Source organism: Carcharhinus amblyrhynchos, chromosome 10 (genome assembly GCF_965287045.1).
Source record: "Carcharhinus amblyrhynchos chromosome 10, sCarAmb.v2.hapA, whole genome shotgun sequence".
Taxonomy (NCBI): Eukaryota; Metazoa; Chordata; class Chondrichthyes; order Carcharhiniformes; family Carcharhinidae; genus Carcharhinus; species Carcharhinus amblyrhynchos.
The window spans coordinates 94,668,210-94,887,229 of NC_137333.1; the positions used below are offsets into that span (position 1 = coordinate 94,668,210).

Consider the following 219,020-nt stretch of genomic DNA (forward strand, 5'->3'; position numbering starts at 1 on the left):
TGTTAAACCCTAGCTCCTGTCTGACCCCACAGCTGGATGTAAACGATCCTATGATATTTCTTTGTTGAAGAACAGGCAAGCTTCCTCTGGTCAATATTTATGTACCTTCACAACATTAACACTGAGGGAAATCTCAAATCTGAAGGCACAGCTTCAGGATAAAGGATTTATGACTGAGATAAGAAGAAATATCTTTACTTCAGGCTTTTGTATCTTTGGAATTCTCTGTCCCAGACGGTTTTGGATCCTCCATCATTCAGGGCTGAGATAGATGCATTTTTGGACTCTCAGAGATATACAGCTAAACTGAACTATCCCATTTGCCTGCATTTGGCCCATTTCCCTCTAAACCTTTCCCATCCATGTATCAGTTCAAATGTATTTTAGATGTTGTAATTGTATCCGCTTCTATCACCTCTCCTGGTGGTTCATTCCATATATGCACCACTCTCTGTGTGAAAAAGTTGCCCCTTGGATCCCTTTTAAATCTTTCCTCTCTCACCTTAAACCTATGTCTTCTAGTTTTGGACTCCCGTGCCCTGGGGAAAAGACATTGGCTATTCATTTTATTTATGCCCCTCACGATTGTATAAACCTTGAAAAGGTCACCCCTCATCCTCCTATGCTCCAGGGAAAAAAGTCCCAGCCTATCAACCTCTCTATAACTCAAACCTTCCAGTCCTGGTAACATCCTTGTAAATCTATTGGCTGGAAAGCAGTGCGGGACATCTTGAGGTCACGAGGTTAATCATGTTAATGCAATTCTTTCTCTGAATGCAGTGACTCTTCCCAACATGATGTTGTATGGAGTCAATGTCCTCCACTGAAATTGGACTCAATTACTCACCATTGCTTAATGACAATAAACCCTTTACTACAATGTCCCAAATCTCCTTGGGTTTGTTATGGGGTAATTCAAGATGACCGGTACTGTCTTAACTCTAGAGTATTTAATTCATCCATTAAATCTGGACGCGAACTCCCTTCATGGCTAAAGTTACTTCCCTGTTGCCAGGTTACATTAGACACTACTGTAAAGGTCAAAAGCGAATATTCCCACTGATCATTGCCAAACTGGATAGACATGTGATCCACGTCCAGGTACATATCTATCCTGTGTCTAGGCAGTGACTAAACCCTTTCATACTGTTGCAATATGTGTCCCCAAATAAGAAACTTTTTGATATGAATTTTGCTAATTACTGGGTTCCCAGGTCTTTGGCTCTGAACTTTTTACCTTTGCGGCTTTCGGCTGAAGTGAACAATGATTCATACAATACTTGAAATATACTTAAAATATCAGCAGATATGTTTTAGAATCATATTTACTTGTTTGATTCTTTTACTGCATTCACATATGTAAATTATTGTTAGCCTATTAACTTGTCTTAAGAATCATTTAATTCTTTACTGGTGGTCCTGTCAGTGCTTTAATGTCTAAAAATCTTATTGATTGGTTACAAATCTTCCTCTTCAGTTTGAATGCTAAAGATAAAAAGTGTGACTCTATGAGATGGTCTCACTTAACACGGGCTTGGCACTGGGAAAAGTTTGGCAAAGGGCTTTTGGCACCTTCTAAATTCACTAGAAAACCATTTTAAGTTTCATAGGAAAATGGTTGCACCAGGTGGATGTTAGAAATGACCGTGCAGGAAACAATATATTGCGAGGATCCAAGTCTGCGGGGACTGAACTCTATCCAGTTAGGACAGTCTGTTGGCCTGGCCTAAAGCATGCACATCCTCAAGTTAAAAGTTTATTTATTAGTCACACGTAGGCTTCGATTAACACTGCAGTGAAGTTACTGTGAAAACCCCCTAGTCACCACATTCTGGCACCTGTTCGGGTACACTGAGAGAGAATTTAGCATGGCCAGTGCACCTAACCAGCATGTCTTTGGACTGTGGAAGCGCCTGGAGGAAATCTATGCAGACGTGGGGAGAGTGTGCAGATTCCGCACAGACAGTGATGCAATCCGGGAATCTGAGTCCCTGGCACTGTGAGACAGCAGAGTTAACCACTGTGCCATTGTGCTGCCCACCCTGAGAATGAGTGTGGCCTAACTTAGCCTTGCCTAACTCAGTCTTTCACAAGGCTTCAAGCCGTGGTGTTATATGTCTCTTCTTTTGACAATCCAGAGCTTTTGCAGCATTTAGCATTCCTATTATATTGAATTCTTTTTGAAATATTAGTGGGTTTTGATGCTATAATTGTAGCGATAAGTTTAAAAACGTTTAGAAGGATATGGGCCAAACACAGGCAAATGGGACTAATGCAGTTTAGGAAATCTGGTTGACGTGGACAAGTTGGGCCGAAGGGCCTGTTTCTGTGCTGTAGCTCTATGACTCAAATGCATCACCAAAGGGTTAAGTAGTTCTGTCATTTCTAATGTATGCCTCAAGAATTGATTACAGTGTAGTGAAATTCCAGATGGGTATTATACATCATGGTAAGGCCATTTTGACATTTAATTCATGAAAGATAGGCTGCATGTTATATTATTAAAATTCTAAAAATTTATTTCTTAGTGTCACAAGTAAGCTTACATTAACACTGCAATGAAGTTACTGTGAAAATCCCCTAGTTGCCACACTCCAGCGCCTGTTCAGGTGCCCTGAGGGAGAATTTAGCATGGATAATGCACCTAACCAGCATGTCTTTTGGACTGTGGGAGGAAATCGGAGCACACAGAGAAAACCCACGCAGACATGGGGAGAACATGCAGACTCCACATAGACACTGACCCAAGCTGGAATCAAACTCGGGTCCCTGGCACTCTGAGGCAGCAGTGCTAGCCACCGTACCATTGTTTGGGACATATTCAGAAAATTACAATACCTAATATGTCCAATAGGTATTTTTGGGTGCTTATAGTCTTTTCAGCCTTTGCCTCTGTGGCACATTATAATAGTGAGTGCTTGGTCAAATGTGTATCCTGTTCCCAGCAGGGCATGGACCATATACTCTGTGTTTTGAAACATTATGTTGTGTGTCTACAGAGACAAGATTAAGATTCCCCTATCTCTCACAGTACTGCTACCTCTTAGCGCCAGGGAATGGGTTTGATTCCAGCATGGGTCACTATCTGTGTGGAATCTGCACATTCTCCCCATGTCTGCATGGGTTTCCTCTGAATGCTCCGGCTTCTTCCCACAGTCCCGAAAGACGCGCTGGTTAGGTGCATTGGCCATGCTAAATTCTCCCTCAGTGTACCCGAACTGGTGCTGGAATGTGGTGACTCGGGTATTTTCACAGTAACTTCATTGCAGTGTTAATGTAAGCTGACTTCTGACACTAATAAATAAATAACCTTTAACTTTCAGTTGTTGTGCAACAAAATGCAAAAAGGAATGCTTTATTTTGTGGCCCAAGATAAACATTATCAACAGATAAAGAGAAAAAGAGAGGGAGGGACAGTTATTGTGGATGGAACAATGGAAAAGCAAGTTTATAAGTGTTTCATGACAGAATCACAGAATCCCAGATTACTACAGTGCAGAAGAGGCCATCGAGTCTGCTTCGACACATGAAATGCCCCGACCTGCCCACCTAATCCCACTTGCCAGCACTTGGCCCATAGCCTTGACTGTTATGGTATGCCAAGTCCTCATCCAAGTACTTTTTTACCCTGCTCAGAATGCTGTGGTGTTGTGTAGTTTCATTACTGCTTTGTTGCATATAGGTATGTTTAATTCTGCTTCTGTCTGTTGCTTCAGGGTTCGATTCCCAGCTTGGGTCACTGTCTGTGTGAAGTTTGCACGTTCTCCCCATGTCTGCGTGGGTTTCCTCCAGGTTCTCTGGTTTCCTCCCACCAGCACGTTAGGCGCATTGATCCAAACAGGTGCTGGAATGTGGTGACTAGGAGAATTTCACAGTAACTTCATTGCAGTGTTAATGTAAGCCTTACTTGTGACTAATAAATAAACTTTAATTTTTAACTTTAACATTTTTCCTTACTGTATTGAGTTTTATCTCAGTAATGATCACAATGAGAGCAGACGTTTGCATCCTCAAAATAGTCAAGCAGGAGATGTAAGGACACTTTTCTAGCTACTGCATGAGGCACATAATTAAGGCGTGGTGATGCTGAATGATCCCTGTCATTTGCACAGTAAGAAATCTGACAACCGATTTATTGGTGTTGTCAGATTTTTTACTGTGTTTACCCCAGTTCAACGCTGGCATCTCCACATCATTTGCACAATCGCCAGTTTCACTTCTAGTGGCTTTGCACAGTCACCGATGGCAAGCACCCAATATCTTGTGACTTGCTTGTGTTTCCGATCAATATTTCCACATGAGAATGAGTAAGCCTTCTGTCTGATGGTGAGATTAGAGACTGGGGACAGGGGCGTGGTTTTCTGAATTCTCGCCAGTGGTGGCTGGTGGGGGTCTCACCTCCGGGCACTCGTTTTGGGAGGCTGTGGATCAACGTGTCCACAGTGAGGGATTGTGAGCAGTCCAGACACATTAGGGAGATGTAAACAGTACATTACTATCTGGAAACTGACCTGCGTGGCCCTATTGGAACTATATAGAATTAACAGTAAAGAAGCAGACATTTTGACCTCTAAGCTGCTTTTTACGCTCTACAGTTAGTCTCTGACATCCTTAATTCATCTCAGTTTATCTGACAAGTTTACTTAATCTAGCCTTATCAGAGGAACCTGCTGTTAGCTCGCTTTATCTAACTTCCCTACAAAATACACTAGCATGCTTCTCAGCATGTTTTATCAGCGTAAATTGATTTGATCTGATACATTGTGAAAGCAAAACTCATCACCACCATTGCATTTCAATAACTTCTACATTTGGTCTGGGTGGCGAGGAGTTGATGGATATTGGAGCGGGCAGTGGAGGACATTGGGGGAGTTGATGGGCATTGGGGGAATTGATGGATATTGGCAGAGTCGAGGATATTGGGGGAATTGATGGGTATGGGGGGAGTTGAGGATATTGGGGGGAGTTGAGGATATTGGGGGAGTTGAGGATATTGGGGGGAGTTGAAGATATTGGGAGAGTTGAGGATATTGGGGGGAGTTGAGGATATTGGAGGTTGAGGATTGAGGATATTGGGGTTTGAGGGTTGAGGATATTGGGGAAGTTGAGGATATTGGGGGTTGAGGGTTGAGAATATTGGGGAAGTTGAGGATATTGGGGGTTGAGGATATTGGGGAAGTTGAGGATATTGGGGTTTGAGGGTTGAGGATATTGGGGGAGTTGAGGATATTGGGGAAGTTGAGGATATTGGGGAAGTTGAGGATATTGGGGGAGTTGAGGATATTGGGGGAGTTGAGGATATTGGGGAAGTTGAGGATATTGGGGTTTGAGGGTTGAGAATATTGGGAAAGTTGAGGATATTGGGGGTTGAGGGTTGAGAATATTGGGGAAGTTGAGGATATTGGGGAAGTTGAGGATATGGGGGTTTGAGGGTTGAGGATATTGGGGAAGTTGAGGATATTGGGGGTTGAGGATATTCGGGAAGTTGAGGATATTGGGAGTTGAGGGTTGAGGATATTGGGGAAGTTGAGGATATTGGGGTTTGAGGGTTGAATATATTGGGGAAGTTGAGGATATTGGGGGTTGAGGATATTGGGGAAGTTGAGGGTATTGGGGGTTGAGGGTTGAGGATATTGGGGAAATTGAGGATATTGGGGTTTGAGGGTTGAGGATATTGGGGGAGTTGAGGATATTGGGGGTTGAGGATATTGGGGAAGTTGAGGATATTGGGGGTTGAGGGTTGAGGATATTGGGGAAGTTGAGGATATTGGGGTTTGAGGGTTGAGGATATTGGGGAAGTTGAGGATATTGGGGTTTGAGGGTTGAGGATATTGGGGAAATTGAGGATATTGGGGGAGTTGAGGATATTGGGGGTTGAGGATATTGGGAAAGTTGAGGATATTGGGGGTTGAGGGTTGAGGATATTGGGGGTTGGGGGTTGAGGATGTTAGGGGAGTTGAAGATATTGGGGAAGGAGGGGGCAAGGATATTGGAGATGGGGGACTGAGGATGTTGGGGGGAGTTGAGGATATTGTGGAGTTAATGATATTGGGGGAGTTGAGGATATTGGGGAAGGGGAGATGAGGATATTGGGGAGGTGAGGATATTGGGGGTGGCTGGGTGTTGAGGATATGCGGGTGGGTTGTGATTTGATCATTGCTGGGATACAGGGAAAGGGAAGGGGAATGGGTCTTGCTAAATTGCTCTTGCAGAGAATCAGAGCATAGGACATAGGAAAATAGGAATTAGGAGCAGCCTTTCCAGCCTGCTCCACCGTTCAATCAGATCATGGCTGATCTCTCTGTGGTCCACCTTCCCACCTGTTCACCATATCCCATTAACCCCTTGCCTATCAGAAATATATGTAAGTCCTTCTTGAACCATTCAATAATTCAGACTCCACCGTGCTATGGGGCAGCGAACTCCACAAATTCACCACTCTCTGTGAGAAATAGTTCCTTCTCATCTCAGTTTTAAATCTACTGCCTCTCAACCTATACCTGTTACCTCTTGTTCAAGATTATCCCATAAGAGGAAACATTTGGTCTACATTTATTATATCAATCCCTTTTAAAATTTCATATACTTTGATCAGATTCCTTCCCATCCGTCTAAACTCCAGCAAGTATAAACCCAAACTGTTCAATCTCTGCTCATACGTCAACCCTTTCTTTCCCAGAATCAATCTGGTGAACCTCCTCTGAACAGCCTCCAATGCCACTAGATCCTTCCTCAAATAAGGATGCCAAAAATGGATACAATACTCCAGATGTGGTCTCAGCAACAGCCTATACAATTGCAACAACACGTCTCTACTTTTATACTCCAGTCCCTTTGCAATAATGCTAACATTCCATTTGCCTCTTTTAGTACGTGCTGCATCTGTATACCGACTTTCTGTAATCCATGAACATAGACATCCAGATCTCTCTGCCCAGACATATTTGAATCTGCTTTCCAATTAGATAATAATTTGCCTTTCTATTTTTTTGGTCAAAATGGACAATCTCACACTAAACTCCATCTGCCAACTATTGGCCCATTATCCTAGCCTATCTATATCCATCCGTAAAATCTTTATCTCCTCTTCACTGCCTGCTTTTCCACCTATTTTAGTATCATCTCCTTCTGAACTGTAACCATTCTATGATTCTGAATATCCAGTCCTCTAATACCTCTGGACCTTGGCAACACCAGCCTGATTATACTCAATCCCTTTGTGAACTGTCCTTGGTGTAGTGAATGCAATGCCAACATCAGTCCAGGCCCCAGAACTGAACTTTCCAGCTGGTGACACTAACTCAGCAAACTGGTGCCTTTAGAATTAGCAACAAGCTTTCTAGAAGTTTATTTATTAGTGTCTCAAGCAAGCTTACACTGCAATGAAGTTACTGTTGAGGCCACAGTGGTTAGCACTGCTGCCTCACGGCACCAATGACTCGGGTTCGATTCCTGGCTTGGGTCACTATCTGTGCAGAGTCTGCACGTTCTCCCCGTGTCTGCGTGGGTTTCCTCCGCGTGCTCTGGCTTCCTCCCACAGTCCGAAAGTCGTGTTGGTTAGGTGCATTGGCCATTCTAAATTTTCCCTCGGTGTGCCGACGAAGGGATTTTCACAGTCACTTAATTGCTGTGTTAATCAAAGAATTGTAGAATTCATATAGTGCAGAAGGAGGTCATTCAGCCCACTGAGTCTGCACTGACAACAATCCCACCCAGGCTCTATTCCCATAACTCCACATATTTACTCTGCTAATCCCCTGACACTAGGGTCAATTTAGCACGGCCAATCAACCTAGCCCACACATCTTTGGACTGTAGGAGGAAAATGGAGCACCCAGAGGAAACCCGCGCAGACACAGGGAGAACATGCAAACTCCACACAGTTACTCGAGGTCAGAATTGAACCTGGGTCCCTGACGCTGTGAGGCAGCAGTGCTAACCACAGTGCCACTACACTGCCCCGTAAACCCTTCTAACCCACTGATCCATGTGGAAAGCTGCCATCCATTGTGTCAAGTGGGGTTGCAACATGCTTGGTGGGTCGTGCTGTTAGTGATGTGTTGATATAAGGTGCTATTCTACAGAAATCGTTTTAGAGCAATTTGTGAAATAGAACAATGTGGTTCTATTTCCTGGTGGTGGGGGTGGGCAGTACAGAATCTATACAGGGGAATTACATCTCCAAAGACCGCCGATTCAGTTAAATAAATTGCACTGTAGGGGGAAAAATGACAGCAATGTAATAAACAATAAATGCAATTTTTGCTGAATGTGAGATTGGGAACTGGTCTTCGAACTGCATTCAGTCACATCCGCCCAGACTATTTGTTATTAAACACCCGCCCATTCTGAGCTACAAACAGTCTGCAGTTATAGGGAGTTTCAGCTCCAGTTGCACTGAGAGTCCGCAGTGGGAGAACACAGGGCGCTCTGACAGGACAAACCCCCCAGCACTGGTGAGTAAAAGGATTTACTCTCTACCTTTCCGCCTCGGTTTATTTACAAAACCCCAGTCCGATTGCAATTGGTTCTTTAGCTCTGCAAAACACACGAGCTCCCGTCTTGGGTTCTGTGGGCTTGTTTCCTGTCTGCTGAATCCAATTGTATTGGCTTATGCGCTACACACACAGCCAGAGATTCCGCAATATTCTCGATCTGCTGCTTTTAACATCTTGTGTTTAGTTATATCGCCTTTTGACATTGCAAACGCGCGCTTCCCAAGGGCATTAGAGAGCAAGCTTTAACTCGGAGCCACTTAACGAGGTCAGGGCTGATAATTAGAACTTTGCCTCCTTAACTTACAGGAGAGGATTTAAACTGGAGCTTCCGAAAGGGTGAAAGAGCAGCCAGGCCAGAGAGAGGTGGCAGCCATGGAGTGCTGGTTCAGTAGGAATAGGGTTTAACGAGCGGAATGCGCGTAAGCAGTGAAAAGCGACACCGTGGCACAGTGGTTAGCACTGTTGCCTCGCAGCGCCAGAGATCTGGGTTCTATCCCAGCCTCTGATCACTCTCTGTACGGATTTTGCATATACTCCGAGTGTAAGAACATAAGAACATGCATGGGTTTCCTCTCACAGCCCAAAGGTGTGTTGGTTAGGTGGATTGGCATGCGGAAGTGCCCCGCAGTGTGAGGGGGACTAGCTAGGGGGTTACAGGAATAGTGGGAATGTTGCCAGTGCAGATTTGATGGGCCACGTGGCCTCTTTCTGCACTGTGGGTATTCTGTGATTTGTGGAATTCACCACCACAGAAAATGGTTGACATTGTGTGATTTCAAGAGGAAATTGCATCCAGTTCTTGGGTTCAAAGGGGTCAAGGGATATGAGGGGGAAGGAGGAATCAGGATACTGAATGTGATGATTTGTTATAATTATAATGAATGGTGGAGCAGGGCTGAGTGGCTGACTCCTGCTTCTAGTTTCTATGTAGGAAACAATTAGCTACTGCAGTGGGGAAGCTTGGGAATCTTTTGGCATGGATCAGTTGGAAAGGGTACAATGATCTTTCACAGCAGCAATAGTCTCGTGAGAACCAGGGGAACCCAGATTCGAATTCCCAGCTTGGGTCACTCTGTGTGGAGTCTGCAAGTCCCCGCTGTGTCTATGTGGGTTTCCCCCCACAGTCTGAAAGACGTGCTGGTTAGGTATATTGGCTATGCGAAATTCTACCCCAACAGGGGCCGGGAGTATGGCGACTAGGGGATTTTCATAGTAATTTCATTGCAGTGTTAATGTAAGCCTACTTGTGACACTAATAAATAAACTTTAAACTTTGATTTATGACGCACTAGATCTTCCCATATATCTACCATATATCCATATACTAGAATGAGGGAGGACGGAAATAAAACCGGAAAGACTACCGGATACTGCGGCTAAATGTTGTTTATCTTCCTAATGTGGGTATGCCGGCGTTGGACTGGCGTAAACACAGTAAAAAGTCTGACAACACCAGGTTTTAGTCCAACCTATTTATTTGATAATATACTCACTAGCTTTCGGGGTTACCCCCTTCGTCAGGTGAATGGAGAGTTCTGGCCTCAGACAGAGCATATAAAGCACAGACAGTTTAGAGATTACTGATTAAAATGCGAATCCTTACACCTAACCTGCTGTTCAAGACCTGAAGTGGCTGATAACGTGAGTGGAAGGAGCACTGATCACAGTTTAAAGAGATGTGTATTGTCTCCAGACAGTACAGTAAGTGAGGTTTTGCAAACCCAGGCAAGTCATGGGGGTTACAGATAGTGCGACATGAACCCAAGATCCCTGTTGAGACCGTCCTCATGGACCATGCAGACGCTACGACAACGGATGAATGAACATCGCTCAACAGTCACCAGGCAAGACTGTTCCCTTCCTGTTGGCGAACACTTCAGTGGTCACGGGCATTCAGCCTCTGACCTTCGGGTAAGCATTCTCCAAGGCGGCCTTCACGACACACGACAGCGCAGAGTCGCTGAGCAGAGACTGATAGCCAAGTTCCGCACACATGAGGACGGTCTCAACAGGGATCTTGGGTTCATGTCGCACTATCTGTAACCCCCATGACTTGCCTGGGTTTGCAAAACCTCACTTACTGTACTGTCTGGAGACAATACACATCTCTTTAAACTGTGATCAGTGCTCCTTCCACTCACATTATCAGCCACTTCAGGTCTTGAACAGCAGGTTAGGTGTAAGGATTCGCATTTTAATCAGTAATCTCTAAACTGTCTGTGCTTTATATGCTCTGTCTGAGGCCAGAACTCTCCATTCACCTGACGAAGGGGGTAACCCCGAAAGCTAGTGAGTATATTATCAAATAAATAGGTTGGACTAAAACCTGGTGTTGTCAGACTTTTTACTGTGTTTATCTTCCTAGCCAGTGTTCTGCTTTTTACCGTGGTTACCACCGAGGGTGGCACCCCACAGCCCTGGTGACAATTGCAAGAACAACTTAGCATGTGCAAACTCAGCCAATACACAGTTATTTCCCAAGTGTGATCGCAAATTTTGCTTTCTGATTCAGAAATTTCCCCAGTATTCGGAGAAAATAGGGCGACAATGTGAAACTGGCATGTATTGATGGACTGACTCATTCTGGAAGCTCTCGATGTTACAGGTATGTCTCACAGCTCACTGTCTGCAGTGCAATATCATTTTAGGATGTTAAAATGATCTGTTCCCTCACTCTCCCCTGATTTGTTTAGTTACCTTAAATAAATATCCATGAAGTTAGGAGGGACTGTTTTCCTTGGGGAAAGGACAGACAAGAGGAGATTTGATAGAAGTTATCCAAAATTATGAGGGCTCTGGTCACAGTAGACAGGGAGAATCTGTTCCCACTCATGAAAGGGTCGAGAACGAGAGGGCACAGATATAAAGTAATTGACAAAAGAGGAAGAAAGGTTTTTCACAAGTGGTTAGCACTGCTGCCTCACAGCGCCAGGGACGTGGGTTCAATTCCCGGCTTGGGTCATTGTCTGTATGAAGTCTGCACATTCTCCCTGTGTCTGCATGGGTTTCCTCCGGGTGCTGTGGTTTCCTCCCACAGTCCGAAAGACATGCTGGTTATGTGCATTGACCATGCTTAATTCTCCCTCAGCGTACCCGAACAGGCGCTGGAGTGTGGCAAATCGGGAAGTTCACGGTAACTTCATTGCAGTGTTAGTGTAAGCCTACTTGTGACACTAATAAATAAATAAATATACTGTTGTTGAAAAGGAAGATTGTGCAGGCTTAAAGTAAAAAAGTTTATTTATTAATCACAAGTAAGGCTTACATTAACACTGCAATGAACTTACTGTGAAATTCCTCTAGTTGCCACACTCTGGTGCCTGTTTGGGTAACTGCACCTAAACAGCACAAATTTCAGACTGTGGGAGGGAACTGGAGGAAACCCATGCTGACATGGGGAGAACGTGCAAACTCCACACAGGCAGTGACCCAAGCTGGGAATCGAACCTGGGTCCCTGGTGCTATGAGGCAATTGTGCCACCCATGGGGAGAAAAGGGGAGGATGGCACTAAGGAAAAATGCCCATTTGGAGAGGGCACAATGGACTGAGTGGCCTCCTGCCCTGGAACAATTCTGTGATTTTGTGTTGTTGTATTCTGCTTAATTCTTTATATCAAGATCATGGTCTTGAACCTAGATTGTGACTGCACCTATCCCCCCCACCCACAAAAAAAACCCACTTCTCTCCATTTATGTTTATCATTTGGAAGTTAAGCTTTGCAAGAGGCTCAAGCACGACACAATGGGGTGAATGGCTTCCTCTGTGCTGTACTGTTCTTATGTACAATGTTCTGAGCAGACAGGCAGGACCGTATTAGTGCATCAAAGTCATGAGCAGGGAAGCCAAGGGCAACATTAGATATGACCACACACTCCTTTACCTTTCCTCAACTGATGCTCAGTGCCTCCTGCCTCCTCTCAGCCGTCTTTTTGGGTAAATCAAATGAACTAAATTAAACAAACTCAGTGTCAAAGCAAGAAGGGCAGCCTTTAAAAAGAAAGGAACTGCCTGAAACAAAAAGACAAAGTAAGACGGTAACTTAAAACATTAGATCAAAATGTGATTAAGGGGGTGAATAATGCATCTCATCCCTGTGGTGCCCAATGGGCATGGAAGGCCTTGATAGTGCCTCCTCTCAGCTATGTGAAATACCTTGGGATAGTGAATGTTTCCAATATACATCACAAATTGTTGCTATTAGGTGACCAGACTTTCAGAAGTTACCAGGACACAGCTCCCGATAATACCGAGTTTCACATAGAGGGGATTTGAGAGTCTGTGTGATTGTATCCCACTGCAGTGTGGAACTGAGTTGCTTCTCCCTGGCCTGCCTCATTGAGCACTTTTACCTGAAGCTGCATTGCCGGCTGCACGTCCTCCACTAGCTCATGGTTGTTAAGAGACGCTGTCAATGCCACACCATGGCATGGTGGCACAGTGGTTAGTACTGCTGCCTCACAGCGCCAGGGACCCAAGTCAATTCTGGCTTGGGTAACTGTGTGTTCAGAGTCTGCACGTTCTCTCTGTGCGTGGGTTACCTCCAGGTGCCCTGTTTTCCTCCCACACTCGGAAAGACGTGCTGGTTAGGTGCATTCTCCCTCAGTGTACCCGAACAGGTGGCGGAGTGTGGCAACTAGGGGATTTTCACAGTAACTTCATTGCAGTGTTAATATAAGCCTACTTGTGACACTAATAAATAAAAGCTTAGAAATAGAAAGCGTGTTTTTTTTTGTAAAACGATTTTTTTACTCCATCCTTAAAGCTAAAAAACAATTGCTCAGAAACCCAAATCCATTCCTTTCTTGCTCCAAAAACCAAATTCAAATTCCAATTCAATTCGATTCATGGTCCCATCAAGAGAGACAAACAGGATCCAAGCTGACAAGATTGCACAATCTTGGGGCTTGACCTGATGCTTGATCTTAACAGAGTCTGCTGGCCTCCTACAAAACTTTGCCTGCTGATCCACCAGCAGTTTGACTAACTGCCCCCATCCCCCCTCCATTAAACTTGAAGTGGGCAGGTGTGAGCTGGGTTGGATTTCAGGTTGGAAATTTAAACTTGCCACCTGACGTGAACCTACTCATTTTCTAATGGTGAGTAGGAGTGGGGGGCTGGGTATTAAAATTACTACCCAAATGATAAGATGTACTGGCTTGATTTGCATAACTCTGCTTTTGAAATCATTATGACCTCACTACATTACATCCTATGCTTTCAGGCACGGCTTTTGACACTTGCAGCTGGGAAAAGTGAGCGAAAACTCTCACTGGACAATGTATTGTACCCCGCATAATCAACAAGTAGATAACGTGTTCCAAGGTACCTGCAATTGCTGTTTCTTTTCTACCCGTACTGCTGCAGGGTGTAATTATTGGGGACCAGGCGCTACTCTGGGTTTCAGGGGCTTTTCAATTCCCCGTGAACTTGGGTTCAAATCCATGTCTGTTTTTTGGATTTGAATGTCCTGTTTGAACTAAATTCAGGCCATTATTACTCATAGAAGGATAGAAACCCTACAGTGCAGAAGGAGGCCGTTCGGCCCATCGTCTGTGCCGAAAACAATCCCACTCGGGCCCTATCCCCGTCATCCCCGTTAATCCCTCTCACCTACGCATCCGGGACACACAGGGGCAATTTAACATGGCCAACCCACCTAACCTACACATCTTTGGACTGAGAGAGGAAGCCGGAGCACCCAGAGGAAACCCACAAAGACACGGGGAAATGAGTAAACTTTTCATAGATTGTTTAAAGTTGATTTATTAGTCACAAGTAAGGCTTACATTAATATTGCAATGAAGTTACTGTGAAATTCCCCAAGCCGGGAATCGAACCTGGGTCCCTGGCACTGAGAGGCAGCAGTGCTAACCACTGTGCCGCACTATTGTACGTGAGCCAGCAGTTTTGTCTCCAGTTTGGTACTCAGCCCTGTTGGATGGCCACACAGCTATGTGAGAAATGGAAAGGTGAATAATGTTTGGAATGGATATGATTGGCACATTGTTCAGCGGGACAGTGGGAACTTTGCCCTGCATCCAAGCATGTTGGCTGTTTCCAGCACTGGGTGCCTGGGAATGGGAATGGTTCTATTTTCTCTTCACCAGCTTCCCCCATGGGATTTCGCCCGTATTGGTGAGAGCAAAGGCTTCCCACAGCATCGAACAAATTTGGCATCAGTGTCCAGGAATGTATGTGTGAGATATAATGACATGGCTGGGATTTTGTCACTGTGGTGAATGACAGAATCCCGCAAGAGTTAGAAAATGAGAATCTCGGCAGCAAGATCTTGCTTTCAGATTTCCCTGTCCCCCCGCCCCCCCCACCTGTCTCCCGGGCAGTGACGAAAAGGGGTTCCTGTATTTGGGAATCTCGTTTAAATCAAATATTGTTGCATTGAAAGGCTTCAACAAGCCAACATTAGGATATCTCCACCCCTGCTGAACTGACGTCACCTCGGCGTGGTTTACAACAGGTTTTTAAAAGAGGAACCAGGCGGAGGGAATCTGGCAGGAACGCACAAGTAAGCATAGCCTCCAGGGTGGAGAGGGACATGCCCTGGGTAGTATCCTGGCACCATCCCTTGGCATTGCCACCCTGGGGGAAAGTGTCAGGGGCTGTGCCAAAGGGGGGCCACGCTGGAGAGCTTTATTGCAGGGTGGGGTTCCTCTCCTCTGTGGGGGAGGGGGAATGGGGTGGTACCTTGTGTCCATGCGAGTGGAGGTGCTCTCAATGTGTGTCTCTGGGGTGGCAGTGGGGGGGGGGGGTCTCCGTGTACATGGGGGAAGGAGTTCCTTATTGTTATTGGCGATCGGGGCTTATTCTGGCCCTGCCTAATCCAGTGTGACGGTGTGGGCCACGCTGGCAGATGATGTTTGCGCAGAGTGCTGCAAGAAAAGCCATCCATGCAGCTAATGAGCTCAGCCAGCACTCTGTGCAAGAGAGGGAAAATTCTGCCCACGCTGTCTCCTGCACCATCGGCAGCTATTACCTGAGCGTGGCCTGTTGCATTGCAGTGCCCTGTTCTTCCTGACATGGGTGGGAGACCCTGGCACCTGGGTCTCACCCCTTCCAGATGATAGAGTTGAGTTTGTGAACCTGCAGGTGAGGGAATACCAACACAGTGAGTCACTCACCTGGTTTGGAGACAAAACCGATGCTGCAATCTCAAAGGGATAGGAAATCATATAAAACTGATGACTGTTCTTTTAAACTTTCTGTAGCAAATGGCAAATTCGAGGGGAAAGTCGCAGATATTGTTTTCAAGTCTTCTCCAGAATCAGTTTGCCCACTGGATGTCAGATTTGCCAGAAAAATTATGGGACAAGCCACTCTGCCATCTGGCCATTCCAGGTAACTATGGGTCATTTAGTTCATTGTTGTCTTTTATAGTCAACTGGAGAGTGTGGGAGAGGTAAGATATCATTGGGGAAAGTGGTGGCCTCCTGGTACTGTCACATGACCAGTAATCCAGAGACCCAGGGTAATGGGACCTGGGTTCGAATCCCACCGTGGCAGATGGCGAAATTTGAATTCAATAAAAATTAGGAATTAAAAGTCCAATGTTGACCATGATTGGTTGTCGTGAAAACCCATCTGGTTCACTAATGTCACTATTGTACCTGCCTCAACCACTTTCTCTGGCAGCTCTAAGTGATGGCCTAGGTGGGGAGGTGATGGCCTCGTGCTATTATCCGCTGTGGTGGGATTTGAATTCAATAAAAAAAATCTTGAATGAAGAATCTACTGATGACCATGAAACCATTGTGAATTGTCGGAAAGAAACCCTCTGGTTTACTTTAGGGAAGGAAATCTGCTGAACTTACCCGGTCTGGCCTACGTGTGACACCAGACTCAGATCAAGTGGTTGATTCTGAAATGGAGGGCTGTTAGGGATGGGCAATAAATCCTGGCCCAGCCAGCGAGGCCCACACCCCTTGAATGAATAAAAAAAATTGAGCATTAGTGGAAAAAAATGGAGTGTTTCAAGCAACTTTGTCAATGTTGTATTTACACCAAGTTGCAGAAGTAGGGTTTCTGTTGCAGTGCGAGAAAAGATGTGCATGGTGGCATGGTGGTTAGCAGGGACCCGGGTTCAATTCTTGGCTTGAGTCACTGTCTGTGCGGAGTTTGCACCTTCTTCCTGTTTCTGCAAGGGTTTCCTCAGGGTGCTCCGGTTTCCTCCCACAGTCTGAATGACGTACTGGTTAGGTGCATTGGCCATGCTAAGTTCTCCATCAGTGTACCCAAACAGGCGCCGGAGTGTGGTGACTAGGGGATTTTCACAGTAACTCCATTGTAGTGTTAACATAAGCCTAATTGTGACACTAACAAATAAATTTTAAAAGTGAGGGAATGCAAGTGAAGATGGAGGACACTCTTTTCCTTAACTTCTTTCCATCTTCTTCGCAGACATTGCGAATTCAATGCTGACCGAGTCATACTTCTTGCGCTGAATGGAACCATTTCCATTTCAGTCTCCCAGTCTTGGGGATCAAACACATCCCCCTTGTAATACATTCCTCTGCTTATTAAACCCTGATAGTTGTTGCTCAGATTGACCTACCATAAAATTGTGTAAAAGCTGACTTTCGGAATGAAGGAGTTGATTCAGTGGTGTGAGTGTTAGGAGGCGTTGAGAAATGGAACTCTTCTGCAAAGGTTCAATGGTGTTTCCATTTACAATGCCAGAGGACATTTGGCATCAGCCCAGTTTTTAGATCTGAGTGCTATAATCTACTTCAATAATACATCCTTTATTTGTCGTCAGGTGGCTGTGAGTATATGATCAGCTGGTGCATTTATTGTCTGGCCCAACTGGTTCTGAGTTAGCGATATTGTTTGTTAAGTCACGGAGCTATCTGCATTGCAGTCAGGACAAGCCAACTGGGAATAACAAGTTCCTTTCCTGAGAACATTGATCGGCTAATTCTGGTTTCAGAATAAAGCAGGATGTTTCACAACTCCACTGATTAGAATTCAGTTTCACAACTCCACTGATTAGAATTCAGTTTCGCAATTAACGAGGTAAATATGTAGGGTTATGGGGATAGGACCTGGGGTGGGATTGTTGTCGATGCAAATTCGATGGGCTGAATAGCCTCCTTTTGCACTGTAGGGATTCTGTGATTCTGTAAAGTTAATGAGAATCATGAGAGATATTTCTAACTTGATTGCAGTATTCAAGTTTCAAGATAGGCTGGGCGAATGGGCCAGAAAATGGCAAATGGAATTTAATGTTGGCAAGTGTGAGGTGGTCCACTTTGGTAGGAAGAATGGTAGGAAGGACTATTACTTGCGTGGCGAAAAACTGCAGCAGGCGACGGTGCAGAGGGACCTTGGGGTCCTTGTGCATGAGTCGCAAAAACCCAGCTTGCAGGTGCAGCAGGTGGTCAGGAAGGCGAATGGGATGCTGGCCTTCATAGCGAGGGGGATTGAATATAAAAGTAGGGAGGTCTTGCTGCAGCTGTATAGGGCATTGGTGAGGCCGCAGCTGGAGTACTGTGTGCAGTTTTGGGCGCCGCACCTGTGCAAGGATATTTTGGCCCTGGAGGGAGTGCAGAGGAGGTTTACTAGGCTGATACCGGAGTTGAGGGGATTGAGCTATGAGGAGAGGCTGAATAAACTAGGCTTGTACTCGTTAGAGTTTAGAAGAATGAGGGGAGATCTCATTGAGACGTATAAGATGATGAATGGGATGGATAGGATAGAGGTGGAGAGACTCTTCCCGCTCAAAAAAGACAGTAGGACTAGGGGGCACAGCCTCAAGATAAAGGGGAGGCGGTTTAGAACAGAGTTGAGGAGGAACTTCTTCACTCAAAGGGTGGTGAATCTCTGGAATTCTCTGCCCGTTGAAGTGGTGGAGGCTGCCTCGCTAAATATTTTTAAGAAGCGGGTTGATGGGTTCTTGATAAGAGAGGGGATTAAGGGTTATGGGGAGAGGGCGGGAAAGTGGAACTGAGCCACAACAGATCAGCCATGATCTTATTGAATGGCGGGGCAGGCTCGAAGGGCTAGATGGCCTACTCCTGCTCCTATTTCTTATGTTCTTATGTTCTTATTTTAGTAATTGGACATGTAAACTAGGCTGATACTCCAATGGTGCACTGTATTGCAAAGGGTGCAACTATTGGATGAAATGCTTGATGGAGGCCCCATCTGCCTCCACAGACAGACTAAAAAGATTGTGCAGCAATAGTTGAAAGACTAGTAAGGATTTGCTTTTAAAGGAGGAAGTGAAGTGTAGCATGTTAATGTCATAGCGACATTGCATCATAGAGGTTTACAGCATGGAAACAGGCCATTTGGCCCAACTTATCCATGCTGCCCTTTTTTTAACAACTGAGCTCGCCCCAATTTGGCCCATATCCCTCTGTACCTATCTCACCCATGTAACTGTCTAAATGTATTTTAGAAGACAGAATTGTATCTGCCTCTACTATTTACTACCTCTGGCAGCGCGTTCCAGACACTCACCACCCTCCGTATGAAAAAATTTGCAGTACTTTGGGTTGAGAGTTATAAAGAGCTTGGGGCAGGGTGACTGAAGAATGCTACTGGGGAGGCAGTAACTGGAATATGCAGCCGAAGGAGAACTATTCAGATAGGGTGTAGTCAGGAACATAGGGAAATCCTTTCCATCGCTTTGTGTTGTCCCGTTTATGGTGTAAGTTTTGGCAGGTTTATGCTTGATTGACAAAAAAGTGATCCTACAAGGTTGTGACAGTAAAATTATGTTTGTTCCCATCTAGGAAGCCATGACTCGATGACGTACTGCTTAGATTTAAACTCTCCAGTCAAGCCTTCAGAAAAGATTTTAAACTGTTTGGATCATGTAATTCCTTGTATCACTCGACCAGAGATATATAAATGGTGTAAGACACAGGTATGTTGCACCTTTTGCTAATTAGTTTATCGGTCCATTTTGTACCTCAGTTGTCCACATGAAGCATTCCAGGTTATAGTCTCGGTTAGACGCAGAGTGAAGAGTTCTTTTCATCTGTCCAGCAAATTGCCTTGGTTGCAATCGCTGACAAGTACCACTGTTGAAATTTTTTCCCCCATTTCCTACACATCCCATCCTGTAGCCACAGTCAACACCAGTTTCAAATTGGGGACAGTTTTGCGCCCAGTGGGAACTGGTTCAAGGTTGTCTTAACTTATTCCATGCAAGGCATATTCACCTGCACTGGAATCTAGTGCCATCTCTGGAGCTGTCTGACTGGTGACTATCTGACCCACTGCGCAACTTAGTTTTGTTTTGAATCACAGTTGTTTGTACAAAGCAGACTCATTTTACACAGCTCATGCAGACAGAATTTTTATTCATTCATTTGTGGGACGTGGGCATCGCTGGCTGGCCATCATTTATTGCCCATCCCTAGTTGTCCTTGAGAAGGTGGTGGTGAGCTGCCTTCTTGAATCGCTGCAGTCGACGTGCTGTAGGTTGACCCACAATGCCGTTTGGGCAGGAATTCCAGGATTTTGATCCAGAGACTGCGAAGGAATGTCAATGTATTTTCAAGTCAGGACGATGAGTGGCTTGGAGGGGAACTTGCAGGTGGCGGTGTCCCCGTGTATCTGCTGCCCTTATCCTTCTAGATGAAAGTGGTCATGGATCTGGAAGTTGCTAAGGATCTTTGGTGAATTGCTGCAGTGCATCTTGTAGATAGTAACAGCAGTGTGTACTGAGCGTCAGTGGTTGAGGGAGTGGATGTTTGTGGATGTGGTGCCAATCAAGCTGGCTACTTTGTCCTGGTTGGTGTCAAGCTTCTTGACTATTATTGGAGCTGCACCCATCCAGGCATGTGAGGAATATTCCATCACCCTCCTGACTTGTGCCTTGTTGATGGTTTTGTTAAGTGAATGACTATTCTGGCATGCCATGCACGCATTGGACATTCACATCTCTAATGCGATGTTTCATATTACTGGTCAATTTCCACTGTCATTAAACATGAGAGTTCTGAGGTGGAGTTAGAGGGTGAAGATAATGGCACCAAAGTGTGCTACAATAATGTGTCATTCTAGTAAATCTCCTCTGTGCTCTCTCCAACGATTTGGCAACCTTCCTAAACACTGGTACCCGGAATTAGAGACAATGCTCCCACAGAGGCCTTACCTGTGATTTTTTTTTTAAGGTCACCTGAATTCCAAGTTGTTACATTTGAAGCATAAGTGAATCTGTATTATTTACAGTGCATACAAATACAGATGGTAAGTTCCTGAAGGAGAATTATTTAAAGTTTATTAGTATCACAAGCAGGCTTACATTAACTTGTAAGAAGTCTCACAACACCAGTTTAAAGTCCGATGAGTTTATTTGGTATCATGAGTTTTTCGGAGCACTGCTCTTTCATCAGGTGAGTGGAATGGCGTACATTAACAGTGCAATGAAGTTACTGTGAAAATCCCTTAATCGGCACACTCCAGCGCCTCTTTAGGTACACTGAAGGAGAATTTAGCATAAGCAATGCACCCTAAGGCAGTAAGAAGTCTCTCAACGCCAGGTTAAAGTCCAACAGGTTTATTTGGTAGCAAAATCCACTAGTTACCAAATAAACCTGCTGGACTTTAACCTGGTGTTGTGAGACTTCTTGCTGCGTTTACCCAGCATCTCTACATCAGTGCACCCTAACCAGGAAACCGGAGCACCCGGAGGAAACCCACGCAGACACAGGGAGAACATGCAGGCTCCGCACGGTAAGGCCGGAATTGAATCTGGATCCTTGATGCTGTGAGGCAGCAGTGCTAACCACTGCCCAATAGGGTGTAGCGGGGGGACTTTGGCAGTTAGCCTGAAGGCACCATAAGCAGATAGTCTGTTGTGATATCTTTGTGTGTATGTGAGTACAGTTCTCATGTTTGTAAAATTGTCTCTGTCAGCTATTCTATTTGTGCCTTGTCCCAAATTAGTCATGTTACCTGTAGCTTTGTCTGTCCGATTATTTGCAGTCTTTTTCTCTATTTGGTAGGTAGGAGATGTGGGTACTGGCTGTCATTGTGGCCTGACAGAAATTGTAGAGGAATATTCAGGTAGTGATGTTCCCATGCATCTGCGACACTGGTCCTTCTAGATCTTCTAGATGGTAGAAGTCGCAGGTTGGGAAGGTGCTATTGATGGACTTATCTCTCATCCCTCACCCATTGCCATTGCTTTTCCACCTCCCTAGCCCATGTATTCCTGTTTCACTTCTCTTAGATGACTTACTGCGTTTCTTGGCTGCCTCTGAAATAGTGTTACATAACATTCCTGTATAAGCCAGGCATAAAGCACACACTTACAGGAAATGAACTTGCATTTATAAAGTGCCTTTCACAAATCCCAAAGAACTTTATGACCAAATAAGTACTAATTGTAGTCACCATTGCAATGTAGATACCAGATGTGAGATTTTTAATTTTATGTAGCAAGACAGAAAGGAGTTGATAATCAAACCCTGTTCTTTATTTCATAGGAATCAAATATAATTGAACAGTTGGAAGCAGGTATCCGATACTTTGACCTAAGAATTGCACATAAACCAAATGACACATCTGATCATTTATACTTTACACACATGATCTTTACAACCGTAACAGTCTTGGTGAGTGAGTCCTATTGAAAATATCAGGAAATCTGATTCTAAATACAAATGTTTCGCTGGAATAGTTCCTGTCATTTTGCTGACTGCATTTTTGCTACGTTTAAAAAAATTTATTTGTGGAACATGGGCGTTGCTGGCTGGCCAGCATATATTGTCCATCCCTCGTTGTCCTTGGGGGGAAGTTGAGAGTCAACAACATTGGCTGTGGTATCACTGTGGCTTTGGAGTCACATGTAGGCCAGACCAAGTAAGGATGGCAGATTTCCTTCCCTAAAGGATATTAGTGAACCAGATGGGTTCTTCCTGATAATCGACAATGGTTTCATGATCATCAGTAGATTCTTAATTCCAGATTTTTTTTTGTTGTTGAACTCAAATTCCACCATCTGCCATCGTAGGATTCGAGCCCAGATCCCCAGAACATTAGCTGAGCTTCTGGATTAATAGGCAAGCGATAATACATCTAGACCATCACCTCCCTGAGATTTTTTATTGAGAAATCTAGGTCAAAGGACAAGGGTCATAGTGCAGAACACCAGCATTTTTAAAACCATAGAATTCCGGAAGGGATTTACCCTAGGATTCTCTGGGAGGCAAGGGAGGAGATTGCAGAGCCTCTGGCTCTGATCTTCAGGTCGTCGTTGGTCACCGGTATAGTGCCAGAAGATTGGAGGTTAGCGAATGTTGTCCCATTGTTTAAGAAGGGGAACAGAGACTTCCCCGGGAATTATAGACCGGTGAGTCTTACTTCTGTTGTGGGTAAGGTTTTAGAAAAAATTATTAGGGATAGGATTTATAGTTATTTGGAGAGTAATGAAATGATTAGAGATAGTCAGCATGGTTTTGTGGAGGGTAGGTCGTGCCTTACTAACCTAATTGAGTTTTTTGAGAAAGTGACCAAAGAGGTGGATGGGGGTAAGGCAGTTGACGTGGTGTATTTGGACTTTAGTAAGGCGTTTGATAAGGTTCACCATGGAAGCCTTCTGCAGAAATTGCAGATGTATGGGATTGAGGGTGATTTAGGAAATTGGATTAGGAATTGGCTGGCGGATAGGAGACAGAGGGTAGTGGTTGATGGTAAGTATTCGACATGGAGTTCAGTTACGAGTGGTGTGCCTCAGGGATCTGTTTTGGGGCCACTGCTGTTTGTAATTTTTATAAATGATCTGGACGAGGGTATAGCTGGGTGGATTAGTAAATTTGCTGATGACACCAAAGTCGGAGGTGTGGTAGATAGTGAGGAAGGGTGTCTTAGTCTACAGGGAGACTTGGTCAAGTTGCAGAGCTGGGCCGAGAGGTGGAGGATGGAGTTTAATACGGAAAAGTGTGAGGTAATTCACTTTGGTAGGAATAATGGATGTGTAGAGTATAGGGCTAACGGTAGGACTCTGAATAGTGTGGATGAACAGAGGGATCTAGGTGTATGTGTACATAGATCCCTGAAAGTTGGGAATCAAGTAGATAGGGTTGTTAGGAAGGCATACGGTGTCTTGGCGTTTATTGGTAGGGGGATTGAATTTAAGAGCCGCAACGTCATGTTGCAACTGTACAAAACTCTGGTGCGGCCGCACTTGGAGTATTGTGTGCAGTTCTGGTCCCCACATTATAGGAAGGATGTGGAGGCTTTGGAGAGGGTGCAGAGGAAGTTTACCAGGATGTTGCCTGGTATGGAGGGGAGGTCCTATGAGGAGAGACTGAGGGATTTGAGGTTGTTTTCATTAGAAAGAAGGCGGCTGCGAGGGGACCTTATTGAAACATATAAGATGATCAGAGGTTTGGATAGGGTGGACAGTGATAGTCTTTTTCCTCAGATGGAGAAAGCTAGCATGAGGGGGCATAGCTTTAAATTAAGGGGTGGTAGTTATAGGACGGATGTCAGGGGTAGGTTCTTTACCCAGAGGGTGGTGAGGGATTGGAATGCCCTGCCTGCTGCAGTTGTGGATGCGCCTAGTTTGGGGGTGTTTAAGAGATCCGTGGATAGGTTTATGGATGGAAAGAGTTTGGTTTAGGTTAGAGGGTCATTGTTTTTTAACTGGTCGGCGCAACATCGTGGGCCGAAGGGCCTGTTCTGCGCTGTAATGTTCTATGTTCTACAGTGCAGAAGAAGGCCATTCAGCCCATTGAGTCTGCACCGACCAGAATCCCACTCAGGCCCTATCCACAACCCCATGCATTTACCCAGCTAGTCCCCCTGATACTAAGGAGCACTTTAGCATGGCCAATCCACTTAACCAGCACGTCTTTAAATTGTGGGAAGGAACTGGAGCACCTGGGGAAAACGCATGCAGACACAGAGAGAACGTGCAAACTCCACATATACAGTGACCCAAACTAGGAATTGAACCCGGATCCCTGGCACTGTGAGACAGCAATGCTAACCGCTGTGCCACCATGTTGGAGAACTTGTGTGATAAAGCCGTGTTTACATTTATGTGTTTTCACAAGTCTGACAATTTACTTTATTTGGTGCAATTAACATTTTGGAAATGTGTTTTAAAGGAGGCCTTGAAGGAATTTGGACTCTGGCTGGAAGCACATCCTAAGGAAGTGGTTATATTGGCCTGCAGGTTCTTTGATGGAATGAATGAGCAACAACATCATGAGTTAATTCAGGAAATGAAAAACATATTTGGAGCCAAAATATGTTGCAAAACCTCTGTTGTAAGTAATAATCTTGGATTGGTAGCCAACTCATTTCATTGGCAACACCAAAATTAAAAAAAACTTGTGTACTAATTTTGTGAAATTTGATTTAAGGGAAATGGGAGGGCGTATACTCAACTGAGAACAAATGCTCAATGTGTTCCAGAGACAGATTTGAATTCTACTCGTGACTAATTAGCTGCTGGGTCAATTAACGAATGGATCTTTAATGTAGATTTCTGTTTGCAGGAACTTGTTTCACTAAGAAAACTTTGGGACATGGGCTGCCAAGTTATCATTTCCTACGATGACAAAATTGCAAAAGAATATCCAGAACTTTGGCCTCAAATCCCTTATTGGTGGGCAGATACATATGACCCTAAATCACTCGTCCAGTATCTAGAAATCAAGAAACAGACTGGACGACCAGGTACAGAAAATCCGGACCCTTTAATAACGTCAAGAGTATTCCAGATGTGACAGCTGCATCACATGTTTTTCAGAAGTGTAGGACATCTTTGGTGTTTCAATCTATCCCAACAGCAGAATGAATGATTGATGTGGAGAAATCCCACAGCCACCAGTTCATTTTGGTCGCTACATCAGCCACAAACATTGTGAGGGCTGAGATTCTGACTGCCCTACTGGCATGGATCCAGATGTAACATCTGAAAATCGTTGGTGCGCTGCCCAAGATTGGACACTATTCATAAGACCATAAAACACTGGAGCAGAATTAGGCCACTTAGCCCATTGAGCCTGCTCCACCATTCAATCACGGCTGTTTTTTTTCTCATACCCATTCTCCTGCCTTTTCCCCATAACCCCTGACCCCTTATCAATCAAGAACCTATCTATCACTGTCTTAAAGACACTGAATGGTCTGGCCTCTATAGGCTTCTGTGGCAAAGAGTTCCACAGATTCACCATTCTCCGCTGAAGAAATTCCTCCTCATCTCTGTTTTAAAGGATCATCCTTTTAGCCTGAAGTTGTGCCCTCTGGATCTAGTTTTTCCTACTCATGGAAACATCCTCTCCACTTCCACTCTATCCAGGCCTTGCAGTATCTTGTAAGTTTCAATAAGATCTCCCCTCATCCTTCTAAACTCCGAGTACAGATCCAGAGTCCTCAACTGTTCCTCATATGACAAGCTCTTCATTCCAGGGATCATTCTTGTGAACCTCCTCTGGATCTTTTCCAGGGCCAGCGCATCCTTCCTTGGATATAGGGTCCAAAACTGCTCACAGTTCTCCAAATGGGGTATTTACGGGTACGCTTAGAAAATCCACTCTCGGATGCTATTTTGAGCGGTGATACCGAGTCATATAGATTGGAGCTCAACTAAGATAACATTTTGGGTGCAACAGTGGGATGCTGTGCCCCTGGCCTTAAATAAGACAGGCGCAAGAGATATGAGGGTTCCTATCCCTAATCTCAATCTAAAGACCCCGAATAGAGAAGACTTTCTTGAGTTAAGGCAATTTGCTGATACATCCTGCCCTCCCACCCACCCCCCTCATGGTTGATTACCCTATTACTTTTTGTCTGTGCACACATGAATGATTATTTTGCCTTATGTACTGGGTTCTGTGGAAATATTCCTTAGCAGGAGGCTATCAGGGTGGCACGGTGGTTAGCACTGATGCCTCACAGTGCCAGGGACCTGGGTTTGATTCCCGGCATAGGTCACTATCTGTATGGAGTTTGCATGTTCTTCTCATGTCTGCATGAGTTTGCTCCAGTTTCTCCCCACAGTCAAAACATGTGCAGGTTACGTGCGTTGGTCGGGATAAATTCTCCTTCAGTGTACCTGAACAGGGTGCCGGACTGTGGCGACTGGAGAATTTTCACAGTAACTTCATTGCAGTGTTAATGTAAGTCTACTTGGGATTAATAAATAAACTTTACTTTTTACTTTATATCCTCAAGGGAAAACAACAAGTAAAAATAGGAGAAAAATTAGTTGTAACTATTTACCTTTGAAATATTTTACTCGAATAGTGACTGGAAAGAAAAATACTGCACATGCTGGAAGTCTGGTGAAAACAGAAAATGCTGGATATATTCAGTAGGTCTGGCAGCATCTGAGGAGGGAGGAATAAGAGTTAACATTTCAGATCGATGATTTTCCATCAGAACCAGAAAAGGTTAGAGATTGAATTGATTTCAAGCAAGCAGTTGGAGGGAAAGGAGGTGGCGAGGGAAGGATAAAAGGGAACATCAGTGATAGGGTGGCAGGCAGGAGAAATTATAATTAGAAAGCAATATAAGATCCTGAATGAGATTGATAAAGCGGATGTTGAAGGATGTGGACAAAGTAGGCGTGGAGTGAAGGCTTCCTCTTGTGGGGCATTCTAGGACGAGAGATCATAGTCTTATGAACAGGGGTCACAAACTTAAAACAGAATTGAGGAGAAACTCCTTTTCCCAAAGGGTTGTGAATCTGTGGAATTTGCTACCCCAAAGTGCAGTAGATGCTGGGACAGTGAGTAAATTTAAGGAGGAGTTAGATTTTTAATTGGTAATGGATTGAAAGCTCATGGGGAGGGAGAAACAAGAGTTAACATTTCAGGTCAACAGGAAAATGGGGATGTGGAGCATATCAGCCATGATCAAATGGCAGAGCAGACTCGATGGGCCGAATGGCCTAATTCTGCTCCAATATTTTTTGAATTTATGAAAGAAGGTTTGGGTGGCATGGTGGTTAGCACTTGCTGCCTCAGTACTAGGGATTCGATTCTGGCCTTGGAGACTGTCTGTGTGGAGTTTGTGTGTTCTCCCCATGTCTCCATGAGTTTCCTCCAAAGTCCAAAGCTATGTTGGTTTGGTGAACTGGGCATGTTGAATTGCCTCTCACTGTTCAAAGACATTTAATTGAGGTGGATTAGCCATGATAAGTGCGTGGGGTTCTGGGGATGGGGCGGAAAGAAGGGCTTGGGTGGGGTACTGTTTCCTGGAGTTGGTGAAGACTCGATGGCCCGAATGGCACTGTAGGAATTCTGTGGTTTCCTCTTATGGGCGAGTCCAGACCAAAGGGACACTGTTTTAAAATTAGTGATTCCCCTTATGTGATAGAGATGAGGAGAAATGTTTTCTGTCGAAGGGTTGTACGACTTTGGAACTCTCTGCCTCAGAGATGGAGGAAGCAGAGTCATTGAATATTTTTAAGGCAGAGGTAGACAGAGTCTTGTCAAGCAAGGGAATCAAAGGTTATTAGAGGTAGATTGCAACACACAGATCAGCAATGATCTTAGTGGCGGAACAGGCTCAAGGGACTGAATGGCCCACTTATGCTCCTATTTTGTATGTAAAAAAGATGAAAAGTGAAGCAGTGGTTATGATCTGAAATGTTAAACTCAATGTTGAGTCTGCAAGGCTTAATCAGAAAATGAGATGCTGTTCCTTAAACTTCTATTGCGCTTCATTTGGAACATGTTGGAAGCTGAGGGCAGAGAAGTCAGAGTGGGAGTGTTTAAAGTTTAATTATTAGTGTCACAAGTAGGCTTACGTTAACACTTCAATGAAGTTACTGTGAAACTCCCCTAGTTGCCACACTTCAGCACCTGTTCGGGTACACTGAGGGAGAATTTAACACGGCCAGTGGACCTAACCAGCACGTCTTTCGGAGTATGGGTGGAAACCGGAGCACCCGGAGAAAACCCACGCAGACATGGGGACAATATGCAGCCTCTGCACAGACAGTGACCCAAGCTGGGAATCGAACCTGGGTCCCTGGTGCTGTGAGGTAGCAATGCTAACCACTGTGCCGACATGTGGGAGGAGATTTAAAGTGTTGAGCAAGAACATCAAGATCAAGCTTAATAATAATCAGTGTGCTTTGGAATACTTGCTACAGAACATCTTGCAATTTCTTCATAACAATGTTTTATTGAACATAATCTTATCCCAGTTTTATTTTTCTTTCCCAGATGGATTTTTTGTTGCTGGCATAAACCTGACTGAAGATTGGTGGTATATCCTGACTCATCTCTACAGCTCTTTGAAGAGACTCACTTTCCCTAATTATCCATATTTGAGTGATTGGATTAACAAGCAGGTTCCTGGAGGTGGAAAGCACTGTTTTAATATAATTGCTGGAGATTTCATAGGAGCTGGCTACCTGGTACCTGCTGTACTTGCTCTCAATAACAAATTGATATAAAAAAAGAGTGACATTGACAGGTTTATAAATAATTACGAGAAGGTATATTTGCTCAGTTTGTGAGAAAGCTGTAAGCGGCCGTCTTGTCTTTGCGATTACGCTGTCAAATCCAGTGCTGGAATTTTACATGGAGACGGTGGCCTTGCCTTCCAATTCTGCTTGGCTGTGTAATCCTGTAGCTAATTAACACTCATCGGGCTAGAGTCGGGATTGAGAACTGCCGGCTGATCCAACCGGGAATGGCGATCAACCGGGAATGGTGGTCACTGTTGAGACTGCAGGCAATTCCAGTAGAAGTGCCATGAATCTGGACTTATCTTCAAGGCTGGCAGACCCTGGTGAGAAAGGATGGGGAAGGGAGGGGGTGGGTGGGTGCGTGCTGGATTCAGCAGGGCCAGATAACTGGGTTCGTGGGTGAAGCTGAAACAGAACTTGGTGGCAACCACCCCCACCTCCCAGTTCAGTGGACCCTTGGCCGTGGCACCCACCACTTTAAAAATCCCCGCGACTGTTAGAGGAGGCACTTCAGTGGCTACTAATTAGTCAGCTGATGGCCTCAATTGGCCTATGGATGTACAGGCTGCTTGACAGATCCTCTGCCCCAGGTAAAACCCAATAAAGGTGAGTAGACCACAGGCATGACAATGATGCCCAATTTTGTGCCCCACCTGCCTGTCAGCCCCAGGAAGTAGAAAATTCCAGCCCAACTCTTTGATTTGCAGTGAAATTTCCATTCTAGGAATTGAGTTCATAATCCAGCATTGAGCAAGTATTGCATTGTTGGAGATGCTGTGTTATGGATGAGATATTAAACATGGCCATATCGCTCTTCAGATGCATCTAAAGGATTGGCTAGGGTATTCAGTTTAAAAACCGGCAAGTCATGTTGCCGCTTTATAGAACCTTAATTCAGCCACACTTTGGAATATAGTGTTCAATTCTGGCCACCACACTACCAGAAGGAAGTGGAGGCTTTGGAGAGGGTACAGAAAAGATTTACCAGGATGTTGCCTGGTATGGAGGACATTAGCTATGAGGAGAGGATGGAGAAACTTGGTTTGTTCTCACTGGAGCGACAGAGGTTGCGGGGAGACCTGAAAGAAATCTACAAGATTGAGAGGCATGGACATAGTGGATAGTCAGAAGCTTTTTCCCAGGATGGAAGAGTCATTTACAAGGGAGCACAGGTTTAAGATGCGAGGGGCAAGTTTTAAAAAAGATGTACAAGGCAGATTTTTTACACAGAGTGGTGGATGCCTGGAACTTGTTGCTGGGGGAGGTAGTGGAAGTGGATGCAGTAGTGATTTTTAAAGGACATCTTGACGAGTACATGAATGTGATTGGAATAGAGGGATATGGTCCCTGGAAGTGTAGGGGGTTTTAGTTAAGTTGGGCAGCATGGTCGCTACAGGCTTGGAGGGCTGAAGGGCTGTAATTTTCTTTGTTCTTTGATCCTATGGCACCGTCCCAGCAAATCTAGAGGTCACTATAGCTCTCTCAAATTATAGAGTTATACAGCACAGAAGCAGGGTATTTGGCTTTTAATGCCTGTGCCAGTCCTGTCAAAGAGCTATCCAATTACTCCCACTTCCCTCCTCTTTTCCATGCGTGTACAATTTCTCTTCCATTTTATATGTTTATCTGATGCTCATGTGAAAGTTGCAATTGAGTCTGCTTCCACCACTCCTTTAGACAATGTATTTCAGATCACAATTCATTATGTTTAAAAAAATTCCCTCCAGCACAAAAACAGATGAAGGACTGATTGGTGTGTGTGAGATGTCACTATATTCAGAAAGGGTCTAGTCATTCAGTTGAGATGTTCAACCAAGACACTCTTTGCCTATTACTTGAAGGTAAAAGAAAAGTGGACGTTTAGAGTGGTGAGGGGGAGAGTAACCTTGTTGTTTCACCCAGCGGTTATCTTAATGTAACTAAAACATATCAGTGATGAACAAATATTTTAGATTTTTCCTTTCGCTGTACTCCCAGTGAATGTGGTCCTTTCACTGGCGGAGTAGAAGCAGGCCCACAACTTTTCATAATGCTTATTCCTCTCCCCTTCACCTTATTTATAATGATTAGTAGAAAGATAAAAAAGCTACAGTATTCAATACCTAAAGAGAAAATGCCCTTGATGTGACAAAGGGTCATTGAAACATCAGCTCTTTTCTCTCCTTACAGATACTGCCAGACTAGCTGAGATTTTCCAGCATTTTCTCTTTTGGTTTCAGATTCCAGCATCCGCAGTAATTTGCTTTTATACAGTATTCAATAACCAGCCATTATTTCTACTCCACAGCCTCATGAGTATTCATTCTGTGGTAATGAGTATTCATTCTGTGCACAATCTATATACTTGGCAGGGAAGTATCTTTGTAACTGTTACACATTGCATTAATGCACAATAAACCTTTTAAAAAAAACTCATGAACCCGTGTTGAATTGCATGGGAGACATTTATTGGCTGCATGTTCAACATTTTCCCTCTCCACCTTTATTCCTTTTTCCCTGAAGATAACAAATTAACTTTTTATTTTTAATCTTGTGTTTATACAAGCAATAGTCGCAGTCATACCATGATATTTTACTTCTCACTCTAACCAGTGATTGATGAGCTTAATCACTATTGGAACATCACAGCAGAGGCCATAAGCAGAGCTAAGTGGCATACCTACTCAAAGCCTACATGTGTACACACCATTTGTTCAGTCGGTATTATTGGGTGGTGAGCAGAGGCAGAATCCTTGGCCCCTTGCAATTCTCTAACCCAGCCCATTGCGACATTCCCACTATCATAAAAAAATCATTTTTACAAAGAAACTTTTTAACTTCAGGTGCTTTCAGTGCTTATCGTGGAACATCATCATGCTTTCTTTATTGACACTGTGCTAGTGCCATTGCGTTCTTGATACTTTATTTTAAATAAAGTTTCATCCTAGAGATGAGACAAACTAAGTTTCTGTCTGCCGGTCCTCATGAATTAAATATTCCATGGAAAAAGCTGGGATTTCTTCTAGCATCCTGGTCAACAGTCTTCCTGTAGGGGAAGCCGCCAAAAGAACTGATTGGTTGTTCATCTAGTTGCTGTCAATGGACCATTGATTGCGTGCAAACTGTCCATGTTTGTCTACAGAACGATGATTGCTGCACCACAAAGGAGCTTGATACTGTTTTGGAGTTGTTTCTCAAGAGAGGCAAATAGATGCTATTAAGGTATAATTTTTTTTCTCCGAGGGGGAAAAAAAAGGATAAAATCCTCAACACTAGAAAGATATCCTTTCAAAGTTGGAAGAGCTTCCTGTATTTTCCATAAGCAGAGCTGCTAATGATGACCTTCACGTCGGCCAAACCATCTTCTGGCAAAACATCTACTCCCTGCACAGTGGCTTCCTTATATAACCAGCTGAAGCGATTTTAAAAAGAAGCAGTGTTAGACATCAGCATGTTTCCAAACATTAATGCTTCAGAGACCTTTCCTCCACATGGACAGCCCTCACTTTATCAATTCTTAACTATTTAAAAATTCTCTACAAATTCATTAACTTCCACTTTAAAAATAATGAGATTTGATTTAAGGCTCTGTTTGCACTGACATTTCCTTCTTACCTCAGTTGTGGCCCAGACAAATTTACTCGAATAGTGAGGATCAGTTTTCCTGTCGCTCGCAAAACTGCCTCTTCGATTTTCTTCGTCAGTTCATCCATGCCGAGTCCATGAAGTGCCGAAACAGCCACGGCATTTGGATCTGTGAGTTCATATCTTTAATAAAAGAGAGGAAAAAAAACCCCAAAACCTTTAAACAGATTCGGACCTAGAAAAGATTGCTGGGAGGCATGGCCAAATACTGAACAAGACTAGCCACAGAAATATTGTAGCTAAGAGAAGCTGGGAATTCTGTGGAGAGTAACTCAGCTCCTGACTCCCAAAGGCTGTTCATCATGTACAATGATGTGTACAATTTCTGCAGAATATGTCGGAACATGGACACAAATGCCATCATCTCACAAGAACACCATCCACCAGGTACATGGCACATACTCTTGCAACTCGGCCAACATTGTCTACCCGATACACTGCAAGAAAAGATGTCCCAAGGCATGGTACACTGGGGGGACCATGCAGACGCTACGACAATGGATGAATGAACACTGCTTGACAATCACCAGGCAAGGCTTCAATGGTCACGGCCATTCGGCCTCTGATCTTCGGATAAACATTCTCCAAGGCAGCCTTCATGACATATGACAGCGCAGAGTCGCTGAGCAGAAACTGATAGCCAAGTTCTGCACACATGAGGATGGCCTCAACCAGGACCTTGGATTCATGTCACTATCTGTAACCCCCATGACTTGCCTGGGCTTGCAACATGTCCTGTCTGGAGACAATACCACATCTCTTGAACCTATGCTTAATGCTATCTCCACTCACATTGTCTGCACTTTTAAGACTTGATTAGCTGTAAAGACTCGCATTCTAATGAGTATTCTGTAAACTGTGTGTGTCTTTATTTGGTCTGTTTGAGACCAGAACTCTCAACTCACCTGACGAAGGGGCAAATCCCGAAAGCTTAAAAGAACAAAGAACAACCCAGCATGGGAAACAAGCCCTTCGGCCCAACGAGCCCGCGCCGCCATCTTAACAAAGCATTTTCCTACACCTACCTAGACCCGTATGTGTGCGTATGGTACCCCCATTGGAAACCAGATTCAGGGGAGAATAGTTCAAGGACAATTTGTTACACCAATCAGCCTAAGAGCACATCTTTGGGGTATGGGAGGAAACTGGAGCACCCGGAGGAAACCCACGCAACCACAGGGAGAATGCGCAAACTCCCACAGACACTGGCCCAAATCCATGTGTCTGCACAGCTAGCAGTGATAGTCACTGAGCTGTTGTGGTGCCCATCTGCTGGTCCAGTTTTAAGCACACACAACGACGCAAAGTACTAGGCCACTCTCGAAACATCCAAGAGCAGCCCACACACGACCCACCGTGTGCATGCCCCTCGTTAGACAACAAGGTGGACCGACACACCTGCGGAGTAAAAGAGACAAAACATCAATGCAGCATTAGATTTCCAGTAACGTCCCGAGGCTCTGACCCTTTTTAAAACCGTCTCCTATAACCCTCCATCCCTGTTTTACTCATGTGCCTAAGTAAACCTTAAACAAGTCCAGCGTGCCTGCCTCCACCACCTTACTTGGTAGTGCATTCCATACCCCCACGACCCTCTGTGTGAAAAACCTCCCTCTAGTATCCAAATTATACTTCTCCCCCCTCACCCTTAGCTCGTGACCCCTCGTGATATTTGTCTCCAATCTAGGAAAAAGCCTGCCACTGTTTACTCTATCTATACCCTTCATTATTTTATACACCTCTATCAGATCCCCCCTTAATCTCCGTCTTTCTAAGGAAAAGAGCCCCAGTTTACCCAATCTTTCCTCATAACCCAGTCCTTCCGTACCAGGCAGCATCCTGGTAAACCTCCTCTGCGCTCTCTCTGGGGTCTCCACGTCCTTCCAGTAGTAAGGCGACCAGAACCGGACGCAGTACTCCAAATGTGGTCTAACCAACGTTCTGTACAACTGTAGCATTAGACGCCAGCTCTTATACTCTATACCCCTTCCTATAAAGGATAGCATTCCATAAGCTTTCTTCGCAACCTTCTCCACCTGGGTTGCCAACTTCAAAGACTTGTGCACTTGCACTCCCAGGTCCCTCTGCATTTCTGTACTCTTAATTGGTCTACCCTTTATCATGTAACTCCTCCCTGCATTATTCCTTCCAAAATGCATCACCTCGCATTTATCAGGATTAAATTCCATCTGCCATCTATCTGCCCAATATACCAGCCTATCTATATCCTGCTGTGTCACCTGACAATCCTCCTCGCTATCCGCCAATCCTGCCATCTTGGTGTCATCTGCAAACTTGCTGATCACACCACGTACGCCCTCTTCCAAGTCATTTATATATATATATATATATATATATATACACACACAAAGAGAAGTGGTCCCAGTACTGAGCCCTGCAGCACACCACTGGTGACAGACCTCCAGCTAGAAAAGGATCCTTCCACTACTACTCTGTCTCCTGTTGCCTAGCCAGTTTTCAGTCCATCTAGATACCTGTCCCTGTATCCCATGAGCCTTAACCTTTTCTACCAGCCTACCGTGAGGGACTTTGTCAAACGCCTTACTGAAATCCATATAGATGACATCAACGGATCGTCCATTGTCAACCATTTTTGTCACCTCCTCAAAAATTCTACCAGATTCGTAAGGCGAGACCTCCCCTGAACAAAGCCACGCTGCATATCCCTAATCAGATTGCAACGCTCCAAATGCTTATACATCCTATCCCTAAGAATTTTTTCCAACAACTTTCCTACCACCGATGTCAAACTCACTGGCCTATAATCACCAGGGTTATCCCTACTGCCCTTTTTAAACAGCGGTACCACATTAGCTACCCTCCAGTCCTCTGGGACCTCACCTGTGTCCAAAGAAGGGCTTGTGGGTTTACTATCAAATAAACTTGTTGGACTTTAACCTGATGTTGTGAGACTTCTTATGATCATCATGTACAAGGCATAAGTCAAGAGTGTGATGGAATACTCTCCACTTGCCTGGATGGATGCAGCTCCAACATCACTCAAGAAGTTCGACATTATCCAGGCCAAAGCAACCCACTTGATTGCTACCCCTTCCACAAACATTCACTCCCTCCACCATCAAGGAACAGTAGCAGCAGTGTGTACAATCTAAAAGATGCACCGCAGGAACTCAACAAGGTTCCTTAGACAGCACCTTCCAGACCCACAACTACTACCATCTTGAATGATAACAGCAGCAGATACCTGAGAATACCACTTTCTGGAGGTTCCCCTCCAAGTCACTCATCATCCTGACTTAGAAATATATCACTGTTCCTTCACTGTGGCTGGGTCAAAATCCTGAAATTCCCTTCCCAACAGCAATGTGTGTGTACCTACACCATATAGACTGCGGGAGTTCAAGAGGCAGCTGATCTCCACCTTCTTAAGGGCATTAGGAATGGGTAATAAATACCAGCCTAGCGCATATCCCGTGAAAGAAAGAATATAAAAAATATAATTATTTATGGAACACCTAGAGACAGATGAGAAGACAGCAATCTCATTTATCTGAAAGATGACACTAAATAAGAGGAAAAGACCTTTTTCGTCTATCTTGTAATTGCTTCAATGGCCAGACAATCTACTGCTCGGATCATTGGATGGCAGACTCTTGAAATCCCAAGTAAAGGAGGGAAGAAAGAAAAAAAAAATGTTTCGGGTTACTTGAAATGGCAAAGCTTGCAAGTTTTTCATTTCTAGTCTTTAACTTTTTTATTTCTCACTGCTTCAAGCTAATGAACACTTGTTTACAGTCACCATGCCAAGTGTTTATTTGAAATATACTCTTGGCAGCCTTTATTCAAAAAGGGCACGAAGAGTTAGCCATGTAATGCTGACTGCAGTGATGTACGTGGTCAACCATAATAGGAATGGCAGCTCCCCAATAACAATCCAGCAGATTTCACGCTCATTCTTCTGCTGCTGGATCATAAACAATCTGATTTATTGAATCCAGTTCTGCAGCTTCCCATGGTGCAATGTTGATTCATTGATTCTAGATTGCAATCCTGGTTCAACTAAATTACCATATCTGGCAATGGAATAGATTAGATTACCCAGTATTGTCAGATGTTAGAGCACAGCACTTGGAAAATTTCAAGGCAATCAGGTGGAAGCAGGGTCAAATATTTTTTAAGGTTAGATAGATTCTTGCTTACCTGGCAGGGGCGGGGGTGGTTTATCCTCCTGTTCTTAATTTGTATGTTGTATGTATTTATTATTTAATGACCTTTTAAATTTGTCAGGAACAATTTTCAGGGCAGTAGTTTGTTTCTGTCTCTCAAGTTTACCTTAAATTTCTCTGAGTACTATTCTCAGAAAAGTGGGAACCAATTCCTCATGTGGGGCCAATGGGGTTTCCATTAAGTTCAGAACGTAGTCTACATGGGTCCTCACTTTCGAGCTCAAGTGTGTTTTCACCTATCAAGACTTTACAGTTTGCTTCCCACAAAGGCCATTAGACAGGTCAGGATCAGGTTAAATTTGGCTAAATTTGCCTTTCCTTCAAGCTGGGATGTAGGGGGCAATTTGATCCATTTTGTTACGATAACCTAATTTAGGATAGATCGGGGTCACCTGTTCTGTATGGCTGCACGGTACCCAGTGACTGCTCAACTATTGATGCATGCAATCTACATTTTTTTTTTTACACCAATTTTTCCACATACAAATGCATTATTTGACATTGCTACATCAGATTAAAATCCATTCAACTACTTTTATATATAGATATTTACTAAAACACAGTTACGAAATACCTAGGTGAAAGGCATGTGTGCATTATTTTGGCTGTTTGGAATGCACAATAATCATAATGTTCCTACCTCTCTAGAAGATCGATTTTATTGTGTACTTCAATAATGGAATCCAGGAGTTGGTTTGGGAGCTGGAGACTCCTGAGAACATTCAGTACGTTCACTTTCTGATTGTTGGTTTCAGGGTGACTGATGTCCCTGACATGAACTAAAACATCCTGGGTACAGACAGAAAAGGAGAGAGGGTGAGGTGGTGAAATAATGCAGATGTTAATAAAGTGTATATATGAACTAAGCTGGCACAATGTTGATTTCTTGTGTTAGTTACCTACAACAAATATCCTCCAGTAAATTGCCAATATATCTAGAATCACAAAATATTACATCATATCTGGCCCTCTGGTTACAGAAACACTGATGGATGGAAACATTGAAACTTTCCATAATTCTGACTAATAACATCTCTTAATCTTCTTTATTCCAATGGACAGTCCCTAGTTCTCTAATATGACCTGACATCTCAAATAGCACCTCCCTGGATTCCTTCTCCACAACCTGGACATCCCCCTTAAAGCAGGTACCCAAAATTGGACACATTTTTCTAGCCAAAGAGAATCCTTTACATCTCCAAATATCAAAAGTGAATTAAGATGTCAGTTCATCTTAAATACCACTGCACCATAGCAACAGAATAGTATGTATTATAATGATATGCTATAACGGTCATTTGTAAAATAGCATTTTATTCAAATTATACTGAAGATCACCTAATATAACGTGCAACTTAAAAATGTGTTAATCTCAAGCAGCTTTCATGTTTTTATACCCATCTGGGAGGGCACACCAGGGTGGGAGATTTTGAGGCTGCATTCTCCATCTGCGGAAATAGCAGTGCGCGCTCAAAATCCATTAAAAATGACTACTAATGAGGTATAAGATTCAGTCCACAAACACATGGCAAGAATCACTCCCCTTTTTGTGCCAGAACCAACAGTCTGCCATTTTCTGGTAAGATTTCGTCCAGGGCCTTAGTTTAGAGATTTTCAGTTAAAAGAGTAAACTGAGTTCCCTTTTGTCCCTACGTATCAATGTAAAATATTCCAGAACACTACTTCAAAGAGGGGGGTACTTATCCCTGGTGTCTCTGCTTAATATTCAACTCACCATTAACATTTCCAAAAGAGAAAAATCAGAACATTACTCTCTGTGGATTCCCAAACTGATTGCCACATTTTCTAAACTAAAATAATGACAACACTTCAAAAGAGATAAAATACTTCATTGGTTCAGAAATGCTTTGGGAGATCCCAAGATTGCGAATGCAAGTTCTTTTTATTATTTATAACTAGCACAGCATAAATACCTACAGTCAAATACAGCCATTATGGATAACAAGGGGGTTCTCACTAGGTAGCATGGCGGCATAGTGCTTGGCAGCAGAGACCCAGGTTCGATTCCCAGCTTGGACGACTGTCTGTGCAGAGGCTGCATGTTCTCCCCAGGTCTGCGTGGGTTTCTTCCGGGTGCTCCGGTTTCCTCCCAAAGTCCGAGAGACGTGCTGGTTATATGCACTGGCCATGCTAAATTCTCCCTCAATATACCCGACCAGGTGCCGGATTTTGGTGACTAGGGGATTTTCACATAACTTCATTGCAGTATTAATGTATTCCTACTTGTGACACTAATAAAATAAATTTTAAAACTTGTAATAGTTTTTCTCTTGCTTTCTGTGGTACCTTTGACCGAAACGAGCAAGGAAATTCAATCCTTTGCAAGATGGTCAACACTGACAAATAAGAACATAAGAAATAGGAGCAGGAGGAGGCCATCTAGCCCTTCGAGACTGCCCCACCATTCAATAAGATCATGGCTGATCTGAAGTAGCTCAGTTCCCCTTTCTCCCCATAACCCTTAATCCCCTTGCCTACGAAAAACCTATCTACCCGCGTCTTAAATATATTTAGCGAGGTAGCCTCCACCACTTCAACGGGCAGAGAATTCCAGAGATTCACCACCCTTTGAGTGAAGAAGTTCCTTCTCAACTCTGTTCTAAACTGCTCCCCCCTTGTCTTGAGGCTGTGCCCTCTAGTCCTGCTGTCCTTTCTGAGCGGGAAGAACCTCTCCACCTCCACCCTATCCATCCCTTTCATCATCTTATACGTCTCAATGAGATCCCCCCTCATCCTTCTAAACTCTTAACGAGTACAAGCCCAGTCTATTCAGCCTCTCCTCATAGCTCAACTCCCTCAACTCTGGTATCAGCCTAGTGAATCTCCTCTGCACTCCCTCCAAGGCCAAAATATCCTTGCGCAAGTGCGGCGACCAAAACTGCACATAGTACTCCAGCTGCGGCCTCACCAGTGCCCTGTACAGTTGCAGCAAGACCTCCCTACTTTTATATTCAATCCCCCTCGCTATGAAGGCCAGCATCCCATTCGCCTTCCTGACCACCTGCTGCACCTGTAGGCTGGGTTTTTGCGACTCATGCACAAGGACCCCCAGGTCCCTCTGCACCGCAGCATGCTGCAGCTTTTCGCCCTGTTAGTAGTCCTTCCTACTATTATTCCTACCAAAGTGGACAAGAACTACTTAGCACAGCTTCAAATACACTTTTTATTCATTTCCACGTAAAACATACTGTCATGAGGGAGTTCAGAAATATGAATTGCCTGCCTTCCCCTTGTCCTGCCAGCAAAAAAAATACACCTACCTTGATCATTCAAAGAATGTGTTTTGAAAACCATGCCATATCAGGCAGGCATGGAGGACAAGGTACTTGTGCTGGGGTGACATTCTACCAACTTTCTATATTACCATATTTGAAATTTAGTGATGGAAAAATATAGGGCTCCCACAAATATTGTGGACTGGGTGCAATGCAGTGAACAGATTTTTTATAATTAAACTTTCTTGCTAAGTGCAGAGAGCAAATTGTTGCTGTACAATGCCGAATTCTCAATAGAAACTAGGTGTTATTTTCAGATCAACTGAAATTGTAATATAATGGCAGAATCAGTATGATTTCTGGTAAAGTACCAGTTGACTATTTGTCTTCAAAGCACGCTCCTCGAGAAAACTGACTGGATTCGGTACAATTCGGATTTTTATACCCTGCCCCATTTTATTCCTCACCAGTTTCCTGCTTGGTGAGTTAGGTTAAAATGAGCCCCCTCACCCAAGTTGCACTGTAAGGAAACAAACTGTGTCAAGACACTGTGGTTCCCTGGAGAGTAAGCCTTACTGAGCTACCGTTCATGGTGAGCAGGTTGCTAACTGAGATCTTCAATGGAGAAAATGTCTTGTGAGGTGGGCATGGACATGCAAAGCCATCACAGGAACCCTGATCCTGCTCTGATTTGAGCTCCACTTCAACCTGGTGCTCAAACTCAAGCTGATTTTCATATATAGCACTCCACCTGACCAAAGATGTGCAGGTTAGGTGGATTGGCCATGCTAAATTGACTCTAGTATCAAGGGATTAGCAGGATAAATATGTGGGATTGCGGAAATAGGGCCTGGGTGGGATTGTGGTCAGTGCATACTCGGTGGGCTGAATGACCTTCTGTACTGTAGGGATTCTATGACACCCAGCTTAGCCGACTTAGCTGAGACCACCCTGAGACTTTCCTGGTCTACTTTTTAAGTTTCCAGCTAAGTTAATCAGTTGAGCTAAAATACTTAAGTTGGGAAGTAAGTAGCTACAGTCTTTGTGACTTTATTTAAAAGGAACTGACTCATGTAAATTGGAAAATATGTGACAGAAACTGAAACTTACTGAATATGCCACATCCTCTAGAGTTGCTGAGAAGGATTGAACTAAATTGTGGGGAAGTTGAGACAGAAATCCAATTGTGTCAACATAAAGGACCATCATACGACTTGGCATCAAGCCAGCATGGGTAGTAACATCAAGGGTAGCAAACAACTGATCTCTTGGGTGAAGGCCTGAGTCTCCAGTCAGGGTTTTGATCAGGGTTGTTTTGCCTGAATGGAAGATACAAAACACATCAGGTATGAATCAGATTATGGTGTTCCATTACACTAGGCCAGCAAGATGGATTTGCATAAAAGCACAAGAAATAGGAGCAGTAGACCATACACCCTGTCGAGCCTGCTCTGCCATTCAATATCTTCATGACTGATCTTGGGATCCATTACTGCTTTCCCACCAGCTCGCAATAACCCTTGATTCCTAAGTGACTAAAATTCTCTCTCAACATTAAATATATTCAATGGTGGCACATGCATAACCCTCTGAGGTAGAGAATCTCAAAGACTACAGAAGGTGGGGAGCTGGTGGTGTAGTGGTGTTGTCATTGGTCGAACAATCCAGAGACCTAGGGTAATGGTCTGAGGAACCTGGGTTCGAATCCCACCATGGCAAATTATGATAGCCATGAAACCATTGTCGATTGTCATAAAAGCTCAGCTGGCTCACTAATAGCCTTTAGGAAAAGAAATCTATTATCCTTACCTGGTCTAGCCTACACTTGACTCCTGACCCACTGAAATGTGGCTGACTGTTAAATGCAGTTGCAATGAACCACTCTGTGCAAAGGCAATTAGGGACGGGCAATAAATGCCAGCCCACCCAGCGACATCCACATCCCACGAACAAATAAAACAAAAATTCACACTTTTCAGTGAAGTAATTTTTCCTTGTCTCAGTCCTAAATGGTCGGCCCTGTATTTAAAACTCTGCCTCCTTGTTCTAGATTCCCCAGCCAAAGGAAACAATACCTCAGCCTTTACCCTATCAAGCCTCATCACAATCTTTAATGCTTCTTTGAGGCCACAATTCATCCTTCCAAGAATACAGACCCAGTTTACTCCGCTCCTTATAATCAGGCAATCCTCTTATCTCAGGGATCAATCTAACTGCTTCCAATGCAAGTATATCTTTCCTTAAATACGGAGACCAGAAATGTGGACATGGACAGTATTTTTCAGATGGAAGGCTTCCCTGCCCTGCCACCAGAAGAGTGGATGGGGAACACATCCCAGCTAATAACAGTTCATTTACTGCTCCTTTATTTAGCTGAATGTGGGCAATACCTGATGTGGAATGGGGGCCCTGGAGGGAGGAGTGCTACCCTTCTTTCCCACCTTACGGCTTTAATTAGGGCCTTAGGGCCTTGCAGACAGATCGGGGTGAATGGAAGGGCAGTTGCAAGGCCCACCCCACCAGCAAACCTGCCGCTGGGGATCAGGGACCGTAAGGTCATGTCCAGTATTTCAAGTGAGGTTTCACCAAAGCCCTGTACCACTGATATCTTTATTTGTGTATGCTAATCCCTTTGCAAGAAAGGCCAACATAGAGTCATAGAGGTTTACAGCATGGAAACAGGCCCTTCGGCCCAACTTGTCCATGCTGCGCCCTTTTTTAAAACCCTTATGCTAATCCCAATTGCCTGCATTTGGCCCATATCCCTCTATACCCATTTTACCCATGCCATTGTCTAAATGCTTTATAAAAGCCAAATTTGTACCCGCCTCTACTACTACCTCTGGCAGCTTGTTCCAGACACTCACCACCCTCTGTGAAAAAGTTGTCCTCTGGACACTTCTGTATCTCCCCCCTCTCACCTTAAACCTATGCCTTCTAGTTTTAGACTCTCCTACCTTTGGGAAAAGATATTGACTATCAAGCTGATCTGTGCCCCTCATTATTTTACAGACCTCCAAAAGATCAGCCCTCAGCCTTCTACGCTCCAGAGAAAAAAGTCCCAGTTTATCCAGCCTCTCCTTATAATCAACCCATACGGAAAGCATCCTCGTAAATCTTTTCTGCACTCCCTCTAGTTTAATAATATCCTTTCTGTAAGAGAGTGATCAGAACTGTACACAATATTTCAAATGAGGCCTTGTCCAACTTCAACAAGATGACCCAACTCCTGTATTCAATCTTCTGACCGATGAAACCAAGCATGCTGAGTGCCTTCCTCACCACTCTGTCCACCTGTGACTCCACTTTCAAGGAGCTATGAACATGTACCCCAAGATCTCTTTGTTCTGTAACTCTCCCCAGTGCCCTACCATTAACTGAGTAAGTCCTGCCCTGGTTCAATCTACCAAAATGCATCACCTCACATTTATCTAAATTAAACTTCACCTGCCATTCGTCAGCCCACTGGCCCAATTGATCAAGATCCCGTTGCAATCGAAGATGACTTTCTTCACTGTCCACAATGCCACCACTCTTCGTATCATCTGCAAACTTACTAACCATGCCTCCTATATTCCCATCCAAATCATTAATATAAATGACAAATAACAGTGGACCTAGCACTGATCCCTGATGCACACCACTGGTCACAGGCTTCCAGTTTGAAAAACAACCCTCTACAACCACCCTCTGGTTTCTTCAAGAAGCCAGTTTTGTATCCATTTAGATACCTCACCCTGGATCCCGTGAGATTTAACGTTATGCAACAATCTACCAAATAGTTCCTTGTCAAAGGCCTTGCTAAAGTTCCTGTAGACTACATCAACTGCACTGCCCTCATCTACTTTCTTGGTTACCCCTTCAAAAAACTCAATCAAATTTGTGAGACATGATGTTCATGTCTCACAAATTTTCACGCAATATACTTTCCTGATTGTTTTCTGTACGTCCCCCAATTGGTATATCTTGCAACAGGTTAAATACTACATTTGACAGTTTGCATTACAGTCAAAATATTTGAATTTTCATGTTTAAATCAATGTACTGCCAAGTTGTTTCAAAGGAGAGGGATGCGGTATAAGATGATTTATGTAAGAAGCTTTTGTGCAAAGTAAGTGACATATTAGGTTAAGGTGCAATGCGACATGGAGAACCACGAACTGCCACTCAGAATGGGTTAGTTTGCTGATTGCAGCAAAACAGTTCAAACCCGAGTTGCAACGCGTGCATTTTCTTTTTAGTTACTAAACATAAGCATCTTTTCAAATGATTTACCCTATGATCCAGATCTACTGTTCTTCTAACTTTGGTTGCTCTTATTTGTGCCACCTCACATCACCACTAAGAAAAACAATGGTTGGAACAGAAATAAAAGATGGTATGCCGATTGATGACCCAGATTTACCTTTGGCTCTATGCTAATTAAATATCCAGTTGTGCGTACATCAAACTATTATATAGCATCAAATAGATAAAAATATGTCACACTCCGCTAATCCAACATGGGTATTTGGGTAGAGTCAAATTGCCTTTGCAAAGGCACTGCATTCTTAAAATGTGCTATAAAAAATGTTAATGAAGAGAAAAATCACTACATTCAGACTTGTGATAAATCCCAAGGAGAATATTTATTTTTTATTTTATTAATGTCACAAGTAGGCTTACATTAACACTGCAATAAAGTTACTGTGAAAATCCCCTAGTTGCCACGCCTGTTCGGGTACACTGAGGGAGAATTTAGCACGGCCAATCCACCTAACCAGTACATCTTTCAGACTGTGGCAGCAATCCGGAGCACCCGGAGAAAGCCCACGCAGACATGCGGAGAGCATACAGGCTCCACACGTACAAGCTGGGAATTGAACCCTAACGCTGTGAGGCAGCTGTGCTAACCACTGTGCCACTGGGCTGCCCCTTAATCTGATTGAACATAAACAATGCTTCCCTACTTTATATTTAGTGTTTTGAGATCATTCAGGGACAGAGGAAATGATACTGCTTCGATTTTGTGCCGATTATTTTTAGCTATCCTCATTAACATAACACAGCTGCTTTCTGAAAAAAGTGGAATGAAAACTCACCACAGTTGGTGTAGCCCATGACAGAAATAACTGGGAACTCCCTGCGTTTACGCTGGGTTCTCAGCAACCGCCGTTTCTTCTTAAGCTTTTCCAACACCCCTCTAATCTTCAGTTCCCTCTCTTTGAGGAGGCGTTGCTGAACCTCCATGAAGGTCTCACCTGGAAACAGTGAGGGATCATTTTAATTTACCATTGAAATCCATAACAAAATCTGCACAGGACAAGTTTGAAACTTTATTCTGTGCCAAACACTTACTAATGTATTAAATTGAATGCAATGTTTAATTGTAAGGATATTTTTGATAACCGTTCTATTTTCTGAATTTTATTAGCTTGTGGGAGTGGAGTGTTGCTGGTTTTAACTAACATTATTGCCCTAGAAGATGGTGGTGAGCCACCTTCTTGAACCACTGTGGTCCATGTGATGTAGGAAAACCCACACTGCTGTTAGGAAGATAGACTCAAGATTTTGATCCGGCAAGTGAAGGAACGAAGATGCAGTTGCAACTCAGGATGGTGCGTGGCTTGCAAGTGGTGGTGCTCCCATGCACCTGCTGTCTTCATCTTTCAGGATGGTAGAGGTCATAGGTTTGGAAGGTGCTGTCAACGGCATCTTGGTGAGTTACTGCAGTGCAACTTGGAGATAGTACAACGGCTGCCACTGTGCCTCAGGAGTGAAGAGAGTGAACATTGATGCCAATCAAGCGGGCTGCTACCCTGGGTGGTGTGAGTTTTTTTGAGGTCTTGCTGCATATTGGTACCATCTGCTTCAATATCTAAGGAATCATAAATGATGATTGTGCAAACATCCGTGAACATCCCCAGTCCTGCGTTTAGGCTGGAGGGAAGGTCATCGAAGCAGCTGAAGATGGTTGGTCCTCAGAAGCTACCTTGAGGAACTCCTGCAGTGATGTCCTGGGGCTGAGATGATTGACCTCCAATAATCACAATTACCTTCCTTTGTGCTGGCTATGATCCAATCAATACCAAAGACTTTTCCCCTAATTCCCATTGACTCCAGGCTCAGGCTCCTCAATGCCGCACTTCGTCAAAAATTTTTTTTATTCATTCACCGGGCATGGGCATCACTGGTTGTCCAACATTTATTGCCCATCTCTAGTTGTCTGAGAGCAATTGAGAGTCAACCACATTGTTGTTGGTCTGGTATCATATGTAGGCCAGGCCAGGTAAGGATGTCAGATTTCCTTTTCTAAAGGACATTAGTGAACCATTTGCGTTTTTTCCAACAATCAACACTGGTTTCACGGCCACCATTAGATTCTTAATTCCAGATTTTCTTTTCTACTGAATTCGAATTCCACCATCTGTAACGATGGGATTTGAACCCGGGTCCCCAGTATGTTAGTTGAGTTTCTGGATTAATAGTCTAGTGATAATGCCACTAGGCCATCACCTCCCTGTATGCAGCATTGATGTCAAGGGCAGTCATTCTCACATTATCTCTGTAGTTCAGCTCTTTTCTCCATGATTGAACTAAGACTCTAATCAGATCAGTGACCCTGGCAGAACCCAAACTGGACATCAATGAGCAGATAATTGCTGTGTGTCAGTGCCACTTGATAGATCTGTCAATGACACCTTCATCATTTTGCTGATGATCGAGGTAGATAGATGGGGCAGTAAATGGCCATTTGCAATTTCCTGCCTTTTCTGGACAGGACATCCCTCGGCAATTTTTCAGACGCCAAGTCTTGTAGTTGTACTGGAACAATTTACCTAGGGGCATGGTAAGTTCTGGAGCACAAATTATGTACTATTGTCGGAATGTTTCATGGCCCAAAGCTTTCACGGTATCCAGCGTCTTCAGCCATACCTTGATATCACGTAGAGTGAATTAAATTGGCTGAAGGCTGGAATCTGTAACCCCAAATGTATGAACTCCTGAAAGAGGCTGAATTGGAGCCTTCTGGCTGAAGATGATTGCAGATGCTCCTTTCTTATCTTTTGCACTGATGTGCCAGCGAAGGAAGTAAGAAATAGTTGCAAGTTGGAATGGTGTGTGATGTGGAGGTGAACTTGTAGGTGTTCTCACGTGTCCTTTTTGGTGGCAGAGGCCACTACTTTGAAAGATGCTGTCAAACAAGCCTAGGTGAGTGCATCTTGAAGACAGTACACCCTGTGTGCTGGTGGTGGAGGGAGTAAATGTTTGTATGGTGGATGGAGTGCCAATCAAGTGGATTGCTTTGTACTGTATCGTACTGAGCTTTTTGAATATTGTTGGAGCTGCACTTAAACCAAGCAAGAAAATTCCTTCACAATTTCTTGTAGATGTAGAAAAATTCTGACACCCAACTATATAACTAATTGCAAGCTTGGAAGGAGAATTGGGACTGTGAGACTCGGTGCAGGTGAGAATGTGAGCTGCAGAGTCTGAATGAACTGGGAGAGAAGGTACTTCCATCAACACCAACTTGCACCATCAGCAACTTTAGCACAGCAAACTGCTTTAAGACACCTCGCAACATTGAAAATGAACCAAACACTCACAACATGGACAAGTCTTACTGAAGCCTCTGAACATGGGAAATAATATTGTAAGGCAGAGGGGTAAAGAAGAGATTTAAGAGAATGGTACAAGAAGCTCTGTCAAAATAGATGGAATTGGTGTGAAGAGAAGTACAGACATATCAGAATACTAGGATTAGCAATAAAAACAAAAAAGCTTGAAACACTTGGCAGTTCAGGCAGCATCTGTGGAGAGAAATGGAGATGAACACTAGAATTAGGGACTGTCAGAGGCAATCAACACTTTAACCCCTTTCACCCAAGTCCGCAAATGACTAAAACTCTTTTGCTTTTACGGTTTCTGTACGTAGGGTTGGGAGCTATCCCACAGCAGTGTCTACATCATCAAAAACAATAGTGGCCATCCTGAACATCTTCTTTCTACTGACGGACTGGTATTGACTAATACTTAGAATCATAATAATAGAAACCTTACAGTGCAGAAAGAAGCCATCTGGCCCATCAACTCTGCACCAACCACAATCCCACCCAGGTCCTACCCCGATATCCCTACACATTTACCTGCTAATGCCACTAACCTACGCATCTCAGAACACTAAGGGGCAATTTTAGCATGGCCAATCAACCTAACCCGCACATCTTTGGACTGTGGGAGGAAACCGGAGCACACAGAGGAAACCCATGCAGTCACGAAGAGAACGTGCAAACTCCACAGAGACAGTGACCCAGGCCGGGAATCAAACCCAGGTCCTTGGCGCTATGAAGCAGCAGTGCTAACCACTGTGCCAACATGCCGCCTTAAAGCTTAAAATGTTATGTGAAGCAGAAACATCAAATCCATACAGAAAACGTGCAATCCAGAGTCGGAAGAACGTACTAGATTGAACTGATATTACTGGTCAATAAACTAGTATAGCAAACCTATTACAGTAGGAATATTACCTGATCCCATAATGTACCTGGAGCCACCACCTTGTTGGTCTAAGTGAGCCATTTCATTTTTCAGCTGGGACCTGCCAAATAATGGCAAACAATATTCAAATGAATTAACAGCACAACATTGCCATCAGAAGCAGTTATATTGCTGCAAGCCCTCTTTGAAACTAGCTGTTGCAAAACATGCCCAAAGTAAGCACATCTGTAAAGATAAAAATCATGTTCAAGAAGAATAACACGGGGGCACGGTGGCACAGTGGTTAGCGCTGCTGCTTCACAGCTCCAGGGACTTGGGTTCGATTCTCGGCTTGGGTAACTGTCTGTATGGAGTTTGCACATTCTCCTCGTGTCTGCGTGGGTTTCCTCCGGGTGCTCCGGTTTCCTCCCAGAGTCCAAAAATGTGTGGGTTAGGTTGATTGGCCATGCTAAAATTGTCCTGAGACGCGTAGGTTAGAAGCATTAGTGGGTAAAATAAGTAGGGGTTTGGGGTTAGGGCCTGGGTGGGATTGTGGTCAGTGCGGACTCGATGGGCTCTTCCTGTACTGTAGGGTTTCTATGATAAAGTTTCTATGATAGTAAATTAAAATGAAAAATAATCAGTGTATTCTCCCCAACACACATGCAAACACACAAACACTATGTTGCTCAATGTGCCCTCTTTTTTAAGAAAACATGTTTGTGATGCAACTTGGTCTCTCTGTACGTTGGTACTTTGAATCTCTCATTAGGGATTTCTTCAGCAAAGCACAATCAGGCAACTGAGAAGCTTAAAGAAACTAAGACATCAGTGAGCACTTCAGGTTTTGGGAATGGAATTCAGCGACTGGGCAGAGAGAGACAGCAGCCAGTTATGAAGCTACAGTGAGCTACCCGGGATTTCCAATCACAAAAGAAAACCTCATGTTCATCAGCTCTTTTTTGACTGCTGAAAGTTTTGTGCAAGGGGTCATTCATTATAAGCCTATGTGTTGAATGCACTTTTTATTGAGATGAATAGGCAAGGTTGTGCTGGAGGAAAGTAAGACTTTTGAACGTGCACTGTATTCTTTGAGCTAGTGAAAAGCAAATCATTGACAACAAGCCCAAATACCCAAACTTTTTCCCATTTGGCAAACTGGAAACACATCCTCACGAGTGAGATATATATATATTAATACTTATTTATAGATTGTGCCACGAATTTGAATGCAAGCTGGGAGTTGAATTGAATTGATTTATTGTCACATGTATTGGGGACACAGTGAAAAATATTGTTTCTTGTGCACTATACAGACAAAACATACTGTTCATAGCGTACATAGGGGAGAAGGAAAATATAGAATACAAAATATAGTGTTGCAGTTACTGATAAGGTGAGGAGAAAGATCAGCTTAATGTGTGATAGGACCAGCAGGGAAGAAGCTGTTCTTGAATCAGTTGAATTAAAGGATTAAATTAAATTTTCTCCTCATTTTTAAAAGCAAACCGACAAACCCACTTTCAAACTGCATTTATATCTGTGTCTTTTAGCACAGAGGACAATTTGTCTCAACTAAATGTGCCAGCCATTCCTCCCATGCTATGATCAGTTAACATCACACTGTTAAAGTTTTAAGAGAATTATAGGAAATCAAACCCCTACCTCAAGTATGGAATCTCAGCCAACGCTATCTGCAATTTGGCCTCTTTGGTCCGAGCATTGCAACGGAAGATGTGAAGGACAATGGAATACCTATCAAACACTTTAACTCCCCAGGCAGATTCCAACTCTTTCTAACAGAGACAAAGGAAATATTTTACTTAATTGCATTTTACATAATGTAGAATAGCCACAATGAAATATCAAACAGTTACAGCTTCCATACGTATTGTTTGATTCCGTAACAGTGGGACAAAGAATGGTACGAAGACTTTTGAAAGTAAGCTTTTTTTAAAAATTCTTTCATGCGATGTGGACATCACTGGCAAGTTCAGCATTTGTTGTCCATCCCCACAAGCCCTTGAGAAGGTGGGCAAGGGTCATCTTTTTGAACTGCCGCAGTCCATCTGGTCTGTGTAGATTCACAGCGCAGATAGGAAGGCAATTCCAGGATTTTAATCCAGTGACAGCAAAAGAATGGCAATATTATTTGTAAATCAGGATGTTGTGCGGCTTGAAGGGGAACTTGCAGGTGGTGTTATTCCCATGCATCTGGTGCCCTTCTAGGTTACAGAATGTAGTGAGATGGTTAGATTCTCTCTTGTTGGAGATAGTCATTGCCTGGCACTTGTGTGGCATGAATGTCACTTGGCAATTTCAGGATAGTCTAAAACTCTAATTAACTGGCAATTCAAGAAAAGAAATGAAATTCTTCAAATTATGAATTTTTTTCTGAACGGTTTTATAACCAATTCTCCATGTTTACAAAATCTAAACAATGGTTTGTCACAACACAAAATGCAGGTAACACCACCAGTAGCAGCAAAGATATTGCTGAAAATGGTACTGGTTGAACAAAAACTATTTGCAGCAGTACAAAGCTTCTCAAATATATATTTGGTTCTGTAGTTTATTAGGTTGATCCAAGATATTGGAGTGAATGCTGTCTGGTAGCATCTATGCCCAGAATTGAATCAGTATTACACTATTACTTTTAAATAAAATACTTCCCTTTATAGTTTTTCTCAATTTTTTTCCTGAAGGCACTAGATCATTCTGTTATACTGCTCTGTAAGATGCCTTCCAGTATCTTATCCAAACATGCAAACCCAGCCAAAGCATTGACACCCAAGCCAGATTGCCCGATGGCCACAAACTTGCACTTTGCAATGGCCAGGGATTGCTAGATAATCATGGCAGCACAGTGATTGGCACTGCTACCTCATAGTGCTAGGGACCCAGATTCAATTCCTGGCTTGGGTCACTGACTGTGTGGATTCTCCTCATGTCTGCGTGGGTTTCCTCCCACAGTCCAAAAATATGCGGGTTAGGTTAATTAGCCATGGTGTATTGCCTCATAGTGTCAGGAAGACTAGTAGCGTAAATACATGGGGCTACAGGGGATTGTGATTGGTGCAGACTCAATAGGCCGAATGGCCTCTTTCTGCACTGTAGGGATTCTATAATGATGAGGAAGAGGACCATCAGCTGACTTTAAGACAGCTATGTGGTCAGTTAAGCCAGCACAGAATCAAAGGCAAGCCTAGGACAGCCTAATGAAGGAGTATTGCCTCAGAACATGACCTCGCCACTAAAACAAGTCTTTTTTCATGGGCTTGCAGTAACAACAAGGGTATGGAACCTGCGCTCGAAACATGCAGCTTATTGACAACCAATATCTACCCTGGTATAATAAAAGACCCAAAACTGTGAGGAAAATTACAAAATGACAGGAACCAAGGAGTGGTTCAAAGCACATTTTTAAATCTCAGCCACCCCGAGTACTGTAAGAACTTTCTGAACTTTCTCCTCTGTGGCTTATAATTTAGCCACTTAAGTTTATGTATTGGTGTCACAAGTAGGCTTATATTAATACTGCAATGAAGTTATTGTGAAAATAAGAACATAAGAACATAAGAAATAGGAGCAGGAGTAGGCCATCTGGCCCTTCGAGCCTGCCCCGCCATTCAATAAGATCATGGCTGATCTGTCGTGGCTCAGTTCCACTTTCCCGCCCTCTCCCCATAACCCTTAATCCCCTCTCTTATCAAGAACCCATCAACCTGCTTCTTAAAAATATTTAGCGAGGCAGCCTCCACCACTTCAACGGGCAGAGAATTCCAGAGATTCACCACCCTTTGAGTGAAGAAGTTCATCCTCAACTCCGTTCTAAACCGCCTCCCCTTTATCTTGAGGCTGTGCCCCCTAGTCTTACTGTCTTTTTTGAGCGGGAAGAGTCTCTCCACCTCTATCCTATCCATCCCATTCATCATCTTATACGTCTCAATGAGATCTCCCCTCATTCTTCTAAACTCTAACGAGTACAAGCCTAGTTTATTCAGCCTCTCCTCATAGCTCAATCCCCTCAACTCCGGTATCAGCCTAGTAAACCTCCTCTGCACTCCCTCCAGGGCCAAAATATCCTTGCGCAGGTGCGGCGCCCAAAACTGCACACAGTACTCCAGCTGCGGCCTCACCAGTGCCCTATACAGCTGCAGCAAGACCTCCCTACTTTTATATTCAATCCCCCTCGCTATGAAGGCCAGCATCCCATTCGCCTTCCTGACCACCTGCTGCACCTGCAAGCTGGGTTTTTGCGACTCATGCACAAGGACCCCGAGGTCCCTCTGCACCGTCGCCTGCTGCAGTTTTTCGCCACGTAAGTAATAGCCCTTCCTACCATTCTTCCTACCAAAGTGGACCACCTCACACTTGCCAACATTAAATTCCATTTGCCATTTCCTGGCCCATTCGCCCAGCCTATCTAGATCCTTCTGCAGACTCTCCACACCCTCCGCACAATTTGCCTTTCCCCCAATCTTGGTGTCATCAGCAAATTTCGACACCCTGCACTCGGTTCCCTCCTCCAGATCATCTATATAAATGGTAAATAGCTGAGGCCCCAGCACCGACCCCTGGGGCACCCCACTAGTCACCAACCGCCAATCCGAATAGCACCCATTGACCCCCACTCTCTGCCTCCTATTTGACAACCAATCCTCTATCCACGCTAACACCCTACCCCCAACTCCATGTCCCCTGACCTTCTGCAATAACCTCTTGTGAGGTACCTTGTCAAACGCCTTCTGAAAATCCAGAAAGACCACATCCACCGGCTCTCCTCTATCCACTGCCCTAGACACATCCTCATAGAACTCCAGTAAATTTGTCAGACACGACTTCCCTTTAATGAAACCGTGTTGCGTCTGCCCTATCAAGCAATTCCCTTCAAGATGCCTCGCAATTTCCTCCTTAATGACGGATTCTAACATTTTACCTACCACAGACGTTAAACTAACCGGCCTATAATTCCCCGCCTTTTGCCTGGCACCCTTCTTAAACAACGGCGTAACATTAGCCGTTTTCCAATCTTCCGGCACTTCCCCGGAATCCAGTGACGTCTGGAAAATAACCACCAAGGCATCCACTATAACCTCCGCCATTTCTTTCAGAACCCTCGGATGCATTCCATCCGGTCCTGGGGACTTGTCCACAATCAGCCCCTCCAGTCTGTCGAGCACCACCTCTCTAGTAACAGTAATGTCATTAAGACCCTCCAGTCCTACCACCTTTCCATCGCTAACACCCGGCAAATTATTCACGTCCTCCTCCGTGAAGACAGAAACAAAAAAGTTATTCAAGACCTTAGATCTCCTCGTTGTCACAGTCCAACACCTGTTCGGGTACACTGAGGGAGAATTTAGCATGGCCAATGCGCCTAACCAGCACATCTTTTTGACTGTGGGAGGAAACCAGAGCACCCAGAGAAAACCCATGCAGACATGGGGAGAATGTGCATACTCCACACAGACAGTGACCCAAGCTGGGAATTAAACCCAGGTTCTTGGCACTGTGAGGCAGTAGCGCTGCCCTTAATTTCACTTGGTGAAATTATTGCCTGTTCCTTGCTATTAATTATTATGCAGCAATCTGCACATTATACTCAGTTCTTACTTTTACATTATATATTCCAGTTGGATGAAACTTCTTTACCTCTGATAGTGCAGACAGGCGTTCAACATTCATAAACACTGCAGTAATCTGTGGAAGCCCTTTTATTTTTTCTGCAAGACAGTAGCATTTAAATTACAACATTGACTGCATTTCAAACAACATAATTTTCTGCAAAGTGTTTTGGAACACAGAGAGGCTGTGAAAGACGTTGTTTTCTTTTTTAAACTGTAACAAAGGGTTGCTAAAATAGCTTGATCCATTAACAGTGCATCATTTCAAATTTCCTCAACCGAACTTATAGCGGTCCAGTGCATCTCATGTAGTTGTGTGCGACAAAACGTCATAAAATACATTTGTCTGGAATATATTTCTTAAAAATGCACTCTAATTAAGGTGGAAGAAGACATTTGAAGAATGATTTCTTAACCACTGGGAAAACCTGCATTAAGTTACTACAATCATTGTCACTTTCAAATTATACCTTTCAAGGAATGTAATTTAGGAGGCTGTGTATTTTAGCTCAACATTTTATCATTAAGAAAGTCAGTCAAGTTACCTGTAAGAGTCTGAAAATTGCCTTTGCCAAAAATGAGTTTGTTGTCTGGACTTTTTGTAGAAAGAATAATCTTATCAACAACAAGCCAGTTGGGTAGAGTGTTCACAAGAGCGACTGCTTCAGCCATCTGAAGTTCAGCTTGTAAAGAAAGAAAGGGCAGAATTGAAACACCAGTGAATATAATCTCAAGGTGCACAGCAACTATGCAGCGCACAATAGCAGCTGGCCTAGACTATTAAGGCTCTGTTTAAAGATGCTTTCAGGCAAATGAGAAGGCTGCTCATTTAGCATTTGTTGGAAATCCAAAAAACAGAAAATGCAGGGAATGCTAAGCAGCATCTGTGGAGAAAGAAACATTACAACAAAAGGTCATGGACCTCAAAATGCTAACTTTCTCTCTCCCCAGAAGCTGCCAGTATTTCCAGCACTTTGTGCTTTAAATTTTATATTAAAAACCCAATCTATTATGCAAAGCATTCACAAGGCTGAAAAGATTATTTAAAAATTTAGGGGTGAATAAACAACAAATTGTGTAAGGCAAGACTATCTACAGTTTTGATGAAAGTAGGAGGTTATGACCTGAGTCACAGTGTTAATTGATGCACGTCTCCAAAACCCAAGCACAATCAGACACAAAGGGGGCGATTCTCCCACCTGCCTGTTCCTGTGCTGTATAGTTCTTAGTATTCTTTAACAGAAGTTCATAAGATATAGGAGCAGAATTAGGCCATTTGGCCCACCAAGTCCACTCTGCCATTTGATCGTGGCTGATATGCTCCTCATCCCCATTTTACTGTCTACTCCTCCCCGTAACCCTTCAACCTATTATCAAAAATCTCCTCCTTAAATGTACTCACTGTCCCAGCATCCACCACACTTTGGAGTAGCAAATTCCACAGATTCACAACCTCCTCAACTCTGTTTTAAATTTACTACCACTTATTCTAAGAATACAAATTATAATTTGAACTAATGCAGATTTATTGCAACTGTCAATCCTATATCTAAATGTGTGACCATGCATATTGGCACAAAGATTAAAGAGGCCTCCTGCTCTTTGGAAAATAGGTATCTAAATATGTAGGGGAACAGATAAACCTGGAGGTACAGACACATCACTAAGAGGAGTGACACAGTTTAATAGGCTCATTAACTGCCAAAGGCAGTAGAAACTTATTTTCGCAGTGAATGGTGAAGATCACTGCGTCTGACAGTGCGGTGGAGGCAGATTAAATCATGGCATTCAAAAGAAAATTGGATCATTATCTGAAAGGGAAGAATTTCCACTGCTACTGAGAAAAGAGGGGGGGCATGTAGCACTAGGTGAACAACTGTTGCAGAGATCATATGGACATGACAGGCTACTCTATGATTCAATGAAAGGATGAGGTAGAGATGGGACAGAGCAAGGACATATCCCCTTTTCTTCATGGTCTGCCTCTTTTCATTCGGCTCATGTCCAGCACTTGTTGCCTTTGTGATGCCTTGCTCTTATATTGTGGCTTGTTGTCTTCTTGTTTCCTTGTCCTTTTCTTATTATTTTAGTTCTTTTCTTGTGTGGTGCGGTGGATGGGAGTTATATTTGTGGGAAGAGGGAGGGTTGATTGGGACCCCTGGAGGAAGAGGATAGTGGATATGTGGGTTCTGCTGTATTTTAGGTGGTTGGGGAGAGGTAGGTGTGTGTTGGGGGGTGGAGGATATATTTCAAGTAGGTGACCTGAGGAACGCATTTAGCATTCATCCTTATTGCCAGTGAGGAAATGGTGGTAGTCACCTTTTTAACAACTAATTGGCTTGCTAGGCCATTTCAGAGGATAGTTAAAAATCACATTTCAGACAGTCTGGAGTCACGTTTATATTAGATCAATAAAGGTAGCAAAACCAGAAATATTTTTATGACCTTCTAGTAGTCACATGGTCATTATCAATGGCATTAACTTTTTACTTTACATTCTTTTAATTAAAAGAATTTCGATCCTTGTTTTTACAATGCGAACTCATGTCACTCTGTCATTAGTCCAGGCTTCTGGATTAATGGACCATTAACTTAGCCACTGCATTACAGTTCCCATAAAAATCTTAGTTTTCATTAGTTAATAACAAATTTACCTGTTGTAAGATATTGCTTTTTTCCTCCCCACTTTACATCAGGATGAACAATAAATACTCTATGACCTCCTTCAGGCAGGGGAGATATTTGTTCTTGAAATACTTCTTCAAATTCAGCATCAAATAATTCGCATTCTTCATCGGTCATCGCCTCATCATCCTCCTCACTTTGCTTTTCACTTTTTGAGGGCTTTCTGCTGTTGGCACCTTTTCTGTTTTTTGAGTGGCATTTACTTGTGGCAAACCACCTCAAATCTTGCCAAGATAAGTTTCCAGGACCCTGATTTTTCCCTAAACTATTGGAGATGCTTGTGCTTCTCAGAAGCAGTTTGGGGTGAAAACACAAGCGATTTGGCACCAGTGTACCAACTGTGGAGAAACATCTTTCCTGAGACTGTAACTTTTTCAGGGGATGCAGTAAAAATATTCTTGACATAGTCCTCAGTAATCCCATAGCTGTGAACACCAAGGTTACTTATAAATCAGGACAAGTAGCTGTCTGTATTACTGATTTGAAGAGCATATGGTGGATAGGAGGGTTCAGGTAAACATTAGGGTTCAGATACACATCCAGCTGACCCTCACTCCTGCACACGTCCTTAATCAGTTTGCTTCTCAAAATGAATAGAATAAAATAACCATGGAGGACTCAGAATAAAATATCTTTGGGGAGTAAAACAGACCCTAAGTGCCTGGTAAACGTGGCTGGGATTCTGACCCTCATGAAATACAGTAAGACGTCTCACAACACCAGGCTAGTCTGAGGTATCCACTGGAGCTTCCCAGATGGAAGTTTCTCCTCAAATCCAATCCATTTAAGGTTACAATTCAACTTCAAGGCTGGTTCCTCGACTGGAGACTTCACCAGAGCAGGAGGAAAGGCGACCCTGACATTGCTAAGCCCCTCTCGGAAAGTAAAACCGTTGACACGTTGTCTCTTTAATGTTTACTCCACGGAAGGTTTAAACTGTAACACACACAATCTTTTAAAAAATAAAAATCAAAAGAACAATTTATTTCAAACTACTCAGGCCCTGCTACCTTTAGTTAATGACAGAGGAGTTTTTTTTTAACCTCCTATTTAAAATTCGGAAAGCTGCTTGGTGGTGGAAGGGCTGGGCGGCCAGTGTGACCCCGGGGTGACCCGGTGCGGCAGGGATTAGGCTCCGGGTTGCCGGTTGTCCTGGTAACGATGGCAGCGGTGGGGAGGACGGAGCCGCTGCGCGAACCCTGCACCTACCAGCGGCGCTTCCGAGGTACCCAGATACACAACCCCGATCAGTAATGTTCCTCTGACACACATTCAACCATCGCGTTAGGGCTCATCCCGTCTCTGCAGCTGCCCAAGAGGTGGGAGACGCCCAGTGTACTGATCTGATTTATTATTGTCAGTGTTAGCATGCACTGAAAAGGATTATTTCTCGCACGCTATACAGACAAAGCACACCGTTCATAGAGAAGGAAAGGAGAGAGTGCAGAATGTAGTGTTACAGTCATAACTAGGGTGTAGGGAAAGATCAACTTAATATTTGATCTGATTTATTATTGTCATGTGTATTGGGATACAGTGAAAAGTATTGTTTCCTGTGTGCTATACAGACAAAACATACCATTCATAGAGAAGGAAACGCGAGAGTGCAGAATGTGGTGTTACAGTCATAACTAGGATGCAGAGAAAAATCAACTTAGTGCGAGGTAGTCTGACGGCAGCAGGGAAGAAACTCTTCTTGAGTTGGTTGGTACATGACCTCAGACTTTTGTATCTTTTTCCTGATGGAAGAAGGTGGAAGAGAGAATGTCTGGGGTGCGTGGGGGTCGCACGGTAGTTAGCACTGCTGCCTCACAGCGCCAGGGACCCGGGTTGGATTCCCGGCTTGGGTCACTGTCTACGTGGAGTTTGCATATTCTCCCCCGTGTGTGTGGATTTCCTCTGGGTGCTCTGGTTTCCTCCCACGTTCTGAAAGACATGCTGGTTACATGCATTGACCCAAACAGGCGTTGGACTGTGGCGACTGGGGGATTTTCACAGTAATTTCATTGCAGTGTTAATGTAAGCCTTATTTGGGACTAATAAATAAACTTTAAAAATTATGAGAATTAATTAATTATGAGAAAGATCAGTTTAAGGTCAGGGCGGCACGGTGCACCGTGGTTAGCACTGCTGCCTCATAGCGCCAGGGATCCAGTTTTGATTCTGGATTCGGGTGACTGACTGTGTGCTGTTTGCATGTTCTCCCCGTGTCTGTGTGGGCTTCCTCCGGGCGCTCTGGTTTCCCCCCACACTCTAAATATGGTCCTCTCACCTGATGAAGGAGAGGTGCTCTGAAAGCTTGTGATTCCAGATAAACCTGTTGGATTTTAACCTGGTGTTGTTAGGCTTCTTACTGTGCCCAATCCAATGCAGGCATCTCCATATCACTGTAAAGATGTGCGGATTAGATGGATTGGCCATGCTAAATTGTCCCTTAGTGACAGGGGTCTTCGCAGGGTAAATATGTGTGGTTACAGGGATAGGGTGGGATTGTTTTTGGTGCAGACTCGATAGGTTGAATGGCCTCCTTGTGCACCGTTGGGATTCTGTGATGGTGGTTAGCACAGCTGCCTCATAGCTCCAGGAACCCGCTTTCAATTCCGGCCTTGGGTGACTGTGTGGAGTTTGTACATTCTCCCATGGGTTTCTTCTGGGTCCTCTGGTTTCCTCCCACATTGCAAAATGTGCAGGTTAGATTGATTGGCCATGTTAAATTTTCCCTTAGTGTCAGGGACAATTTAGCAGGCTAAATGGGGATAGAGCCTGTGTGGGATTGTTGTGAGTACAGGTTCAATGGGCCCAATGGCCTCCCTCTGTACTGTAGGGATTCATTGATATGGTTGGTTCATTCAAAAGCCTGAAGGCAGCAGTGAAGAGCAGTTCTCGAGTCGGTTAGTGCTTTCAAATTTTTGGATCTTTTTTCCAATGGAAGAAGGTGGAAGAGAGAATGTCTGGGGTGCATGGGGTCCTTGATTAAGGCTGACTGCTTTTCCGAGGTAGCGGGAAGTGTAGATGGAGTCAATGGACGGGAGGCTGGTTTGCATGATGGACTGTAATAATTAATTATGTCAATAAATGGAACCATTTTAAAATCATTTTATGAGACGCAGGCAAGACCAACACTTGTTGCCCATCCTTTATTGCCTTTGAGGGGTGTGTTAAACTTTCTGAATGTGAAGTAGGAAAGCAGAGACCAATCTTTTACCAATGCTAGATTTGGTTATAGGATGCAACATTACAAGTGTCTGCCTGCTCCCTAATCAACGCTCAACGTCCCAGACTCTTTTGAAGAAACCTGTGAATCAATTGATTAATTTAATGGGGTGGCCCCTTAAAATTAAAATTTAAACTCAACTCTGTGCTGATTTTCAGCATGGAGCTGATAATGTTAGAAATACTGGCTCAAAGACGTGCAGAAGCCATGGCTAGCATGGTGCTGCGGGCTAGGAAAATCACCCTTACGATTTGTGAAAATTAAATTCAACGATTTCGTTTTCTTCTTGTGTGTTTTGCGGGTGAACTTTGCATATTTATGATGTAACATGTGATTTGTTGTCTTTGTGTCCAGTGGATGTTAACATTAAGAAACCCCTTCAACCCATCCAGCTGAGCAGTGAGCAGGTGGCTGTGGAAATCTGGTCTCTCTGCTTTCAGCTTGATCTTCTTATCCGGGCAGAGGTGCATCAAGTACGTAATCTGTCAGTTCAGTGTGGTGTGATTAATGATTGTGGGAATCAATGACTGACCATAAATATATTAGCTACAAAACAAGGTTGTTAGAATTCTTTTAATTGTGACTTTATGCGATACCTTTTCAAAAAGAAATCCATTATTTTACTTCTGTACGCAGGTTAGGATTCTGTTTTAGGAATATTGAACAGAGCGATAGTAACCAGATGTAAGCAATTGCAAATACAACCTCTGTGTCTTTTATTGTCAATTGATGTGGACCAGAAATAGTTCAACAACTTAATTATGAGTTAGTGCCTCATGAGAATGTCCCCGCTCCCAAAACCATAGAATAGTAGAAAGTTCACGGCACAGAAAGAAGCCAGTTAGCCCATCGTGTCTGTGTTGGCTGAAAGCGAGCCACCCAGCCAAATCCCACTTTCCAGCATTTGGTCTGTAGCTTGGCAGGTTACGGCACTTGAGGTGAATATCAGATGCCTCTTTAAATGAGTTGGGGGTTTCTGCCTCTGATATCTTTTCAGGTAGTGAGTTCCAGATCCCTAACACCCTCTGGCTGACAAAAAAACTTTCCTCATCACCTCAATGATGAAGCAGTGCCAATTTATGCTCAAAATGGGATGCTGTACGTCTTGAAGGGGAACTTCTCTCTCATTTTAAACCTTTTTACCCTGCCCCTGCGTCACTTCACCTTCAGTTCCCTGGTATAGGGACAGCATAGTGGTCAGCACTGCTGCTTCACAGCGCCAAGAACCTGGGTTCGATCCCTGGCTTGAGTCAGTCTCTGTGCAGATTCTGCACGTTCTCCCTGTGTCTGTGTGGGTTTCCTCTGGGTGCTCCTGTTTCCTCCCACAGTCCAAAGCTGTACAGGTTAGGTGGATTGGCCATGCTAAATTGCCCCTTAGTGTCAAGGGGGCTAGCTAGGATAAATGCATGGAGTTATGGGGATAGGTCTGGGTGGGATTGTGGTCGGTGCAGACTTGATGGGCTGAATGGCCTTCTTTTGCACTGTAAGAATCTATAATACAGTTACTTAAGTGATAACATTTTTTTGTTCTGAATTAGGAAAGGTTTGCTACCATTTGACTAATGAAGACATTTATTATTTCTAGTTGCAGGAACAGCTTAGGGAAGATAAAAGTCCTGTAGAGTCAGAGTCTTTTCACATACGAGGTAGGTACATTAGTTTTTTAGCTAGATCTTAAAGCAAAAAAGAAATGCTGTGATGAATGTAATGAAGGTAATCACCCACCGGCTGCTAGGGGTAGACAAGGTGGTTAGGAAGGTCAGATGATATTTTGCAGGCAATAGGAGGCAGAGGCTCCCCTGTGAAAATAAGCAGGTAAAGATGATGTTTTATGGTTCTGTTTTGCTGTTCTTTTCCTGTCCAACAATGCAATTTGCTTTCCTAGATGCCCAATGGGCCCCCGGGCATCTACTTAACCTGGGGGGGAAGAAAACATACAACCTATAAGTCTCCTTTGATTTATGGATTAATGATACTTAGCTAGTTGTAGAGTTCGCTCTGCCACTTTGTAAATTGAGATGGCTTTAACTTCTCTCATCTATTCTTATGCAGTTTAGTTAGTGACTGTGCTAATTGGCTTTTTCTTTTAATTCTCAAAGGATAATTTCCGGCATAAAATCATGGTAAACTGCGGTTGTATTCTGTTTTGTATGCCTTTCTCTGAGTTGACTGATGGCATACTGCAATGTTGTAGTATGAATACCAATTGCACGTGGTATTCCTATCGTCCAATTTTCATAACAAGCTCAGTTAAGAGGGAAGGTGAAGAAACACTGACTGGGATTTTCTATATATATGTACTCCATATTGGTGTTCCCCAGCCTGTACTTTTCTTGTCTGTGGAGGTGGGATGGAGAGATCATGGGCAAACACACAAATGGAAAACTGTGCTCAGTGCAACGGAAGCGATTCACATTCCACAGAGAATAGAAGAAAGTAAACACTAATTTGTGTTAACCCACAGTGCTCCTGTACCTTGCCAATGCCATGCTGATATTATACCTCCTAGGAAGAGGTCTGGGAGGTTATATTTCTGCAATCTGGATGAGCACTGTAGAGAAACCTGGAGGAAATAATATTTTAAAAAAATAGTCACAGTAAAAGGGAGGTTGCTCAGTTTAGCTAACGTCATCCAGGGAGCCAGGGTAATCAGTACATTTCTATTGATCTCCGTGTCCACAATGAAAGGAGGGGAAATTGGCAAGGATTTCCAAACCTGATCCTTATCAAATGAACTCTGCTGGAACCATGTGAATGTTACTTAGGTAGAGGCTTGTCCCACATTCTGACAACCTGCCGCATCAAGCTCACAAGTAAACAATGACTGGTTTGTTGGATGGCTGCTGTCCAAGGAACCATATGTGAGGCTTTAAGGGAGGCATGGAGTTGTTAAGTTTCCCATTTAATGTATGTCCATTTTATTTTGTGGCAGCTTTTATTAATTGGGTTATCATTTGAAAACAAAGTGTCAGCAGCCTAGGAAACAATCCATTGGTTGACTGATCCCATTATCTTGAACAGCAGAAAATAAAATTGCCTGTGTAAGTCCAGATTGTTGCATTGAGAAACATAAAAGTTCTGAAGAAGAGTCATACAGATTTGAAATATTAATTGTGTTTCTCTCTCAATAGATGCTGCCAGCCCTTCTCAGTTTATCAGGCAGATTCTGTTTTCATAAAAGACATTTTGTTTAATTCAGGAATGTAATTAGTTTGGAAAAAGTGGAGCCACTGTCTCAAAAAAAAATCCAGGATAATGTTTGCAATTGCCTTATATTAAAATATTTGATATTAAACTATTTGTTGTAAGCTACAAAGTGAGAATTAATGTTAAAAAAAAGGCACATTTCATATTTATTACTTATGTATGGCTGTCAAGAGCCTGGCTGAAGAAACCTGTGGGTGGTTGGGTGGGGGTCGTGTTGAAATGGTCTTGGATGGTAGCATAAGGTGGGCAATAGCAAAATAGCAGCAAATTTTACACATTGCTCAACTATCTTTTCCACTGATTTTATTTGGGCATGAGTGTAAACACAATACCTAAGATCAATTTTACTCCTCTGGTATACTTTTAAGGCAGAAGTAGATAGATTCTTATTAGGCAAGGAAATCAAAAGTTATTGGGGGAAGATGTGAATGTGGAATTTAAAATTCAAGATGATTATACTGAATAGTGGAGCAGGCTCCATTGCCCTACTGCTCCTTTTTTGTATTTTCGAATGAACTGATTCTGGGGATGGCAGGAGAGATTGACTAGGTTAGGATTGTTTTTGCTGGAGTTCAGACAAATGAGGGGAATCTCACAGAGGCTTGTAAAATTCTAACAGAACTAGACAGGGTAGATGCAGGGAGGATGTTCTCGATGGTAGGGGAGTCCAGCATCAAGGGTCACAGTCTGAGGATTTGGGATAGACCATTTAGAACAGAGATGAGGAGAGATTTCTTCACCCAAAGAATGGTGAGCCTGTGGAATTCATTACCACAGGAAGTAGTTGATGCCAAAACATGAATGTATTCAAGAGGCAGCAGGGTATAGCACTTGAGGTGAATGGGGTCGAAGGTTATGGAGGGAAAGCAGGACTAGGGTATTGAGTTGGATGATCAACCATGATCGTGATGAAGGGCCAAATGGTTTCCTCCCGTTCCTATCTTCTATATTTCTATGTTCGTTTGTACTTGCAATAAACAATCAGGGCTGAACTTCAGTTCTGGCCCAAAAAGCTTAAGAATTTGATTTATACTTATCCAGGGTGTAGTAATGCTATATTAGAATTCAGCTACATGCTCAATTGTTTTTTGAATTGTTTCTTCATTCTTGTACAGGTGTATCTTATGTTGAACGAATTAAACAATATCTGGAGCATCTGCCAGACCCTGTTCCACAATTGGAGGTAACGTGCTTTACCATTGTTAAAGACTCTAATTAATTGGAGTAGGTATTCAATGTTGTTCCTGTCTGGATAGATATTGATTAATTGAAAAATATTTACATGATAATACTCAAAGCTCCAGCTCTAATGCATTGATGATAATAATGTGAAGCAATTTTGAGACATTTTTCTGCAGTAAAGATGCTATTTGGAAAGAATTGATAGACTTTACCATTATGAACAATTGTACTCCTGAATCTTAAAATAAGATGGCACAGTAGTTAGCACTGTTGCCTCATGGTGCCAAGGACCCAGATTCGATTCCTGCGCTGGGTGACAATGTGGAGTGTGCATGTTCTTCTTCTATCTGTGTGGGTTTCCTTTGGGTGTTCTGGTTTCCTCTCTCAAAGATGTGCTGGTTAGGTGCACTGGCCATACTAAGTTCTCCCTCAGTGTACCTGAATGCTGGAAGGTAGTGACTAGGGCTTTTCACAGTAACTTAATTGCAGTGTTAATGTAAACCCACTACTGATACTAATAAATAAACTTTAAGAGATGTGTAGGTTAAGTGGATTAGCCATAGTAAATGCGCAGTGTTACGGGATAGGAGAGGGCCCTGGATAGGATGCTGTCTTGGAGAGTCGGTGTAGAGTTGATGGGCGAATGGCCTTTTTCTGCACTGTAGAGATCCTATAAAAACATTTTTGAAGGGGTGTGATTGCTGTATTATTGCTGTGTAGTTTCCTTTTCACAAATCCACGAAGTAAACTGTCTTTTGTAGGACTATCTGGATTCTCAAGGATTGTCGACATTGTTTCCTCGTGTTGAAATATTTGTAATACATGGTAGGCCTGTTGATATGCTGGAACAGCCTCCTGTGGACGGTAAGAATGCTTTCTCTGTCTTGATACATTTGTCCTGCAGATAAATGATATTTGTACCAATGTATTGCTTGTAATGATTTTATTTGAGGCTGTCTTTTTAATTCTACAGAAGAACTGTGAAATCATGGCAAATAAATGAAGTATACCATTGAGTAAAGGATAATGTGGACATTGGGAGGTTTAGCAATTAAAATGCAACAATGAAACATCATGATGTTGGAAGATTATATTAACTAAATACAACATGTGAGGGGATATGTTTTGATAGGAAGAATGAGGAGAGGAAATATAACCTAAAGTGTGCAATTCTAACATGGATATAGAAACAGAGAGAGACCTATGTATACGTGCAAAAATTGTCAAAAGTGGCAGGGCAGGTTGAGAAAATGATTGAAAAGGTGCACTTTATAAATCGAGATGTAGAGTTCAAAAGTTATGAGGAACCATTATAAAACATTGGTTCAACATCAGTTGGAATATTCTGTGGCCAATTCTGTGGACTTCAGAAAGGATGGGGTTGTTTAAGAGAGAGTGTATAAAAAAATGATTAAAACGGTTCCAGGGCTAAGAGATTTCAGACATGCTGAGAGAATGGAGAAGCCAAGGTTGTTATCTTTAGAGAAGAAAACATTGAGAAGAAAGGTTGATAGAGGTGTTCAAAATTATGAGGGATCCGAATCAAATACATGGAAAGAAACTGTTCAATTGGCTGAAAGGGGCAAGAACCAGAGGATACAGGTTTAAGATGACTGACTAAAAAATTCAAAGTGACGTAGGAATTCTTTTTTACTCAGTGAGTGGTTAGGATCTGGAATGCACTGCTTGAAAGGCTGGTGGAGATGGATTCAATCATGGCTCTCAAAGGGAAGTGGACAAGCACCTGAAGGCAAATAAGTTGGATGGCCATGGGGGAAGGTCAAGAACGTGGGACTAATTGAATTGCCTTTGCAGAGAACTGGCCAAATGGCCTCTTTCTGAACTGCAGTGGTTCTGTGATTGAGTGCTTGTGTCAGGAGCATTGGTGGTAATTTTTGTGAAATGAGGGATGGTGGGAAGCATATAATTAAACATTCAGCCAACATTTACTTGCCAACAGATACTTGCCAACAGATCAGCTTGCATGAATGAATAGTTAAGACATCTTTCCTTGTCTTACTTGTGTCTTTTATTGTTTCGCTGTATGAAGTATGCAAAGGAAAAGGAGATGGATCATAGCCAGATTGGTGATCAGCCATCACCTGGACTGCTCACCACATCAATTGCTCCCTTTCAGATTGTTTGCTTTCAATCTATCTGGATAAGTCAGAGGAAGAGTGCAACGGTGTGGAGTTTGCACATTCTCCCCGTGTCTGCATGGGTTTCCTCCGGGTGGTCTGGTTTACTCCCACAGTGCAGGTTGATTGGCCATGCTAAATTGCTCCTTAGTGTCAGGACTAGCAGGGTAAATAATCCAAACCCTCTCCTACATTATAAACGACGGGGATAGGGCCTGGGTGGGTGTGTCGTTGGTACAGACTCAATGGGCTGAATGGGCTCCTTTTGCACTGTGGGGATTCTATGATTTCATGCTTCTGTAGATTGTTGGCTTATAAAGAAGCAAAAGAGAAAATAGGAAAAGAGCAGGATAAGGGAAGCTAAGGATTTATGAGGAAAACATTAAAAAAAATTGAAACAGAATAGTATTTACAAGTGAAAGCAGTTTCAACTCTTTCTAGTCCAGTCATCACAAAATCAGTGTTCCCCAGAAGCAAAGATGGAGAAATTGGCGCTGTAAACTTAATCCTGGAGTCTTCATGTTAAGCTGATTAAAGTGGAGCAGAAGTAAAATAATGTGGGAATCTGAAATAAGAACGGAAAATGGTCGCGATACTCAGCAGGTCAGGCAGCATCTGTGGAGGTAACGTTTAGGTGAACAGCCTTTCATCTGTTTTGTTCTGAAGAAAAGTTATTGAACAGCAACTCTGCATTTTTCTCTCCACAGATGCTGCCTGACCTGCTGAGTATTTCCAGCAATTTCTGTTTTTGATGAGAGTTCTGGACATCTAAATCTGTAAAACTGTCAACTGTATCGCGAGCGCGTTACTATATTTGGAATTCTTCTTCACCTTTCTGCTATGACAGGCTTGCAATCTTAATAACATTGGCCTCTCCACAGCAGAGCAGGATCAAAATTCGTATAAAGACTTCAACGGTGTTTTAGTTAATGGAGTTGGATGAAATGATAATGTACAATTGAGATCAAAGTGTCCAGAAAAATCCTAAACGAGTTCTTGTTATCCGATAGCAAGGAATACAAAGCAATCATTGGCTGCCTTTATTTTTACCACCTTTGAATGTTTACTCCACAAACCACATATAACGCTGTGTTTTCTCTGCGCTTAACAATGCTAATTTGGATATATCTGTACTGCATCAGGCCTGAATACAAAGTTTATCAATTCAGCCTCTTCACTGTGAAGCTGTCCATTTTAAGATGCCATATCTAAGACTAATGAACTGTTGGGGAACGTGATTGACAGTGTTGCAGTTGGCTTTGTAATAAGGCTGCACAATCATGTAGAAGCTTGCGACTGGAACGTATGGTGTGTGATGCATTATTCACACAAGCTGTGTGTCAAACAGTGTTAGTTATTCCTTTTTAGTTTTAGCTTGGATACTTCTTATTTTGTTTTGTTAAATTGTAGTGTTTAAATTTTATTTTAATTTCTGTTTAGTGTTGAAACTCAGCCCTACGGTTTTCTATAGCTTTTGCGTCAAAGGTGGCTTTTTATTGCATTTGTGAAGAACTATGAGGGTTTTGCATTCAGGTGAGTTAATAACTAATAGCATATTTTTCTGATTTATTTTGTATAAAACTTTGCCGTCTTTTAATTTCACTTTTTTTTAATCCAATGGTTTGTAGTAGTTTTATAATGTAGGAGAGGGCTTGGATTTGCACTCATGGTTGCTCACACAATACCATAAAAAACAGTTGTGATGTGGAGATGCTGGCGTTGGACTAGGGTGGGCACAGTAAGAAGTCTCACAACACCAAGTTAAAGTACAACAGGTTTATTTGGTAGCACAAACTTTTGGAGCGTTGCTCCTGACTCCCCTGATGAAGCAGCAGTACTCCAAATGCTCGTGCTACCAAATAAACCTGTTGGACTTTAACCTGGTGTTGTGAGACTTCTTACCATAAGAAATAGAAATAGGAGTAGGCCATTTGGCCCCTTGAGCCTGCTCTGCCATTCAATAGGGTCATTGGCTGAACCGACATCCCTCACACTCACTTTCCTGCCCTTTCCCCATAGCCTTTGATTTCCTTCCTGATCCAACATTTATCTAACTTAGCCTTAAATATACACAAGGATTCTTTGTGGCAAGGAGTTCTAAAGACTCTTAACCCTCTGAGAGAAGAAATTCCTTCTCATCTCTGTCTTAAATTGGCATCCCTTATTCTGAAACAATGCCTTCTAGTCTTGGACACGGGGAGAAATATCCTGTCAACATTTACCCCGTAAATCCCCTTAAGAATCCTATATGTTTCAGTGAGATCACTTCTCATCCTTTTAATTTCCAATGAGTAGAACCCCTAACCTGTTTAACCTTTCCTCATAAGACAATTCCTCCACTCTGGAGATCATCATAGTGAACTTTCTCTGAATTGCTTCCAATGAAACAATATCTTTCTTTAAATAAGGGAGCCAAAACCGTACTCCGTATGTGGTCTCACCAGTATCTTGTATAGTTGCAACAAGACTTCCCTACTTTTGCACTCCAACCCTCTTGAAACAAGGGCCAACATGCCATTAGCCTTCCTGATTACCTGCTGAACCTGCATGCTGGCTTTCTGTGTTTTGTGCACAAGTACCCCTAATTCCCTTTGTGTTGCAGCTTTCTGCAGTTTTGATCTATTTAAATAATACTGTCCTTTTGTTCTCCCATCCAAAGTAAACAACTTCCCATTTTCCTATGTTATATTCCATTTGCCAACTTTTTGTCCTCTTAACCTATCAACATCTCTTTATAAACTGTTTGTATTCCTCTTGCAACTTGCCTTCCCACCTATTTTAGTGTTGTCTGCAAATTTCACTACAATGCATTTGCTTCCTTCCTCCAAGTCATTCCTATATATTGTAAACAGTTGTAATCCCAGCCGTAATTCCTGTGGAACTCCGCTGGTTACATGTCTCCAACCTGAAAAAGAACCCCTTATCCACTTGATGTTCTCTGCCAGTTAGCCAAATGAGCCAATATACTACCTCCAATGTCATGGGCTCTTATGACAACATTTTGTAGGTCATCTTGTTGAATGTCGAATACAACACACCAACTGGTTCCCCTCTATCCACTCTGGTAGAGACTTCCTCAAAACTATAATAAATTAGTTAGACATAATTTCACTTTTGTGAAGCCATGCTGATTCTGCATGATTAGATTATGATTTTCCAAAAACATTCTCAATCTTGATTATGCTTAATTGTATTTCAGGGCAGTATGGTGGCGCAGTGGTTAGTACTGCTGCCTCACTGTGTTCAGGGATCTGGGTTCGATTCCTGGCTTGGGTCACTGTCCATGTGGAGTTTGCACGTTCCCCTATGTCTGCGTGGGTTTCCTCCAAAGAGGGTTAGGTGGATTGGCCATGCTAAATTGCCCCTTAGTTTCAGGGAGACTAGCTAGGGTGAATGTATAGGGTTATGGGGATAGGGCCTGGGTGGGATTGTGGTTGGTGCAGACTCGTTGGGCTGAATGGCCTCCTTCTGCACTGGAGGATTCTGTGATTCTATGACATTCATCTAAAGAAAAACTCTAAGCATTGGCATTAGATTGCTGTTACGTTCCTTTTAACAACTAGCTAGGAAGTCTTTTGGCTGCAAGGTGTACCATAGGCAATAGGCACAAGGAAATCTTTCTGACAGCTCTCGTTAACATGAAGGCTGTGACTTTCAGAGAGTTGACAACACTAGAGGATGCTGAGCTTCCAATAGTTCTCTACTGAGACCCAAATATATGGAGCTGAATTCCCTCCTGAGTTCTAGAATCAACTTAAAGCCCTCCCGACAGTCTTGATTTGCTGTGGCAACAGAAAAAAAATAAAACTTCAGAGTGCTGTATGGAAGTCCCAGTCTCTCGTTGAGCCTATAAGAAAATGCAAAAGTGTTTTTACTGCACTGGTGGACAACTGGGAAGAGTTTGTTTACACATTGAGGGAATGACATGTAGCATGCAGGATCTTAAAGAGCAAGGAAAATACCTTATATGTGTGTCAGGAAGGAATGATGTGGGTATGCCGGCGTTGGACTGGCGTAAACACAGTAAAAAGTCTGACAACACCAGGTTTTAGTCCAACCTATTTATTTGATAATATACTCACTAGCTTTCGGGGTTACCCCCTTCGTCAGGTGAATGGAGAGTTCTGGCCTCAGACAGAGCATATAAAGCACAGACAGTTTAGAGATTACTGATTAAAATGCGAATCCTTACACCTAACCTGCTGTTCAAGACCTGAAGTGGCTGATAATGTGAGTGGAAGGAGCACTGATCACAGTTTAAAGAGATGTGTATTGTCTCCAGACAGTACAGTAAGTGAGGTTTTGCAAACCCAGGCAAGTCATGGGGGTTACAGATAGTGCGACATGAACCCAAGATCCCTGTTGAGACCGTCCTCATGGACCATGCAGACGCTACGACAACGGATGAATGAACATCGCTCAACAGTCACCAGGCAAGACTGTTCCCTTCCTGTTGGCGAACACTTCAGTGGTCACGGGCATTCAGCCTCTGACCTTCGGGTAAGCATTCTCCAAGGCGGCCTTCACGACACACGACAGCGCAGAGTCGCTGAGCAGAGACTGATAGCCAAGTTCCGCACACATGAGGACGGTCTCAACAGGGATCTTGGGTTCATGTCGCACTATCTGTAACCCCCATGACTTGCCTGGGTTTGCAAAACCTCACTTACTGTACTGTCTGGAGACAATACACATCTCTTTAAACTGTGATCAGTGCTCCTTCCACTCACATTATCAGCCACTTCAGGTCTTGAACAGCAGGTTAGGTGTAAGGATTCGCATTTTAATCAGTAATCTCTAAACTGTCTGTGCTTTATATGCTCTGTCTGAGGCCAGAACTCTCCATTCACCTGACGAAGGGGGTAACCCCGAAAGCTAGTGAGTATATTATCAAATAAATAGGTTGGACTAAAACCTGGTGTTGTCAGACTTTTTACTGTGTCAGGAAGGAAACCAGCTACAGTGCAGGCACGGATTGAGTTTTCTTAGGTACCTTGAATAAGTGCCTTAAAATCAAGTTTAGCTCAGATTATTGAATGGCTACCTTTTGTTATTTAAGTTGTGTTTGAAGTGCACAAATATCCTGTGCGGATGAAAACATTGGTCTTCACAAGGATCGCTGGAATCATTTGAGTTAGAAGTTTTTTCTAATATTCTTGAATTTATTGGTGAATCTGAAGTACTGTGATTTTCGCACGGTTTAGTCAATAGTATTACTTAATTTTGTACTGAGTAATTTTGTGTTGTGTGGTTGGGTTATAAAATGTAACTTTGCTGGATAATGGCGTATGAATATCTAATTAATTACTTGTTGGATTTGTTCTATCTGCATTTGTTGGTCAATAACACGTACTATTCTATTTGTATAATTGTAATATATTTGTTATCCTGGGTCCTTATTTTCTGATTAAATTCAGAGGATTTTTTTTTAAACGTGCTACAAAAGCTTTCTTATATGCAGATTACACATTTTTAGTTCTTCATGATTAATAGTTTTGTATATAGATTCACTAATACTGTTAGTGACCTTCATCTATTCTGTTGGTGATCTTGGCCAATAAATGCCTTTCCCCCGAAGAAAGCCACACTGTGTGGCGCCAAAGAAATGCCATTTCGGGTGTTGGCCATGCTAAATTGCCCCTTACTGCCAGGGGGATTAGCAGAGTGGAATTATAAGGAAAGGGCTTGGGTAGGATTGTTGTTGGTGCAGGCTCGGCGTGGACTGAATGGCCTTCACCTGCACTGTAGGATTCTATGATTCAATTAGGCTGTTTGAGGGCAGCAGTCTAACACTTTTTTATATGTGCTTTCAATGCAGATTATTTTTCCCACATTGGGAAACTAAATCAGCTCCTGGTTTTAAGCCAGCAGTTGGAAGATGATGTGCAGCACCTAGGAAGCCACAAGTACATAGCACATCAGCTTTCAGTCTTATATGTAAGTATCACCATCGTTAACCTTGGGCACATTGTAAAAATTATTGTTGTAACCCTTTGTCCATTATGTGATCATCAAACGTTTTTATCAGGCAATTTCTATTTCCTCCTTTTCCCCTTCCCTTCCACATGAGGTAAATATGACTATGATGGCCTTCAGAAAGGAATAAGATATAAGAGTCCAGCAATTTTAGTGAATGTGCATGTCCGTGTGTGTTCGTTAAAGCTTAGTGGTCCGAGCCAGTTGTATCGGTTCTGTAATTTATTCCTAGGCAGCTTTCAATTCTTTGTATTTTTAAAAATATGTAAGTTAAATCATAGAACATTACAGCACAGTACAGGCCCTTCGGCCCTCAATGTTGTGCCGAGCTATGTCCAATCCCAAGATCAAGCTATCCCACTCCCTATAATTCTGGTGTGCTTCATGTGCCTATCCAATAACCGCTTGAAAGTTCCTAAAGTGCCCGACTCCACTATCCCAGCAAGCAGTCTATTCCACACCCCAACCACTCTGGGTGAAGAATCGACCTTGGACATCCCTCCTATATCTCCCACCTATTTATGCCCTCTAGTAACAGCTACATCCACCCGAGGAAATAGTCTCTGCATGTTCACTCTATCAGTCCCTCTCATCATCTTATAAACCTCTGTTAAGTCACCTCTCATCCTCCTCCACTCCAAAGAGAAAAGCTCCAGCTCCCTCAACCTTTCCTCATAAGACCTACCCTCCAAACCAGGCAGCATCCTGGTAAATCTCCTCTGCACTGTCTCCAATGCTTCCACATCCTCCTTATAGTGAGGTGACCAGAACTGAACACAATATTCCAAATGTGGTCTCACTAACGTCTGGTATAGTTGTAGCTTAACTCCACGGCTCTAAAACTCAAACCCCCTGTCAATAAACGCTAACACACTATAAGCCTTCTTCACGGCTCTATCCATTTGAGTGGCAACCTTCAGAGATCCGTGGATATGAACCCCAAGATCTCTCTGTTCCTCCATGTTCCTTAGAATCCTGCCGTTGACCCTTGTAATCTGCATTCAAGTTTGTTCTACCAAAATGAATCACCTCACACTTATAAATCAAAAGCAATGGAATCCAAAAAAGATGTTGAAGCTCATCTATTTGAAGAATTGAGTGCAGCTAGAAAGAGAATCATAGAATCCGACAGTGCTGAAGGAGGCCATTCAGGCCATTGAGTCTGCACCGACCACAGTCCCACCCAGGCCCTATCCCCATAACCCCAAGCATTTACCCTAGCTTATCCTCCTGACACAAGGGGCAATTTAGCATGGCCAAACCACCTAACCTGCACATCCTTGGAGTGTGTGAGGAAAGCAGAGCACCCAGAGAAAACCCACACAGACACAAGGAGAATGTGCAAACTCTACACACACACTGACCCAATCTGGGAATCAAACCCAGAATCCTGGCACTGTGAGGCATCACTGTGCCACTATTGAACATTGTACAATCACTCAAATGTTGGCTGATAGAACAATATCACTGGATGTGACATTGACATCCTTAGCAAACGAATACAATTGAAAGAGAGGCATTTCTTTATTTAAGTTATGTTGTGTATTTAAATTGTTTTTATTTTGGAAAAAAAAATATTCTTGGCTAACTGATGTGTGCAACATGAATAAAATGCCACTTAGCTTTATTGAACCTGTTAGGAATATTGTCCCACAGGGCATTTAGCCACTGGAACCATTCAGTTACATCTGACTGGTCAGTGCTCCAGCTTCATTTACCCACCTTTTGTTCTGCAGGCCTCAGTACCCTTACAAAACAAACATGGTTCAATCACGGTTTTGAACATCTCTGGTCTTGTGTAATCAGTGGCAACCCCAGTGTAAACCTACTGATTTTACTGCACACTGGTCTTTATGAATCCACCAGATTTCATTTGGAATCAATAGCAATTTTGCAAGATCATACTTTTGGAAACTAGCAGTGCGAGAAACCCCTTCATAACAGCATAGGCCTGGAATCAAATTCAGAATTCTCAGTTCTGCGTAGCTTAGTGCTATGCTGAGTGATGGCATGCTCACTAAGCTATTGAAAGACAACTTTTTCTCATTGAAGTATCTTTATTTTCTCTTTGCAGAAAGTTCTAAATTATTTCAGTGGATCTGTTAGTTTGAACATCTTAAAAAAAGACATTGAAGCTAATTTCAAAGCTTTAAAATCTGGACTGGTGGTTGGTGAGGGGTGTGAGCAGGAGCCTCTGCTACCGTTCCATTATGTAAACTGGTGAGTACAACTGGCAGGAACTAAGGGTTTTGACAGAAGGTGAGAGCGTGTTTGTTTATGATGCATTCTGGAACAGTATTTGGCAGAAATCACTGAACAGTTTTAAGTTGTGTAAGGTGAGGAGTCCCAGTGAATTAAATCCTTGCACCATTTTTGTTGAAGTGGCATTTTAAACAAATGATAAGAGGGAATGCTGTATGTGATCATAATACACCTACATTTTATAAATTCAAAGCAACTATTTGTGAGAAAATCATTTTCTCACACAATGTATTAGTCACAAGTAGGCTTGCATTAACACTGCAATGAAGTTACTGTGAAATTCTCCGAGTCGCCACACTCTGGCACCTGTTTGGGTACACTGAGGGAGAATTTAGCATGGCCAATGCACCAAACGAGCACATCTTTCGGACTGTGGGAGCGCCCGGAGAAACCCATGCAGACATGGAGAATGTGCATACTCCACACAGACAGTGACCCAAGCTGGGAATCGAACCTGGGCCCCTGGTGCTGTGGGGCAGCAATGCTAACCACTGTGCCATCATGCTGTCCTTTTCTTTTTAATGGGTGGTTAGGTCTGGAATGTACTGTCTAGCAGTGTGGTGGAGGCAGGCTCAGTCGAGGCATTCAAAAGGCATTAGATGTTTACTTTAACAGAAACAATATGCAGGGATATGGGGAAAAGGCAGGCATTAAGCTGGAATGCTCATTTGGAGAGCTGGTGCAGACATGATGGACCAAATGGCCTCCTCTGTGCTGCAACAATTTTGTGATTTAAACATCAAACATTCCCCTCCACACTAATTTTAGACAGAAACAGGTTTTGTTAAATCCTAGTTTACCTTCTGCCTTATCCCTTTTGTCTACACTCTGACAGTTACCAGTGTAATGTAAATGAAGCACCGAAGTCCTGTAAGCTTTGTTTTGCTTTTGTCTTTCATGAAGGTATCACATAATGGTTAAAGCAAGTCAATTTCTAGAATAGGCATCAGTACAATTAAAATTAAAATTTTGGCATTAAAGTGGAGAGTGTTGACAAAAGCATGTAAATTCCTTCCCATTCACCACGAGGTTGTGTTTTCATTAGTTTTAAGAAAAGCTTACCAAGTTAACCATGTATAAAGTTAAATTGCAATATAACAACCATTTTAGTAACACAAAGCTGCAAAGCTAGTCTCAGTCAAACTGACCATAAAGCTATCATTGATTGTTGTAAAACCCGTCTGGCTTACTAATATCCTTTAAGGAAAGGTATCTGCCATCCGCATCTGGGATGTGGAGATGCCAGAGTAGAGTCAGAGTCATAGAGGTTTATAGCATTGAAACAGGCCCTTCGGCCCAAATTGTCCATGCTGCCCTTTTTTAAACCCCTAAACTAATCCCAATTGCCTGCATTTGGCCCATATCCCTCTATAAGAACATAAGAAATAGGAGCAGGAGTAGGCCATCTAGCCCTTCGAGCCTGCCCCGCCATTCAATAAGATCATGGCTGATCTGTCGTGGCTCAGTTCCACATTCCCGCCCTCTCCCCATAACCCTTAATCCCCTCTCTTATCAAAAACCCATCAACCCGTGTCTTAAAAATATTTAGCGAGGTAGCCTCCACCACTTCAACGGGCAGAGAATTCCAGAGATTCACCACTCTTTGAGTGAAGAAGTTCCTCCTCAACTCCGTTCTAAACTGCCCCCCCCCCCTTTATCTTGAGGCTGTGCCCCCGAGTCCTACTGTCCTTTCTGAGCGGGAAGAGTCTCTCCACCTCTATCCTATCCATCCCATTCATCATCTTATACGTCTCAATGAGATCTCCCCTCATTCTTCTAAACTCTAACGAGTACAAGCCTAGTTTATTCAGCCTCTCCTCATAGCTCAACCCCCTCAACTCCGGTATCAGCCTAGTAAACCTCCTCTGCACTCCCTCCAAGGCCAAAATATCCTTGTGTAAGTGCGGCAACCAAAACTGCACACAGTACTCCAGCTGCGGCCTCACCAATGCCCTATACAGCCGCAGCAAGACCTCCCTACTTTTATATTCAATCCCCCTCGCTATGAAGGCCAGCATCCCATTTGCCTTCCTGACCACCTGCTGCACCTGCAAGCTGGGTTTTTGCGACTCATGCACCAGGACCCCGAGGTCCCTCTGCACCGTCGCCTGCTGCAGTTTTTCGCCACGTAAGTAATAATCCTTCCTACCATTATTCCTACCAAAGTGGACCACCTTGCACTTGCCAACATTAAATTCCATTTGCCATTTCCTGGCCCATTCGCCCAGCCTATCTAGATCCTTCTGTAGACTCTCCACACCCTCCGCACAATTTGCCGTTCCACCAATCTTGGTGTCATCAGCAAATTTCGACACCATACACTCGGTTCCCTCCTCCAGATCATCTATATAAATGGTAAATAGCTGAGGCCCCAGCACCGACCCCTAGGGCACTCCACTAGTCACCAACCGCCAATCCGAATAGCACCCATTAACCCCCACTCTCTGCCTCCTATTTGACAACCAATCCTCTATCCACGCTAACACCATACCCCCAACTCCATGTCCCCTGACCTTCTGCAATAACCTCTTGTGAGGTACCTTGTCAAACGCCTTCTGAAAATCAAGAAAGACCACATCCACCGGCTCTCCTCTATCCACCGCCCTAGACACATCCTGATAGAACTCCAGTAAATTTGTCAGACACGACTTCCCTTTAACGAAACCGTGCTGCGTCTGCTCTATCAAGCAATTCCCCTCAAGATGCTACCCATCGTACCCATGCAACTATCTAAATGCTTTTTAAAAGACAAAATTGTACCCGTCTCTACTACTGCCTCTGGCAGCTTGTTCCAGACACTCACTACTCTGTGTGAAAAACTGCCCCTCTGGACACTTTTTTGTATCTCTCCCCTCTCATCTTAAACCTATGCCCTCTAGTTTTAAACTCCCCTACCTTTGCAAAAGTTTGGACGCACTGTAAGAAGTCTCACAACACCAGGTTAAAGTCCAACGTGTTTATCTGACAGCACTATCTTTCGGAGTCTCAGGCTCCTTCATCAGGTGAGTGACCATAGCTCTTCACTCACCTGATGAAGGAGCCTAAGACTCCGAAAGCTAGTGCTGCCAAATAAACCTATTTCACTTTAACCTGGTGTTGTGAGATTTCTTACTATCCTTATCTAGTGCAGTCTACATGTGATGTGGGAGACGATGGTCTAGTGGTATTATCGCTAAACTATTAATACAGAAATTCAGCTAATGTTCTGGGGACCTGGGTTTGAATCCTGCCAAGGCTGATGGTGGAAATTGATTTCAATTAAAAATGTTTAAAATCTGTAATTAAGAATCTACTGATGACTATGAAACCATTGTCAGTTGTCAGACAAGCCCGTTTGGTTCACAAGCCTTCTTTAGGGAAGAAACCTGCCATCCTTACCTAGTCTGGTACATGTGACTCCAGAGTCACAGCAATGTGGTTGACTCTCAACTGCCCTTGGGCAACTAGGGATGGCAAGAAATGCTGGCCAACCAGCGATGCCCATGTCCCATGAATATTAATTTAAAAAAACTCGTTACCGGAATAAAGCTTGGTCGGTACAGACTCGATGGGCTGAATGGCCCCCTTCAGTACTGTAGGGATTCTATAATAACTCCAGATCCACTGTAATGTGGTTGACCCTTAACTGCCTTTTGAAATGGCCAAGGAGATTAATCGGTTACCAAAAGATATTCCAGCATTGCAGTAGTTTGCTTTTATCCAGGGATTAATCAATTAATCAGCCTAGGGATTGCAACACTGACATCCCATGAAAAACTACAAAAGAAAAGTCCTCTTGACCATGAACGTGGGCGACTTATTAGATGGATCTGTATCTAACTGGCTGGATGTGATCTTTGGAAGGAAACATATGCTCCTTGAACTAATTCAAAGGCTTGCTACTTGTTGGCCTTGTGTTCTGATCAATGCCAACTCTTCTTGTACTCTGATATGAATGCCAGGGGTTGGAGTGTTGTATGAGAAGCTAATGCCTGCAGAGATGACTGACAGCCAGTTGGAAATGAATCCATGGAATATGTCAGCCAAACTATCAACCAAATCTGCCAAAGCAGCTTCAGACCAATTGGAAAAGATCTTCCTGGGCAAGAGATGTTTCTGAATTTATTAGTGAAATATCCTTAACAATCTTGCCAAACAGCTACACTCAGTAAATTCCAAGTCAATGTAAAAATTGAATTAATGTGAATACAAGGTATAATGATCGGATTTACTGTCAGCCTGCTCATTCCAAGGTGAAGAGAGTGGATTAATTTTGAGATCTGAATTCTCATTTATATGGCAGCTATAAGCTGCAGGTACCAAGTGGGCATCCAGTAATTGGCCAATTTATTATTGAGCCTGGCACATTCAACTTCATAGGCATCACAACTTTAACTTGTGCTCAGTTCCAGTTTTGGGACACTGAGGCTGCTTTAGCTAAGATGAGGCATAAGATAAAGGAGAATAATTATTAATAAGGAAATGATTGTTTCAAAATATAGTTCATATTAGATAATCCTTGGTTAAAACTTGTTTTTCTTTTAGGATACTCTGTCTTACCCGCAGCATCACTAAAATTGTGTCTACTCTTCCTGAAGAACTCACAGAAGAAATGTCGTTGGCCATGTCTTTTGCTATGAATCTGAGATAATGCACATTTTAGGATCTTAACGAACTGAAGTAATCTATTTAATACTGCACTGAACATCAGTCTGAAATGATTCAACAGTTAGTTGTGCACTTTTTTTCTAAACAAATGTAATGTCACTCTTTTATTCCTTCTTCTGAATGTGCTGGCTCATACTGGTTTAGGTACCTCTATGTTACCTTGTTCAAATATGCATTCTTTGCAAGTAAGCATAGAAATAGAATGTTGCCAGTTTGAGGGAGTTGTGGGGTTGGGGTGGTCATGGCAACTGAGCTTGATTCTACCCCCACACACGTGCAAGGCCACACTCCAGCGCCTTGAGACAGTTTACTATGTTATAGGTGCTACATAAATGCAAATTGTTTGTTGTTGTTTCTGTTGACTGGAGACAATGGATGGCAATTAGGAGCAGGGATCCTGGTTGCTTTCTCTCCTGCTACTTCCCAGCCCAATAATACAGAGGTCGCCTGTAGTACCCCTTTCAGCACTGCAGCTGAGATTAACTAATTCAGGGATCTGACCTGGGACTTGGTCATTTTGTATTGCTCAGTCCCACAGTGCACTTGACCATCTGAGCCATCAGAGGACAGTCTGAAACATCATTATCTCCTTACACTACATAATGAGTCTGGTAATCGGTAGAACAAATGAACATGCCAGGTACTAATTTAAAGCAAATGAAGTAAAATGATATGTTTTTAATGTTCAAATTCTCCTTCATTTACTCTGTCCTCTCCATCTGTGCTTTCCTTTATTCTTCCAGTTTTGATAGCCTCAGTCACATGTATGATGGTGGATAAATAGGTTGCCCATTCGTCTCCAATTCTCTAGGATATGTTGTGATGGTCGGAGATGTGTTCCCTGCAAAACAAGATGGAGAAAAAGCACAGCTAGTTTTGAACCTCTTGGAAATGATGCTGAGCTTTGGAGCATCCCACCAAGTATTCAGACAAAACCTGCTAAAAGTTATTAAAGCAAAATACATAGTCTGAAAATCTGAAATAAGAACATAAAATGCTGCAAATACTCAGCAGGTCAGGCAGCACCTGTGGAGAGAATCAAAGTTAATCAGCCGGATTTCTGGAGAAACTCTGTGGATCTTTACAAATGGCTGCCGGGTCCTGCTTCCAAAATTCCCAGCATCATTCTTAAGGTTTCTCAAATTTGCCAGGGCTTAAGTGTGCAAGGCTGGTTCGGATTGTGACTACACACCCTGCATTTCCCGCATGGCTGGCTCCATTGCAGTGATATGCTTGTGCTAGTCGTCCTCAATTTTCACGGAGTTGGGCCAGCTTCTCTAAGAGTCATGATTCACGGCACCACAGAGCTGCCATAAACCATAGTCGGCATGAAGGAACCTTTTTGAAAGGCAAGATCAAAAGGTTGTCCTCATGCCCCTTTCCCTACAGAAGTATATCGCTTTAATGCTCATTCACCCGCCACAAACTTCATAGAACTAATGAACCCTATAGTGTAGAAACAACTTAAAAAAAAACTGAAGCATTGAGCACTAGGGATAAAGTTGTTTGATTGACGGTTCTGGATCTCTGATCTAAACTGTCAATTTCACTATTTATTTATAAAAGATAGAGGTTTCAAATGCTTGCAGTTTCTGCTATTGATACTTAAAAGGTCTGGATGATTGACACTTTTATTGTGATGTCAAGAAAATGAGTTTTTTTTTAAACAAAGTGGGAAGTTAGCAATTTAAAAAAAACTTGACATTGGGATATGAGGGGCCATAAGGGTTGTGGGGAAATAGCTTGGCAAAGGGGGTCATAACGGGCATTAAGAGTTGACACTGCTTGGCATGGATGGAGAATGAGAGCTATAGAGGCTGGATGGGAGACATGAAGTGGCATGGATGGGGCATTGGGAACGTGTGAAGAGGTGAGGCAGATGTGAGGGCTGGGAGGGTCTTTCTGCTTTAATTATAAGGAGGTTGAAATCCCACAACACCAAAGTGAGTCTTTTAAACGGCCCACCTCTGCACTTGGAAATCTCTGTGACTGCTTTTTACTAGAGAGGCGGTGCTCGACAGACTGGAGGGACTGATTGTGGACAAGTCCCCAGGACCGGATGGAATGCATCCAAGGGTTCTGAAAGAAATGGCGGAGGTGATAGTGGATGCCTTGGTGATTATTTTCCAAACGTCGCTGGATTCTGGGGAAGTGCCGGAAGATTGGAAAACGGCTAATGTTACGCCGTTGTTTAAGAAGGGTGGCAGGCAAAAGGCAGGGAATTATAGGCCGGTTAGTTTAACGTCTGTTGTAGGTAAAATGTTAGAATCCGTGATCAAGGAGAAAATAGCGAGGCATCTTGAGGAGAATTGTTTGATAGAGCAGACGCAGCACGGTTTCGTTAAGGGGAAGTCGTGTCTGACGAATTTATTGGAGTTCTATGAGGACGTGTCTAGGGCGGTGGATAGAGGAGAGCCGGTGGATGTGGTGTTTCTTGATTTTCAGAAGGCATTTGACAAGGTGCTGCATAAGAGGTTATTACAGAAGGTCAGGGGGCATGGAGTTGGGGGTAGGGTGTTAGCGTGGATAGAGGATTGGTTGTCAAATAGGAGGCAGAGAGTGGGGGTCAATGGGTGCTATTCGGATTGGCGGTTGGTGACTAGTGGAGTGCCCCAGGGGTCGGTGCTGGGGCCTCAGCTATTTACCATTTATATAGATGATCTGGAGGAGGGAACCGAGTGTAGGGTGTCGAAATTTGCTGATGACACCAAGATTGGTGGAACGGCAAATTGTGCGGAGGGTGTGGAGAGTCTGCAGAAGGATCTAGATAGGCTGGGCGAATGGGCCAGGAAATGGCAAATGGAATTTAATGTTGGCAAATGTGAGGTTGTCCACTTTGGTAGGAAGGACTATTACTTACATGGCGGAAAACTGCAGCATGCGACGGTGCAGAGGGACCTCGGGGTCCTTGTGCATGAGTTGCAAAAACCCAGCCTGCAGGTGTAGCAGGTGGTCAGGTAGGCAAATGGGATGCTGGCCTTCATAGCGAGGGGGATTGAATATAAAAGTAGGGAGGTCTTGCTGCAGCTGTATAGGGCACTGGTGAAGCTGCAGCTGGAGTACTGTGTGCAGTTTTGGTCGCCGCACTTACGCAAGGATATTTTGGCCTTGGAGGGTGTGCAGAGGAGGTTTACTAGGCTGATACCGGAGTTGAGGGGGTTGAACTATGAGGAGAGGTTGAATAAACTGGGCTTGTACTCGTTAGAGTTTAGAAGAATGAGGGGAGATCTCATTGAGACATATAAGATGATGAATGGGTTGGATAGGATAGAGGTGGAGAGGCTCTTCCTGCTCAGAAAGGACAGCAGGACTAGGGGGCACAGCCTCAAGATAAAGGTTTAGAACGGAGTTGAGGAGGAACTTCTTCACTCAAAGGGTGGTGAATCTCTGGAATTCTCTGCCGGTTGAAGTGGTGGAGGCTGCCCCGCTAAATATTTTTAAGACGCAGGTTGATAGGTTTTTGATAGGCGAGGGGATTAAGGGTTATGGGGAGAGGGCGGGAATGTGGAACTGAGACACGACAGATCAGCCATATTCTTACTGAATGGCGGGGCAGGCTCGAGGGGCTAGATGGCCTACTCCTGCTCCTATTTCTTATGTTCTTCTAAAAGTGTTTAGCAGGTCAGCTAGTCTGACTGCAGTTAACATCTCCAACCCCGGGGCATAAGTTCTGACCTTCCTGGCACTTTCTCTCCTTCTCCCTTGGTGGGTTGGCTAAGCTGGAAATTTTCCCAATTCCAACTGCCCACCTCAAGGGTGAAAGTCAAGCCCAGGTTGAGATGGCCTTTCATCAGAACACGGATAAAACTTGTCTGTAACATGTGCTTTGTGAAGTGTTTAACATTAATCAGTGCTGTGATCTTAAACCCTTTTGCAGAGTAATGTGAAACCTCGGCAAGCAATCACCGGAAAACCAATCTTTTCTGCTACAGTTGCAGTTGCAAAATTTGAATGTAAATATATAAACTATTTGTCACGATAGCAAACAATTTGTTGGCTTTATTCGTGGCACTTGGAACTATTCCTGCTATTGATATAGTGGCACAATGGTTAGCACTGCTGCTTCACAGCGCCAGGAACCTGGATTCAATTCTGGCTTTGGATAATTGACTGTATGAAGTTTGCATGTTCTCCCCATATCTGTGTGGGTTTCCTCCGGATGCTCCAGTTTCCTTCCACAGTCCAAAGATGTGCAGGTTAGGTTGATTGGCCATGATAAATTGCCCCTTGTTGAGGGATCTCAGTCTTTTCTCCTTGGAGAGACGAAGGATGAGAGGTGAGCTGATAAGAGGTATATAAGATGTTGAGAGGTATATATCGGGTGGATTCTCAGAGGCTTTTTCCCAGGGCTGAAATGGTTGCTACAAGAGGACACAGGTTTAGAGTGCTGGGGAGTAGGTACAGATGAGATGTCAGGGGTAGGTTTTTCACTCAGAGGTTCACAGATTTTTTTTTAAACCAGTAGCTTAGCTTCACAACTGAAACTCTGGGTTGTGTAGCTTGGAATTAAGATTGCCAGACCTTAGCAGTCACTTAAACTTTGATTGCCGTCGGTGGTGGTGGAGGCAAATTCGATAAGGTCTTTTAAGAGACTTCTGGATGAGTACATGGGACTTAATAGGATTGAGGGTTATAAGTAAGTCTAGTAGGTAGCGATGTGATCGGCGCAACTTGTGGGCCGAAGGGCCTGTTTATGCTGTAGTTTTTCTATATGTTCTAAGCTCTACTCTAGAGACATAAACACTAGGCTAGCACTTTAAGGCAGTATTGAGGAAGGGCTGCACTTTCAGAGGTGCTGTTTGTGGATGAAGTGGTAAACCATAGTGGATTGGTAGATGGTGTTATTCAGAGAAGCGCAGCAAAGTTCTGTGTTCTGGCCAATGTTTATCCCTCAGTCAATATTAGTAAAAGCAATTATCTGATTATTTTGTTGTTTGTGGAATCCTGGCTATGTGCAACCTGACAGGTGTCTTCATATTAAAACAATATCTAGTCTTCGGAAATACTTCACTGGCAGTAGCCTTAATGGGTGGTCTGTGTCTGAGACACCTCCTTCCTGATGTTGAAGAACATAGCACCTAGAGAAAAAGAAATACTGTATTCCTGAAACAGACGCAAGCAACGATGTAAGTACAGAACAGGCCACTGAGAATATGAAAGATAAAGAGCATTTGGCATCTTGCTGGGATCTCTAATCAAAACCCATGTTTCCAAGAGCAATTTGGAGGCTTATGATGGTGGACTTTAGATCCACTGGGGTTCTGAGTAGTTTCTTAACAATTAGATGTAAAATAAGCTTGTTGAAAATTTGTCTTTTCATTGTCAGTTTCCTGGCTGGTTTACAAAAGAAACAGAGGTGTAGGGCCAAGTTCATTCATTCATGTTTTTTTTGCATTTACGCATGGGTTCTTTACACATGATTGGGAATGTCTAACAGAATTTCTGTGCGTGCCTGCATTCTATAAAAGGGGAAATTTGTGGAGAAAAACACTACCAAGTAATCCATCTTTGTTCATTCTAACTGGGAGAAAATCCTGCCCAAGTGACCATATTTTGTGCTGTGTAATTTGTATTAAAATTCAACCAGAGAAGGATGTAAAATTAGTGAAAATGTTTTTTTATATTTTGCAAATCTAAAGTAAAGATTGTTTATTAGTCACAAGTAGGCTTACTTCAACACTGCAATGTGAAAATCCTATAGTCGCACACTCTGGCATCTGTTTGGGTACGTTGAAAGGGAATTTTGCATGGCTAATGCACCTAACCAGCACATCTTTGGACTGTGGGAGGAAACTCCCGCAGCTGGAGTACTGTGTGCAGTTTTGGGTGCTGCACCTGCGCAAAGATATTTTGGCCTTGGAGGGAGTGCAGAGGAGGTTTACTAGGCTGATACCAGAGTTGAGGGGGTTGAGCTATGAGGAGAGGCTGAATAAACTAGGCTTGTACTCGTTGGAGTTTAGAAGAATGAGGGGAGATCTCATTGAGACGTATAAGATGATGAATGGGATGGATAGGATAGAGGTGGAGAGACTCTTCCCGCTCAAAAAAGACAGTAGGACTAGGGGGCACAGCCTCAAGATAAAGGGGGGGCGGTTTAGAACGGAGTTGAGGAGGAACTTCTTCACTCAAAGGGTGGTGAATCTCTGGAATTCTCTGCCCGTTGAAGTGGTGGAGGCTGTCTCGCTAAATATTTTTAAGACGCGGGTTGATGGGTTTTTGATAAGAGAGGGGATTAAGGGTTATGGGGAGAGGGCGGGAAGGTGGAACTGAGCCACGACAGATCAGCCATGATCTTATTGAATGGCGGGGCAGGCTCGAAGGGCTCGATGGCCTACTCCTGCTCCTATTTCTTATGTTCTTATGTTCTTATGTAAACTGGAGCACCCAGAGGAAACCCACACAGATATGGGAAAAATGTGCAAAGTCCACACAGACAGTGACCCAAGCCAGGAATCAAACCCGGGTCCCTAGAGCAGTGAGGCAGTAGTGCTAACCGCTCTATCACCCTGCCTCATCTGGGGATGTGCTGGGCACTTCCAACTTCAAAGTTAACAAAAAAGATGGAGTACATTTCACAAAAAGGATAATGATTTCACGCTGAAAGTCCAACAAAGTCCAAAGACGTGCAGGTTAGGTTGATTGGCCATGCTAAATTGATTCTGAGTGTCATTTGCAAGATAAATACGTGGAGTTATGAGGATAGAGCGTGGGTGGTACTGTTGTTGGTGCAGACTTGATGGGCGGAATGGTCTCTTGCTGCACTGTAGGAATTCTACAAATGTATGAAAACTAAGCTGGTCCAGCTTCCTCCAGTTCAGGAAGAATTGCGTGCTTTTTTATTGTTAATCAGACCTGATTGTAGAGGGGAAGATTTTAAACTAACTGCACGGCAGTGACAGAAGCGAAGAATAGGGCAGAGTTCTTTTGGCAGCGTACGGGAGTCGCCGGAGGAGGGAGAGACCCAGAACTGCAAAGGGGCTCAGGAGAGGAAGCAACTTGCAGCATTATCCTAAAGCACCGAGTGTTTTAGCGGGCAGAATGGTGTCGCACAGTATAGCATTAAATGCAAAATGCGAATGATAGGAACTGTCAAAAAAAAGGTTGATGATAGTGCAAAATAATGCAGGTATCAGTTACGTGGTAAATAATTTAGAGGTGGAGTTTATTATGTAAAAGATCAGTGCACAGTTTCAGCGAGTATGTTTTCACGATCATGTGAATTGTTTACAGTAGGACAACTGCCATCTTTTACAAGACTGAATAAAAGTCTTGTTTGTAAACGCTGGATAGTGTCTTTTTTCCTTCTTCAGTCGCTGCTGGCGAAAGGCACGGAAAGAGGCCATTCACCTGGCTCGTTCACAGGGATTGTGGGGCAATGCTCAGTGGGGTGAGGAAATTCAGCCAGAGGAATGGGCATGTGGTAGGTGATTTCTTCAAGAACCCAGACAAACTGGGGGGGGGGGGGGGGAGTGAAGAGAAGAATTAAGACTGGGAAAGAGAGAAAATGAGGATAGAATGGCATTCTGTTGGTATATAAACAGTATGTGGGTGGTGGGGTGGGGCCTATTTGGAACAGAGAGGGTAATATTAGAGGCACAGGGCAAGACCAGAGCGGGGACTTTGCATTGGTCTTTACTAAGGAAGAGATTGCTGACAAGATATTGGTAGCAGCTGAGATGGGAGGAGGTAATTAATGGAGTGGACAGGACACATTGGAAAGGCTGGATTTGCTTAGAATGTACATGTTGAATTGCCCTCATTGAATTGAATTGATTTATTACTGTCGCATGTATTGGGATAGTGAGAAGTATTGTTTCTTGTGAGCTATACAGACAAAACATACCATTCATAGAGTACATAGGGGAGAAGGAGAGGATAGGGTGCAGAATTTGGTGTTGCAGTTACCGATAGGGTGAAGAGAAAGATCAGCTTAATATGTGTTAGCTTGCATTGCAGGTTGTGAGGCAAAGTGGGAGGAAGAGGTTGTAGGAGGGCTGATAATCTTTCAAACTTCCCACCATACAGGATGGGGCGCGGGTAGGGGGTAGAGGCACAGAACTGCAAATATGACATCTTTGTCTAAGAAAGGAAGCGATAATATTCCTAGTAACTAGAGGCTGTTCAGTTTAACAGCCTCTAGAAAGAATAATCCAGGAAAGAATATACAGATGTTTGGAGAGGTTTGACTTAATTAAGGAAATTTGTACAATTTTGTAGAAGTACAAATTTGTAAAAGTCAGGTTGTGTTTGACTAATGGGAAGTTTTAATGAAGTCCAGGGCACTGTGGTCAATGTTATCTATGTTGATTTTAATGCCGTATTTGTGGCATTCACAACAATCTTCAGCCAGGACTGTTGATCCATTTCGGGCTCCTCCAGAAGCCCAAGCATCACAGATACCAGTCTTCAGCCAATTCAATCCACTTCATGTGATATCAAGACACGACTGAAGGTATGGGATATTACAAAGGCAATGGGCTCTGACAATGTTCTGACAAATGTACTGAAAACTTGTGCCCCAGAACTTGCTGCACCCGTAGCCAACCTGTTCCTGTACATCTACAACACTGGCATCTATCTGGCAATGAAGAAAATTGCCCTGCCATGTTTTGTACAGAAAAAGCAGGACAAGATCCAATTTGGCTACTTACTGCCCAACAATCTACTCTCGATCATCAGTAAAGTGATGGAAAGGGTCATCCACAGTGCTATCAAGCAGCAGCAACTGGTGACTGACACATTCAGTTTGGACAGAAAGGTGAAACAAGTTTATCCTCCCCAGATACTGAAGCAGTTCATGTCCAAATGTAGCAAGACCTGGACAATCTCCAGGCTTGGGTTGACAAGTGGTAAGTAACATCCATGTCAGACACAGAGGAGATTCACTCAGTTGATTCTGTTGAGAGGATTGGTTTATGAAGAGAGACTGAGTGGACTGGGGCTATACTCATTGGAATTCAGAAGAATGAGGGGAGATCTTATAGAAACATGTAAGATTATGAAGGGACTAGATAAGATAGAAGCAGGGAAGTTATCTCCAATGGCGGGTGGGAGCAGATTTAGGACTGAGTTGAGGAAGAACTTCTTCACACAAAGGATTGTGAATCTGTGGAATTCCCTGCCCCGTGAAGCAGTTGAGGCTACCTCACTGAATGTTTTTAAAACAAGGATAAATTTTTGAACAGTAAAGGAATTAAGAGTTATGGTGAACGGGCGGGTAAGTGGAGCTATGTCCACAAAAAGATCAGCCATGATCCTATTGAATGGTGGAGCAGGCTCAAGGGGCCAGATGACCTATTCCTGCTCCTAGTTCTTATATTCTTATATTCACACAACTGCCAGGTAATGACTGTCTTCAACAAGAGAGAATGTAACCATTACCCTCTGATACTCAATGGCATTGCCATCTCCAAACCCTCCACTTTCTAAATCCTGGGTGTTACCATTGACCAGAAACTGAACAGGACTAGCTGTATAAATATGTGGCTACAACAGCACGTCAGAGGCTAGGAATCCTGTGGCGAGTAACTTTAGTCCTGACTCCCCAAAGCCTGTCCACCATCTACAAGTCAGGAGTATGATGGGATACTCTCCATTTGTTTGGTGAGTGCAGCTCCAACAGCACTCAAGAAACTCAACAACCATCCACCCCTTCCACCATGACAGTAGCAGCTATGTGTACCAACTACAGATCCACTATACCAACACACCAAGGAAGAGGCTGGCTAGGGTGAATGTTGGTCCTTTAGAGGATGAGAAAGGGGACCTAGTGGTAGGGGATGAGGATATGGCTAAGGTATTGAATAACTTTTTTGTTTCTGTCTTCACGGAGGAGGACGTGAATAATTTGTCGGGTGTTAGCGATGGAAAGGTGGTAGGACTGGAGGGTCTTAATGACATTACTGTTACTAGAGAGGCAGTGCTCGACAGACTGGAGGGGCTGATTGTGGACAAGTCCCCAGGACCGGATGGAATGCATCCGAGGGTTCTGAAAGAAATGGCGGAGGTGATAGTGGATGCCTTGGTGGTTATTTTCCAGACGTCGCTGGATTCCGGGGAAGTGCCGGAAGATTGGAAAACGGCTAATGTTACGCCGTTGTTTAAGAAGGGTGGCAGGCAAAAGGCGGGGAATTATAGGCCGGTTAGTTTAATGTCTGTGGTGGGTAAAATGTTAGAATCTGTCATTAAGGAGGAAATTGCGAGGCATCTTGAAGGGAATTGCTTGATAGAGCAGACGCAGCACGGTTTCATTAAAGGGAAGTCGTGTCTGACAAATTTACTGGAATTCTATGAGGGTGTGTCTAGGGCGGTGGATAGAGGAGAGCCGGTGGATGTGGTCTTTCTAGATTTTCAGAAGGCGTTTGACAAAGTACCTCACAAGAGGTTATTGCAGAAGGTCGAGGGACATGGAGTTGGGGGTAGGGTGTTAGCGTGGATAGAGGATTGGTTGTCAAATAGGAGGCAGAGAGTGGGGGTCAACGGGTGCTATTCGGATTGGCGGATGGTGACTAGTGGAGTGCCCCAGGGGTCGGTGCTGGGGCCTCAGCTTTTTACCATTTATATAGATGATCTGGAGGAGGGAACCGAGTGTATGGTGTCGAAATTTGCTGATGACACCAAGATTGGGGGAACGGCAAATTGTGCAGAGGGTGTGGAGAATCTGCAGAAGGATCTAGATAGGCTGGGCGAATGGGCCAGGAAATGGCAAATGGAATTTAATGTTGGCAAGTGTGAGGTGGTCCACTTTGGTAGGAAGAATGGTAGGAAGGACTATTACTTACGGGGCGAAAAACTGCAGCAGGCGGCGGTGCAGAGGGACCTCGGGGTCCTTGTGCATGAGTCGCAAAAACCCAGCTTGCAGGTGCAGCAGGTGGTCAGGAAGGCGAATGGGATGCTGGCCTTCATAGCGAGGGGGATTGAATATAAAAGTAGGGAGGTCTTGCTGCAGCTGTATAGGGCATTGGTGAGGCCGCAGCTGGAGTACTGTGTGCAGTTTTGGGCGCCGCACCTGCGCAAGGATATTTTGGCCTTGGAGGGAGTGCAGAGGAGGTTTACTAGGTTGATACCGAAGTTGAGGGGGTTGAGCTATGAGGAGAGGCTGAATAAACTGGGCTTGTACTCGTTAGAGTTTAGAAGAATGAGGGGAGATCTCATTGAGACGTATAAGATGATGAATGGGATGGATAGGATAGAGGTGGAGAGACTCTTCCCGCTCAAAAAAGACAGTAGGACTAGGGGGCACAGCCTCAAGATAAAAGGGGGGCGGTTTAGAACGGAGTTGAGGAGGAACTTCTTCACTCAAAGGGTGGTGAATCTCTGGAATTCTCTGCCTGTTGAAGTGGTGGAGGCTGCCTCGCTAAATATTTTTAAGACGCGGGTTGATGGGTTTTTGATAAGAGAGGGGATTAAGGGTTATGGGGAGAAAGCGGGAAAGTGGAACTGAGCAGCGACAGATCAGCCATGATCTTATTGAATGGCGGGGCAGGCTCGAAGGGCTAGATGGCCTACTCCTGCTCCTATTTCTTATGTTCTTATGTTCGAAGACCTTCCAAACCTATGACTGCTCCATTTAGATGGACAAGGGCAGAAGATGTATGGCAACCCAATCACCTGGAAATTCCCCTTGAAGCCGCTCAGAATCCTGACTTGGAAATATATCATTGTTTCTTCACTGTTGCTGGGTCAAAATCCTGAACACCGTCCCTAACAGCAGTGTGTGTGTACATAAAGGTTAGTCACAAGTGTGTACATAAAGGTTAGTCACAAGTTACTGTGAAAATTCCCTAGTTACCACACTCTGGCACTTGTTTGGGTACATTGAAGGAGAATTTAGCATTGCCATTACACCTAACCAGCAATTCTTTCAGACTGTGGGAGGAAACTGGAACACCCGGAGGATACACACAGACACAGGGAGAACACGCAGACTCCGCACAGACAGTGCCCCAAGCCAGGGATTGAACCCGGGTCCCTGGCACTGTGAGACAGCAGTGCTAACCATTGTGCCACTGTGGACTGTAGTGGTTCAAGAAGGAAGCTCATCACCACTTTCTATCCTTCAGGTAGCACGCCTAGATACATTACTCTCAATCTCTATCTAAGCCCAGTAAGTAGTCTCACAACACCAGGTTAAAGTCCAACAGGTTTATTTGGTAGCACGAGCTTTCGGAGCTTTGCGAATTCATCAGGCGAGGTGCTTTCTCACCTGGTGAAGGGGCAAAGCTCCAAAAGTTCGTGCTACCAAATAAACCTGTTGGACTTTAACCCAGTGTTGTGAGACTACTAACTATGCCTACCCAAGACCAACGCCAGGAACTCCACATCATGTCTATCTAAGCTGTTATATAGATTGGTAATAGCTGAGGATCCGGTTTTCTGCCACAATCCAAAAGACTGTGCTGGTTAGGTGGATTGACTATGCTAAATACTCCTGCAGTGTACTTGAACAGGCGCCGGAGTATGGTGTCTAGGGATTTTCACAATAACATCATAATGTTAATTTAAGTTATTTAGTTATAAATTAAGCTAATTTACTCCTGCTTCTAGTTTCCGTGTTTTGGGACGTCCTGAGGGTGTGAAAAACGCCTTTCCTCAAACTATAACACTCTTTATTTTGCAAGCAGCTTTATTTTCATTTAAGAATTTTGCTGGATTTTTACAGTAAACAAAATTGCTGGCAGCGGCAAGACTGATGAAATTTTGCAGCAGAGGGCGACACAGTAGCGGAAATGTCGTTTAGAAAAGCTTTTCTCTGTGCAAGGCCACCAGATGGCAGTGACAGTCCATCCGCCAGCAGCAGCAAAGCAAGACAGCAGAAGTGGGCATTGAGGCATCGACAAAGGCATTCCTAAACGGTAGTAATGAGACTTATTTTATTTTGCATTGTTGCGATTGCAATAAGGCTGTGTCTGTGCAACGTTGCCTTTATCATCCTGGCACAATTTGCACTCCTAACACACCTATTGTCTGTGTGTGAGTGTGTGTATTTCTGCAGACACAGGGCCAGACTCCTGCTCCATGTGAAATGTATACATCCGGATATAGTACGGGTGAGGAGGAGGAGGATACCTAACCTGCTGGTGTGATTGACAGGCGAGCGGGGCAATCAGAAGGCGCGCTGCTGCAACGCAACAATCAGCGGGCGCACAGTTCCAGCCAATGAGAGTGGACGCGGAGCGGGCAGCTTGCTGAGCAAGTTAGGTTGACTGGAAGGAGCGGTGGCAATCCCTGAAAAAGTTGCCAATTTCAGTTCCCACTTGTCACTGTTTGAGGTCTGGATACTTTGTGCTGGGCTGGGTGACTATGGGTGTTTGACTTTGAGGTCGGCATCCTTCATGTAGCAAAACTGCTGATATCTGAAACATGTTATCGAAACGTGTCCCAGTGTTAATGCTCCACATAAGCCTCCTTCCAACTAATTTTATCTCGCCACCCAACAAGGAGATGGACTAGACGTAGTCGCTGTATTGGTTGATTTATTATTTTGTCATATGTATTAGGATACAGTGAAAAGTCTTGTTTTTTGTGTGAGCCGTACTGACAAAGCATACTGTTCATAGAGTACATAGGGGAGAAGGAAAGGAGAGGGTGCAGGCTGGAGTATTACAGTCATAGTTAGGGTATGGAGAAAGATCAGCTTAATATATGGGAGGTCCCTTCTGATGGTGGCAGGGAAGAAGCTGTTCTTGAGTCGGTTGGTACATGTTCTCAGACATTTGAATTGAAGAAGGTGGAAGAGAGTATGGCCGGGATGAATGGTGTCCTTAATTATGCTGGCTGCTTTACTGAGGCAGCGGGAAGTGTAGACAGAGTCAATGGATGGGAGGCTGGTTAGAATGATTGACTGGGCTACGTTCACACCTCTTTGTAGTTTACTGCAGTCTTAGAGCAAGAGGCATACCAAGCTGTGATGCATCCAGAAAGGAGGCTTTCTATGGTGCATCTGTAAAAGTTGGTGAGAGTGGTAGCAGACATGCCAAATTTCCTTAGCCTTTTGAAAAGGTGGGCTTCAAAAACTATGGCATCAGTGTGGAGGGACCAGGACAGATTGTTGGTCATCTGGACACCTAGAAACTTGAAGTTCTCGATCATTCATCATCATAAGAACATAAGAACATAAGAAATAGGAGCAGGAGTAGGCCATCTGGCCCTTCGAGCCTGCCCCGCCATTCAATAAGATCATGGCTGATCTGTCGTGGCTCAGTTCCACTTTCCCGCCCTCTCCCCATAACCCTTAATCCCCTCTCTTATCAAAAACCCATCAACCCACTTCTTAAAAATATTTAGCGAGGCAGCCTCCACCACTTCAACGGGCAGAGAATCTTTGATGTAGGCTGGGGCGTATCCTCCACAACATTTCCTAAAGTCGATGGATGTATTTTTGCGATAGCATTTGGTGTCAGTGGGCAGACTGTGGGGATGAAGGTGCAGGAAATGGTACATTTGTAATTACTGGGGTGGGGGAACTAAGTGCATTTTCTCCATAAACATGTCACATTAAATCTCTCTGCAATCCAAAAGCCAAGAATTATCCCTGATTCCCTTTTATTTACAACTTATTAGGAAAAATAATTGTACATTGGAAATAATTGAGTTCATCACATGACTTTCTGGGTCAAAGGTATTTTATTTGAATTTCCTATCAGAGTTATAAGTGACTTTTATATTTATGGCTTTTTGTTTTGGGTGAGGTTCCTGTGTTTGATGGGCTGGCAAAAGACAAAAAAAACTGTCCAGAATCATTGTCAAAATAATGGACAGAGCAATTAGGGATGACAATAAAATCCCAAGTGAGCCAGTGATGCCCAACCTCCCAGAATGAATGATAAGGAAGAGGAATGATTACAAAAAATGGAAAATCTTTTAAATGCTGGAAATCTGAAATCAGAATAGGAAAATCCCAAACCTGTAGTGGGGTCAGTCACTATTGGAAGGGAGGGCATTGGCACAGTGGTAAGCACTGCTGCCTCACAGCGCCAGAGACACATGTTCAATTCCTAGCTTGGGTCACTATCTGTGCAGAGTCTGCACATTCTACCCGTGTCTATATGGGTTTCCTCTGGGTGCTCCACTTTCCTTCCACAGTCTGAAAGACGTGCAGGTTAGGTGAATTGGCCATGCTAAATTCTCCCTCAGCGTACCTGAACAGGTGCCAGAGTGTGGCGATCAGGGGATTTTCACAGTTACTTCACTGTAGCGTTAATGTAAGCCTACTTGTGACTAATAAACAAAATAAACTTTAAGAATGGCTGATTGTGACCCTTTATCATCAGAGAATATGAAACAAAGTCACTTACCCAATCAGTTTATATTTCTTCATAGATGTGCCGCCTTTTAGTGAATCCCAGATAATGATTCAGAAACTTTGGTAACCTTGACAGACAAAACAGTGTTTCAGTTAATTTATACCTTTATGAACAAACTTTTACAGTTTTGTTTATCTGTAAAACACACTTCCATTGCGTACTGACACTTCTCCTTTGCATTCTAGCAAATACGTAGAATCATAGAATCCTACAGAAGGAGGCCATTCGGCCCATTGAGTCTGCACTGACCACAATCCTAGCTAGTCCCCTTGACATTAAGGGGCAATTTAGCATGGCCGATCCACCTAACCCTGCACATCTTTGGACTGTGGGAGGAAACCGGAGCACCCGGAGGAAACCCCCACAGACACAGGGAGGACGTGCAAACTCCACACAGGCATTGACCCAAGCCAGGAATCAAACTTGGGTCCTTGGCACTGTGAGGCAGCAGTGCTAACCACTGTGCCACCGTAGTATGATTAAAAGTTAGTCTGACGAAGCCTTCCTTCCAGTGATCATCTATTTGTGGGTGAGAATTCCCATCTCTATTTTTCCCATCTTGTTGAAAAATGAAATAATTATAAGGATGCAGTGAAATTGGAACAGAACTGTGTGAATAGCTCCTCCATTGCGAGCTATCAAAAAGCAGGATGGGCCAAATGGCCTCGTCCTTTAATGTACAATTATCTGATTCTGTGAATGGCCTGCGAACACAATCATACAGAGAATTTGAAAATATAATCGACTTGAGAAGATTATAAAAGGGAAATAAGTAGGTGGCAAACAGGTTGGCAAAAAAGGCTGAAGAGATTCTAGAGATGTAAACGGACGGTGTACAGCAACAACTTTTCAGATGCTCACCAGTATGGTAAGTTCCCAATATGATGGGTGTAATGACTCAGGAAGCCCGACTGGAAAGGAGCATAGTTTATTTACAGAATGCAAAGTAAAACCACTACCATGGTGTATACACACTTGTCTCTGCCTGGGACTATCATTCAGCAGGCCCAGTCTTGGGCCTGTCTTATAAAAGGCTCAGGTAATGAGTTCTGGTTGGGCAGCCCATTACCTGTTATCAGGGGAACTCATACTTAACAAACCCCACTTGGAGATCCACCAGTGTTTCCTCATGGACCTTGTGGGGGTTATCACAGTGGACTGGAAGTGCGTGCGGGAAATGAGCAGCCTGCAATATTGAGAAAGCAAAATAAACTGTCATGCTTGATGGTGACCTTTGCCCTTCGAGGCCCATTCTCCATGTTTGGTTTTCCCTGTGGGTGCCACCTGTATTCTGGAAAACTGATTCCTCGGGACACCATTTCAATTCTCTCCCCCCACCTAGTGAGGCACTAAGGCAGACTTCGGTCTGCTTCCATAGCTAGTAATTCCTGGAATAGGTCATAGGCTCTTATAACTTGAGGGTACCACCAAGCATGGCTGACCAGGAGTCTCTCCCGCTCTTACCGCCAGCTACTGGAGTCTTTGGAAGGATTTGCAGGTTGACACTCAACCAGTTTGATTGTGTTGTGAACGCACCTTTCTTGGTCATCAAACCTCAGAGAAGGACTCAAACTCGAAGCTTCTGTTGCAGAGACAGGGACACTACCCACTGCACCACAAGACAATGCCTTGGAAATGCCTGCGATTAACAAAAGTTTGCCTTTGTAATGTACTATCCCCAGCTGCTCATCATGGCCCCACATTTAAAGAGCATAGCTCTTCCCCCTGGTTCTTATCTCCAAACACACCCCCCCTCCCCTGACATCCCCCTGGCAGTAGAACATTACGTTTTCTTGGAATCTGTTTTGGGACCTCAGCTTTTTACTGTATCAATGACATGGATGAAGGAATGGATAGCGCACCTACTTTGTAGGTGGTATTTTCTTAGGGGTAAATTGTACAGATGGGGGTGTGAAATTACCAAAAGGACATAGACAGATTAAATGAGTCGGCTAAAACAAGGCAGGTGGAGTCTAACATGTGAGGTTGACCACTTGGGATTTGAGAAAGGCGGAGTTGAAATATTTTTTTAATGGTGAGAAATTAGGGGGCCGTTTAGAGCTTAGATTCTGTACAATTCCTTCCCCTACCATCTTGAGGCAGTGGCTTTGTGGTATTGTTGCTGGATTAGTGACCCAGAGGCCCAGCGTGATGATCTGGGGACCTGGGTTCGAATCTGACCAGGAAAAATGGCAAAATTTGAATTTAGTGAAAAGGAAGTCTGGAATTAAAAGTCTGAAAGAACATAAGAAATAGGAGCAGGAGTAGGCCATCTAGCCCTTCGAGCCTGCCTTGCCATTCAATAAGATCATGGCTGATCTGTCGTGGCTCAGTTCCACATTCCCGCCCTCTCCCCATAACCCTTAATCCCCTCGCTTATCAAAAACCCATCAACCCGCGTCTTAAAAATATTTAGCGAGGCAGCCTCCACCACTTCAAAGTAAAAAAACCTATCTGGTTCACTAATGCTCTATAGCGAAGGAGATCTGTTGTCCTTACTTCGCCTGCCCTATGCAATTAGTTACTGTAGGAAAATCCATTATCACAGGGCATGAGAGAGAAGTGAAGTGGTTCCAAGATTTACAGTCATTGGGGGAAAGAAAATTGAAATAAGTTGTTTTTCACAGTTATTACCCACTAGGCAGGTTATAAACTTGAAGCCGTCTGTTGTTTCTTGTTAACAAAATTTTGTACATTTGTCATCAACCTACTTTTTGACAACAGTAGAACACACAGCCCCCATTCATTACGCTGTCTCAGCTGCCACTTAGCTGCCAGTTAGCAGTCTCAGCCTAGTTAGCTAGCAGGTAACCACTCTCCGCTCCCCCCCCCGTGGGAGCGACTGTGCGCTGCGACGTATATTTGGCTACACCTTGTAACCTGCCCCAGATTTACAGGTTTCAGCTTCACAAATTGTCGTGTAGTGCCCATTGAGTTATCCAATCTGGGATCTAATTTGATGCTTCAGTGGATCTGCATCCCAGCAACTGGCAACCACTTTAGGACATAATGCTTTACGTTATGTGAGCATTTATTTCCTCTGGGACAAGCTGCAATCAATTACTAATGTTGTATTACATATAAGTCCCAATATGCTCACTACTTGTTCCTCGTGGACTAAATAATGAACATGGCTGTTTCTATCTCTGGCTCTGATCAGTTTTGGCAGGTCTTTGGTAGCAGACTGTCTCCATATTTCAAGACTATTAAAATCCTCTTTTAAGGAGGACTTTAATTCTAGTATCTTTGATTTGATTTGATTTATTATTATCATGTACTAGCATACAGTGAAAAGTATTGTTTCTTGTGCGCTTTACAGACAAAACATACCGTTCATAGAGAAGGAAAGGAGAGAGTGCAGAATGTAATGTTAAAGTCATAGCTAGGGTGTAGAGAAAGATCAGCTCAATGCAAGGTAGGTCCATTCAAAAGTCTGATGACAGCAGGAAAGAAGCTGTACTTGAGTCAGTTGGTACGTGACCTCAGACTTTTATAGCTTTTTCCCAATGGAAGAAGGTGGAAGAGAGCATGTCCAGGGTGGGTGGGGTCCTTGATTATGCTGGCTGCTTTGCCGAGGCAGCGGGAAGTGTAGACAGTGTCAATGGATGGGAGACTGGTTTGTGTGATGGATTGGGCTTCGTTCACGATGTTTTGTAGTTCCTTGGATTTTGGACTCAAGTCAAGTGCAGCTCCAAAAGAGTAAGGCTATTTGACATTTACCATCTGCTGGTTTTATCTTTGTATGGAATGGCACGGTGGAACAGTGGTTAGCACTGCTGCCTCACAGCCCCAGAGATCTGAGTTTGACTCTGGCTTGGGTCACTGTCATTTTATTGAATTCAAATTCCACCATCTGCCATGGTGGGATTCAAACCAAAGTCCCTGAAGCATTACATGGAAACATAGAAAATAGTAGCAGGAGAAGGCCATTCAGCCCTTCAAGTCTGTTCTACCTTTCATTTTGGTCATGACTGATCATCAAATTCAATATCTTGATCCCACCTTCCCCACATATCCCTTGATCCCTTTAGGTGCAAGAGCTATATCTAATTTATTCTTGAAATCAGACAATATTTTGGCCTCAACTACTTTCTCTGGTAATGAATTCAATACACTCACCACCTTCTGGGTGAAAAAATTTCTCCTCACCTCTGTTCTAAAAGGTTTACTTCTTATGATCGAACTATGACCTCTAGTTCTGGACTCCCCCACCATTGGGAACATTCTTTTTGAATCTATCCTGTCTAACCCTGTTAGAATTTTACAAGTTTCTATGAGATCCCCTCTTATTCTCCTCAACCCCAGTGAATATAACTCTAACCAATTTAGTCTCTCCTCATATGACAGACCTACCATCCCAGGAATCAGTCTGGTAAACCTTTACTGTGCTCCCTTTATAGCAAAGACATCCTTCTGCAGATAAGGGCACCAAAACTGTACACAATATTCCAGATGTGGCCTCACCAAGACCCTATACAATTACAGTAAAACATTCCTATCCCGATACTCAAATCCTCTCATTATGAAGGCCAACATATCATTTGCCTTCTTTACTGCCTGCTATATCTGCGCACTTACTTTTAGCGACTGATGCATGAGGACTCTGAGGTCTCGTTGAGTATCCACCTCTCTCAATTTACACCCATTCAAGTAATAATCTGTCTTCCTATTATTGCTATCGAAGTGGATAACCTTCATTCATTGATGGAATTATTCGTGGCATTTAAACTTACTCTCACCATGTTGAAGGGGTATATTAGTATATTCATTACTTTGCTGGATGACAGATGAGTTTGGGGGATGGGAGTTATCGGGGTGCACAGGTCAGAGGGGGTCGGAACACAGGCCTTAGGGATGCCTCTGATCGGAAAAGGGGGTCAATGAAGGAGGCATCTCCCACCTTTCCTACCAAAATATGCTAGCCTGTTGAGCTTTGCACAGATTCAGCACTCTCTGGGTGAAGAAATCTCTCCTCACCTCAGTCCTAAATGGCACAGTGGTTAGCACTGCTGCCTCACAGTGCCAGGGACCCGGGTTCAATTTTGGCCTCAGGTGTCTGTCTGTGTGGAATTTGCACATTCTCCCCGAGTGCTCCGGTTTCCTCCGGGTGCTCTGATATCCTCCCACAGTCCAAAGATGTGTGAGTTAGGTTGATTAGGCAAGATAAATGACCCCATTGTGTCAGGGGGTCTAGCAGAATAAATACATGCTGTTAAATGGATAGAGCCTGGGTGGGATTGTGGTCAGTGAAGACTCGATGGGCTAAATGGCCTCCTTCTGCACTGTAGGGATTCTATGATTAACCTCAAATTATGATTCCTGGTTTTGCACTACCCCCCCAGCCCACACACACACACAAACACACACACACACCGGGAACATTCTTTCTGAATCCACCCCGTCTAACCCTGTTAGAATTTTATAAGTTTCTATGAGATAAATTTCTCACTCCTCTGAATTCCAGTGAATATAACCTTAACTGACTTATCCTTTCCTCAAATGACAGACCAGCCATCCCAGGAATTAGCCTGGTAGACCTTCACTGTACTCCCTCTATAGCAAGGACATCATTCCTCAGATAAGGACACCAAAACTGCGCAAAGTACTCCAAGTGTGGCCTCACCAAGACCCTATACAATTGCAGTAAAACATCCCTATCACTATACTCAAATGCTCTCGCTATGAAGGCCGACATACCATTTGCCTTCTTTACTGCCTGCTGTACCTGCGTGCATACTTTCAGCGACTGATGCACGAGGATATCAAGGTCTCACTGAGTATCCACCTCTCTCAACTTATACTCATTCAAATAATAATCTGTCTTCCTATTATTGCTATCGAAGTGGATTACCCTGGGTGTCTGGATTCCTAGTCCAGTGACAATATCACAACCTCCCTGGGACTGGCATCCCAAGAACATGTCAAAAGGCAAAATAAATGTTACTTGCCACTTATTAGCTCATTCAGTCCAGAATGCGGGTGGATAGCAAGCAATTAGCTGGAGGAGTCTTGATGAAGATTCCCATCCTCAACAATCCAGATGCAAAGAAATGGAAAAGATTCCATTGGGCAATCCTACTGAAACTCCCAAAACCATAACCACCCCAAATGGCAGTGTCCAACTAAGTCAGTTCACTCCAAGTAACATTAACAAGTGGCTGGGTGTACTGGACACAGCAAAGGCTGTAGACCCTGGAAACATCCAAAATACAATGTTCATGACTGGTTCAGTCCCTTGACCAAAGAATATAACCCAATGAATTATCACCCCTCTTCTCCCAATTATTGGTTAAGGGACAGAAGGAGTTATCGGTAGTGCCATTTGTCACCATCTACTCATCAATTACCTGCTCACTTCTGCAGTTTAACCCAAATGCAAAACTAAATTAAGCTGTCACTTATTAGCACAAAAGTGTACCAGGTGCAGAATCTATTCCCACTTGTACATGCCGTACCACGACAATAATCTCTCCCTCAATGTCAACAAAACTAAGAAGATTGTCATCGACTTCAGAAGCACAGTGGAGAACGTGCCCCTGTCTACATCAACGTTAATAAAGTAGAAATGGTCGAAAACTTCAAGCTTTTAGGCGTCCAGATCACCAACAACTTGTCATGGTCCCCCCATGCTGACACCATAGTTAAGAAAACCCACCAACACCTCTACTTTCTCAGAAGACTAAGGAAATTTGGCATGTCAGCTACAACTGTCACCAACTTTTACAGATGCACCACAGAAAGCATTCTTTCTGGTTGTATCACAGCTTGGTATGGCTCCTGCTCTGTCCAAGACAGCAAGAAACCACAATGAGTCGTGAATGAAACCAATCCATCACACTAACAGCCTCCCACCTTTTGACTCTGTCTACACTTCCTGTTGTCTCAGGAAAGCAGCCAGCATAATTAAGAACCCTACACATTCTCTCTTCCACCTTCTGTCGGGAAAAAGGTACCAAAGCCTGAGGTCACGAATGAACTGACTCAAGAACAGCTTCTTTCCTGCTGCCATCAGACTTTTGAATGGAAGAAACAATACTTTTCACTGTATTCTAATACATGTGACAGTATTAAATCAAATCAAATGCTGAGCTGTGGAAATATTATCATAGAATCCCTACAGTGCACAAGGAGGCCATTCAGTCCATCGAGTCTGCACCAACTCTCCAATGGAGTCTCTTAGTCAAGCCCACCCTTACTGTATCCCCATAACCCCATACATTTATCCAGCTTTTCCCCCAACCCACACATCTTGGGACACTATGGAGTAATTTAGCATGGACCATTCCAACTAACCTGCACATCTTTGGAATGTGGGGGCACCCGGAGGAAACCCACGCAGACATGGGGCGAACATACAGATTCCGCATAGTCAGTGACCCAGGGCTGGAATCGAACCCTAGATCCCTGGTGTTGTGAGGCAGCAGTGCTAACCACTCTGCCACTGTGCCTGATTAACTGATGAACATTATTCCCAATCCCTTCCACTAGCTTGGAACATAACCATGCTCTTATCTTCCATGAGTTTGGTCGGTAACAGCATTTAACTGGATATAATTAGTCCTATTAAAGGAAATGAAATTCACATTGGAGGGGGCTGCAAAATAGGTGGCGGTGAACCAACCATTTGTTATTCAGACTGACCAATCTTCCTGTCCAAAATGGGTTTGCAAAGCAATTTGCTCCAGTCATTTTATTTTCAATTGTAAATGTCCATAATTCAAGCAAAGCAGCATGAATCTAATCAAGGGTACAAAGCAATGAACATAAGAGTGAAGAAAAGTTGTTAAACCTCATCATCTTCTATCCTCATTTACTTTTAACTCTTTAACCATCGTCATTTTCTTCTGTCCTCCGGCGGGGTCAATGATCTGTATTGCTGGCTGCTGTGGGAAATCTTCAAATAAATAATTTCATAGGGAAATATATAATTGAGGATAAAAGCTACTTTAAACCTGTTAATGGTAATTTCATATTTGGTTGCTACTTCACATGGATCACAGGCACCTCCATTCACATTGACCAAGATGGCTCAATGGTTAGCACTACTGCCTCACAGGGACCTGGGTTCGATTCCAGCCTTGGGCTACTGTCTGGGAGTTTGTACATTCTCCCCATGTCTGTGGGGGTTTCCTTCAGGTGCTCTGTTTTTCTCCCACAGTCCAACGATGGAAGGATTGGCCATGTTAAGTTGCCCCTTACCGTCCAAAGACGTGCAGGTTAGGTGGATTGGCCATGCTAAATTGCCCATTATTCTCCCCAGATGTGTAAATTAGGGCAATTATTGGGGTAAATATGTGGCATTGCTTGGGTAGGGCAAGGAGGGTGGCTTGGATAAGATGCTCTGTCGACGAGTCAGTGCAGACTCGATGGGCCGAAGGGCTCCTTCTGAACTTTAGAGATTGATGAATTTCTGCAGGAATGCAACAAGACTTGTTTTTACAGAACAACCTAGCACCTCAGACAATTCTATCATTCGCAAAAGGGTTTGAATGACCTTTTACCGCTGATTGACCCAAGATTAGAACTCGTCACAGATTGGAATTGCTACTGGACACTATAATGCTGACCACAGTCAACCCATTTGTGTCAGCAGTCATTCTCTCTGTCGACAGGATGGGGCCTTATTCTTCGTACTCTCTTGCTTCTGAAATTACAGCGTTAACATTTTCCATGGAGGATGTAAGCTGAACTCTTACTCACTTGCCAGCACGTCCCAATCCAATTTTCCTGTTTTCCTACCATGAATCACGCATTGAGCAATCACCATTATTCACATTAAGCTAGCCAGATGTCTTGGTTTGATTAGGAATAAAAAACTTGCATTTATAAAGAACCGTTCGCAACCTCAGGATGTTCCAAAGTGCTTTGCTGCCAATTGAATATTTGTTTGAAGTTTTGTTCCCTCTTATAATGAGGGAGACCTGAGAACCAGTCTCTGCACAGAAAGCTCCCAAAGTCAGTATTGTCGTCATGACTGCATAATTTGGTTCTGTGATGTTCCAGAATTGGGGGTCGGAGTTTGAGGGTAAGGGGTTAAACCTTTTAGAATTGAGGTGAGGAGAAATTTCTTCACCCAGAGAATGGTGAGTGTGTGGAATTCACTATCACCAAATGTAGTTGAGGACAAAACATTGTCTGATTGCAAGAAGAAATTAGATATAACTCTTGGGGCTAAAGGCTTGAAGGGATATGGGGGGAAGGGGGGATCAGGATATTGAATTTGATGATCGTCCATGATCAAAATGAATGAAATGATTGATTGGCCAACTCCTGCTTCTAGTTTCTCTGTTTCTATCCTTGCCCTTGGAGAATCTCATTCACTAACAGAATTTATAAAGTTTATTCATTTATTTATTAGTCACAAGTAGGCTTACATTAACACTACAATGAAGTTACGGTGGAAATCCTCTAGGCGCCACACTCCAGTGCTTGTTCGGGTGTAGTGAGGGTGAATGACCAATGCACCTAACTACGCAAGTCTGGGAAAAGGGATTGGAGATCCAGATTTTCTCAACTTATTATCTTGCTTCAACTGTATATGCACTCTTCCTATTAAAAATACCATGGCCTCCATCTCCAACTACTCACTCTGCCAAAACAACTCTCTGCATGGAGAATCTCTACAGTGCAGTAGGAGGCCCTCCAGCCCATCGAGTCTGCACTGACTCTCCAACAGCACATCTCGAAAAACACAATTACACGGTGATAAGAATTATCATCTAATTACTCACACATCTCCGTGGGGCCTGTCATGTTTTGTTTTAGGTCACTCCGTAGATGAGAAAATCCTGAGGTATTCCAGCAGCCATTTTGGCACACCCATCTGACTGTAGGTAAATGTTACTGCAACCATTGTGTGTGAGGTCTCCTCTGCACTTCCCTGTCCGTGCAGTAAACAGAACATGGTCCCTGGCACTGGGCAGCCTTCCGCAGTTCACCTGTTGCCTGTTGTAAAAAGAAAGCTCAGAGGATGGCTTAGCGAAGCGAAGGTCGATGCTCTGTGATTAAAACCTTATTAACTCCCTGTGCAAGGTAGCAATTTGCGTCATGCTCTGAAAATCCAAATCATTAAAATTCCCGGTGGACTTATCCTCCTCCAAGCAATGAGCGGGGCATGATGGGACTCACTCAGCAGTGTACGTATACATAATTAAATTATCCCTTGGGTACACTCACAACAGTTCACATAATACCAATCATCACTAATGATTAGTAAGGGAGCATTTGGTGCTTATTTAAAGCTGCGTAATATTTTTAGATGAGTATGTTACATAAAATATACATGTCCCATCCAAATTTTCCAATGGAAATATTTCTCGAAATTTGAATGTCACCACTCGCTAATTATACACACAGGCTAATGCCTTTTCTGGCACTATTTAGAATCATCATACAATCCCTCCACTGCAGAAGGAGACCATTTGGCCCATCGAGCCTGCACTGATCACACTCAGGCCTTATCCCTATAACCCCACATATTTATCCTGCTAATCCCCTGACACTAAGGGTCAATGTAGCATGGCCAATCAACCTAACCCGCACATCTTTTGACTGTGGGATGAAACTCGCGTACCTGGAAGAAACCCACGCAGACACGGGGAGAATGTGTAAACTTCACCTAGACTGTCACCCAAGGCCGGAATTGAACCCAAGGTCCCTGGTTATGCCTTGATCCCAGAAGTTTGAACTAATCATACTCTTGGACACAAAATGCTGGACATTTCTTCAAATTTCTTTCATATATCTCAGCATGTGCTTCTGACTGATACATTGACTGGAATTCCAGCAGGATTCTTTGGTACCCTGCTGCGAGTTTCCTAGTGGTGTGGGGTGGTTTATTAATTCCCATTAATAGCTGCAGGACCGGTGGATCCCACCACCAGTGTGTGGCACACCAGCCCTGTTGCCAAGAAAAATGGAGGCCACTCACCCGTTGTTGCTTGATAGCTGACTGCAATGGAGCAGTGAATCCGGGATATACATTCACATAACAGATTGTTCCCAACTCATTATGAATAATCTAACAATACAACACTAACGGTGGAATAAAAAGAGACTGAAAAGGAATTAACTTGCAATGTCCAATTCACGGTATAAAGTTTAGAGGATACTGTTACTGTGAGTCTCATGTTAAGATTATTGCCTTTAGATCACTCCCATAGTGACCTATTGACTGGTAGAAATTACATTTTGAACTCTTCTTTGTTTCAAACACTTTGTGACGGTGCCAACTATCTCCACATTCATAACCTTCACTGAACAGTTGATAATTGTGATTTGTTATCAGAAATTAAGCAACAATTGATCAGCAGAATATGGTCATAAGGCACTACAATATAGGCTGGAAATCCTGTGGTGAGTAACTCACCTCCTAACTCCCTAAAGCCCATCCACCATCTCCAGTCACAAGTCAGGAGTGTGATGGAATACTCCCCACTTGCCTGGTAACTCACCTCCTAACTCCCTAAAGCCCGTCCACCATCTCCAGTCACAAATCAGGAATGTGATGGAATATTCCCCACTTGCCTGGATGAGTGCAGCTCCAACAATACTCAAGAAGTTCAAAACCAGCCAGGAGAAAGCAGCCTGCTTGATTGGCACACCTTCCATAAACATTCACTGCCTCCACCACTGACGCACAGTGACAACAGTGTATACCATCTACAAGATGCACTGCAGTGACTCCTTAGGCAGCACCTTCCAAACTCATGACCACTACCATCTAGAAGGACAAGGGCAGTTGATACATGGGAAAACCATCATCTGGCGATTCCCCAGCAAGGCACTCACCATCCTGACTTGGAAATATATCGCCATTCCTCCACTGTTTAAACCTTGGAACTCCCTCCCTAACTGGTCTAAATACTGGTCTAGCCAGCGATGCCCACATTTCATGAATGAATAAAACAATGACGCTGCACTACACTCTGAAGTGAAAGGGAGAAATTAAGCAAAAATAACTTGCAAGGATAAGGAAGATAGATCATGAACAATGGAAATTGGAAATAAAGGCCAGAATTCTCAGATCTCGTCCATCCCACCCCCGCTGCCAGAGGGAGTGGAGAATTGGCTCTCTGCTAAAACCCATTCATTGCACCGAGACCGGAGAATCCCAGCCGCTGGTGAGATTGGAGAATTTAGGTCAGACAGCATCCGAAGAAGATTCTAATCCAGAACTGGTAAAGAAAATAGTAGTTCGGCGTCTGGAACACCATTGGAATTACTTTGATAACATCAGTTGCTCTGAGAGAAACTATTACATTGGCTGGATCTAATGGGTTGAAATAATTTTGGTTTCAATAACAAATTAAATGTCCAACAATCATAGCAACCACTTTACTGACTGAAGTCAGATGAGAGGATAATTGCCCTCTTCCCATCACCCTGTGCAAAAACAATTGCTGGATCTCTCCCTGGCCATCTAGGCTTCTGCAGACTGACACTGATGACACCATCAATCTGTAATTCTCAAGCTATATATTACATTTTTTTTTATTATTGCCCTTCTGTTGGATCATCAGTGGGATTTTCCTTTCAGGGCAGGAATGGTTAGCACTGCTGCCTCACAGCACCAGGGATCTTGGTTCAATTTCCAGTTTGGGTCACTGTCTGTGCAGAGTCTGCACATTCTCTCTGTGTCTGTGTGGTTTTCCTCTGGGTGCTCCGGTTTCCTCCCACAATCCGAAAGACGTGCTGATTAGGTGCATTGACCATACTCAGTTCTCCCTCAGTGTACCTGAACAGGTGACTCGGGGATTTTCACAGTAACTGCGTTGCAGTGTAAATGGAAACCTCCTTGTGACACTAATAAATAATTGATGAAGGAGCAGCACTCCGAAAGCTCGTTATTCCAAACAAACCTGTTGGACTTTAACCTGGTGTTGTGAGACTTCTCAGTGTGCCTACCCCAGTCCAACGCCGGCATCTCCACATCATAACCAATAAATAAACTTAATAAACTTAAACTTTACAACCTTGTAACATTAGGTGCAATAGATGGGGAGTCTGTGTTAATGAACAAGGACATACTGACATCTATTGACCTTTTCTTGATCCTTGATAATATTGCCTGATTATGGAATAAAACTATTCTCAGTTCCTCAATTTAGTGCTAATGGTTTCAAGGGAAATTTTCGTAGATTTTTCTTTGTTTAAGCTTCACAGCTATGTTGCCTGTATTGGTGAACTTTACATTCAAAGAGCTCACATTCAGCTTTTCATTTATCGACAATGGTTCAGGCTATATTTCACAATAAATTAGTTTGGATTTAGAACTGATCGACAATTTCAGTTGGTTACTAAGAACTATGGCTATTTTGTAAGAGAACAACAGATTAAGAAAAACAATTGAACATTTTTCCTACAGAGGATTTCATTGCAAGATCTTGATATGATTTGATTTGTTATTCTCACATGGATTAGTGTACAGTGAAAAGTACTGCTTTTTGCATTGTATACCGACAAGGCATACCGTTCACAGGGTAGGAAAGGAGAGAGTGCAGAATGTAGTGTTACAGTCATAGCTAGGGTGTAGAGAAAGATCAACTTAATGTGAGATAGGTCTATTCAAAAGCCTGAAGGCAACAGGGAAAAAGCTGCTTATGGATTCATGATCTCAGACTTTTATATCCTTTTCCTGATGGAAGAATATGGAAGAGAGAAAATTGGAGGGAAATAGATCTGCAGGCCTGTGGGGATAGAGAAGGGGAGTAGCATTGACTGGTCTAGTCAATACTGAGCCTGCATGGATTTGATGAGCCAAATGGCCACCTTCAGTGGCGATGGTAATGCCATTGAATGTCAAGGGGAGATGGTTAGGTTCTCTTTTGTTGGACATGGCCATTGCCTGGTAATTATGTGGTGTGAGTGTTACTTGCCATTTGTCAGCCCAAGTCTGAATCTGGTCCAGGTCTAGTTGCTTATAAAAGTGGACTGTTTCAGTATCTGAGGAGCTGCAAACTGAACATTGTGCAAGCAGCAGTGAGCACCCCCACTTCACAGAATCATAAAATTGTTATGGCACAGAAGGAGGCCATTTGGCCCATAATGTCTGCACCGGGTGTTCAAGTGAGCATCATTACCTAATGTCATTCACCTGCCTTTTCCCACTGTTCCTGAATGGTTTTTCTATTCAAATAATCATGTAAGGACCTCTTGAATACCTCGATTGAACCTGCCTCCATCACACTCCCAGACAGTCTATTCCAGACCCCAACCACTCGCTGTGTGGGAAAGATTTTTCTCTCATCTCATTTGCTTCTTTTGCATATAATTTTAAACCTATGTCCTCTCGCTCTTGGTCATTTTATGAGCAGGAACAGTTTATCCCTGTCTACTCTGTCCAGCCCCCTCATGATTTTGAACATCTCTATCAAATCTCCTCTTAGCCTTCTTCTGTCCAAGGAGAACAGTCCCGACCTGTCCAATCTATCCTCACACTGAAGTTTCTCTATCCCTGGAAACATTCTTGTAAACCTCTTCTGTATTCTCTCCAATGCATTCACACCCTTCCAAAACTGTACACAATTCACCAGCTGAGGTCTAACTAGTGTCTTGTGTAAGTTCAGTACTGTATGTCCCTACTAATAAAGCTTAGAATACTAGATGCTTTACTACCTGCTGTCTCCACCTGACCACCAAGTTCAATGATCTATGCAAATAGATTTCTCTGCTCTTGCATCACCTTAAGAATTTTACTCCTTATTTTATATTGTCTCTCCATGTTCTTCCTACTAAAATGCATCCCCTCACACTTCTCTGCGTTGAACTTCATCTGCTGCCTATCTGCCCACTGCACCAACTTGTCTATATTGTTCTGAAGTTCGACACTGCCCTCCTGACAGTTTACAATACTTCCAAGTTATGTATCATCTGTTAAACTTTAAAATTGTTGCTGGCGCATCAAGATCTAGATCATTTAATATACATTAGGAAAAGCCAATGTCCTACTAATGTTCCCTGGGGAACTCAATTACGAATCTGCTTCCAGCCTGAAAAATATTCATTGAGTGTTACACTCTGCTTCTTATTATTCAGCCAATTGAGTATCCATTGGCCCTTTTGTTTCCTGAGCTATAACTTTACAAGTCTGTTGTGTGGCACTGTATCAGATACTGTCTGTAAGTGCATCTCTGACCTTGAGCTTGTCTGTAAGTACATCTCTGACCTTATGATGGAAGGATGAAGCAGCTGAAGGTGGTTGGACCTAGGACACTACCTTGAGGAACACAGTGATCTCCTGGCACTGAGATGATTGGCCTTTGCAACCACAACTACCTTTCTTTGTGCTAGGTATGACTCCAACCAGTGGAGCCTCCCCTCCCCCCTTGATTCCAGCTTTGCTGGGGCTCCTTGGTGCTTAGCGCACAGTGGGCGTGAGTTTCCTGGCCGTGCCTGCCCCAAGGCTGGTAATTCCTGCTCGAGGTCAGTGGACCTTTGCTTGGTCCCTGTCCCGCCTGCTACAATTTCCGCAGTGGGAGCAACAGGAAAATTCAACCCAATGTCAATTATTCCCTACATTTTATATCGTGTGCATTTTTTTTTGATGGAAAACCACCGAATTAAAAGGGCTGATTCCACAATCTCTGTCTAACACCGCTGGCAGGAAATGTATTCGAACTTACACAGCCAGTGATTTTCCATCCTATTAATTTCTGTGAGATTGGAATTAGGCCTAATTCCAATATCGAACCAAATCACGACTGCTTTCTCTAGTTGGAACCTAACGCTGTCAATCAAACCTGATAGGGATGTGACAAAAGAGGAAAAAGCTGATCAACATTTTTTTCTTTCTGATACAGTGCCACATTGGCCTCTATAGTGGGGAGCACGGTGGCACAATGCCTAGCACAGCTACCTCATAGCTCCATGGTCCCAGGTTCAATTCCAGCCTTGGGACACTGTCTGTGTGGAGTTTGCATGTTCTCCCCGTGTCTGCACAAGTTTCCCCTGGATGCTCCGGTTTCCTCCCACAGTCCAAAGATGTGCAGGTTAGGTTGATTGGCCTTGCTAAGTTGACACTAGTGTCAGCGTTATTAGCAGGGTAAATGAGGGCTATGGGAATGGGGCCTGGGTGGGATTGTGGTCAGTACAGACATGATGGGCCCAGTGGTTTCCCTCTGCACTGTAGGGATTCTATTATTCTCTGAATCTCTAAGTGAATTTGCTTCGAGGTCTCTGATATTCAGATGATGTGTGTTTCATTGAGAAAGTCATTTGTTGAGTGTTGAATCCTCTTGTGTTTCTTTACGGGTAGAATGGTCTTTTAGACTCAAACCATTAACTCTGTCCTCCACTATGCTTCCTGAGCTGCCAGAGAGAGCGGTTAAGACAGGTACAAGAGCAAATTTAAAAAGCATTTGGATAATTACATGGATGGGAAAGGATTAGAGGGATATGGGCCAAGTGTGGACAATTGGGACTAGTTGGGTTGGCATGGACCAGCTGGGCTGAAGGGCCTGTGCTGTATTGATGGGCTGAATGGCCTCCTTCTGCACTGCAGAGATCCTATGGATTCTATGATATAGGCACTGACAACAATCCTACACAGGCCCTATCCCCATAACTCCATGTATTTACCCTGCTAATCCCCCGTACATCTTTGGAGTGAGTGAGGAAACTGGAGCACCCAGAGGAAATCCATGCAGACATGGGGAGAATGTGCAAACCCCACAAAGAGAGTGACTCTGAGGCTGGAATCGAACTGGGGTCTCTGGTATTGTGAGGCAGCAGTACTAACCACTGTAGTAAATATCTGTGCTGTCTTACTTTATGACTCTATAATTCCTAACAGTTGCTGCTTTTTTTTTTGATGGGGTAAGAGTAGATCCCACACTGGGCCTTCATGTACAAGGTTCCACTAAATATCCCCTTTTATTTGGAAGAAATGTTAAAAAGTGCTGAGCGAGAAATCACTAAAAAGTGCAGCTGGAGATTACATCTCAGAAGAAGGTTCTATTCCTTTTGGTTCATTTATCAACATAACATTTCATATGCACAATACCTCTCCCTTTATTGCTGCATTTTTCACTCTCTAATTCCTGTGATTGTAACCACATTGCCTGAATTTTTAAGAGAAAATGCTCTATGCTCCTCTGGTGACAGCTGTCTGTGTGTAACTGATGTATGTAGGGGCTGCTGTTGCAGAGATACATATGCATTAGCTGCAATACAGGCACCTCTCCCACTCTGTGCCTAAGTGAGAAATCTGGCCTTTGGAAGTCTTGAAATGGAAGAAATTATCAGGTGAAAAAATGCCACAATAAACTGTGGGCCTGCAGTCTTGTGGAAATATTAAAGCTTGACTCAATCAGGAAATAAGCAGGGAGATGGCGACCTACCACATAAATCTATATGTGATATTGTGCTAAATAGTGCTGAAGATAATATAACTTGGTTGTTTTTCATCTTTATTTTCCACCTCATGTTACGCACCTATATCATAGAATCATAGGATCCCTAAAGTGCAGAAGGAGGCCATTCAGCCCATTGAGTCTGCACCGACGGCAATCCCACCCCATCACTGTAAACCCATGTATTTACCCTGCTAATCCCCCTAACACTAAGGGACAATTTAGCATGGCCAATCAACCTAACCTGCACATCTTTGGAGTGTGGGAGGAAACTGGAGCAGCCAGAGACACGGGGAGAACCTGCAAACTCCACACAGACAGTGACCCGAGGCAGGAATTGAACCTAGATCCCTGGCGTTGTGAGGCAGCAGTGCTAACCACTGTGCCACCGTGCCGGTGCGGTAAAATACTATGCCGCAGATAGCCCTCCCTTCACATAGTCCTATTGCACTTCATAGAATCATGATAGCAGAGAAGGAGGCCATTTGGTCCATCAGGGCAATATCGCCCTCTTGATTGAGCAGTCCAGTCGATCCCATTCCCCCTGCCAATTTCTGTAGCTTTGGATGTTTATTTCTCTCAAGTGCCCAACAATTACCTTTTAAAATTGATTATCTCTATTTCCACTTCCTTTGTACGCAGCGAGTTTCAGGTCATCTGAACTCGCTGCACAAAAAAATGATCTCCCTCACATTTCCCCTGTGTCTTGTGTCCAAAGTCTCAAATCTGTGTCCACTTGTCCCTATCCCTTCAGCTAATGGGGGCCGATTTTCTTTGTCTACCTGTTAATGACCAGGTGAGAAGGGGTGAACTGGCTCCCCTCCATTCAAACTCCTCGGTTAGTCACAAGAATGGTTGAAGTTTCTTTCATGAGGACATGCCATTTCCAAATCAGAATGTATTTAACTATTTAAACTCTGAACACTAAAGAGCCAATCAAACACAGGATCTTTTTTGACTCAAAGAAGGAGTAAATTTATTAACTGCGAACCCCGGGAAAAATAAAATAGATGCAACATTAATCATTTGGTCCTCGTACAATCGCTATGGCACACACAGACACATACACACAAATGAATACACACGTGTGCACACACACACACATACACTACACACAGACACATGGAGCAATATACACACACACACAGGCACACATAGGAATATACACACACACACACACACACACACACACACACACACACACAGGCATGCATAGAAATACACACACACACGCACACACACACACACACACAGAGGCACACATAGAAATATACACACACACACACACACACACATATGCACGTGCACAGGCACACGCATACATGCACAGGCACACGGAGCAATACACACATCACACATGCCACATACACACACATACACACACTCCAATTTACACATACCCAGAGACACACATGCACTCACACAAACACACACAGGGCATATGCATGTCCAAACACACACACACACACACACACACACACAGACAATTACACACCAATAAACATATATACATGATGTACACCCACACACAGAAATATACACAAACCCATATGCATACACACACACACACACACACACACACACAGAGGCAACACATGCCGAAATATATACAAACACAGACACACTCAGCCCGTAGGCACAGACACACAGAAACCCTCACACACATAAACACACACACACCTGCACAGACACACATACACACACACACACACACTCATGGTTAAGTGTCCTTTGATTGTACTTGAGGTGTTGAATTTAAATGTTTCAGCTGATTTAGGTTAGCTGGATGTGGTCGGATGTAGAAAATGTTGCAATTATTACGAGATCTCAGTTCGCTGATAGAGCTGGCTTCTCGAACTTGGTGGCAGTCATATTTCAAAAAAGGGAGAAGATGTGAGAGCAGCCCTGAGTCTATTAACTCTGCCAAAGAATTTTTTGATATTGCCTGTGTCACTTGCTGTCTCTCTCCAGTGGCTGGACAGCCTTGCCTCAAAATGCTTCACCCATTGCGTAGTTCCAGGTATGTCTGTCTTCAGCTGTTGTTACTTCAGTATCCTATACTTTGCACTTTTAAGGCCTCTCCCGCAGACAGTTATGAGTTTGAATGGGTGTCTGGATTATAGGAGATGTCTCTCTCTTCACACTGTCGTGAGGGTGATTTGTTCATTTCACACTAGCACTTTACAATGTAGCTTCGCATTTTCAGCAGTTTGCTTGGTCTCAGTTCAAATTGCAACATTTCCAGTCAGCTGAAAGTTGAAGAGTCATGTTTTCAATAATAATGTGGTTTAGCCTTGTGACATGCCTGACGCAGCCAATCCCGTTCTTCTGCCAAACCAGAAAATTGCCTCACTGCCCATTGTGCCATTTTCCCTTAGTCACTCCCCAAGGAGCTCACCCCATTCCCTCAGGATACTCCTCATTGCCGCTCTGCTTCCTGGGGTAGTGCCTGGTACTCACTGCCACCTTGCTACTACCCTCTTTTGAGAGGTTTTTCTGCTCACTTTCTAAATGAATCATGGTCTAGAAGAAGGCCATTCAGCCCGTCATGTCTGCACAGACTCCCTGACACAGCATTTTACTAAGGCCCCCCTTGTCCTATCCCCATAACCCAACATTATTTACCCCACTAATCCCCCTAACCTACACATCTTGGGACACTAATGGGCAAGTTACCATGGCCAATCCACCTAATCTGCTCACCTTTGGACTGTGAGACGAAACCGGAGCACCCAGAGGAAACCCACACAGACAAGAGAACATTCTACTTTTAAAAAAAAGTTTAAAAGTTTATGTATTTATTAGCCACAAGTAAGGCTTACATTAACATTGCGATTAAATTACTGTGAAATTCCCCCAGTCGACACTCTCCGGTGACTGTTCGGATGAATGCGCCCAACCAGCACATCTTCCAGAACGTGTGAGGAAACTAGAGCATCCGGAGGAAACCCACGCAGACACAGGGAAAATGTGCAAACTCCACACAGACAGTGACCCAAGACAGGAATCGAACCCGGGTCCCTAGCACTGTGAGGCAGTGGTGCTAACCACTGTGCCGCCCCCACAATTTTTCTTCCATCCTTCGATTCTGGCACCCAGCTCCTTTGAAACTTTTTCCTTCGTTGACCTAGTTCAAGAGATGTTTGGCTCTTTGAACTCTACATTGTACCCTTAACTTGGTCTCCATATAAGGAAAAGGATGAAATTCAGACTTCTGTTGGGTATTTTCCAGTGCAGTACTGAGGGAGCACTGCACTGTCAGAGGTGCCGTCTTTCAGATGAGATGTTAAACTGAGGCTCCATCTGCCTGCTCGAATGGATGTCAAAGATCCCAATGTCGCTACTTCAAGGAAGTATAGCACTGGTGTCCTGGCCAACAGTTTTCCCTCAATCAATATCATAAAACAAAACAAATGATCGCATTGCTGCTTGTTGGGTTTTGCTAAGCTCAAGATTAGCTGCCATCTTGTCAAAGCTGTGACAAAGGGTCATCAGGACTCGAAACGTCAGCTCTTTTCTCTCCTTACAGATGCTGCCAGACCTGCTGAGATTTTCCAGCGTTTTTTCTTTTGCTTTCAGGTTCCAGCATCTGCAGTAATTTGCTTTCATCCAGTAAAAACCTAGCTGGTTCACTAATGTCCTTAAGGGAAGGAAATCCGCCATTCTTACCTAGTCTGGCCTACATGTGATTCCAGCGGCACATCAACTGCCCTCCAAGGGCAACTAGGGTTGGGCAATAAATGCTGGCCAGCCAGCGACGCCCATGTCCCAAAAATTAATGTTTTAAAACTACTTCATTGGCTTTAAATGCTTTGAGACATCCTGTGGTCATGATAGGTGTTATATGAATGCGAACCTTTTCATGCGGTGCAGTGTGCTGTGTCCAAGTTCATTCAATTAACATGTTACATTACTCTTCTTTTATCTTTACAGCTCTGCAACAAAATGTGACACCAGGCAGAGATGTCCCTGAGCTAGAATTAAGAAGATGCAGCAGATGGACACCACAAAATAGTTACCAATCTGAGGAAACCATTTTGTTAGACCCTGGGACTGAATTTCCATCGCTGTGATGATAGCGGATCCAGAGTTATCCAGCAGAACCTCCCTCCAAAAGTAAGGAGCCACTTAGCTGAGGAGTTTGATTTGATTTGATTTGATTTATTATTGTCACATGTATTAACATACAGTGAAAAGTATTGTTTCTTGCGTGCTATACAGACAAAGCATACCATTGATAGAGAAGGAAATGAGCGCGTGCAAAATGTAGTGTTACAGTCATAGTTAGGGTGTAACGAAAGATCAACTTAATGCAAGGTAAGTCCACTCAAAAGCCTGACGGCAGCAAAGAAGAAACTGTTATTGAGTTGGTTGGTATGTGATCTCAGACTTTTGTATCTTTTTCCTGACGGAAGAAGATGGAAGAGAGTGTGTCCGAGTTGTGTGGGGTCCTTAATTGTGCTGGCTGCTTTGCCGGGGCAGTGGGAAGTGTAGACGGAATCAATGGATGGGACGCTGGTTTGTGTGATGGACCTTTTGTAGTTTCTTGCAGTCTTGGGCAGAGCAGGAGCCATACCGAACTGTGATTATCACCAGAAAGAATGCTTTCTATGGTGCATCTGTAAAAGTTGGTGAGAGTTGTAGCTGACATGCCAAATTTCCTTAGTCTTCTGAGAAAGTAGAGGCCTTGGTGGGCTTTCTTAACTATAGTGTTGGCATGGAGGAAGGAGGACAGATTGCTGGTGGATCTGGTCACCTAAAAACTTGAAGCTCTCGACCCTTTCTACTTCGTCCCCATTGATGTAGACAGGGGCATGTTCTTCTTTATACTTCCTGAAGTTGATGACAATCTCCTTCATTTTGTTGACGTTGAGGGAGAGATTATTGTTGCCGCACCAGTTCACCAGATTCTCTATCTCATTCCTTTACCCTGTCTGTGGGAGGGTTGGAGGAGGGGTGTGGGGAGGGGGTTGCTGAGGGTATAGTCAATGTGGCACCCACATTCTCCTAAAGGTTGCCAGGTTGGCTGTCTTGACAAACTGGCATTGGATTGCTAAACCATCCCATGAGAAATAGTCCTAAGGGATTGCGTATTTTTTTTTCAGTGACTGCATTCGTTCATTAATCATAAAACTATTGGAGATGGGGATAAAAATGGCTGGGTGGAAAATTTCAAAGCAGAACATTATGTGATAAAATCTCCAGGGATTTGGCTAATTGGACTTGGTTCGCCCTAACTCTAGTAGATGCTGTATATTCAGCTTTCATTACTGGAATGAGTTTTTGCAACATTATGTCTTTTCCCCAAGCTTACTGATACGTCCTCCTCAATAGGATCCTATATTAGGACGTGGGACCAGGTTCTTTGCTCACTGATTCTGAAGGGATGGAATTCACCTGAAGTGGGAATCAAGAGGTGGGACCAATCCCAGTTTGTCTTCCCACATCCTTTGTAAACCTGCTAGGAGGCAGGATTTTCACAGAGTCTTATTAAGACTGGAAATAGATCAAACTGCCCATTTGGTGGCTAGGGGAGCAGCAATGGAGATGGGACACCAGGAGCTGGGCCATATTCCAGCCTGAACTGGCCACTGCTGCAGCTGTCATCTGGGTGTATGGTCTTAACAGCAACACAAGAATCTTGACCTTCAAAATATCTGGGGCACACAGCGAACTGGGAGCTGGATAATAAAAGCAGGGAAACATTGGCTAGTCAAATTCCATTGCTGTTCAGTGGTTTTGTTGTCCAAACTTGCATTTTTACCCATCAATGACGGCACGGTGACACAGTGGTTAGCACTGCTGTGTCACAGCATCAGAGATCTGGGTTCAATTCTGACTCAGGTCACTGTCTGTGTGGAGTTTGCAAATTCTCCCAGTGTCTGCATGGGTTTTCATCATGAGGGTGCAGAATGTAGTGTTACAGTCATAGCTAGGGTATTATGAGGACTTTATATAACTTTAGCGAGATCTCTGGTTCTCTGCTTCTGACCTATTTTTGGTTGGTATCATGGAATGCAATCTCCAAATATTGTTAAACATCCCAGAAGACTGTCTGTAGAACAATGGAATTTGGTCACCATAGTCCCCTGACTCCAGAGATTTGATGTACTTCATGTTTGTTACAGAGAGAGTGAGAGCCACTCCGAGCCGGACAATGATCTGGAGAATCAGAGAAGGGGAACTGAAGGCTCCGTGACGGTAAGTAGCCAGAGCTTTCCTGCTTTTTCTTAGCAGCAAGACAGCCACGAGATCTGAAGCTGGGATATAGCAACCTTGAGGGTAACTCCAAGGTCTGGAGTTTCACCAAGTCGGAATGATTTGGAAGCCCTGTAAAGATGGCGGGTGTTCTCTATTCTAGGATTCTAGATCTCTCTCTGATTTTCACCAGGGCCTGTTAAGTGTGCAGGCTGGTTCCAGTCATGAGCTCACATCCTACATTCCTGACCTAGGTTGCTTCACTGCAGAGATAGGTGTAATCTACTCCTCTGTAAGCTACATGGAGCTGGGGCAGCTTTTTAAAAGGTTACAGTTCACGATGCCTCAGAGAAGTCATGAACAACTGCCTACCTAAAGAAACCTTTTAGAAAGTAAGATCAAAAGTTCCTCCTCATGCTCCCAATGCCATGCTAGGCTGCACCCCTACCATGGACCCCATGTTCTCTAAGCCAAGCTTTGCCCCTCCATTTACCACCATGGCCCATTATGTCTCCATGCTAAGATATGCCTCTCCATCCACTCCCACAGTCCATCATGGCCTCATGCCAAACAAAATCCCTCCACCCACCCCTGTGGGCTTTCATGTCTCCATGCCAAACTATGCCTCTCCACGCAACTCCCAAGATCCTTTACGCCAAGCTGTGACAGTTTCATGTACACTATTGACTCACAATATACTTTATAGAACCAATGAGCAATTAAGTGACAATGTCTACATGAGCAAAATACATGTCCTACATGAGCAAAATAGCTTTGAAAAGTCATTTATGAATTTCCATAATGTTAAAAATGTGTTTTTACTACAGTGCAATAAAATGTCAATCACTTAGATCATTTAAAATATCAGTAGCATGCACTGTAAGTACCTGAAGCTTCTTAACCTTATGTAAATAAACATTGTGCAATTGAAAGCAGGGATCAGAGAGCCAGAGCTGCAAATCAAGCAATGGTTTCTCTAAAGTTCAGGTGTTTCAACAGACCAACTAATGGGTTCTTAGAAAACACCTCATTTTATATTGGCTAAGAGCCAGACATTTACAGGAGTACTAAAACACTGAAGATTTCAAGTGCTTGTAGTTTCAATATTGAAACTTTAAATGGTGAGGATAATTGACACTTTTATTGCCTTGTATTAAAAATCATTTGCCTTTAAGAAAGTGGCAGATTGTCAACGAATGAATTTTTAAAGCTTTTCTTTTTAGAGATATTGCTGTCACTATCAGACTCATTACTTCTCAACAGTGGGTGGATATGCATAGCTTGGCATGGGGGGGGAATGAATCAATGGGCCGAATGGCCTCTTCTGCACTGTAGGGATTCTATGATTCCATGATAACCCTAAAATTGTGGCAAGCCGGTTCATGGGCACTGCGAGGAAACATTCCTTCACATAAAGGAAATCTGAAACTCTGTCCTTCAAAATGCTATTTAGGCTGGGGTACATTTGCAATGTCAGGGCATACAAAACTATGGGCTAACTGCTGGGAAATGGGGTTAGAATAGTTGAGTGGTTTGCTTTTGACTGGCACAGACACGGAGTGAACAACCTTTTTCTGTGTTTTTTTAAGATACGGCTCATCTCTGTTTAAAGTTAAAATGTATTTATTAGTGTCACAAGTAGGCTCACATTAATACTGCAATGAAGTTACTGTGAAAATCCCCTTGTCGTCACACTCTGGTGCCTGTTTGGGTACTTTGGGGAGAATTTAGCATGGCTAATGCACCTAACCCAAACCGGAGTACCCGGAGGAAACCCACATAGACACAGGGACAACATGCAGACTCCACACAGACAGTGATCTGAGCTAGGAATTGAACCTGTGTTCCTGGTGCTATGAGCCAGCAGTGCTAACCACTGTGCCACTCTCAAATGCTGCCTGTGGTGTGTTCGATAAACATTCTCTATATTTTTCCATCCTCAAGGCCGCATGCATTGAAATTCTGGAAATGTAAATGTTTGTCCACACATTTACCCTACTAATCCACCTAATCTACACATCTTGGGACATTAAGGGGCAATTTAGCATGGCTAATCCGCCTAACCTGCACATCTTTGGACTGTAAGTGGAGACCAGAACACTGGAAGAATTCTATGAAGACATGGGGAGAACATGCAAACTGCACATAGACAGTGACCCAAGCTGAGAATCAAATCTGGGTCCCTGGCGCTGTAAGGCAGCAGTGCTAACCACTGTGCCACCGTGCTGCGCCTGTCCTGTATGCCTCTATGATCTATGATACTGAAGCCACAATCAACTTGGTTGGCACTCAATGGGCAGAATTGCCTATTCCAGTCCTGTGTTTTTGCTGGCCGCAGTGCATAATTTTATTTAAAGTTTCAAGAGGTTGGGGTAACTGTTGTCAAGTGGGGGGACTGGTTAGCTAATGAAGAAGTGTGTGCAGTAGACAACATATTAAATTGTATACACACTAAAACAGAAAATGCTGAAGAGGAAAATCTCAGCAGGTCTGACAGCATCTGTGGAGAGAGAATAAGAGCCAACATTTTGAGTCAGGATGACCCTCCATCAGAGTAAATTTTGTGATCTTTCACTTCCTTTTGTGGTCAAGAAACCTTAGGCTGATAATTCTGTGAGTGGGGCGGCACAGCGGTTAGCACTGCTGGATCACAGCGCCAGGGACCTGGGTTCAATTCCCGGCTTGGGTCACTGTCTTTGTGGAGTTGCACATTCTCCCTGTGTCTGCGTGGGATTTCCTCCAGTGGTCTGGTTTCCTCCCACATTGGCCATGCTTAATTCTCCCTCAGTGTATAGGCGCCAGAGTGTGGCGACTTGGGGATTTTCACAGTAACTTCATTGCACTATTAATGTAAGCCTACTTGTAACACTAATAAACAAACTTTAAACTTCAATAGAGGTAAAACAAAACCTGCCTTAATCTTGTTGTTATTCTAATTTGGATACCAGGACCCACTTGCCCAGGTGCTGGGTCCCATTGCTGATGCTGATGTATAATCCATTTCTTTGGCATTCAGCAGCAAGCTAACAAACCCTAGCAAAAATATTAGCTTTAATTGAATGGTCATAATGTCAGGAGATGCTTCCTTAACCCTCTGGAGGACATTTGCATCCATGCAGTCAGTAAGTGTAATAACTCCACAGGGGCGAAAGTCCCACCACCAAGTTACTTTATTTACACCATACATCTGCACACAGCCAGCTCTCCTGTTGCTCCCTGCTGAATGCAGGCTGGGAGTCTGACATACCTGCTTTAAATAGGCAGCATGAGGCTCCGGGATTTAACCACCAATTAGGACCCATCAGGTAGTTCATACTCTAGCAACCTCATTAGCCTGTCTGAAGTCATGACAGTAAGGCAGTCTCAATATTAATGTTGGAAATCAAATTGAAAACATTCTTTTCCTTCCCCTTTTTTTCAGTCATGGAAGAAGAGGCGAAGAGACCAGTCTGAGAAAGGCAGGAGGAGAGCCTCGGTGTGTTCTCGACAGGGACGGATGAATGGGCACCGCCAGAGGGATGGAGACGTTGAGGCCGTCACACTGTTTGAAGTGGTCAGGATGGGGAAGAGTGCAATGCAGGTGTGTGCAGGACAGTAAGGAGAGACTGGAGATAGTGCAGCAATGTCTAATATTCCAGCAAGACCAGTAATCATTAATTCCCAGCTCCATGGTACAGAGGGATCTGGGCGTTCTGGTACATGAATCGCAAAAAGTTAGTATTTAGATGCTGCAAGTGATGAGGAAGGAGAACGGAATATTGTTGTTTATTGCAAGGGGAATGGAATTTACAAGTAGGGATGTTTTGCTCCAGTTGTATAGGGAACTGGTGAGACCACTTCTGGAGAACTGTGTGCAGTTTTGATCTCCTTATTTAAGAAAGGACATGATAGTATCCAAAGCAGTTCAAAAAAAGTTAAGTTGACTAATTCCTGGGATGAGGGGGTTATTTTACAAGTGTAATTGGGCCTGGAGTGTAGAAGGATAAGATGATCTTACTGAAACATGTAAAATCCTGAGGGAACTTGACATGGTGGATACTGGTAGGATATTTCAGCTTAGAGACTAGAACGAGTGCACACAGTTTAAAAGTATGGGCCACTCATGTCAGCAACGGGAAGAATTATTTTCTCTTAGAGAGTTAGTCTTTGGAACTCTCTTCCAGAGAGTGTGGTGGAGGCAGGGTCATTGAATATGCTTAAGGCAGAGTTAGATAGATTCTTGATTAAGATGTGTAGGTTAGGTGCATTGGCCATGTTAAATTGCCGTTTAGTGTCTAAAGTTGACCGCACGTGGTTACTGGGATAACGCAGGAAGGTATTCCTGGTAAGATGGTCTTTCAGAGAGTAATGCAGTCTCGATCTAATGGCCATCTTCTGCACTTTCGGGAATCTATGGTTCTCAGAGAGTTAAAGGTTATTGGGGGTAGGTGGGATATGGAGTTGAGGCCAGACTGGGAGTGCAATTGGGGAGGGAGTTCCGGGATTTTGACCCAGATCCTGTTGGATCCCACCTCCCAGAAAATGGCTCGGAGACAATGCTGGTAAACTGGTGTGCCAGCTGGTCTCCCCGGCACTGATATTTCTCATCAGTGTGTTAGAAATTATGAATGGCATCATGTGATATGAATCAGAACGAGAAAAAGACCAAATTGCCGTAAAGTGACACAATTTGCTCACCCCATTAGTCAAAGGTTAACAATCCTTGTTGGAGAGATTGGTGATAAATGTGAAATCTGTAAGAAGCATCAGAGAGTGCAGACACGTCCTGCTGTATACCTTCCATTGGCAACTGACTTTCACACGATAGGTGCCAAGGATCTAAAAGATATTGGACAAGAACATTCCACGTTGTAATATTTTTAGACGCTGGGTATAATGTTGAAAGATCAGCAAATTTGTGTGGAAAATTACTTGTTCCAATTAGACCAACATCTGTTCTTTTCTGATTAATAAAACTCATGATCTCTGCAACATACATCTGCTAATCTTTCCACATTATACCCAGCATCGGAAAAAGATTACAAGATGGGATTAATTTTCCAGTATTTTTCTCCCACTGAAGTTATTATATGGCCAGTCTTCAACATAGTGTCAATCAGTAACATCAGATAAAGGAAAAGCAGCCAGCATAATCAAGGACCCCACGCACCCCGAACATACTCTCTTCCACCTTCTTCCGTCTGGAACAAAATACAAAATTCTGAGGTCAAGTACCAACCGACTCAAGAACAGCTTCTTCCCTGCTGCCATCAGACTTTTGAATAGACCTACGTTAGGGCAGCACAATGACATTGCAGCCTCACAGTGCCAGAGACCCGGCTTTGATTGGGTCACGATCTGTGTGGATTTTGCACATTCTCCCCGTGTCTGCGTGGGTTTCCTCCGGGGGTGCTCTGGTTTCCTCGCACAGTGGGAAAGATGTGCTGGTCAGGTGAATTGGCCGTGCTAAATTCTCCCTCGGTGTACCTGAACAGGCGCCGGAGTGTGGCGATTAAGGATTTTCACTGTAACTTCATTGTTAATGTAAGCCCACTTGTGACTAATAAATAAACTTTATTTATATTAAATTGATCTTGCTCTACACCCTAGCTTTGATTGTAACACTACATTTGATTTGATTTGATTTATTATTGTCACATGTATTAACATACAGTGAAAAATATTGTTTCTTGCATGTTAAACAGACAAAACATACCGTTCATAGAGAAGGAAATGAGAGAGTGCAGAATGTAGTGTTACAGTCATATCTAGGGTGTAGAGAAAGATTAACTTAGTGCAAGGTAAGTCCATTCAAAAGTCTGACAGCAGCAGGGAAGAACTGTTCTTGAGTCGGTTGGAAGACGACCTCAGACTTTTGTATCTTTTTCCCGACGGAAGAAGGTGAAAGAGAGAATGTCCGGAATATGTGGGGTCCTTAATTATGCTGGCTGCTTTGCTGAGGCATCAGGAAGTGTAGACAGAGTCAATGGATGGGAGGCTGGTTCTGCACACTCTGCTTTCCTTCTCTATGTATACTATGCATTGTCTATACAGCGCATAAGAAACAATACTTTTCATTGTATCCCAATACATATGACAATAATAATTCAAATCATATCAAATCTAATCAAATACTACAACCTAGTCCAGATATTTCAGAAAAGAAACAAAAAACCTTTCTCTGATTAGAAAGAGTTTGTTTTAAGGCATTTCTCAGTCGGAATGTTGTTTGAGGCTATGTGACTTATTTTCTCTTCCTTTGCAGGCTGTTGTTAATGACTGGGTTGAAGAGTATAAACAAGACAGAGATACAGCACTCCTGGATCTCATCATTTTCTTCATTCAATGTTCAGGATGCAGAGGTACTCAGCTCTGATTTGTCATTAATGTGCACTGTCTTAGCCGTGATACATTACTCTGTATCTCACTAAAGCTGCTCTTGAAATAATGATTTCATACTTTGGAACATATAACACTGCTGCACAGGAACAGGCCCTTTGGCCCACGATGTGGTGCTGAACATGACGCCAAATTCAACTAATCCCTGCTGCCTGCCCTTGGTCTGTACCCCTCTATTCCTTACACACTCAAGTGCTTCTTTAAAAGCCCCTGAAATGCCCCTATTGTAGCTGCCTGCACCACCACCCCTGGCAGTGCGTTCCAGACTCTACCACTCACTGTGTAAGAAGCTTGCCCTTCACATCTCCTTTGAACCTTCCCTGTCTCACCTTTATGTGCATGCCCCCTAGTATTAGACATTTTCTTTTTATTCATTCATGGAACATTGGCGTCGCTGTCCGGCCAACATTTATTGCTCATCGCTTGTTTTCCGAGGGCAATTGAGAGTCAACCACATTGCTGTGGCTCTGGCGTCACGTGTAGGCCAGACCAGATAAGGACGGCAGATTTCCTCCCCTAAAGGACATTAGCGAACCAGGTGGGTTTTTCTGACAATGGTTTCATGGTCATCAGTCAATTCTTAATTCCAGATATTTTTTATTGAATTCAAATTCCACCATCCGCCATCAACTCTGGGAAAAAGATTCTGACTGTCAACCCTATCTGTGCCTGTCATAATTTTATAGACTTCTACCAGGTCTCCCCTCAGCTCCGCCACTCCAGAGGAAACAACTCAAGTTTATCCAGCCTCTCCTTATAGGTCAGACCCTCTTCCCAGACATTCTACATCTCACTGTTGTGATTGAAGCATGTTCTAACATGTGCCTGTTAAGAGTGATTATTTTGGTTTAGATTAAAAATAAATATTTATAATGATAATCTTCTTACCCGTGCAATTTCCACACCCTCCCACCTCTTTACTTCCAGAATCAAAGTGACTCAACTTCAAGTATAACTCAAGAGTCGTCAAGTGTTTTGACAAGTCCAGAGGATTCCGTAAAGCGATTTAAATTGTTAAGTGGATTCCACAGGATAAATGCAGAGAAACAATGACCTCTGATGGTGAAACTAAGAACGGTGGTGGGGGGGGGGGTGTCATTATAAAAATGAATGCTTGGCCATTTAGGAGGGAAGTGGTTGTGGGAGTGGAGGGAGTACATTTTCTACTCACAGGCATGTAAAAAAAAATTGGAATGCTCTCTCTCCCAAAAGGCTGTGGTTGCTGGGACAACAGGAAGGAATCTAGTATGCGATCCATAGGGTTTGGTGAGGTAAGAATATCAAGTGCAACGGACAAAAAAGTGGGTAGCTGGAGATGCAGTACAAATTAGCCATGATCTAACTGAATGGAGGAAAGGGTTCGAGGGGCTGAATGGCCTCTTCCATGCTTAACATGGGAAAGAATAATCCAAACCTCTCTCGCTTTGCCAATCTCAAACCCCACAGCAGGACCATCACCAAGATAGAATCGTAGAGTCTGATCATTCCAGGTTCCAGAACATTGCTTGTCTGTGCCCAACTTGCTGCTGTTGTTGTTCTCCTACATCTCATCATCACTTGCCAGCTCAGTGAATCCTGTATGACATTCCAAGTTCAATTTTATGTGAATTACAACTTGACCGCCTGCATCCAGGAACACAGGTTCAAATCCCACCATAGCATCTGCCGGAATTTGAAATCAATCAATAAAAATCTGAACATGATGCGGAGATGCTGGCATTGGACTGGGGTGGGCACAGTAAGAAGCCTCACCACACCAGGTTAAAGTCCAGCAGGTTTATTTGGTAGCACGAGCTTTCAGAGCGCTGCTTCATCCTCATGAAGGGGCAGTGCTCTAAAAGCTTGTGCTACCAAATAAACCTGTTGGGCTTTAACCTGGTGTTGTGAGACTTCTTACTGTAAAAAAAATCTGCAATTAAAAGCTAGTCTCAGTGTGGAAGGCCATGAAACTATGATTGGTTATAGTAAAAACACATCTGGTTCACTGGTGTCCTTTAGGGAAGAAAATCTGCCTTCCTTACCCAGTCTGTTCTACATGTGACTCCAACACAATGTGCTTAACTCTCAATGCCCTCTGAAATGGTCTGACAAGCCACTCAATTGTATCAAACTGCTACAAAGAAGGGAGCCCACCAGCTCAAGAGCAGGTAGGGATGGGTAATAAATCTCAAGGACGGCACGGTGGCACAGTGATTAGCACTGCTGCCTCACAGCGCCAGGGACCCAGTTTCAACTCCGGCCTCAGGTCACCGTGCGGAGTTTGCATGTTCTTCCTGTGTGTGCATGGGTTTCCTCCAGGTGCTCTGGTTTCCTCCCACAATCCAAAAATGCACACAATTAGGTTGATTGGCCATGCTAAATTGACCCTCGTGTTAGGGGGATTAGCAGGATAAATATGCAGGTATATGGAAATAGGGCCTGGGTGGGATTGTTGTCAGTGCAGACTTGATGGGTCGAATGGCCTCCGTCTGCACTGTAGGGATTCTGAGACTTTTTTCTCTAGAGCTTAAAAGATGATCTTATAGAGGTCTATAAAATTATGAGGGGCATAGGTCAGCTAGATAGTCAATATCTTTTCCCAAAGATAAGGGAGTCTAAAACTAAAGGACATAGGTTTATGGTGAGAGGGAAGAGATATAAAAGGGTCCAGAAGGGCAATTTTTTCACACAGAGGGTGGTGAGTGTCTGGAACAAGCTGCCAGAGGTAGTAGTAGAGGCAGGTCCAATTTTATCTTTTAAAAAGCGTTAGGATAGTTACATGGGTAAGATGGGTATAGAGAGAGATATAGGCCAAATGTAGGCAATTGGGACTAGTTTAGGGGTTTATAAAAAAGGACCACATAGACAAATTTCCATGCTATAAACCTCTTTGACTCTATAAATGCTGGCAGAGTCAGTGATATCCACATCCCATGGAAAGAATAAATATTTTTAAAAACAAAACTAATCTAGACTAAACTCCTTTCACTCCTGTCCTTGCTATTTGGAACGAATGAGAATCAACTGATTCTCCCTTCAACAATATGTCAAATTAAAAATCCTTTAGCTCATCCCCAAGTTCTTGAATTGTCTTGGGCCTGGTTAAGGTTGTTGTTGGCACCAGCCTAAGTGTCAGGCCATTCCTGCAAGTCATTCAAACCCTTTCGCTCCCTCTATCTATGGCTTTCAGCAACTGAGCTATTAGCAGTATTGGCCTCACACTTTGAGGCACTCTTCCCAAATACCTACTTCTTATTTCCTGTAACCCTTCCCTCATAGGATCCCTAAATGTGATCTATGGCTGTGTCCTTTGAACCTTCACTGCCCGTTGTCCAGTTTTGTCTTTATGAGGGATTCTGGGACAATTTGTTACCTTCCAAACCTTGACTCTTTCCATCTCGAAGGACAAGAATAAAAGATACATGGAAACATCACCACCTGCAAGTTCCCTCCAAGCCACTCATCATCCTGACTTGGAAATATATCGCCATTGCATCGCAGTTGCTGGGTCAAAATCCTGGAATTCCATTCCTAAGTGTATTGTGGGTCAACCCACAGCACGTGGACTGCAGCGATTCAAGAAGGCAGCTCATCACCACCTTCTCAAGGGACAATTAGAGATGGGCAATAAATGTTGGCCAGCCAGTGAGGCCCGTGTCCCACGGATTGAATAATAAAGAATCCAAGTTGCAGTTAGTCCGAAACTGGGGTTGGTCTGTCTGGGGAATGGCCAAAACCAGATTGTACTTTCGAAAAGTAGATATTGTGGTCCAGGACTGGACTCTGCAGAGAAACGTCGGCGCATTATTTTCAAACCTAGGCTTGTCCACTTAAAACCCCTTCCCACAAGGGCAAAGGGCTAATCTGAGGACCTGGGTTTTCTGACCAGCGGGAGACTCGTGTGACTGTGCGCCTATTATTTATAACTTCCTGCTTTATGAGGACATTCCTTTTGTCAAAATGTGATGTATTTTATTCTCATGCATGAATATTTTGAAGTAATGTGTTTCATTCTAAGCGTTTTCTCTCCTGTTTGTTGCAGGGATGGTTACGGCTGAGGTTTTTCAGAATATGCACAATCCTGACATTCGGAGAAAAATGACTGAGGAATTTGATGAGGTGAAATAAGGTTTTTGAGATTGATTTGAAAACACGGTTTTCATCGGGTGTTGCATATTCAATCTTCCTTCTCACATAAATTGTGGATTTGAATGCTGTATAAGCAGCAGTTTCACAGCGGGGAGGATACATGCGTGGACTCAACAAATCCGACAGCTTGCACAGACAGTTACTGCAGACTGACACAGTTAAAAGGTGCCGTGGTAATCCCGACGTGTCTTAATGTGCTGCGTGCACAGAGCAACATGAGAGATTGGAGCAGGAGTAGACCATATGGCCGCTCAAGCCTGCTCCACTATTCAATAGAGTCAAGGCACAGGGACCCGAGTTCGATTCCCGGCTCGGATCACTGTCTGTGTAGAGTCTGCACATTCTCCCCGTGTCTGCGTGGGTTTCCTCCGGGTGCTCTGGTTCCCTCCCATAGTCCAAAAGATGTACTGGTTGGGTGCATTGCCCATGCTAAATTCTCCCTCAGTGTCAGGCACCAGAGTGTGGTGACTAGGGAGTTTTCACAGTAACTTCATCGCAGTGTGAATGTAAGCCTGCTTGTGACACTAATAAATAATCATTAAACTTTTAGAATTATAGGATCCTTACAGTGCAGAAAGTTTAAAGCTTATTTATTAATGTCACAAGTAGGCTTTTATTAACACTAATGAAGTTACTGTGAAAATTCCCTAGCAGCTATACTCTGGCACTTGTCTGGGGACACTGGAGGCCATTTGGCCCATCAAGTCTACACCAACCACAATCCCACTCATCCTATCCCCATAACCCCACATATTTAGTCTATTAGTCCTCCTGACACTAAGGGGCAATTTAGCATGGCCAATCAACCTAACCCGCACATCTTTGGAGTGTGGGAGGCAACTGGAGCATCTGGAGAAAACCCATACAGACATGGGGAGGATGTGCAGACTCCACACAGACAGCATGGATTCCTAAGCTGGGAATCAAACTCGGGTCCCTTGAGCTGTGAGGCAGCAGTGCTAACCACTAACCCATTTCCATTCAGACTGGGGTTACATGTGAAGTGTGGCTGCTTAGACATGCCAGAGCAGGAAGCATCCATGAACCTAGCCCCATTATCTTTGAACACTTCAGGAGAGGATTGAGACAACTACTGGAAGAGGAATTGTAGCAATATGTGGTTTAACTGCTCTCAAACCCAGCAGCCTGCTCTGGTAACTTGATCAATTGTTTTAGCAGTGCAAAAGATTTAGTCCACGCCTCTCACTCTTAAATTAATCATTGAACATCACAGCACTGTAATGCTGCAATTATAGAATCATAAAATTATACAGCACAGAAGAAGGCCTTTGACCCATCATGTCTGCATCAACACATTAGAAACATCTGAACTCCCCCCTCATCCCACCTGCCAACGCTTGGCCCATAGCCCTGAATATTATGATGTGCTAAGTGCTCATCCAGATACTTTTTAAAAAGATGTGAGACAACCAGCCCCCACCATCCTCCCAGGCAGCGCATTCCAGACCGTCACCACTCTCTGGGTAAGAAAATTTTCCTCAGGTCTCCTCTGAACCTCCTGCCTCTCACCTTAAACCTATGTCCCCTCGTGACTGATCCTTCAACTAAGGGGAACAGCTGCTCCTTATCCACTCTGTCCATGTCCCTCATAATCTTGTACACCTCGATCAAGTCACCCCTTCAGTCTTCTCTGCTCCAATGAAAACAACCCAAGCCTCTCCAACCTCTCTTCATAACTTAAATGTTCCATCCCAGGGAGCATCCTGGTGAATCTCCTCAGCACCCCCTCCGGTGCATTCACATCCTTCCTATAATGTGGTGACCAGAACTGCAGACAGTACTCTAACTGTGGCCTCATCAAAGTTCCATACAACTCCAACATGGCTTCCCTGCTTTTGTAATCTCTGCCTCAATTGATGAAGACAAGTGTTTCATATGCCTTTTTCACCACCCTACTAACACGCCCTTCCGTCTTCAGAGATCTGTGGACAAACATGCCAAAGTCCCTTTGTTCCACAGAACTTCCTTGTGTCCTACCATTTGTTGAATACTTTCTTGTCAAATTACGCCTTCTGAAGTGTATCACCTCACACTTTTCAAGGTAAATTCCATCTGCCGCTTATGTACTCATTTGACCATTCCGTCTATATCTTCTTGTAGTCCAAGATATTCTGCCTCACTGTTAACCACCCGTCCAATCTTTATGTCATTCACAAAATTACTAATCCTATCCCCTACATAGTCATCAATGTCATTTATATAAATGACGAATAATAGGGGGCCCACACAGATCCCTGTGGTATACCACTGGGAAACTGGCTTCCAGTCAGTAAAGCAGCTTTCTGTCATCACTCTCTGTCTCCTACAACTGAACCTGTTTAGAATCCACTTTGTCAAATTACCCTGTATCCCATGTGAATTTACCTTCTTTACATGTCTCTCAAGTGTGACCTTGTCAAAGGCCTTGCTGAAATCCATATAAACTATATTGACTACACTACTCTCATCTACACAACTTTCCACCTCCTCAAAAAATTCAATCAAGTTTGTTAGGTATGACCTCCCTCTGACAAAGCCATGCTGATTGTCCCTGATCTAGCTTTGCCTCTCCAAGCGGAGATAGATACTCTCCTCCAGAAGTTTCTCTCATATTTTTCTTACCACTGACATGAGACTCACTGGTCTGTAGTTCCCTAGTTTATCTCTACAACCCTTCTTAAATAGCGGAACTACATTACCTGTTCTGCAGTCACTTGGTACCCCCTCCAACCACCCCACTCCACACCCCGTGACCAGAGAGGAATTGAAAATTTGGGTCAGAGTCTCTGCAGTCTCCTCTCTTGCCTCCCACAGCAGCCCAGGACCTGGCAATCTATCCACTTCTAAGGCTGCCAACATCTCCATTACCCTATCACAATTTGCTCAAGAAACTCACAGTCTCTCTCTTGAAGTTCCAGACCATCATCCTCATTCTCTTGGGTGAAAACAGATGTGTAGATGTGAAGTATTTTTTCAACACTCTATCAATGCTCTTTGGCTCCACCCACAGATTGCTCCTAATGGGCCCTACTCTTTCCTTGGTTATCCTCTTCTTATTGATATACCTATAGAATATCTTGGGATTTTCCCTACTTTTACCAGCCAGAGCTTTCTCATATCCCCTCTTTGCATTCCTAATTGCTTTCTTAAGCTCCACTCTGCACTCTCTATACCTCACTAATGCCTCCACTGATTTTCTCCCCTTGTACTTTTTAAAAGATTTTCTTTTTCTTCTCATTATATCCTGAATGTCTCTGGTCATCCATGGTTCTCTGAGCTTGTTATTCCCACCTATCACCCTTGAGGAAACATGCTGGGCTTGCATTCTCCCCATTTCCTTTTTTCAATGCCTCCTTCCCGCTGACCCTGCTCTTCTGTAGATTTTCCCATTAGTAGCTTTTCCCAGTCTACCTTGGCCACCAGATCTTGTCTCATTTTCAGAAGCTTCATTAGTGAACAGCAAAGGATTTATTTACAAAGATCTACTAGAGCAGCTAGTTTGGGAATGCCTCTGCTTATGAGAACTCCTCTCCCTGGGGTGATTCCCCAGTCTGAGTCCCCATTGGTCACCCAGGTCAATAACCCTTACTCTGCTGTGTTGCCCTTAAAGGGACAATCATTACAAACATGCTGGAGATGCAGGAAATTTTACCAGTCTGAATCAAAGTGTCTTCTCACCTTCAGTGGGAAAATCTGGTCTAGGAAAAGACGGATCGATTGGGCAAAAATTGAATATCCACCTTGATTTTCAAGCTTGTGGCATTTTGCAGAGTATAAAATGGTTGCAGCACAATTTGCTCACCTAATTAAAGTAATTAAATGTATGTGGAACTCTTTGAGATGATCTGATTTTGCATTATATTCTGTTATTATATCAGTGACCAACTCAAATTGCTGCAACACTGAATTGAAGAACCCCCATAGACATTTTTGAAGACAGTTTCCAAGATAAATGATCTCTGCCTTTTACAATGGCCATGAAATTTAATGTTGCCCTTGTATCTTTCGCAGGAGACAGGCTTGCAGTACAAGAAGTTCATGGTGTACCCCTGGATCCTAAACGTTACGTGGCCACTGGATCTGGTATTAAGTCAGCTTTCTTCACTTTAATGATGATGAGTAGAGATTTGTTTTGTCCTCCCTCATTCTCTGCAGCTAGGTGGATCACTTGGCATTGACCTATGCACCAGAAAAGACAATGGCAAACCCAGTCCTGTCAACCCTGTAAAGTCCTCCTTACGAACATGTGGGGGCCAGTGCCACCATTGGGAGAGCTGTCTCACAGACTAGTCAAGCATCAGCCTGACATAGTCATCTTCATGGATTCTTAGCTGACTGATAGTGGCCCAGACTGCACCATCACCATTGCTGGATCTGTCTTGTCCCACCAAACAGGGCAGGCCCAGCACAGTGGTCTACAGTCAGGAGGGAGTTAACCTGGGAGACCTCAACATCGATTCCAGACCTCAGGAAGTCTCATGTCACTGATTACCATGTAGTGCCTCCACTCTGCTGATGAATTAGTACTCTTCCACCACTTGGAGAAAGTTGAACACCGCTTGGAGAAAGGACTGAGGGTGCAGAATGTACCCTGACTGGAGGACTTCAATGTCATCACCAAGATTGGCTGGGTAGCACCAATACTAACCAAGCTGGTCAAGTCATAAGAACATAAGAAATAGGAGCAGGAGTAGGCCATCTAGCCCTTCGAGTCTGCCCCGCCATTCAACAAGATCATGGCTGATCTGAAGTGGATCAGTTCCACTTTCCCGCTTTCTCCCCATAACCCTTAATTCCCTTGTCTATCAGAAACCTAAAGGTTTGTGCTAAAAGACATAGCTGTCAGACTGAGTCCAGGCCATCATATTAGGAGTTCCTCCATATATTGTCCCTAGCCCAATCATCTTCAGCTGCTTCATCAATTACCTTCTTTCTAAGATCAGGAGTGGGGATATTCACTGATTATTGCACAATGTTCAATACCATTCATGACGCCTCAGATACTGATGTGCAATTCGTGTCGAAATGCAATAAGATTTGGACAATATCCAGGCTTGGGCTGACAAGTGGCAAATAACATGCATGCCACAAGAGTGCTAGGCAATGGCTAGCTCCAACAAAAGAGAATCTAACCATTGCCTCTTGATATTCAATAGCATTGCCATCACTGAATGCCCCACTATCAACATCTTGGGGGTTACCATAGACTAGAAGCTGAGCAGCACCAACCAGGTATTGTGGCTACTGGAGCAGGTCAAGGCTATGAAACCTGAGCTGAGAAACTCAACTCCAAATTCCACAAATCTTGTCCACCATCAACAAGGCACAATTCAGGAGTGTGATGGAATATTCTCCACTTGCCTGGATGCGTGCAGCTCTAACACCACTTGAGAAGCTTAACACCATCTATGATGAAGTGGCCTACAAACATCCACTCCCTCCATCACTGACACACAGTAGCAGCAGTGTGTACTATCTACAAGATGCACTGCAGGAATTCACCAACATTCCTTAGGCAGCACTTTCCAAACCCACGACCACGACCACTTAGAAAGACAAGGGTGGCAGATACCAGGGAACACACCACCTGCAAGTTCCCCTCCAAGCCACTCACCGTCCTGACTTGGAAATATATCGCAATTCTTTCACTGTTGTTGGGTCAAAGTCCTGCAGCTCCCTCCCTAACATCATTGTGGGTGTACCTACACCCCAGGTACTGCAGTGGTTTGAGAAGGCAGTTCACCTTCTCAAGGGCAACTAGGGATGGGCAATAAATGCTGCCCTATCCAGCAATGCCCATACCCCGTGAATGAATTTTTGAAACTGGAAGAACGCAATAGAGTTCTTACAGGAGAGAGTGGGAAGAAATGCAGTCAAGGTGCGATGGGAATCAGTGGACTTATCGTAGATATTGGTCGACAACCATTCCCAGAAATGGAGATGTTGAGGAAGGGAAGGGAAGAATCCTAGAAATGGCCAGGAGAAAGTGTGAGGGAAATGGCAATTGGAAGCAAAGTTAATATGTGTGAGAGGGCGGGGATGAGGGGACGAGAAGTATAAGGTGATGGCCAAATGGTATTATCGCTAGACTATTAATCCAGAAACTCAGCTAATAATGTTCTGAGGACCCGGGTTCAAATTCCGCCATGGCAGATGGTGGAATTTGAATTCAATAAAAAAAATCTGGAATTGAGAATCTACTGATGACCATTGTCGATTGTCAGAAATTACTGTTTCAGTAATGTCCTTTAGGGAAGGAAATCTTATCTGGTCTGGCCTACATGTGACCACAGAGCCATAACAACGTGGTTGACTCTTAATTCCCCTTGGGCAACTAGGGATGGGCAATAAGTGCTGGCCAGCCAGAGATGCCCATATCTCACGAATGAATAAAAAAAAGTTTCTGGGCAATTGTTTAATGAAGAAGTCATTGGTTCCAGGGTTGCCAACTCTGACCGGATGTATTCCTGGAGGCTTGATCACATGACCTCATGATCACATGACCCATAACAATTCAGCTCTGTCAAGCAACCTCTTTTCCCTATTTCAATTTCACTAATAGATGTGTTCAATGACTCTATGAAAATACGTTTTGATGCCCGCTGTGATTTTTCTCAGCATCTAGGAGATTAATCTTCAATTCCAATAATGGCAATGACTTACATCTGTACGGCACCTTTATCAGAGAAGGGTCATAGGGCGGAATTTTACCGGCACGTCCTCCAGAGGCTCGTACGATCCTGCCTGAGGCCAACGGACAATGCCAAATCTCCGAGCCTCACCTGCCCCCGAAATCAGGGCAAGCGTGCCGATAAAATTCCGGCCATAGAGTCATCATAATGATTCTATCATCATAGAGTAAAATGTGTTAAGGTGCTTCATCAGCGTCACTGTTAAAATTTGATACTGAGTCACGGAGGGACGTATTGGGACAGTGACCAGAAGCTTTGTCAAAGAGGTAGGTTTTTAAGAGTGAAAATGTGGGAGGAGGAAGTGAAGAGAGGGAGGAAGAGAGATACAGAGATTTAGGGAGGGGTTCCAGTGCATTGGGCCTTGACAGCTGACCCCATTGCTGAAGTCAGGAGAATTTGTGATACGCAAGAGGCTGGAATTGGAGTTCTTGGAGAGTTGTGGGAGGTTACATAGATTGGGAGGGCCGAGACCATGGCAGGAATTGAACACAAGGTGAGACTTCATTAAAAATCGGAGCATTGACATCCTGGGTGTCGATGTAGGGTCAGTAAGTGCAGGAAACTCCTGGACGGTGCTGACCCTAACTGGTTCATAGAATCCCTACAGTGCAGAAGCAGGCTGTTTGGTCCATCAAGCCTGCACCAACAACAACCCCATCCAGCCCTTATCCCACCCCATGCATTTACCCTGCTAGTCTCCCTGACACTAAGGGACAATTTAGCATGGCCAATTCACCTAATCCACACATCTTTGGACTGTGGGAGGAAACCGGAGCAGCCAGAGAAAACCTACGCAGACACGGGGAAAAGGTGCAAACTCCACACAGACCCGAGGCTAGAATTGAATCTGGGTCCCTGATGCTGTGAGGTAGCAGTGTGTGCCCTATGCCCTGACTGTTCACCATTCTCTCTTGCTCTCTCTTTCCAGGACAGTGGGGATTACCCCCTCACAATGTCAGGACCCTACTGGAAGAAATTCAAGTCCAATTTCTGTGAGTTCCTCTCTCTGCTAATTCAGCATTGCCAGTACACCATTGTACATGACGAGTACCTGATGGATACAGTGATCTCCCTGCTGACTGGACTCTCAGACTCCCAAGTGTGGGCCTTCCGACACACCAGTACGCTTGCAGGTGAGAGGAGTGTGAACTCGGGATAGGGCAGGGGACTGGGACTAGGCCCTGCTGTGGGATCTTGCCACCTCCTCAGAGCCTGCAACATCTGTCCAACTCAACAGTTTGCTCTGAACCTTGGCTGGCTTTTCACATAACGTGTCCCGATGGGGAGTTTGGCTGGGTGAAAGGGCACGGAAATCTTTTGGGGGGGAGGCGGGTAATTTTCCTGTCCCACCCGCCACAGAAATCTTAGTGGGCGGGGAGGAACATGCAAAGATCCGTTGACCTTAGGTGGGATTTTCTGGTTTTGGGGGGAGCATGGCCAGAAAACCCCACCCCTGGTGCTGCAGAGTTAGGCTTGGCAGCCATTTTGCACTGCCTCATAAAGTGGAAGCCCATCCCGTAAACCAATTGGATGTTAAGGGGCCAAACTGCCCATAGCAATATTAAATCTGAGGGGCAATCATTATAATTTGTGATGCAAAATGAGTTAATCTGCCTTTTGCATCGTTTGTATAAGTATATGCATATTTTTGATTTATATACCGATGCATACCTGAAACGTGAGTGTCAATGGCAAGGCCGCCATTTATTTCCAATCCCAATATTTCCTTGAGGAGGAGGTGGGGAGCTTCCTGTAGACCCAGGAGTTGGCACTGCTCTTGAGGCGCTATCAGAATTAGAGAGCTGTTGGCTATTTGGTTGCCTGGCAACTCTTGGAGGCAGTATCTTGTCCAGATGGGGGCGGAAGTCTCGCCCTGAGCCAGTCGGAGGCCTGACACCTTTCAAAGTGCTGTGGGGACGGCCTTGCTAACTGAAGGCAGACTTGCCCCCTGACCTTTCAGCAAGAGTGCCTGGGGCCAACCATGTAAAATTGCAGCCAGTTACTCTGGGAAATCATAGTAACAGAATCTCCTAGTTATGTTCGTGGCATTGATGTGAGTGCAGTTGCTGGAGTACCTTCGCCAGGATTTTCACATTTTTCTTTTCCTCGAGCTATGAAACTAATGACGGCCTTAATCAACGTGTCTCTGAGTCTGAGAGTACAACTGCAAAACTCTCAGCGACAGTGTGAGGTTGAGATGATTGACAAACGGCCCAGCAGGAGACTGGAAACATTCTTGCAGAAGAAAAAGGAGGTAAGCATGACACCTTTAATTGTTCATTTACCCTTCTCGGTACTGAAATCTAGTGGGGGTGGCACGGTGGCACTGTGGTTAGCACTGCTGTCTCATAGCGTCAGGCACCCAGGTTCGATTCCCGGTCTCGGATCACTGTCTGTGTGGAATCTGCACGTTCCCCCATGTCTGCATGAGTTTCCTCCGGGTGCTCTGGTTTCCTCCTGAAAGACATGCTAGTTAGGTGGATTGGCCATGCTAAATTATCCTTCTGTGTATGTGAACAGGCGCCAGAGTGTGTCAACTGGGGGATTTTCACAGTAACTTCAAAGCAGTGTTAAATAACAACACTGATAAATAAACTTTAAAATCTAACAGAATTATAGTAGAAAAAATGTAGATGTTTTTGGCAAGGCCGAGATTTATTGCCCATCTCTTGCCAACGATTTGATTTGATTTATTATTTTCACATGTTTTAGGACTCAGTAAATTTGGCATGTCAGCTATGACTCTCACCAACTTTTACAGATGCACCATAGAAAGCATTCTTTCTGGTTGTATCACAGCTTGGTATGAGCTCCTGCTCTGCCCAAGATCGCATGGAACTACAAAAAGTCATGAATGTAGCCCAATCTGTCACGCAAACCAGCCTCCCATTGATTGACTCTGTCTACACTTCCCGCTGCCTTGGCAAAGCAGCCAGCATAATTAAGGACCCCACACACCCCGCACATTCTCTTTTCCACCTTCTTCCTTCGGGAAAAAGTTACAAAAGTCTGAGGTCATGCACCAACTGACTCAAGAACAGCTTCTTCCCTGCTGCTGTCAGACTTTTGAATGGACTTACCTTGCATTAAGTTGATTTTTCTCTACACCCTACCTATGACTGTAACACTACATTCTGCACTCTCTCCTTTCCTTCTCTATGAATAGTATGCTTCGTCTGTATAGCGCTCAAGAAACAATACTTTTCTCCGTATGTTAATACATGTGACAATAATAAATCAAATCAAATACCGTGAAAAGTATTGTTTCTTGCGTGCTATACGTTCAAAGCATACCGTTCACAGAGAAGGAAACGAGAGAGTGCAGAATGTAGTGTTACAATCATAGCTAGGGTGTAGAGAAAGATCAGCTTAATGCAAGGTAGGTCCATTGAAAAGTCTGACGGCAGCAGGGAAGAAGCTGTTCTTGAGTTGGTCGGTACGTATCCTGAGGCTTTTGTATCTTTTTCCTGATGGAAGAAGGTGGAAGAGACAATGTCTGGGGTGCGTGGGGTGAGTGGTGTTTCTCAGACCTCTGCAGTCCATGTAGTGAAGTTACCTTTAGTGTAGCATGTTCGAAGGTTGATAAAACCCCAGTTGTGGGCGCCATCTCCCCACTACCCTGAAGCTCAAGTGAGGGGCAATACTTGGAGTTAATCTCACAGCTTTTCTTAGCAATTCTTATTATCTTTGATAGAGGAAGGAGATCAGGTAAGTGTGACTGTTAGTGTTTGGATTGAAGGAGAAATTAGGGAACTCCCTGGCATTTGGTGGAAGGCAGTGGCACAATGATATTGTCACCAGACTAGTAATAGAGAAACCCAGGGTAATGCTCGGGGGACCTGGGTTCGAATCTCACCATGGCAGATGGTGAAATTTGAAATCAGTAAAATCTGGCATGATCACAAAATCATTGTCAATTTTCATAAAAATTCATCTGGTTCATGAATGTTAGGAAAGGAAATTTGCTGTCCTTATTTGGTCCAGCTCTATGTGACTCCACACCCACAGCAATGAGGTTGACTCTTTGCTGCCCATTTAAGGACAATAAGGGACGGGCAATAAATGCTGGGCCAGTCAGTGATGTCCACATCCTGTGAATAACATTAAAGAAAGGTTCTGGCAGAGAGGTTTAGAATCATGTAGGGCTTGGATAGACTAAGGCATTTCTAATAGTTGAAGGGTTATTAATCGAGGGCATGGATTAATGGTGTTTGGTAAGAGAATCAGATGTGACACGAGGATGCAATGAGATTTAGAATGCCCTGCCTCTTGAAGTGCTGGATACAGATTGAATAGAGCTCTTCAGAAAGGAAAGGGTTAAATACTTCTAGGAAAAATCAGTCGCAGAGGACACAGGGAACACATAGCGGTGGAATGGGTGGGGAAAATGGGGTGGGGGGAAATGGGGTGGGGGGAAACGGGGTGGGGGAAATGGGGTGGGGGGAAACGGGATGGGGTTGAATGGGACGGGGGAGGAGACGCACTAACTTGACTGCTCTCTGAATGGCCTCTTCCCGTGCTATACTATTCCACGATTCTAACTTAAGGGGTCGACACCTCGGTCTATCAGCCTCTGGGATGGTGGGTAAATTGGAATAACTATGTGTCAGTGTTTTGTTTTGTCTTTTTAAGGCTCCAACAGATAATAAATAGTTTGATGCCATTTCTTGCAGATTATCGAAAAACAAGAAAACATTGAAAATCTGATGAACGCCATTTTCAAAGGAATCTTCCTTCATAGATATCGGTAATGTTACCCATCTGCGGTGTGAAAATAATTCCCCATTCCCCGGGAATAAAACAGCTTTTCATTGCTTTTGAATTTCCATTTGTGGTGAGAACAGAAGGGTTATTTTCTGGGCAGATCAGATGCAAGTTCTCACCTGGTTTCGTGGAGACGACTCATTGGCACAGCTTAAGGCAGCACATCTGATTGGATGGAGGGTGCACTTTAGTCATCAAATCCCTACAGTGCAGGAGGCCGTTCGGCCCATCAGGTCTGCACTGACTCTTCCACAGAGCATCTTAATCATGCCCACCCTCCTCCCCTATCCCTGTAACTCCGTGCATTTATTCCACTAATCTCCCAGGCTATGCCTCTTTTGGGGCATTTTAGCATGGCTAATCCACCTTTGTGATGATGGGAGGAAACTGGCGGACCCAGAGGAAACCCACGCAGACACGGGGAGAACGTGCAGACTCCGCACAGACAGTGACCCAAGCCAAACCTGGGTCCCTGGTGCTGAGAGACAGCAGTGCTCACCACTGGGCCATCATGCCATCCTGAAACCACATCAGGAGAGGTTAAGTCAAAAGACCAAAAATTTGGTCAATGAAGTAGGTTTCAAGGAATGTCTTAAAGCAGGAGAGCAAGGCCCAGAGGCAGGAAGACCTAGCGAAGGAAATCTGGAGTTTAGGGCCTAGCCAATGAGGGTGGAGAAAATAAAATCGAGGAATATTCAAGAGGCTGGAAATAGAAGAGTGCAGATTCCGAGGAGGTGCAGGGTTTGATGAGATTATAGAGATAGGGAGGAGTGAGTTCACAGAGGAATTGAAATCAAAGTGTTGCCTAACCTGGAACCAATGCAGGTCAGTGAGCACAGGGTCAATGAGTGTTAACGAGTTTGGGAAATGGGAAACGGAATTTCTGATGACTGTATGTTTATGGGAGATAAGTATGCAGGAACACAATGGGGTGAATTTTACCACGGGAATCGGAGTGGGCGAGGGATGGACCATGGAAAAGTCTGCTGACCTCGGGCGGGATTATCCGGATTTCGGGGCAAACGCGTTTGGAAAATCCCACCCAGGATGTTGGAATGGTCAAGTATAATGGATAAGTGAATGCTTCAGCATTAGTGATGTCACAAGAGTGAGAGACAGCCTAAAATGGTGCAGGAAAATCTTTGGGAATGGTAAAAGTAAGGGAAGAATACACTGAGAAATGAAAGAAAGTTGTTCCTCCAGCTTTTCCTTCCCGCCCCCCCCCCCCCACCCCGTCGTGCTTCCATTTGGGAAGCTCGCGCACCTTTCCATCACTGTCGCAGAGAGTCCCGGGAGGATAGTCCCTGAGAACGTGCGGGAGTCTCCAGGGAAATATGTTGGGCTAGAGCACAGCCGGCAGATTGTTTTGAAGAATGTTACGGCGACTGATGGCATTTAATCCTCGGAGTTGCCTTTGCGCCGGGCCAGTTCTCCATCACGTGGAGCAATGACATTTTTTTCTTGCATTGTAACCAAGCAACATATTAAGTATGGGGAGGAAAATAAATAATTCCAATCGCTATTGCTTTACAAACTGCAATAAAAAGAATACATGGCAGGGCTGAATCTGTGAATGTGTATTTCACCTTTATTGTTACACTCTTGTACCGTGCTCTCTTCTCCAAGAGAGCATGGCACGATGCCACAGTGGTTAGAGAACTTAGCATGGCCAATGCGCCTAATGTCTTTCGGACTGTGGGAGTAAAACTGGAGCACCCGGAGGAAGCCCTCGCTGACACAGGGAGAACATGCAGATTATGCACAGACAGGGACCCAAGCCAGGAATTGAATCCGGGTCCCTGGCAGCAGTGCTAACTACTGTGCCATCCATGCCTGCCTCATAGTACCAGGGACCTGGCTTGGGTCACTGTCTGTGCGGAGTGTGCACGTTCTCCCCGTGTCTACTTCAATTACCAGGGGGCATAGGTTTAAGGTGCGCAGGGCAAGTTTTAAAAGAGATGTACGAGGCAGATTTTTTACACAGGGAGTGGTGGGTGCCTGGAACTCGGATACGGTAGTGACTTTTAAGGGGCATCTTGACAAGTACATGAATGAGATGGGGATAGAGGGATATGGTCCCTGGAAGCGTAGGGGATTTTAGTTCAGCCGGGCAGCATGGTTGGTGCAGGCTTGGAGGGCCGAAGGGCCTGTTCCTGAGCTGTAATTTTCTTTGTTCTTTGTTCTTTGTCTGCGTGGGTTTCCTCTGGGGTGCTCCAGTTTTCTCCCACAGTCCAGAAGACGTGCGGGTTAGGTACACCGACCGTGCTAAATTCTCCCTCAGTGCCCGAACAGGCGGTGGAGTGTGGCGACTAGGGGATTTTCACAGTAACTTCATTGCTGTGTCAATGTAAGCCTACTTATGACACTAATAAATAAACTTTAGAAGATCTCCTCCCTTTGCCGTTTTGGTATCAGCAGCTCTTGAGAATGTTGCTCGATGGTCTGTCTGCTTTTAGGAACCTATGATGTGGGTATGCCGGCGTTGGACTGGCGTAAACACAGTAAAAAGTCTGACAACACCAGGTTTTAGTCCAACCTATTTATTTGATAATATACTCACAAGCTTTCGGGGTTAGCCCCTTCGTCAGGTGAATGGAGAGTTCTGGCCTCAGACAGAGCATATAAAGCACAGACAGTTTAGAGTCGATCAGTAATCAGTAATCTCTAAACTGTCTGTGCTTTATATGCTCTGTCTGAGGCCAGAACTCTCCATTCACCTGACGAAGGGACTAACCCCGAAAGCTTGTGAGTATATTATCAAATAAATAGGTTGGACTAAAACCTGGTGTTGTCAGACTTTTTACTGTGTTTAGGAACCTAGCCAATGGGAAGTTGCCTAGCTATTCAACTATGTGAGGTATCATGAATGGACCCAATTCTTGCCCTTGGTTGATGGCCATGGAAAGAGAAGGAATGGAGGCCAGACTCTTTCTGACTCACAAAACTGGTTGCTGGATAGTCAGATGCTCTTTCCGATGGTAGAAAAGTCAAGTACTAACGTACATGGGTTTAAGGTGCGTGGAGAAAAGTTTAGAGGAGATGTGTGAGGCAAGTTTTTTACACAGAGGGTAGTGAATGTCTGGAACGCGCTGCCTGGAAGGTGGTGAGAGGAGGTACGATAGCAGCATTTAAGGGACAACTAGACAAATACGTGAATAGAATGGGAATGGAAGGATGCGGATTCCTTAAGTTTTAGTTGAGGCAGGCACCATGATCGGCACAGGCTTGGAGGGCCGAAGGGCCTGTTCCTGTGCTGTACCGCTCTTTCTTGCTGTTAAAAGTGGAGCTCAGTGAAGTCGCTACAGCTCAATGACCCGCAGAATGATGCATTATCATTTGCAAAGTGGTCCAAATGAGATGGACCCTCGATGACTTGAAATCATGGACTCACTCCATCGCCTTTGTAACAACGAGGGTTGGCTCTATATCTATCGGGCTATCTATCTTTCCATCTATCTATCTGTGATATATCATATACATATATATTAAATTCTGTGTCTGAGTGTTTGAGATACACAGGGCCTTGCTGTAGTCATTCATCGGAAATGTAATTCCCATTTTCCTTCAGTGATGCATTACCCGAGATCCGAGCTATTTGTATTGAAGAAATAGGAATCTGGATGAAAAGCTGCAGCGATCGCTTCCTGACTGACAGCTACCTGAAGTATGTAGGATGGACCTTGCATGACAAAGTGAGTGAATCTGTAATATTCAGTGTTGCTTTCTTCCTCTTAGTTGGACCCTGATTAATTTCCCCACTTCTGTGAGACCACTGCAGCAGCGCTTCTCTGAATGGTCTTAAATATTCGGGCTAACCTGGCTGATATGCTAATGCTGTGCTGAAATGAGACAGCTGCACCTTGGGATGGAGTGGTGCTCTGCTATTTGGGGAGGTCCTGTTTGTGGCTGTCCGTTCGTGTGCCTTTCTTCCCTCGAATTAGGGACATTCAGAGAACTCAGGACAGCCCAGGGATCTCATCTGAACCGCCTTTTCTCTTGAACCTAAAGAACAACATGTTCTACAAAATGCTGGGAAATCTCAGCAGGTCTGATGGCATCTGTGGAGAGAGAGAGAATAGAGCCAATGTTTTGAATCAGGATGGGTTATCCAGACTCGAAAACGTTGGCTTTATTCTCTCTCCACAGGTGTTGTCAGACCTGCTGAGATTTCCCAGCATTTTCAGTTTTTGTTTCAGATTCCAGCATCTGCAGTGTTTTGCCTTTACCTTTGTGAACGACCTTATCATTTGCAAAGGTGACTAACACAAGATTTTCCTTGCGTGCCTCCCTCGTCGCTGTTAATGGGTGCCACCCCTCTCAAAGGTGCGCACTCTGACCTAGGAGGAAGGCTACAAAAGAGGGCAGAGAGGAGAATGATGATTGGGTGGGGGGGGGGGGGGGGGGTGGGTTTCAGGGTATAGAGGAGAGAACGGCTGAAAGGAGAATGTATGCATGGCAAAACATTTGATGTTTAAGTTTATTTATTAGTTGCAAGTAAGGCTTATATTAACACTGCCATGAAGTTACTGTGAAAAAACCCTAGTCGCCACACTCTGGTGCCTGTTTGGGTACACTGAGGGAGAATTTAGCACGGCCAATGCACCTAACCAGCATGTCTTTCAAACTGTGGGAGGAAACCCGAGCACCCGGAAGAAACTCAAGTAGACACGGGGAGAATATACAAATTCCACACAGACAGTCACCAGAGGCTGGAGTTGAACCCGGGTTTCTGGCACTGTGAGGCAGCAGTGCTAATCGCTGTGCCACTGTGCCACCTTGGCAGATGGGCAGTCATTGATAGCAGTTCAGGGGCTCATTATATGATGAGAAATATCAACAGCGAATCCTGTAGAGATACACAATTTGAAAATTTAATCAATGCAATTAAATACTTTGGAGCATTTCTAAAGAGAGACCACTGGGCTAGTAGGCAGAAAGCAGACATATTTAGAAGCAGGCATTTATAGTGCTACATCCTGTGAATAAATCTATTATTAAGAAAAGTATTATTGTCCCTTTTACAACTCCACTAACTAGTTCAGAATTGAATAAACATCTATCCAGAGCCCTAACATTTACCATCTCAAATGACAAGGCAGTGCCATAGTGCTGTTATCACTGGGCTGGTAATCCAGAGACCCAAGGTAATTCCCTGGGACTGGGGTTTAAATCCCACCTCAGTAGGTGGTGAAATTTCAGTTCAAAATAAAATATCTGGAATTAAAAGTCTAATGATGATCATGAAACCATTGCTGATTGTTGTAAAACCCCATCTGGTTCTCTAATGTCCTTTAGGGAAGGAAATCTTTCGCCCTTACCTGGTCTGGCCTACATGTGACTCCAGAGCCACACCAATGTGGTTGACTCTCAACTGCCCCCTGGGATGGGCAATAAATGCCGACCCAGCCAATGATGCCCACACCCCATGGATGACCAAAAGACCCGAGGAAGTCTGTAGCAGGAGCTCCTCATGGCCCATCGTCAATCTAGGAGTAATTGAAAGATTTACTGGGAAAACATTGGAGCTTAGTTTGGTCAACATTAGATCTGGAGATCAATGACTAAGACCAGTTGTGTGCTGAGTTTGCGGCCCTTGGACTTAAGGGGTGAAGGCGGAAGCCACAGTAGAGGAATAGCTGGAGTGAATTAAAGGGAACACAAGTGTTAAAAGCAGAGGGAATGGAGCTGGCAAGTTAGAGATTCTATGATTCTATAAACATACCCTTGTTGGTGATGGAATTGGGAAATTGAGTGTGAATTTGTGAGGGAGCAGATGGGTGAAAGAATATACTTGCATTTAGTTAGCACCTGACACAACTTCCAGACCTCATAGTCATTTTCAGCCAATTAAGTACTTTTTGAAGGTTGATCACTATGGCAAGGTAGGAAATGCAGCAATTAATTTGCACACAGTTTGATTTCATGTGCTGCAATGTGGTAAACGAGATGGTAATATTTTAATGATGTTAGTTAAGGGAAAAGTATGGGCCAGGGCAGAGGAGCAAACCCCTTTCTCTTTGAAACAGTGCAACAGGAACTTTTACACTCACCCGATTGGGTAGATGGTGCCTCGATGATTGGAGGAAAGCAGAAGGTTTGAGTGGTTGAAGAGAGTCATCCAAGACTATGTGGAATCATATAATCATAGAATCCTACAGTGCAGAAGGAGGCCATTCAGGCCATCGCGTCTGGCCCTATCCCCATAACCTCAAGTATTTAGCCCACCAATCCCCCTAACCTACACTTCGTGGAACACTAAGGGTCAAATTAGCGCGGCCAATCAACCTAATCCGCACATCTTTGGAGATTGGAGATTGGAGTGTGGAGTTTTCACGTTCTCCCTGTGTCTGCGTGTGTTTCCTCTGGGTGCTCCGGTTTCTTCCCGCACTTCAAAAATGTGCGGGTTAGGTTGATTGGTCATGCTAAATCGACCCTTACTGTCAGGGGGATTAGCAGGGTAAATGCATGGGCTTTTGTGGATAGGGCCTGGGTGGAATTGTTGTCAGTGCAGACTTGATGGGCTGAACATCCTCCTTCTGCAGTGTAGAGGTTGTATGATTTTATGATTCTATAAACACATCCTTGTTGGTGATGGAGATTTTGTAGGTGTGGACTCATTTGACGTGGTAAGTTTTAGGGTTGGGAATCTAGGTGTTAGTTCAATCCCAAACCAGTTGGTGACATGTGAAGATAGTTACTAATACTTTTCTTGACAATAGGTTCATTCACAAAATGCAGCATTACATATATCTGTTTCCTACATACTACCCAGTGTCCAAGCAGTCTCTCTTTATGTGTACTCTGAGTACTTAATTAAACCATGCCATTCACCAATGTATCTAAACAACATACTTGTATAACATACTATATATTATATTTTATAATAATATACTAATCATACCATTAACTCTAGGTGGCAGAAATTACGTGAAGAGTGAGATTGAATGAGGGCTGGTAGGGACAGAAGTTTGTGGAGTTGGTGGCATAGTGGTTAACACCACTACCTCACATTACCAGGGACATGGGTTCGATTCCCAGGCTTGGGTCACTGTCTGTGTGGAGTTTGCACATTCTCCCTGCGTCTGTGTGAGTTTCCTCCGGGTGCTCCGGTTTCCTCTCACAGTCCGAAAGACGTACCAGTTAGGTGCATTGACCTGAACAGGCACCAGAGTGTGGCGACTAGGGGACTTTCACAGTAACTTCATTGCAGTGTTAATGTCAGCCTACTTGTGACACTAATAAATAAATACTAAAACAAACAATAAAGGGTCATTGGTCATATGTTAAAACAGTCAAGGATGGGAAATGGAAACATGAGTATTTTAAGTTTATCATAGTTATAGTGAGCAGAAATATGCCTTTTGTTTATTCCTTCTAACATTATATTCACTTTCCTTTCGAAGCAAAGTGAGGTGAGATTGAAATGTTTGATTGGATTACTGGGCCTGTACTCTGACAAAAGTCATTGTTCAAAAATGGACCTCTTCACCTGTCGTTTCAAGGTGAGTTAAATCTTTACTGTCCGAGTGGACGCCAAAGAAGCGTCTAGACTCCTTGCGGCCGGTATGGGAACTGAATAACAGAATCGGGGCTAACCAATTTGTAAGGGTTTTGTCTGCCTCTGACTGGCCCACCTGGTCGAACAGCTTCTTTTCGAGTTGCAATATATCTATAACTCAAAGAAAACGATCAGGTAAAATGCCCGATATTATTTTCTCCTGCGTTGGTCATTGTAATGTCGAGGACAATTTTGGTAGGTTGACAACTCTCTGCAGGGTGCATGGTAACCATTTCTGTGCCCTAGATTGGGTGTGGCCCTTGGGTTGGCATGAATGAGATGGACTGAATGGCCTCCACCTGTCCTGTTTTTGGAAACATAGAAGAAACATAGAAACGCAGAAGATAGGAGAAGAAAGAGGCCATTCGGCCCTCTGAGCCTGCCCTGCCATTCATTACAATCGTGGTTGACCATCTAGCTCAATAATCTTGCTTGCTCCCCATAACCTTTGATCCCAATAAAAACCTGGACTTTTCTATGGTTAAATGGTTCTGTGGTCTTGGTTTGCAAAAGAAAGAAAGACAAGCAAAAAGAACAATAGGAGCGCATTCACAGGTAGACCCAGGAGTGGAGAGGAGTAAGGTAGGCTGAGGACCGAGGTGCAGGTGCGTACTGGATGGAGTAAAGTACAGGTGTGGCTTTGAATGGAGTAGAGTACAGATGGGCCCAGGATGGAGCACATGTGAGAGTCAGTGTGGAGCACAGGGAGGATCTGCAGCAGAGTACAAGTGGGGCTTGGAACAGAGGTGAGCGGAATCGGGCTGAGTAGAGGTGGGACTTAGAGTGGAGTGCATACAGGGCCCGTAGCGGATTACCAATGGACCCAGGATTCATCATCCAGTGAGTCTGGGAGCAGGGTACCCGCAGGCCCAGGGTGGAAATAAAAAGGCCTAGAAAGGAAGTGCCGATAGAGATATACATAGAGGTCACAGCCTCTGTAAATTGAGTCTGAGACCTGTTGATGTCGGAGCATATTTATACCAGCTTGTTGCAAATGGACCTGCTAGATTGTAAAGTAACTTCATTTTCCTTTTATTGATATATTCCTGTGGCAAAGCATTCATAACATGTAAAGTGTCAATGTTATCAACATTTCCCCTATCAGTCCTATCTGTAGCGAGTCACAGGGCTGTGTATCTCTGATTATTATTGTTGCCATTCCCATTGGCATGATAATGGGCACATTAATAAACCTGAGGAATATTGCTGCATTATGTTACATTTCCCAATGAGTTTGGTCACATATTAGTCTGTTAGCATGCTAAATTTAAATATAGAAGCCAACTGACACAACACTGCCACGCAATGTTTTATCATCTCCCTGGCATCTCTGGTAGAAAGATCGTCATATTTATATCTTTGGCCCAAAATATTTCTTGAGAACACTTAATGCCATATCAAATGTGCCTTCAGCGAACTGCTGGGGCATTCACTGGCATTCATTTCACAGGCAATGCCTGAGTATTGCCTTCCTTTGTGGGTCAATACTACCTCTGGATTATCTATATAGAGCAAGTAGGCCTCGAACATTTAAATCCATCAATTCCAATGCCAGGGCCCGATCATCTTGCGTAGAAAAGTGCCAGAGCCAGCAATTTTAAATTATTCATCACCCTCGTCACCAGTTTTGTGCCTCGGAGATACGCAGAGATGACACGCATGAGTGTGGAAAAGTGAGCTTTTATTAAAATGTCTGTAACCTCATACTTCTCAGCTTGGTTTCAGTCTCTTAACCACAACCACAGACTTGACTGACAGCATACAGTGAATCATAGAATCTCCACAGTGCAGAAGGAGGCCATTCAGCCCATCGAGTCTGCACTGACTCTCTGACAGAGTGTCTTACTCTTTCCCAGCCCTATGCCTGTAATCCCACACATTCACCATGGCTAATCCATCCAATCTATACATCTTGGGACAGTAAGGGGCAATAGGCATCGGCAATCCACTTAACCTGCACATCTTCGGGCAGGTGAGCAGTCAACAGATGCACACAATCAAACACTGAACCAGGGAGGGGAACTAGTTACACCAATATCACACCTCTTAGGCAATGAGTGGGCAGCAAGTCAGCAATAAGTAAAGGCTGCTACTGTGACATCGACTGAAGAAAATTTCCCAGAGCCAGGGCACCAATTATATGTCACTTTATCGTACAGTTATTGGTTGTCCCCTCCACTATGAAATGATGACTCCATCCCTGCAGTTTTGGCTTATATAATTAGATGCTGCTATCTTATTAAATTACCATATGAACATTAAATCATTATTAATACAATTGCTTGACTCTGGAGATGAAGGTCACTGGCAGTTGTAGCAAGTTGACCTGCGTCTAACTAGTTGAGTACTCAGTGGCTGTGCTATATTCCCTTGTTTTCCTACAGGACCGGATCATATCTATGACACTGGACAAAGAGAGTGAAGTAGCTGTTCAAGCTATTAAGGTGTTAACTCTGATGTTGCAGTAAGTAAAGTCTCCTTTTTGAAACAAATGCTGGTGTGTTGTCACATTCAATTCCTTGAAATGTGGATTTCCCATTGACAGTTGGTGCGATAGTGATCCAAACCACCCTGGGATTAGCATGATTACGCTCCATTCCTCTAATTCAAACTACCTCCCAATTGTTGAGGTGGCACGGTGGTACAGTGGCTAGCACTGCTGCCTCACAGTGCCAGGGACGCGGGTTCAATTCCTGGCTCGGGTCATTGTCTGTGAGGAGTCTGCACATTCTCCCTGTGTCTGCGTGGGTTTCATCTGGGTGCTCCAGTTTCCTCCCACAGTCTGAAAGAGATGCTGATTAGGTGCATTGGCTATGCTAAATTCTCCCTCAGTGTACCTGAACAGGTGCCAGAGTGTGACAACTAAGGGATTTTCACAGTAACTTTATTGCAGTGTTAATGTAAGCCTACTTGTGATGCTAATAAATAAACTTATTCCCCTTCTGTATAATACTTTGAGTGACCAGCCCATTGGCTATTTTTCCCCTTTCCAAGCCCATTAACATACACCTACATTGTGCAGATGTCTCAGTTGATTGACACAGTTTCTATTGTCTAATGTTGTGTAGAATTCCAGTGGTGAAATGCTTGACCATTCTGTTCTATTCTATAATTACATTGAATTATATCACTTCCTAATCTCTCTCCTTGTATATGTGGGATTCCTGTGGGCTAAAACATACCCTGTGCATTGGTACTGTATACAACTCTAATGGACTGAACTAGTTCCCACTGGGCTTTGTAAATTTATTGACGGCCAATAAATTGCCCATTAGAAATGAAATGCTGGAAACATTTAACAGGTCATGCCAGCAGAATCGGTGAAAAGAGTCTCTGTGTTAACCTGCATCCTTTGCCAATCCCTAATTTCCATCGTCTGGTTAGCTCAGTTGGTTAGGGGGCTAGTGCCAACGACAGAGGGTTTGAGTCCCCCATCCGGCTGAGATGGACTTAGGATCTGCTTCCCTTGCCCTACCTGTGGTGAACATCACAACCCTTTGTTGTGGTTTGGCAAATAGTTTGACAAGGCCCTGTCCTCAGGTAAAGAACGGGAGAGGAATCCCTTGGTCTTGCTTTGCTCCCCACACATATAAAGTGTGCCTTTACATGCCAATATCCTACTGTGGTAGTAAGCCTAGAGATAAGCAGAAGCGATTGTAATATTATTCAGCTTAGTTGGTACATCATGCACTACATGGGAGCCTATACATTTTGCAGTATTCCCATATTTGAGTGCTGCCCTGTACTGTGTACATAAAAACATAGAAACTAGAAGCAGATGTAGGCCATCCAGCCCTTTGAGCCTGCTTCACCATTCATTATGATCATGGATGATCATTGAATTCAATATCCTGATCCCGCCTTTTCCCCATATCCTGTGATCCCTTTAGCCCCAAGACCTTGAAATCACTCAACATTTTTGCCTCAACTACATTCTGTGGTAGTGAATTCCACACATTCACCACTCTGAGTGAAGAAATTTCTCCTTATCTCAGTTCTAAAAGTTTTATCCCTCATCCCCAAACTGCGACCCCTAGTTCTGCACTCCCCCATCTTTCATCGGGAACATTCTCTCTCATGATGCAGGTAAGCGATGGCCTCAGCGATAGGTGCTAGGAGGGTATTGAAAGACTTTGAATGGATGGTGGCACTCAGGGGTGGGTTTGAGGGAATGAGAGGATGAGGGGAAGTTGGGATAGTGACACTGAGAAGGATGAAGCTGACAGTCAGTAGACTCCTTCAATACTAAACTGAAATTTTAGCCCACATTGCACACTCACAATTCTGAATTGGGGACCTGAACTAATGACAGACTCAAAACGAGGAGTGCAACCTGAGCATAGGTCGACAATTCACCATCAGGGAAAATCCAAACTCAACTTAGATAACCTCTGCTCTTAGGGGCAGCACGGTGGCACAGTGGTTAGCACTGCAGTCTCCCAGTGCCATGGACCTGGGTTCGATTCCTGTCTTGGGTCAGTCTCTGTGTGGAGTCTGCACATTCCCCCCTTGTCCGTGTGAGTTTCTTCCGGGTGCTCTGGTTTCCTCTCACAGTCTGAAAGATGTGCTGGTTAGGTGCATTGGCCATACTAAATTCTCCCTCAGTGTACCCGAACAGGCGGTGGAGTGTGGCGACTAGGGGATTTTTACAGTGACTTCATTGCAGTGTTAATGTAAGCCTACTTGTGACACTAGGGGCGGTGATGGCCGAATGGTATAATCGCTACACTATTAATCCAGAATCTTAGCCAACGTTCTGGGAGCTCGACAGACTGGAGGGGCTGATTGTGGACAAGTCCCCAGGACCGGATGGAATGCATCCGAGGGTTCTGAAAGAAATGGCGGAGGTGATAGTGGATGCCTTGATGGTTATTTTCCAGACGTTGCTGGATTCTGGGGAAGTGCCGGAAGATTGGAAAACGGCTAATGTTACGCCGTTGTTTAAGAAGGGTGCCAGGCAAAAGGCGGGGAATTATAGGCCGGTTAGTTTAACGTCTGTGGTAGGTAAAATGTTAGAATCCGTCATTAAGGAGGAAATTGCGAGGCATCTTGAAGGGAATTGCTTGATAGAGCAGACGCAGCACGGTTTCATTAAAGGGAAGTCGTGTCTGACAAATTTACTGGAGTTCTATGAGGATGTGTCTAGGGCGGTGGATAGAGGAGAGCTGGTGGATGTGGTCTTTCTGGATTTTCAGAAGGCGTTTGACAAAGTACCTCACAAGAGGTTATTGCAGAAGGTCGGGGGATATGGAGTTGGGGGTAGGGTGTTAGCGTGGATAGAGGACTGGTTGTCAAATAGGAGGCAGAGAGTGGGGGTCAACGGGTGCTATTCGGATTGGCGGATGGTGACTAGTGGAGTGCCCCAGGGGTCAGTGCTGGGGCCTCAGCTTTTTACCATTTATATAGATGATCTGGAGGAGGGAACCGAGTGTAGGGTGTCGAAATTTGCTGATGACACCAAGATTGGGGGAACGGCAAATTGTGCGGAGGGTGTGGAGAGTCTGCAGAAGGATCTAGATAGGCTGGGCGAATGGGCCAGGAAATGGCAAATGGAATTTAATGTTGGCAAGTGTGAGGTGGTCCACTTTGGTAGGAATAATGGTAGGAAGGACTATTACTTACGTGGTGAAAAACTGCAGCAGGCGACGGTGCAGAGGGACCTCGGGGTCCTTGTGCATGAGTCGCAAAAACCCAGCTTGCAGGTACAGCAGGTGGTCAGGAAGGCGAATGGGATGCTGGCCTTCATAGCGAGGGGGATTGAATATAAAAGTAGGGAGGTCTTGCTGCAGCTGTATAGGGCATTGGTGAGGCCGCAGCTGGAGTACTGTGTGCAGTTTTGGGCGCCGCACCTGCGCAAAGATATTTTGGCCTTCGAGGGAGTGCAGAGGAGGTTTACTAGGCTGATACCGGAGTTGAAGGGGTTGAGCTATGAGGAGAGGCTGAATAAACTAGGCTTGTACTCGTTAGAGTTTAGAAGAATGAGGGGAGATCTCATTGAGACTTATAAGATGATGAATGGGATGGATAGGATAGAGGTGGAGAGACTCTTCCCTCTCAAAAAAGACAGTAGGACTAGGGAGCACAGCCTCAAGATAAAGGGGGGGCGGTTTAGAACGGAATTGAGGAGGAACTTCTTCATTCAAAGGGTGGTGAATCTCTGGAATTCTCTTTCCGTTGAAGTGGTGGAGGCTACCTCGCTAAATATTTTTAAGACACGGATTGATGGGTTTTTGATAAGAGAGGGGATTAAGGGTTATGGGGAGAGGGCGGGAAAGTGGAACTGAGCCACGACAGATCAGCCATGATCTTATTGAATGGCGGGGCAGGCTCGAAGGGCTTGATGGCCTACTCCTGCTCCTATTTCTTATGTTCTTATGAACTTGGGTTCGAATCTCACCACAGCAGATGGTGGAAGTTGAATTCAATAGAAATATTTGTAATTAAGAATCTACTGATGACTATGAAACCATTATCATTTGTTGGAAAAACCCAACTGGTTCATTAATGTCCTTTAGGGAAGGAAATCTGCCATCCTTACCTGGTCTGGACTACGTGTGACTCCAGAGCCACAGCGATGCTGTTGACTCTCAATTTCCCTTGGGGAACTAGGGATGGGCAATAAATGCTGGCCAGTCGGTGACACCCATGTTCCACAAATGAATAAAAAAAAAACTTTTGCAAAGGGGGCTCCTCTTCTCTGAGCTGCACATTAAGATCCTGGTTCTATGTGTGCCAGTAGTTTACATAATGATCAAGGGGAAATCTATGCGACTGAACTGAGACCACCAAGGGAGCACCTAAACCTCATAATCTGTCTTATCTCATAGGAGTAGGATTAAAATTATATACACAAACTTAGCAATAAGGGAGAGATCAGGAGCTGAAACTTGAACCATTTTTACCCTCTTGCAGCCCTGAAAGAAAAATATTGTGCAAACGACCAGGTGGAACAAAATGAATCTCTTTCTGAATTTCCTGCAGGAACTGTGAAGAGGTATTAACTTCAAGAGACTGTGAGCAGTTGTATCACTTTGTTTATTCAGCACACAGACCTGTGGCTGTGGCAGCTGGTGAATTCCTGCACAAAAAGTAAGTGACGATCCTTCTAAATCAGAGGGGAGGAACACTGTAATAGTCTGGGCATCCGGAATTCCGCTTCATTGTTCCCAAGGCGAGTCTGGGAAGGGGGAGTAGCAACTGAAAAAGAGGGTTTTGGTGCTGGGGTTCAGGTGTAGGAAGAATACTTGTTAATTGGTGAAAAATGGCCTGACCCACGGGTGCTGTTTTTTGTACACATCACCAGAGGGGGGAATACGATGCAATGTGTCATGTGATTCAGAATTAGGGTGGCATTTTCCAGACCCGCCGATGTCAATGGGGATTGAAGTGGATCGCCACTTTTCCCATCGCCCATGCTGGACTCGACATCAGTCTCAGTTTGTTCTGAAAGAATTCACAACTCAGCACAACGTACGAGTTCTCCAACTTTGTAACACTGCTACCAACTTGGGCGGCACAGTGGGATGGGGGCGGCACTACTGTCTCACAGCTCCAGGGACCCAGGTGTGATCTCCAGCCTGGGTCACTGTCTGTGTGGAGTTTGCACGTTCTCCCTGTGTCTGCGTGGGTTCTCTCCGGGCACTCTGGTTTCTTCCCACACTCCAAAGATGTGCAGGTTAGGTTGATCAGTCATGCTAGATTGACCCTAGTGTCAGGGGGTTAACAGTGTAAATATGTGGCGTTACAGCAATAGGGCCTGGGTGGGATTGTGATTGGTGCAGTCTTGATGGGCCAAATGGCCTCATTCTGCACCTTAGGGGTTCCGTGATTCCTTAGAAATGAACTGACATATCTGTGTGTTAACCAATTCGTTACATGGGGTCAGTGCTCTGATGACTAATTGAACACAAGGAGACCAAAACTCAAGTATCTGTTGTGATTCTCTATGGGTAGAAGCATTGTCTGGAGTGTAGAAAGATTTAAAATGGTGCTTGCCTTAGTTATCCTTTGGACTCAGGGCAAGAGGGGTTAAAGAGAGTGACTTGTGTCAATATTTATAGGGATTAATGAAAGGGGTCAGCGGCACGGTGGCACAGTGGTTAGCGCTGCTGCCTCACAGCGCCAGGGACCCGGGTTCAATGCCCGGCATGGGTCCCTGTCTGTGCAGAGACTGCACGTTCTCCCTGTGTCTGCGTGTGTTTCCTCCGGGTGTCATCGAGTCATAGAGGTTTACACATGGAAACAGGCCCTACAGCCCAACTTGTCCATGCTGTCCTTTTCTTTTTAAACCCCTAAGTTAGTCCCAATTGCCCCCTATTCCCCTATCCCTCTATATCCATCTTACCCATGTAACTGTCTAAACGCTTTTTAAAAGACAACATTGTACCCACCTCTACTACTACCTCTGGCAGCTTGTTCCAGACACTTACCATCCTCTGTGTGAAAAAATTGCCCCTCTGGACACTTTTGTATCTCTCTCCTTTCAGCTTAAATCTATACCCTCTACTTTTAGACTCCCCTACCTTTGGGAAAAGATATTGACTATTTAGCTGATCTATGTCTCATTATTTTACAGACCTCTATAAGATCACCCCTCAGCCTTCTATGCGCCAGAGAAAAACATCCCAGTTTATCCAGCCTCTCCTTAAAGCTCAAACCATCAAGTCCCGGTAGCACCCAAGTAAATCTCTTCTGCACTCTTTCTAGTTTTATAATATCCCTTTTATAATAGGGTGACCAGAACTCTACACTGTATTCCAACTGTGGCCTTACCAATGTCTTGTCCAACTTCAACAAGACGCCCCAACTCCTATATTCAATAATCTGGCCAATGAAACCAAGTTTGCTGAATGCCTTCTTCACCATTCTGTCCGTGATTCCACTTTCAAGGAGCTATAAACCTGTATCCCTAGTTCTTTTTGTTCTTTAACTCTTCCCAATGCCCTACCATTAACTGAGTAAGTCCTGCCCTGGTTCAATCTGCCAAAATGCATCACCTCATATTTATCTAAATTAAACTCCATCTGCCATTCATCAGCTCGCTGGCCCAATTGATCAAGATCTCTTTGCAATCTGAGATAATCTTTTTCACTGTCCACTGTGCCACCAATCTTGGTGTCATCTGCAAACTTACTAACCATGCCTCCTATATTCTCATCCAAATCATCAATATAAATGACAAATAAGAGTGGACCCAACTCTGATCTCTGAGGCACTGTGCTGGTCACAAGTATCCAGTTTGAAAATCAACCTTCCATAACCACCCTCTGGCTTCTGTCATCAAGCCACTTTTGTATTTATTTGGCTACCTCACCCTGGATCCTGTGAGATTTAACCTTATGCAACAACTACCATGCAGTACCTTGTCAAAGGCCTTGTTAAAGTCCATGTAGACAAGATCAACTCATCTACTTTCTTGGCTAACCTTCCAAAAAATTCAACCAAATTTATGAGACATGATTTTCTACTCACAAAGCCATGCTGTCCCTAAGCAGTCCTTGCATCTCTAAATGCCTGTAGATCCTGTCTCTCAAAATACCTTCCAACAATTTACCCATCATAGATGTGAGGCTCACTGGCCCGTAGTTCCCAGGCTTTTCACTACAAAGGGACAACATTTGCCACCCTCCAATCTTCAGGCATCTGACCTGTGACTATCAATGATTCAAATATCTTGGCTAGGGAACCTGCAATTTCCTTCCTAGCCCCCCACAATGCCCTGGGATAAACTTCATCAGGTCCTGGGGAGTTATCTACCTCAATGCACTTTAAGACTTCCAGCACTTCCTGCTCTGTAATATGTACACTTCTCAAGACATCACTATTTATTTCCCTAAGTTCCCTAGCACCCATGCTTTTCTCAACACTAAATACTGATGAGAAATATTCATTTAGGATCTCACCCATCTCTTGTAGATCTGCAGATAGATGACCTTGTTGATCCTTAAGAGGCCCTACTCTCTCTCTCTCTAGTTACTCTTTTGGCCTTTATGTATTTGTAGAAGCTCTTTAGATTCTCCTTTGTCTTATCTGCCAAAACAATCTTGTTGTCTGAGGGAGGAAACCGGGTGCTCCGGTCTAAAAGGCATGCTGGTTAGGTGCATTGATCATGCTAAATTCTCCCTCTGTGTACCCAAACAGGCGCCAGAGTGTGGCGGCTAGGGGAATTTCATTGCAGCGTTAATGTTAGCCTACTTGTGACTAATAAATAAATAAAAATCTGTGAACGTGAACTCTGAATCGATCAATGGGAAGTTGCAGATTCACCAGTCAATGGAAAACATTTTGTATTTAGGTTGTTTTGCAGTCAGGAGTCTGAAGTTCAAGACGAAATGCCTGAGAGAAATGAAAAACGGATCCATAACCTCAACCACGTCAGGACTCTTGTTAACTTCTATCAGGAGAGTGAGGTGAGGTGCATGTCTCGGATAGATTACAACGTTAAGTCTTGTTCACTCACCTGTAGTCTGATGGGCATGGAATTGGAATAGGCTCTTCCACTCTTATCATTGGCAGGAATTTTTGATTGGAGGTGTTTCCTGTCCCAAGAGTTGGCAGGCAAAGCTTCCCTGCCCCCCCACCTCCCACCCCCACCCCAAATCACAAAAGCCCGTTGGTCGGCTGGAGACGGGTCTTCCACCTTTCACCCAGGAAGCAGTCCTGCCTCAGGGAGCAGTCAGCCAATCTGATTGGTCAGCAGCTGTGTAGTCACAAGAGTGCCAGTGGTAGCAATGGCCAGGCCTAGCACTACAAATCGTCCCCAGATTCTAAATCATGGGGCGGTGGGAGGAAAGTGGGGGGGGGGGGGTGCGATCGTACAAGAAAAGTTCTACGTCAACAAGTGTGAAAACGGAAGACTTTCTGATCTGTTTTTTGGGTGAGTTCAAATCTGCTATTTTACCCACTCCTCAAAAAAAGGCTTCTCGCCTGTAGGAGAGTGGGTGGTTCTTAAATCACCCAAATGCTGCCTGAGAACAGTAGAGGGCGCAATTGTGCATGTACAGGTCTCCAGCAGAGAGGCTTGTCACTCAGCCTCTGCTGCTGTCAGCCAACCTCACACACAGCACTCACCTTGCCTGCAGCCTACTGTGACCCCTCCACCCACCCAGACTGATTGATCCCACACTTGCCCTTGCCCCCCTGATCACTGGTCCCCCCTCCCCCCAGTTGCTGGCCTAAACCCCCCTTGATTGCTGTCCCAACCCCCTATTGGCCAGCCCTGAGCATCCCCCTCCCTCCTCCCACTCATCCCTAATGTAGAGTGGCAGTAGATCCCCATCCCCACCACCAAGTGCCCACCCCTGGTTTCGTCCCGCCCCTCTGGCACCGCACTCCTGATACTGTCTGGTGCCTGTTCAGCAGTGCCAGGTGGGCATTGCCATTGCCCGTAGGGCACTGTAGGGGTGCCAGGCTCACACTGCCAGGATGCCAGGCTGGCAGTGTGAGGCTGGCACTGCCAAAGGGCCATCCCCTTGCCCCCGACCTCCCCTTGCCCCCTGTTGCTGGGTACCAACTATGATTCTCACTGGGGAGAACCTCGATAACATCCCAGGCTCATTAATTCCATGCTAAACAGAGTGAAATGAAATTTCTGGTGTGAGGCTGAGCTCGCTGGCTATCTGGTGCTGGTAGGATTGTGAGAGGTGAGAAATCGGCCGTGAACCTGATTTCTTGGCTTTCTTGTGATCTTATTGGCTTGCCCCATCCATCGGCTAGCAATGGTAAGATCTCCCCAAGACCAGGTATGTGCAGAGAGGAGGTAGGGGAGAGAATAATGCTGAGCAGTGATTAACTCTGAGGCTGATGCACAGCCTACGTCTTTTCTAATGTTCATATCATTATTGTGTCTCAAGGTGACTCCCATGAGTATAACTAAATAACGTTTGGAACCAAGCTACCTATGGGGATATTAGGACAGATGACCAAGAGCTTGGTCAAATAGGTAGAAAGGGGTAAAACCATAGAGTGATAGAAAGGCACCGTGAGGAGAGAGTTGGAATTACAATAAAAAAAAACAGGCTATTTGGCCAATCCTGCCCATACCAGCTGTCTACAAGAGCATCTCAACTGGCCCCATTCCCCATCCTTTGTAGCTCTTCAGATAACGCATACCACATCCAAACCACTCAATTGTCAAAAGAATTTTCCTCATGTTATCCTTCCTGCATTTGCCAAACACCTTAACTCAGTGACCCTTGGTCCCTGACCCTTCACCTCATGGGAACAGTTATCCCTCTGTCCAGACCACTCATGATTCTGAACACCTCCATCAAATCTCCTCTTAATCTTCTTGAGAATCGATAGAGGAGAGAGGTGGAGAGGAGGAAGGGTTTGGGGAGGGAATCTCAGAGCCGTTGAAGGCATGGTCATCAATGATGAACTGATGGGTAAGAAATCAAGGTAAATCAGTGGGAGGGAAGATTGGGCAGTTTCTATAACAGGCAGCCCATCTGCAGCCGCCATTTTAGGCCCAATTGTCAAGATGAAAATTGGCGCATGTTATAGCCTAGGAACAAATGAAGTCCATTGCGGCTCGATACTGAATTCTTGCTCCCTATTCTCGTTAGGATAACGCACGGTCTGCATACCTGATTGACAGTCTCTGGGATTGCTCAGCATCTATCCTGAAGGACTGGGAGGCCATGACGGCTTTATTGCTGGAAGATGATGACTCGGAAGAGGAAGGTAAGGTAGCTGTTGAGGGGCCAGACCTTAAACCCCTGCCGTCCCTTCAAGGAATCAGCGTTTAAAGGATCCTTTTCCTTTCTAGCTCTGACTCTCCTGCAGAAGAAAGCCCTGGCTGAAATCATGCTGAGTACAATACGACAGGCTGCAGAAGGCCATCCACCCGGAGGCAGATGTTTAGGGAAGAAGGTTAGTTTGTTATCGATTAATACTCTTGTTGCATAGAAAATAGGTGCAGGAGTAGGCCATTCGGCCCTCTGAGCCTGCACCACTATTCACTATAATCATGGCTGATCATGTACTTTCAGTATCCCACTCCCACTTTCTCTCCATACCCCTTGATCCCTTTAGCCGCAAGGGCCACCTCCAGCTCCCTCTTGAATATATCTAACGAACTGGCTCCTACTGCTTTCTGTGGTGGAGAATTCCACAGGTTCACAACTCCCTGAGTGAAGAAGCTCTGATAGAATCTCTCCAGTACAGAAGGAGGCCATTTGGCCCATCGAGCTAGTACCGACACAAATCCCACCCTGGCTGTGTAACCCCCACATATTTACCCTGCCCTACCCCCCCGAAACTAGGTTCGATTTAGCACGGCCAACCAACCTAACCTTAGATGAGTTCTTCCTCACCTCAGTCCTGAATGGTTCATTCCTTCAGCTAGAGGACATGGTGCAAGGTCTCCAGCCTGAGACTCAGCATGAACGTGGGAAATGCTGGACAAATAAGACCAATATCCATTTGGTTTGCTTTCCACCATTCCATTAGTGCATGACTAAAGGTAATAGAACTGTTGACTAATCATTGCAGCCGGTCTCTATCTATTAATATAAGCTCTGTCTCTTCCTGAAAGCTGAGACTTCACCCAAAATGTCACCCTAGTTTCTTCTGTGTCTTATACTTGGGCACATTTTCTTCTTAATGCTTTGAGGCTGGGACTGTGAAAAGCAAAGACTTAGTGGAGGGGAGGTGGGAATTTTATGGATTTGAGTGTCCAACGAGGGGCATCGATGCGGAGAGTGTCTATCAAGAATCCAATATTGCTAGATCAAGGTGATAAAATCATCTGCATTTTGCAATGGAGAATCAAGGGGGTTATGGGAATAGCGTTTGAGTGGGATGCGATCAGTTCAGGCTCGAAGGGCCGAATGGCCTTCTTGTGTATGTAGGGATTCTATGGTTCTATGATAATGTGATATTGTTGCCTGGATGTTACACTGATGTCTAATGTGCTAATCTTTATTTGATCACTCTTTGTCCTTTGTGCCTTTTAAGAGATTTAAATACCACTTTCAGGTTTCCCAATTGCCCTTTTCTCCCATTCCTTATGTTAAGATCCAGACCAGAAACTCCAAGGTATTGTGTGAAGTTAGCCTAGGCGTCAGCTTTTACATTTGATTTTGGTATTAGTGTGAGCACGAGGTCTTTCACTCTGGGTATGATTCAAGTAATTCACAAGGGAGCTTTATCAAAACAAACTTTATTTAAGAGCACAATTGTTTTATTCATTTTTGGGATATGGTCATCGCTGGCTGGCCAACATATATTGCCCATCCCTAGTTTCTCTTGAGAAGGTAGTTGTAATAAGTCTTCGGAGAAGTCCCTTCACCAAAATTCCTTTATTTACAATTCCAACAGCAATGCAATGAGTGCTATCAATCAGCAGTCTATCTTTGGGAGTGCCAGAGGAACTGACACACCCCAGTTAAATACAAGGAAAAGACTCCCTGATTGGCCCATCAATTGACTCCTTAATCAGGGAGTTCATATTCCAATAGATCAACCTGAGAAACTTCAATGAATGGTTAGAATGTGGAACATCCTGTTGTTGGGGATAGTTGAGGTGAATAGCATAGACACAGGGAAGGTGGATAAACAAGAGGGAAAGGTTGTTATGTCCCAGAGGTTTGAAATAGTCTCACGTTTTTACACAATGAGTGTATTTTTCCAGATCTCTCCATGTGGGGTGCAATGATACATTGTTGCTTTGTACTTCGACTGCACTGGGTAGTGAGTAATGTGGCATCCTGGATACCTGTATGCACATGTACACCAATATAGTCCCTACATCATTTTGGAATTTTGTAACAATATGAGAGAACAGCAGTAGAAATCAAAACCCGATAGGGAGAAAAGAAGCTTTATAAGTATCCTTTTCCTTACGTAAAAGAGTTCATGTAAGGGATAGTGTAAGGCTGCCCTGGGTTTACATCTGCACCCTGGTTGATTTTTGTATGATGGAGTGATTATCGGCATCTCTGCTTTGTGATGATAAAGTGCCTTTAAGAAGTATATTTGTATCCTGTTTCTTGTGAGGGGTATGTTTTAAACTTCAGCTCTGATTACGGTGCCAATGTGTCTGCTCCAAACAGCCCAATGGCTGAGCATGTAGAAGAATAATTGCTCCCAGTTATTAGAGTGTTTGTTTTAATCTGAATTAATGCAGTTTTGTTTTTTTTTTAGATTGCCCCACTGGGGTCTCAGAATAGGATTTAATCAGGTTGATTGACCTGATGAATAGTCATGTGAATAGGTGGAATTAGACTGACAGAGGGAAAAAGCAGGCAGATTCTGTTTGGATTTGCAAGGAGCAGCAGCTCTTCTCTCTCTCTCTGGAGTTTGAAGTCTGGGATCTGCTAGAAGATAGGTATATCTTTCCAGAGGTGTTATAAAGCTTGAGGACTGGCAACCCATATAAGGCAGTGTGTGTTTGCTAACTGATTTGAAGAGCAGTTTAGGTCTATGAGAATATTGTTTAAATTGGAATAGATTAGCAGTTAAGAATTGAATCTTAACATGTTTAAATATTTCAACTGGTAAAAGTTACGCTAATCCTTTTGTTATAGTTAAACTGTACTGTTAAATAAAGTTTGTTTTAGTAAAAGCTTCCTAGCGGGTCAATAGAATCACATCCTGAGTGAAATACCTCCTCACACTAATGCCAAAATCAAACATGTTTTGGGGTCTATGCTAACTTCATAGTGTACCTTAGAGTTTCTGATCTGGTCCCTAACAGCTGTCTTCTGCCATGCTTGCGCAGTATTCAGGGGGGGTCAAATTTCAACTTTCAGACACCAGAGTGACAGGGCAGTGAGGTATTACACCTCCCATCAATATGGGATCATCAGCACAGCAATAGAAAGCTACCCTTTCTAACAGCTTCAAATGAAACATTTCCTAATGGGAAAGCTAGAAGATAAGAAACATCTTGCAACTGATTACGGAGGATGTAAGGTGGAAATATTCCTAAATCGGGGAAAACCCAACTTACGTAGTACCTATGTAATTCATACCTCCATCATTGCTTCCCTCTATTCAATGGTTTGAATTTTACCACTCCAACCACCATGAGAATTGGGGCGGACCATTGGAAAGGTCCACTGACCTTGGGTGGGATTTTACGATTGCAGGATGAGTGAGGCTGGAAAATCCCATTCAATGTGTGTGTGAAATCAAAGCTATTTCTTATTCATTGTGATCACTGATTAGAAACCATGTGTATTCTTACCAATGCATCCATAACTCTCGCCTATTTATGGTGCTATCCACCACCTCCGACCCACTGCCCCAGCACTGCCATCGTCTTCTCGCCAGTTTCTCTTACCTCTTCCCAGGGATGGTTAATGAGATAATGATCCTCAACACTGACTCAGTACCGCCATTGTAAAATAATCTTGATCTGATTTATTATTGTCGCATGTATTAGGAAAAGTATTGTTTCTTGCGCGTTATACAGACAAAGAATACCGTTCATAGAGTATACAGGGGTGAAGGAAAGGAGAATATGTTTGTAGTAGAATGTTATTGAGGCCAAAACATTGTGATTCCAAGAAGAAACTAGATATAGCTCTAGGGACTAAAGGGATCAAGGGATATTGGGAGCAGGGGGGGAATCAGGATATTAAATTTGATGATCAAAATGAATGGTGGTTCAGGCTCAAAGGACAGAATGGCCTACTCCTGCTTCTAGTTTCTATAGTAATGTTATTAAAAAGTTTAAAGGAGTTAGAGTTAAGTTTTAAGAGCATAGAATGAAAGTAAAAGATGGAATTAGCGGGTATGCTGAGGTCCGCTGACAAGAAGTCACCATGCTCCGAGTATGAATGAGTATATATTTTAAAAGTTGCTCTACCCTGGTACACCTACACTTACAAACTGGACTGACAAACTTTCTGCTGGGACTTTTAGGTTCAAGTGATGAAAGAGCGAAAATCACTGACTGACGATCGGGCCAAGCTCACGGAACATTTCATTGTGATACTCCCACAGCTCTTAGCTAAGGTATGTGTGGCACTTTATACTGTACTTTATCTCTTGGCTATTTCCTCTGCAGTTGACCCACTTGACAAAGGTGTCATGAGCCCAGAATGTTCCATGCTTGAACTCAGCTGATCACAGCTAGGCTGATGATGGAGGCGTTACGTCACATCACCAGGCGGCAGATTGTGAGCTCTGGAATCTTACACTGTAGAAGACCATTCAGCTCCCTTCTGGATACAATCCCCCAATTAACTCCACTCCCCCTCCTCCCTGTTCTTTCTCCACGATCTTCCTGATGTCTCTTTTTCAAATGTTTATCCAGCAGTATTTTGGAAGTTACTGTTGAATGTATTTGTGCCACCCTCTTGGATAGCTCATTCCCAACTCACTGGGTAAAAATACCTGCTGCAAAGCGTGTGGGGGCATTGAGCGAGGACAGGATGGGATGTTTGGTCAAAGAGGCTACCTGCACTGACTCTCGAGCCTGATTTGGAAAGAGGGGTTGCTTGTCAGAAGGAACGGAGAGGAGAGATAACTGCCTCTAATATAACTGAACCTTTCTATATAACTGAACCTTTCTATATAACCCAACCCTCCTATATAACCAAACCCTCCTATATAATTTAACCCCCGCTTATAACCCAATCCTCCTATATAACCCAACTCTCCTATATAACCCAACCCTCATGTACATATTACAGAAAAGGAGGTTAAATCTCACGAGATCCAGGGTGAGGTGTCTAAATGGATACAAAACTGGCTTGGTGACAGAAACCAGAGGGTGGTTGTAGAGGATTGTTTTTCAAACTGGAGGCCTATGACCAGCGCTGTGCCTCAGGGATCGGTGCTAGGTACACTCTTACTTGTCATTTATATTAATGATTTGGATGAGAATATAGGAGGCATGATTAGTAAGTTTGCAGATGACACCAAGACTGGTGAGCCTCATATCTGTGGTGGGTAAGTTGTTGGAAGGTATTTTGAGAGACAAGATCTACAGGCATTTAGAGACACAAGGACTGATTAGGGACAGTCAGCATGGCATTGTGAGTGTCTCATTCTCACAAATTTGATTGAATTTTTTGAAGGGGTAACCAAGGAGATAGATGAGGGCAGTGCAGTTGATGTTGTCTACATGGACCTTATCTAGGCCTTTGACAAGGTACCTCATGGTAGATTGTTGCATAAGGTTAAATCTCACGAGATCCAGGGTGAGGTGTCTAAATGGATACAAAACTGGCTTGGTGACAGAAACCAGAGGGTGGTTGTAGAGGATTGTTTTTCAAACTGGAGGCCTATGACCAGCGGTGTGCCTCAGGGATCGGTGCTAGGTCCACTCTTACTTGTCATTTATATTAATGATTTGGATGAGAATATAGGAGGCATGATTAGTAAGTTTGCAGATGACACCAAGATTGGTGGCATTAGTGGACAGTGAAGAAGGTTATCTCGGATTGCAACAGAATCTTGATCAATTGGGCCAGTGGGCTGACAAATAGCAGATAGAGTTTAATCTAGATAAATGTGAGGTGATGCATTTTGGTAGATTGAACCAGGGCAGGACTTACTCAGTTAATGACAGGGCACTGGGGAGAATTACAGAACAAAGCGATCTAGGGTTATAGCTTCATAACTCCTTGAAAGTGGAGTCACAGGTGGACAGAGTGGTGAGAAAGGCATTCAGCATCCTTGATTTCATTGGTCAAAACATTGAGTACCGAAGTTGGGACATCTTGTTGAAGTTGTACAAGACATTGGTAAGGCCACACTTGGAGTACTGTGTGCAGTTCTGATCACCCTATTATAGAAAGGATATTATTAAATTAGAAAGACTGCAGAAGAGATTTATTAGGACGCTACTGGGACTTGATGGTTTGAGTTATAAGGAGAAGCTTGATAGACTGGGACTTTTTTCTCTGGAGACTAAAAGGCTGAGGCGTGATCTTATAGAGATATATAAAGTAATGAGGGCCATAGACGAGCTAGATAGTCAATATCTTTTACCAAAGGTAAGGGAGTCTAAAATTAGAGGACATAGGTTTAAGGTGGGAGGGGAGAGATACAGAAGTGTCCAGAGGGGCAATTTTCACATAGAGGGTGGTGACTATCTGGAACAAGCTGCCAGAGGTAATAGTAGAGGAGGATACAATTTTGTCTTTTAAAAAGTCTTTAGACAGTTACATGGGTAAGATGGGTTTGGAGGGATATGGGCCAAATGCGGGCAGTTGAGACTAGCTTTGGGATTTTAAAAAAAAGGGCAGCGTGGATAAATTGGGCTGAAGGGCCTGTTTCCATGCTGTAAACCTCCATGATTCTATGACTCTGATATAACCCAACCCTCCTAAATAACCGAACCCCCCCATATAACCCAACCCTCCTACATAACCGAACCCCCCCATATAACCCAACCCTCCTAAATAACCGAACCCCCCCATATAACCCAATCCTCCTACATAACCGAACCCCCCCATATAACCCAACCCTCCTACATAACCGAACCCCCCCATATAACCCAACCCTCCTATATAATTCAACCCTTCTATATAACCAAACCCTGCTATATAACTGAACCTTCCGATATAACCAAACATTCCTACATAATCAAACTCTGCTATATAACCCAACCTCCTCTATAATATAACCCTCCTATATAACCCAGCCCTCCTATATAACTGAACCCTCCTGTGTAACCGAACCCTCCTATATAACCCAACCCTGTTATATAACTCAAGAAGTTATATATAACTCTCCTATATTACACTTCTTGTGTAACCGAATCCTATATAACCAAACCCTGCTACATAACCCAACCCTCCTATGTAATCGAACCCTGCTATATAGCCCAATACTCCTGTGTAACCGAATCCTCCCATATTAAACCCTCCTGTATAATCTGTACTGTCCTACATAACTGTACCCTCCTATATAACGAAACCCAACAAGTCACTGGGAGAATGTACCCTTCTTGTCCTCAGGGAGTTGGTGCTCACCAGTCTCATTGGACAGGGCAAGGTAATGAGGTGACTGCCCCCCACGCTCTCCCCTTTCTGCCCCAAGGTTTTCTGGGGATTTCCCAATGAATATAATGGACACGCTCTTGCTGTGGATGCAGGAATCAGCATCTCTATTTTCAGCTCAAGGGAGCATGTTTATTTTATTTATTAATGTCACAAGTAGGCTTACATTAACACCGCAATGAAGTTACTGTGAAAATCCCCTAGTTGCCACGCTCCAGCACCTGTTTGGTTACACTGAGGGAGAATTTAGCATGGTCAATGCACCTAACCAGCACATCTTTCGGACTGTGGGAGAAAACTGGAGCACCCGGAGGAAACCCACACAGACACGGGGAGAACATGCAGACTCCACACAGACTGTCACCTAAGGCTGGAATTGAACCTGGGTTCCTGGCGCTGTGAAGCAGCAGTGCTAACCACTGCGTCACCGTGCTGCCCACGTCTGGCCTTCTGTCACACTCCCAAAAATATATCGCCATTGGTAACCCCAGCACAGCCTGAACAAAGTTAATGTAAAGGCTTTTATCTTGGTATGTTGGCAGGGATCCCTCAGAAAGACTGAACACCTATAAGCAAGTCTTGAAATGTATCAGAAATCCTACAGTGCAGAAAGAGGCCATTCAGCCCATTGAGTCTGCACCGACACGATCCCACCCGGGCCATAGTCCCATACCCCTACACATTTACCTGCTAATCCCTCTAACCTACGCATCTCAGGACACTAAGGGGCAATTTCTTAGCATGGCCAATCAAACCTAATCCACACATCTTTGGACTTTGGGAGGAAATCAGAGCACCCGGAGGAAACCCACGCAGACATGAGGAAAATGTGCAAACTCCACACAGACAGTGACCCAAGCCAGGAATCGAATCCAGGTCTCTGGAGCTGTGAAGCAGCAGTGCTAACCACTGTGCTACCGTGCCGCATGGTATTGTTCCCCCCACACTGCTAATGGATAATGTAAAGGCCCCTGGATCTTGTGGTTATACCCGTCATCTCTGTGTTCGCTGACCTGCACTGGCTCCCAATCAAACAAGGCACTTTGATTTTAAAATTCAATGCTGGTATTCAAATCCCTCCAGTGCTTTGCCCCACCATCTCTGAGTCTCCTCCAGCACCATAATCTCCATGATAACTGCACTCATTTAAGAACATAAGAACATAAGAACATAAGAAATAGGAGCAGGAGTAGGCCATCTAGCCCTTCGAGCCTGCCCCGCCATTCAATAAGATCATGGCTGATCTGTTGTGGCTCAGTTCCACTTTCCCGCCCTCTCCCCATAACCCTTAATCCCCTCTCTTATCAAGAACCCATCAACCCGCTTCTTAAAAATATTTAGCGAGGCAGCCTCCACCACTTCAACGGGCAGAGAATTCCAGAGATTCACCACCCTTTGAGTGAAGAAGTTCCTCCTCAACTCCGTTCTAAACCGCCTCCCCTTTATCTTGAGGCTGTGCCCCCTAGTCCTACTGTCTTTTTTGAGCGGGAAGAGTCTCTCCACCTCTATCCTATCCATCCCATTCATCATCTTATACGTCTCAATGAGATCTCCCCTCATTCTTCTAAACTCTAACGAGTACAAGCCTAGTTTATTCAGCCTCTCCTCATAGCTCAATCCCCTCAACTCCGGTATCAGCCTAGTAAACCTCCTCTGCACTCCCTCCAGGGCCAAAATATCCTTGCGCAGGTGCGGCGCCCAAAACTGCACACAGTACTCCAGCTGCGGCCTCACCAATGCCCTATACAGCTGCAGCAAGACCTCCCTACTTTTATATTCAATCCCCCTCGCTATGAAGGCCAGCATCCCATTTGCCTTCCTGACCACCTGCTGCACCTGCAAGCTGGGTTTTTGCGACTCATGCACAAGGACCCCGAGGTCCCTCTGCACCGTCGCCTGCTGCAGTTTTTCACCACGTAAGTAATAGTCCTTCCTACCATTCTTCCTACCAAAGTGGACCACCTCACACTTGCCAACATTAAATTCCATTTGCCATTTCCTGGCCCATTCGCCCAGCCTATCTAGATCCTTCTGCAGACTCTCCACACCCTCCGCACAATTTGCCTTTCCCCCAATCTTGGTGTCATCAGCAAATTTCGACACCCTGCACTCGGTTCCCTCCTCCAGATCATCTATATAAATGGTAAATAGCTGAGGCCCCAGCACCGACCCCTGGGGCACCCCACTAGTCACCAACCGCCAATCCGAATAGCACCCATTGACCCCCACTCTCTGCCTCCTATTTGACAACCAATCCTCTATCCACGCTAACACCCTACCCCCAACTCCATGTCCCCTGACCTTCTGCAATAACCTCTTGTGAGGTACCTTGTCAAACGCCTTCTGAAAATCCAGAAAGACCACATCCACCGGCTCTCCTCTATCCACTGCCCTAGACACATCCTCATAGAACTCCAGTAAATTTGTCAGACACGACTTCCCTTTAATGAAACCGTGTTGCGTCCGCCCTATCAAGCAATTCCCTTCAAGATGCCTCGCAATTTCCTCCTTAATGACGGATTCTAACATTTTACCTACCACAGACGTTAAACTAACCGGCCTATAATTCCCCGCCTTTTGCCTGGCACCCTTCTTAAACAACGGCGTAACATTAGCCGTTTTCCAATCTTCCGGCACTTCCCCGGAATCCAGCGACGTCTGGAAAATAACCACCAAGGCATCCACTATCACCTCCGCCATTTCTTTCAGAACCCTCGGATGCATTCCATCCGGTCCTGGGGACTTGTCCACAATCAGCCCCTCCAGTCTGTCGAGCACCACCTCTCTAGTAACAGTAATGTCATTAAGACCCTCCATTCCTACCACCTTTCCATCGCTAACACCCGGCAAATTATTCACGTCCTCCTCCGTGAAGACAGAAACAAAAAAGTTATTCAAGACCTTAGCCATATCCCCATCCCCTACCACTGGCTCCCCTTTCTCATCCTCTAAAGGACCAACGTTCACCCTAGCCAGCCTCTTCCTTTTTATATATTTATAAAAACTCTTGCTATCCTTTTTTATATTAAGTGCTAGCCCAGCCTCATAGCTTCTCCTACCCTCCTTTATCAACTTCTTTGTCAATCTTTGTTGACATTTAAACCTTTCCCAATCCTCTTCTCGCCCACTACTCTTAGCTACTCTAAATTCCTCCGCTTTTAATTTAACACTTTCCTTCACCTCCTTCGTTATCCACGGCTTATTACCTCTCTTCCTACTGTCCTTTTTAACCATCGGAATAAATTTCTGCTGAGCACCAAGAAAGATCTCCTTAAAGATCCTCCACTGCTCCTCAGCAGACCTACCTTCCAACGCACTCCCCCAGTCCACATTCGCCAATTCTTCTCTCATCCTACCATACTCCCCTCTATTCAAACAAAGGACGCGTGTCCGGGAACCCACTTTCTCCTCCTCCATCTGCACCAGAAACTCCACCATACAATGATCACTCTCTCCAAGAGGATCCTTCACCGCAAGGTCCCTAATTCTACCCGCCTCATTACATAGCACCAGATCCAAGATAGCTCGCTCCCTCGTCGGCTCCAACACACACTGTTCAAGGAAATTATCCCGGCAGCATTCCAAGAACTCCTCCTCGAGCCCACCTCGTCCAACATGGGTCGACCAATCAATATGCAGATTGAAATCTCCCATAACTACTGCCGTCCCATTCCTGCACGCCGCACTTATTTGCGTGTTAACAGCCCGCCCCACCTCCAGATCATTATTCGGGGGCCTATAGACGACACCCACCAGCGTCTTCCTCCCTTTGCTGTTCCTAATCTCCACCCACAACGATTCCACGTTCTGCTCTTTGGCTCCGATATCATCCCTTGCTACCACCTTGATACTATCCTTAATCAGCAGAGCTACGCCACCCCCTCTTTCCTCCTGCCTATCCTTCCTAAACACTTGATAGCCCTGTACATACATCTCCCAGTCCCTGTCACCTTGCAGCCACGTCTCTGTAATGGCCACCAGATCGTATCCATTTGTGTCGATCTGCGCCACCAGCTCATCCACTTTATTCCGAATGCTTCGTGCATTCAGATAAAGCGCTTTCATCCCAGCCTTCACCTGGACCCTATTTGCCGTAACGCCACCAATTGGGACATCCTCGGCCTCTTCCCTTACCTGTACCCTATCCTTAACTTTAGACCTCGTAGCGTCACCTACCCTCGCACCCTCCCCCCCCCTAATTAGTTTAAAGCCCTGTCTACAGTCCTCTTTACTCGATTCGCCAACACTCTGGTCCCAGCACGATTCAGACCAACCCCATCCCGCCCGAACAAGTCCCACCTACCCCAATACTGGTGCCAATGCCCCATAAATTCGAACCCATTCCTCCCACACCAATCCCTGAGCCACCCATTCACTTCCTTTATCCTGTCAATCCTACGCCCGTCTGCACTCAGTTCAGGCAGTAGCCCAGAGACGACCACCTTGTCGGTTCTACTTTTTAATTCCATTCCCAGCTTCTCATACTCCCTCCCCAGATCCTCAGTCCGCACTTTGCCTACGTCGCCGGCACCCACATGTACTACAACGACCGGGTTCTCACCCTCCCACTTCTAATCCCCAATTCTAATTTTTCCACCCACTATTGGTGCTCTTGCCTAAATCTGCTTAGGCTCCAAACCCTGAATTCCCTACCTACACCTCCCTGTCTTTCTATGGGCGACATGGTGGCACAGTACTTAGCACTGCTGCTTCACAGCGCCAGGGACCAAGGTTCAATTCCGGCCTTGGGTCACTGTCTGTGCAGAGTCTGCATGTTCCCCCCGTGTCTGCGTGGGTTTCCTCTGGGTGCTCCGGTTTCCCCCACAGTGCAAAGCTGTGTGGGTCAGGTGCATTGGGCCATGCTAAATTGCCACTTAGTGTCCCAAGATGTGTAGGTTAGACGGGATTGGCCATGGGACATGTGTGGGATTGCAGGGAAAGGGTGGAGAAAGAGGGCGTGGGTAGGCTATTGTGTCAGAGAGTCGGTGCAGACTCGATGGGCTGAACAGCCTCTTCGGCACTGTAGGAATTCTATGTAACCTCCCTTTCCTCCTTTAAGTGACTCTTTAAAACCTACCCCTTTAACCAAACTTCTGACCCAGTATCGCTCGGTGACCTATTTTGGTTTCCAGTGACGCACCTTTTTTTTAAAGGCGCTATATAAATATAAGTTGATGTTTCCTTACTATTGAGGAGCAGGCTGGAGTCCTGGGCCAGAACTTTCCGGTTGTTCACACCAGTGGGATCTACTGGTCCCTCAGCAGCACAGCCCTGCTGTGGGCTAAACGGTGCATCCAATGGAAAACCCCATTGACAACGGCGGGACTGGAAGATCCCATCACTGGCTGATGATGGGCCGCTTCCTGCCACAGGAACCACATGGCGGGGTTGAGCAGTAAATCCCTCCCTTATTGTTGGTGGCCAGGAGCACAGTCCCAATGCTGCCTCTGGACTCCGGCTCTCTTCCTGATGAATGTCCAGCCAAGGGTAGACCTGCTAATGAAGTGAGCACAACCAGGCCTGTGGATTGGGCCTGGGAAAATATGGTCAAGTTGCTCCCTCTCTGGAGACTCAACCTTAATCCCTTCAGGAGAGGAGGAGGGGTAAACCAGTCAGTTGAAAAATAATAGGAAAATGCTACTTAAGACCCTTGGAGCTACTTGAGGTAGTGGATTGGGGCTGTCCACAACTGGAAGGGAATGTGATTATGCTAATTCCGCAATATTCTGTGTTTATGTCACTTCCACAGTATTCTGCTGACGGATGTGAAGCAATTACAGTCAACCTTCTGCAAATCCCTCAGTACTTTGAGCTGGAGGGTTACGGTACCACAGAGCTCGAGAAGGTGAGCCACTCGACACTATCGCATTATTACAGATCAATAACTAGCCTCAGAGGAAGTGGGCTGTGAGGTCGGCCTCCCAGCTTCCTGCTCTTTGTAACTTGGATGCCTCCTGATTGATCTGGAAATTTATGTAGAACGGGTTGGCTGTTGTTGAGAAGGAAATATTTAGCTGAAGAGAAATCTTTGTGTGGCTGGTCTTCAGGTAGGATGGGAATATAGCAAGCCTGTTGACTTGCTATCTTCCCATCCTATTCTCATGAGAACTCTCATTTCTTCTCTCACCAACCCCATTCCCTTCTGCCACACACAATTAAATATATCGTCTGTCAAAGGTCACCCATTAACCCTTTGCAAACCTGGTTTACTTTGCATCTTTACAATGTTGTCTACTTTCTCATCATTCTTAGCAGCTTCTTTGGCCCTTTGGCCATCCTTTCCGAACTCTGCACGCAAAATTTCCAACGTCCCAGTTTACGTTTGTAACAAGCACGTTTCGCAACTCGATAACACAATTAATCCACAAACTGAAATTCAGCAAAACTATTGCAAGCAAACAGCTGAAAAAAAAATTGCATAAAATACTTTCCTTCTTCCAGTGCATTGAGATCAAGACTTATTATACTGGGCGGGAAACCAACATTATCCCTGGTGCATTATCTGGTCGTGCTCGCTCCGAAACTGGAAAATCCCACCCGGAGTCAACAAACCTTTCTACGGTCTGCCAACAACCCCCTCCCCCCGCTACAATTCCCGTGACAGCTGGAATGGGACAATTTGCCCCAGTGTCTCCAATTCATTCTCTCCCAGAATCTTTAAACTTTGCCACTCTTCTTCTGTACAATATCCACTCTGTGTGTCCTCAGCTAGCATCGAAATAAAAAATCAGTTTAACAACAAGATGAGGTTTCACAGAGATAAGGGTAATAAGAATGCAGGGATTTTTAAAAATCATTCACGGGACCTGGGTGCCGCAGGCAAGGCCAGTATTTATTACCCATCCCCTAATTGTCTTTGAACTGAGTGGCTCACTAAACCATTTCAGAGGGTATTTTAAGAGTCAACTACATTGCTGTGGTTCTGGAATCACATGTAGGCCAGAGCAGGTAAGAACAGCAGATTTCCTTCCTTAAAGGACGTTTGTGAACCCGATGGGTTTTTATGACAATTGGCAAGGGTTGCATGGTCATCAGTAGACTTTTAATTCCAGATTTTTATTGAATTCACATTTCACCATCTGCCATGACAGGATTCGAACCTGGGTCCCCTGGGTCCCTGGATCATTAGTCTTGTGACAACACCACTATACCACCACCTCCCCATAGATACATGGTGTGAAAAGAAAGGATGTTTTGGGTGGCAGATGAAGACCTGACTGACAGTGCGGGAAAGGGTCCAATGGGCTGTGATCATAGGGTTGGGTCTCTCAATAGACTCTGGAGTTACCTCCACTTGATCATAGGGACATGTCTCTCCGTAGAGGCTGGAGTTACCTCCACTTCCTTAAATAAGAACATAAGAACATAATAAGTAGGAGCAGGAGTAGGCCATCTAGCTGTTCGAGCCTGCCCCGCCATTCAACAAGATCATGGCTGATCTGAAGTGGCTCAGTTCCACTTTCCCGCTTTCTCCCCATTACCCTTAATTCCCTTGCCTACCAAAAACCTATCTACCCGTGACTTAAATATATTTAGCGAGGTAGCCTCCACCACTTCAACGGGCAGAGAATTCCAGAGATTCATCACCCTTTGAGTGAAGAAGTTCCTCCTCAACTCCGTTCTAAACTGCCCCCCCTTTATCTTGAGGCTGTGCCCTCTAGTCCTGCTGTCCTTTCTGAGTGGGAAGAATCTCTGTACCTCTACCCTTCGTTATCTTATACGTCTCTATAAGATCTCCCCTCATCCTTCTAAACTCCAACGAGTACAGACCCAGTCTATTTAGTCTCTCTTCATAGTCCAACCCCCTCATCTCCGGTATCAGCCTAATGAACCTCCTCTTCACTCCCTCCAAGGCCAAAATATCCTTGTGCAAGTGCGGCGACCAAAACTGCACACAGTACTCCAGCTGCAGCCTCACCAGTGCCCTGTACAGTTGCAGCAAGACCTCCTTGGATAATTCCTTGGATAATTAAAGAAAATGGAATGAAGACCATTTTGAACCCATGCTTTCTTGGCTCAGAGGCTAAAGGGGCAAAGGGGTTAGTGCAATTAATTAATTTTCCAGGAGCCGAGGATGATGATATAATGCCTTTGCTTCCAGTGAAGTGAAGGCTTGAAAAATGGTGGAGAAATGCTGGAACATTCATACAGGAGTGGCTCAGAGAATCAGGAATACCCACCGGGAATGGAGATATACGTGAGGCTGAATTTTCATCATTGGTTCAGGAATCTTGAGTTAGGCCATTTCCTGATGTTATATTCCCAAAGTCTGAGTCAGTGAGCATGCACATGGTGTGATGTCAGGTAGATAGGTCGTACACCCCAGTGACAGGCAGATCTTAGCAAACGCCATGTTCCTTCAGCAGCTTGTATTAAGCAGACTGTACTCAACCAAAGCTCACAACATAGTGTCTAATGTTAGATGGAAGTCTGCGATTCGAGAGCACTTGCTGAGCAATCTCAAAAAATTGGATGAACAGCCAGTTTAAGATTATCAGTTGGGCATGCAATATAGCTCACTTACACTTGCTAGAAGCTACATGTACCATACACAGTGATCTGCCCTCTGCAGACAAAAGGAACATGTCCAAGCATTGTTTCTTGTTTGAATTAAGCAAAACCTTGGGGTACAATAGTTCCCTGGTGCATTATCCATGTCAACATCTCAACCAATGGGAGCCACTTAGGCAACCAGCTGGCTCCCTATTCTCATGCAGTATAAATTGTTGCTCATTTTGAAATTTGGCATTCTTGCATCTGTTCTGATGAGTGCAAGATGCAAAGCTTTGACAATACTTCTCTGTTTTTGAAATATGAAGTAAAACCAAGCGACAGTTTAAATTGTTCCCTTTCTAGGTTCATTGGCATTGCGGGAAAGTAAATCTAATTTAAAAAGGTTCTTAATCAGCAAAGTACTAGCCCTAACTTTCTGCAGTGAGTTTAATTGGTCATTAATGCACGGGTACAGCAGTTTCACGACACTCACCGGGAGATCGAGAGCTGTTTGTGGAAAGTTACTGGTGGAGTGGCACAAGTTATCCAGCAAATTGTGATGATTCACGGGGTATCTCTTCCCCGGTATAAGTTGCTGGCAGACTTTTATACATTAATAACGACAAGTGCTGTTCCACTTTTGGTCAATTCCTTAAAGGGCACTCGTGTGAGTCTTTTTGGTAGTCGGAATTTCACTAACCTTCTAGAAAGATCTGAAGATTTTTTTTTCCCCTTTGTGAACCGACAGCACCTGGACATTTTACTGAAGCAGTTAAAGGAAATCGTGGAACAGCAGACAGATTCGGAAGTCTTGGAATTCTGTTCAAAGGCGTACCTTGTCCTCAGTAATGAAGAGCTGGCCACCCAGGGTCAAGTAGCGTCTGCAAAAATTCAACTGTTTGACCAACTGGTGAGCAAGTTCAACCAAATGCTGAAGAATTTCCTTCACAAGGTATGGCCTTTATTTTCTTTTTATTTCTTGCCTTTATATTATGTTAGCTGATCTGCTTTTAAAAAAATTGGACAGAAAATATGATCAAAAGAGCTGAAATCAAGAAGTGAGGTGTACTGTGTAATGTCCAATCAATGTAAGGGGTTATAGACGAGTGCAGAAGGAGGCCATTCAGTCCATCGGGTCTGCACCTACCACAATCCCACCCAGGCCCTATTTCCATAACCCTACATATTTATCCTACTAATCCCCTGACACTAGGGTCAGTTTAACAAGGCCAATCCACCTAACCTGCACATCTTTGGACTGTGGGAGGAAGCCGGAGCACCCAGAGGAAACACATGCAGGCTTTGGGATGATATTCAAACTCCACAGACTCCACCTGAGGCTGGAATTGAACCCAGGTCCCTGGCACTGTGAGGCAGCAGTGCTAACCATTGTGCCACTGTGGGTTTTACACAAAAATAAGAAACATGTTGTTTGCACATTTGCCATTGTGGATTCAAAGTAACACACAACAGTTTTATTCTCGGAGCTCTTGCCCATACAGAGAACAAACTGAAATGCCCATACAGAGAACAAGCTGCCTATGCAATACCCTAATGACATCACCATCAAATCATGTGATCAGCTCTTAAAGCAATCTGCAATCATTTAAATATATAACAGACATCAAGGCAGCATTTGACTGAGTATGGCAAGACTGGAGTCAATGGGAATCAGGGGGGAAATGCTCTACCAGTTGGAGTGATAGTGAGCACCAAGGAAGGTGGCTGTGGTTGTTGGAGTTCAATCATTTCAGTCCCAGAACAGCACTGCAGGAGTTCCTCAGGATAGTGTCCTGGGCCCAACCACCTTCAGCTGTTTCATCAATGACCTTCTCTCCACTTCAAGGTCAGTATTGGCGATATTTGGTGATGATCGCGCAACGTTCAGTTCCGTTCATGGCTCCTCAGATACATAGTCCACGTCCTTATGCGACAAGACTTGGATATCATTCAAATTTGGCTGTGCAGTAGCAAGTGACATTTGTGCCACACAAATGCCAGACAATGACCATCTCTAACAAGAGAGAATCCAACTATTAGCCCTTGACATTCAATGGCATTACTGTCATTGAACCCCTCACTAGCAACAACATAGAAGGTATCATTGACCACAGACTGAACTGAACCAACCATATAAATACTGTGGTATAATAGCAGACCAAAGGCTGATAATTCTGTGTTGAGTAACTCATCCCTTGACTTCCCACCTGTCTACCACCGACAAGGCACCAAGTTATAAGTTTGATGAATACTCCTCGCCTGCCTGGATGAGGGCAGCTCCCAACAACACACAAGAAACTCGACACCATCCTGGATAAAACAACCCATTTCTTTAGCACCCAATCCACCACCTGAAACTTTCTCCACCAATGCACACTGGCAGCAGTGTGTACCATATGCAAGATTTGCTACAGCACTTTCCAAACCAGTGACCTCTAATACCTAGAGAGGCAACGGTAGCAGAGACCTGGGAATACCGTCACTTGCAGTTTCCTTCCAAAGTACAGGCCATCCTGCCCTGGAAATATATCACCATTCTTTCATTGTCGCTGGGTTAAAATCCTGGAATGCCCTTTGCAACAGCACTGTGGGTGCACCTACACCACAGAGACTGTCCAAGAAGGTGAATCACCACCACTTCTCAAGGGCAATTAGAGATGGGGAGCTAACCAGCCAGTGACACTCACATCTCACAAACAAACAAAATAAAAATAGCTAAAAAAAACCCCCAGAAACCCAAAAAATAACAGGGAAGCGGGACTACAGCTGGGAATAGAGAGAAGAATAGAGATAAGTCCACTAGATATTGGAACAGAATTAGACCATGACTTTATAGCCTTTAGGACCTTATAGTTAGCTGTACAAAACTAGAAGAAGTTAATTTGGAACATATGTGGCTGATATAATAATGTATATAAGTTACTTGATATAATAATGTAATTGAAGAGAAGTTATTTGTGGAATTAGACAACATCTGGTGAACGACTGGTGTAAAAACAAACAGAATTCATTCTTTAAGATTTTAAAAATCCCTGACAATGACTACCTGTTGGAATGAGATTTTGCCTTTTGCACTGCTCCTTAGCCTGTCCAGGGAGCTTGTTTGACATTGTGGGAACAATGGAAACATACCAATCCTTTTAACTGATAGCCTGTCCATCTTCCTGCACTGACCAAAGGAAAACTAGAACATGGAAATCAAAGGAAACATGATAAAATAGTTGCCGGAATTCTCCGGTCTGGCACTCCCTACTATCGCTAACAGCAAGAATAGAGAATTTGGCACTCAGCCTAATTCTATTCACTGCGGCAGGACTGGAGAATCCCAGCCCCGGGTGAGGTCAGAGAATTCTAGCCAATATTATTTTCAGTTTTCACTGTGCACCCGGTGCCAATGGTGTCCCCTGGTGGTGGGAGGCCATGTCTGTACTGGTGGACAGCAGGTCTAAAGCTCTCAAGGTGCTCCGTGCAATGAGTTACATTTTGAGGTGCAGTGATTGTGTTTGCAACAGCAGTAATACTGCCCAGTCGCATCCTGAGGACAGCAATGAGGCAGAAACCTATTGATCCGTATTTTGGGTTGTATTTGCCAGAAAGAAGAATGATTTGCTATAACAGCACAGGAGACCCCAGCTCCGTTTTGAGAAAGTGTATTAAGCATGACCTCACAGCTCTGATTACACTGATGTGGAGATGCCGGCGTTGGACTGGTGTGGACACAGTAAGAAGTCTCATAGCACCAGGTTAAAGTCCCAACAGGTTTATTTGGAATCACAAGCTTTCGGAGCACTGCTCCTTCATCAGGTGAGTCATTCATTCGATGATGATTCCAAATAAACCTGTTGGACTTTAACCTGGTGTTGTGAGACTTCTCACTATACTGGTGTAGCTCGCGAGATATTCAGGTTCTGATCTTTTCTCCAACAGGGAGACGGATTTGGTGATGCAGAATCTCACCAGATGTGGTCGGCATTGAAAAGAATCACAACCTTCCATAAGTAAGTGAGACATTAGCACTGGTGAATTTGATTTGCTTAATTATTGCCACATGTATTGGTGTACAGTGAAAAGTATTGTTTCTTGCGCACAGTGTAGACAAAGCATACCGTACATAGAGAAGGAAAGGAGAGAGTGCAGAGTGTAGTGTTAGAGTCATAGATAGCTAGGGTGTAGAGAAAGATCAACTTAGTGCAAGGTAGGTCCATTCAAAAGTCTGATGGCAGCAGAAAAGAAGCTGTTCTTGAGTTGGTTGGTACAAGACCTCAGACTTTTGTATCTTTTTCCTGATGGGAGAAGTATGTTTTTAGGGTGAGTGGGGTCCTTGATTATGCTGGCTGCTTTTCTGAGGCAGTGGGAAGTGTAGACAGAGTCAATGGATGGGAGGCTGGTTTGTGTGATGGACTGGGCTTCGTTCACAACCCTAGTGTAGAGAAAGATCAACTTAATGCGAGGTAGGTCCATTCAAGAGTCTGATGGCAGCCAGGAGGAAGCAGTTTTAGAGTCAGTTGATACTCTTTCCCACCTTCTTCAGTCAGGAAAAAGATACAAAAGGTCAGGTACCAACCGGCTCAAAAATAGCTTCTTCCCTGCTGCTATCAAACTTTTGAATGGACCTACCTCGCATTAAGTTGATCTTTTCTACAGCCCAGCTATGACTGTAACTCCTTTCCTTCCCTATGTACAGTACGTTTTGTCTGTATAGCACACAAGGAATAATACTTTTCCCTGTATACCAATATGCGTGACAATAAAAAGTGAATCAAGTCAAATTGAGGGCAATAAATCCTGGCCTTGCCAGCAATGTCCATGTTCTTTGAATGAGTAAATAAGAGAGGCAGTGGCCAAGTGGTATTATTACTAGACTAGTAATTCAGAGAACGAGTTATCCAGGGCAAGATTTGGGAATCCGGGTTCAAATCCCACCCTGGTTGATGGAGAAACCTGAATGCAATAAAAATCTGGAAGTCCACTGATGACCATGAAACCATTGTCGACTGTCATAAAGACCCATCTGGTTTACTGATGTCCTTTAGGGAAGGAAATCTGCCATCCTGACCTGGTCTGGCCTACACAACAACAGCAACAATATAGTTGACTCTTAAATGTCCTCAGGGATGGGTAATTAATGCCAGCCTAGCCAGCAGCACTCACATCCCATGGACAAATAAAAAGAAAAGCAGAGAAGACCCATTGATTCTGTTCTTTGAAAGAACAAGTTAGTCCCGGCTTCCACTCTTTCTCCATATCCCCGTCACTTTTTTTCTCTCAAAGTATTTATCCAATTCCCTTTTGAAAGCTGATTGGAAAGGGTTTGAGTTAGTGTTGACTGTTGCGATGAGTTGCAAACCCTTGTCTGTGTAAAAGCGGGGAGAGCACTGCTTCCTGACACAGTGGCAAATTCAACATCTCTTTCATGGTTTCAGTGCTCATGATATCACTCAGTGGAACCTGTTAAGCAGCACCTGTAAACTGCTCAAACGTGACTTGGAGAATGGCAACGTGTCTGAACAGGTGAGCCACTAACCTCTAACCATGACCAGCTCTCTGAGAATGTGTCCGTCCTTGATTCCTGTCACGTCACTGACTTTATCCGTGAATTCTATCTTTCAGTTGAGACCATAAGATATAGGAGCAGAATTAGGCCATTCGGCCCATCGAGTCCGCTCTACCATCCGATCATGGCTGATTCTCAACCCCATTTGATCCCCTTACCACTCAAGGGCCTAACTGTCTCTGTCTTAAATGCCCTCAACGACCTGCACCGACCATGCTGCTCGACTGAACTAAAACCCTCTATCCTTCCTGGGACCCGTATCCCTCTATTCCCATCCTAATCATGTATTTGTCAAGATGCCCCTTAAAAGTCACCATCGTATCTGTAGTGGGCAGCATCATTTAATAAGATCATGGCCGATCTACCTGAACTCCACTTTCTCACTCTATCCCCTCAAAATCTATTGTACTCCATCTAGAATGTAGGGCAAAGTCTTACGAGAATTCGGCAGAATCGGTTCAGGAGAGAAAACTGGTGTGGAATTCTCCAGCTTCACTGAGTCATAGAGTCATAGAGGTTTCCAGCATGGAAACAGGCCCTTCAGCCCAACTTGTCCATGCTGCCCTTTTGTTTTAAAACCCCTAAATTCATCCCAATTGCCCGCATTTGGCCCATATCCTTCCATACCCATCATACCCATGTAACTATCTAAATGATTTTTAAAAGGTAAAATTGTACCCGCCTCTACTACTACCTCTAGCAGCTTGTTCTGGACACTCACCACCTTCTGTGTGAAAAAATTGCCCCTCTGGACCCTTTTGTATCTCTCCCCTCTCACCTTAAACCTATGCCCTCTGGTTTTGGGAAAACTTACCTTTGGGAAAAGATATTGACTATCTACCTTGTCTATGCCCCTCATTATTTTATAGACCTCTGAGATCATCCCTCAGCCTCCTACACTCTAGAGAAAAATGTCCCAGTTTATTCAGTCTCTCCTTAGAACTCAATCCATCAAGTCCTGGAAGCATCCTAATAAATCTTTCCTGCACTCTTTCTAGTTTAATAATATCCTTTCTATAATAGGGTGCCCAGAATTGCACACAGAATTCTAAGTGTGGCCTTACCAATATCTTGTACAACTTCAATAAGACGTCCCAACTCCTGTATTCAATATTCTGACTGATGAACCCAAGCATGCCGAATGCCTTCTTCACCACTCTGTCTACCTGTGACTCCGCTTTCAAGGAGCTATGAACATGTACCCCTAGATCTCTCTGTTCTGTAACTCTCCCCAGTGCCCTACCTGGCCAGTTTTCTCTCCCGATCTTGTCCTTTAACTGCAGAAACAGAGAACTGGGTTGGTGGGGAGTGGGAGGGGGGAGGCTGGGTGGTGGTGGGTGAGATGGGGGGGGAGGGCGTGGAAGGGGTGGGGATGTTACGACCTCATTGGCGAGATTTATGATTTCTGATCCAGCCCAGGGGATCATAAGCCTCCTTTGGTAAAGCCCCTTTAATACAACATTAAAGGCAATGTTTACTAATGTATTCTTCTGCTTTATAGATTATCATTCAGGCAATCCTTTGCAGTTATTACTACATCATGTGGCAGCTGTCAAAGGCTTCTGAAGACACTTCCTCTAAGGTACGGTCTATGAGTGACTTTCTTCCCATTTTTTGCTGTTCAGTAGGACCTGTTGTAAGATTCTAATGATTCATCTCTGCTTAAAGTATTTATTAGTGTTGCAAGTAGGTTTACATTAACACTGCAATGAAGTTACTGTGAAAATCCCCCCCTTGCCACGCTCCAGCGCGTGTACAGGTAAACTGAGGGAGAATTTAGCACGCCCAATGCACCTAACCAGCACGTCTTTTGGACTATGGGAAGAAACCAGAGCACCTGTAGGAAACCCATTCAGACATGGGGAGAACGTGCAGACTCCACACAGACAGTGACCCAAGCCGGGAATCAAACCCAGGTCCTTGGAGCCGTGAGGTAGCAGTGGTAAACACTGCCACTGTGCCACCTGTGTGTTAGTTATGTTCCAGACTTGCTATCTCCTGTAAAAATAGCACCTTCATGATTATCATACAGCACGGAAAGAGGCCATTTGGCCCATTGTGCCTGTACTGGCTCTTTGAAAGAGTTCTGTAATTACTGCCACTCCCTTTTCCTTTCGCCACCTTCCTCCACAGACTCAGTGGAATCCCGCCCAACACTGCAGGACTGGAAGAAACTGCTTGTCTTGTGGACTTTGCATTTGCTAAATAAATACTTTGAATCACAGAATTGTGAAGGTGCAGAATGAGGCCATTCAGCCCATTGGAGGCTCTTCCTTTCCCTCAATGCAAGAGAACATTCTTTCTCCATTGGGTTCAGGCGAGCCTTGAGAAGCTAACTGGAAAATCAGTACGTTGCCACACGGAGTCCCTGCTGCTTTTTGCTCTAAAGCTTGTTTTGTTTGTATCCAGGACATGCAGGAGTCGCTGAGGAAACAGATGAGGGGCTTCTGCCACATTTGCAGACAGTATCTGAGTCACTCCAGCAGTATTGTCAAGGAGCAGGTGAGTGTGGTCGGGTTAGGGTTAGGTCCCAGGCCACAAGGAGATCCGACACCCAGCGTATCAGACAGATTCGCCACTTGCAGAGTCATATAGAAACCACAACGTGGATAGCAGGCCATTCGGCCCAGCTCCTGTTGGCCACTTACCCTCCCTGGGGACACTAGGTCCTGACCCATCACGCTCCTCTATCCCTTCGCCTGGGTGTGGCTGGGGAGGGCTTTCTGCTCTACCCTTGCATTTTGGAAAAGTAAATATCGACCTTCGCCCACGACCATAAGACCAACTTGTCAGGTCTCCCTTTATTCGATCGTGGGGTGTGGGCATCCCTGGCAATGTTGGTGTTTGTTGCCCATCCATAATTGCCCCTCGGGAGGGTGACTGTGAGCTGCCTTCTCGACCGGTGTGGTGTTGATATTGTCATAAGTCCTCGGAGGCAGACGTCCCTTCACCAAAATCCCTTTATTTACAAATCTGACAACTGCATACAGGGTGTTTTTAGTTAAGAGTCTACACTGGGAGTCCCAGAGGAACTGGTACGCCTGGTTAAGTACAAAACAAAAGGCTTCATGATTGGCCCCTCAATTTTAGCCCTTAATCAGGGAGCTCATATACTAACAGGATCACCTCAATTGCCTGATTAAACTAGTTACAGGTATATTGACTTTTCTGTAGAGTTTTTTAAACAATTGAGTAGCTAGCTCATCCACGTCAATTAACACTGCAATGAAGTTACTGTGAAATTCCCCTAGTCGCCACACTCCAGCACCTGTTCGGGTACACTGAGGGAGAATTTAGCATGGCCAATGTACCTAACCAGCACGGAGGAAACCAGAGCACCCGGAGGAAACCCACGCAGACACGGGGAGAACGTGCAGACGCCGCACAGACAGTGACCCGAGCCAGGAAGCGAACCCGGGTCTCTGGCGCTGTGAGGCAGCAGTGCTAATCACTGTGCCACCGTGCCGCCCAACAACATGACTGACGGATAAAACGAACGGCTAATGGATAAAAACTACTGAGGGAAGAATTTGAGAAGAGTGTTGTTTTTGAGTGAGTGTACAATGAGTGACTTGTATTTCACCGTGCTACACCGTGAGTGGAAGAATCGGCTCCTGAGCTTTCCTGTCATTGTTTGCTCACAGTAAGAAGTCTGACAACACCAGCTTAAAGTCCAACCAGTTTATTTGATAGTAAACCCACAAGCTTTTGGAAACGGTGTTCCTTCATCAGGTGTGTGGAAGGTTCTGATCAGAGAAGGGCAGATAAAGACACAGACAGTTTACAGAATACTGATTAGAATGTGAGTCTTTACAGCTAACCCGCTATTCAAGTCTTAAAGATGCAGACAATGTGAGTGGAGATAGCATTAGCACAGGTTAAAGAGATGTGTATTGTCTCCAGACAGTACAGTAAGTGAGATTTTGCAAACCCAGGCAAGTCATGGGGGTTACAGATAGTGCGACATGAACCCAAGATCCCTGTTGAGACCGTCCTCATGTGTGCGGAACTTGGCTATCAGTCTCTGTTCAGCGACTCTGCGCTGTCGTGTGTCGTAAAGGCTGTCTTGGAGAACGTTTACCTGAAGATCGGAGACCGAATGCCTGTGACCGCTGAAGTGTTCGCCAACAGGAAGGGAACAGTCTTGCCTTGGTGATTGTCGAGCGATCATCGTGTTGTGAGACTTCTTACTGTGTTTACCCCAGTCCAACGCCGGCATCTCCACATCTTGTTTGCTCACTCCAGCTCTTGTTTATTCCCGCTGGCAGGCTTTCATCGTCCTCTGTGACCTGCTGCTGGTTTTCAGTCACGAGGTTCTCTCCGGCAGCTCAGAAAAGACGGAATCGTTTGCCTACATCCCAGAGTCTACCCTGCAGTCGGAGCTGGTGACCTTTGTCCTGGATCATGTCTTCGTTGCCCAAGAAAGGGAGCCTATCGACAAAGGTAAATCGAGAATGGGATGGGGGCAGGGATTTTTAAAAATTCATTCATAGGCGTGGCTGGCTGGCCAGCATTTATTGTCCATCCCTAGTTGTCTGAGGGCAGTTGAGAGTCAACCACATCGCTGTGGCTCTGGAGTCACATGTAGGCCAGACCGGGTAAGGACGGCAGATTTCCTTCCCTAAAGAGCATTAGTGAACCAGATGGGTTTTTCTGACAATCGACAAGGGTTTCATGGTTATTAGTAGATTCTTAATTCCAGATTTTTTTATTGATTCAAATTCCAACACCTGCCATGCTGGGATTTGTGCGCTATACAGACAAAGCACACCATTCATAGAGTACATAGGGGAGAAGGTTGATTTTTTAAGACTTTTTACTGTGCCCATCCCAGTCCAATGCTGGCATCTCCACATCTTGAAATTTCTTGTCATAGAATGGTTCCAACACATGAGAAGTTCATTTGGCCCGTTGAGTTTGGGCTAGTTCTCTGCAAGAGCAACTCAACCTCTGTCACTCTACAATCTGTTCTGAAGAAGAGTCTTATTGGGCTCAAAGGAGGGAATTTTCCCATTCTGTCTGCCGCGGGAATCATAACGGGATGTTGGGGGTGAGGATGGGTGTGGACCATGCAAAGGTCTGTTCACTTCAGGCAGGACTTTTCCATTTTGAGGTGAATGACGGGGCTGGAAAATCCTGCCCAAAACGTGAACTCTGATTTCCCTCTCCACAGATGCTGCCAGACCTGCTGAAATTTTCCAGCACTTTCTGTTTCCTTCCTCTATGGTTTTGTTCTATTAGTGGATGTAGTTTGTCTGATGACCACCAGATGGCAATCACATTCCGTATCCAATTTATTTTGGCCTCTTGGTGAAGGGTGAAGTTTGATTGACGGTCTGTCCACATTATGGAGCTGGGAAGGTCAGATGGGGTGATCTGGGACACTGTATTGTGCGAGATTCCTGGCTTTTCTGACTCTCTTGAGCTTTTCAAAAAAAAGATACATATATATAATGGCATTTTATTCAAGAACCCAAAGGCTGAATTGGAATGTGACTATTGTCAAAAAATTCACAAATAAACTAAAAAAATCAGGTTATGAACATGGAAACCTGTGACAATCCATGTAATAAAAATAACCAAAAGAATTAAGCAAGTAATAGCAAAGTGGTGGATGGAATATTAGAAGAAGGAATATAGAATTCAAAATTATATTAAAATTAGTGTCCTGTACACCTTTCCTACATCGCAAGAACTGTAATAATTTAAAATAATTTAAACACTGTGGACCTGAACCATGTAAAGACTATTGCTACATCAATACTTTCCCAGTCCTCACCTCACTGAGATGATTCTGGTTGAACATCTGCGTTTCCTTGGTAGTTCTGCTCATGGTGACCAGTTATTGAACAGACTGCAGAAGGAATTATCTGAAATGAAAACAAATATTAATTCTTTTTGTTTGCAGAATTTTGAGTTTTGTGACACCAAAAGCATTCTTGTATCAATTCTAAGATCGATCTTAGTGCTGCTTCTGTGTTCTTCTCATCCGTAAGAAGTCTCACAACACCAGGTTAAAGTCCAATAAAGTGGACGTTAACCTGGTGTTGTGAGACTTCTTACTGTGTTTACCCCAGTCCAATGCTGACATCTCCACATCACTTCTTTTCATCTAGGCAGTTTGTGAGTGTGTAAGGCTAGGGAACCACAGAGGGTGCCACACAGAGTATCACACAGAGTGCTACACAGGGTGCAGCACAGAGAGCCACACATTACAGCACAGAGAGCCACACAGCGTGCCATACAGGGAAAAACACAAGGTACCACACAAGGTATGACGCAGGGAACCAGATAGGGAACCACACAGGGAGCCACACAGGGTGCCACACAGGGTGCCACACAGAGATTGGGAAAGATCTGGAGGCAACAAGGTTAAACATTCTTTTACCCAGTGAGTTGGAAGGGATGGTCCGGAGTGACAGTGGAAGCTGATAGAATGGTGATCTCCAAAAGGGAAATGGACAAACACTCGAGCTGTGAGAAATCAGCAGGGTAGTGGGGTTAATTGGATAATTCTACCAAAGGTGCGACATGGGAATGATGGGCTGAATGGCCTTGTTTTGTTGATACAACATTCCACGATTCTATGTTAAAGTGTGTTGGAGGTGCAGCCTCATGACCTGGGAAGAGATTTGTAGCAGCTTTGGGGAAACCTATTGTAGATCTCAGTGGTCCCCTGTACTCTGTGGTTCTATAGGGCGGCACAATGGCACAGTGGTTGGCAGTGCTGCCTCACAGCGTCAGGGACCCAGGTTCAATTCCGGCCTTGAGTGAATGTGTAGAATCTACACATTCTCCCTGTTTCTGTGTGGGTTTCCTCTGGGTGCTCCACTTCCTTCAACACTCCAAAGATGTATGAATTAGGTGGATTGGCCGTGCTAAATTGCTTCTTAGTGTCCCAAGATGTATAGGTTAGCGGGGTGAATATATGGGGTTAAAGGAATGGGGCAGGCGGTTGGGCATAGATAAGATGCTCTGTTGGACAGTCAGGGCAGACTCGATGGGCTGAATGGACTGTAGGGATTCTATAATAAGTTGTATCCCTCGATCCGCTACAGTAAATGATCTTAATGTTGTTTGTGTGATCTTGTGTGTAAAATGGCCAGCATGTTTTCTACTTTGGAAGAGAGACTATAATTTAAAGATACATTATTGGCTGGAATTCGCAGATGGATGATGGATCAAATAGACCAACTCCATAGTTCCAGTATGTAGTTAGCATTTACTGGGGACGGGGGAAGAAATGAAATTGTGGGGATGAGGAGGTAGGAGAGATCCTTAAATTCACATCTTCCACGGGTTGTGTCTTGAGTATTTTTTGCTGGATTTTGTATTTTTATGCTGCATAAAGTTGAAATTCCTTTTCATTAAAGATGCAAGTGATCTTTATGTGTATACACTGGTGAAGTATAAGTGAAGTTAAAAGTAAAGCTTATTGATTAATTCCCCTAGTTGTCACAGTCCAGTGCCTGTTCGGGTCAATGCACCTAACCAGCACATCTTTCAGAACATAGGAGGAAACTGGAGCACCCGGAGGAAACCTATGCAGGCACGGGGAGAACGAGCAAACTCCACACAGACAGTGACCCGAGCTGGGAATCGAACCCAGGTCCCTGGCGCTGTGAGGCAGCAGTGCTAACCATTGTGCCACCGTGCTGGTAGTGATTGCCGTGGGCTACAGCTGCAAGGCTGTGTTAGGTTGTTAACTTACAAATAATGTGTTTTTAAAACATCAGCACAAAATGAAATGAATCAGCCTGATTCAATAAATTCTGCCATTTGCTTTGCAAAATTACACGCGGTGGCACAGTGGTTAGCACTGCTGCCTCACAGTGCCAGGGACCCAGGTTCAATCCCAGCCTCGGGTCACTGTCTGTGTTCCCATGTCTGAATGGGTGCTCCGGTTTCCTTCCACAGTCTGAAAGACGTGCGGGGGTTAGGTGGATTGATAAATTGTCTCTCAGTGTCAGGGGACTAAGGTACATGGTATTACGGGGATAGGGCGTGGGTGGGATTGCTGTTGGTACAGCCTCGATGGGTCGAACGGCCTCCTTCTGTGCTGTAGGGAGTCTATGATTCATTTCGATAATCGGACATGAAAAGTAATAATAATTTACATCCACAATATTCGAGATGGGAACCTGTAAAACAGACATGGCTGCGATTGGCAGAATCCTTTTGCCTCATTTTGTTTTTGGGTTCAGAATGTGTGTAAAACAGATAGAAGCCAATAACGTAATAAAACGTACTATGTTGTGCTGGGAGAATCGGAAAGTGATATGAGGCTCCCTCTTTTGCTGTTGATTTTATTTTGTGAGTAACTTGTGGATTAGATATCCTAATGGAATCTTTCTTTGCAGAGGCTTCGCTTCACTTAATCTAGACTATTAATAGAGAACTGCTCACCGAAACTTTAATAAAACACAGCTCAGACAAATTGAGAAAGGAGGAAATTATTAAAGAGACAAAATTCTTTTGTGTGTATCAAAGCGGAAGATGCTGCAGAAAACACGGTTTTAAAATCCTGTAGATTGAAGGATGCAGATCGAAAACCAGAGGCTGTAAGTAATGATTGTCAGTCGTACATCCAATTAAGAATTCAAAAGGATCTACTTTACCCAGACACTGACCAGGAGGTGGGAAATGTCTGGTTGAGGCAAATAGGTAGTTGGAGAAACTAGGTTAGGTACACGAGGGAGAAAAGAATGGAAGGATGTGCTGATAGGGATGGATGAAATAAGACAGGAGGAGGCTCGTGTGGAGCACAAAGACCAGCATGGACCAGTTGGGCCGAATGGCCTGTTTCTGGGTTGTGGATTCCAGGAAATAAAGAACGAAGAACAAAGAAAATTACAGCACAGGATTTTTTATTTGTTTTATTGTTGTCACATGTATTAACATACAGTGAAAAGTATTGTTTTCTTGCGCGCTATACAGACAATCCATACCATTCATAAAGAAGGAAATGACAGAGTACAGAATGTAGTGTTACGGTCATAGCTAGGGTGTAGAGAAAAATCAACTTAATGTGAGGTAGATCCATTCAAAAGTCTGATGGCAGCAGGGAAGAAGCTGTTCTCGAGTCGGTTGGTACGTGACCTCAGACTTTTGTATCTTTTTCCCGATGGAAGAAGGCGGAAGAGAGAATGTCCGGGGTGCATGGGGTCCTTAATTGTGCTGGCTGCTTTTCCAAGGCAGTCGAAAGTGTAGACAGAGCCAATGGATGGGAGGCTGGTTTCGTGATGGATTGGGCTACATGCACAACCTTTTGTAGTTTCTTGCAGTCTTGGGCAGAGCAGGAGCCCATACCAAGCTGTGATACAACCAGAAAGAATGCTTTCTATGGTGCATCTGTAAATGTTGGTGAGAGTCATAGCTGACATGCCAAATTTCCTTCGTCTTCTAAGAAAGTAGAGGCATTGGTGGGCTTTCTTAACTGTAGTGTTCGCATTGTGAACCGGACAGGTTGTTGGTGATCTGGACACCTAAAAACTTGAAGCCCTCAACTCTTACTACTTCGTCCCCGTTGATGTAGACGGGGGCAGGGGTAAAGTTCTCCTTTACGCTTCCTGAAGTCGATAACAATCTCCTTCATTTTGTTGACATTGAGAGAGAGATTATTGTTGCTGCACCAGTTCACCAGATTCTCAATCTCGTTCCTGTTAGAACATATAGAACATAGAACATAGAACACTACAGCACAAACAGGCCCTTCGGCCCACAAGTTGCGCCGATCACATCATCACCTACCAACCTACAGACCTATCTATAACCCTCAATCTCATTAAACCCCATATACTCATCCAGAAGTCTTTTAAAAGACCCCAGCGAGTTCGCCTCCACCACCACTGACGGCAGCTGATTCCATTCACTCACCACCCTCTGAGTGAAAAACTTACCCCTAACATCACTTCTGAACCTCCCTCCCCGCACCTTAAATCTGTGTCCTCTCGTAGCGACCATTTCAACCCGGGGAAATAGCCTCTGAGAGTCCACCCTATCTATTCCTCTCAACTTTTTGTAAACTTCTATCAGGTTGCCTCTCAACCTTCGTCTCTCCAGGGAAAAGAGTCCCAGCTCCCTCAACCTAACTTCATAAGGCATGTCTCCCAGTCCAGGCAACATCCTTGTAAATCTCCTCTGTACCCTTTCAATAGCTTCTACATCTTTCCTATAGTGAGGCGACCAGAACTGCGCACAATACTCTAAATGAGGCCTGACAAGGGTCTGTTCTCTATCTCATCATTGTTTGAGATCCGATCCACTACAGTGTCGTCAGCAAACTTGAAAATCAAACTGGAGGGGAATTTGGCCACAGCCATAGGTGTGTAAGGAGTCTAATAGGGGGCTGAGAACACAGCCTTGAGGGGCACCAGTGTTGAGGATGATCATGGAGGAGGTATTGTCGCCTATCCTTACTGATTGTGGTCCATGGGTTAGGAAGTTCAGGAATCAGTCGCAGAGCTCTTTGGCCGTCCAAGCCTGCACCGACCATGCTGCCTGTCTGAACTAAAACCCCTTACCCTCCTGGGGACCATATCCCTCTATTCCCACCCTTAACAATCACTTTTACCTGCTTCCTGCTTCCACTACCTCCCCCAGTAGCAAGTTCCAGGCACAAATGTCACGAATGTTCGCATGAGCTAATTCTGTGATGAATCTTGGGTTGGAATTCTCTGACCTCGTTCACCCCCGCCACTGCTTCCAGTGAGAATGGAGAATTTGGCGCTCAGCCAAGTCTTCATTCACGGCAGCGGGACTGGAGAATTCCAACCGCAGGTGAGATCGGAAAATTCTGGTCCTTGATTTAAACACAGGGCGAGGGAGCAGGCCATTGATCTCGGGCAGGAATTTCTGGTTCCGGAGCGTGGCTGGAAAATCCTGCCTAGGAATAATGTCGGAAAGAAGAGGAGTGGACAGGTATTTCTCGAGCCATGTTCAGAGTGTTCATAGAATCATAGAACCCTACAGTGCAAAAAGAGGCCCTTCGGCCCATCGAGTCTGCACTGAACACAATCCCCCTACCCCATATCCCTACATATTTTACCCGCTAATCCCTCTAACCTACCCATCCCAGGACACTAAGGGTCAATTTTAGCATGGCCAATCAACCTAACCCACACATCTTTGGACTGTGGGAGGAAACCGGAGTACCCTGAGGAAACCCAAGCAGACACGAGGAGAATGTGCAAACTCGACACAGACAGTGACCCGAGCCGGGAATCGAACCCAGGTCCCTGGAGCTGTGAAGCAGCAGTGCTAACCACTGTGCTACCATGCCGCCCTGTGTTATTGATAAAATAGAGGCAGAAGGAGAGAAAAGCAATATTGGATTGAAAGATATCTTTGAGACTTGTGTTGACTCTAGTATCACCCATTGGACAATAAACTTAATGGCATTGATTGGACTTCTCAATCTCACCGCCCTCACTTTATTACAGATGAAGAGCGCAAAGTGGGCAAGTTACACAAAAGGAGAAACCTTCTTGCTGCCTTCTGTAAGCTAATAGTCTTCAGTGTGGTGGAGATGCACATTGCTGCTGATATCTTCAAACAGTACATCAAGGTAAGGATTCCTGATGAGATGCTCACCTAACACTGTTCATTCTGGTCACGGAGGGAGTGCAGCGGAGATTCACCAGACTGATTCCTGGGGCGGCAGGGCTGTCGTCTGAGGAGAGATTGGGCCGAGCGGAGAATCAGTGCTGCACCCTCTTCATGGCCTGTGTCTCCTTTCTCAGGTACGGTGCCCAAAACTGAACACAGTCCTCCAAATGGGGTCTGACCAAAGCTCTGTGGGACTGAAGCATAAAGTAAAATTTATTTATTAGTCACGGGTTGGCTTACGTTAACACTGCAATGAAGTGAAAATGCCCTAGTTGCCACACTCTGGCACCTGTTTGGGGACACTGAGGGAGAATTTAGCATGGCCAATGCACCCTAACCAGCACGTCTTTCAGACTGGGGGAGGAAACCGGAGCATCCGGAGGAAACCCAGGTAGACATGGGGAGAAGGTGCAGATTCCATACAGGCAGTGACTCAAACCAGGAATCGAACCTGGGTCCCTGAGGCTGTGAGGCAGCAGTGCTAACCACCGTGCCACCCTTATCATTTCAGCCCATTTGAGAGAAGGAAGATATTAAATGGTTCCATTTGAAACCAATGATGTAGCACAGTTTGATTCTGCGCAAAGCTCCCTCTTCCGAAGGCACAGCCTAAGAGTAAAGGAACGACCCTTTATTACTGAGATGAGGAGGAACTTCTTCAGCCAAAGGGCTGGTGAATTCATTGTCACAGAAGGCTGCAGAGTCCAGGTCATTGAGTGTCTTAAAGCAGAGATAGACAGGTTCTTGATTGGTAAGGGGATCAAGGATTATGGGGAAAAGGTGTGAAGATGGGGTGAGAAACTTATCAGCCATTGAATGGCAGAGCAGACTCACTGGGCCGAATGGCCTAATTCTGCTACTGTACCTTATGGTGCTCCTTGCCCAGTTATATACCTCAAGGCTAAGTTTACAAGAGCATTCTCTACTGCACAACTACTGCTGCCTTCTCTGGAATATGTGATAAGCAATTTAGTGCCAATTTGTACTGAGTGAGGAGGAGCTGTGCACAGTCAGACCAGTCGCCACTCAGGAACAGACTGATGCTGTCCAGAATCATTGCACCTCAGGCCTCCCAGGAATGAAACTTTCACCTTATTAGTCCAGGCTGAATTATTATGACGGGGGGAATTTTCATTTGATGTCACCAGCGGTGTAACAAAAAAATGAGTCTTATACCCGTGTATGACACTGTCACTCACACAGTATGCACCTCTTTCTCACCAGTATTACATTGACTACGGAGACATCATTAAAGAAACTCTCAGCAGGACGAGACAGATTGATAAAATCCAGTGTGCAAAGACCCTGATTCAGAGCTTGAAGCAGGTGAGGATCCCTTGTGAATGAATCTGTAGAACGGAGGGAGCTCCAGCCTCGGGGGACCGTGCAGTAATGTGACCATTCCCTACCTAAAAATACAACCCCAATCTCAATATCCCCGCCAGCTCTGCTCACCATACCACTTGAACCTTATTGATCATCGGCACGAATAAAGTCCACAAGTGACTGAAGGGCTGGTGGGTTGTTATAATCTAGATCGTTCTGTCCGGAAGGCTGGAGGATGCAGGTTTAGTGGTAATTATCAAAAGGGAACTGGGTTATCGGCCTGTAAAGGAAGACATTGCAGCACCCCTGGAGTGGGATTAATTGGTGACTTACTTTTAAAGAGCATATAATGGGCCGAATGGCCTCCTTCTGCCCTTTGGTACAAAGCCTGTACCAGGGCTAACATGAATTTGCCCCGGGTTATAGTCAATGCCAAGGATGAGAAAAACATCACTGATTTTATTGAAGTGATTCTTGGGGTGTGATCCTCACTGGCAAGGTTCGATGTTTCATACAATTATAGAATCCCCACAATGCAGAAGGAGGCCATTCAGCCCATCGAGCCTGCACCAATCACAATCCCACCTAGGCCCTGTTCCCATGACCCCATATATTTACCCTGCTAATTCCCCTGACACAAAGGGGCAATTTAGCATGGCCAATCAACCTAACCTGCACATCTTTGGACTGTGGAAGGAAACCCACGCAGACACGGGGAGAATGTGCAAACTCCACACAGTGATCCAAATGCAGATTTGAACCCAGGCCCCTGATGCTGTGAGGCAACAATGCTAACCACTGTGCCACCGCGCTGCCCTGTTTATTCCCCACCCCGTGATGTCCTTGAGAATGTGATGGTGAGCACCTACCCAAGGCATTGCAGTCCGCAGAGTGAAGCAGCTCCAATGGGTGGGAGTTTTCAGCCTCGCTCATCCCGAAACTGTAAAATCCCACCCGAGGTCAACAGGCCTTTCTATTGTCCGCCCCGATTCCCGTGGGCAGCCGGAGTGGTGAAATTCTAGCTGATAAATTTGGATTGCCACTCCTTTCTCTCTCTGTCTCAGGGTTACAGCGCCTGCATTCTATTTTTATTCGTGACCATTCTGAGCACTTTATAAATTACTTGAAAGAAGTTATTTAAACCTCATCCTCTGATATATTTTGGATGATCCTTAGTTGAGTCGTGGTTAAGTTACACCTATTTCTCTGCTTTGTGGTAATGTGTAAATGTGTGCTGCTTACTCAGTGTTATTGACGTTAGACAGCAGTTCCTAAAGTTGCTGATTTAGTCTTTTTGAGCTGTTACTCTGAAGTCTCCCTTGGTTCTTGGGCCGACTGTAGACATGGAGGTGGGGGAGGGGGCGTGGGAGGGGGTGGGTTGGGGGTTAGGGGGCGGGGGCGGGGAGGGGATAGAGTGGAATTCTCTAGTCTCCCCACGGCGTGTTTCTCATACTGAGCGGCAGCACCCAGTTCACCGGCAGTGGGATCTTTGGGTTCTGCCGTTGTCAATGGACCAGGTGATCCTGCTGGCGTGAACAGCCAGACAGTTGTGGCCACACTTTGGTATCTGCTTAACACTTACACATCTAAACCGGTTACAGAATAGGCAGTGTATGGAATGGATTAACACACCTTCCAATTAAACCGTAATTTGATGTGAATTATTCAGTGGAATAATTTGGAGTACTGCATCCAGTTCTGGTCGCCACATTACCAGAAGGATGTGGAGGCTTTGGAGAGAGCACAGAAAAGGTTTACCAGGATGTTGCCTGGTATGGAGGGTCTTAGCTATGAGGAGAGATTGGGTAAACTGGGGTTGTTCTCCCAAGATGGAGAATGAGGGGAAACCTAATAGAGGTGTATAAAATTATGAAGGGCATAGATAGGGTGAACAGTGGGAAGGTTTTTCCCAGGTCGGAGGTGACGATCACGAGGGGTCACAGGCTCAAGGTGAGAGGGGCGCGATATAACTCAGATATCAGAGGGACGTAGTTTACACAGAGGGTGCTGGGGACCTGGAATGCACTGCCAAGTAGGGTGGTGGAGGCAGACACGCTGGGATTGTTTAAGACTTATCTGGATGGTCACATGAGCAGACTGGGAATGGAGGGGTACAAACGAATGGTCTAGTTGGACCAATGAGCGGCGCAAGCTTGGAGGGCCGAAGGGCCTGTTTCCTGTGCTGTTTTGTTCTTTGTTCTTTGGAAGTCACTGATATATAAAGGTGGCACTGGGTGGTCGGTGGTGAATTGTGTGTGGAGTTGGATCAAAGAAATAAGGGTATTTTATGAAGAAGTCAAACTTGCGTCTCCTTTACAGCAACCGAGAGGCTCCAACAGGCTGGTGGGTCCTCGGTATAATCCCGACCTCTCTGTCAGGTCTAATTACTTCTCTCAGAGGGTCGTGAATCAGTGGAACTCACTGCCCCAGCGTGCAGTGGAGACAAAATCACTCAACAGATTCAACAAAGAGATAGATACGTTTCAGATGAAAAGTGTTTAGATAAAGGGCTTTGGGGAGTAGGCAGGAAAGTAGAGCTGAGACAAGAATAAGATCAGCCATGATTGTGTTAAATGGCGGAGCGGACTCAAAGGGCTGAATTGCTGACTCCTGCTGCTAATTCCTATGTTCTAACACTTTGTCAGTGGCACATCATTGCCTGTATTGGCACATCTCAGTTGTTAAGCCTTTATCCACAGTTATTAGTATTTGAGTTTTTAACTACTGATTTTTTTTTTAGACATCATTTGTGTTGCAGCAATGTGGGGAAGCAAATCCCCTCTGAGTTTCTCAGCCCTTGTCAACTTAGACTGAAGACTTTGGCATTTAATTATTCATTGGCTTGTTATTGCAGCTATTCAATGAGCTATTGCAAGGGCAGGCTTCCAGTTTGGACAGATGGTCCCAACCCTTCACCAGCATCAAGGATTTGGCCCGCCGTTTCTCGCTGACGTTTGGCTTGGACCAGCTGAAAACCAGAGAGGCGATGGCCATGCTGCATAAGTATAACTCTCTTCCCTAACCCTCAATGTTATCCTGTGTTAAGATTTCTTTATTCTGCACCCACCCCCCCCCCGCTCCTCACTTGCTTTGTCGGACTGATTTCACATCATCTCTCTCGACAGGAACGGCATTGAATTTGCCTTCAAAGACGACGGCACCAAGGGTCGAAATCAGCCTCCCCTCAACCTGGCTTTTCTGGACATCTTGAGTGAGTTTTCCCCCAAGCTGCTGAAGACAGACAAAAGAACCGTGTAAGTGACAAATGGAATGCCTCCTATCTCTCTCTTTTAAGATGGTTATCCCATTAGTATGTAGAGTATACCCAACATAACCTGGGCCTTCAGCCTCACTAATCCCTCAAACTTGCACTCTGACTGAAGCACTCTGCTGACTTTGCTAACTACTTGACTGCTGTCGTCCTTTTTATGCTGTTTTATTGTTTATTTGGGCAGAACGCTCTCTGCTTACTTCTATACCCCTGTTTGCTTGCTCAGACACCTACTTAGAGCCAACAGTCCTGTAAGTGAAAGTACATAAGCTAAGGTCACATCACTGCTGTAAAGGCTGATGGGATTGTTGGCTTTACAAATAGAGCCAAAGGATTTGTCTTTAATATAAAGAGGGTTGACAGTGGTTAGCTCTGCTGCCTCACAGCGCCTGGGACCAGGGTTCAATTCCGGCTTTGGGTGGAATCTACACATTGTCCTTGTTTCTGTGTGGGTTTCCTCTGGGTGCTCCAGTTTCCTCCAACACTCCAAAGATGTGTGAATTAGATTGGTTGGCCATGCTAAATTGCCCCTGAGTGTGAAAGAGATTATAGTGTAAATAAGTGGGGTTACAGGGATAGGACCTGGGTGGGTTTGTTATCGGTTCAGGCTCAATGGGCCTTCTCTAGCACTGTAGGGATTCCTTGATTCTATGATTCAATCCCTGAATGAGAAACAGTGAGACTGATGGAGAAATACCAGGGGGATTCTTGCAAAGATCCAGCCTACACACAATAGCTGACAGGCCTCCTGTGCTCTTTGATCCTTGGAACCTTGCCACCTCTGGAATTTTGCTGTCACCAGGACCAAGAGTGGTCTCCGATAGTGTCTCCTGATCACTCAGTGCCATTGCGATCTTGCGCCAGGCAGCTAATTAGAGAGGTGGCCCTAAGGATGGATGGCTGGTGGCCTCAGCAGGGACCTCTCCACAGGATTACTTGTGGTTGAGGCTGAGGCCTCTCCCTCCACCCCCGGCTCCAGGATAGGGGAGGGATTTAGAGGAACCGGACACAATATTCTAATTGTGACCTGACCAGAGTTTTGTAAAGGTACAAGATACCTTTCCCTATTTCACTCAGTAACCCTCTTTATGAAGCCCAAGATCCCAATTGCTTTGCCAACCATGTTATGCCACCTTCAAAGGTTTATGTACCTGAATCTCCAGCTTTGTCTGTTCCAGTTCTGGAGAGAGTGCAGAGGAGGTTTACAAGAACGTTGCCAGGGTTAGAAAAGTGTAGCCTCCAGGAGAAATTGGATGGGTTGGGGTTATTTTCCCTGGGACAAAGAAAGCTGAGGGGTGACCTAATAGCAGTGTACAAAATTAAGAGGGGAAGAGAGAGAGGGCAGGATAACATTGTTTCTCTTGGTGGAGAATTCTAGAACCAGGGGACATAGATTCAAGATAAGTGGCAGTAGAGTTTAGAAGAACGAGGGGAGATCTCATTGAGACATATAAGATGATGAAAGGGATGGATAGGTTAGAGGTAGGGAGGCTCTTCCTGCTCAGAAAGAACAGCAGGACTAGAGGGCACAGCCTCAAGATAAGGGGAGGGGCAGTTTAGAATGGAGTTGAGGAGGAACTTCTTCACTGAAAGGGTGGTGAATCTATGGGATTCTTTGCCCGTTGAAGTGGTGGAGGCTACCTCACTAAATATATTTAAGTCACGGGTAGATAGGTTTTTGGTAGGCAAGGGAATTAAGGGTTATGGGGAGAGGGCGGGAAAGTGGAACTGAGCCACTTCAGATCAGCCATGATCTTATTGAATGGCGGGGCAGGCTCGAAGGGCTAGATGGCCTACTCCTGCTCCTATTTCTTATGTTCTTATGTTCTTATTATGTTGGTGTAGAAGGGACATGAGGAAGAACTTTTTTTATGGAGAGGATGATAGATATCTAGAATTTGCTGCCCGAGTTGATGGTTGAGGCAGAGACCCTAAACTCTTTTAATAAGTCCCTGGATCTGCACCTTAAGTGCTGTAAGATACAGGACTATGGGTGGGAAGGAGGGGTTAGAAAGCTCACCTTGTGTCCTCAGGCAGACATGGACACGATGGGCCGAATGGCCTCCATCTGTGCTGTAACTTTTCTATGGTTCTATGTACGGAGGGGATAAGTAGGGATCTCAGATGCAAGTGTTGTGAAGTGGAAATGGGTGCTTTCTCCTGACACATCTCTTCAATGGATTCCAACATTTAGTTGAGTCTCACTTTCTGCTCAGGTACAATTACCTGGAGAGGTTTGTGACGGACCAAATGGCAGCAGAGAATGGAGAGGAGTGGCTTCCGCTGATTGCGTACCGAAGGTCCTTGTTGGATTGCAGAGATGATGACACGGACTCCATGGGGAGCAGTGACAGAAGTGCCCCGACTCCAGTACAACAAAGTCCCAAGGCAACGTCTTTGAAAAGGAAAATGCAAATCGGTATGCACCTAAATAAATGTTCTCCGTTCTCCCTTCCTACCTTAACTGTTAAAATGCTCATGTTGTCCTAACTTATTCTTTCCTGAGACTGCAGAACATCCATCGGAATCTTATCACTGTTCACACCAGTGGGATTTTCCCATCCCGTCGCAGTGAGTGGAGATTTGGCCGACCTCGCTGCAGTGTGGTGTGAATGGCTGGTAAGATTGCACCCATAATAATATTCCTTATCCCCCCTTCCTCCTCCAATCAGCTTAACCATTAGTCCTTGACTTACTGTAGCTCAGGATATCGTTCTGACATGAATCACAAGTTGGTGGGTTCAAATCCCATTCTGGAGACTTGAGTGCATCATCTCGACTGCCATCCAGTCCAGCACTGGGAGAACCAAGACATTAAACCCAGGCCTTGTCTGCTCTCTCCTGCGGAGGGAAGATTTTGAAGAAGAACAGGGGAGTTTTCCCCTCTGACCTGACCAATACTTACACCTCAATAGCAACATCTCTTTGTTCGTGGTTACGTTGCTGTTTGTAGGAACCTTCCATATGCAAATTGGCTGCCAAATGGCCTACATTATCAGAGTAATTTATTGACTGTAAAGTGCTTTAGGATATTTTGAGGTTGCAAAAGATGCTATGTAGTCTTTCTTAACCCCACGGCACAGTAGCACAGTGGTTAGCACTGCTGCCTGACAGCACCAGGGATCTGGCCTTGTTGGAGTTTAGAAGATGAGGGGGGATCTTGTTGAAACTTACAGGATATTACGAAGCCTGGATAGAGTGAATTTGGAGAGGATGTTTCCTCTCCAAGTAGGAAAAAATAGAACCAGAGGGCACAACCTCAGGCTAAAGGGACAATCATTTAAAACAGGGATGAGGAGGAATTTCTTCAGTCGGAGAATGGTGAATCTGTGGGACTGTTTGCTGCAGAAGGCTGTGGAGGCCGGGTCATTGAGTGTCTTTAAGACAGAGATAGATAGGTTGATTAAGGGGATTGGGGGTTATGGAGAAAAAGCAGGAGAATGGGGATGAGAAAAATATCAGCCATGATTGAATGGCGGAGCAGACTCGATGGGCTGAGTGGTCTCCTTCTGTATTGTAGGGATTCTAGATTCTTACTCTCCTCCTTTATGATCAATGATATGCTGCATCCTGGAGTTCCCTACTCATGGAGACAACCACCAAAGTCATAACCTTTTGTTCACAGCACCAGGGACCCGGGTTCAATTCCCGACTTGGGTCACTGTTAGGGTGGAGTTTGTACATTCTCCCTGTGTCTGCGTGGGTTTCCTCCAGGTGCTCGGTTTCCTTGAAGCCTACAAGATTATGAGGGCATGGACGGAGAATGGATTGTCAGAAGCTTTTTCTCAGGATGCAAGAGTCAATTACAAGTTTATGGGCACAGGTTTATGGTGGAGGCGAGCTTTATATTCCACATTTCTTTGGGGTGGCTCGGTGGCACAGTGGTTAGCACTGCTGCCTCACAGTGCCAAGGACCCGGGTTCACTTCTGGCCTTGGGTCACTGTCTTTGCCGAGTCTGCACATACTCACCGTGTCTGCATGGGTTTTCTCCAGTTTCCTCCCACAATCCAAAGATGTGTTGGTTAAGTAATTGGCCACGCTAAATTGACCCTAGTGTCAGGGGGATTAGCTAGGGTAAATAAGTGATGTTACGGGAATAGGGTCTGGCTGGGATTGTGGTCATTGCAGGCTCGATGGGCCAAATGGCCTCCTTCTGCACTGTGGGGATTCTATGAATTGAATTTAAATCCCATCAGATGCTATGGTGGGATTTGAACCCACATCCTCACAGCATTAGCTTTGCCCACTTGATTACTAGCCCAGTGACATTACCATGACTACGTCACCACCTCCCCTTAAGTTGCTCTCAGTAACACTGGGGAATTATCCTTTTTTGGAGATGGAGACTTGATTAGCTGTAAAGACTCACATTCTAATCAGTATTCTGTAAACCGTGTATGCCTTTATATTGCCCTGTTTGTGATCAGAACTCCCCACTCACCTGACGAAGGAGCAGCACTCCGAAAGCTAGTGACGTTTACTACCAAATAAACCTATTGGACTTTAACCTGGTGTTGTGAGACTTCTTACTGAATTGTCCTTTTAACAGTGGTAGGATTTAAAATATGTCCACTGGTGAGGCTGGATTTTTACCACCTCTTCCTGGTTGCACAGTGTAAGAGGAATTTTCTGAGGTGTCCCCCTGGGGTGCCCGATATTTGTTGATCTCACTGAACCAAAGACAATATATAGTTAAAGAATGAAAAGTAATTTATTTGCCAATGAATGCATCAGGAGAGAGACAACATCAATGAGGGTTGACTATCCTCTCTGTGCTAATGTTGCAAGATAAAATTGTTATATTACTCTGCACATTTCAATGTCCCACCCAGTCTTGTCAATCGGACTGGAGGGTCCAATCACAACATCACACATTATTACCTTAGCCAATAATGTTCCACCTGACAACAGGAATAGGAGATTATTAGCTTGTAGGCCCATGTAGGCCCTCCCCTGTTACCTAGGAAACCTAACTGACATCGTTATCAGTGTCCAAGGCCATAGTTAGCACCTGTGAGTTTTAATTGGTGAAAGGAGTCACTCTTGTTGGAACGAGGGCCTTTATCAGCTCGAGAGACTGCTCCAGCCTCGCTACCCATGAATGAATTTACTCCCTTAAATGCCAGCCTATTAAACTTTTGTATATCCAAAAACAGGTAAGAGAAGCTGCCTTTTTATGCACCATCTTATTGAAACAATTTGGTCTGTCTACCACTGTTCCCCATCATTCTGCATTCAGAACAAAGTTGGCCAAGGTGAACAATGCATACATATTGAAAATACAGTTTAAGCTTATAATACTTGGTTAATTTGTGGTTATACAGTTTATAATGCCTTTGCTGTTTACAATGCCTTTGCATATTTTGTTCCGAACACATTGTGAATTCCCACCATATATAAGACACTTTATAATTACTTTACCCTAGCCTATTTATTATCGTAAAGCTAAAACGAAGGGCCTCATATTGAGAATTCTATATTACTCCTTATCATAGAGGATGGTGTGAGTGAGACAGGAGGGAATGAGGAGCAGAGCATGAAGACCTCAACCAGTTCTCTGACGCCTCGGTTAATGTCCACGGTACAGAGAGAAACTCCGAAACGGGGGAATCACACAAAGGAGGATCGGTTGGAAAAGGATGGGACGCCATCACCCCACAGGTATACTGACATTTAGAACTTTCCTTTCCTCTGCTACTTTGCCAACTGGTGCATTTGATTTTCAAGTCCATGATTAGATTCCATGGACATCAGTTTTTTGTGTGTGTGGCTGTTGCAGCTGTGTATCCTGTGACTATGTATCTGGTCAATGGTGACCCAAGAATTGAGGAATTCAATTCAACATCAAGATGGTTCGATTCTTTTTCATTAGAGGTGGCCATTGCTTGGCATTTGTGTGGTGCAGGTGTTACGTACCATTTATCAAGCCAAGCCTGAATGTTGTCTTGCTGCCTTTGGACACAAACTGCTTCAGTGTCTGAGGAATTGCGAATGATTTTTGATTTGATTTATTATTGTCACATCTATTAGCATACAGTGAAAAGTATTGTTTCTTGCACACTATACAAAGTATACTGTTTATAGAGAAGGAAATGAGAGTGCAGGATGTAGTGTTACAGTCAAAGCTAGGGTGTCGAGAAAGATCAACTTCATGCAAAAGTCTGATGGCAGCAGGCCAGAATCTGCTCTTGAGTCGATTGATACGTGACCTCAGACTTTTGTATCCTTTTCCCAACAGAAGAAGGTGGAAGAGAGAATGTACGGGGTGCGTGGGGTCCTTGATTATACTGGCTGCTTTGCTGAAGTAGTGGGAAGTGTAGACAGAGTCAATGGATGGGAGGCTGGTTTACATGATAGATTGGGCATTGCGCAATATTTAGCGAACATCCTTAAGTCTGATCTTATGATGGAGAGAAGGTCATTGAATTAGCTCAAGATGGTTGAGCCTAGGCACTGAGGGACGGCTGGAGGAATGTCCGGGGGCTGAGATAAATGACCTGTAGCAACCAAACCTTCTCCCTTTATGCTAGGTGTGACTCCAACCAGTGGAGAGATTTCCTCTTAATTCCCATTGACTTTAGTTTTGCTTGGTGCCGCACTCAATCAAGTGTTGTTTTAGTGTCACTTACCTCACCTCCTGAAATTCAGCTCTTTGAGATGATATATGACTGAGAGTAACAGCCAAGAGTTTGCAGTCAGAGGAGAAGGAAGAGTGCTTGCCATTAACTTTGTTGATAATTGCCCAAGTTTTTTGTGGGCTTTTGAGTGGTGATATGTTTGTGTAGGGTATCTGACCCAATGCAGCACGCTTTATAGGGTACCTGTGAACAGGACGTGAGGCAGGAAGGATCTTCAATCAATTAGATCAAAGAATCATTAATAAGACCAAATCTAAATCAGGAATCATCAATTAGATTTGAATTATGAACAAAAAGCATAATAAAGATTGGAAAGAGAGATAAGAGACAGAGGGCAGAAATTTCCCATCCTGCCCTCCACGGGAAACATAGCGGGTGAGGTGTGGACCGTGCAAAGATAAGAACATAAGAACATAAGAAATAGGAGCAGGAGTAGGCCATCTAGCCCTTCGAGCCTGCCCCGCCATTCAATAAGATCATGGCTGATCTGTTGTGGCTCAGTTCCACTTTCCCGCCCTCTCCCCATAACCCTTAATCCCCTCTCTTATCAAGAACCCATCAACCCGCTTCTTAAAAATATTTAGCGAGGCAGCCTCCACCACTTCAACGGGCAGAGAATTCCAGAGATTCACCACCCTTTGAGTGAAGAAGTTCCTCCTCAACTCCGTTCTAAACCGCCTCCCCTTTATCTTGAGGCTGTGCCCCCTAGTCCTACTGTCTTTTTTGAGCGGGAAGAGTCTCTCCACCTCTATCCTATCCATCCCATTCATCATCTTATACGTCTCAATGAGATCTCCCCTCATTCTTCTAAACTCTAACGAGTACAAGCCTAGTTTATTCAGCCTCTCCTCATAGCTCAATCCCCTCAACTGACCTCTGGTGGGATTTTCCAGTTTTGGGGTGAGTGTGGCCAGACCAGTCCCGTCCAGCAAGATTTTTAAAATCCCCAACGCTCGTTACATTTTGAAGAAATGAGACCCTACACTTGTTAAAATAAATTTTCAAGGCCGGAGAGGTTGTTTGGTAGTAATCATCACTTACTGTGTTTTTTTTTTAAAAAGAGCTACTCATGGTTGCACCAGCCACAACCTGTTTTTGCTGTGTTTAGGTAATAAGTGGATAAATACCACAATTTACCCGGGTTATCGATTTCAGTGCCCAGGCTATTGGTGAAGACTGTTGCGGCCCAGCCAGTGGAGGAGCAGGGCGCCTGACAGCAATTTTTGGATGTCCGAGTTTAAATGTGCATGCGCAGACTCCAACAGTTGATGTCTGATTGGCTGGGTAATGATGACAAACAGTCGACAACCTTGCCATTTATTATTCTCAACAACAAAATCTGGGCCATTGTGAATCAATGGGTTTTTGAATGTCTGCTTTTCTGCTGATGGCAATTTACACTAAAACACAATGGACTCTTGTTTCAGTGAGTTTGGGGCCACAGCAATGAGGAACACAGATGAGTTGATGGAAGAAGATAGAGCAAGATCAGTCGAAGGTGACCTTGATGATTTGAATGAAATATTGGATATTGATAATGATTGACACAAACTTGGTAAGTCCCAGAATGAGTCTCTTTCATTTCTGTTAGCCAAAAGCTTTGTAAACCGTTGATTGAAAAGTGAACGCGGATTCCGAGGGGAAAACTAATATTTACTCTTCCAATAAAATTGCTGTGTATATCGAAGCAATTTTTTTGCTTCCAAAAAGAGGTTGCAATATCTCTCTTTTGTGATTTCTGTGGTGAGGGCTGTAAATAATAGCTTGATTGCATTGCCTGAGCGTTCACAGATGGAGCTGGGTTTTGAAATCATGTGTCTGCCTAAGCAGCGATGAAATAGAACTAAGAATGGCCGGTAACATAATGAAAGGCAGCCCATCTATCTCGAGCAGCTGTTCGTGTCACCGCGCTGTAAATGTACAACACTGGAGATTCTACACAACCCGCTTCCCGTTAGGGTCGGTGCTCGTCAAAACTGAGTGATGTTGGCACTGGGGAATTTAGGATACACAGCTCCAGCCCCCCAAGTCTTTCAGAAGAGCCCCCCACACCCCTCCATCTCCTCTTTTGGGTGGATGTAAAATAACCCGTGGTTATTCTGTAGAACACCAGTAGGAAGTCTCTCAACACCAGGTTAAAGTCCAACAGGTTTATTTGGTAGCAAAAGCCACTAGCTTTCAGAACGCTGCTTCTTCCTTCGTCAGGTAAGTGGGATTTCAGTTCACAAACGGGGCATATAAAGACACAAACTCAATTTACAAAATAATGGTTGGAATGTGAGTCTTTACAGGTAGTGTGAGTAGACAGAGAGTTAAGCACAGGTTAAAGAGATGTGTATTGTCTCCAGACAAGACAGTTAGTGAGATTTTGTAAGCCCAGACAAGTCGTGGGGGTTACAGATAGTGTGACATAAACCCAAAATCCTGGTTGAAGCTGTCCTCGTGTGTGGAACTTGGCCATCAGTCTCTGCTCAGCGACTCTGTGCTGTTGTTGTCACGAAGGCCGCCTTGGAGAACGCTTACCCGAAGATCAGAGACTGAATGCTCGTGACTGCTGAAGTGTTCGCCAACAGGAAGCGAATACTCTTGCCTGGTGATTGTCGAGCGGTGTTTATTCATCCGTTGTTGTGTGGTCTGCATGTAGGGATTCTATGAATTCGTTATTCACAAAGTGCTTTTGTGTGACCTAAGATCATGAAAGGTGCTATACAAATGGAGGTCTTTTTTTTTTCTCTCTTTCAAGAAGTCGGTAAGAGCTTGAGTGTCAGTCTGAGAGTAAGGAGCTGATCATTTTGGACTGAGATGAGGAGAAATCACAAAGAGTTGTGAATCTTTGGCACGGTCAAATATATTTTAGGGATGGATGGAATTTTGACCTCACGGAAAATTAAGGGATAGGGGGAACGGGCAGGCGGGAAATTGGAGTTGAAGCTCAAGCTTAGCCATGATGGTACTGAATGGTGAAACAAGCTTGATGGGCCTATTTCTCCTTCTATTTCCTGTGTTCTTTTGAGTGGAAATAGTTTGCTTAAATAGTCTATCTTACCAGAATGCCCCCAAAAGGATGTGGAGGCTTTGGAGAGAGTACAGAAAAGATTTACCAGAATGTTGCCTGGTATGGAAGGCATTAGTTATGAAGAGAGGTTAAGAACATAGAACATAGAACAGTACAGCACAGCGCAGTATAGGCCCTGCTGCCCTCCAGTGTTGTGCCGAGCTATGTCCAAACCCAAGATCAAGCTATCTCTCGCCCTATAATTCTGGTGTGCTTCATGTGCCTATCTAATAACTGCTTGAAAGTTCCTAAAGTGTCCAACTCTACTATCACAGGATCCATTCCACACCCCAACCACTCTGTGAAGAATCTACTTTGGGCATCCCTCCTATATCTCTCACCATGAACCTTACAGTTATGTCCCCTAGTAACAATTACATCCACCTGAGGAAACAGTCTCTGCATCACTACATCCACCCGAGGAAATAGTCTCTCAGTCACTCAGGTTGGAGAAACTTGGTTTGTTCTCACTGGAACGATGTATGTTGAGGGGGTGACCTGATGGAAATCCTTAAGATTGAGTGGCATGGACAGAGTGGATAGTCATAAACTTTTTCCGCTGGGGGGAAGACTCAATTATTAGGGGGCACAGATTTAAGGTGGGAGGGGCAAAGTTTAAATGAGGCAAGCTTTTTTTTTTACTGAGGGTGGTGGATGCCAGGAACTTGCTGCCGGGGGAGGAAGTGGAAGCAGGTACGATAATGACTTTTAAGGCGCATCTTGACAAATACATGAATAGGATGGGAATGGAGGGATACGGTTCCCGGAATGGTAGGGGATTTTAGTTAAGTCAGGTGGCATGGTCGGTGCAGGCCTGGAGGGCCAAAGGGCCTGTTCCTGTGCTGGAATTTTCTTTGTTCTTTGACTTGTTGAGCAATCTCCACTACAATCTCCATTGATCAGTCTGCAATAGACTCGGAAAACGCATTGGGAAAAGTCCCTGCGGTGGAGAATTTTGGGAAAGGAAGTTCACCGCATGCTCTGCGGTCACTGTTGTGTTTTTGGCACAAATCCCACTGGGCCCGAGCTTCCGAAATGAACAATATTGGGAGATTTGTTTGTGATGAGGAATCTCAGTGCCAGGGAACAGGTCCTATTTGTGCCATTTGTTTCTGGATGGGCACCTGATTGAAGTGTATAAGGTTGAGGGGTATGGACAGGGTGAATCAGCTTGGTTGAGGGGTCAATCATGAGGGGGCATTGAATCTCTTGCCCCTTACCCTAAAACAAAGTTCACTGAGGGTGGTGGGAATCTGGAATGGGAAGATAGTGGATGCCAGAAACCTTACAACCTTAAAAGAATATTTGGATGAGCATTTAAAATGTAACATTCAAGGATATAGGACAAGTGCAGGAAAATTGGATTAGTGCCTCTTTAATGATAGTTATTGTCGGTGCAGACTCGATGGAGCTTTTCTGCACCTGTATGGGCACGATTCTCTGGCCACGCTGGTCAAAAAGCCAGAAATTCCCACCTGTCAATGGGGTTTCACCCTGTCCGCAACACGCTCGCCGAAATTCCAGTGGTGAGTGGGATGGGAGGATTCTGGCCAATGACTCTATGTAAATATAAAAAACCCTTCAGTGTAGTGTAATATCCCAAGGCGCTTCACAGGATCAATTTTTGAGGCCGCATTAGGAATTATTGGTGTCAATGGCAAAAAGCTCGGTCAAAGAAGAGGGTTTTAAGAAGTGTCTTAAAGGGTGAAGGAGGGGTAGAGAGGCAGAGAGCATTTGGCAGTGAATTCCAGAGCTGGGGGCCTGGCCATGTTGACTCAGGTCAAGGGATAGAAAATGGCCATTAGCATGGAATCATAGCCACCAATTGTGGAGGGATTAAAATTGGGATGCCTCAATGGCCTGGATGGCAGGAGCACAGATATCTCACCAGGTTGAAGGAAATCACAGAGCTGGGAAGAATGCTTAGCTCCCACGGGCTGTGTTACACAGGTTGAGAATCCAATTAAGTGAATCACAGTAAACTTTGCATTATCCTGCAATCTACCGAACAGAATTCTCCACTGACTGGAGTTTTTATCGGGTATGTTATATGACTGAGATGTGTCTCCTGCCTCAGGTCCTGAATGTGACACTTGTTCCTCAGCAGTTCCACACTCTCACAACTACCAAAAATGATCAAACACTCTGCTAGTTCCCTGTGTCCTGCCCTTGTTTGCTGTGGAGCCTCCCACGGTTCTGAGCCACCATATCACCATTGTGGCACTGCTCATCAGATATGTTGCCCCCTGGGTCACGTGCAAGGCCTGAATGCCCACATCACCACAAGAGCACCTAGGCGTTTTCAGATTGGTTGAAAATGGAGAACTGTTAGATCACTGGCATTATTATTAACTGGAACCACCTTGCATGTGGATAATAGCAATGTTATTGTATTGACAGGCAATGGGAGACTTTCTGTGCTGATCCTTCTCCTCAGAAGAATTTGAAGAACCTTTTTACGCTCTTTAAAGAGAATTTTCACCATGCATGTTTGGAGAATTCAAATTAAAAATCCAATATAAGCCATTTGACAATGTTGCAGTATCCAGGAAGAAAATACAAGAGGTTTACCGCGCAGACAGCCACCTCGACAATGATAGAAGTACATTGCCCTGAATTGCCATTAGTTCTTTGAAGAACTTGTTTCTCCCTCACAGAAACATTTGAAAATGCCTCAACGTACAATGCTCAGTGGCATCCGTGGAGGGGGCAAAACAGTTAACGTTTCAGGTTGACAACCTTTTATCAGAACAGAACATCTCCAGTATTCTGTTTTTGTGTAACGTGTAGTTCACTGTTACACATAGCAGGACAGTATTAGGTTTGGCTCCTGGTTTTTGCAAGTTAGTGAGCTACAGCTGACCGTGAATACTAAGCAGACTATCAGTGTCCACTTTCACACCTGAAGGATGGTGACTTGGCTCAAGGAATAGACAGTCAGCATGAGCATGGAATCACCTTTCATCACTTTAAAGGAAGAAAGAAAAAGGAGAAGAAACATGTCATGTAGTTCATTGACATGTCAAAGCCTAGTTAAGTATTTATATTAAGTATTTACAAATCATGTACTGAATGCCATACAGGGAAATGTCATTAAACACAATTTAAATGTTACACTCATGTTAAAATGATAACAATTTGCTTTCTGTAAACCAAATGGGTACAACATAAAAACAGAAAATGCTGGAGAAACTCAGCGGGTCTGTGGAGCCAGAAACAGAGTTAATTTTGACTTTGTCGGGTCTGTTAGCCGTGGGCACAAATTCTGTCACGGCTGCAAAATCTTGTGGGAAGTCAAAAATGGGATTTGTCTGAGATTCCTGATCGTGACCTTTTCTAAATGGGGAAATGTTTAGGAAATAGGAAACACAAGGGGACTTGGGAGTCATTGTTCAAGATTCTGTTAAGGTTAACGTGCAGGTTCAGTAGGCAGTTGGCACGGCAAGTGCAATGTTCGCCTTCATGTCGAGAGGGTTGGAATACAATAGCAGGGATGAACTTCTGAGGCTGTATAAGGTTCTGGACAGACCCCATTTGGAGTATTGTGAGCAGTTTTAGGCCCCGTATCTAAGGAAGGATGTGCTGGCCTTGGAAAGGGTCCAGAGGAGGTTCACAAGAATGATCGCAGGAATGAAGAGCTTGTCGTATGAGGAACGGTTGAGGACTCTGCGTCTGTACTCATTGGAGTTGAGAAGGATGGGGAGGGAGGGGGGGGGGGGGGGGGGGGTGGGGGGAACCTTGTTGAAACTTACAGGGTATTGTGTGGCCTGGATAGAGTGGATGTGGAGAGGATGTTTCCACTGGTAGGGAAAGCTAGAACCAGAGGTCAAACCTCAGGCTAAAGGGATGAGCCTTTAAAACAGTGTTGTGGAGGAATTTTTTCAGCCAGAGTGGTGAATCTGTGGAACTCTTTGCTGCAGTAGACTGTGGAAGCCAGGTCATTGAGTGTCTTTAAGGCAGAGATAGATAGGTTCTTGATTGATAAGGGGATCAGAGGTTATGGGGATGAGAAAAAAACCCAGCATTATTGAATGGTGGCGCAGACTCGATGGGCCAAGTTGCCCAAGGATTATGATCTTTCTGGGCACACCCCAGTCAGGGTGAATCTAATTTGAATGCAAGAATCTGATTTGAATGCTTTTCGATATCTCAAACAATGAATCTTCAGACCTCGTTGCACTGATTTTTGCACCAGCAATGGCACTTGTGCTGAAATATTGCTGGCGTTTACACCAGCTGAATCTTATGGTTCCACCGATGGTGCACACCCCACCAGGGATTTCCTGCATTGAGGGGTGCGTTCAATAGGAAATCCCACTGACAATGGAAGGGACATAAGATCCCGCCATCAGTGAGGGACACGCTGCCTCCTGCCACTGTGAAACTCATCACAGAGGGAGAGGAATATTCCGCCCATTGTTATTTTTGGGAAGATTTTACCCAATATTTCAAGAACCCTCAGATCCTGTCAGACTGCTGAATTTCTCCAGCATTATCTGTTTTTATTTCATGTTTCCAGCATCCTCAGTATTTTGTTTTATACAACATAAGGCTTGATGGTCAAGTATGTGTCAAACAATTCCTTAAAGTTTTTAAACCAAAGCTGTAAAATATGAAGTCCCCACCATCAGTGGGTGTTTCAAGCTTGGGATTTGCTTAAAGCCCCTTCCTCTCATTCTGTTGAGTTTGTCAGAATAAGAAGTTAGGGACAGCTAGCTGGAACTGAGAGGGATGATGAGATATTTCTTCACCCAAAGAGTGGTGAGCCTGTGGAATTCATTACCACAGGAAGTAGTTGATGCCAAAACATCAAATGTATTCAAGAGGCTGCTAGGTATAGCACTTGGGGTGAATGGGATCAAACGTTGTGGGGAGAAAGCAGGATTAGACTATTGAGTTGGATGATCATGATGAATGACAGAATAGGGGCAAATGCTGGCCCTTCCTCCTATCTTCTACATTTCTATATAAGAGGGTCATACCAAATGAGGATAAGATGATGATTGCCAGGAAGAAAATAAAGATCAAGAATAAAAGAGAAACAGAGTGAGAGAAAATATAACCCTGGAATGAATCTGTTACAAATGGTTAAATTAGGCCTAAGGCAGCATCTGCCAGAGCAATTAATGCTTTTTAAATTATTATTCAAGATCTTTTTAACATGCTTCTCACTAATTTGATTGGAGCTCAAGCTGAGAGAACTAAAAAGTCAAGCAACCGCCTGCTATATTTATGATCTCATTCATATCTTCCAGCCAAAATCCCTGGCTCTTCTATTACCATTCCCAGGTATTGTCTGTTCCACTAGCAGGATAGACCCAGAAGACGTAGGGACATGATCAGTCTTTTTTTTATTCGTTCATGGGACATGGGCATCGCTGGTTGACCAGCATTTATTACCCATCCCTAATTGCTTGAGGGCAGCTGAGAGTCAACCACAGTGCTTGGCTCTGAAGTCACATGTAGGTCAGACCAGATAAGGAGGGCAGATTTCCTTCCTTAAAGAACATTAGTAAACCAGATGGATTTTTCCGACAATTGACAATGGTTTCATGGTCATTGGTACATTCTCAATTCCGGGTTTTTTTTTTAAGTGAATTCAAATTCCACCATCTTCCATGGCCAGATTCAAACCCAGGTCCCCAGAACATCAGCTGAGTTTCTGGATTAATAGTCTAGCGATAATACCACTAGGCCACCAGCTCCCATTAGATTGGCTCTGGGAGTCCTTAATATTGACCAGCAACTCCAGAGAGTCTTTGGTCAAAAGATACTAGAAATCTGTTGATCACTTCTGCTCAACTCATCAGTTATTCATTTTCCACGTTGAACTTCACATAGAGGGCACAGTAAGAAGACTCACAACACCAGGTTAAAATCAATAGGGTTATTTGGAATCACAAACTCTCTGATGAAGGAACAGTACTCTGAAAGCTTGTGATTCAATATAAACCTTTTGAACTTTAACCTGGTATTGTGAGACATACTGTACCCACCCCAGTCCGTTGCCAGCATTTCCCCAGCATGACATAGAGGAGCTCTGGAGCAAAGTACACAGGTTACAAAACATCAATCTTACCTTTCAACTCTTGTCTCTCTTCATGGTGGCGAGATCATCAAAAATCAAGTTAGGAATTAATTCCTTTGCTAACTGTTGGCTTTCGTGTGTGCAAAAAACGGCCATTCAGCAAAATGCTTCAAGCATTGAACAGGGCTAAGGAGAGAAATTAAATGCTCGGGCTGGGCAGGCAATGGAAACAATAACAAATTAAAACATTTTAAACCCAACTTTTTTTCCCAGATGTTTCTGAAATATGTCACATTGCACAACATACCTGAACCCTCCATAAACACATTTAGCTCAGACATTAAAATTATCAAAGTCATAGCCAGGTTTTTTTGAGTAACGTAGCTTTTAAAATAAAAATCACATTGGACTCAGGAATATCGAATTGCATTTTCTTTTGGATTGAGGACTCTGTGGCCACGTGTGGTTCGAACACCTCTCCAAGGTGTTACTTGTGACATGGGCCTGAGGCTATAGGCCCCCATAAATTAGAATAACATAGCCATGCCACTGCCTCAAGCTGTGCATTAAATATCTCCCCTGCCTCCTCATTAAGAGCACAATTTCAGGCCTCAATGTTGGAAATTGTGTGGTGGTTGGGGAGGTGGGAAATGGGCACAGAATTTGACACATTATTTACATATAACACCAATCTGTAGGGATTGGCATAGGCAACAGTGTCAGTCCTGATATAACAGTAAGCTGGACTTTGAATCTGTGGATTTAAGGAAACAGAAATGGGCATCTGCGTGATCGAACCCAAAATTAAAGACTTCCTTAAACTGCTTCAATAGACTTGAAGGATTAATGGATTAAGCTGAGAGAGGAGAGGGTTTAGATTTAATTACTTTACATTAAGGGGGTGGTGACTATTTGAAAGAGAGTGTCCAGTGAGCCAGCATCAGCAAACTGAAGAGAGACCAGGATTGATAGATAATGTGATTGAAGTGTACAAAGACCTGGAGCCTTGGTAGCCAATTTCATGGAGAACCTTGAGCGTACCTGGATCAACCATAATAGTCTTCCAAGGCTTGTGCACACCCAACCTTCAGCAACTTCAACCACTTTCCGTTTTATCAACACCACTGCAGTAGTTTAGCATCACAACCATTAACAGCGAGAACACAGTTTAAAAATAAGTCCTCTCCCAATTAAGAGGACGATGAGCGGCTCATGGGTCTTTGGAAGTCTCTTTCTGGAAGAGTGGTGAAGGCAGAGTCATTGAATATTTTCACAAGGGATTTTTCACAGTAATTTCATTGCAATATGAAATGACTAATAAACTTTAAATTTATTTTTAAGGTTAAAGGTAGATAGATCTTTGGCTGATGGGGGAATTCAAAGGTCATTAAAGGTCGGCAGAACGTGGAGGTGATCCCACAATCAGAGCGGGCACGAACTTACTGAATGGCGGAACAGGCTCGAGGGGCCAAATGGCCAGCTCCTGCTCCTAATTCTACATTTGTATTCTAACTTCATTAAATTTTGCTTTAATGGCAAAGAAATTCTAATATACTCCTCCACGTGTAGACTGAAAAACAAAAGTGAGATCAGTTGGCCAATCGATTAAACAGGCATTTTGAGGAGCTAAATAGGACATGCCCAACAAAACCAAAGATGCATCTCGGTATTTGGAACCAAGAAAACGTGTGTCAATTGTTTGACGAATTGCACCAAATTTTGAGGTTTAAGCAGCATCGTAGGGAAGTTCTGATTGCTGGTGCACTGAAAAGAAATTGATCAATGAGAAAACCTTTGTATCTTTTTTCAAATGTAAGAATGCACACCATTCACGGTTTTATGTTAAAAAAACACAACTGTTAAGATGGCAGCAGCCAGTGCTTTTATTTTTTTGGACACTCGGACTGATACAGTCAAATCCTGGTCACAGGCCAGTGAATGCTGTACACAGCTAGATGAACAACAGGTTCAGAAAGTTGTCAGAAAGGTGCACTGACTAGATTGCTAATAGTTAAAAAAAACAATATAAAACTATATGATCCTTCATTAAGTGCAAAGTGTGAAATGCAATGTTTCGTTGTGTGTTCGGTAAAACTATTTAGTTGATTTGTTCCTCTGCAAAGATCTAATTAAGTTGTGTTTTTTGCGAAACAATTTCAGCTTTGCAGGATAAATCTGAAGTCGGAGCCTGAATCAGCTTGAGGGCAAAATGGGGACTTTATGGATACATTATTCCGCACCCCCCCCTCCCCTTTGGTTTAATGCAGGAGGCAGTGTAAATCCAGCACAGTGTCAACCTTGTTTGAGAAGTGCTTGGGGCAGAGGAGGTGGGGGGAGGGGAGGGAGCAGTGGTGGTTAGGGGGAAGGGTGCTTATTTCACTCCTAACTATTTTGCAGATCTGCCTGACTATAAATGTTTTGACACAACATCCTGCTTGGGTATTTTAACCTATATGTAAAAAAAGCAAGCTCAACAGAACCAAAGAACGTTGGCACAGTGGTTAGCACTGCTGCCTCACAAACCTAGGGACATGGGTTCAATTCCCAACTTGGGTCACTGCCTGTGTGGAGCTTGCATGTTCTCCCCGTGTCTGCGTGGGTTTCCTCCTAGTGCTCCATTTCCTCCCACAGTCCAAAGATACGTGGGTTAGGTTGATTGGCCATGCTGAATTGCTGCTTAGTGTCCCAGGATGTGTAGATTAGGGGGTAAATATGTGGGGTCATGGGAATTGGGCCTGGGATGGGATTGTTGTTGGTGCAGGCTCGATGGGCCGAAAGGCCTCCTCCTGCACTAAGGTTTCTATAAGTCTTGAACTATAGAAAAGGCCTGGTATCTGAATTTCACAGACTAATCACTTACACTGCAGCTACTGGGTATCCGTGCACTCTAATCACAATTTTCCTGTCGGAATATTGACTTGCCATAGTTGGTTAGGTCTGCCTGTCCACTTTGTTCTGCGTCAAACTTTCCTGGCTTGTATTTCTTGCTTAAATCAGTGATTTAAAAATATTTTAATTAAATCTTCACACTTTAAAGTACCCTTGCTTTTCAAACAAACACTTGCTTATAGTTTGAAAGCAATATCTGCTGAGGTGGCACAGGGTTGGCAGGCATAGGATTATATCACATTTTGAGAAGAAGGATCACATCAAAGAGCTCCATGCCAATAAAGCACCACTTAAAATATGGGACCATGGTTGTTGCACTGCAGCCAATGTGAAGGCAAAGCATTCTCTTCTGGAGGTTGTTTTTTTTGAAAAATTAGAATTTGGACTTCAGTTTTAAGTTTTATTTATCAGTGTCACAAGTTGCCTTACATTAACACTGCAATGAAGTTACTGTGAAAATCCCCTAGTCACCAGTGACTGAATTGGGCCCATATCATCAGCCACACCATTTTCTCACTCAATGGGATTTCCCTTGGACACTTCCACTCCTATGTGATTACAGCACATTTAACAACATTGTTTCTCTTCACTTTTTCACCCTATTATCTCAAGGATCTATCCTTGACTTTTTCTAGATACTGGCCTCAGCATGTTTATCAGTGGGCACTGAATTAACTTTCACAGGAATGTTTCAGCTTTCACCACATCTCTCTATAAGCCCCAAACCTCCTCACGGTCTACAACTTGTGGGTGAATCATGACTCCTCATTACCCTCCTCCACTCTCTGAGCCAAGTCATAAACTACATAAAGCCCTGTGCAATCTTAAACTGTGCTTTAAACCTCATCTGCTCCAGACCACGTGTTTCTATTTTTATGTCTTACAATGATAAACGCTGCGCTTACCTCAGCCCCTCTGCTGCTTATCATTGCTCGTCAATGCATTGTTGGAAAACCTGGAATACAATTTGCCTTTGCAATCTTAGCATTCATGTTGAGAGGGCTCGAATACAAAAGCAGGGATGTACTTCTGAGGCTGTATAAGGCTCTGGTCAGACCCCATTTGGAGTATTGTGAGCAATTTTGGGTCCTGTATCTAAGGAAGGATGTGCTGGCCTAGGAAAGGATCCAGAAGAGGTTCATAAGAATGATTGTCGTATGAGGAACAGTTGAGGACTCTGGATTGTACTTGTTGGAGTTTAGAAGGATGGGGGGTATTTTATTGAAACTTACAGGATACTGCGAGGCCTGGATAGAGTGGACGTGGAGAGGATGTTTCCACTAGTCAGAAAAACTAGAACCAGAAGGCACAACCTCAGGCTAAAGGGACGATCCTTTAGAACAGAAATGAGGAGGAATTTCTTCAGCCAGAGAGTGGTGAATCTGTGGAACTCTTTGCTGCAGAAGGCTGTCGAGGTCGGGTCATTGAGTGTCTTTAAGACAGAGATAGATAGGTTCTTGATTAATAAGGGGATCAGGGGTTATGGGGAAAAGACAGGAGAATGGGGATGAAAAAATATCAGCATGATTGAATGGTGGAGCAGACTCACTGGGCTGAATGGCCCTATTCTGCTCCCATGTCTTATGGTCTTGACAAACAGGCAGCACGTTTAATTCAATCTTAGTTTAGCTGTTCATTTAAATCCATACATAAACCATTTAGAAGCGATTGCGGTTCAGGTGTACATCAAGTTTATTTCAATACTATGCTGCAGGTCTTCCTCAAAGGTGAGTTCAAACTTCGTGCCGTGCGATTGCTTCAATTTGTATATGACCGATAGCTCTTTTTTAGTAGTCAGGATACAAGTAGCTATTCTGTTGAAATGTTGAAAGAGAACAATTATTTTAATTTCCAAATGATTAATAAGGCTCAAATAGCAGTAGAAAATCCAGGAAATAAGTTAATTTTTAAATCAAGCATTAATTTAATCCTTATAGTGATATTAATTTGTGCATTCAAGTTGTGTTGACTGTAGGATGTCCACTGTAAATATACAATTCCACTAAGACTGCTACAGTTATTTGTTCATCTTCTGTAAAATAAATTTGCTTGATATTTTCAATTTGTGTATCTTTGTTGTTGCATTTATAAACTTCAATGGCTTCATCCTACCCTACTCTACGCATTCTATTTCATAGCACTTGCACACTGTGCTTTCCCCAACCTGGCCTTGTGCACCCCCCCCCCCCCCCCCCCACCACCTTCAGTGGCGTCATCAGCACTTCGGTCTGATCTCCGGAATCAAGCCATCAAGGTGACAGAACATCGGACTTGTAAATGTTGATGTGCAAATCTTGACTGAAAATCGTTATACACAGAGTAAGGTTAGATCGCACAGAAAAAGCACGAGTTCATATCAAAGTTATTAGTGGGTCTCCCATGTGAGTGCATTGGGAAGGTGGGGAACAGTGAGCTGCATTGTCTTAGAATATTTCATCTTGGTTTTTCCAA

The 219,020-nt window shown here is 44.3% G+C and overlaps 4 protein-coding genes across 6 annotated transcripts; 3 read left to right on the forward strand and 1 right to left on the reverse strand.

Moving 5' to 3' along the window:
* The first annotated feature begins 8,156 nt into the window (after positions 1–8,156).
* On the forward strand, positions 8,157–31,250 carry LOC145349194 (PI-PLC X domain-containing protein 1-like). Its single transcript, XM_080197642.1, has 9 exons — positions 8,157–8,456; positions 11,011–11,103; positions 13,721–13,821; positions 15,723–15,852; positions 19,251–19,384; positions 21,957–22,085; positions 24,585–24,746; positions 24,978–25,158; positions 28,659–31,250. The coding sequence occupies exons 4-9, from the start codon at positions 15,726–15,728 to the stop codon at positions 28,889–28,891; spliced, it is 966 nt and encodes a 321-aa protein (XP_080053768.1). The 5' UTR covers positions 8,157–8,456; positions 11,011–11,103; positions 13,721–13,821; positions 15,723–15,725; the 3' UTR covers positions 28,892–31,250.
* An 82-nt stretch (positions 31,251–31,332) lies between these two features.
* gtpbp6 (GTP binding protein 6) lies at positions 31,333–57,697 on the reverse strand. Of its 3 annotated transcripts, none has more exons than XM_080197639.1 (10): positions 56,716–57,697; positions 54,607–54,744; positions 54,090–54,160; positions 50,100–50,230; positions 48,485–48,555; positions 45,056–45,214; positions 41,085–41,293; positions 37,379–37,527; positions 32,501–32,653; positions 31,333–32,297 (listed from the first exon to the last, which is right to left on the reverse strand). In XM_080197639.1, exons 1-10 carry the CDS (start codon positions 57,167–57,169, stop codon positions 32,174–32,176), a joined length of 1,659 nt encoding a protein of 552 aa, XP_080053765.1. In that variant the 5' UTR covers positions 57,170–57,697; the 3' UTR covers positions 31,333–32,173. The 3 variants fall into 3 exon arrangements, with proteins under 3 accessions (XP_080053765.1, XP_080053767.1, XP_080053766.1); XM_080197641.1 differs by lacking the exons at positions 31,333–32,297; positions 32,501–32,653 and adding exons at positions 32,781–33,269; positions 36,095–36,164; XM_080197640.1 differs by lacking the exons at positions 31,333–32,297; positions 32,501–32,653 and adding an exon at positions 35,050–36,164.
* Positions 57,698–57,891: 194 nt separating this feature from the next.
* LOC145349196 (uncharacterized) lies at positions 57,892–81,392 on the forward strand. Its single transcript, XM_080197644.1, has 8 exons — positions 57,892–57,971; positions 60,315–60,433; positions 61,546–61,606; positions 64,283–64,350; positions 65,111–65,213; positions 72,306–72,424; positions 74,538–74,683; positions 79,250–81,392. The coding sequence occupies exons 1-8, from the start codon at positions 57,908–57,910 to the stop codon at positions 79,353–79,355; spliced, it is 786 nt and encodes a 261-aa protein (XP_080053770.1). The 5' UTR covers positions 57,892–57,907; the 3' UTR covers positions 79,356–81,392.
* Positions 81,393–92,144: 10,752 nt separating this feature from the next.
* Positions 92,145–211,338, forward strand: LOC145349195 (cohesin subunit SA-2). Its single transcript, XM_080197643.1, has 33 exons — positions 92,145–92,226; positions 115,962–116,144; positions 118,157–118,229; positions 121,648–121,806; positions 124,471–124,567; positions 128,626–128,702; positions 132,744–132,815; positions 136,353–136,557; positions 137,536–137,678; positions 140,098–140,171; positions 143,757–143,880; positions 147,592–147,690; positions 150,131–150,210; positions 154,728–154,835; positions 158,041–158,155; positions 160,313–160,430; positions 160,516–160,619; positions 164,619–164,711; positions 173,457–173,552; positions 176,949–177,152; positions 180,128–180,198; positions 181,624–181,711; positions 183,256–183,336; positions 184,164–184,256; positions 186,023–186,197; positions 193,196–193,320; positions 194,586–194,687; positions 197,542–197,690; positions 197,813–197,941; positions 200,175–200,377; positions 203,455–203,620; positions 206,025–206,152; positions 210,053–211,338. Exons 2-32 carry the CDS (start codon positions 116,101–116,103, stop codon positions 206,140–206,142), a joined length of 3,585 nt encoding a protein of 1,194 aa, XP_080053769.1. The 5' UTR covers positions 92,145–92,226; positions 115,962–116,100; the 3' UTR covers positions 206,143–206,152; positions 210,053–211,338.
* Positions 211,339–219,020: the final 7,682 nt, after the last annotated feature.

What these genes read in the sequence shown, in the direction of transcription:
- LOC145349194 (XM_080197642.1), top strand. Translation starts at nt 15,726, where the DNA reads ATGGCAAATTCGAGGGGAAAGTCGCAGATATTGTTTTCAAGTCTTCTC. An exon ending in CTGCCATCTGGCCATTCCAG is followed by an intron (nt 15,853 to 19,250) that starts GTAACTATGGGT and finishes GTTCCCATCTAG; the next exon opens with GAAGCCATGACTCGATGACG. An exon ending in TTACAACCGTAACAGTCTTG is followed by an intron (nt 22,086 to 24,584) that starts GTGAGTGAGTCC and finishes TGTGTTTTAAAG; the next exon opens with GAGGCCTTGAAGGAATTTGG.
- gtpbp6 (XM_080197639.1), bottom strand. Translation starts at nt 57,169, where the DNA reads ATGGGATTACTGAGGACTATGTCAAGAATATTTTTACTGCATCCCCTG. An exon ending in CAGGTACATTATGGGATCAG is followed by an intron (nt 45,215 to 48,484) that starts GTAATATTCCTA and finishes CACTGTTTCCAG; the next exon opens with GTGAGACCTTCATGGAGGTT. An exon ending in AAAATCGATCTTCTAGAGAG is followed by an intron (nt 32,654 to 37,378) that starts GTAGGAACATTA and finishes CTTTTATTAAAG; the next exon opens with ATATGAACTCACAGATCCAA.
- LOC145349196 (XM_080197644.1), top strand. Translation starts at nt 57,908, where the DNA reads ATGGCAGCGGTGGGGAGGACGGAGCCGCTGCGCGAACCCTGCACCTAC. An exon ending in CTACCAGCGGCGCTTCCGAG is followed by an intron (nt 57,972 to 60,314) that starts GTACCCAGATAC and finishes CTTTGTGTCCAG; the next exon opens with TGGATGTTAACATTAAGAAA. An exon ending in CCGTTCCATTATGTAAACTG is followed by an intron (nt 74,684 to 79,249) that starts GTGAGTACAACT and finishes TTTTTCTTTTAG; the next exon opens with GATACTCTGTCTTACCCGCA.
- LOC145349195 (XM_080197643.1), top strand. Translation starts at nt 116,101, where the DNA reads ATGATAGCGGATCCAGAGTTATCCAGCAGAACCTCCCTCCAAAA. An exon ending in TGAAGAATTTCCTTCACAAG is followed by an intron (nt 177,153 to 180,127) that starts GTATGGCCTTTA and finishes TTTCTCCAACAG; the next exon opens with GGAGACGGATTTGGTGATGC. An exon ending in GCGATGGCCATGCTGCATAA is followed by an intron (nt 197,691 to 197,812) that starts GTATAACTCTCT and finishes CTCTCTCGACAG; the next exon opens with GAACGGCATTGAATTTGCCT.